The sequence below is a fragment of the Cyrtonyx montezumae genome, unplaced genomic scaffold (genome assembly GCF_038088225.1).
Source record: "Cyrtonyx montezumae isolate F1298 unplaced genomic scaffold, pur_monq_1.0 scaffold_8, whole genome shotgun sequence".
NCBI lineage: Eukaryota > Metazoa > Chordata > Aves > Galliformes > Odontophoridae > Cyrtonyx > Cyrtonyx montezumae.
The window spans coordinates 100,105,985-100,394,342 of NW_027072089.1; the positions used below are offsets into that span (position 1 = coordinate 100,105,985).

General features: G+C 41.1%; 10 protein-coding genes and 3 non-coding genes across 15 annotated transcripts; 8 read left to right on the plus strand and 5 right to left on the minus strand.

Moving 5' to 3' along the window:
• The first annotated feature begins 8,610 nt into the window (after positions 1-8,610).
• SUSD5 (sushi domain containing 5) lies at positions 8,611-52,064 on the plus strand. Its single transcript, XM_065753378.1, is given in 6 exon segments — positions 8,611-8,704; positions 17,030-17,207; positions 30,651-30,769; positions 39,229-39,242; positions 39,244-39,418; positions 50,782-52,064. Coding segments are annotated over 6 exon segments (1,863 nt in total).
• Positions 52,065-61,418: 9,354 nt separating this feature from the next.
• Positions 61,419-79,657, minus strand: CRTAP (cartilage associated protein). Its single transcript, XM_065753387.1, has 7 exons — positions 79,180-79,657; positions 75,665-75,814; positions 74,900-75,071; positions 73,513-73,641; positions 71,725-71,870; positions 69,777-69,860; positions 61,419-61,707 (listed from the first exon to the last, which is right to left on the minus strand). The coding sequence occupies exons 1-7, from the start codon at positions 79,618-79,620 to the stop codon at positions 61,648-61,650; spliced, it is 1,182 nt and encodes a 393-aa protein (XP_065609459.1). The 5' UTR covers positions 79,621-79,657; the 3' UTR covers positions 61,419-61,647.
• Positions 79,658-81,727: 2,070 nt separating this feature from the next.
• On the plus strand, positions 81,728-81,846 carry LOC136059519 (5S ribosomal RNA). Its single transcript, XR_010623223.1, has one exon. It is a non-coding gene; the product is annotated as a 5S ribosomal RNA (ribosomal RNA).
• A 268-nt stretch (positions 81,847-82,114) lies between these two features.
• On the plus strand, positions 82,115-125,881 carry GLB1 (galactosidase beta 1). 2 transcript variants are annotated; one of them, XM_065753376.1, is made up of 16 exons: positions 82,115-82,196; positions 92,887-93,056; positions 101,207-101,357; positions 101,640-101,700; positions 103,149-103,243; positions 103,995-104,175; positions 104,765-104,823; positions 105,677-105,798; positions 105,901-105,941; positions 106,404-106,516; positions 109,820-109,894; positions 114,596-114,685; positions 116,322-116,435; positions 117,044-117,175; positions 120,523-120,762; positions 124,453-125,881. In XM_065753376.1, exons 1-16 carry the CDS (start codon positions 82,143-82,145, stop codon positions 124,711-124,713), a joined length of 1,959 nt encoding a protein of 652 aa, XP_065609448.1. In that variant the 5' UTR covers positions 82,115-82,142; the 3' UTR covers positions 124,714-125,881. The 2 variants fall into 2 exon arrangements, with proteins under 2 accessions (XP_065609448.1, XP_065609449.1); XM_065753377.1 differs by lacking the exons at positions 82,115-82,196; positions 92,887-93,056 and having other exon boundaries at positions 101,319-101,392.
• On the plus strand, positions 84,769-86,610 carry TMPPE (transmembrane protein with metallophosphoesterase domain). The gene has a single exon (XM_065753385.1). The coding sequence runs from the start codon at positions 84,828-84,830 to the stop codon at positions 86,145-86,147; it is 1,320 nt and encodes a 439-aa protein (XP_065609457.1). The 5' UTR covers positions 84,769-84,827; the 3' UTR covers positions 86,148-86,610.
• Positions 125,882-138,086: 12,205 nt separating the features above from the next.
• Positions 138,087-140,162, minus strand: CCR4 (C-C motif chemokine receptor 4). Its single transcript, XM_065752636.1, has one exon. It carries the CDS (start codon positions 140,045-140,047, stop codon positions 138,971-138,973), a length of 1,077 nt encoding a protein of 358 aa, XP_065608708.1. The 5' UTR covers positions 140,048-140,162; the 3' UTR covers positions 138,087-138,970.
• Positions 140,163-152,530: 12,368 nt separating this feature from the next.
• Positions 152,531-163,347, minus strand: CX3CR1 (C-X3-C motif chemokine receptor 1). 2 transcript variants are annotated; one of them, XM_065751733.1, is made up of 2 exons: positions 163,255-163,347; positions 152,531-154,065 (listed from the first exon to the last, which is right to left on the minus strand). In XM_065751733.1, exon 2 carries the CDS (start codon positions 154,049-154,051, stop codon positions 152,987-152,989), a length of 1,065 nt encoding a protein of 354 aa, XP_065607805.1. In that variant the 5' UTR covers positions 154,052-154,065; positions 163,255-163,347; the 3' UTR covers positions 152,531-152,986. The 2 variants fall into 2 exon arrangements, with proteins under 2 accessions (XP_065607805.1, XP_065607804.1); XM_065751732.1 differs by lacking the exon at positions 163,255-163,347 and adding an exon at positions 161,819-161,945.
• Positions 163,348-171,961: 8,614 nt separating this feature from the next.
• On the minus strand, positions 171,962-174,382 carry LOC136059301 (C-C chemokine receptor type 8-like). Its single transcript, XM_065753400.1, has 2 exons — positions 174,161-174,382; positions 171,962-173,434 (listed from the first exon to the last, which is right to left on the minus strand). Exons 1-2 carry the CDS (start codon positions 174,212-174,214, stop codon positions 172,355-172,357), a joined length of 1,134 nt encoding a protein of 377 aa, XP_065609472.1. The 5' UTR covers positions 174,215-174,382; the 3' UTR covers positions 171,962-172,354.
• Positions 174,383-174,875: 493 nt separating this feature from the next.
• On the plus strand, positions 174,876-180,046 carry SLC25A38 (solute carrier family 25 member 38). Its single transcript, XM_065753388.1, has 6 exons — positions 174,876-175,145; positions 175,256-175,340; positions 176,231-176,410; positions 176,838-177,006; positions 177,604-177,770; positions 178,633-180,046. The coding sequence occupies exons 1-6, from the start codon at positions 174,877-174,879 to the stop codon at positions 178,753-178,755; spliced, it is 993 nt and encodes a 330-aa protein (XP_065609460.1). The 5' UTR covers position 174,876; the 3' UTR covers positions 178,756-180,046.
• Positions 180,047-184,386: 4,340 nt separating this feature from the next.
• RPSA (ribosomal protein SA) lies at positions 184,387-188,528 on the plus strand. Its single transcript, XM_065753717.1, has 7 exons — positions 184,387-184,451; positions 184,664-184,831; positions 185,315-185,433; positions 186,495-186,740; positions 187,537-187,665; positions 187,821-187,989; positions 188,404-188,528. Exons 2-7 carry the CDS (start codon positions 184,699-184,701, stop codon positions 188,496-188,498), a joined length of 891 nt encoding a protein of 296 aa, XP_065609789.1. The 5' UTR covers positions 184,387-184,451; positions 184,664-184,698; the 3' UTR covers positions 188,499-188,528.
• On the plus strand, positions 185,742-185,900 carry LOC136059542 (small nucleolar RNA SNORA62/SNORA6 family). The gene has a single exon (XR_010623239.1). It is a non-coding gene; the product is annotated as a small nucleolar RNA SNORA62/SNORA6 family (small nucleolar RNA).
• LOC136059541 (small nucleolar RNA SNORA62/SNORA6 family) lies at positions 186,906-187,061 on the plus strand. Its single transcript, XR_010623238.1, has one exon. It is a non-coding gene; the product is annotated as a small nucleolar RNA SNORA62/SNORA6 family (small nucleolar RNA).
• A 12,183-nt stretch (positions 188,529-200,711) lies between the features above and the next one.
• Positions 200,712-230,860, minus strand: TMC2 (transmembrane channel like 2). The gene is made up of 20 exons (XM_065752783.1): positions 230,815-230,860; positions 230,484-230,531; positions 228,263-228,584; positions 227,529-227,681; positions 225,775-225,865; positions 224,804-224,885; positions 224,401-224,507; positions 222,287-222,385; positions 219,682-219,824; positions 218,607-218,754; positions 217,907-218,095; positions 216,060-216,239; positions 215,106-215,255; positions 214,240-214,368; positions 211,225-211,292; positions 210,155-210,394; positions 208,344-208,469; positions 204,252-204,330; positions 202,628-202,748; positions 200,712-200,968 (listed from the first exon to the last, which is right to left on the minus strand). Exons 1-20 carry the CDS (start codon positions 230,858-230,860, stop codon positions 200,712-200,714), a joined length of 2,778 nt encoding a protein of 925 aa, XP_065608855.1.
• Between the last annotated feature and the right edge of the window lie 57,498 nt (positions 230,861-288,358).

The following is a 288,358-nucleotide window of genomic DNA, read 5'->3' on the forward strand; positions in this document are numbered from 1 at the left end:
ATGGTTTGAATACTATGTGTCTGATCTCCCTGACACAAACTAAAGGGTTGCACTGAAAAGGAGAACATGCGAGATGATGATCCCGAAGTGTAGCATAGCCATTGTAAAACTCACAGAAGATAGGTTTGCTTTTGTAAGTTACTTAGGTATTCAGCCTTTGAAACAACATTCTCAGTATCATAATGCTGTCCAGCCCAACTGCCTGCTGATACTGCTGAATCCCTGATAACCACCATCTCACATGGGACAAGGTTTTTGAGTCAAACACACTTTTTCTTGGCACTGTGTCTGTCCAGAAAATGTGGTTTTGCTTCTTTAGCTTTCTCCTCCAGGAAAACTAAATGTCAGTGTGAGACTCAAAATCTGAAAAGCTGGAGAAAAGATGCAGAAGAGAATCTGATAAACATACTCTGAATAGATGGAAAGCCACACTGTGGGCAAAAATGTAGGTGGCAGATTGAGAGAACAGAAATTAGCTTTCTTCATTGTCACCTAGAGCCAAATAGCTTGATCTTTTTTATTTTTAACCTCTTTCTTTCCATGCTTCAGTTCTCCAGATTCCCCTAGTAGCTTGGTACCATCTGTATCTGCATGAGCTTTCCCAGTCTCTTCTCTGTTGTGCTTCTTCCTCCAGCAATCTGTTGAAGCAGGTCTGGGGGAGGGCCACAAAGATGGTCAGGGGGCTGGAGCACATCCCCTGCAAAGACAGGCTGAGAGAGATGGGGCTTTTCAGCCTAGAGAAGAGAAGGCTCCTGGGGGATCCTGTAGCTGCCTTTCAGTACCTGAAGGGGGTCTACAGGAAAGCTGGGGAGTGACTTTTTATAAGGACATGTCGTGACTGGACAAGGGGAAATGATTTTAAACTGGAATAGGGTAGATTTAGACTAGATATTAGAGATTCTTTACTGTGAGGATGGTTAGACACTGGAACAGGTCGCCAAAAAAGCTGTGAATGACCCCTCCCTGGAGGTGTTGAAGACTAGACTGGACAGGACGTTGAGCAAGCTGGTCTAGTGGGAGATGTCCCTGCCTAGAGCAGTAACTAGAACTAGATTATTTTAAAGGTCCCTTCCAATCCCAACCTTTCTATGGGTCCCTTCCAATCCCAATCTTTCTATGATAATATCTAGCATATAAAATGCAGTAGCTTAACACTCCAAAATGCTCATTTTCACTCTCCTACCTGAATGACTTGGAGAGACCACAAACATCTGAAAGAGGTCAGACTGAAAGATAAGTGTGCTAGATGGAAGGGAGGGAAGGGAGGGAAGGAAGGGAAGGCCAGGAGTGTAAAAGAGTATTTTCTTCCCTCCCTGTTTTCCATTTGCCACATATTCCCAAACGCCTAACCAAACAGCGTTACTGACCTTAATAACGGTATGGCTTAGCATTAAGATGTCATATGTCCTCATCTCACTTCATCCACGGACAGATTTATCATAAATGCTTTGGTGTGTTTGAGCAGTGCCATTTTCCTGAAGTGGAAAGAGGAAAACAGCTCTTAAAGGTTTGCACAAATCTACTCAGTAGTCTCTACTGCACTTAGCAAAGCACTAGCAGAAGTTCTTGCACATGCTGTTCAGTCTTCAAAATGTTGAAGCAAAACTCAGTGTCTAGGTACAGTTTATATTTCATTACTATACCTTGTCATTTGAGACATCTGGGTACTGTGATAGCTTGCTAGAAAAGCCTTTTGCATCATAAGGTCTCTGAGATCTTGTTGGCTCAGCCATTTGTCCTAGCTTAACCTTGAATTCCAAGCGCAAAAGTTTCTCAGTTGTACTTTGCTCAGAGGGACATTTGGTCAAATCCTCAGCAGCTGAGAAGCTGTGATGAGAACCAAAGCCATGGGTTGAGCTTCATAAACATGCAATAAATAAACTTTAGTTGAACAATTCAATATTGTAAAGGTCTGGGTATTAGATGGGCTCAATTTCAGAGGCTTGCTGTTTAAATGGCTACAAGTGAACTGGTAAGCCACTCCTGGGAAGCAAAAAATATCAAGTCTGTTAAGTCAACTTGTAGATTTTTGACCTTGAATGTGGTCAATTTTTAAATGCCAGCTTGGTTTTATGGCAAAGCCACTGGTCTGACACAACATCCAGTTCCTGTGTTGCATGAAGCACTAGAGGGCAGAGCTAACAGCTAATGAGAAATTACGGGTGCTTTAAGGTCCAGGGAACATACCTTATAATGCAGTTAAATAAGCTTCTAGGAAATATCTGGAGAACCGGGCTGAGACACAAAAGCCAAAATATGAGGTGACTGGTAAAATAAATGGTAGATTAATTGCAGCTCTGGAAGCACGACAAATACTACAATTGTGGCCTTGCATATCCCCCAGGCTCTGTTTGAGAGCCTTTGCAGCTCTGAGACGCACTGTTCCCAGCTTTCCGCAGACTCACTTCGTGCACATTTACCAGCCTGTGTTTGTGAATGGAAGGGCTAAGCATGTTACTCTGTGAAAGTGAAGCTGAGGTGCTGGAGCACAGCTCTGCTGTAGGAAGTGATGTCCTGGCAGGTGCCACACACTAAGGAAAATGCCTGGAGAGGTCTCACCCTGCAAATTTGTCAGGGACAGCCTCTTTCTGCCCACTGTATTCCAGGGGCTCAGTGCAATGGGGCTCTCAAGAACTCGAGATGGGAGTGGATGGAGGTGTGTAGGGATCTGTGGTAGATGCTGAAGTTCAGCTGCTGCTTGTTGGCCTGAGGGTGCAGAGAACCACAAATCCATGCACCTTTTGCACCGTTATCACAGAGACTAAAGTACAGTTTACATGGGTTAGGAGGCCATTGTGCTGAGGTGGGTTTCTCTGAGGTAAGAGCTGATGAGATCGAACAATTTCTCACAGACTCAGGATATTGTTAACAGAAATGGGAGTACAAACAGGAGGGCCTCAAAGAGATTTCTTCCAGTTAGACTAGTGGAGGAAGGGTGGATATATGAACACTTTAGTGTAGTCATGGGGCTTGAAGGCTTACAGATGTGCTCTGAGGAAAGAGGAATATGTCTGGTCGTCAGCAGAGGATTTCAATAGCTTGACCAAGCACTGACACAGGTTGTCCAGACTGGCTGAGGAGTCTTGGAGATCTTCAAAAGCTGTCTGGACATGGTGAATGTTGGAGGATGTGGAAAGAGGAAGGTGAAACTATGAAATGGGAGTGGTTCACCTGCAAACAGGCAAGGGATATCCATGCGAAATAGTAGATTCTGTCTTTACTCAGACTTTTACAGATGCCCAAAGAGACCCAAGAGAAACCACTTGGCTAAACTTCAATACCTTTTGCACTGCTACATACCTTTCACCCATTAAACTGCTGCAAGGTTTAGAAAAAATGGAGAGAAGAAAGTAAAAAATTCAGCCTCCTGTTCTCACTCCCTGCCAAATAACGCCAACCAACTACGCTCAGACATTTGCTTTAACACTGTTCGTCGGGAAGAAAATGAAGCTCATTTTGTGTATCAGTAATATTGTGGCTGCTGTTTTATGGCCAGATATCTTTGTTTTTTTCTTGAGACTGCTCAGTCTTCAAGAAATGAAGTGTGATTTTTATAGTTTGCATGGCAGTGATTTATACGGGGGTCACGGCCTGTCACATGACAACACCTGACCCTGCATAACATGATGTAAGTGTAAGAATTGCAGTCTTTCTCAAGGTCAGCAGAACCATGACACAGGTCCCAGTGTTCAACAACCACCCACAAAGTGGGACATACTTCTTTTTCCTCTTTTTTATTTTTATTTTTTTGTCAGCTCCCTGAATTACTTTCAGGTAGTTCTGCACGTTTCTACTTTTTCATTTAATTAGGTGCAAACACTCTGTATAAATAAAATAAAAAGTTCCCTGCAGCTAGTAGACTGTTGCAGACTGCCAGACACTGAAAAATGTTTGTCTCCGTTAGTGTTGCTTAATAATTCAGGTTTTATAAACAAAGAAATCTTTCTCTCTCTTTTTTTTTTTTTTGCCTTTTCCCGTCAATTTTTGGGGGCTAAAAGCATGGATACAGCTGTAGAATAAGTTTGGATCCCCATATACACTAGGTGTACTATCAATGAATATAATAGATGTACAGTACTACCAATGACTCCTTACTGCCTTTCAGTTGCACAGACTCCATGTACTTTAGGACATGTCTATCATTGCAATACTTGTATATAGATGCTATATTGTCTATGAGGTATTTCAGATCCCTTTTCAAGCTGAGACAAAATTCTGTGTGTCCCATTTCTAGTGCAGCTGAAGTCATAAATTTTAAAAAGTGCACATCTCCTATGATAATGACATAATACTACAAAGATATCTATAAAGGAATTTGTGATGGTTTACTAAGAGTGTGTCAGAATGGTTTGTATGGCTGATGAGATCCATTTATATGTGAAGAGAGAAAACCTGAAGATGTTGTGTAACTTACGTTGACATCTTAGTAAACTGCAGTACCCAGATCCTCTTGATTTCCACACTTCTTGCCACTGTAGAGAGTGCAGTCTCCAACAGACTGTCCTGTAGGAAACTTAACTCCTTCATTGCATCGACATACATCAACCAGTATCTGAAAGTATGGCTATGGTAGTTCTTACCATGGCATGGATGCCACAGATTGTTGTGGAGTTATTTATCAGTGCCATTATTTCACGCAAACCATACAGCCAAGTGTAGGACACAAAGCAAAATACAATCTCAGTAATTTCTCCATGTGTGTCCTTGCAACTTCATCTGGGGACAATACTTCAGATGTTCTAAATGGTATGATAAATTTCAACAATCACATTTGTTAGGAGCAATTTAATTACCACCTCACTCACTTCTGTATTAATTAGTTCTCTTCCTTAAAAAAAAAAAATGGATGGTAAGTAAATCTTAAGTCTACAATCCATTTAAATTTAGCACTTCAGACTAAATTATGCAGAGTGTAAACATATTGCTTAATTCAGGGAAAGAAGTTAAACTGATTTAAAGGAGAAGAGAGCTATCTTTTTCAGTGCAGAAATTTTATTTCTATTGTGCTTGACTTTGATATGAAAAATGACCTTTCCTTTGACATTTCAGCATTCTTCAAAGGCCGGATTCACTGCCAGCTGCAGTACTTGAACAATTCTACCCAGCTTGGCAGGAAACAGCAGATGTTTCTGAGGGTGCCTATTTGCTCAAGGCCTTAGGATGTTGCACTCTTATCTTGTAAAGACTTAATAAGATCGTGAGTAAGAATTTGCAGAATTGTGACTGTCACACCTATAATGTCTATATAATATAAGTCTTTCATGGTTGAAAGTAGATATTCCTAGTAGAAGATGTGAAAAGGCCAAATACAATAATAATACATAGTTTTCAAATGTTTTCAAGCAGGTCTTTGACCGCCTTAATTTCTTTAGGGGTTTTGTTTGGTACTATGAATTGACTCTTAATTTGGATGACATATTCCACATGGAAATGAGTGTAGATGCTCTCCAGGTACTAGATGCCCGAAGTGTTATGTGTGCTTTATAGCACATGAGTGCTTTGTGTGCATTGCATTCACATGTGTACATACACAAACTTTATGGCACTGTGCCTTCACATGTCTTACTCCCTATGTGAAAGCTTATACACAGTGAAACAGTGTTTTATAAAATATCACTGTTGGCACATTCAGTACTCCCAAGGCAGGCATGATCTATGAACTGTGTAAAGCTACACATACAATTAATCTTTTGTAATGTGACACAAAACATTGTACATTATACACTGAGTTGTTCAACCAATGTGTTACTGTACTGCTGTGAATGCTAGACGTTCTGAGCAAATATTTATATCTGTATTTATCCATCTTAAGACCCAGACCTCATTTTGAGTTTTTGGTGCAAAGAGGCCCAGTGTATAAATGCGGGATTTTAACCTGATTAATATTCAATGCAAAACAATGTGTACATCATTTCAGTACAAAACCTGATCTGTTCTGTTTTATGTAAATTTTCCAAAATATACTATGATTTTTGCCTATTGAAATATGAGATTTGAAGGACAGCTGGTTTGCAGTGATGAACTTACTTTCAGGAGTTAATAACTGGTAAGCATCCCTAGTTTTCCAAGATTACAATCTTAATTTACAGTTGAGATGGGATGAGTGGAAGAAACTGGTTCACTCTACCAACTGTTCATGCCTTCAGAAAGGAACATATCCCATGGTCTGTTGTAATTCTTTGAAATCAGTGAGATGTTCTTCTTGAGAGTACAAGCTGAGATTTTCCAAGACAGGAGCCAGAGTGGCAACATGCCCTTATATATATCAACACAAGAAAGCGATCCAATTATAGAAAAATAAATCAAGCAGAACTTTGGAATTTTAGATGGAAATCTAGAAGATACTGCCCTTTCCCCCAGATGTTTTGACCAATCCCTTGGGGACAGCAAAGGACAAACAAAGTTGTAATCCCTGTAACAAATGTCAGGGAAACATGGAGCTACTGCTTTGGTCAAGTCAAGTCTCAGCTCATGTCTGTATGTCTTGCTGTAACTACTTACTCAGTTTCTTGAAATGTCTTTGCTATCTCACTGAAAGAATATAGATCCAACACCTTTCTTCTTTTTGTGTCCACTGATTTTTAAAACAGATGTAGAACTGTTGGAGTATCAGAGAATTAAACATGCATTTTATGCCATTAGCTAAGTCACCAGTAAAAGAAACAGAAAAGTTCAAAGAATGCTACGATTTTCTACTTCCTTTTCTGTCATTTTAATTTCTGCAGTACGTAGCATACAATTTCCATTGGCACAAAACGCAGTTACATAGTTACAGTGCACTTAAGCTGTTAAAGATATGGTAAGCAGAATGCTGCCTTTCTTTCTAATTCTGGGGGTGTTCTTTAAAAGACCTTGGTTGACAAGACAATGTAAAGAAACCTGCTGCCATCTGTGTTCTTTTGGATAAACAGAAAATTCAAAGCTACCTGTCCAAAACCTTTCAGAGTGTATATTTGCATTGCATGTAAATATAAAGAGTCACGGAATTGTAGGGGCTGGAAAGGACATGTAGAGATTATTGAGTCCAACCCCTGCTAGAGCAGGTTCCCTACAGGAGGTCACACAGATAGGCATCCAAATGTGTTCTGAATACTTCCAGAAAAGGAGACTGCCTCTCTGGGCAACCTGTTCCAGTGTGCTGTCACCCTCACAGTAAAGAAGTTCTTCTGTATATTTGTGCAGAACTTCCTATGGAAAGAGGCTAAGATTCCTTAAAAGTCACTTGAGTCAGAACATTATCTACCCAGATTCATCAAACATAGATACTTTTAAAGTTTCTAGTACCATAGTGTTATTGCTTTCATGAGTATCACGCAGGGAGGTTCCTAAGCTTGAGTCATTCAATTCAGACTGAAAATAGCATTTGGCAGGCTCACCATGATCAGAAGATGTCTACATCTGTCTACCGGCACCATGCCCTTTCTGCCACCAGGACCATGGTGGTAGGGGAGTTGAGGTCCTGCCCCTGTTCTTGGTGGCTTGGAGTTTCCAGCAAACTGAACATTTTTGCCCAGCTTTGAATTTCTAAGGGAAAAAAATTTTAAGAAGCTGAAATAAAAGCAAAATAGGATGGGAATATGAAAACAACATTTCTCAGCTCTGCTCAGTTCCAACAGCAACACAAAACTATTCCATTTATATATTTAGCGAAATAAATCCTGGCATCACCACTCGTATATTTCCTCTTATTGTGGGTTATTTTTTTTTTTCTAGTTTTGTTTGGACAAATTTAGGATGAGTGGGAATGAGGGACAGATGTCACTGCTGTAAGTGTTGACGGGAGCTGGAAACTCCCCTCACCAACTGCCTCCAGCCTTGAGGAGCACCAGCTCATTCCTCTGGGTCAGGGGCACTGATGAAAAGCAGCATTTTGAAGCAGACTCCCTCTTTGACCTGTGGTCCCTTGTGCCTTGCCAGAACCCGGGATCTGGAGCAGCAGGGCTAGCAGTCTCCATCCTCAGTGAAGCTCCACTGTCACAGCACGGTGCCATTTGCTACCTTTCCTCAGCCCTCACCTGCAGACCGTCACTCTCACTGTGGCAGACGCTGACCTGCAACCCTAAGCAACATGCTGACTGCTTTCACCCCGCAGAGAGAAAGCACTTCTCAGTTACCATCCCATCCCGGTGGGAAGCACAGATCCATCCACAAATTCACCCCTTTCCAGAGCCAGCTATCCAGCTGCCTTTCTCCCGTTAGCCAGGGATTTCTCCCGCTTGTTCCTAGCCTCATTCCCCCCTTTCCCTCCCTCCTGGTTTCTGCATTTCTTGCACCGCTGAATGCTTACTGACAAGGCAATGTGACTTTTCACACCGGCTCTCAGTGCTCGCTGCCCTGCCGACTGGGCTGGGCAGAGGCTCTCCCCAGCCCCAGCTGGCCGGACATCTCCCCCCACCTCCCCTCCCCTTCACACCCGCCAAGCGACAGATTCCTCTCTCCCTCCCTCTCCTTTTCTTTTTCCACCCCTCCTGCCTTCAGCACATACCCAAGACGCAGGATCCCGCCGAGGGAAAGCGGATCCTTGAAACCATCACCGCAGCCCGTGCTGCTAAGGAGGGAGAGGAAAACCTCTGCACCACCTCCTGCAGCGGGGGGCTTCGCAGCAGGGCGATGGCTTTGGGCTCCCGGAGATCATCTCTCACCTTTGCCCGGGGTGTGGGACCCGTCTTCTTCATCCTTCAGATCATCTCTGTTCGGGCTGATGGTGAGTCCCCACTCCGCTCGGGATGGGTTGCTGGGGCTGGAAGGAGAACTTTGTGTTGAAATGTGTTGTTTCTGAAAACTACAACAACAACAACAAAAAAGCAAACCAACCTTTCTTTTTTTTTTAAATTAGAAACTTAAACACACGCCCCAATTTGGGTTAGGAAACGTCTGATTCAGAGCTTTTTGAGACTCTACAAATATCCCGGGGTTAAGCAAGGAAAGGAAATAAGATCCCAGAAGGCTCAGATTGTTTTATTACAACAAAACGATGGGATGGTGACCTTTTCCAGGGGAAGTAAGGATAATAGAATAAAGCTAGAACACAAATAAGAAGCAGTAGCTCTCTCTATTTATTTTTGTGTGTGTGCTTTTATTTATAATTGAAAATACCATTCCTCTGAATGACTTCCACATCTGCCCAGCTCAGAAGTCACCAAACATCGGCTTACATGGGCAGGTACCGAGGAAGGGGAGACAAGAAGCTGAAGGCTTCTGCTCACAGCATTTTTGATTTGGTTCTGCACTCTCAGGACAACAGCTGACCCTCCTGCACACGAGCTTCACCTGCTCTGCACCGCTGAGCGGTTCAATTGGAGCACAAATTGGGCTGAATCACCATCAACTGAATACTCTGCAACATAACTTGCTGACAGCAATCCCGAATGGAAGCATCCCTTGCAAGCAGCCCGTTCCCCTTTGAATAATTTAGCCCCCCTGATGGTGACCAACTTGCCTTAGTGATAACATTATTAATTTTTAAAACAACTGGTTATTTTCCTGGGAGAGCAGTGCTGAATGGCCATGGGTTTTTTGTGTTGTTTTTTTTCTTTCCATTTTGCAGCTGCAATAGGTTTATGCCTGATCTCAGGATATATATATGTATTTATTTCAGTACAGTAATTCTTTACCATTGATGTTTGCTGTATAATGCCAGAGAACAGTTTCTTAATATTATAGGGCAATAAAAACCTCTTCTTCTTGTTCTCAGAGCATTTTTCCTCCTTGGCTGAAATTTATGTCATCTAGTCACAAAATACGGCAAAAGAAAGGGGCAAATTAATCGTGCTGGTTGTTGCTACCACTTGGTGTGAAATAGCATTTACACACCAGAACCTTGTCTTGTAAATTCGGAGAAAATGACTTTTTCTTTAAGAATAAAGTGAAAGAAATGTGACAGACAAACCCACTGTGTTGCAGAAGGCAAAACTGCAGTTCTGACTTCAGGAAGTTCTCCTTCCATAGCAAAATCCCTCTGAAATGAGGAAAAAATGCATCACTATGGATGAAGGCTCTCCACATAACTTCCGAAAGGTGTCAGGATGGGAATAATTAATTTGTCTTGGCTAAGAATGCTTTGTCTGAAAAATTACCTTATCTTCTCAGATATCTCTCTCTGTTTTTTGTTTCAGTAGGATCAAAGGCATCTTTTTGCTTTCTGAACAGATAAAGGGGAAAAGGTTTGAGACCATTTCGAGGCAAAGTTCATGACAGATTTTAGTTGACATTTAGGAGTTTGTCAAATTTGCCTTACATTTTAAGAATGAAAGGGTAAGATATATGAAGTACATTGCAATTGTCAGCCATTATTATAACACTGCTGTTTTGATTTTTATTTAACTTATAAACGTCACTGCTGAAAATGTGTGAGTCTTCTATTAGCATGCTCCTCAGCATGTTCTCCTGGTGTTAGCATTAAAGCGGATAATTGTAACGCTGGCTTAAATATGCAGAAGAAAACATTTGATTTGATCTTAAAAATTTAACACTACACGTAAGTTTACATATTTATGAAGATCTGAGAGTCCCAATCAGTAGTAATACTCTTATATAGATCATTTGAGCCTGATCCAAACAGGAAACCAGTTTTTCAGTTGTGGAAATTTTAGGTAAAAATGCCACTGTGCCACTCTCTGTTATATGCAGATGTCACTTAAGTGACAAAGGATGGTTCGGGGTGAGGATGGTTCTGGGTGACATGTGTATGTATTTGGTACTTTTAACTGAAAGTAACTGAATGTTTTGAAAAGTGCTGAAGGGATTTTGACTTCACCTTGTAAAAAACCCAGTGAAATCCAGACTGGCCCCTGTTACAGGCAGCTCCCCAAAACTACTTAGAATATATTTCCCGAAGGAAGACTTCCACTTTATTATCTCATATACAAATAATGACAAAGAGTAGGCAGTAAAAGTGGAGACCATTGGGGTATGGTGAAGTGTAAAGCCTTGAAGCTTAATTGATCTCTTTTGACTAATATTTACTGCAATGGGTATTGCTGTAGAGCGGATAGACTCCAGAAGACAAAGATAAATGCCTAAATAAAGGACAGCTTTGTTTCCCTTTGCAGTTTGCTTTTTCTGCAATGGAAATATGCTTGTTTATAGCTCTGGAGATCAGGGTCTGGCAGATTAGGGGCTCCGTAGGGCCTGTTCCTGCTCAGACTTACTCTGGCATAAATGTACAGCAGGGTAGTGCTACTATTGGCAGTGCAGTTACTGCAGAATGAGATAGGTTATGGAAGGGAGTCAGTAAACACAGCTCAACATTCAGGAGTTGTTCAGCCGCAGCAACCACTGGTAGATTCCAGATTTGTGAATGGGAACCACACAGCCAAATAGCACTGCTGAGTAATTTTTTCTCAGTTGGAACCAACTTTAAGCTTCACCTTTAGGAAGACAAAGGTTTTAGTTATGTTCTTGTGATTGTAGCTGTTCTTAAATACACCAGTGCAAATGAAACTTTTTGGAATATCTTTGCCCTGGGATAGGAGAACCAGGGTCTGGCTTCACGAGTGCTATACAAGAGTCACCTCTGCTTTTCTTGACTCCTTTTGTCACTACTGGCATAGAATTATGGCAATTAATCTACCTTACCGATACACACCTGATTTGAGAAATACTCTATTTGTAACACTTAAGAAATTATTTTAAAGTAGTGGTGTTCTGTTGGCTCAAGTTTGTGTTATGTACAAAACCTACTGGCCAAGGCAGTCACAGAATCACAGAATCACAGGGGTTGGAAGGGACCTCTGGAGATTATTGAGTCATTTGGTAGTGAGCACATACAGTGACCGCAGAGGTGCAGGTGAAGGATTATGAATCCAGAAGGCTAGGGACAATTAAGTGAGGATCTAGCTGTACTTCTGACCTAGAAGCAGATGTGTCTGATGCTGAAAGTAGAATTTTACTGATATGCTTATATTTCTCAGTGTATTGGAGCTGATTGATATCACTTTGGCGCTCAAAAAGCTGCCCTTCTTCTACACCTCATATACAGGCTAGATACAGCACTCCAGTCCTACAGGGAAGAAGACACACTGTCTATAATTAAGAACTTCTTTTCTATAGAATTGCTGTTAAGCAGAAGTCAGTGGGCAGAACTAGCTATTAAGTATGTTTCAAAAAATAAGAAAAAAAATGAAACAAATTAAGTACCTGTTCTGAAAAATAATAACAAATAAAGGAATTGATATTCTGAAAAACAGTGAAAAGGAGCAGTTTTAGATCTGCAGTAAAACTCCTGGAGAAGTTTAAGAGGGAAAAACCTACTATAGTCTTTATGAAAAGGCTGTAAAGAAAGCCAAAGGAAAAGACAAAAAAAAAAAAAAGTGCTTCTTCTGCTATATCTATACATTTGTGTTTGAGTAGCAGGCGCGTAAACAATTTTGGTCCTACTTGCAAACCAGCTAATATATTTGTATGTTGCAAAAATAAATGCATAAACAATTAGAAATACTTGATCCTAAAGCCTTTCCTAAAATTAAAATCTAAGTTCAAACTGAGCTTTTCTGAGGAGGATCTCAAACAAAGGTGACCTCTAAATTTTTCTACTTTTCTGATGATGCAATATTTTCATAGGTTCATAGGTACATAAGGTTGGAAAGGACCTACAAGATCATCTAGTCCAACCATTTTAAGCAGCTTGAATTAAATAAGGCATCATTCATTTTATTTTCTCGTGGAAATAAACTCCACATTCATGAACATTCTGGTAATTACCCAGATCTCTCTCTGTAATTGTACAGTTCTTCTGAATCCTCAACCCTTGATACTACAATCAAGGCCATTGTTGCACACAGCCATAGAAATGGAAATTAAATTGTTTTTGAAGTATAGAGTTGAACTTCTCTTTCTTCACACTCCTTTACCTCTCTTTGAAGACTTTAACATTTAAGTAAAAATAAATCAGCGTCCAAATAAGCACATCTTTCACCACATTTATTTTGTTGAAACTAATGAGGCTCTATCATCTAGTAACACATCATCAAATCAGCACAATAGGCATGACTTTTTAAGTGCTATAGTATTTGTGAGACACGCTTCTGTTTTAAAGTATATTTGATTTCTTCAAGCATAGTGCAAGACCTCCAGAAGACATGAAAGAATTTGAACTTCAGTAGGCTTTGAACAGTGCCTACGTACCTCATAAAAACTTGTTCTGTTTGTTAATGTATTAGAATAAATTATCCAACTCTGTTTTCTGTTCTTTCCACTGTGATTCCTAAAGTAAGAAGAAATTAAGTTTGGACACTCCTGAAGTGTCCCTTTCTGTGATTTTCTGTATCTGATTATAGACAGCTCTTCAGACTCTAAAGTATAATAAGCTTCAGTTGTTAGAAGCTGAGTTTAGCAAAATTTGAAACTGGAAATAAGGTGGAGTGAGAGTAATGAACCATTGGAACAGTTTACTATAAAGTGTGCTGTAAATTCTCCATTACTTGTAGTCATTGAATCATGACTGGATGCCTTTTGAAAAGACATGCTCTAGTTCAACCACAAATTTTTGGACTCAGTGTTGGAACTACAGGGGGAAATCTACAGCCTAGTTATGTAGAAATTCAAACAAGGTGATAAAAATGAATCCTAGAGACCTTGAGATCTATGGGTATGTTTTCAATCATACTCTTTAATAAAAACTGTATTCAACTGTTGCTTGTTGACAAAATTTTAGTGCCAAACAATAATATTAATAAAAATATTTATCTATTTATCAAAATAGAATTACAATTCTGTAATAATGAGCAGATGACAGTGGAGGCTACCCATATAATACTGTAGTTATTACAGAAGTGGGATTTTTTATTTAGAATTGTGAGTTTGTCTGTTAATTAACAGTAGGAAGAATAATGCCTTATCATTTACATCTTAGCGCTGAAGTTAGAACTTTTTCACGAGTTTCAGTGGGAAACATGAAAAAACTTTATGATGAGGACATTTTTCATTCTGAAACTGGAAAACTCGTGCATTAAGTCTTTTGAAAAAGGCTACTTCCTATGGATTTCTAGTTTGAACTTGAAATGAGAGACTGGCTTTGTCTGAAATCTTTATTCAAATATGTAGAGTTTTGGTAATACTTTTCCACACCACCTGTCTCATCATTCTACTATGGGAAGTAGAAACGTTACAGGCAGAAATGAAGGAAGAGCATTGGGAAGGAGCTTAAATGTGGTGGCTGTTGCACAACAAAAGGTATTTGAACAAAGCTACAAAAACTCATGATCCTTGCATGCTGTGCCTTACGGAAATATAGCAGCCTCATATTTAAAACAGAGTGATAGTACATCTCTTGATATTATGTCAGAGGGAAAACTGGTTTCAGTTACTCTACACTGTAGAGGGGTGATGCCCTTTGAATATTTCACAACCCTTGTAGTAAAATTGACTGTATCATCAAGTATTTGAGACAGGTTGGGTTTTTTTTTCCCTTTTCTTTATTTTTCATTACAGATAGCAACAATAAAAAGTTTACAGATATTTTACCCTTGGGTGCACAGCTTCGAAGTCAGACCACTTTTGTGATTAAAAGTGAATATAATCAGTACAAGAATGCAGTTAGTCATAGCACTGTAAGGTGCAGTGCTGTCATCTTATTTGTTTAAGGGAAATTTTTATTTTGATGTACTTTTCCCTGTTGCTGTTCCAATAGTTCTCCTACATACTTTTCCCTCTACATGCCCCCCCAGTAAAATGATGCTGGGCAGAATACTGGGGATCCAAATGTTTCGTTGGTGTCAAACAAGTGAAACTCGCTTGCTACTACTTTAACAACAACAACAAAAAAACCAACATCAAGAATAACAAAGCAAAATATAAAGCATATGTTAAAATCTGGGCAGATAGCCATAGCATTACTGGAGTTCAGGAGAAGATTCACAGGTTATTCTGGTAAGATGGACATCCATTATTATCCCCTTCTGGCTGACCAGAATTTCCTACGAAGCAGTTCACTGTAATTTTCCTGACCAGTAAGACTTTGCCTAGCTTACCCTAAAACCTATTTGTCTACATATTTTGGATAACTCAGATGTCCAGCATTTTCATATTTTCCAGCAAAAAGTTAATTTACCTTAACACTTGTAAAACACCTGTAAAAAATGTAATCGTCATTTACTGGTAAAAAGACTAAATGATGAACTTCATATAATTATTTCTTTGTGGAACTCAGTCCTTAAAGATTTTTCTTTCTAGTTTAACCTCCAAAATAAAATGTTAATATCAGGAAAGCAGGGCATACTGCTATGTCAGACCAATATTTATGAGTTCTCAGATGATTCGCTGCTGTGATGATAAACTTGCTGTGTGAGTTAAGTCAGGTGATACACACTTACCCTATATGTCTTTGATGATGCGTATCAACCCCTAATTAAGAAATTTTGAATGGAGGCAAGTTTTTAATTTAATCAAAGCCTCAGTAAATCATTATATTCAAATGCTGCTTATCTTTATAAATGAAAGTTGTTCCACAACTAAGAAGTGACAATTTAAAGTCATTCTGCTTGTATTGTTTCTCCTGAGTCCATGCATCCTTCACTGTGGCTGTTCATGGCTTTGGAAACAACAAACTCGGTTATGGTTGTTCCAGTCCATGCATCCTTCACTGTGGCTGTTCATGGCTTTGGAAACAACAAACTCGGTTATGATTGTTCCATTATTTGAGACATTTGCAAAGATTCCTGAGGTTTTTGTACTCAGGCATGAAGAGACTTGCTTTTTTCACTAGTCTGTGTGAACTCCCTACTTCTAGTTATAATTCATGATACTGTTTATGGCTGAGAATCCATAGACAATTTAGTTTAGTGGTTAGGATGATCAGTGCTGATCATCCTAACCAGCTGATCAGTGCTTCTGCATTGCATTCCTGGATCAACTACTGTTGCTACCTGAACCTGAGAAAATCTCTCTGGGTACTGTGAAATCCTGTTCCTTATCATCTCAGCTTGTCCTGCTTATTTAAATTGCTTTCTATCTATCAGGACAACTTCTTACCATGCGTATCTAGAATGTTCATCAAAACCCATCTATGCTTGTTAGTTAGCATAAACACGAACGACATATTTACATGGAAGAAATTTTGCATATTTTGATGTAAAGACTGATTCTTTCATTGCTTTAACACTGCACTGTCAGATGCAGACTTACTCTGTATCAGTGACCTATATGTAGGATTAGATTCAGATTCATCAGTTTGTTGAAGTAATACATAGGGGGAAGGGTCTCTCCTTGTACAGAATCAGCATGAATCAATCTGAAGAATTACAGATATTGGTCAATATATCATATGAGTGTGACCCAAACTGCCCATTTTCCAGTTGATAAAATCTCTAACATTCACCCTTACATCTTTCACACTGTTAAATAAATTAAAATAGAATAAACCAAACTGAAAAGAAAAACAACTCAAGAAATTGTTATGCTGAATCTGTCCTCGTGCTCATTTAAAAAAGTCTTCTATTAAGAAAGAAATTTCATCTGTCTTTCCAGAAAGATATAACCACAAAGTGGCTTTGCAGCAGCATTTAGGCACGAACTGCCACACAATTACATCATTTTTATTTTAGAGAATGAATATGAATCTCTTTCCGATGTGGGAGAGTGAGTTACAATACTGGGATCTAGATGTGTTCTTACTTTATGCAGTTAGTTTTATAACTGTAATTATAATATGCTTAGTAATGAATTCCAGTGCTATATCCAACAGGAGACGTTCTGACTTTGTTTATTTATTGCATATAGGACAGCATTGGTGCTTTCTCTTTCTGTATCTTAAGCAGAGACCTACAGAAAGAAGGCAAGGTTTTCATGTGGACTAGGAATGAACAGGGACTTAGCTATGCTTGCTTTTCTGTTGATTAACATAAGTAAAAGAAAAACTACAATAAAAGTCTTTAGAGTGTTGCTAACATTAATTCCAAGAAATAGGTAGCTCACTGGTTTGAACTTACTAAAAACAAGAAGACTTTATGTGGTGATAGTATGCAATATTTTTGTGGAACATATGTTGAATACCATGCCACGATGAGTGACTTTAGCTTTCTTGGTGCTGCAGGGAAAGTGTTTGCACTCGAGTCCAAGAACAACTCTCAGGGTCTGGATTTAGCTGAAGCTGAGAAAGCTTGTGTTGACCTGAGTGCTCGCTTAGCAACTGCAGAAGAACTGAAAAGGGCTGTCCTGGACTGTTCCTTCATTGGCTGCACCACGGGATGGCTGGCTGATGGCACTGCTGGGTAAGAACAACAGCATAAACCTTCCTGAGAAATATAAATGACTGCTGTAAATAATTTTTTCCTCTATGACTATGTTTACTACTGAAAAACACTGGCCACAGTTCAAGCACCATGGTATACATATCATACTGTCCACAGTTTCCTCGTCCTTTTTTCCACCAAGCTGTTGCAGTTCCTTTTAGCCAGGCCCATATTGGTGTGCTGAGCTCCAAAGAAGCTTGCAGCCTGTGGACATAGTACTGACTTATCAGCATCAGTGCTCTCACTGACTACACATACATGCTCCGTTTGTTGATATTCTCATAGAAACTGTGTTTCTGTCTCAGTTATTTTTGGTTGTCAGAGTCGATGATAGATATTTTCAAGTAGGTGTACTTATATATGATAATGGAAACCTGGTAGAGAGTTGAGTGAGAAAGCTCACCAGAGCTGATGCTGCTACTGGACATGCTGAACTGTATTATTGGAGGTAGCACAGGTGACTCCAAATGGCACTAGGCTGAGATCTGTTTCACAAATAAACAGCATTACAAGAAGTAAGGAGGAAAAGAAGCAAGGTGAATTCAGCACAGTGATGTTTCTCTTTTGCCATGAATACTGCAGAAGTCCAAATGACTTTCAGTGACATTATGATTTTGAGGATGTGTCCTCTGGTGTGTCAGCTGTGTACCAGCAGCAGCACAGCCATACCTCTGTGGTGCTCCATCTTGGCTGATGCTCCTTCTGCATGGTGTTAAGGGCTTCCAGAACCCAAAATGACTCATTCCTGTTACCCTACAGTGCTGTGCTGTGCCAAAAACATAAGATTCAACTTCTCCACCTCTTCTAAAATGAAAGTCTTTACAGCATGCCACAGGTGAATAGACTTCATATTTGATAGACAAAGGGACCAAAAGAGAATTCAATATAACAGAAACAGAGGAGCTAAAGGTTGATATAAATGTCATATGTCACTGAAGCTGAAAACAAACAGGAATTGCCAGTGAGAGCATGAGAATGGTGAAGTCCCCTGTTTTCTCCCTTGAATCTTTCCTTCAGTAGGTTTATCAGCCACAACCTTAGTGTAATATGTGCATTAATTCCCTTGATGTACTTTACAAACTTAGTATGATTTAGAGAGTAATGTCTAATATCCTATCAATGTTCAGAGGTGATAATGTTTTGTTTTATCAAGACACTGTTTCTAGGTTCCCAAATGTTAGCACATTATATGATTTTGTGGGAGTTATTAGTTACCGAAGCGTATGTTGGTGTTCGTGTATTTTCAGTGGTAAAATAGAGATACAAAGGTCAGAAAATAGATACTATTGAAAAATGATATTTAAATGACTTCAAGCAAAAGCAACTTGTTCATGTGATTGTTTATTTTTAAGTCTCTTCTTATGAAGATTTATTTTTATGTACCTCTAGACATTTAAAAAAATCAAGAAAACTCTCAGTACAAAAGTCAGTAATCTAAACTCTAAAATTTTTATTTCCTATCCCAGCTGCTTATGTGTAATGTAGGCTGAAGAGTCAGAAAACCTGTGTCAATCTAAAAAGTGCAAGGCAAAGTTGTTGTACAAGTCCTTTCATATTGCCCCTATATTATGGAAATAAGGAGTGCTGAAGGGTGGGAGAAGATACCACACCTTTTTCATCTGGGCAGTACCACTAATTAGACCTGAGAGTTCCTCATTTCTTTAATATAACCACTGGATCTATAACTACAAGTAGACCAGTTGTGGACCTATCTCTGAATATCTTCAATATAAAAATTTAATACAGTGATAGTATTGTGCACATCACATTATGGTAATGTGAGAATGCACACATTGTAGAATCATAGAATCATTAAGGTTGGAAAAGACCACTAAGATCATCAAGTCCTACTATCAACCCACCACCACCATGCCCAAAAAGCATATCCCCCAGTGCTGCGTGGTTCTTGAAATGGTGACTCCCTCTCCTCCCTGGGCAGCCTGTTGATTCATCAACAAGCATCAGTTGGGCTGTTTCCCACTGTACTTTTCCTGCTAAAATGAGCTTGCCATACAACTCCCCAAAGCCACTTCTTTGTCCTCTTCCAAATCCTTCAGAGCCATGCTTACAAAAGAACTTGCCAGTAATGAGCTTGTACCACCCAGTGTACTTATTAAATCCTTGATACTTTCTTCCTCTATTTCAGTCCATCTTCTTGTTTCTTTCTTATCTTTGGAAAAGATGGAAAGTTACAGTCAAGGATTACCCTAGCTAGGTTATGTTCTGATGGTGAGTGGTTACTTAGCTATCATAATAAGGAGAGGAAGGAGAGGAAGTAGACTTTGTCTTTTCCATTTTCCTATAATCCATTCTTCCAGTAAGTTCTGTAAACCATTTGTCAGAAAGGACATTACAGGGGCACAGGAGCATTGTTGTTGCTGTGCAGTCATGGAAAAGTTTCTAGAGCGTTTGTGGTATGGGCTGGGTATAATGAAAAATATATGTATATATTTATATACACACATATATGTCAGTGTAACAGGAGGCTTTGGAGTAACTCCCTTGGAGTTACTATTACTACATCTTAAAAGAAGTCCTAAAACAGGCTCAAAAAAGGCTTAAGAATGATTGAAGGCATGGAAAAGCTATTGAGAGGTGACTCAACCTATTTTTACTCAGTTGGTTTTTCACTTTTAAAAATATTTCTGTAGGTACCTAGTCAGTACTTTGGGCATTTATTTAATAAATGAAAAATACCAGCAAGGATAAAGGATAAACTGAGTACGAACACTTCAATCCACACTCTCCTCACATGATTTAACAAGGAGAGGGCAAAACAGGATTCACTGCAGACCCAGATGATTACAGAAATAGACAATTATTTCCAAAACAAAGGATTCTTCAATGAGTACATCTTGTGTTATTTATCTTGATGGAGCTTCACATCTTCAACTGTGATGGCATGGACCAGACAAGGAAGTCATCATCCACATTTACTAGTCCAAAACCATTCAGGTCTTTACAAATTGGAGCTAATACCTTGGATCGCACCCAGAAACTGGCTGGAATCCATTGCAGATCCCAAAGCTTTAGTCCAATATTATCTCATATCCTCTTGGACCATGGAAAGGAGATGAATAAAAGGGAACATGACAAAAGAAGTTCCTCATTTCAGGAAGAATGCAGTTTTTTATTATTATTATTATTATTTTTTTGATGCCCAGAAAATATCCTAATCTTTCCTCTGAGGAGAAATTGATTAGATGCTGGCAACAGAAGCAAGCACAAACAAATAATATGAGTGAAGGCATTGTGGAGCTGCAGATTTTCTGACATGCTTCAGTTCTCTGTCCACAACATAGACTTAAAACTGCAGATGAGCATGTAAGGACATTTTTACCTTTTGATGAGTTTTCCAGGCTTTGCATAAATTAGTGGCAGCCAGTTCATACCTGGTGGCTGTTCTTTGATCTTTGTGAATAATTACAGTCTTACTGCTAATAAATATTCCCATCACTCTTTTCTGCTGTCTCCTTATTATCATTCTTACAGTCAAATCAGGGACTGTAAGCCTGTGGAAGTTTCTCTTTTAATGTCTGAAGTGCATTTCTGAGTCAATGTCAGTATGTTTATACTACCTGCTCTCAGGGATTTACTTCGGATATGGACAAAGAGGAGAATTTGTTGCAAAAAACTGTTCCTCATGTAGTCATTGTCTATTTTCTGTTGATCTATATGTAAATATGTAGTTATTTGTTTATTAAAATATCTCCCCTCTTGTGAGACCCCACCTGCAGCACTGTGTTCGGCTCTGGGCCCATAGCCCAAAAAAGAGCTGTTGCAGTGGGTCCAGGGGAGTGCCAGGAAGATGATCAGAGTACTGGAGTGCTTCCACTATGGTTGGGACTGGGTTTATTCAATCTGGAGAAAAGAAGGCTTCAGGTAGACCTCATTACAGCCTTCCAGTTTTATAAAGGGAGATTAGAAACAAGAGGGAAATCAACTTTTTACAAGGGTAGATAGTGATAGAACAGCAGGGCATGGTTTTAAACTAAAGGAAGGGAGATTTAAAATAGATGTTAGGAAGAAATTATTTACACAGAGGAATGTGAGGCACTGACACAGGCTGCACAGAGAAGCTGTGAATGCCCCATCCCTGATGGTGTTTGAAGCCAAGTTGAATGGGGCTTTAGGCAACCTGGTCTCATTGGAGTTGTCCCTGCCCATGGGAGGGGGTTGAAACTAAACGATCTTCAAGGTTTCTTACAACTGATGCCATTTTATGCTTCTGTGATAATATGGATAAATTAATAAGTGTGCAAAGATTTCAAAGATATAAAGCAAAGTCTTGTTTTTGTTCCAGTGAAGTTGTGGAATCCCAGCTCACTCCAATCTAGATCTTACTGACCCACTCCAGAGATTTTTTTCTCTTCAACCGTTCTTGTAGAGGTGCTTGTTCCTAGCAGGGCAAGGGAGATGATAGCCCCCGCTTTACCCTGTTCTCATGAGACCCTACAAGCAGTACAGTATTCAGCTCTGGGTTCCTCAGCACAAGAAGGACATGAAGCTGTTGGAGTGGGTCCACAGGAGAGACATGAGGATGCTCAGAGGGCTGGAGCAACTCTCCTGTGAAGACAATAGTTGGGGATATTCTCACTTACAGTGGGGAGACTTTATAGTAGCCTTCCAGTACCTGAAGGGGACTAAAGGAAAGACGGAGAAGGACTGTGTTATTGTTTGTTTGTTTTTACAAGAAGTAAACAATTACTAGTTAGGGTGTTAAAAGACACAGTTTTGCAAAGAGTGATGCCAGAGGAAGTAGATGTCGGTCTGCTAGTGCAGCTGCTCATTGGAGTTCTCTAACCTGCTTTCTTCCCTACAGTCTGAGTTAGCCTAAGCAGCAGGTTTTGACAAATATGATTTGCCTTAACTGACTAGTGATGGAAATTGCTTAAACAAATTGTTCTCTGCCAGTAAATCCAAAGACATAATAAACTCATTGATGTTGTGATTTGAGGAGCTTGGGACAGGACATCTTCCACAGGCATAACGTTATGTTTTTGTCTTCCTCTTTCAGTGGTTCAGAACAACCCAATTCAGAGCTTGGGCTGTTCACACAAGCAAGTTGCTGACAGGTCCAGGGACATGGAAACTTTTAGATAAGATCCACTAATGAATAGGTAGGGTCCAGAGGGCAAGTGGTAAGTTCTTCCAGCAGCCCAGAAGAAAGTCATTTACAAGTCAGCCTTGAAATGTGTAACTTGTGAAGTATTTAGAGTTTTATTGTTAGAGTGCAGGAAATGAAATGTTGTATAGGCAGGTCTCATTTGGCAGATTAGAATGAGCCCTAATAGCTATTTATACTAAAATGACACTCTTATGACTTATTTGCATGTCAGACAAGTGAGTCAGTAAAACCAGCAAGTAATCTGCCAGAATATAAACAACAAAAAAAAGGTTGTAGAGTTCTTTGAAAACTTTTTCCTTCTATCTTCTGAATTATAACATCATACTGGAAAACTCTGTGTCAAGTCCTGCAGCACTGGGCAGTGCAGTGTGTTCTCTCAGATGTTCATTTCTGCTGATTTTTTTAAATTTGGAAAATAAATGTGATACAGGTTTTATATGATCAGCCCTACTAATTGTGCACAGAATACTAGAAAGCAGCTATTGACTTTTGCAATTGTAAACATTGTCAGCAATTTGTATTAAGACATCCATATCACATGTACTCATTTCCAGCACTTTCACAGGCCTGAGAAGCTGAAGCTGTCCTAATTCCCTGTCGCTCCTAGTTTTTCTATGGAAGAATGAAACCATGTAAAACCACAAAACCATGACAATCCCAACTGTAAGCTACACCTTGAAAGCTCTGCATAGCCTCTGTTCCATAATAGCTGTCCTGCAGGGCTCTCAACATGCTTCTTTGAATGCAATTGCCCTAGGTCGGTTCCTACCCAGACCCCAGAGGATTTATCTCAGAGGTGATAGATAACTGCAGTGAGCACACACAGTCTGCTAGAATACGCCTTGCAGTGGGAGTCAGAAGACTGAGATTCTTTTCTTGGCTGACCACAGACCAGATGTTTACTGCTAGGAAAATTACTTCATCTCTATTTTTTCTTCCTTTGTTAGTTCTTTGGGTTTTGCACCGACTCCTCTTGAATGGTTCTACAGTGTCTAACACAACAGAGCACTTGGTGCAGATAATACCAGTGGGAGATATAATAACAAGACTCAAAATGAGCTTTTCACAAGGCCATCTACTCCCTTTTCTTATTTTGCCCAGCACCTGACAGTAGGGTAATAACAGTATATTTCCTGGGAAATTAAAAAGCAATATTCAAAGAATGAAATAAGAGTAAATCTCTAAAGTAAAGATCTCTAAGTAAAGCTCTTGCCAGTCCTCTCATCCGTGTGTCTAGACCCTTGGACTTGTTGGCCTTATGAAATCTGTCCAGGCATATTCAATGTAACAGGTCTGCTTGCTTATTTGCAGAAGAGCAGTTCTAATGATATGTCAGTTTGCCAAGCTCCCTGTTTTATTTCAAGTCTGTGCTCTACTGCCTGATGAGAATGCATATGAATTTTCTCCTACATGTCTGTATGACATGGGCCAATTAACTCCAAGAGATAATCCAGACAGGATATAGTCCAATTAAAAATGTTAAATCTGGTTCTGAGACTAAGGCGTCTTGCACTCTGAAATGCTTTTGTGTAACAGACTCTAATCCCACGATCCTCATCTGATGTCATCCTCTGCTAGAATACACCTTTGTCTTAGTTAATGACATAAGGTTAGAGCTCATTGTTAAGACCAGTGAATGTCATAATATTGAACAGGAAGGGTTACAGAGATGGAGAAATAGAGATCAGATGAAATGCAACACTATTGCATGAAGCCTAAAAGGAATTTTTGCCTGAAGGTATCAGCTCAGTTGGAAAAGGCAGAGCAGGAGAAAGTGCTGGCTGACTTCACAGAGCAGAGGATAGCAGTGAGAATGTCACACAGTACATCCATGATGAAGAGAAAGGCATTCCTACTGAAAGACATTCAGCAACTCTTCCAGGAGATGCAGGACAAAATTGAAAGGCTTGAACAAGGCATGATTGAGACAGCACCTGCAATATTGCAATGTGATTCTTGACATCCAAGCTCAGAAGGGATGAGTTCATACTCAGAGATACATTTACTCTTAGCAAATATAAAAAAGTGACTAATACCAAGATTTTGACTTTCTAGCTAGGTTGTCATTCAATTTTCAGAAGAACTTAGCCTTCGCATATATTTTTTTCCCCACAATCTCTATTGTTCTGTCCCATCTGAAAGCTTTTAGTCTGAGAATTTAGCTTCTTTGTAAATTAGCAACCTTTTGGTAACTAATTAATAGCACTTCTTGTGAACACCGTGGAATAAATTGGACTTCATACAATAGTACTGGGTAAAACCAACTACCTAGTGACACTTGCTATGTCTTTGAGCACACAAATAAATAGTCCAGGACAGGAAGCAATCCAAATCTCCTCCATGTACACTGAAAATGCTCAAATTATATGTACACAGTGATATTATAGTAAAATAGCTATATAAAATCTTTCATACTAGGCTACAGTATGAAAACCTGCATGAATGGGCCATATTTATTTAATGAACAGAAGCCTTACTATTTCAGTAGTCATACATACAATTTTAAGCACAAAAGAGTGCATTTTGGGATATATTTTTAAGAATTTAAGGGATATTGGTTCTGCCTCAGTAAGACCTCCTTTTGACATTTCCAGTGGCAGTATTGCTGTTGGAATGTCTTCATGTCACACTTAGCAGCTGCTTTCTTTGGGTCACATCCAGCCAAAATTAGCTTCTATAGTTCCCAGTCAATGGACTTTCCAAAGCCCACCTGTGCTCCCCTTCATGGCTTTTCATGGAAATTTTCTTCCCTTCAGTAATCATGAACATGTCATTTGTATTTTATTCCTCATCAGAGCCAGCTTTCAGTTCCCCAAACTACAGAAGGGAAAGACTAAGAATAAAGAATAGAGAAACTAAGAATAAAAATCGTCTAGTTTGGCTTCCAGACTACTGATTTTTTTCTCTCACCTAGTTAATGAAACACAAGTGGTAAAACTGCCCCATGAAAAAAAGTTAGCACAGGATGTTAACAATTTATCTTGACTAAGGATAGTGATGAAGTTATAAACTTTCTAATTAGGGAAAGTCTCGTTATGTTATGAACCAGACTTTCTCAGTGCCTCTGCTTCCACATCGCTGATGATGGCTACTGAGTAGAATATATTCATATTCAAACTACTTCGATGAAGAAATGTCATAAGTTCCTCTTGATTCAACTCAACTAATTAATTGAGAAGACAGCTTACAATCAATTGGCAGATAGCACTGTGACTATAAAACACTCTGGTTCTTTTGCATTGATGCTGGAATTAATCAAGCTATGTCATATAAGCTCAGCCATTAACTCCATCTACATAAACTTAGGTTTACTGAAAATTTTTCAAGTATTATGAAATTGCTATGTAATAATATTAGAAAGAAGAAGTACCAGTGGATACTAGTATAGCCATAGTTTATTATTTATATAAAATACAATATTTTTCTTAGATGTTTGTTAGATAATAGCATTTTATGACATACAGTGGAATAAATACTATTCAAGGCAGACTCTTCTGCTATTTCCTTCCTTGAACAGAGGAACTAGGAATAATGCAAAATATACCAATTACTCACTGTTAAGTAGATGGATTAAAAAATAATGTAACCAGCACAAGTGTAAGTGGAATACTTCTAGAAAGTCTGGTTCCCACTTTGTGTCAAGTATTAAATTTTCTTCTCTCATACACATATTCTAAATGCAATATCTGAATTACTCTTACCAACCTCTGGTCTTACTTTCAGGGTAGGCACAGGGCAAGCACTGTTAATTGCTCTTATGTGGCTGAATTGCCTAGATGCAAATAAGATGGGTCCAACACAGTGCAGAGTTCCCATGACTTCTCTTGCTCTCTTGCTTGAAAGAGAAAGAGGTGTCATGAAGCAGATTGTCTTTCTGGGCTAAGTGGCAGTGAACTGAGGAGACCCTCACTAGATTTTGGCTTGAATTGTCAAGACATCAAAATGAAACACCATCAAGTGCCCTTCTGCTTTCCATCACAGAGCAGAGGCTGTTGTCAACTCTGCTAAAACCATTTTTCCAATAATGTCCTTCAAGTAAGCTCTCATTTGATGGATGTTGCTGAAGTAAAAGTTCAGTGCTTCTATATGAAGATAGTGACTGCAATTGCTTGTAACTGTAAAACATGGGGCTGTTTTAGTCTTCAAAGCAGTCCCGATTTTCAGTCCTCATTTAAACTTGCAAGATAAGGTAAAAAATAAGCTTAGAAATGATTTCTCACAAAATTATTGTGTAAGGAAAAACAATTTATTTCAGTTTTTTAAGATTAAAAAATCAAGCCAGGAAACCTATTGAGAACACCACAGCCACGAGAAAAGTAAGATGCTAGTACTGTGTCTGGATTTTAATTTTCCTGACAATATATAATACTTACATCAAATGTGTGACTGATTTTTATGCTGTCATTGTTAGAGTTTTTCAGAGTTCATGGCAGTGCAGTAATAATTTTCAGAGATGCACGAGTATTTCAAGCTAATATACATCATCTAATATAGAGGATTATTATGGATGATTTGCATTCTGAAAACAGCACATTTCTTCCAAGCATGTCTGAAATGCTACTTTCATAAGAGATTTCCATAGAAGGAAAAATAAAATCACATCTAATTTTTTTCTTTTAATACAAGGTACAAAATAATGCGTTACACTGCTATAAGCAGCAGATTACAACATATCCAAGAAAGGTGAGGAATGAGCAATTCTGCAGAAGTTTACATTCAATGAGTCCATGAAAGTAGCAATAAATAGAATTAAAATTCCCTATTTGACTACATTCTTCTAAATGGCTGGGTGCTTGGATGTCTCCCTACGAAAAGAATATAAACTTAGTGACATTCTCTCAACCATAATGCATGATATTCCTCTGCAACAATTCAAAATAATGAAGAATCAACTAGACTCTGCCTTTCCACAGCCTCTCACCAGGGTGCTGGAACTCTGAGAGATGGCTGTAAATAGGAATAATATGTATATACTGGTTTCTTATTGCAGTATTGCAACACTGCTGCTAAACAAATGTCAACACATGTTGAATTCTGAACTGGGAATGTGCTTGCCATTTTCCAGTCATCAAGTGAAAGCAATTGACAAAGTTAAAAGCATCAAAACCTGCCTGTGAGAACTGAGAAAAAAAGTGTACCTACATCTTTCATCTGTAATTACAGATGAAAGCATTTTACAGATTTATGTAGAAGTATCTTCTTTTTTTCTGAGAAAAGAGGCTATTATTGCATATTTTTAGTCGTGCCTGCAGTCCTACTGACTGCAAAGACACGATTTCGGTGCCAAAGGCATTGCAGGTCTAATCATTAGAGCTTCTGCTGAGAAATGCTGAGCGCTACTGAAGCTCCTTTTAGCAGTGGTAATAACAGCTTATGGAAGATGTTCAAAGCCTGCAGGATTGAGCTTTGGTAGGAAACTACTGACAGAGAAGAAGGAATAGGAGACATTAAATAGATTTTGTTTTCTTATTTTTTTCCTACGTCTACAGGGCATGTTTTCTTTCCTCTCAGAATAATTACATTAGAATGTTTTCTATTTCAATTAGATCAATTTTAATATGACAAAATCCAAATTAAATTTCAAAGTGGAGGGTTAGCCAAGGTCTGCTCTGCTCTGTTGTAGGAAAAAAAAAATAGACAGGAAGAGCAATTTTAAAGCTTTGAGTAGAAAATAACCCACAGTGAGAACTACATTAGAAGATCTAAATGTCATTTAAAGTCTTTTTTTAATATTTAATATTGAAACTATATTTAAGAAACACCTCTATGCATTGTTTGATCTAACTGGGTATCTAAGAAATTAATTAAAATTAATTAACTACTCATTATATTCTATTTTTATCATCTACAAACTTGTAATTTGTTGTGCAATACTTGAGAAAAATGAAGAAAATCATGCTCTTTGAATACACGGTCTTAAATGTGAATAAAATATCCTGGCTTGGTGATGATATGAATGTATTAAGGATGTGTCACTCATAGAAAACTTTTTAGCTTATTGAAGAAATTATACGGAAATTGGGGTACTTTGGGCAGAAGCAAAATATAACAACTAGAGATTGAAATTCAAAATCAGAATTTTCAAGTTAAGATTTTAAGAACTAGCTTCTAAATATCAGAAATTTTATTTGTTGGTTGAACACACAAAGAAATGAGGCCTGATTTTTACAGAAAGGGTTGCTCAGGTAACATAAAAACAACTGTTTCTTGTTGCTGTTTTCTATAAAGGCTGAAGTCTTAAGTACACTGTTGCAAGCAAAAGATCCAGATTTTTAAAGCTATTTCAGTATCTGTCTACTCAGGGTTGGAAGACATAAACAAAGTTGAAAGACAGGAGAGTAAGTGACCATTGGAAAGATTAAAGTTGCTAAGTCACAGTTTCATTCACGTAGGCCGTGAAAGACCTACTGGAACGAGATTTGAACACATGCAAAAAAATTTGCTAATTAACAGGCTGATTCTCCTAGTCATTTAAACCCACTTTGACAAATGACTCGATCTAGGTGCCTGACTGCAATCCTGAAGGAATCAGATCTTAAAGGATGGCATTACATTCTAAAATAATTTGATTTTAAACTCCTATGGACATTATAGTCTTCAAGTGACCCACAAGAGGTCAGGAGGTGATTTTCTTACAGAAGAAACATGTTTGCTTTGAAATTACAGAGCAGCTTTTAGTAGGGGATTACATCATGTCATTTTTCAGAGCAGAAGCGTGGTAGGAACCATTTTGGTACATATGCGTGACCAGTACCATATGGCTTTTTATATGTTGCTTTTGTTTGTTTACATTAAAGCACATTAAAGTTGCGTGTTTAACTGCTCAAGAGCCAACATATGTCAGAATTAAGATGGTCTGCATAATCGTAGTTCAGTCAACTTGTGTAAATAAATTGTTATGCAGTATTTAAGTATAGGATCAAATACTGGCTTTCTACTAAAGCTTTTCCACATTCAGTAAATGGGCAGTTAGTCAACATTTATTTTATTATCCAAAATGAGTGTGGGACTGCTGGCAAAACTTGTTCAACCATTGCACAATATGAAATGATGGATTTCCTCCACTGGAAAGATTACCCTGCGGAAAACATTTTTGTCTTGCTTTCTCTAGAGGAGCTGACCATGCAATGCTTCTACAGACCTGCTGTCTGTAAAATATAATACCCACACCGTTAATATTCAGCTATAAAAAGTGGGGCTGAATTCACTTTCCCAGCCTTTCTAACCTTCAATGTAACAATAAAAGCAGTGTCTTCTCTAACAAACTGTCTTTTATTAGTAAGTTTTAAGCAGCCAACACAGCTGAAAGAAGAGATAATTAATAATCTCTTCCTTTATCTTCAGCATCTACAGACTTGTAGAACTAAATACAATTTTTCAACGTTTATTCAAGTGTATAAAAAGGCAACAGGATGGATTAGGTACTGCTGAGTACCAAACCAGAAGAAATGGAGTTTAAACAAAGATGTGGAAAAACTGTTGAACCAACTAACCAACCAACCAGTGAAACAACCAACCAGATTATTCACAAGAACTCCTGATGAGTTCTCTGAGACCACAATTTAATAACAATTTAAGGTAATTTAACCTGTAAGAGAAGCATGATTTGAAATTGGAGAGAAGCTATGAATGCAACATTCTTGTCTTGTCAGTTCCTGACGGTTACTCTTTGTGCTAGCAAGTGTGTCTTGGCTACATACACCATCCCTAGTCTACCAGAACTGGGTGCTACAGCTCAGTATGGGAGTAAATATTGCTATTTCTGTTTTCAAAATGGAGAAAGTGAAACAGGTAAAAATGCTTTCAGTCACAGCTGTTTACTAGATTAAAATAGCAAATAAGATAAAATAACCTGGAACTTATGCAGCAAGTATAAGTTTATTATACTTATTAATATTATTTATAATCTTTCTGACCAAGTCTTCAGATTTCTATTCATTTTTTATCCAGATATCACTGGTGAGAATTTGTATCACTGAAACTTGTGCTCAGAATATAGACTTAAATACACTGGGACTTGGTCTGATATTTAGAAGCATTACAGAATATATGATAAACACCCTTTATTGCTTTCTATGCCTTGGACTGATGTACAGCAAGCATTTTTTTTTATTACTTCTAATTCTCCCTTGGCTTTTTTCATAGTTCTTCCCATACTAATGCCTTATGTGCTGACTCTTATACAATTAAACTAAGCCTAAAACTAAAGCCTGACTACTGACTCCAAACTTCACCTGCATGTACAACTCCAGGAGATTTCTGATTATTTTTTTTCTTCTTCTTCTTTATTTTAGGACAATAATATGCAGAAAGACGGGCAGCAAACAACAGAGCGTGAAAGCCATTGATGTTAAAATTGAAACCGATCCCTTTGTGAATGACCATTATGATGCTTTTTGTGTAAAGGATGAAGGTCAGCACTGATATACTATTGAAATAATGCACAGTAATCGCTGTCTTGAAACATTAGAAGTTTTGCCTTCAATTTTTCTACTGCTGAGAGGCAGAATGGGGATATTAAGGAATAAATCTTTATAGTAATCTCCTGCTGAGAGAGCAAACTGCTACAAAGACATCGGTTGCAGGGAATAAATTGCATTACCATTTGTCTTTGCTGCAGTTTAGTGAGTTCAAAGAGCTCTGCTGATCTGAAAGAGACCATTTTGGTGTTCAAAGAACACACTTTATGGAAAAGGATATATCTGGCACCAACATATCTGATATACCCGAAGCATCTCCCACACTCAGCACTCTAACTAAATGTAATTTGGAAATCTGGCTTCCAGCCATGAAACACTGTGTTGTTGCATATCTGTCCGTATACATGTTTGTTTGTTATTTTGTTGACAATTGCAGTCTTGTCCACTAGAGAATATTGTGGATGATTCTGATAACCTAATTATTTCCGGTTTAAGTTGGTGCTAAAATTTTGGGATTCAAATGCCAGAATGTACAAGGAAAAATGGAATCCAAAGGCAAAACATAATTTTTTTTAACGATAGACATGATTGTGTAAAGAAGTTTGGAAACCCCTGTAACACATTATTGGTGTCTGCAGTGAAGTTTTGTATTTCGTTTCAAGGAAAGCAGGGAAGGGGGGCAGGGGGGCAAGTAGATGGCATTTACTGAGAAATGCTAAGCTCATGACACAGTGGGGGCATTTAGACTAAGAGTGTCGGCAGAGAGAATGAAAATGTAGTTGAAGTGAAATGTGGCAGTGGTGATTTACACCTTGGCATTCAAACACTGCAGAGTTTGACTGGCCATCCTCTCAGATAAGCACCATGCTATGAGCTTCAGGCTCTGTGTTGCTACGAGCAGTGCCAGCTTCGTCACCCAGTTGTTAATGCTGTCACACAAGCACCTTTGTGCTTTCTGCCATGCGGCTTCTCACATATAAGAGCAGCTCCCTGTAAACATCTGCAAAACTACCTCATTGTCTTCCTTCAAATCTCTCTTTTGTCAGTATCCACCCAAAGAGAAAATACTTGCAAAGGGTCAGGCAGCTGTGGCAGGCTGAAGTCATTGCTGTGACCACCACTGTCCCATTGTACCCTATGCTCCCCTATCCTTCTCCACCTGCTGCTTCTGCCCTTACACATGGGGAAGGAACTGTGCTTGCATTTTGTATTTGTTTGCTGCTGGCAGTAAAGGGGAGGTGGTGAAAATAAGAATATAGTCTGACAGTGTTTGTTGGAAAGGAGTGCTACTTAATACCCAGAAACTGCACAGCTAAAACTCAGGGAACAATCAGATCATTTGCTAAAAAGAGGCAACTTGTTCATAAGCATGTTCAAGGTAGGGAGTTTCCTGATGACAGAATGGAATGATCATGCCAATATACTCATCAAATATTACTTAAATACAAAAACATTTCCAGATGACGGTAAAGCTCCCTCTTCTTTGAATCTATAATATATATAGAGATACATATTTGTATGCAGAGATGATGTTTGAGAGAAAGTCATAAGGTGAAGTTTTGTGTCAGGTGCTGGAGCAGGTCCAAAGAAGGGCAACAAGGCTTGTGAAGGGCTTGGAGAATATGCCCTAGAGGAGAGACTGAAGGAACTGGGGCTGTTTAGTCTGGGAAAAAGCAGGCTGAGGGGAGATCTTATAGCTCTCTTCCAGTGTCTGAAAGGTACTTACAGCGAGAGTGGAGTTGATCTCTTCTCACTGGTGACAGGACTTGAGGAAATGGCCAAGGGTTGCGCCAGGGTAAGTTCAGGTTGGATGTAGAGAAACACTTCTTTACAGAAAGGGCTGTTGAGCACTGGAATAGGGTCTCCCAGGGAGGTGGTTGAGTCACCATCTCTGAATGTGTTTAAAAATTGTTTGGATGTGATGCTCAGAGCCATGATTTAGTGGAGGGCTGTTAGACTTAAGATACTATGGTTAGGTTGTGGTTGGACTTGATGATCTTTGAGGTCTTTTCCAACCTGAGTGATTCTATGGTTCTACGATCATAATGCTTAACAGCTCTATTTTTTGTCCCTAGGGCTGTGCAAAGGGCATCTCAATCCACCTATCCAAACTTCTAGCACAAATCACTGCAAAATTGCCCTCTTAGGCCTTGATTTACAATGACTCTTTAGTCAACTATCATTTAGCCCGTGACTGAGTTCAGCTGAAGCATACACCTCAGTATGCTTCAACAGTTGGGTCAATGGTCATATGCTTACAGGATCAGGCCTTTGCATGTAAAATTCCTGAAGAGACAGATACAACTTTTTAATGCTTCTGGAATGAATTTGGTTATGTACAAAATAAAGAATCACAGCAGCCTTTGATACCAGGAGTTATGTTTTGCAGAGAAGAATGTAGCTGTTATGTTTTATGAATGCTGTTAAGTATTGCTGTCATTTTCAGAATACAGAGAAATGGTATGTCTCCTCAGTTTCTCAGAAACAAGTATTTCATGCAGTTGTTAGTTAGGAAGACAGTTCTATGCTTGTTTGTAATCTCTGAGATCACCAAGTTTCTCTCTCAACTCTAAGTGCCAAAAATTACTTAAAAATATAGTAGGCTCTGCCTATTGTGAAAGTGAAGTCTGAACATGCAAATCATATCTGGCCCACAGTACGTGTATTTATTCTCTATCAAAACTCACAGGTAAACACATATAAGTATAAAAGAAAGAAAACAAGAACAACAGAAATACATGAGGATGAATTTTTTTACTATCAGATCTTTATTTATTTTACTTTATTTTTTAAGGAAAACATAGCATTCCATTTTATTTCTATATAATCATTTTGATTATCTTTCTTGTATTTTTTTTTAGCACAACAAAGGAATAATCTCTTTGTTCATCCTTTCCAAGTTTTACTGGTTCTTTCTTTTGGTGACAACTGGTATTTATAGGGAACAAGTAAGACCTCTGTTCTGTATGGCTTTGATTTGCTGCCATCATAGAAAAAGTAAACAGGCAGCAAATTGTGGTAGCTAACAGCATGAATGCAAATCAAACTTTGTTCAACATGACTGCTGGCTCCAGATACCCACCAAAAGTTGATGGTTTATATACATATTTCAGTTTGCCTTTTTCAGCAGTAAAAATTAAAAAAAGAGCAAGCCATCAAACTACAATTTGCTTTATATTTAAGGCATTTCTTCTAATGTATCATGACTTCCCATGGATATGTTTTTTTTTTGTTTTTGTTTTTTACTTTATTGCTACAGATTTCTTTACCAGAGCTTTGCACATAGCTGATAGTGAATTTCCAGCTACCTGGTGATGTCATTTAAACCAGTCAATGAAGTTAGTTTTACTAGCCCTATCTGAGGAAAGAGGTATTGGCATCCGAACATCAGTAGCTTACAAGCAGTACTCACATTGGCTATGTTTGATTTTTGTACTTTATTTGCACTCAGTATTTTTACCCAAACTGAAAAATTCCATATGCTTCAGTGTCTCTGCAATCAAGAAGAAAAACAAACATCCACACACATCTTTTACAGGGCTGAGCTCTAAAAGTTGTGTTTTCCAATTTCTTAATGACAAGATGACATCCTATGAATTCCAGTGGTCTTTTCGGAAAAACTCTGCTGAATTGGACAGTTGTAAAAGGGAATGTTTTATGTCAAAGAGGATGTTTCGTGTCAGCTTTCAGAGCATGGTACACTGGTAAAGTAGCTATTGTAGGTAATCAAATTTCAGTAGATTTGCAGCTTTGCTGGGTGGTGTGGAAGCTGAAGTCTGCATCTATTTTGAGTTTATTTTTTTTCCTTTGCTATTTGTGTGTCCTTTCCCTAGACAGTATTATATGAAGATGTCACTAAAAATCTTTACAAACTGTTGAGTTACTTGTAGTTTAAATTGAGAAAACTGTTTCTGGACTGGGGAGGAAGGATGTTGTTTCCTTAAAGTGTCTCATGTCTACTTTGCCAGAAGTCTTATGTCATAAGCTCCTTTCCACACATGGTTTGACATTAAATTTCCTCTTCAGAGGGGTCATAATTCCTTAAGGCCAATCAAGACAGAATATGCTAAATCAGTTAACAAGAAGTGTTTTAAATTTCTTGTAAAATAATAGCTAAGTCTCTTGACAGGTTCATCACCAGAATCATCACTAGCCCTGGCAAACATGTCTATGCTAAACACTTACATCCTTGCTGTGCCATTTATTCCTGTTTGCCTCTATCCTGAATTCCAGTCATGTGTATTGACTCTGGTGGGGATTGCCACTCCAGAAGATAGTCAATGCCCAAATTACTGCTGATGTGAGGTTATTCCATGTAATTGCATATTTCTGTGTATCTGCGTTATGTTTTTTTGCTGCATAACCTAATCCATCCTTGCTTACTAGGGCTCAGTTGTTCATGTATAGAGTTCTGTTAGGTGTTGGGCTTCACTGTCAATGCATGGGGCAGATTTGCACCACGTCTTTTTTCATAAAATGGCATCCAGATGGTCACCCACCAAGTCTGTTCACAGCTGGCACTAGAGCTCAGAGCTCTCTGAGGTAAACTGAGTGAGTGTCATGATATCTGGAAATGGAATCTGGGTTTACAGGTTTGAGCGTGTAGTCTTGCACAAGTGGGCAGAGCATGAGGTCTTCTATACGTGGCCAGAGTTTTGAGGGGATATAATTGAGCACGCTGGGCTTTTGTAATTGGAAGCATGCTCTGGGCTCATCTTATAGCAGGCAACAACATAGTCACTGGTTTATGAGAGGACAGAGAAGACAAAAAGCAATGCTCCAGTTGGAGAGTGCTCTCACAACACAGGCGAAGCCCCATCCTCATCTACTACAGTCACCACTCCAGGCAACCTCTGTAGTTACCCTAAAACAGACCTCTGCTGTTCCTTGAAACGACAAGCTGCTGCCAGCACACCCTCTGTCACACTTTGTGGCCTTGATCTCCCTCCTCTCTCCCAGCCTGAATGCCAACATGGAGTGCAGGCTGCTCTTCCAAACAGACCCATGATCTGCCTCTACAAAAGCTGCAAACAAAGACCTGAAGCATGTCCCCAGAAGTATCTCAGTCTGATGCCAATATCACTTCTGTGCTTGTTCCAAAACAAGCAGATTTGATGAAGCGCTGAGAAGAAATTGTCATAGCAACTGAGACTGCAGCAGGGTTAAGGTCTGTAAGATGCAGCTCTGAAAATTTCCTTACTTCTCACATGAGAGGACAACAGCAACGTGAATGTAGGAGCTGGTGTTTATCTGCAAGGTATCAGTTGCCCCTTAATCCTGTCCACTCTGCAGCAAAGGTACTACCTTTCAACATCTCTTATGAGAGATTCAAAAGTTCCACGCACACTGTTCATCCAGGAATACCTTTAACATCTCTTTTTCTTTCCATTTGCACACCAGCCTGATCTCTCTTTCAGGATTTCATTATTCTCTGTGATCACATCTATTGCCAGATTTTACAATAAGGCTCCCTTCAGCTTGCTTTCTTTTCCTGGAAGACTATAACGTGCTTTTAAAAATGCATTTGACATAATGTAAATGTATTTAGTCAGTGTGTTATTTTTCTGCTTCCTTTGGCCAAATAACTGACAAGCAAGGCTTTGTAGATAAGAATACTCTCTGACATGTATTTGTCCCATACAACCTTGGGACCAATACTTCCCTCAGAGCAGATACACAGTTCCCATTTGTACAGATGAAAGTGACTGCATAAATAAAGTACATGAAATGCAGGGGTCTATAGCCTTCCTATGAGGCAATAAAATATTTTTTACTCCTTTCATCCACATCAATCTCTATTCATCCTACTGGCTCACAGGAAGCGCATTAGCTGCTAACTACTCCTCACTTCCTCAGATGCCAAACCTCCAGAAGACTGTGCATAAACTGAGCTTTGTGTAGCCTCAAGAGCTTGTTTTTTCTGTCCATGTGTGTGTGCATAACTCCCACTAACTTCTGAAGGTGTTAGACAGTATATGTATGTGTACGGTACAGAGAATAGACTTCAAAGCTCTGACTTCAGTAGGCGTGTCCCTTAAATTAGTGGCAGATGTTTTTCAGAATACCCAGTTGAGATGTGGTTAGCCATCAATTTCTAAGGCCCTGATTGAAAAGAACTTTCACAGAGCATGGATTTTTATCACACGATGTTCACTGCATTATGAGGAAAATAACAGTCAACATAAACACATGATATTTCTACATAAGCATTTATTTACATGAAGCATGTAGGTGGTGGGGACTCCGGAACTCAAGGGGATCCTGCAGGATGCCCACAGGCTTGCTCTGTGGCAAGACAGTCTGAGCTTCTGCAAAAATTGGATTGGAAAAAAAGTCTATTTTCTTTCAGTAAGAACTATCACTTGTTCAAAACTGCAAATATGAAGTGGTATCAATGGAAATGTTGTTCATTTGTTGTTGTTAGGACAGCAGTGTAGATGCTGTCCCAAAAGCAGGCTCCAGTAAAGTAGCAGAGGTGTTCTCTGAAAACATTTCTCTTTTTAAAGAGCACAGTCTTGGAGGTCACCTTCCAAACAAAAGTCTTTTCATGGAACATAATTTTTTCATAGCCAACTATATAGTTAGCTTTTTGTATCCAAGCAAACAGGTACAGGAGAGATCAATACTAGGACACTGACCTAACCCTTGGCTTCCCATATCCTGAATAATTATCAGAACTGCTGAGCTGTTGTCTACTAGCCTTTTTATTTTTGTTGCTCTGTATCAAGACAAAAGCAGATTTTTGAATCTTTGATTATTTTGGCAAATTGAGTATTAGGTTCTATGTTTTTGTTTTTGTTTTTCTTCTACTGTCAATAAGAGTTTTTAGAGTCACTGGAAAAAGTCCCAGATCTGAAAAATATTATAAAAATTTCATTTTACCAACACTACACACTTTGACTTTTGGGTCTCTTTGTCAGACCAAGTTTTTGCACTGGAGGGTTGTCACTGTTGGTTGCTCTTTAATTTTCTTTCTTTCTTTCTTTCTTTCTTTCTTTCTTTCTTTCTTTCTTTCTTTCTTTCTTTCTTTCTTTCTTTCTTTCTTTCTCTTTCTTTCTTTCTTTCTTTCTTTCTTTCTTTCTTTCTTTCTTTCTTTCTTTCTTCTTCTTTCTTTCTTTCTTTCTTTCTTTCTTTCTTTCTTTCTTTCTTCTTTCTTTCTTTCTTTCTTCTTTCTTTCTTTTTCTTTCTTTCTTTTTCTTTCTTTCTTTCTTTCTTTCTTTCTTTCTTTCTTTCTTTCTTTCTTTCTTTCTTTCTTTCTTTCTTTCTTTCTTTCTTTCTTTCTTTCTTTCTTTTTCTTTCTTTCTTTTTCTTTTTCTTTCTTTCTTTCTTTCTTTCTTCTTTCTTTCTTTCTTTCTTTCTTTCTTCTTTCTTCTTTCTTTCTTTCTTTCTTTCTTTCTTTCTTTCTTTCTTTCTTTCTTTCTTTCTTTCTTTCTTTCTTTCTTTTCTTTCTTTCTTTCTTTCTTTCTTTCTTTCTTTCTTTCTTTCTTCTGTAAGCAGGAGGTATGTATTACAGAAGGGGTGGTAAAAAGTCTGGAAAAAAGGGGTCATGGCAAATTCTTTTGAGAGAAGAGAAATTGCAGTGCCTATCAGTTCTCTGGAAGACCTCACTCACACTATTAACAATAGCTGGGATTGTTTAAACCTAAAAAGAGAATTAAAATTTGGTTTATGCTGGTGTTGACAGTGGTCTGTTTGTTTCCTACCTGTGCTTCCGACGTTTAGAACAAAAAACTGGATACCATTTTTATATTCTTGGCTGTAATTTTCACTTCCTGGTTCTTGGTGCTGTCAGCAGAAATATTATTAAATAATACCCTATCAGATTTTATATATGATAAATTTAGCTCACTGAGAGTAAAGCTATTACTAGGTTTTGTTAATTGAAGAGCACAAGTAACCACTTATTACAAGTTAGGAGTCTCTTATGGGAAAATTGAGTATCTGAGAACAAACGTCTGATTTGAAGAATGTCTAGAAGATTTGTCCTTCTGGGCATTTCCTTTCTATGACATGGACTCAGTCATTTCTCCATCTAATGGATATTAAAGTGCCAGTCTTGAACAATTGCAGAATCTAGCTTGCAGTTAAGAAAAATTAGCATGTCCAGGCTTTTGCTTTCCAGTCCTACTCAAGCTTTGCAAAAGCAGATAGTGGAGACTGAGCATGTGAGCTGACTGGTAGGAAGCAAACTCCCTTTAGATGTGTTGGTGTTGCACATCAGTAAAATCTGTTCCAGTTACCGCATCACAGTCATAGCCCAGGACATACCGTCCCAATTGCAGTTTCAATTTACAATTGAAAACAGTTACAATGGAGTGTAAGAATGTGAATCAGACGAGATGTACTGGTTTTTGTAAGTTTGTCCTCAGGTCGCTATTTAGGCCACATTCTTCACACTGCAGATAAAGGCCATTGAGAGACCTCTTCAACCTTGTTTCTTTCCTCCTTTCAGACAAGCCGTGCGGAGGACCCTCCATCCTTCCCTCACACCATCCTGCATGGCCACACTGGCTTTGAAATGGGGGATGAGCTGCTGTACGTTTGTGCCCAAGGGTATGTCATGGGCAACAAGGAGACGGCATTCACGCTGCTCTGCGACAGCTGTGGGGAGTGGTATGGGCAGGTGCAAGCCTGTGTCAAAGGTAAGCCTGGCACAGGGAGCCATTTTTATCCTCTCTCTATTTGCTGAACCCATTTCAGGGATTCACTAACTATTATGTTCGGGCTTTCAGTCAGCTCTTGCCTTCCACACCACTGTCTTCCTTATATTTCCCACGATAGCCTTTTTCTTTACTATTGAATGTTGTTTTTAGTTACTGGCAATAAGCCTTTGGGAAGATTCTTCATCCATGTATTTAATAGCAGAATCAGACCCTGTCTGGATTTCTGTGTGATTTTGATCTTTATGATCTTGTGTGCATTCATTCTGATACTGGATGAAGTTTGTAACTTTTCAGTGTGCTTGCTTTGTTTACTCTAGGAAGGGGGTTACTGCTAATGTTACAACAAATATCAGAGGTATTTCTTTTAGTGTACTTTGAGAGGCGTCATGCCCAGTCAGTGTCAGTGAGCCAAAGACATTGTTTACCAGATGGAGTGCACAATGCAGGTTTTGTATATCTTTTGCTGTGTTTATTTTCACATGAAGCCACAGAGTTGCTACAGAACAGGCTATTGAAATGAAAACTCGGTGTTTGTTCTTGTTTTTGGGAGCCCAAAGCAAGCACAGATAAAAGCTGCTATCTTTTTGCAGGAAGACACTAAGCATGGCCTGCACACAAATAACTTCTTTCCTAACCATAGGCAAGCTGAGGCAGTCTGTGGCTTTATCAGCTGATCACCAGCCTTGTATCTAATTACGATGATACATACTGAGGTCCCAAAGATAAGATTTTCCTTCCAGAAATGAGAAAATACCTAACAGAGATGGGGGTCAATACTATTCAAGGACATAGCAGACCCATACCTCAGTATTTCCCCATTCTGTATTTGCAGATTGTGCCATAAGATGGCTACCACCATCCAAGCCCCCAGCTCAGGCTGTTTGGGCTTCTAGACCATGGTGAGGGTGACAGTGTCTGCAGCTTCAGCTGTGGTAGGGTGTGCTGAGAGGGAAACTCACTCCATCTGCAAAAACATCTATTAGCATTTTTTAAATTGCTGGTAGTACGTGGGTTGGGTTTTATGAAGTTTTAGTTTAGTGCCTTTTCTCATTGCTAGGTTGAATAAACCTGTCTGCCCTTCAAGTGTTCTTGGGTTTCATTTGGGATGCAAATAGGTAGTACGGTGGTTGTCTGTATTTTAAGCCCCATGCTTTGTCCACTGGCTAATGGGAAGCCAGTCTGGCTGAACTTCCATAGTAGCTGTTCTAGCACTCTTGAAATTCCAGACTTACATATATGATAAATACCATTTTATTTTGGTAAGTTAGGAAAATTAAAGACGTATTAAGTTAAGAGAAATGGCTCTACCACAGGAGAAGTCTGTGACAGATTGGCAGTAATCCACACAAATACGGTTTACCATTTAGGCAGTGAGATTGAAAGGCTGAAAAAAGAAAAGCGTTATTTTTTAATTTGCATTATTAAAAAATACACAATTTTTATGATGCACTATGCTTTCAGGATATTTCTCTGAAAGCAAATCAGTGGCTACCCAGATATTTACTCCCTTAGAAGCAATGAAAATGGATTATATTATCAAATAGCTTGACTCAAGGAATAGGTCTTTGATAAAAACAAATCAGAAAAGGAAACCACAATAGAAAAAAGCCTCTAGGAAATTATAATACTGGCCTTCCATGGATATTCAAAAACATCTATCTTTATACATAGGTCGCTCTGAAAGTAATATCTATTTATTTCTGTGGTAACTACAACAAATACAAACATAAAGCAAATTTTCAGTTACAAAACACTAATTTTAAATGTAGTCACCACCATTATCTATACATTTTCATCAGCAATAAACAAGAGCCTGCATGCCACACTCATAAAAACCTGCACCACTGGAAATGACCCACTGTTTCACAGCTGCTACAATGGCAATGATGATGTTAGTAGGAAAACGTTGCCCTTTGTATGGGAACTGTTGAATCATGACCTGAACCACTGATTGATCACCTGAGGTGAGCACTGAGTCAGCTGCAGGAGCACAGGTGAAGACAGTTCACCTGTGTGACTGGAGGGGGTGGAGTCTGGCTCCACCTCTCCCAGACCCCATTTAAGGGCTGACCACCACTGGGGAAGGGTCTCTTGTTAGAGATCCCTCTTGTGTGGAGTTCCAGGTGAGCCCTGACCTTCATTGATATATGAGCCCTTCCTAATTTTTTTAGTGTCTTTATGTGATCTGTGTAAGCCATACAGAAACATACTGTCTACCTTAATTATTTTGTGTGGGTACTATTCTTTTGGAGTATTCACCCTACACCCATGTAGTCCATCTTTCATTGGCCTAAATAGATGGCCATCAGAAGGCACAAAATCAAGACTATGCAGTGGGTGTAGTAGAACAGTCTAGCCAGGATTGGCAGTATGCTCCACCATTTTCAAACTGGCAAAGGGCATGGCGTTATTGCGTTTAAGAGGAGGGTAGTCTTATTTGGCCCAATTTGAATAGTCAGCCTAGTCAGCATCATGTTATAGTGATCTGAGCAAAAGGTTTCTTTGGTTTCCAGGAAATCCAGAAGGATCATACCACCTCTATTCCAAAAGACAGTGCACATCACTTCATGCACTAGGGGCTGTGTCTTGAAATATTCCTTTAATGGGGAATTCACTTGGAATTCCCTGGACTATTACTTTGAATCTGGACTGTAGTAGCGACACCATATCTCGTCACCACTAATGATGTGATCCAGGGAACTGCCACTTTCAGTCTCATTTTTGTTCAGTAGTTGTTAGTGAACTTGCACGCAGTGTTCTTTCTGCTCCAGTGTGAGCATTTGTAAGCTGGTCAAACTTTTGAAATTCCAACATTATAACTGTAATTTCTGACAGATTGAACTGATATTCAGCTCTGTAAACATTTTCCTGGTCATAATCCACTGGTTTATGTGGATCAAGGCACTCTTTCCTTTGTGGTGTGGCAGCTGTGCACAGAATACAGCTCATCTTTCCTTCCACTCCTGAAACACATCACCCACTGCCTTATTGTGCTCACATCCACTGTTTGGTCTTCATAAACATTCAGCAAGTGTTAATGAATGCCACTGGGCACCATTTTTTCCACATGGAGGGATTCAGTGTCACACCTTTTCTTTAGATGCACTTCCATGCCAGATGCCATTTTGTCAGATTTCCCTTCTGCTGCCATGTGTGGAATGGCAACAAAATGTAATAGGATATTGGTGGGAAGGTTCTACCTCTACTGCTGTCCCATCAACTTCTGCCTCAGATGTCATGGCTCAACATAATAAAATGTGAGGCATTAATTTCAGTGCAGCCCTTGTACATCAGTTAGGTTCTGCAACAAACTTTGATGTTTCCCTTTGTTTAAAGATAAAATAAATACTGCTGGGAATTCTTACTTGTGTGCAATCAGGATTCTACTTTCTCATTCTCTTTCTTACATTATTTCATTCCTTGCATAAAGTTTAGAATTGCTTCAATATTTAAGAATGGTAATCTGATAACCTTAGAATTTTTTAAAATGTTTATTTTTATAGAGGATATCATCACATCTTTAAGATTATTTTTGTGATCGTAGAGATCCCTTTTTAATGAAGGAATGGGCAGCTGTTTTACAGCTGAGCGAGTGGAGTGGACAAGTTGAAAACTGAAGCCAAGTGATCTCATAGGCTGAAGTCCACACATCTGCTGACATGTTCCTTAATGACTGTGTTCTTGCAAGGAATTGTTCTTACTTGTGGGTATACACCACCAGGTAGAAATAATCAGAAGGAAATTTATCTCTGAGTGGCAATGAATTGTCTGTGCACTAAGGAACCAGGTATTCAGAACTATCCGACTACCAAAAATGTTTCTGACATCTTTCTGGACATCTTCAGCTTCCAGAACTGTTATTTCTAATAGTAATTAAGATGAAGTAAAATACTGCAGGAAATATGGGGAATGTGGAGTTAGAGAAGGGAAGAAGGAAATCTATATCTTATAACCCAGTGGAGCCAAATCTACCTCAATCTGCACCAAATCAACACTTTTTCCTTCACTATGAAAATGCCAGTTTCCTCACATGTAGAAATAAAACTGTTTTACATCAGAGTAAGAATGGGAAAGAATCAGGCCATTTAAGTTGTGTGTGTTTCACTGTTTTCCCTGGATAAATAATCCATTTCCCCTATTTTGCCTCAGCCTTTCACACAGCCACAGGGGAGAGAAAAATATTTTTAAAAGAAATAGGAAAGTGTGGCTGTAAAATCACAAACATCAACAAGGGAACTTGGGAGCAGATGTAACATTGAGGATTATGATTTTTAAAATGATTTAAATGTAGATTTCATGCTGAGGGACTGCCTTTGGTTAGTGTTTTTAAAACACTTTAAGCACCTGAGGTAGAAAATATGTTCGCTGAATCATTATTAATTATATATTCAACCCTCCTGATCAGTCTTCTTGAGAAGCTTCCTTTCTTAAAGAATTGTGAAGTGTGTTTTATTGATGCTAGAGTTCATTATTAAAAAGTGAAATTCAGTCAAAAAGAACAAAAAAATTGAATTTAATTAAAAGAAGCCTGATTTACAGTTGACAGATATTTTGGGGTCATAGTAGAGAGGAGAATAATTATTATGTAAGTACTCCAGGAGACAGCAGACACAGTGATTTCTAAGTGCTTGGAGGCAAGAGAGTAACTTCTCTATCATGAAGGCTAATAACGGGACTTAAGGGAGAATTTATGTCCCTGTTGGCAGACGGCAATGTTTCTGTTCTCACCAGCTGACAGCAGAGGAAAGATGATCGCAAAGGAACTTCAGTGAACATCTAAGTGCTATGCTTAGAGATTGGTAAGATGATAAGGTTCCCTGATGTTGAGTGTTCTCTGAGTGAGCAGCTGGAGGATTGAGGTAGCCCCAGCGCTTTGAGCAGATGCAGCCACAGGGGGAAAATGGCCATCAGAGTATTAAAAAAAGTCAGCCCTACTCCTAAATTCTGTGATGATGAGACAATGGGCAAGTCACTGTGCTATTCTGTGCTGCTTCATCCAGTACATTTATGAAACACTGATAATAATCACCTGGCTTCATCAAACATCTTGAGATTTGCAGGTGTTATTGGTGTGTCATACAGCCCTTGCTGGTGACTCCCACATCATTATGCATAGCTTTCCAAGATGAATACCTGTCTAAACAGCAGGGACTGTATGTTTCCTGCATTAGTGTAAAAGCGTTGATCCTGCTGTCTGTAAGTTGCACATCCAGAGCAGAGTCAGAGTTGAGAACCTTACCAGCAGCTAAACATAATGTGTAAAGCTGCTCATGGAAGCAGCTTTATGTTCAGCTCTCCTCTTTGTTTTCAAACAGTCAGAATAGAAATGGTCCATTCTGGCACCCACTACATAAATGTACAACTATTCAGTTAGCAGATCCATCAATCTAAAGATAAAAAAAATGTACTATGCATTAATGCATACTTATTCCAAAATATTTTGTCACAGTTTGACTATGGGTGACATTTAGGAGTTACATTAAGTGGATTCTGCATACAGTAAGGTATGATCAAAATGGAGGGTAGAATGTATTGCAAACGGCTTTAATGCACATTCATGCATGAGGGTACAGTTTTCAATCAAGATATTTCTTAAGTTAAAAGTGGTTCTGCATAGTTGGTGTTTCCTGCAATTTCTCATCATAAAAAGACACTGTGTTCTAGCTAAAACACTGGGGTATTCAACCCAACAAAGCAACCTTAAGCAGAGAACAGAGAAATACATAAATACATGTTTTTGCCGTTTATTATTTTTTCTATTTCTGTGGAGAAAACAAATTTGTTTTGCAAAATATAACCTGAAGATTGGCATTGTAGTAAGGTCTGAAAGCAGACAGTATATGCCATGACGTGGCTGCCCTGCATGCACCGAGACCAAACTGGCAGTTCACAGAATAATAGAATGTCTTGGTTTGAAAGAGACCTCAAAGATTGTGCAGTTCTAACCCCTGTGCCTTGGGCAGGGCTGCCACCCTACCAGACCAGGCACCCCAGGGCCCCATCAAGCCTGACCTTCAGTGCCTCCAGGGATCGGGCACCCACAGCTTCTCTGGGCTGCTCCATGTCCTTCCTGTGCTGGATGCCCAGACCTGGATACAGTGCTCCAGGTGGGGCCTCACAAGGGCAGAGCCGTGGGGGACCATGCCCTCCTTCTCTCTGCAGGTCACCTCTCTTCTGATACAGCCCAAGATACCGTTGGCCTTCTGGGCTGCAAGAGCACACTGATGGCAGTTGCTAAATTACATCCTTTTCTTTTCCCCTGTTTTTCCCAGGTATGAGCTATTTGTTCAATGTCAACAGTGTTAATACTGGTGTTCCATGGGGGAGTCAGGGCTGCACAACATGAGGTTGGATAAGCATCCAACAGAGTTTGCTTCCTAAAAACAAAGGCAAATTGGAAGACTGGAAGATCATGCTGATCTCTTGAGGTTCCTTCTGACCCATGCAATTCTGTAATCTCTACCTTAAAATTGGATGGGAAGAAAATACTTTATTTATCTTTTTCACTTGACTGCTTTTTTTTTTTTTGATGGGGACTTCACTTATAAGCTTGAGATGGTAGAAGTCTTATCTTCTGCATATCTGAGGAGTCTCTCCAGTATCAGTCCTTGGGTGCCTTCCTTGCACACTTGGTGCTGGTCTGGTTTTTCCACACAGAGGACATGCTCCTGATTTCAGCATAGCAATGGATCAGATTACTTTGAACACTGCTGGAAACTTCATCTACAGCCCCCAGTCTTTTTTTTTTTTTTTTGCCTGCTCTCATTACTTCAAGTGATGTTTTCTGAATTTTCAAGAGAAATTTTGATTCACATTCATGTGGTGTATGAGCATGACTAGCCACCATCATTTAATTCCCTTTTTTAATTTTTTAATTTTTCAGTGGGAAGGGTAAAACAACGTCTGTGGCTTTTCATCTCATTTCTCAGTGCTTTATTTATTAATTTTAAGTGGAAAGGGACAGCTGTGACAGACAAGTAAAATAAGCAAAAAAGTACACCCAAGGCCTGTCAAAATGATTGTTATGACAAACCGTGGTTCTCTTTTCAGGTCTGTCACTTTGCACTTGTATTAGATTAATGTGAAATATCGATTTGACAAGATACAATTCTGCCAAACTAAATTAGTTTAAAAAAATATGATGAGTTATGTATTTATGCTAGCAGGTTTTCTGCCAGACTGCAAATCATCCTCCCTCTTATAGCTGCAGCAAGTGAAAAAGGCAACATCAATTCCATATCCAGTGAGCTCTGGCTAATCTGACAGAAGAGTGTTCATTCACCTGAGCCTGATCCAAGTCAAATGGATAATTCTTCAAGATGCTGTAGCTCACAAACCTGAAAGATCTTAGGCAAATCCATGTAAAAGCTCTTTCCCTTCCCACTTCTAAAGACAGATGCCAGCGTGTTAATATTTGCTGTAACTACTCTGAGATTCCTAGAATAAAGATGTATTTATAAGTAGAAATGTTTATGGTGATGGTCTACATAGAATCAAGTTTCAATTTCCTGTGCTCCAAAAATACTTCCTTGAAATATGCAGTGTGCTTCATGGTTGTCCAAAATAGCAACACTCAAAATAGAGTTCAGATGCCAATATGCTATCTAGAAGAAAAATTAAACTGATCCTAGAGTGTGGAAAATGAGACTCTTTGTTTTTGCCTGTCTCTATGTTTGGTCACTGTTTTCACATTAGAAGCAAAGCTGAAGGAGATGAAAGCTTTTTGAGACTGGATGCTTCCCAGAAAGGGTGAGTCTAAATTAAAAGGATTTTACCTTTTAATTGAGCTTCACATCTTTGGTAGTATGCCATTTCAGCATCTGTTACTGGAAAATGTTCATTTCAGCCTCAGTAATCCCTCAGACAGTGAAGAAAAACTCACTGATCCTTCAGTCTGCTAGAGGATGATGGTATGGGCAGGATCTAACAATGACCATATATAGACAGATTTCTGTCTCCAGCTAATTAATTTCAGTGTTGGCTCCTCTTAAAACCAGATCTTCCTGGCCAGGAAGGTGCAAACACTTTTAAATCAGTTGCTAGCAGTCTTTAAAATGCATGTAAATAAAGGTTACAACTATTTGGGTAAGAGGTGGAGCTGAATCTACTGTAGTTAGTGCTCTTCAGTTCTCAGGCTGAAATTCAGAGAACTAGAAAGCTCTAGAAAGACTGAGGAGCTGAGCAAAGAAAAGTGTAAAAGTCGTGCAATCTGTTCCTGGAAAATCATGCTCACAGCTGATTTAAAAAAATGTCATGGTAACACAAGCTCACTAAATGCTAAGTTCAAGCCCCACTTGAAGGTCTGAGGCCCAGGAGAAAGAATAGACTATTATTACTGTGTAAGTCGATTCAGGATCACATAAATCAAAGTTTCAGAGCAAGGGGTCTGTATTTCCTTTGATGGTTAGAGAGCTCAATAGTTGCTTTCATTCTGACATCCCATAAGCTAACATTAGTTATGTTGATAGTCTTTGCTGTAAACTATACAAATAGAGGAGGTTGCATATGAAAATACATTATAGCAGCTTTGCAGCTTGGGCCATAATCTGATTGTCAAAAAGAACAAGACTCCCTTATGCAGTGACAAGCAGTGCATAATGAAGTCCAATCTCAGTCTCTCTTTACGCTATAATGGGCTTTTTCTTTCCTCAGCTGAGCACTAAGAAAGCACCAATTCATTTCTATACATACAGGATGAGGCAAAAAGACAGCAGATTTGTGAATGTGATTGATGGCTCAACAAACTCATAATATGTTCTGCTAGATGCAGGACTTGTGTTTCCTTAGGAGCACATGCTCTTTCCTGATGTGTCTCCACAGGACTTTCTTCTAGAGGACTGAAAGTATGCACTGAAGGGCCAGAGCTTTGTATACAAGTGTATTATTGCAGTCATTAATCATTGACCACTGGTCCACACTGGTCACTAAGATGAATGCTTATCCGCCCATGCATTTTGCTGACCAAAGAATAGTTCTCTAAGAAATGATACAAGCTAGTGAATGTAATCTTTGTTCCTCAGATGTATGTGCATGCACTAGAATACCATAACATAAAAATTAGTGTTTTGTCCTCTGCTGAATTACTCAAGTCTGAAAAATCAATGAGTGGTAAAAATGTTTAGAGGTAAAGAAAACATAAAGGTGAAGACAGATTGGTGTGACGAGCACTGGACTTGTTAAATGGTGAGTTCTCACATCATGGTGTTACAGTTCAGGTACATCCAATAGGCAGCTATAGGCTGTCCTGAGGAACACTGGATTTTAGTGAAACAGGTGTGGCAGGCACCAGGTTCTAGCAAGGATCTGTATGCTAAGAAGATAAAATGGTATGAGGCACTGTTTCCATGCAAAGAGAGCACTAGGTAGAAAAATTGCTTGGGTGTGAGACAAGGGAACAAAGTGAGGCTAGGATTTGATGGCTTATTATAAATGTTACATAGCAATGGCCCACACAGAGCTTCATAAAAATGTTGCTAAAATGCTTTGGTATTCAGAGGTACCCTCCAGTCATTAATTAAGGTCTGAGATACTATTGGAAGGGGGGTTTGGGTAAATTCAAAAAGTGAGATTCCTACCAGGAAACTTTCCACTCTGAGTGCAGGAATTGCAGCCTGTTAAGTTGTCTTTCCCACACATGGGAAGTTTTTTCCGGCTTTGGAGAGAATCTAGAATATTTTTCAAGCAGATGAGGAGACCAGGACCAAGAGGGAGAGATGCCCATTGTTGGCTCGATTGTGTTTTGTTGTAGGCTGAATCAGGCATCCTTGTGTGAGATCCACTTCTCCTTCATGGTAACTTTCACATAGGTATTAACTCTCTACAGACTATGTCACACGTTTTATTTTCCTCAGCATAACCACTTCACTTTATGGTAGTCCCAGATGCTGTTCCAAGAAAAATACCTTTTGCTAATACTCATTCTGTTCTGGCACCTGGCTTAAGCTGTTCTGGCAAAAAGTAAGCTGGTGTGAGCTGTATCACTGCTAAGTGGTTTTGGTCAGACTGGTTTGACAATATCTCTAATCTTTCTTAAGAGTAGACCAAATACGGCCCTGCCAGAAGTCTGGGAAGGAGTCTCCAAGGAGAATGTGACTCATTCGGAAATTGAGGTGGGCCCCAGACGAAAATGTGATTCAAAGTTGGTTGAGTGTAAAAAGGCAAAAATGATAAGGCTTTATGAATGCACTGATTTGTAATACAGCTTCTATTAATTTCTTGTTTGCCATGTCATGCCAGGTTTATTGCTTCACTGTCTTCACAAAAGACTAAACACTCTCTTAAAAAGAAAAATTCTCACCCTGAATCAGTTTGTTTTATTTTCCATATCCCAAGGCACTATTTTCTAGGACTTTTAATGCCAGCATAAATCTCCACAATTACATCAGCTTTCTATGGAGTAAAATTTGTGTGAGCTGAAAATCAACCATCCTGTCTAGCTTGGAAAATTTTTCATTGGGCTAGGGGTTTAGAAGAGTATAAATTACAGTACATTATTTCATTCAAATTCAAAGATGGTTTCATGCTCTGAGTTAAGGCTATTTTGCTGTGAGTGGTAGGTCTGGCGAGGCTGGGGGAATATTTCTAAATCAAACTCCAACTTTGTGAAGAATCCACCCCTCTACTGTGCCCTGCTGTTATTTGTTTGTTTGTTTGTTTTTGTTTTCCCTCTTCATATTTTATTTTATTTTGTAATATTCACATTCTTAAAATAGGAAGCAGAGTAGAAGCAGATGATAATATCTTGATATTGAGGCGTTAGGTTTGAAGTGTTGGAGCCAGACTCCTCTACCCTTGCAGTTGGGGGTGCAAGCTTGCTTTCTTCATTTGAAGATAGTCAGAATGTAGTGTCACCTTTGGTGAAGAGTTCTTCCTCAGGCAGCCCTGAGCAGCTGCTATAGGATGAAAACTACCACTGAGTTCCCTTGGCTCCAGGTATCCTCTCACCCCGGCACCAAGGTAATTTCAGAAAAATACTGTAATGATAAAAAATTTGAACACACAGAACTGAGTAGAATCCTTCTGGTTCAAAAGGGATGAAGTTGCTGTGAAACTTACAAGTTTTATCTTTAAGAAATTCCTGAAAATTCTAAGTTATTTTGATTTTATACTTTTTTTTTTTTTAATCTGGAAAGATAAGATATTAGCAGTTAGCATTGACACCTATTCTGTTTTCTTTCAAAAATTACCTTGACTATCAAGTTTACTGTGGAGCATCCCCTTTTCAAATAAACAACACTGAATGAAAAATACTGTCTGAAAGTCATGCCTCAGTGCATCTTTCTTCCAGCATTTTTCTGGAGAAATTAAACGTTGGCTTCTTATTTTATTTTTAATTTTTCTAGATGAAACTGAGGCACATATTGACTATGAAGATAATTTTCCTGATGACAGATCAATACATATTGCTGAGAATGAACGTGCCAATGGCAAAGAGGAAATAGAGCAGGAACAAGAACATCTTTCCTTCAGTAAAAAGGCAGAGGAAGGAAGAACTGGAAGTACCAAAGGGGTTACTCAGGACATAGATACTACTGAAAAAGGAAGTAGGGCACCAACTGAATCCCCTGTTTCACTCCTAAGCCAAAAGAACTTATTTTGGTTTCCATCAGAGGCTTTCAGCAAGTCTGAATCAGAGACAGAGACAGACGATTCCATTAAAGCACAGTTTTCTGAGGGTGATAACCACATCGGAGTGAAGACAGCCTATGATGAACCTGGTGCCAAAATGTTTTATGACAGTGAGGATTTTCCCATTGGACCCATTCTCACAGCTAATGATACAAAGGAAGAGATAGATACAGTTCCTATTACTGATGAGTCATGGTTAGATGGCTATCCAGTAACACAAGAAGTGGTAGAGGATGATGAAGAGGAAGGGGATAAAGTTGATGGATCGATGGGAACAGAGGAAGATATTGTCCTCACAACTGACCAACCAAATCATGTTGAAGTCAGAAAATTGGACAATGGAAGCTCTGCTCCAGAGGAAGGTTTAACACAGATTGTGGTAGCAACAACGAGTGTAGATGACGAGGTGGTCAAAGAGACACCAGTACTGCTTACATCAGTGAGTGGTCTGGAGGACTTAAGTGTGAGCAGAGGTTATGATGACGCTGCGTGGGACCACCCAACTACAGTTCTGGAAACTGTGACTCAGGAGCCCAGTACAACATTGCTGTTGGACATAACCAGCTTAAGAACTTCGATGTCTGAAACCTCTGTGATGGCCAGCCCCTTTGATCATACTACTGAGGAAGAAACAAAAGGAACAACAGCCTACCCAGCACAAGTAGCAACCACTGCACCGGCTCCAGATATCCTTGCTGACACATCACCCCCAGAATTAGATGAGCAAGAAAATCTCACCCAGGGCCTTGGAGAAAAGCCAGTCCCCACTTCTGAACCTTGTGAGGGAGAGGATTGTCCCAAGTCCAGTAAAGGTGCTGTCATAGCAGTAATTGTGATTCTTCTGTGCTTGTTACTGGTTGCAGCTGTACTGGCTGTGTGGTTTTTCAAAAAACGGCAGCAGAAAAATTCTGTCTATAAACTAAATGGAAGGTGTCAGCCCAGGCATCACTGTTACCACCACTACCACCACCAACATATTGAAATGCAGAAAGTCTAACCAAGGGTCTTCTGGGAGAAAAGCTAGATGTCAAAAGAACATAATGATGCTAGAAGGATCACATGACTCATGGATACTATAATCCAGCAGTGCAGAAAGCAGAAGAAAAAAAATGCTAAAAGTACACAGAAGACAGAATAGGTTAGATCATCTGTTTGAATTTGCAGTTTAGCATATCTGACCTTTCAGAATTAAGGAAACTGTATGTTTTTATCAAAAGGTCTTTTGGAGACACTAGCAGGACACAGTGTGCTTGCTAGGACATCTACAGTTTGTTCTGCTTTTACATTTTGCTCCTATTAATAATAAATTAATTGATTAATTTCTGTGCTACCTGATTATAATCTAATGGCAGGGCTGGTCGGGCCTTCTTGGACAACTCTCAGTGGAACAGGGAAGGAAGGAGGGGAGGAGGGGAGAAGGATGTTTTCAGAGTAACCACACATTTGGTGTTTGTTCCTTTTTTGAGAACCTGACCAACTTGGTCAGGATAAACCACCATAGCAAATTATTGCCTGACGTGTCTTAAAAAGAAAAACTATTTGCTACCATACTTTAATGGATAGTATTGCAATGATTACTAAGGTACTTTTCTTCAATGTTATGAACTTAACAAGCCAAAAACCGTTAAGGTATTTTTATGGAAGGTGCTCTTTTAGCCTTAGTGAAGAAGTGCCATTCTTATACTAATCTTTTTATAGAAATGATGATGCCTCCCTGGAATTCAGAGAATACTGTGTGGGCCATTCTTCCTTTAATATCAGCAGAAGAGGACTCAGAGCATTGCTGATTTCAGGTGTTATGATGAATAGCCTCATATTACAGAGTACATGGAGATGAAGCACTTTGCAGAGGAACCCAACCTGAAGTCAGTCACTTTTCTGAACATGACAGCGACAGACCAAGATACTGAATTTTAATTCAAAGCCAGTAGCACCACTGGCAGCCAAAGCCATGTTTCATATTTCTGCCATATGAACTCTGTGCAATGAGTGATTTTCACCATTTCGCTTTTTCATCAGCTGAAGAGGGGTCTGGAGGGGACAAAGGCTGGCAATGGGAAATGCATATGCATACGGAATGCTGCTTTTTGTGGTCTCAAATGTAGAGTGAACTTAGGGAAGGGATAAATTACATCCGGTTGATAAAATGCAAAAACTTGACTCTTAAACTGGATGTTAGTATACAAACACAGAGGTCTCTTCAGCAGCATGTTCCATTTCAAACAGTCTTGAAAATAACCATGGAAGGAGAGGATTATGTTTTCTAGAAGCCTTTAATATAATTCTAATGTCTTTACTATGAAGTACTTCCTTACCTTTCTGAATGAACAGGAAAAAGCCTGGAAACTGTAATAATCTCCAGGTTCTATGTGAATGCATCCACCACTCTACTGCCCTAGCCAAAACGCTGAAGAAGTTCAACACAGCAAAATATTGGAGTAAGGAAAGGTGACTTGGTGAAGTTCATCCACATTCATGATCACAGTGGTAATCATCTCTAACTCCATGGAAGGCAGACTTTGTAAAATGGAGTGCAGCATTTGGCCCGTCACAAATACAGCCATCAATCCCAATGCTAGTAAGGAACCAAGGGTTTTTAAAAGAACAGATAGAAGTTATCTTGGAGAATTTGACCTCAGAGTGGTAAGAATCTAATTGCCTGGCAAAAACCACAGTAAACGTAGACCAGCAGACACTGTACAGATATGTAAATACTGTGTTCTCTGACATATGCATGACTTCGAGCTTTTAATGCATTCTAGAATATGAAATAACCTAGAATTTCTGTTGTAAACTATTTTTTTTATGCAGCAGTGTTTTTAAAAAACAATGGATTTCGCACTAAGGAACTTTATGGAGACTTAATTCAACTAAAATGTACCATGTGTAATCTTGAGGACATATGCTGAAAAAATAAACACAGGAACATCCATTAAAATATTGTTTAACTGAACGGTACAAGTATGTGTTGCAGTTCTGTGTAGCATCATTCAAAATGAAACGTCAATAATGTTTGGTTCAGGAACTGAACTGTAAAAATGAGACTCAAAATATAATTACAAACATAAACTGTACAGGGATATTATTTGAGACATAGAAAACACTTGTTACTCATGAACCAGAAGAAAGTGTATATTAACACAGTACTTTGGAGGTATTTAAATAAAAATCGAGTTATAGAAAAGGGATAGAAAATGGCTGTGTGTGTTCTTGTGCAAATCATCCAGTTCACCCACACATTTCTGAAGAAAAGAAGTCTGTCACTTGGATAATTCTTGTAGAAGACATTCTGGTGCTGAAAAATTAGCTGAAAAGCATTCAGCTTTCACTGCCAGCCCAGTTCTGCTCTGAACATCTACTCCCATCCAACGGCATCTGCTTGTAGTCACAGTTTTTATTTGACCAGAATGATGCACAGAATTTGGGAAAACGGGCAAAAAGAGGGATGAAACAGTCCATGCATGATAAACTGGATTTTTCTGTATGAAACCAGGCAGCACAGTAAATACAAAATCAGAAGATGGTAATGCCAAAATACAGGGGTGAATTGCACTGTACAGGTAGTTAGAGCTAGAAGTGTTGGGTGTGGGTTGATGTTAGGAAGGGAAAAATTGCAGAGGAAAATATCAGATGTGATTTTTCTGAAGCTATCTGCTCATTAAGAGATCAATGTGTTGTCCTATGATGAAAAGCATGTATTATCATCTTTTACAGAATCCATATGTTACAACAGGCTGTCTGGAATAAACTTACAGGCATTAAGACTATTATTTTCTACGTTTCTCCTCTTTTCCTTTGTTGACCATCCTATTAAATGGGCTAGGAGCTCACCTCCTGCTGTATCTGGCACTGTCCTGTGTGACTTTGCTACCAGGTGGAATGATAAGTGACAATGAGTGGTGTTGTGTCACAGCTACTGAGAGTCTTCTCAACAGCCAGTCCTTCTCTTGGCGGTGTTTTGGGGTTCAAGCCCTTGAAGCCAACAGACGTTTGCTTCCCTTTATACAGAAACATTGGAATCACAGATTATTGACGTTCAGTATCTCAATTGGAAGTCCCCTCCTTTATATCCATGGTTGGCATTTGCCATCCAGGTGATAATATATGGCATACTGTACTTCAAAATGTATTATGTTAAGGATTTGCTGCCACAGTCATAAAGACAGCACAAACTGATTTTTTTCCTTCAGTGAAAATAATTCATAGTTTTTTATATACTCAGTAATTTGTAAAGATTTAACACAATACTAACTGTGAAATATCATCATATATAGCCATGTATGGCCATTTTAAAAAGAGCATGAAATATTTTGGTAGTTGTAAGACACATCAAACTACAGGGTTGCCACCAGTTCAGGATGATACACAAATGTTTAATGCCTTTTCAGATAAGTGATAATAAGAATGGCATAAAGGCAGAAAGCCCCTTTTTTTCTCCATAAATCTAGTAGCCACATAATGCTACAGGTCTGTCTCCTGTGTTTCCATTTGAAAGTAACAAGGCTCCATTACTTAGCAGAAGTGATCAGTAAAATAGCATATTTGTAACTTCATGCTGCTTAAAAGGTCTGCCCAAAAGCAACATCAAAGGGAAGAAAAAGTTAAAAATAATCAAAGAGAACTTAGGTTTTTTATTTTTTTATTTTTTTTAACCAACAAAAAGTTAACATTTATAAACTTAAAAAAAAAGAAGGCAGAATTCTCTACAGAATTCAGTTTCCATACATCATCAGTACTCTAAGGAGAGAGACGAGAGGCAGGAGGAGAGATGGGTGTCTAAACCACAGAATATTTCCTTGCCAAAAATAAATAAATAAAAAGCTATCTATTTATTTTAATATTTTTATTTAAGCACTGAAGAGGACTTAAGATACAAAACGTTGGTTTTCTGGGGTCTGCAACCCAACTTACTTTGGCTATTTCTTACTCAACTTCTTTTTTTTTGTATAGCTTAAACTCTCCACACTAGGTCATTCAAGTCTTGAGTCACCAGAAAAAAGAAGTTGCTGTTTAAAGTATGGCAGACAACCAAAAGTTCAGACAGCTGCAATGAAGGATTAGTTGTGGGTTTTTCTCACTGCCTTGCTACAAACTGCATCACAGCTCTATGTTCAAACATTATTAAATGGGAATGTTTTCTCTGGCACCAACTACTTCTCCCCACAGTTTAAGTATTGATTTTTTTTAACTGAAGTAGCTTTGGTTTACAGCTCACATTAGAACTTAAAAACATATTTCCATAGTAGCTGGCATATGCAGGCAACTGTTTATTCTCAGTACCAGCCATAATAAACACTTGTACTTTTATAATCCAACAAATCTTTGTCTGATCACAACTTCGTTTTCAGAGCTGTAAAATTTGCATGCTATTTAAACCATTTTTAAGGAAGACTCTAGAAAATGAAAGATTTTCTCAGTCTGCCTTCAGTACCCATGTAGGCCGATAGGATAGGTACGAATTGGAACAATATATTGAGAGAAACCTGTGTAAAGTGGGACATGCTAATTGATTTTCAGAGACAAGCCTTTAATGTGATCTAGAACTTACTCCAGTAAGTGTGAAAAAAGGTAAATCCTTGATTGGATGAGATGGGTTTTTCACTTGAACTGAGGACAGCATCCAACTAATTTTTAAGTTTATACTTTAGTATTCCAAAGTGGTAAAGCTCTGGAAAACAGGGCAATTTGAATTTTCTTTTGGCTCATGCATTGTCAACAGAATTGAAGTTATGCTTGCAGAATCATTATTGTGAATGAAAAAGCTGAACATGATGTTTGAATTCCTGTGGAATTTGTCAAAATTGAACATTCTGAAGGTATTTTGTTATTCAAAGCTGACTATTGGATCTGGGAGTCACCAAGACACAGCAAGTATGGAGTCTGTAATGCTGTTTTCTGGGAACATATATGAGCTAGACTTGAGTAAAATCACTAGTAATATTTTTCATTTTAATACTGTTATATCTATATAGATGAGAAACTAGTAAAAATCCAGTAAGATATGCAGAATTAGTATCAGTAAAAGCAGGTATTAATTTGAAAAATATTATATACTAGCACAGTCTGTCAGATACACCAAATCATTTGGCCAAGCTTTTGTTTTTCTACACACAAATTTTCCTGAGACAAGCTAGTTCATCGCATGACCTACTTGAGTGTACCAACATATGTGACTTGGATGAATTTCAGACTTTGAAGAATTTCCCCAACATGAAGCAGAAGATGAAGCACAGGACTGTGTACAGGCCCTCGTGCCAGCCATCTGCTAGAAGATGCACTTCATCCTCCAGTCACCTATAATTGCTGACTGGATTACATGCTCAATACACAGCAAAACTATTATGAACTTTACTGTGGGGAGCAAAGGAGGATCAGAGGCCAACAGCAGCTATAGAAACAGCTAACTTTGTTATCACAGAAGTGAGAAATCATCAAAAAGAGTAATACTACTGCTCCACAACAAACAATACTACCAGTGAAGCTGATAGAAGTTTCATTTCCAGGGTCAGCAGACGCATGGTACCAATGCTGCATCCAGTCACAAAAACATGATGCCTTCAACAGAATGATGGCACCAGTGTCATATTGTAGACCTTGTCAAAATAAGAAAAGGAGATGAAATGTAAATATCCTGCAGAAGCTACTAACATTGTAGTCAGGCAACTTCCAATGGCAAGACTTTGGGATGGCAGAAGGGAAGAAAGATCCATGTTCCCACAGCCTCCCAAGAAGAGCTGGCAGGATCAGAGAAGTGGAGGAAAAGACACTAATTTATTGCAGTCACATGTAAATGTTGGCATTTAACAATAGCAGTAGCAAAAGAAAAAAATCAGTTAAAAGAACCTGAGAATGCTGAAAAAAGCCACAATAAATACTGAATAACTGGAAGAGGAGCTATTTCTCATTAGAAAAGAGCAAGGGTTTGAGAACTACTTGTGCTTATTAAGATTGAACTGGCTTGGGACCGTATGGAATGGAAATTAAGAAAGCCAGAAAAAATCCACAGACACTTAAACAATGTGAAAAAAGTACCATATTAGAATGCCACAGGAATATTAGTTGTCTCCTCAAGTTAAATGGAATGGTAAAAAGCATATCAGATTTAATGTAGGCTTAAGAAAAATAAATCATCACCTAACAGACATTTTAGCAAATCATGATATTCCCACCTGAGAATGCTCAATGGCAAGGGATTTCAGCTGTAAGCTTGAGAGCTGAGGAAATGACTGAACATGAAAAGAGATCATCTAAGGAAGTCCTAAACACAGAATCACAAGCTTACAAGAAAACTGATAACACCTGAGGGACTTGCAATGGTTAAATAATGGTTTGGTGAAAAGGAACAGCTAGGGCTCATAGGTGCTAAATATATCCCCAGTGTAAACCACTGCAGGCAAATGAATCATTGAACAGGTTAGCTCTAGTGCTCAGTGTTTTGCTGTTAGAACAAAAATATTACAGTGATTTACCATGCATGATGCATGTGTTATTATTTTTTTAATATTAAACTCTGGTGCTGTCGGTCAGTGTTGGAGAGGGAAAGTTCTAGCCTGCCCAGTGTCCTTCTTGAGAAAGCAGGAGCCAAAAGGTGAAAAGAAGCTGTGATGCAGCAGAGAGAGGACACCTTCCCTCTCTTTGTCCATTTGACAGCTTAATAGTCACTACTACCTCCTGCATCTATATAAGGCGTGAAAGCAAAACACCAGAAGCACCCAGAAGAAAGGAACACATTGGGATCACTTCGCACTGTTAATATAGGCACAGCAAGCTGTCATCAGAAACACCACAACCCAATCGCCTCACTTTTCCTTAGCTCTTGCTTGGCACATTGTTTGCAATTCAGTTACTGCACATCTGGATGCTAGGGAAAGGTTCTGCACCAGAGGGAAGTGGGCATGGAACAGGCTGCCCAGGGCACTGTGTGTGGCCTCAAGTGCCAGAGTTCAGGGAGCATCTGGGTAGCACCCTCAGACATAGGGTTTGGATTCTGGGTGGTCTTGTGTGGAAGCAGGGGCTGGACTTGGTGATCATTGTGGGTTGGGGTATTCTGTGATTCAATTGGAGAAACTACCCCAGCATGGTATTATAACACATATTTCAAGTGATGGTTTTCAATTAACTGCTTTTAAGTTTTAAAGGTAAAGCCAACTAATTACATAAAAAAATAAGAAATGATATAACAAATGATATAACAAATGTGTGTAACAAGAAGTGTAAGAAAATCAGATACTTCCTCTGTAAATGATAAACCAAAACATGCTCTTATGGCTTATAAGTAAAGCTAGGTGAATTTCCTGAAATTAAAAGGGAGTTAATAGATTTTCACTTTGAGAATAAAATGATCTGCCCATTGACTTCAACAAACTAATTGCTGAAGGTCAACACGAGGGGGAAGATGCCAACCAGCACGACCTTAACACATGTTAGAGGTGGGCCTGTACTAACGTCATCAAATTCAACAAGGCCAAGTGCAGGACCCTGCAGTTGGGTTGGTGTAATCCCACATACAAATACAGTCTGAGGATGGACTGAGAGTAGCCCTGAGGAGAAGGACTTGGAGGTGTTGGCTGATGGACTCAACATGAGCTGGCAACGTGCACATGCAGCCCAGAAAGCCAACTGTATACTAGGCTGGATCAAAAGTAGTGTGTCTGGCAGGGTGAGGGAGATGATTGTCTCCCTCTGCTCTGCTCTGCTCTTGTGAGTCCCCACATGCAGCACTGCCTTCAACTCTGGGTCCTCAGCACAAGAAGGACATGGAGCTGTTGAAGCAGGTTCAGAGAAAGCCAAAAGGACAATCAGAGGGCTGGCACACATCTGCAATGGAGACAGTGCTGAGAGTTGGATTATTCAGCCTGGAGAGGAGAAGGCTTCATCCAGACCTTACCACAGTCCAATAAATAAATGGGGCCTACAAGAATTCTGGTGAGGGTCTTTTTGCAAGAGTATGCAGTGATAGAACAAGGAGTGATGTCTTTAAACTAAAAGAGAGTAGATTTAGATTAGTGCCAAAGGCAGATCTCAAAAGGTATGAGGGGTATGAAAGTAGATTTAGACTAGACATTAGGGCAAAATTTTTTACTAAGTGGGTGGTGAGACTCTGGCACAGGATGCCCAAAGTTGTTTATGCCCCTTCTCTGGAGGTGTTCAAGTCCACAGTGGATGGGGTTCTGGGCAGCCTGATATAGTGGGATGTTTCCCCAGCCATACCAAGGAGATTGTAACTAGATGGTCTTTATAATTCCTTCCAATGCAAAGCATTCTATACCATTGTTGTCACGAGATAGAGGACACCTTAACCCGATACTGTGGATTTTCTGTCTTGCACTCTGTAGATACTGTAGCAGACACTATGCTTATGCACCACACATAAGCTACAGAAGCAACAACTCAGCAAGAGAGTTCATGCTAACCTTTTCTAAAACAGATGCTCTTTTTGCAGTTCATGTCCATTCAACTGAATTTGGGTTCAGTCATAAAAGCAATGAACGTCCAGCTCCCCTTGACGTAAAACAGGTTGAAACAACTTGTAGGACTTGTTAATTAAAAATATAAGAGGAAGGTAAAAGATAAAATCCTGGACCCTTCAAGGTCAGTGGGATTTCAGTTCTTCAGTAATCTTGTCCACTAACTCACTACTCATCTTTAACCTATCTCTGGGGTCTAAAAGTACTTCTGCAGAATACTCTGTTGTGTAGTTAATAAAAATGTCAGGATTCCACCTCAAATTGACTCAGTCTCCACTTGTGCTTATTTTTAAATGAAAACGAGTCCCACCAGAATAAAGAAAAAGATCCATGTAAACTTTCTTCTTCAAAAGAGAATACTAAATAAGTAACTTACAATTACCTTACACAGGATTGGTCCCACCTCGCACAGGAACCACAATTTGTTTCAACAGAAAGAGCAGAAATTGGTAGGAAGTAGGAATTATTTATTATTCAATTTTAAGTGACCTTACTTTCACATGGAATTTCATTCAGTTTTAAGAAAGATCAAAAATGTTTACAGAATTATTAAAGCAACTTTTAGAAGCTTACCAGTTATGCTTCATTAATCCTTTCCAGCTATTTAAAGTTCTTGTTTGTTACCTTAACATCTTCCAGATGCACTGGGGTTCAGTATCACTTTATTAATCATCACAGTCATGTATAAATAATACAAATACATAGCTTAGAAAGTCTAGAACTGTTCTATCATCCCTGGTTCACAATCTGACAAAAGTTCTTCCAAATTTATCTGAACTGTGACAACTTATGGCACAGCACTGAAATAAGAAATCTTAGTGTCAGTATAGAAAATAAGAATTGTCAGTTTTGTTGTGTCTGTGTAAAGTGAAGAAAGCTCAGGAGGAAAACCATAAGCACCAATTCTGTAAAGGCACAGTGAAAACCCATGCTCATGAAACAGTCAGTGCAGCATGGAGGTGATCTTTCAGGGGTGGATCTTGTGATGTGTTTTGGAGCTTAAAGGAAAAGGTTTGAGGTATATCTATCTGGAACTACGAGTGACCAAAAACAATAACAAGGCACAATGGTGAGTGATCACTTTTGAACAATACTTCATGGTGATCTCACTCATCAGGATTCATTCTTTTCCTCTATTTCTAACAGTTCATCTAGGAATTCCACAACTTCACCCTAGAAAAGATTAAAATTAAGAAACAGGTTAACTGTATGCTCCAAAATGAGTAGTGCTTACCATTAAAACAAACTGTAATAATAATTGGTGTCACATTAACTATTCATATACGCTTTCACATACAGCCTAGCACAACAAGCCTATAAAATGCAACTAAATGGCCCATACAGGTATACCACACATAGTTACATACTTGCAAGGACATACACACCTTCAAAGAAGAAAATGCTACACTCCATGTTAAATCTTCTTGTACTTTTTCAGGTATTTAAATAGACAATGAAATCCTCAAATTTAGAAAGTAGAAGCATTAATGTTTAAAGCAGCTGTTAAATTAGGTGAAATACCTTAAAAATTAAAGCTTCAAAATTCAAAGCAAAAGTGCTTTGTAAACCATGACTATGACTTTGCATTTGTCTCCTCTAGGGGTCAGTACCTTTGGTACACCCTTCAAAATACACTTTCTCCATTTTCACCCATGAATATTCACATTATACTTCAGTGCAGCAAAAATGTAATGAACCATAGATACTAGAATGTTTTCCATATAAGAAACAAATACTTGTACACTTACAACTTCTGACCTTCTAGTACGCTGTATCAAAACAATGTTAGCAATCAAACTTTATTTAAACTGCTCTTGGCATAGTCAGATACCACAGATTTGTCTTCCTGCAGTCAAACTGAAGTACTTTGGGATGATACTGCCCCCTCAGCTGGAATTCACTGCCTCGTCAGCCAAGCTACAGTAACTGAGCTACAAGTTGTATCTCAAGGTCACACCTTGAGCACTTATAGAAAGAGCTAAATGTAAATGTACAGCAGCATCTAAGACTACACAAAATTGACTGTAGGAGCTCACTTGTCTGCACCCTCAGAAATATCAGTGTTTTCCTATTTCCCCTCCATACACATCAATGCTCAGACACATCAATGCCTTTCTTGACATAAACCTATGTGTTTTAAAAAGGCTACAATGTGTAATTCAGCCTTTTTCCAAAACAAATAACAACTTTCTGATAGAAAAAAAATAGTTAAGAAGTCTGATCAGCTCTTACACTCAGATTAAAAATAAATAAATCAGAATTTAAAACAGTTGTGTTGAAAGAAAATCACTCTTTGTGGATGCTCACTTTCACACCCCCTTCACCTCTCAAGTCAAAGTTTTTGTCATCTGTATCAGGTTACTGAGTCTGGTCAATGAAGGATGCAAGCAGTACTTTGTAACTTTAATTAAATTTTAAGCATGTTCTTATCTAGGAAGGTATTCATTAGGAACACAGCACCTTCCAGATACATGCAGTTGCAGACTCAAAAGTTCATTGTTATGTTCTGTGATAAGGGAAGAGCATTCTGTCTGAAAATAAAAGTAATAAAATTGTGAAAATAAAAGGAAGAAATTCTCTATTTTGACTACAGAACAACTGTACTATGGAGGTGGCCATTAAAAATATTAACATCACATTTTTCAGACGTGTGATTAGCAAGGAGAGAAATAATAAGAACCAAGCAAACAAACAAACAACAACAACAACAAAAAGAAAAAAGTGAAGAGGAAAGCCTGCTTAAGCAACTGCTGCTTTTGTTTCCCATTTCACAGTTCCATCTTAAAAGACTGTTGAGTTTTCACTACTGCGGTTTTAGAAAGTCCTGAAGGATGGCAATTTATTTTGCTTTGAATTTATTCAAAACATCTAAATTTCCAGTTCAACAAAAACACAAGAAAAAATGCCAGAACTTTCATATTCTCTGCTTGTCTTCCTGATTGCAGGAAGTCTGGCAACTGCAAAACAGGAATTCAACATTTCTGCACGTTTTCTTTTGTTACAAGTATTTTGATTGCCTAAGGAGCCCAATCATGTGAGGAACTTAATACCACTTCAAAAATGCATGTGAAAAAAATAGCCACATGGTCCAGTAGTCACTATGTAAGCCTTTTAAAGATACAAGAACAAAGGCTCAGAGGACTTAAGGACAGATTTTCTAGCACAGCTTCTAGAATAGTGGCCATAAACATTTAGATACCTCTTGAAGGACTACAGAGATGCAGGCTCCATTAACTAGAAAATGAGTTACAAGATTAGGAATGCAGGTTATCTCCTACATGGGTCTCAAATCTAACTCAGACTGATTTTCTTACACCTCAGAATCATCGTTTAATGAAAGAATAACAGATAGTAAAAATGAGTTCTCTTTTTAGTCTACCTGCAAAGACAAATCTCAAAAAGCCTGAGAGACAGGGTGAAGGGCATAAACATCTCACTGTATGATCTAGAATAAAGTATAAGGAAGACACTGAGATTTCAATAGTGTGGCCTTGATAACTCAGGTCTAATGCAGATTATATAACATGTTGCTCAGACAGTGCTGATGTAAATCAAAGTTCTGCAATATATATGTCCCACAGCGGGACATAGCTGTCTGCCTGATGACCAGTAGATCAATATGTGAATTCTGATTAAGCTTGGGGAAGGGCATATTTTGCTACAGACCAGTACTTGGCTGCTAGTTAGGCAGCTGACCACTGGAGAGAACACATGCACACAAGCAACACTGCTTGGTCCACTCCTGAGAAGCATACCCTTATTGCAAGTTGGCCCTTGGTCCACTCCCTGCCTCTTGGTTTGTTCTGGTGGCCAAAAGCATCTGTTGCTGGGGTGCAACTCTCTGTCAGCACTCCATGAGCTACCAACCTGTAGGACAAACCTCTTCCTTCTCTCCATTCAGGGTCTATCAGCAAAGTGGGAATGACAAGAGTAATACACAGAAAAAGATATGACAGGCATAGCCTGAAATACAGGAGGATATTGAGTGGCAGCAGGCCAATGCTCCCAGGCAGGTGTGAGTAGTAGGAAGATTCAGAGAGTCAACTGAAGCCTCCAGTCAGCTGTTAGTTATGCAGACTAAGTGTATTAGATTGAGTGTTTAGATTAACAAGTGCACAGAGGCTCAAACAGAAAGAACAAATTTTGCTCTACAGTAATTCAAGATCTTACAGCGGGTAAATGAGTAGGTGGATGGTAATAAATAATAATTTTAAAACAGAATTCTTGATCAATACTATATAAACTAACCCAGGCTACAAAGATTGGTACACTAACTATTCTAAGAAAAGCTAGAGCATTTGAAGAAGTCCTAAAAAGGAGGAAAAATGCAAAACTCCTCACTTACTACCACAAGCTGAGTGTCCAAGACCAAGGCATGCATTCAGGCTAGGGATTGCTACTGACCCTCTCTTAGGCAATATTAAATGCTGCACTCACACATGAAAAACACAACCTTTAGAAGAAACATCTGTATTTTGGAGATTACTTGCCAGCTATTAAAAGAAACAGCAAAGAGGAAAAGCTCCCAATACATGGCTCAGTTATAGTCCAATTGAGACTGATGGTCAAGCACCAACTTTTCTTATGCCAGCAGACTTTAAAAATAGAAGCAATCAGTTGTTGTACCAGTGGCTGCACTGCTCACTGACAGACCCAGATGCTTTGGCTTTGGCTGTTAAGGCTAAGCAAGCGCTGCCTTCTGCATAGCAAATATTAATCATTCATAGGTCCTTGCCTCTAACTACAGTCTGTTCTGTCCTTTCTCAGTGTGGACTGGAAAAGTTCTGGGAAAAACAGCCTTCATGTAACAACCCACTCTTTCCACACAGATTAGCTGATGGCACTTTGTATAGGGATTCCATATGCAGTGCAGTGAAATAGCCTGTTCCTCAGGGAAGTAACAGAATATTAAAATAATACTTTCCTAGAATGAATTAAGATCTACAAAAATAAATACTCATGTCTGACTGACAGCAGTGAACAAGTAAGAAAATGCCTTTAAACTCACTAATCCAAGAAACTGAGACTTAAGAGACAATACACAGAGAAATAATTGCTTGGATCTTTGTTTCCTTATAATCTATGACAAATGAGGAAAACATTAATCCCACAGAATGTCCCCTGGGTGTCTTTCCCAGCAAAGAATATCAGATTGGAAAATTGTAATTAATGTAAACTTGTTCAATAGTAAGACTAACAGATCTGATTCCCTTATGTATCAGGTGTATGTGGTATGGTTGTGATACCGTTGACGGTGGAGGATGTGCTCTGCAGGCTTGAGAGAGACTGCAAATTTGTAGCATTCAGCCAACCAAACAGTGATATTTTGAAGGAGTATTATTCCAGGGTAACAGTAATGCACATGTCAATCAGTGGCTCAGCCATGGTGCCTGAAAGTTTTATCCAGTCTTTGAGAAAACGTTCTTTGACTTCAGTTAAAACATGAGAGTTCAACTGTAACCACCTTCAGGTTCTCAAAGAGCAGTAAAGGCCAGACTTGACATTCCTTGCATTCTAGCAGGAAAAAGAATCCCTCAATTATTTGCACAGAAAAATAATTTGGCCCTTCGTTTATTTTTCAGATGCTCAGTCAACAGTGTGACCCACTGTCATACACTTTACATGACTTTTTTTTTAATTTTAAAAGAGCTTAGTTATTCCCTATCAATGTTAATTGCTTTTCTCAAACATTTTTCCATTTCATTTTTTATTGCATATTCTGAACACGTAATTGTTCTCTCCCCATATACTATGGAAGTCTGTAGTACACTGCAGTGATTACAATATTTTACAGTAATCTAATAAGTGTGCTTTCCTCTTAACAGTTTTGTAATGCCTATAAAACACGAGTCGATTCAATTTCAAAACAAATAAGAAACGCTGCACTGAAAGCAGAAGTCTTCTAGTGGCTTTGTTTCTAAACTCTGCTTATGCTCTCTTTGCCACTTCCTGATGTACACAGGGCCTTAAGCAAATTGGTGTAGGTAAAAGTTCTTAATTTCTTTTCTAATCCTGCCATTTAAGCCCTACTATACTTCTCATTGTAGGTGGTTTAAATGGAAGGAGAAACAACTTAGAGTACAATGCAAGTTCAATGGTAAAATAGCAAGAGGGAATAGAGGCTTTTGAAGAGAGCCTGCTACAAAGGCAGGATCTCCAGTAGCAAACAGTGATGAAAAATAACCTTTCTTTTTTTAAAAAAAGCAGATATAGAACAGGGACCTTAACAATGTCAATTAACTACAACCACTCTCTTAAACAATTGCCACCAGCTTTTTTCAGCGTAGCCACCACGCTGTTGTAGCTGTGCAGGTCTGAGGTCAGAGCAGGGTTTACACATCTGCATTTACAACTTGCTGTTATGAGAACACTTGTATAAATCATTTGAAAATATGTAAAATGTGAGTTAACATAGCCAAAAATACGTTAGTGATTTCTGAACAGATAAATATGCTGAATTCAGATTATAATTTGCTACCAGTAGTCTACTGGGCACTCCTGCCTTGATGGTATTCCATATCCTTTCTTTCCACCACTCCTTAGTTCAACACTCACTCTCCTTTGTGTCATATCTAGGCATGGAGAATCTAAGCCTCAGCTATTATATAAGTGGAAGGGCACACAATCGACAAAGAAGAACAGATGCCAAAAAGAAAGAAAAAACAACAGATGGACCAAGGCTGCCAATGGTTTTTCACCTATTGATTAAGTACTGAAAGAAAAACGACACTACTGGATCATCCCAGCCAAATATTTGTGGTTCCTATGTAATTTTGAATAGCTAAGTAGCTATCCCTAAAAAAAAGTCCTCAAGAACACTGAATTTATGTGCCAGAAACTTGTCTCCTGTAATTAGTGTAGTGCTGAAGTTACATCTGCACTAGCTGAATATCTGGCTCTTAATGACATTTCATTTTCTTACTTAAATTTGTGCAGTACTGGGAGTTAAAACTATTAAGAGCTTTCATGTGTTAGACATATGAACAGAAATCAAGAAGCTTGATTATCCATGGGCAACTAAGATGACAACGTTGTGCAATGCTCTGTTAGCTTAACTGTGGAAAACTCTTCAAGGATATTTAATAATTACTTCTAAGAAAAAGTTATTTGCAACAAGTTGGTGCTAATATTCTCTGTCACCTCTACTGTGTTAAATGTTAGTACTGAAGTTTTTCATTTCCGTGAGGAAAAACATTAATAAAGTAACATGAAGAGGACAGTATTTCTTGTAGTGTCATGTGCAAAAATCATTACTACATATTCCAGCCTCTGCCATTACTGCAATGTATTAATGGAAGAAGCGACAAGTATTTGCTTGCTTTGCTAATGGGATTTAATAAGACCCATGGATATCTGGAATACAGGAGCACTGTAAAGCTTGAACAAAGACTCCCCATTTGAGAATAAGGACATACATCAAGAGAAACTTTAGCTTCACTCAAGGAAAGGTTTTTTTTTCCTTAGATTATTTTAAACATTTGCTGGCCCACAAGCAACACGAAGCCCACAGACAGCAAAGATGGAGCACAGAAACTCACAAAAGGCATTGTCCATGGATCCAGTGGTTTAAATGAACTATGTCCACCAGAAAGAGAGGTTGCCTCCCTCCTTAACAATTTTTAATAAAGCTTTTACTGTAACACTTTATCTGAATTTTTCATCAGTTTTCCGCATTCCCATAGAATAAACTTTTCTATCTGTGCCAGGAGAAATATTAAAAAATATTCCACTTATACTACCACGTCCTGCCCATACAGCAGAAACTACAAGGTAGTGATTTTTATCTCTGTGCTATTCCTGCTCTGTCTGGACTCCCTGGAAGGCTCCTGCAGCCAAGAAGAAGCTCTGGTAGCCAGGGATTTATGAGTTCACTACCAAAATCCAGAGCCAAGACAGAGACATGGACAGCCTCCATCTCTCCTAGGTTCTTCAGTCCTATTAAGGGAGAGCACAGAAGCCCTTTAACTTTTCTCCAGGAAATGAGAGTGGTAATTTTTCTAATATGAAGAATGTGAGGTAGGGATGTAGGTGGCATGGACAGGCCCAATGATTTTGGCTGTTTAACCCAAATGTAGCCCAGGGTAATGACACTTCCTTGACACTTTCCCAGAAGTTTAATTGACATTTCCATTGTACTGCTCTCTTGTAGACTGCAAGCCCATTCATCACTGCACTCGTGAAATGGGCTACAGGAACTAATGCCAACAAATGAATGTGTTGTTTTTTTTTTCCCCTGTATTAAATGCTTGAGATTGAAGACTGTGTTTATAATTCTGTCTTCTAACAACATAAAGGGAAAGTCTTCAAAATAGACTGCCTTTCTCCTTCCTTAATTACTCATCCCTTTGTTTTGGAGCAGCAGATGTGAAAGAAGGAAAAAATTACAAATGAAGTTTATGTCTAACATAAGAAAACATTATGGACAAAGCAGAGTGTTTGCCCAAATCAACAAGGGAATATAAAAAAACACTAAGAATTTACACACCCTGAATGGAAACCCATATAGGCTAGTTCTCATCTACGCTTAACATTATAATGAGAATATTAAACTGTTCTTCAGAGACATTTATTACAATGGAAAGATTTAGCAGTCTTCCTATCGTCTAGTAACATTGCGATGGAATTCTACATAGAGTTGTTTTCAGGTCATGAGCATACTGAAGGCAGTACAGACATGTTATTACTTCTCCCATGAAAAATATTATCTCTACCTATGTGCTGGATAAAATAAAAATTGAAAATGTGGTGTAATCTTATAACATAAACCATTTCTTTTCTTTTTGACTGTAACTAAATAGGGATAACAGGACTTCCCTTTGATAAAATTATAAGTTAGGCAGGGACTTCTGGACAAAATTATGAGCATTTTAAAATGTATTTTCAACAATGTTCCAGAAAGAAAAAGAAAAAAAATGTTTGGTTTAAATATATCAACAACTTCTCTGCCCCCTGGTGTTATATCTTGCAAAATTTTCTTTTGGGGGCTGTGTGCATTGTAATTACCCTTGTTTTAATATTGACTTTTATTCTTTTACATGCCATGTGAGTGGTCTAATGCCCTTTGGGTTTGTTTCCTGTATTCATTTACAAAAGAAAAATTTATGACAAATCGGTCACAGTTATAAGAACATTTCTCCACAGTACAGAAATCCTGGATTTTTAATTACTTAACATTTTAATATTATTACTGTTTTTGGGTTTTGGTTTTTTCGGGACCACAATTTTCTATCTAGAAAACTCACCTCATCATCATCCATTAGATGCTCCTTTGCAAATTCATACATTTCCAATTGGAGTGTGGTTATGTTGTGATATCGAACTGCATCCTACAGGGAAAATAAAAAAATTGCTGTGTTACTTGAGGGTAGTGTCATCACATGTCATCTGAAACTAATCAAGTGAAGCTAGACCCAGATTTAGCAGAAGGTAGGTCTCAGAGGGTTTAAAATGTTTGAGAAAGGAAACAGCAGAACAGCATTCAGCATATCCAATGTCTTCTGTGGACATTGCTAAGCATAAGCTCCATCGGTGTGAGAAGAACAAAGCACTCTCCTATTTCTCATGTTTCAAAGCATTGGCGAGTCTGAGGATAAGGAATGAGACTGCCAGAGCCAAGCAGCAAGCAGCCTGTGCCTACATTCCAGTGGGCTTTGGATATGAGAAAGCTTCCATCTCCCTATGTGCTGGCATAAGGCGGCAGGCAGTTCTGGGAAAAAGAGACACTGAGGTATTTTGCCTTGTAATGACTCACCATCCCAGCCCATCTGGAAGTGGGAAAGTCTGTATGGTCACCTACCTACCTCAGTTCTGAGGGTGTTTGCCTGGACAGCACAGTGTAGCTGTCACTCTCAGAATTGTGAACACCACCAGAAACATACTTTGACTATTCCATTTAATTCTTTTCAGGGAGGAAAACAGGAGACTTCCCCTTTCACAAGGACATCTAAAGCTTAGTTTCATGCTGCTGACACTCTGGTACTACTTTGTGAAAATAAACCAGAGACATTATGGTTTTCATGGCAAGTGATTAGGACAGCAAGCAACTTCTGTTCATAGCAAGACAGATCAAAGTACAAGAAAATACAGCTGTATACATTTGATATTTAATATTTAAAAATTAAATTATCTGTAGCCCCAACTCCTGAGAAGTTATCAATGAAACATTCAGAGTCAATGTGTAGGGCCCTTGTTCTGTCCTTTCTGCACATGGACACCAAATCTGTTTGTGGTCTGCAGTTTTAAACTGCTGCTACCCCTCACTCCCACCAACGTCAAATATTGTCTCCAGTATGGTTACAAAGCACAGTTTTGTTCCCAACAACAGCAACAGAAGAATGGTCTCTTTCCTGTGCGAACTCAGACTCACAGCTGCTGCCTGAAAGAACCAAATGCATTTTCTCTGTATTCTGTATCTGCTGGCCCTGCAGGACAGCCTTGGTTTCCAGCATGTGAATAAGGTGTGTTGCACAGAACTTGACAGCTGCCCGCAAACAAAAAATGCTGAACAGATGGAGTGGCATTTTTTGCTTGAGCTGGCTGGCCTGAATGGAAGGAAAGTATTATCAAATTATTTCATTCATTATTAAACTATTATAACTTCTAAGGTACACATATGAACTGCTCTGTAGTGTTGCTCCAGATAAAGCAAGTCACCAAAGTACTGCACAGATACACTGAGCTTAATGCCACAATAAGAACTGAGGGATGTGCCTTTGGGCCAGCACTGGTCTCAGTGACTGAGGTGTCTGAAGAGGCAACATGGGAAGGGCAACTTGAACATCAGCCTGGGGGGTGCTTGCTGTTGTTTCAGCTAGGATAACTGAAATGACTTTCACATAGGGAAGTCATGCCCTAAGAAAAAGAAAAGGCACTAAATTTAATTTGTGGAACATGCATTGCTAATGACTAAATACTTGTACAGTGTATGCCACTGATGCCTAAGGAATCAGATAAGAGTCATAAAGCAGCTAATTCAGCTGCATGACACAAATCCCAGTACCAAGAAATGAAAGAAAATCTGACTTGATTTTCACAGTCCAGGCTGCAGGACTACAAGACGTCTTTAAATTTTAACAGAAAATCTTGGACATAGAAATTTAAAAACAGCACAGAAATCCATTTCAGAGAATTTTTTCAAAGCCAGAGCATAATCATTGGATGTTTGTATAGCGTTTTAAGTAATTCACCTACCGATCTGGGCTGAAAATCCTCTTCTTGAAGTCCCCATTTGTCTTTGTGGTACTGGTAATAGACCATGTTCTGTTTCATTACTTCATCTTTCTGGTCAAATAGAAGGTAACTAGCAGCACAAGAGGCTGCATTCTTCATGTCATTCACTAATTAATAAACACATGAACAAATACACACAAAGTAAATAAACAAAATGTAGAGATAATCCCTTTTGTTATCTGCACTCTGAAAAACTCTGATGGAAACAGGATCCATTTGCCACCTTTCCACCATCTGCATTTAAAAAGTTTCTGATGAAGAATATGCTATTTGTGTGTTTGAAACAGGTGAGGCCATGATTCAGAATGAGGACTTACCTAACACAAGCTTATGGCCATAACAGCCAAGTCATGGACAAGAACAATATGACTTATTTGGCTTCCCTAAAAACTACTTTCTTCTACTTCATAGAGCAAGTGGGGATAACTTACCATCGACACAAAAGGTAGTTTTCCTATGATGCTATTTTCTCACAGTGGTTTTCTAAGATAATCCTAACCAAATGTCTCTCCCAGCTACAGAATCAGTGAGGCATCGACCCACAGCTTGGGGGTGCCCACTGTGGCATTTCTTACAAAACAAAGAAACAAATAAAAAAATCCATTTCATTTTGCTTGGATTGATGAAGATGGAAGAGTCAATATGTGTAGGCAAGAAACATATGCAAAAGTCATTAATGTCTTAGCTGCATATGGCTGGCTATGCCTTTCCTTTGGTGTTGAAGCCTGCAATGGCAGCTCTAAGGGCTAAATGTGTTTTAATGGTGCAAGAAGCTCCTCAAGAAACCCCAATGCTCACTGAATGATTTACCTATCAAATGTATAAGCACTGAGCACCAGAACACTATCATTTCTGTTTGTTATGTGGTCCTCTCTTTCTTTAAAATGCACGTAGCCTCATGTGCTCTATTCTAATGGTATTATGAAAATCCATTAGGAAAAAAAGAATGGTACGAACTACTCTACAGGTTTGTCTCTGGAAGAAATACTGAATAATAAATTGAGAATTTAGTATTCATGCTATAGGTACTTGTCTTGAGGTCACAGTCTTTCTTCTCTCTTAATAAATAAGTAAGAAATTTAAGAATATAGTTCTTTTTAGAAGTATACATTCAGCTGCTTGACTCTATGGATCCAAATGCTTGGTCACCTCTATTTTTTTGTATTTAGGTGTGTAGAATGTGTCAGTGTCACTGCACATGTTCTAGGCATAGGAAGTGGCTGACACTATTTACTCTAGGATGTGTCACTTCATAACGGCATAAGAGCTGGTGTATTACATATTTTAACATAATATACATATGATGAACATTTAAGGTTTATATGAAATTCTGAAAAGTGCAAGTAAATTGTGCTGGCAGCAGGTATTGTATATAATGAGAGGTGGTGATGCGTCAGGTCACACTCTGTCACAATTTTCCAGCACTCAAGTGGAGATCAGTCAAAAGCAATAGTATCTTAAAAAAAGGGGGCCTGCCCAGGCAGACTTCAACCTCTATGTTCAGAAATTCACTTTTTCATGAAGAACTCTTTGAGCCAGGAGTTATTATTTTGCTCATCTCCCACGTCTACAGTTACATAGTGGGAAAAAGATCTGGGGCATCTCAGACTTTCAGCCCCACCACAGGCAAAAACGCAGATTCTGGAGGTCACTATTTACATTCTAAAGCATTGTAACTAGAAGACTAGGAATGGAAACTCTCCCACATCATCCCAATGTTATTAAGTATGTTAAATTACTACTACTTACATTTATAATATGCGAATTGTAAGTAATGGTACATGGTGGCCACAAACTTCTCAACAACAAAACCTCCTATAACGGGTGTCAGATTACTCTCACACTGCACTTTGCATGCAAGGACTTCAATATAGTGGTCTAGAAGGAAGAAAACAACAACACAGGATATGAGTAGAACACAGTGAACTGTTATAACCCTTCCCAGTCGCTACCCATCAAAATTTGGCTTTATAATCCCTAAGTCCTGTGAATTTGGAGCTTGCTGCTTGGAATTATTGAGCATCTCCAACTGAAGTACGTCTCAGGTGCTGGCACTCGGTCCTCCAGGTAAAGTAAGTAGGATCAAGATTTCAAGGATATCAAAATTACAATTCCAGAGAACTAAGCAGTTAGGTTTCACTGACACCTACAGGCAGTCTGTGGTGGTAGGTTTTATTGAAAGCATTATGGAGTACATTATATCCTAATGGTTAAATTAACAATGGTATTTTTGAAAGCCTTTGTAATTTCATTGAATTACTGCATAATTAAGATCCACATGCTACCTAGTACAACTATGACAGAAAGACAGCAGGTGATTGTAAAGTAAACCTCTAGAGATGGCTGCATTTTATGCCAGACATTTGGATAGGTTCATAGGTTCAAACGGTTGGAAAGGACCTACAAGATCATCTAGTCCAACCATCCTCCTATCACTATCCCTACCCAACTACTAAATCAAATCCCTTAGCACCTCATCTAGACGCTTCTTGAACAGCGGATGTTCTAAAAGACATGACAGACATGGATATGCTGCACACTACTAATCCAAAAAGGTTTAAGTTCACATGCTTTCCGAGACTGAAAAACTAGGTACAATGGGGTGGGACTAGAAGTGATTTTATCTTCAAGAAAGTATGTTCCAAGAAAACCTTCCATCAACTAATTGCAAGCCTTTTCAGGACATACAGTATTTGAAATGTACTGTCCACACCTGTGATGACATTATGTGGTACTCCTACCTTTCTGTCTCTCCACTGCTGCTGGAGTTGTCTTTTCCTTCAGCAGAGGAAGAGGATAGACAGTAAGTGCTAGTCATAAATGAGCATGGACAGAGTCAGTGAGTTACAGACGTTCTTTACAGTGGTTTGGGGGTGATCCAAACCATGGGGGCTCTGTCTCACTGGGGAAAAAAGCCTGTGTTTAGAGTTTTACTGTCTATTAATTTTCTTCCACTCCTTATCTACTCCTTATCTACTCCTTATCTATAGGCACCTGCCAGCTTTGCTGAAGTAAGGCTTGAGGAACAGCCTGCAATAACTATTCCACTAAGGAAGGAGGACTTAGGTAGCTGATCCTATGGATAGAACTAAATATACTTCGGGACTTCTTTCTTGACTGTTTCTTAAGCACTCACCTGCAATGGAGAGATAGAAGTCTTTAAAATCTTTAATCTCTCGAGAGCCTTCACAAGCTGCTATACAGTCATCATAGGCTTTGAAGAAATCAGGAAGAGCCAGTTCCATATCTGAGATGGATGTTCTCCAGTTGTCACCATTGTACGCTCTCACAGCCCTGACAAAGAGATTCTGAAAAATCGACAGGAATGAACTAGCAGTAAATGACCTGTGGAAAGCTGTATGTAAATTCAAATCCAGTAAGTGATGTCTCAGCATTTCTGAATTACTAGATAAGCTGCTATCCAGTTAATATGAAACAGATGATGAACAGATTTTATCAGATATTTCTTACATAGTTGAGTATGAAGCTTCATTTCAGATAAACAGGAAAACCTGTTGGAAAAAGACCATGTGATTCCAAAGAGTATATTTTGAGATAGAGATTTTTGATGGATTCTTAACACCAAAAAAATTTTAAGCTGTACCTCTACAGCACTCACAGCATTTGAATAATTCCATGTACTTGCTTACTTCCATTAGCTACCTGCATGTAGTAACTTTCAAATATGGTACTCCACATCACTTGCTGTGACTTATGGAACAGTGGAAAGCAAAAGATGTGAGAATTATTGCAGGTGTTAAGAAACTAGAACAGAGATGTCTGAGGTAAGATACTAAGATGGAAAGGACAGGCAGGAGCTGAGAACATGTAAGTAAAGAGATCCTCGAATCTCACACAGTAACAGAATGATTCCACAAGACTGTACTGTGAATAAACACACCTCGTAAGGCTTTGTCTCCAAATCTTTAATGTGCTCCTCAGCATCGGGTATGCTCTTATAGTAGGCCATATTTCTTTGCATCATTTCATCATCTGGATGCTTCAGAAGAAATGTGTGAGCTGCTGCAATAGCTTTTGGAAGGTTATTAGCCTAAACATGGAAATAAGGGAGAGAAGGAAGAGGAAAAAAAGATTAACTGGGGAAAAAAAAATCAGATTCCTGCAGGATCTGTATTTCCAAGCTTACTACTGCTAAAACCACACTCAGCGGACACAAAAATACAGTGAAACTGATACTTCCAAGTTTTACTACTAGCTGCACCATTCTTATTTTCAAGTCTATTATTGTCACAAATAGCATAGATGACTTTAAGTAAAAAAAACCAAACCTGCATAAAATTATTCTGTTGCTCATATGTAGGATTAATCGCACAGCAATTCCTGATGCCCAGCAACAGATACTGAGCAGGAGTCATCACTTACCCCCTCTCCATGGTGTTTATGTGTCCTCTTTGCCTAGCAGAGTGGAAGGCAATGTTACAATAATATACCATCCCAGTGGTGGTACAGAGTGAGAGTAAACAGCATGTACTTGTTCAACAAATGTTCTAATGTGCTACATGACTTCTGTTCCTAATTTTAAACTAAATTTAACCCCTGTATTAGAAGTATATATTACTCATATACATATTTACATCTCCATCTGTATGTGTATATGTATTATTCTATATGTATGCATATTTTATAAAATATATACTGTATATATATATTTATATAGAGTGCAACAGTGAAAGTAAAAGCTTTAAGTACTTGTGAAATGGTAGGCCCTTCTCTCTTGTAAGCTGAGATTCAGATCAGTCCATCCAGCTCACTGATGTGTAGGTGTTACTGAGTTCCACTGAACATCTGAAATAACTTATGGCAGTGTACACATAAAACCATGAGCAAGAATCACAACCATCTATGCACACACGCTCTTCCATTCGCATCCATAAAAGGCAGCCCTTCATTTCAGAGGAAATCTGAGAGACTATCACACCAAAAGAAACACTTTGACCCTAAGACGAGCTCTCTGTGCTGCTGTAAGTGCCAACGCACTGGGATCACGTCAGCTGCATTTCCTGCAGTCCCCAAACTATGCACTTCCAGCCAGCCCACACGCTGCTGAATGCAGAGGGAAAGCACTTTCATCAAATGCCTGAGTTCTCCCATGCTTAATGCTTTAACCCTATCTGCTGGGAAGCAGGCAAATCTCTCATTTTTCCTTGGTCCATGATTTCTTCTCGACTGTAACCCTGGTGTTAGAAAAAGTGAGAGAGAAAAAAAGAAAGCTGTGTAGAAAACACATTCCTACGTAAGCTCAGTGGCTCCCAGGCAGCTCCCTCCAGAGGAGCAGAACAGGAACATCTGCTCCAGGGACCGTCTAAGACGTGGCAAAACTTCACTCCAGAACACACCTGAATAAATACATAGTCACTCTAAAAAATTCCACAGAGTGTTTCCCTATGCCTTCTTTCTGTGTTATACGTGATGTTATGGAAAAAGAAAAAAAAAGTGACACTCCTGTCCTCAGAAAAACCACCAGCCAGGAAAAAGTTCTTCACATGCAGAAGTTTGTATTTTTAGAAGAGCCATTCAGGGCTCCCCAAGTGAGTAATAAGAGCTCAGAGCTGGACTACAGTATAATAACAAAGACAATTGCACTGATCAGAAAAACACCAAACTACAGTTCACAAACCCACTGCAAATGGGGCTGGAAAACAGCTTTAAGGCAGAGAGGAGATTTCTCCAATTTCCTCCATTCACATTCAAATCATTCATATATCAGAAACTATACATAGGAATGATTTTTGCTCCAGAACCATTCCTAATGTGATACAATCACAGCCAACTTTGTATGTACCACAGGGGGAACGAATAAAGTAAGACAAAAAATGGAAACATTTGTGGTGATGTCATTTTAGGATCTGTAAATGGCTTTGAGAGTTAGCACAGTGCCTGCCATTCAGAAGAAATGTCTTATTTGGTACTTTCTATTCTCTGTGTTGAGAAACTGTAACATACAAAAGTACGTTTTTCTGTACAGCCTTTGGGGTGGCTTCAAATGTTCTGAACTAGGCAGGTGTGACACAACGTGTGAAGGTATTGCTTGCTGGCGTTCTATGAGAATACATTTCCCTGCTTTGGTTTACATAACTTGTGAAAATAATTTTAAATTTCCATATGGAAAAGACATTCCTACAAATACGACATAACAGCAGTTACTAAGATGTGTATTTTTAAGCAGCAGTTGCAGAAGGAATGCACAAGCATACAGTCTCATATAACGAATAGGGACCAAATCCCTAAAAAAATGGCAATCCATCCAAACAAAAGAGGTCAGCATGTTTTCTTTCCTCAAGAATAATGCATTTATTTGGAATGCAAGTGACTGCAATATCTGAGGGACTGGAACGAGGACCCTGATTTAGGGAACAATATGATGAAGATGTGGAGTGGGAAACTGTGAAATAGATTCTGGTCAGGAGGATGACAAGAAGGTAGAGAAACAAGAGAGAATGTGGTGAAAGTGGTGTTCCCAGTCCTGAGTGGCCCAAGAGCAAAAGGTAAACATCATTCCAGGGCTAGCATTAATGCCATGCTCCAGAAGACAGTTCTAAAAAATCTATGAATCATTAAGGTTGGAAAAGACCTTTAAATCACCTAGTCCAACCATCAATACATCACCACCATGACCACATCCCTCAGTGCCACCCCTACACATTTCTTAACACCTCCAGGCATGGTGGCTCCACTACCTCCCTGGGCAGCCTGTGCTAGTGCCTCATTGATCTTTCGGAGAAAAAAATGTTTCCTAATATCCAACATGAACCTCCCCTGGCTCAACCTGAGGCCATTCCCTCTTTTCTCATTGCTGTTACCTGAGAGGCCAACCACCAACTCGCTACAACCTCCTTTCAGGTGGTTGTTGAGAGCAATAAGGTATTCTCTACGCTTCCTCATCTTCAGACTGAACAATTCCCGTTCCCTCAGCCGCTTCTCATGAGACTTGTGCTCCAGATCTCTCAACAGTTTTGCTTTATGTCTTCCTGTGGATGTAACAACACCAAAGCTGCACAGGCATCATGCAAGCTGTACACTGGGGGCTGCTACATCAGAAAGAATGGGACCAGCAGGGAGTATGATAGGAATATGGACATGCTGGGAGAGATGAAGCAGAGATGAGTGCTTGCAATAGCACAGCAGTGACTGAAAGGGTATGTGGTATGTTTTAAACTAAGTCAGAAGAAAGTAAGACAGGTGGAAGACGGGATGGCTGGGGGTAGGGACAGCATGGCAGCGGGATAAGGAGGCAGGGTCCAGTGGCTGTATTTTGAGAACTGGAGGTTAATGCATGGCTGCGCAGGATGAGTTATGAGGAAGTAGCTACGTGAGCAAGAAGGCGTGTGACAGCGGTGACACGAGGCAGGTGTGAAGGCGGAGAGGACGCCGGGGAAGGTCAGGGCCGGTCCTCACCTTGAAGTAGGCGAACTGCAGGTACTTGTATGGCTCGCGGCGCTGGAACTCCTCGAGCAGCTCGCGGCCGGGCTGGGCCTGGCGGAAGGCGGGCAGCCCCTGTTTGCATCGCCGCAGGCACTGCGCCCGCCGCAGCACCCCGGCCAGCAGGCGCAGCTCGGCCAGCTCCACATCGGCGGGCGGCGGGGCGGCGGGCGGCCCGGCGGAGCTGCAGTTGCGGTGGCAGAAGGCCTCGCTGTCGCGCAGCAGGCGGTACAGCCGCATGCTCACCTCCAGGTAGCTGACGCTCTCGGGCCAGTTCTCCGTGCTGTACTGGTCCAGGCCGTAGCGGTAGGCGGATTCCAGCGGCATCAGCTCGTCCCGGGGGAAGCTGCGGAAGCTGTACCGCTCGTACTGCGCGCCCGCCGCCGCCAGCAGCGCCGCCAGCACCGCCCGCCACATCGCTGCGCCTCGGGCCCGGCCGGCACCACGTCGCCGAGCCGAGCGCAGGCGGAGGGGAGCGGCGGGGCGGACCGGGGGCGGGGGGCTGCGTGGCCGGGCGGGACCGCGGGTGGGAGGGATTTGGGAAGTGTCCGATTGTCCGATATGGGAAGTTCAGCCGGACTGGAGGCGGTCGGAACGTGTAGGGGAAGCTGCTGGGAGTCGGCAGGTTAGGGAGACGGTTTGCGTGAGTTTTCTGTTTTTCACGGAATCGTTTAGATTGGAAATGACTGCTGAGATCATCGGGTCCAACCATCAACCCACCACCACGACTACTGTGTCCTTCGGTGCCGCAGACACATGTTTCTTGAACACCTTCAGGGACAGCAACTCCATCAACTCCCTGGACAGCCTGTTTCAGTGCCTCACCACTCTGAGAATAATTTTTTTCCTAATATCCAACGTGAACAACTCCTGGTGCAACTTAATACCATTCCCTCTTGTCCTTCTCCTACTCTCCTCCATATGAAGCTTCACACATAATGTGGACATTGGCTGCATGGTGCTAATAGATGTAGGGCCATCTTGCACCTCTGGTCCCACCACCATCACAGTGTACTGGTGCCAGTGCTTCTGTGCAGGAGTGCAGGCTGGGAGAGGTGAGGATAGGTGCAGGCAAGTGTAGGCAGTGTGGCCTTTCTGCCCAGCTAGGGCAACAGACTCGTCCCCTCAGTCACTGGGGCATGACCCCAGGCCTGATAGGGCTTGTGGGTGCTTGTGGGTGTTCCAGGAGGTGTGGGCATGGGTAAAGTGACCGCAGCGTGAAGATGGGGCAGGAGAAAGGTTGTGGCACGCTGCGCAGAAGGAAAAGGTCTGGGGGTGTTGATGGCCAGCTAAACATGAGCCAGCAGTGTACCCGAGTCCAGAAAGGCCAGTGGCATCCTGGCCTGTATCAAAAGAAGTGTGACCGAGGGGACCAGGAAGGTGATGGTCTTCTCAACGGTGTGTGGCAATAAGATGAGGGGAATAGCCACAAACTGATGCATAGGAAGTTCCACGTAAAAGTGCATGGGAACTTCTTTGCAATGCAGGTGACAGAGCACTGGAACAGGCTGCACAGAGAGGTTGAGGAGAGTTGTGTCTGGAGACGTTCAAGACACTCCTGGACGTCTACCTGTGCAGCCTGGGCAAGGGAGCTGCTTTGGCAGAGGGGTTGGACTCGATGATCTCGAGAGGTCCCTTCCAACCCCTACAGTTCTGTGATTCTGTGTGATTCTGTGATCGTTCCCCTGTATTCAACCCTGGTGAGGTCACACCTTGAGTATTGTTCAGGTTGGGGCCCCTCACTACAAGAAGGACTTTGAGGCCCTGGAGCATGTACACAGAAGGGCAACAATGCTATGAAGGGTTTGAAGCACAAGTTTTACATGAAGCAGATGAAGGAACTGGGATTATTCAGTCTGGAGAAGAGGAGGCTCAGGGGAGACCTTATTGCACTCAATAACCACCTGAAAGGAAGTTCCTCCAGGTGGCGATCAGCCTCTTTTCCCAGGTAACAGCAGTAGGATGAGAAAGAATGGCTTCAAGTTGAGCCAGGGGAGGTTCACGTTGGATATTAGGAAACATATCTTCAAAGAAGTGCTGAGACAAGGCTGCCCAGGGAGGTGGTGTAGCCACCGTCCCTAGAGGTGTTAAGAAATGTGTAGAGGTGGCACTGAGGGACATGGTTAGTGATCATGGTGGTGATGGGCTAATGGCTGGACTAGATCTTTTCCACCCTTAATGGTTCTAGAATTCTATGGTCAGCTGGACAGTATGTTGTGCTCGTTCATGGTCATGAAACCTGCAGAGGGTTTGGAGTGGCTGAAGCACGGGAATAGGCTTAGAGAAGGGAGTATCTTTTTTAGGATTTGGCAGCTGTGTGGAAGGGAGGTGAAATCAGGCACACTTATTGTATTTCTGCTTGTGTTCAAGGCAGGTGAAATTTTTAAGGTGTGGGTAGACCAAGATGCAGACAAGTGTAGCGGTGGGAAGGTGGTTGCTGTTAGAAATAGATGAAAATGAAGCAGGAATGTTACTGTAACGTAGCAGAGTGTGCCTGAAAGCCAGCTGGAGAATACACTCGAGTGCCTACGGCCATACCACCCTGGAAACGCCCGATCTCGTCTGATCTCGGAAGCTAAGCAGGGTCGGGCTCGGTTAGTACTTGGATGGGAGACTGCCTGGGAATACCGAGTGTCGTAGGCTTCCTTTTTTTTTTTTTCGCTTCTTTTTTTGCTTCGACACCGCTAATTCCGAAGGCGCGCGGCGTCTTTACATTTTCTTTTCCCCTTCGCACCTCTTTCAGCTGGGAATGTCCCCCAACTCCGTCCCGGCCGTACCCCTCAGCCGCACTTTCCCCACTCGAACGCAGTGGGCCGCCCTTCCCTTCCCGGGCCGGCCCCTTCGGGCGGGGGGGCGGGGTAAACGGGGTCGGGCTTTAGTCAGCTGACAGCACGGGCTGGCGAGCGTTGGTGCGGCCGTGCTGCCCTGCCGTTGCGGTCATGCTGTGGCTGCTGCTCCCGTTGGCCGGCCTGGTGGAACTCCTCCATGCGGAGGTGAGTCTCCTCGCACAGCGGGCGGCTCGCTTGTCCGTCGGGAATGCCAGGGCTCGGACGGGAGGGGAATGGCTCCCAAGAAGGAGGATGCTCTACAGCCTTCGTTGCTTTTTATTTAATAACAACGACCTTTGAGCCGTTATTAATGGGTGCTTTAAGCCTCGGGGTGCGGGCCAGGCCGGTTCCTTCCTTCAAGCCTTTTTTTTGGGGGGGGTTGGGAGGACAGAGGTGGAGGGGGAGCGGAAATGGAGCTGCTGCCTGACGCTGCGTTAGCTGATCACACGGAAAAACTGGCTGTTCCTGCGCGTGCTGCGTGAGCGAGCCGTGTGCTGCCCGTCCTGCCCTGCCGGGGCTCTGGCTCCCTCCTTTGTAAGGTTGCACCGCTGCCTTACGAAGGCCTGGGCTAATTCTTAGTCCTGCCAGACGCTGTGGGAGCTGTGCTTTGTGACTCCTGGAGCTTGAAGCCAAGTGTTGCTGTTTATCTTAATTTTTGTTAATTGAGCGACATGGTTAAAGCTGTATGTAAAGCAGCGCGGGAGGTATTTATCCGAGAGAATTCAGTGATGATATTTATGGTCTCTGAGAGGGGTGGGCTTGTGACTGTGCATTACGAAGTTGTGAAGGTAATGGTGGAGGGGAAGGGTGGGCTGACACCTAATTCTATAGTATGAGAAAAGGAACGCTTGATGACTTTAGTATATTAGTTTAAAGTAGATAAAAATACTAGAAAATATATACAGTGGATTGTATATAGTGAATCTGTTGTTACAGGAGGTTGTAGAAACAAGCAGGTTCCAACAAGACAAATTAAAATACATTCAGTTCATAAATAACATATGAAAATGACAAGGCTGAGGTGTGCCTTGGAACATCCTTCATGAAACAGCTCTGTCTGCTGGAGAAATAGGAGAGAAGCAGCACACGGACTGTGGCCAGGATCATCTGATTCCTTCAGACCTTTCTTATTGCTTTTGTCCAGACTGAATATGGCCTCAAGTCTGGAGGACTGTGGATCTGAACCAGATTAGTATTTTCTATAGTCTTATCTCCCTAGTTTTACGTTCCGTTGAGGCATGCGTGTAAAACAGCATTATTTTTAAAGAAAAATATTGTAACAGCTGAAAGGCCTGGAAGAGTTGAGAGCTGCAGCACATTTTCTTTCTCAACCTGTATTTTGGTGACCAAGCAATGAGAGAAGGAGTCTTTGTAAAGCTTGGTCTAGTCCTCAAAATACAGCAGGGTCCCATCGTCACAGAGATGCTTACATCCCTTTCAGTTAGGGAACATGTATGCTACAGATAAACATTGTGACAAACTTGTAGGCATCTGGTATCAAGCTCTCTGCATAATCCTACAAAGGCTACTCTCACACCCCAGTTCTGAGGTCTTTTTGGTGATAGCGACTGCTTACTTTCTTTCTAGTTAAATGGAGACCAAAATACAGGAAATGTTTTGAAATTTAGTGTATGTTCCTGTGTGGCTTTAAGTTGAGTTTTTCTGTTATCTCAGACTTGGCCACTATTGTGTATTACAAAAGACCATCCAAATATTTTTCATCTGTGGTTAAAATAAAGCAGTGTATTTATTTTAAATAGAAATATGTGAACTGTACTTTAGTAGGAACACTACATACTCTATATATTCTGGACAAAATACAGATCAAAGCAAGGAATACCAGTAGAATTCATGCAGAATGGTTGCCTAGGTGTTTCAGTCTGGTAGCAGAACTGTATTTGTCTTAGTACCCCCTTCTAAAGGAGTGCAATACATGGTATTTAAATCCCATTTCAATTTAATTACATCCTGTTAGGCCAGGGTATGCTGAAATAGATGTCATGTCTTAGGAACTCTGCATGTTAAGAGTGAGCAAGAAGTGAGTAGCAAAACAGAATGTGAGTTTCTCTGGCCCTGCTGAGTTTGAGGGATGTGGGGGGGCTCTTATTCACAAGTGGAGGAAAGGATATCTCCACATCCATTGTGTTCAGTTTCTAAGACCACAGCTGCATCTGGTAGCCATTTTGGTGGGCATCTCACTGCTGCTGTTGTACATGTTCGTAGAGTTTTGTGTTCAGTAAGAAGGATGTGTGATAATACCTGTTTTTAGGATGGAGCCAACTGCTTGAGAAAAAGAATAGGAAACACATACACTAGTAGCAGAAGCAGCTTAGTCATGGTTCTAGAATACTGTAATGATTGTTTACAAATAATTTAATGATTGTTTCCAGAAGTCATTGCATCACTGTTGTGATCTGTTGCCAAATGCTGTACGGAAGTCATAGTGAAGAGAGAGCATGTTCAAGGAGAGAAAAGGGGAAGAATGATTGAAGGAAGCAGGCAGTGAATTTGGAAGCAGACTGTAAGGATTGAGCTTTTTCAGTTCATTATTTATCCAGCATGAGGAAATTTCCTCTGTGATATTATGGTAGTGATTCTGTATGACCCAGTATCCTGGGTAGTATGTGCAGAATTAGAGTCTCTTATTGCAGTCTGGGAAAAAGGGAATGTGTGTAATATTTTAAAACGGTTGATACTGGTTCCTGGTTGCAGGCCTCACTGACCAAAGGCATCCCTTCATAACCACATTATTGCCTGCTGGATACTCCTACAGAGCAGAACGGACAGGAAGCAAAGATGATCTCCTTCAAGCAACTGCCCCTTGAAGCAAAGGCTGCAGTGGCTGCAGGAGTGGTTTTCTTCTCCATGATGTTATCACGGAGTTATCTGGCACAACGACTGGAGCTCAGGACGCGGCACTGGCTTCTGAGGCTGCAGATGGCACTGTTTGCTAACATGCTCATGCTGATAGGATCTCTTCATGTTTGGAAAAGCACAGTCACCATGTTTTCCAGGTCTTCAGCTGCCAACTCCTTCTTTTTCATGCCGTGGAAAATAGCTGTGTTCATGTTTCTAGCTTTGGCGCACTCAAGTTTCTTTACGTTGCTATTTCTTGTTGCAGAAGAGCCCTATTTCTTTTCTTTAGCTGCCTACACTTGCCTGGGGGCCTATATTATTCTAATCTTCTTCCTCTTTACTCTAGGCTCGGTAGAGCAGGCTTACAAGTTCTTTGCTGGGAGAGGCATTAAGGCAAACAGCAGTGGTAAGAGCAGCAGAACAGCAATGAAGCCAGTTTTGGCAGTCTTGCTGACTGCTGTACTGACTGTCATCGGGCTGTTAAATGCTTCCCAGCCTCCTACTGTGAACAGAGTGGAGATTCCAGTTCACAAGCTGCCCTTGACGATGAACAACTTGAAAGTGGTGTTGCTTTCAGATATCCATCTGGGGCCTACGGTTGGGAAGACCAAGCTTGCCATGATTGTACGAATGGTTAAGGCTCTGAAACCAGATATCACAGTGATTGTTGGGGACCTGACTGACTCCGAGGCAGAGATCATACGGCCTGCAGTTGAGCCTCTTGGAGAGCTTAATTCCCCTCTGGGAACGTACTTTGTCACAGGAAACCATGAATACTACACATCAGATGTTAGCAACTGGTTTGAGCTGTTAAAATCTTTTAACATCCGTCCACTCCATAATGAGAATGTGAAGATTGTTTCACCAGAGAGCACTGATGACTGGTTCTGCCTGGCTGGTGTTGATGATATTGAGGCAGATGTATTGCGCTACTCAGGGCATGGCATGGATTTAAAAAAAGCTCTCAGAGGTTGTAGCAGTGAGCATGCGATAGTGCTGCTAGCTCATCAGCCAATGGCTGCTAAGTGGGCACTTCAGGAGAGACCAGACATAAATCTAATTCTTTCTGGTCATACTCATGGGGGGCAGATGTTCCCACTGAATGCTGGGGCTTATTTTCTGAATCCCTTCTTTGTTGGCTTGTATAAAGTCGGGCAGAATACCTTTGTCTATGTCAGCCCAGGGACAATGTACTTTGGAATACCCATGAGATTGGGCAGCAGAGCTGAAATAACAGAGATAATTCTACGTTCCCCTTGAGGAGTTTCCCGTTTTACAGATTTTTGCCATCCTCTTTAGCCAGTACATTGGCTTTTCTGCTCTGAAAGAAAATACTTTTTCAGGAAAGTGATGGAAATGTATTAGGATGGACTTAATCAGATTCTGTTAAGTCTGAGGAGAAAACACTTATCTTAGGCCTATGAAACAAATCAGAGGGAGTGTAAAAATACTGAAGAAAATTCCTTCTTTGAGTTCATTGTTACTGATATTCTGCATTTAAAGATAATATGGTCAGAGATGATGTACGTTCTGTGCATGCTTATTGTGTGTCCTGCAGCTACTTCATGACTCTGTTGATTTTGTATTAGGTGGTTGCTTTCTCAAAACTCAGACTGGTGAAATTCTGATCTCTTCCAGTGAAGTTGCACTTGCATGTTTTGCAGAAGAACCACAGAATGTCTCCTGAATATCTGAATTCCAGAAGTCTTTTGCTTAAAAAAAAAAAATAATAATAATAAAATATATATATATATATATATATATATATATATATATATATATATATATATATATATATATATATATATGGGAAAGGAACTATTTTATTTTGATTTGATTGCCTTTATCCAGCTTTGTCTGTAGTATGCAGTGGGTCTACCAATCTGCACTGCTTACCAGTGCAGGGAGGTGCCAACACCATTTCCTGAAATTCAGGTTTTCTTCCACTTGAGAAGTTGAGGGAAATTGATTTTTAAGATGAAAGTAGCTGTCTTTCTGCGGGCATTTTTCTTAGGATAATTGGGCATTTAGTAATTACTTTCTTAAAGCAGATGCAATAAAAGCGAGTGAGAAATAATCTCTTAATTGGCATTCTTTCTGTTGCTGTCTGAGCATTCACTAGTTCCTGTTGTAAAGCACAAAGTCAAAAGCTCAGGTATTCAGTCCTCCTCGTTCAGTATTTTTTTGTTTATACTTTATCTTCTGTGATTTTTCTTCTACAAGAGTAAGGGTATGTGATTTGAAAACTATGCAGATAAGATTCAATGAGTTGAAGCTTGAACTTTGTGTAAGGTTTTAATATTTCAAGTTAAGTGGTGTCTTCGTTAAGAAGACTAAATGCTGCTGCAGGTGATTTCTTTTAAAAGCATTTGCACATCAGTGGCCTGATTGTCTGATAGGCACATAGCAGAATAATGAGCTGCTACAGGATAATGAAAAATTTTCTCTCCATCTTTCCTAGATGAGCTTAACACAAACTTATATCACTCCGGGGAATATGAGAGATTGGAAAATCTTAATGCAAATGTTCTTGTTTTCATAGCTTGTTCAAGAAAGGTAGGATGCAAGTGAATGTGTGTATATTGAGGCTGATGAACCAGTTTTCTCTTGTACAGCTTGCTCTCCTCCTCTTCCCCGCAGCTCTGTTAAACACCACAAGCAGCAGTGACTCTGAAGTCTCCAGATATACTCACTGGGTCACACTCTTTCTGCTCTCTGGGCAGACCTGTGTGCCATGGATCAAAAGTGTTCATTGCTGAGGATGGCAGGACCCAAACTGTGGTTTTCAGTGTTTTCCTGTCTTCCTGTGTGACATACTTCTGTTTTACTCTTCAGCGGTTGTCTTCATTTTGTGGGAGGTGTGTCTGAGGTATATTTGAGGATTGTCATAGGATTTGTAAATGTGGGAAGTTCTGTAGGTGAAATTTTGAAGTCTTGCTTTATCCCCTTGTGCCCTCCAAGATGGAGTTTCTAACTACGAAGTTGTTTTTGTATCCCCTTCTTCCCTGTGAAGGTCTTGCATTTTTATTCACAGGAACGTTGAGAAACACTGTTATGGACACACTAACAAATGTATTGTGCACTGAAGAGTGGGAAAGCTGGAGAAGTCAGTCCTCTCTCTGTATGAAAGCTTAATACCCGACCTGCCAGGCTTTTCTACTTGTTGGGCTAGATCACTCTGTTTCCCAGCATCTGTAACTTTGTGATTTTTTTTAATGCAACAGTATCTGCTTAAGTTTTCAGAAGCTTTAATCTGTTTTTAATATTTTCTCCTGCCCGTGCATTGCTCTTTCGGGATTCTTTCCCATCAGTGACTGTGAAATGGTCTTAAGTAGAGAGAATCTGTAACCCTATCTAAATGCCTTCACTTGAAAGCTGTGCTCTGGATTTAGTTAACATGGGAAACTCCCTCTTGTCCAGCAGTTGTGGTGTATAGTTTTTCATTTAACAGTTACTGTGTTAAAAAGACTAATTTCTGGTTTTCGTAACAGGAGACTTTTGAAAGACTGGCTTTAGGTAGTGTTATTTTCTCACTGAGTTGCTAATCTGATTTTTGTTTTCCCCACTTTTTATTTCTATCCTCCTTTCCAAATACGTGCAATAAACATGACAGTGCTAGTCCTGCTGTCACCGGGGTCCACAGGTAACTTTTGCATTACATTGTGTGTGTGTATATGTGCTCCTGTATGTATCCTCTCTGGAGCAGATGTGGTCGTGGTATCACTTCATAAATGTATTGAGTTATGTCAGTGTAATTTAGTCTGTTTGATTTTCTTTAATTGCTTCTGAAAGTTCGGTTGTTTGATGATTAGTAGCATTTAAAATGTTTATTTATGTGCCAAAACAACTTCAAAGCCTTCTATTCTTTTTCTCTTTTATTTTTAATTACATAAGGGAAGTATCCTAGATCAGTCTTCTTGATAGCATGAGGAGTTGACCCTTTCTAATATATCTCAAAGACAGAGATCTCTAATTGCTCTTCAAGGATTTTTCTGTGCATGTTCCAATTTGATTTGGGTGTGTGTGATTAAGACCTGTGTTCAGTATTTCAGATGGGGGGTGGGGGGGAATGACAAAACCTTTGCTGCTTATTTTGTGTTTTTTAAATTCTTTTGTAATTTTTGTGTGTGTATGGAATGTATTTGATTTGTAGAACTTAATTAAATGAGTATATATTTCATCATAGAGAAAAGGCCAGTTCATTTGGGGGATTGGATAGGGGCAGAGTTAACAACTGACAGAATAATACTTATTACAGTATATAATCAGTGGAGAGTGGATTTGGAAATACGTAAATTGTTGTATGACAAATGCTTTAAATGTTGAAATTTAATAAAACTTTATTTACTTAGCAAGAAGAATGCCTTTAATGACCATTTATTTTGTACTGGTATTTATTATAGCAGTTCACACTGAGGAGTTAAAACACACTAATTCTGTTTGTTTGTTGTTTTTTTTTTGCCAGCCAAAAGCTACTGACTGTAGATTTGACTATAGTTTTGGAAAATCTGCCACACTCACTGCTAAATGAGGCATGGACAAAAGTGGTGAAGCCACTGTTAAGTTTGCCCAGTGCCTGCTATTATGGAGATGCGTGGGCCAAAGATGTGAGGACAAGGGGCAGAGAAAAGAGCTACTATAATGGTAGAAAAATAATAGAAAGAGTTGTTGGGTTTGGCTTTTTCTTTTTTTTTTTTTTTGGGGGGGGGTTTGGGGTGGGGAGGGAGCGGTGTGGTGGGTTGTCAGGGTGAGGGAGCAGCAGGAGTGGTTTGTCATTCTCAGTTTTGATGCTTGCACTTTGGGGTAGAGAAAAAACCTGAAAGAGCTATTCTGATTTTCAGTAGTCATCATAAGAGATGCTAGAAATAGTCACGTGTGGTGAGGTTTGCTGAAGATTTGTATTTCACGTTCCTGCCTTTTCCAAATAAGGAGGGAAGTACCCACTGTTTTCTCAATTTAAAGAATGAGAAATACTACAGGCTGTTAAATGGCTGATAGATTGATGTGCCAGAGCTGTGTTGTTTTGTTTTCCTAAGTTGATAGAAGTAGACATTAGGAAACATGGGAAGATCATTAAGGTTGCAGAAGGAAGTGTGTACTTGATTTAAGCAAGGACAAATGCTCTAGTTCCTCTCTTTTCCATGTGAGTATGTCTTGGGTGCATAAGGTGCAGTCTTATACCATTGTATCTGAAGGCTTGAATTTTTATCTGGCTGTTACAGTTTGGTATAAATAAGTTGGCATCCAAAGTAATAGGCAGTTAGTTTTCTTGTTGTGTTTGATTACCAAAGTGGTATCTCCACTACCCCCATCTACTACGAATGAGCAGGGAACTCATTTCTTCTGTATATCCACAACTGTGATTATTGACCAAGTCAGACAAATTCATGATAATTTATATATTTATATATAAATATATAATTATTTCATTATGTGTCCTACACTATGCTGTAAAAAAAAAAAAAAGAGCTAGAGTCATGTACTGACAATAAAGCAGTGCTGCTCCCTTCTGAAGGGAAGTGTTTACAATGGGCAAAAAATGAGTCAATAAACACTCTGAAAGCTTACCTCTCTGTATCCACCATGCCATGAGATATACGTGTAAGGAATCACAGAACTGTAGGTGTTGGAAGGGACTTCCAGAGATCATGGAGTCCAACCCCCTGCCAGAGCAGCTCCCTAGCCCAGGTTGCACAGGTAGGCATCCAGGTGGGTCTGGAATGTCTCCAGAGAAGGAGACTCCACCACCTCTCTGTGCAGCTGTGCCACTGCTCCATCACTGCACTGGGAAGAAGTTCCCACACACATTTGTGTGGAACTGCATATGCTTCAGTTTGTGACCATTTCCCGTCATCCTATCGCCACACACTGCTGAGAAGAGTCTGGCCTCATCCCTTTGCCTCCTGCTCCTTAGATATTTATAGATGTGGATCAGATCCCCTCTGAGTCTTCTTTTTTCAAGGCTGAACAGACCCAGGTCTCTCAGCCTTTCCTCCTAAGAGAGGTGCTCCATGCCCTTTATGAATGGTAACTAGATCAGTGACCTCTTCTATAATGAATACTTTTTTTTTCCACTGTTTTAAGAAATCCTTCTTTCTGTGCCAGAGATGTCTGTGCCTTGAAAGTGGAGCTGTGCAAGCAATGGGTTTAGTGTGCAGTGTCTCAGGGCAAAGTGTCATTGCCATAGGCCCCTGTCATGATTAGCTTGAGTAAGGGTTAGAATCCTCTTTCATAGAGGAACTGTAGCAGCTAGGGTCATCCTTCTTTACTTCCAGGACTTAGCTAGTTGGATTTGCAAAGTAAAGCTGAAAGTGCGATCATCATGTGCAGTGCTTTACAGTCCCTTCAGTCTTCCGGTTCTTATTGCCTTGCCAGCCCAGGACTATATGTTTTCTCTTGTTGTATGTTCATGACACAAACAATTCCATTTTTTCACTGTTTGCAGAATGTTTTAGATTGCTGTGTGCGTGTCAGATTCTTTCTACAACTTTATTTCAGTTTTACTGTGAGGTCTGTGACTTTATTACAGTTGCAACATGCTGTAGTTATCTCCTCCTTGGAGTCTGTAGACTTGAAATGTTTGTAGTGTTATCACACTGAGTTGATCCTTTTAATGTTGGTCTAGGGATTGGCAGGTTTACTCAGTAATTTCTTCCTCCAGTTTTTAGCACTGTGGGTGGTTTCTTTTTTTTTTCTTTTTAACTTTGTACTCTATCCTTTATTTGTACTCTTGTCCTTTTGGTCTGTGACACATTAAACTGGTTTGTTTCTTTTATCCTGTTGTGAGAAGGATATGCTCTTGGTTGGCAGTGGTGTCCAACTGTTGGTCAGAACTCTTGGTATTTGCATCCTTGTGCTTACACCTGCCTACTGTAGGTTTCCATTCCTTTTATTTCACTTTTCCTGTAGTTGTACACACTTAGAACAGAACTGTTCACCAGGTAACAGGAAAAAGTGGTTTTATGGGAAAATTCTTCAAAACTTTTGGTGGTCTGTTGGTTCCTACTTAACTCTGGGCAGATTTCCTGTGATGGTGGGTGGCTCTTGTGGAGTTGCGGTTCACCTGGAGTTGCGTAGTTGTCTGCATCTCTGTTGCCTTTCATTTTTCATCACTTTAGCTTCGTGCAATCAGTTTGCAAACTGTTAAGCCCCATTCACAGTATGAGGTAGGCCAAGGTTCACCTATTCCAGATTAAAACAAGCCTGTGCACTTCAAAAGGTTTTAATTTACACTATTAAAAGGTGTGTTTTATTTATAGTAGTGTATTGTCCAAGGGAATATGGGCTATGTTGGATTGACTTCTAACGTATTTCTGATAGGCACAGGGAAATAACTGATAAACAGTTGTTGACTTTGCATTTCACTTCATAAATCCCTGCTGATCTTTTACTAAAAGAACAGAAATGATATTAGAGGCAGAGTTGCCAAAAATATGCAACAGAGGTGTAAGATGCAAGATGTTAAGGTTTATAAAAATAAAAAAGATTCTGAAAGGCATAGGACCATGCACTTAAATAATAAAAATCTGTCTTCTTGTCTTTGTTTTTATCAAGATACTTGAAACAGAAGTAGCACTGCTGTTAGTCCCGGTAGTTTGCATATTAATAAGTTCAGGCTCTTGAGAGGTGATCTCAATAATATTGAAGTTAAGGAATGTTTCTTCTGGGTCAGAGGTTCTTCTGCTGAATTTTCCTGCTTTCCCAGCTAACTTTTGTTTCTAGGGTGACAGTGAACTGGAGATCAGTTGTATTTTCACTCACGGTAGTGAGTGAAAAGTGTTGGCACTCCATGAATTGGTAAATCTCCCCTACTGAATTAGTCATCACTTGCACTGCAAAATGTGTTACTGTAGAAAGATGGTACTATACGCTCTTGCTGAAAGAGGAGAGTACATGTGGTAAATTTTTGTGTACCACTGTACACTGTTCTTCATGTGTCTTGTGACAGAAAGAGCTTATATTGTGTAATTTTCTTAACTTTTTTTTTTTTTGTATGCAGAATATTTCCCAGAGAACTTTTGGGATTGACTATGACTGCAACTGCTTTGTCAAGGATGGGCACCCTTTCCGTTACATCTCTGGCAGCATTCACTATTCCCGGGTGCCCCGCTATTACTGGAAAGACCGCCTCTTGAAGATGAAGATGGCAGGGCTGGATGCAATTCAAACGTAAGTAGCTGCTGATTTTCAAAATTATTCCTAGTCCTGGGAGACCAAGGAGAAGGGGGAGTGCTACCATTGTTACTTTTCAAGTTACTGTTTTTTTTTTTTGTTTGTTTGTTTTTTAAGTAGTAGGTGAGAAGGCTCTTAAAGTGAAAAGTGGAACATGATGACCTCCTTCAGCATAGGCCAGGACCATAGCAGATCACAGTCTGCTTCTTTGCTAATAGGCAGTGCTTATTGCTTCACAATCCAGGATGCAATTGTGACCTGAAACATATAGCTGGACTGTGAACTTAGGCAACTAAGAAACAGATAATCCCATCCTCTGCCAAAGGGCATCATAATCTCTTGTTGGGAGGCAGGCTAGGTGAGAGGTGACAGTAAAGTCTTAATTACAGCTTGGACTTTGTTGCCCCGAAGCCTTGAAAATTTAGACATAGACTGTAGAAATACATCTAGCTATTCTACCATGAGTTTTGTTTAAATTTAGGGAGATAGCTTTGAAGTAGGAGTGGTGCTTTAAAAACAACCAAATGAACCCTAAAAAAAAACAGAACAAAAACAAGCATTTAAAACCTCTGCAGTTAGTTGTGTCTTCCAAGATTTTGCTGCAGCTTTCATGGCAGGGAAAGAGGAGTGGCAGAAAAGTTAATTTCTTTCTTTCATAAACCTTTACAGGGCTTGAAGCATGTCTTTAAAACTTTCTCCTTTTGTGCTGTGGGCCACTAAACAGTGCTGGCTTTGGCAGTGCAGAGCCTGTAGTCTGGGACAGTTTGTTTGGTGCGAGCCCTCTGCTTTCCCTCTCTGAAAATCTCTGTTTTCTTTAATCTGCTAGTTGTGGGGCTACCTTGTATGCCTTAAACAAACCTTAGTGGTTTGTTTAGTGAGGGCTGTTGTATGGAGAAGAGCTGGAGAGATGGCAGGGAAGGAAAAGAAGGTAGGGTGGGTTTTTTGTTGCTGTTTTTCTTTTTTTTCATGTTTAGGTTTCTCTCTTTTTTTTCTCCTCATAAAACTCTTCACTGTGTTGTGATAATGTGGTGACTTCTTTGTTTTGATTAAACCCAAGAAGCACTTTGTCTTCCCACGTAAATTGACAACTGGATTAAATAACACTTGCTCAGGAATGTCAGGACAGACTTGCTGGAAATGCTCATGTAAATATTTTTTACTGCAACAAGCATACTCTCAAACAGACCTGAAAATTTTATCATTTGATGTCTGGTTTGAGGATTAGCCTGGGTCCTAACAGTGGCTCTGTAACTCCCATGACCCATAGTGTCTTACACTTTCCTTAGATCTTGTATTTATTTTCACCTTACTGCCAACCCCCATATACCTTCAGTGTCCTCACTTCTGTTCCAGGTTTGTCAAGCAGTCTCTTCCTCATTTCTTTGAGGTTGTCCGTTCATTTCTGTACTGCATTACTGTCCTTCTGATATAGGAATCTTATTTTTATTTTTTGTTCCCACCTCTTCCGTTTCATGATAAAGTTGCTGCAGGTTTTTTTCCTGTTGCTTTTTTTTCTGTCACTTCCCTCTTCCTCCTCTCGTAACCTCTTACAGAAGTGTTTGGGGTGGGTTTTTTTCCTTCTTTCATTTTTCCCATTTTCTTTGCTTGCTGAGGTGTGGGTTTTTTGTTTGTTTTTTTTTTTGTTGGTTTTTTTTTCCCCTCTGCTTTATTCAAAGTATACTTCTGGTGTACAAGAAGGACCAGAGTTTGTTTCATCTTGCTGGTGTTGACTTGCCTCTGTTGATCTTCAAGTCTTCAGGACTGTTTATGTTCAGGTTCAAAGTGTATGGTACAGCTGTGTTTCCTTGAATATGTGACTTGCTGCAGCCTTAGCTGTTTTTAGTGGATCATTAATTACAAAAAAAAAAAGTTTTATCACAGCTTCCTTTTCTCTTTGTACAGCAGTTTGGAATTTATTATATTTTCCCCCCAGCATTGCTTACCTTTGGATTTTTTTTCTGCTGTGGTGAAAGATAGGTCCCAAGTGTATATCTTACAATTAAAAATAACCTTAGAGCCCTGCATATTTTATGATAATCAAATACAAATTTCCTTTTGACATTAATCTCTCTCTATCCCTCTCCTTAAAAAAAATAAAAAAATAAAAATTGCAGATAATCAAGCTGTACTACTCTTGATTATTTGATGTGAAAGCAGTAAATTTCCACTCCAAATAGCTCTGCTGTGATTTTATATAACTTTAATAAGATTGGCTCTGGTTTAGATTATTATTTAGTTGTGAATCTATCTTTTTCCTGTGTATAGTCTTGTGGGTAAGTAAAAGTATTAGCAAGAGACTGAGATACTAGTTGTGTGAAATCATTCTGGATAGGCAGCAGCCATATCAGATGTTCTGGCAGAATGTGGCTATATGCCACCCAACGTTTTGGCCATGTTTGAAGTCTTTCACTGGTTGGTGTTATTTCATCCATTCTGACTTTGAACCCTTCCAGGGATGGGGACATCCACAGCTCTGGGGAACCTATTCCACTGCCTCATTATCCTCTTTGTGAAAAATTTGTTTCTAACATCTAATCTGAATCTACCCTCTTATAGGTCTTGTCTGTATGTCTAGCAAAGTAGTTCTTAAGTCTGTAGGACAGCTCTTGTCCTCTACCTACCTCCACCAGAGGCCTCTCTCCTGTAGGCCCCTTTAGATACTGAAAGGCGATAATGAGCTCTCCCTGAAGACTTCTTTTCTACAGTCTGAACAAACCAAGCTCTCTCAGCCTGTCTTCATAGGAGAGGTGCTCCGGCCCTCTGATCATCTTTGTTGCCTTCCTCTAGACCTTAATATCTTAAGCAGGAATAAAATATGAGGGGATATGATATAATATGAAAACATAGTAGGAAGTCTGGTCTTATGTTAAAGCTGAAAGTATGGACATCTAACTATTCCAAATAGGAGAGTGAAATTTGATGTGATTGTTGTGACATCCTAGAATATGAGGGAACTCCTTTCTGGCTTCCCTCTGCATGCTATCTGCGTAGACATCTGGACACCCAACCATAACTGTCCTTGTTTCCAGTTACTGAACTATGATATGCAAACTAGAAATGGGTACAGTCATAAACATCTGGGTAGAAATAAAAGTGGGTTTTTCCATGGAGAAGATAAAACAGTTCTCCACTAGATGGAGCTAAACATCTACAGGACTGTAGAAATTGAGACAGTTCCTGGAAGAATTAGCAGTCATTTATAAGTTAAAAAAATAAAATAAATGTATTTATTAGAGAAAGAAAAACAGCTATAGAAACTCAATGTGAGAATTAAATACTGTTGAGAATATCTGTGCATTACAAAACAAGGGCAAAGGAGAATCTTCGTCAGACAGACGATTAGGTCAATGAAATGCAGGTCCTGCTTGACCAACCTTATCTCATTCTATGACCAGGTGATCCAACTAGTGGATGAGGGAAGGCTGTGGATGTACTAGATTTTAGTAAGGCCTTTGACTCTGTCTCCCACGCTATTCTCCTGGAAAAAGTTGCAGCCCATGGCTTGGACAGGTGTACTCATTGGTGTATAAAAAAACTGGCTGGGTGGTTGGGCCCAGAGAGTGGTGGTGAATTGAAAAACCATCTGGTGACCAGGGTTCAGTATTGGCACCAGTCCTGTTTAATATCTTTATCGATGATCTAGATGAGGGTGTTGAATGCCCCCTCTGAAAGTTGGCGGATAACATGAAGTTGGGAGGAATTGTTGAGTTGCTTGAGGGTAGGAAGACTCTACAGAAGGATCTGGATTGATGGACTGAGGCCAATTTTACGAGGCTCAGCAGGATGAAGTGTCAGGCAGGTCCTGCACTTCAGTCACAACAACCCCAGGCAACACTATAGGCTTTGGATAGACTGACCTGAAAGCTGTGTGTCAGAAAAGGATCTGGGGGTGCTAGTTAACAGCCAGATGAACAAGAGCCAGCAGTGTTGCCAGAGGCCAATGGCATCCTGCCTTGTATCAGAACTATTGTGGCCAGCAGGAGTAGGGAAGTCTCTTTGTACTCAGTTCTAGTGAGGCTACACCTTGAGTACTGTATTCAGTTTTGGGCCTCTCACTACAAGAAGGACATTGAGGCCTTGGAGCATGTCCAGAGAAGGGCAATGAAGCTGTGAAAGGTCTGTAGTAAATGTCTAATGAGGAGTGGCTGAGGGAAACTGAAATTGTTCAGTCCGGAGAAGAGGAAGCTCTTGGGAGACTTTATTACTCTCTACCACTGGCTAAAAGGAGGTTGAAGCAGGTGGGAGTCAGTTTCTTCTCCCAGATGAATTTGATATTACTAGAGGGAATGGCCTCAAGTTAAGCCAGGGGAGGTTCACAATGGATATTAGGAAGCATTTCTGCTCCAAAAGGGTGGTGAGAAGAAGATGGAATCACTGTCCCTGGAGGTGTTCAATAAGTGTGTAGAAGTGGCACAGAGGGCCGTGATTGGTGTGCATGGAGATGATGGGTGGACTGTTGGATTTAGCAATCTTAAAATTTTTTTCAATACTTGGGATTCTATGAAAAAAGCATGATTTGCTTTTTCTAAAACTCATGTAATTTAACTAGCATGTTACAGAGAAAATTATACTGCGCATTTCAGTGACAGAAGTGCTATTGTTCTGCCTATTGGTATATTTCTGAAATAGGCAAAACAAGAATAATTGTGGCTTCCAAAGAAAGAGAAGGTTATGGGTTAAAGCTTAGAAGTTTTATGTAAATGGAGAGTAAATGCTATTACTCAAATGCAGCAAAAATACTGAGTTTCAAGTTTGAAAAGGGAGTGTGGCATTTCTTTATACATTCGTTTTTCTGTGGCTAATGCAGTACAGTAGTAAGAACTGACTATAAATTTGTACAATGGCTTGTAGAAGTTATACTTTGCTAATAAGAACTTTAAAATTACATTATTTGAAATCATTGCTAGCTATAGAAAGTATCAGATTTAAATGTATTAATAGAATTTTTAAAGCAGCATTTAAGATGCATTTATATTATTGTTCATTCTGTAAGAATGCATTTTAAATATGTTTTTCTCTTAACTTTCTTTACTATTTTTTTCCTGTCCTTCTGAGGCAGCATGGGGTGTACATTAAAATTGTTTCTGGAATAATTTTTCTGTCTTTTTCCATTCTAAGTATAAGGGATCTTGTGAAACTCTTGTCCCCATCTCAGTCACTACATTTAAATGTTTAAATTCATTACTAGAGCAAGTTCCTAAAACACTTCAAGGAGTATATTTTCATGAATAACAGGTTGCAAGGTGTAGCTAAATTACAGTTATAGTACTTTTCTTACATGAGCCTGTAATTTCCTTATTGGTAGGAATAACTTTTTTTGGCAGCCTGAGGAGAAAGGAGTACAAACAATTGTCTTTCTATAGTAATCTTTCAGACAATGAGAAATTTACCATGAAGTTAATATAAAGTCATCTTTATTTAGCTCAAACAGGTATTTTTTTTCAGGGAATGAGTTGCTACATAAACATGCCTGTTACTTTAACCCAGATAGAGTTGTCTCTTTTGCAGTGCTGATGATTTATAGTCAGATGGTACTTTACAGTAGAACCTGCTCAGCTTTTTTCTTTTATTAATGCCATTGTCATTTGTCTTCCTTTCAATTTTATATTCTTATCCTTGCCTTTTCCTTTGGAAGAGAGAAGTAGAAAGCAATAACTGTTAGTTTCATGTTGATATCAGGCCATGTTGCTGATTAATTAAGAACACCTAGAAACTTAAACATGTTTGCTGATAGGCTTCCAACTACCCCACCTTTGTCAACCAGATGGCAACAAAAGCTTTGAATATTGCTAGACCTACTGAAGAAACTTAACATACTCCTCAAAATATCCAGTTGCTTTCCCAGAAAATTATTGGTTCTTATGCTTTGGTTAATTTTTATTCTGAGTTTATGTCATGCTAACCTGCCTGGTTTTTATTTATTTATTTATTTATTTCTCTATTTATTTACTTGTTTGCTTCTAGTAAGGTCATCCAGCAGACTATCAAAAGCCTTGCTAAGTCAAGAGATATTGCCTTTTTTTCCTTGAACTCTTTAGGCCAGTTTTCCATTGAGTGAGTAGAACTAGATAAATCCTTTCTTGGCAAATCTAGTTTTTAATTTTTTTTTAATTATTATTATTTTTAAATCACATTGTGACTTTAATTATACTGCAGCTTTTCTGGTATCTTTCCTAGGCATGGAGTTAAGTCGGCATGTAATTTTCAGTAATATTCTTTCCTGCATTTCCTTTTCTTTTTTTGTAAGGAAGATGTCATCTTGATACACACACATGTAATGCAGAAGAATTTTGTATTTTTAAGCAACAGTTCTGAAAATAATATAACTGTTAGTGCTATTATTTTTATTATTTAGTTTATTAGTGCTATTATTTAATTATTTCTGCAGTGGTAACCTGGATAATGGCATATTAAAAAGGGGAAGCAAGTGCAATACAATACTCTATTGTATTAGCCTTTTTGATGTAGGTTTGTTGTTCTTTTTAATAGTTATCTACTTTGATTTTAAACATCACTAATCAGCTTGCTTCCCTGCTTGAAAAATAGGCACAGTGCACAAAACCAAATTAACAATGAATGTATTCCTGCATGGTTCATGTATTTACCAAATGAGTGCTTGCTTTTTTGTAAAAAGTGACTTAATTGAGTACTTCGGAAGCAATTAGATCAGTCTGACAAAAAATAAAATATGTGGTAGAGTGAGGAAAATCTGCGTTTTGGTGTTTCAGTATGTTGCTTAGACTCTATCTTGGCATACAAACTTTAATCTTTGTCTTTTCAAGCAGAAATGTGCAGTTAGGCATTTGTGAGGAAATAATGTTAACTAATGTTTCTGAAGTGCTATCATATTTCTTTTTTTTCATTTGTTCATATGCATGTATTTCTGATTCCTGTGTAATTAGCGGTCATTTAAATAAGCACGTTCATGTATGGGTTCCTGTTTTTCTTCATTATTGAAAGCAGTGTTTTCTACGTTTTCTTTTCCTGTTGGGTAGTTAACACTGGAACCTGAAAACAAACCCAAACAACAAGAAAGGTGTTGCTGGAGAGGCTCTTTGCTTGACTAACCACGGTTTTGGTTTTACAGATTTTCTCAGGTCTGTACACTGGAACAATGGCTATACTTCTATTAGAAGAGTCACAAACTTATAAGCAAGAAGTAAATGCATGGAGAATGAGTTTTCCTTTTCTCTTGAATCCTTAGCTAGGCTGTATTTATCCCTAATTGTAATGTCTGTCTCTGCTACAACTGTCACATAGCACTCGTCTAAGGGAAAAACTCATGATTGTTCTACATGGGCCACAAATTGCAACACTATTTGCAATAGTTGGTAGATAACAAGTTTCTTTACTGCTCTGCAACCAAGAATTATTATATTTTTTTCTAGTCCTCTGAGAGGGATTCTGTGATGAGGTGGCAGTTTCCTACATCCTGGAAGTAGGAGTGAAGTGTTGTCTCAAATGTTGATCTGCTTGTTTGGCAGTTTTACTACTGTGTTGAAATAAGGCTCTATGTAGTCCAAGTTCCTGAGCACCTTAGCATCCTCAGTTTTGTCTGTTCTTCCTGTGCTGGTTATTTAGAATCTGTATCACTTGTCCTTGAAGACTCTCAGGATCTAGATGCAGTATCATGAGTGGCTTACATGTTTAAGTTTTCTATAGTGACAGCAGGATGGACCTATCAGCTTATGTGGTTCTTCTGAGTGGTCCATGCATTAAAGGCTGGTTGTGTGTCCTTTCTGGCAAATTCCTTCCTGTCTGCCTCTTTTGTGGGTGATTCACGATATTCATCTCTGCACAAAACTCCTTCTGCTCTACTACTGGCAGCTGACTCTAAACTACTTACATTTTGGAACAGTCATTACAGTTTCAAAATGGCAATACCAGAATGTGTTCTTAGATGGATATGGACTCCTGCAGGCTTGCTACAATGAACTAAGCTTTGTTTAATATTAATTTTAACACTTTCTGACAGAGGAGATCCCCCACAGAAGAGAAGCCATAGAATTATTCTGGTGTTTGACTGATCTTAAGACCAGTTGAGAACAGCTTAGCATATCCATGGGGCATATAGTACAAATAATTCTTATTCAAAGTTCTGATTTAGTCTTATTTTCCTAATGTGAGATTATCTTTTCACTTTATAGGTATGTGCCATGGAACTACCATGAACCCCAGATGGGCACGTATGATTTTTCTGGTGATAGAGATCTCGAGTATTTCCTGCAGCTTGCTAGTGAAACTGGCTTGCTGGTCATTCTAAGAGCTGGACCTTACATCTGTGCAGAATGGGACATGGTACAGTCCTTCGTAACAGTTACCTTGTTTATAGGGTAAATGTAATGCAAGGATTTCTGTCTTGAAGTAGACAAGAGTACTTGATGTATCCTTGAAAAGACTATTGGTTTACCATATTTAATCTTGTGTATTCTGACTGACTTCTTACAGTGCAAACCTAATTAGTAGCTGTTTTGATGATATAAAATAAATATAAAAGTTCAATATATGTTTTGATAAATAGACTAACTTACTCTAATTTCCTGAAAGTGCTCACTAAAATGGTTCTAATTCTTTTCCCAGGGTGGTCTTCCTGCATGGTTGTTGGAGAAGGAATCTATTGTTCTGAGGTCTTCTGATTCAGGTAGGGGCATCAGAAATGACTAGCAAAAATATTCTTCAGCAACAAGCTGGCTTACTGTTTGAGGTTATTTTCAGGTAATTCATATTTGAAAATTTCTGTTAAAATCTATGGCCTCAATAAATACATTGAACAAACAAAGCAGGGTCCAAAACAATGCATCTTCTGTCATTTCAGGGGTTACAGACTGAGTCCTTCAGGTAGGTGCATATCCTGGAATTTGTGGCTTTTTGCTTTGTTTATTTCTGATTATTTTTTTTATTTTAGCAGTTGATTTTCTAAGGAAATGACTGAAATAATTAAAAAAAAAAAAAAAAAAAAAGGGGGGGGGGTTGACTCCATCCTGGCCTTCTATCTGTCTCTTTGTTCCAGAGACCTTTTGTTAAGTTTTTTAAGTAGTTCTATCAGTTACAATTAAGCTTAAAAACTGTTGTTGAGTTTCAGAACTATTGACAAGTTTCATCAAACTGGTACCAAGAGAAAATTGTCATTAAGAAGGGACAAGAAGCTCTCAGCTTTGATTTTTTGATTTTGCAGCAGTCAACTGGCCACTTGCTGTGGGGATTCTTGCTAGCTGATCAGTGTACATGTAATTCCAGAGCTAGTTACAACACTCTTAATGTCATGGACATTAAGATGGATGTGTAGAGATGAGATGAGATAGGATAATGGAGAGGGAACCTGAGGATGAAAACGTAGGTCCATATTGTACCTGACTTCAGTTCTGCTGGTTGTGAGAGTAACTGCATATTAAAAAAAAAAATGGTATGGATGGAAACGTTTATTGAAATGCACTAGAACAACTTGTGAGAGATTCATTGAAGTCTCTCTGGTGATTTTTCTGAATTCATCAATATTTAATGTGTTATTTAGTGAACTGTAGTGGAAGCTGACATTTTTGAATGAATGTAAGAACACTTTAGTTCATTAAATGCTGTTCTGTTATTTTGTTTTGCTTCTAGAAATTTATATTTATTTATATTTATCTATTTTACCTCATGTATGGGAACTGTTGAATCATGGCCTGAACCACTGATTGATCACCTGAGGTGAGCACTGAGTCAGCTGCAGGAGCACAGGTGAAGGCAATGCACCTGTGTGACCAGAAGGGATGGAGTCTGGCTCCACCTCTCCCAGACCCCATTTGAGAGCTGACCACCACTAGGGAAGGATCTCTTGTTGGAGATCCCTCCTGTGTGGAGTTCTATGCGAGCCTTGACCTTTGGTGACAGGTGAGCCCTTCCTTATTTACTGGTTGTCTGTATACCATCTGGATCCAAAAATGTACTCTCCCATCTTCATTATACTGTTCGGGTACTATTCATTCAGGGTGTTTACCCTATATCACCCTACACTTGGTAAAAACTACGCATACAGTAAAACAAACAACAACAACAAATACATAAAAAAGCAGGGAAGTTGTGAACCATTTATATTTTTTTGTATCACAGATTACCTGACAGCAGTGGAGAAATGGATGGGGGTCCTTTTGCCAAAGATGAAGCCTCACCTCTATCAAAATGGAGGTCCAATCATCATGGTGCAGGTAACTTTCTGAAAAGCAAATGAGCACAAGCAGAGTGGGTACATATGTTGTTCTTGTGGGTACTCTGTGAGTGTTCACACGTACGAGAAGTTTCTTAACAGCTTAAGGTAGCTGGAAGATTCAGTGGAGTCCCTTATCCTAAAGAGCTGAAGATACTGTCTGCAGAATTCAGAGTGCTCCATCAAAGTTCTTCCCCACAACTATGGAAAACAGTAGAGCAAAGTTGAGGAGTTTTTTTAGATCTGAGGCTTATGCCAATTTTCACGTAAAGCCAAAATACATTATGGTTACCTGAACTCTCCTGGTAGGAGAGTTTGTTCATATTGGAGCAAGAGCAGTATGAAGTAAGCCTGAAACCTTTATTCAGAAGAGCTTCAAAATTTAGACTTTTTACTTCTTAGCACTGACTTGAGCTGTAGGTGTTTCAGGATACAGTGTTGTACATTCTTGGTATGTATTTTCTCTTAAACTACTAGATATGTAGGAGTGCTTGTTCAGTTTTCTTAGTATTTGACTGTAGTGAAAGCTCTGTGTTGCTTATTTTAATCTCACAGTGATTGCTGCAGCATGTGATACAGGTGAGAAGGAGGCCTTGAAGCGTTCCCTTCTGTTATTCTTCACGTGTGGAATTTAAATGGCATTTTCAGTATTATTGTCAAAGGAAAAAGAGTTGGATTTAAACTTTCAATTCTTGGTGTTAGATGCAAACTGGAGTTGGCCACTGCTTTACTGACTTGCTTTTACTGTACAGGTGGAGAATGAGTATGGGAGCTACTTTGCTTGTGACTATGACTATCTGCGTTCCCTTCTGAAGATCTTTCGCCAGCATCTTGGGGATGAGGCGGTGCTGTTCACAACTGATGGTGCAAGCCAGTTTCATTTGAGATGTGGAGCTCTTCAGGGTCTTTATGCGACAGTAGACTTTGCCCCAGGTTGGAGACAGCTGTTTGTTACAAAAAATACAAGTGCACACTGCTACAATTTGCTGTGATATAGGGCTGAAGAATGATCAAACAACCATAGTGTGCTCAGAGAGCCTTCATTTGAGGGACGAGGAAAGTTGATGCTGTGGGCATCCATATAATGCACAGATTTGGCAAAATTGGCTTAGGGCATGAGCAACAAATTCAAAGATAGAACTTTCCAATTTTTTTTTTTTGGCTTCTTATATATGTTATTGTCTTTACAGTCAAGTGTTTAGCCTCAGTAGGAATTCAGTTTTTATAAATAGATTGAATTTAAGGTTTTTGGTGCCAGGATGTCATTCCTGAGAAGAGCTGGGTTTTCAGTGAATGTACCTCAGAAACAGATGTGCATGCATCCATACGTGTTTGCATTCATGTATGTGTTTTAAATGAGTTCTGCACTAGACTGAAGCTTATCGATTCCTATGCTTTTCCAAAGTAAGTTTCTTGTCTATAATTTTACTGGGTGTTGGAAGGGAGGTAAGACGCTTACTTCAGTAACATGAAAACAGAGAAAGTCATGGATGTTGCAATTCAATTTTAATTCTATTTATAGGTGGCAACGTCACAGCAGCATTTTTAGCTCAAAGGAGCAGTGAACCTGCAGGCCCTTTGGTATGTCTTTTCGTTTGTGTTCTTATTCCTAGTCTTAGTGGTTAACAACAGAGGAGTTGACAACAGTGGGCAGTTTCTTAGGAATGTTTACAAAGATGTCATTTCACATCAGTCAGAAGCGCTGAACAGAGGAGCTTCAGTGTGTGTTTGTCAAATCCACACTAAGTGTTCTGCAAATATTCTTTTGGTCTCAGGAGATACTGATTTTTCAGTATTTTTCCTTGTTAAGATAAATGTTTACATAGCAGCGGAAACAGTTGTATGGTTAGATGTGTTAGTCATGTATGTGTGTGGGTGGAAGTTAAAAACAAATTTAAAAGGGCAGGTTGAATGTTGCTTCCTGTTTTTGGCTACTCTAGAGTTTCTACACAACCTATAATGGGATGTGAGATTGCTGGAAGCCATTTTGGCAAAGAGAAAAGGCCCTTTAAGGGCACTGTTTCTGTGCTGTAAAATCATTTGGGATGCTGTTTGAGTGTTTGAAAGATTTATTTTTTCCACTGTGTCTACTATAATCTACAAACATTACTCTGCAGAGAATATATTGTTTCATCATTTATTTTTATGGCAACTATCTGAAACATTCAGTTTGACAGATTCTCAGGAAATCTGTGTTCTTTGGTGCTTTAAGCAATGATTTTCAAAGTGCACGTACAAAATTATTGGAATGATAGTTTAGTTTCTTTGAGTCACCTACTAAAAAGGACCAACTTAAATGTATACTCTGTATTTACAAAAATTTAAAAACAGTTAAAATTACTCAAGGTTCCTTTTTTCCTTCTCTCTTACAGATTTAGTAATCTAAATCGTGTCGGACTCTTGTCTGTTCCTATTTTACCCTTTTTCCTTTCAGGTTAATTCTGAGTTTTATACTGGATGGCTGGATCACTGGGGGCACCGTCATGCTGTTGTACCCTCACAAACTATAGCTAAAACACTTAATGAAATCCTGGCACGTGGTGCTAACGTTAACCTGTAAGTGTGTGTTCAGTAAAGGGTAATCTGGGGTGGTATTTTTTCCCCGTTTCATCAAGTCCTGATTAAAGTGGATGGCTTTCTTGTTTTGATTTGTTTTAGGTACATGTTTATAGGTGGAACCAACTTTGCCTATTGGAATGGTAAGAAATTACTTAAGATTAATCTTATGAAAAAGTGGAACTGCTTATGTGTTTAAATAGTAACATGTTCTGTAACAGTGTAAGCTATGCCTGCCTTCACAGGGCTAAAGATGACTGCGTTAGAAGTTCTCTGGCTATTGCCAGCAAATTCTGCTAAACTCACTTGGTATTTACTTATGCAAAGGGTACTTTTACTTTACTCAGTACTGTGAAACAGTTGAAATGTTTGCTTCAATATTTCTGAAGGCATTCACAAAGCAGTGTGAGCTCAAAAGGGTGCTGTTCTCCATAGTGAATATGTTCTCAATATTAAATCCCAAACACCAAAGTATACATTGATTCTAAAAGTACACAGTCTGGATGTGTTTGGAGAGAAATTCTGGAAGGTAATCCCTTTAGGGGAGAGTAAAACACAACTCTTTCACCATTTTTATTGATATTATTTCTTTTCCTGACTTCTAGGTGCTAATATGCCTTATATGTCACAGCCCACTAGTTATGACTATGACGCTCCACTAAGCGAAGCAGGGGATCTCACTGAAAAATATTTTGCCTTGCGGGAGGTCATTGGAATGGTGAGTGTCCCTAGTACTCTTTAGAATGGTTCTTCGAAACATCCCGGGTCTGCAAACTCTCTTGCTCTTGTGTTGGTTAGTGTTTTCTGCAGAGAAAAGAAGTGAATTACAACAAGGTCACTAGGCCAAACCAATCCCTTGTTAAAAAGGAGTTGCACCTCTCTGTTTTTTCCTTCTGTTCCGAAGACTCCCTCCTTACTTTCACAGCAGGTACAGTTGCTGATGTGACACTGAGATAATTCAGCTCTGCTTTTTTGCTGGGTTTGTTTTCTTTCAATGTGTAATTTCTGTAAGCTGAATTGGCTCAGTGGATTGGCAGAGGACTTTTCCCTTGCAGCAGTGATCAGGCACTCAGTTGGCTCAAGCTGGTTACTTGCTGTCAGCCTGATAGCACTGCAACTTTATGCTTTGGCTGTCTGTCTCTAGTGCTTTATGTTGTACTTCGGGGTCTTGTGAGAGGGAGCGTGACTATCCAAGAGAACTCATCTTGCTTTAGTGATGCCACAAGCTGTAGATCATGGGTGGGACCAACTTCGCCTTTGCTGTAAAATGCTGTGAAGTGAATAGTATCTCTACAAACTGAAGTGTGAATATGGAACCTGTGTTTGAATTTTGAGTAGACTTGCATTGAAGGCCATTCAGACAAGGCTCAATGTCGAAGTCCCTAGGAATCTTGAAGTTCATATTCTCTTCTCTCCTTATTGCATGTCAAAACATTCCTATTCATTAGGAGACGCTCTTTGGTTAGAGTAGGTCTCCTGAAATTATATCATCTCTAGAGTAAAGCATGCCTCTATCTCCCCTCTTGTAGAAGGCCTGGTATAGAGTATTTTCTTCCATTTCTCCACTGTTCCTAAGCTTTGCATTAATAGGATCATTTTGATAGTCTTACAAGGGGATCCTTCAGGCTTGATACAGCTTTTTCTCAAGAGAAAAATTCCCAAACTTCCTGTTTTTGAGTTATTTTTCTTCAAGGCAAGATCTCTATCAGAAACATAAGTAGTGTGATAAGATCTGCAGTGTTCAATGTAAGATAAGGTGTGTTGGGTCACTGTACCACTTTTCTGGTGTGGTTTGTTTCTTTCTCACCTTCCATATCCATAGGATCTTGGTGAAGTCTTCTATGGCTTCCCACTGTTTAATAAGGTATCTGCTCAGTGCATGTTGAGCTGATGTTGATGAAAGAAAGAAAATAAAGTTGCCCATGACTAACGACTGCATTCAAAACATGATCTGTGCTACAAGGCATCTCATTTTAATCTTTACTCTTAAGCAGTTGGTTCAGTTAATAAATGTAATAAAGAGGACAGTTTTGGTCAAAAAGTTCTTTTGATTCCTGATTGTTTTCTCACTTTGAGCTGAAACTTGCTACTTCCAATTTCTTTTATTGTGTGAATGTAGTTTTTTGTTTCGTTTTGGTGTGGTGTCGGTGTTGTTGTTGACTTTTAAGACTGTTTTGATTATTTTGAAATACAAAGACATAAACCATTTACCAGTAATATCAGTTAGGTTTTAATTAATTTTTAGTTGAGTTTGACATGGAGACATTAGGAATTATACTGCTACTTGTTTTAAAAACAGACTAACTAAACAAGCAAAAAGTCGTCTTGGTACAGAGGACAGCTTTTGAGCGTTAGTTTTATGCTGCATATTTATAGCATTTTAAGGCCAACAAATCATGTTTTATGCAAAGACTTCCAAGTTAAAATCAAAATCCCAAAGGAGAACGTCCTTTAAATGAATGAAAGAATAGGCTGGAAAAGTGGACACAAAGCAAGGAACAGCTAATGGGAAGAAAGAGAGAGAGATGGTATGGGAAGAAGGTAAGAAGGTTGTAGGCTCAGAAAGGAGGGGGTACTATAGTGTGTGGCAGAGAGCTGTTGTCTAGATTTACCTCTTTTCAAAGGCGTCCAAGAAAATGATGGACCTCTCTCTAGGATGGTTGTTAGTAATTGGTTATTGCTGGAATTGTAGGGCAATAAATAAGCAGAAATCACCTGGTAAGGGTGTCATGTTTCCCTGCAACAGATAGGCAGCTGTGTATAGTGAGAGTTGCTCATGAGTTTGCGGAGCTGTTTAGAGAGGCTTTGGTTTCTGTGGCTGTGGGTTTGCAAGCTTCAGGTCTCCTTGAATTTTTTATTTTATTTTTTAATAACCACTTCCACATTTATTTCTGCATTAGTTTCCCACTGGGTTAGCATGCTGAAAACAGCTCAGTAAGTGCCTGACAGTGCCTGACTGGGGAGGGAAGATAGGAATACTGACTAAAGGAAGGTGGACTATGGCTGCTGCCTAGGCTGCTGTGAAGCTTTGCATCTTGGAAGGCTGATGGAGACACCAGAACCAGAGACTAGAGGAGGAGAGCAGGGCCCTGGTGCATGTAAGGTGGATGTGTTCAGGTGGGGTGAGAAGTAGTAAACTCGGTGAGCTGATGCTCATCTGTGTGTGAATCAGTGCCAGGACTCCAGCAGCACAGAGGGCATGTGCTGCTTGGGGTGGAGGCTATTGCAATTTGCTGTGACCTCTGAGGGCCCATATCAAGTAGAACAGTGGAACTGTGATAAAGTGTCTGTGCCTTATGTGGCTCGTCAGGAGTAAGCTGTTAAGCTATTAAGACTCTCCTTATCTAAATTTTTTCACAGCCTCTTTTTTCTGTTTGCTGTAAGTTCCTAGGGATTAGGGGGTGCCCAACAGCCTGGTAGCAGATAGCAAAGTTATTTTCCACTGGCTCTAAGGCTTTCACAAGTTATTTCTGAAAGAAACCAGCCAAGGAAGTAATGAATTAGCAGGCACGCATACACATGCATGATATGGAGTATTAATAACAATGAAAAGAAAAACATATGAGGATAATAATTCCCAAACGGCAGTACTGGTGAAGAAGAGTGGGAGGTTCAGATGGAAATACTTCCCTACAGACTTGGAGAAACGTTAACTCAGGCTCCACCGACTGAAGGATAACTCCAGGTGACAGAGACGGCAATGCACACTATAGCCACAGGAGGGCACCAAGAGCGCTGTGATTCTTTGACAGCTCCTTAGTTTGCTGTCTTTTATTTTTATTCTTCATATTGTTACCTCGAGTTGAGTATTTGCAAAAAAACTATGCTTACTGCAAGAGATCCAATTGGATGCTCGTTTTAAAAGCCTCTCTCTGAGACTGGCTTTGGGTGTAGCACAGTGGGATTATCTACTTTCATCAAAATTCTACTTCCATAAGCTGTGATGTGAAAAGCAAGAATTCAGTTAAGACGTGTTTGTATTTAAGTTTCATGTGTTCTTCTTTCCTCCTTCTCTTTCTAGTATAACCAGTTACCAGAAGGTCTTATCCCTCCAACAACATCCAAATTCGCATATGGGAAGGTTCGCTTGCAGAAGGTAAACTAACATCTGTGATACACTGAGTGCATCTTTTTGTAATGCTGCTTGTTGGCTTTATTTTTTTTCTCAAAAAAAAAAAGTGTTTGAAAGTGTCATGACAGCCACTACATATTATACAAAATAGGGAGGAAAACCTCAAAAGCAAACTTTCAGGAAGGGTAGGACGAAGCTTGGAAATTAGAAACTGTGCTCTGGCTGGAAAATGATAAATACAAGTTATCTGGATATAAAAAATGATTTTCTTACAATATGCCATTTGTGCATGAAATTTTACTAAACTAAAATACATTCTTAGCACAAGAGTCTTAGTTGTCTGGGAACTGCTGTATAAGTATTGCAGTAGGAGAAATGCTAGCGTAAGAAATATGTTTCTATATCTGGTGATGCCACTGGTAGTAAAGGAACAGGTGGTGTATCTGTATCTTTTAGTTAAGTAATTCAGGTTCTTGTAGATTTAAGTGGAACACTTAGTGAACTTGAAAGTCTTGTCATTATAGTTTCTTACAAGATCTGTAAAAATCTGTAATTAATGAAATAATTTAGCTTCTTGCTGAAGGAAAAGTTTGCAGAACTCAACCTCATCATGTTGTCTTTGACAGCAGATGTGACTGATCAGCACAGGAATAACTGGGATTTGTCCATAGAGCCATCATTGATGATCAGTGACAGTTTTGTGAAATATGGTTGATAACTTGTTTCCTGCCTTGAGTGTAGAGTATGGTGGGGATGAAAGAGACAAACAGGTATGAGCTTGTCTCTATTCAGTGTGCTGCTCACAGTCAATTTGTTTGTAGGAAGAAGATTACTGCTGTAAATACCGTAATTCATAACAGTTCAGTTTGTTTTGTATGCTTAATTTGGCAGCCACTATTCTAGTCTGCAATTTCTCTGATCTGTTATGTGCTGCAGCTGAAGTCTTGGAAAATTTGGTAGTGATAAGGCTTTGTAGAGATTTTCAAGTCATCCCACTCAAGTGGTAGGCAGGGATCAGTTCTTTGTAAAAGTGACACAATGAATTTGTCACAGATTTATATCGTTTTCAGCAATCTCTGGGTATCTTCAGACCTTTAAGTTCAGGGTTGCCATATGAGGTTTCACTGAACTGGTTACATTTGGTAGTGACTAATTTTATACTGTTATCTGTACACCCACCACTTCTGCTGCTGTAGTGAATTGCAGGCACTCAGAAACCTTGCAGTCAGATTTTGTCTCTGCTCTTTACCACAGTTTTACACCTTTCAGGTAGGGCAGTAAAGTTTCATGGGAATTATGAGTTTTCTCTTTCCTGCCTTGAAAGCTGCAGAGCATCTGGGTCAGAAACCTGTCTTACAGATGTGAGGTCTGGGCAAATGACTAAACTGGCTTAAGTACCACAGCTTTGACCTGACCATCACACTGCACACCCTGTTCCTTCACCTTCTACCTCCAACACTTCCTGTTTGTTTGAGGAGGTGAGTTTTATTCTGTATCCAGCAGTTCTAGAAAGCAAGATGGCATTTCTAAACTGACAGGTGTGAGGTTCCAGTTGTCTATACATATATTGCCATCTTTACTGAAAGCCTCTAGAATTGTTTCCTGGTAAGAAAGTTGTTTTTGCTCCGCAAACCTGCGGTGTAACTTCAGCTGCTTGCTGTTTACTCCTCTGCTTGGTTAAACTGCAACACAGGCAAAGTCACAAATCACAGAGGGCTTGTATTGTTCCTGCCAAAGCTGTCCATTCCTGTTGCAATAAGGTTCAGTGCCCCTTGTCTGGAGAAACCTGAGCGTGTTTGGGTGACTTGTCAGAGAGGACGTGTTGGAAGTAATGTTACATAGCACTGATAATCAAGGAGTTGGACTCGATGATTCTTGGGGGTCCCTTCCTACTCAGAATATTTTATGATTCTTATAGTAGTAGTTTTCCCAGCTGAATCAATTTGACAATACTGTAAGAAGTATTGTGTGAAAACTGCACTGTGCAGTTGGAGTTCAGCAGTTAGTGGTTTATGCTGAACATCAAATCCACTCCTGTGAACCAATGCCTGTGACCCTTTTTCCAGAAAGGAGCAGGGAACAGAGGCTCCAGAGTATTTTCAGTAGATGCATGATGTACTCTATAGAGGCTCATGTAATTTAGAGAGCAGGTTACCCTCCCACAAGATATTCTGGGGCAGTTCAGTACTATCAGCAGCTCTTTACCTCTACTTGAAGTGGAGAGGTCTTTGTACTACTACTACTTTTTATATGTTTAGCCTTTTTATATAACTTAGCCTAACCGGAAGGAAACAATAAGACATCCACCCATCCATCTGCTGTTCCCTTATCAGGCAAGTGTTCGTTTGAGCTACTGAAGATTTTAAAGAATCTTTCTAGAGGGCAAAGAATGGAGAGGATCTATTAAAAAATAGACTTAGGGATGCTGACATTGCTATGGAAGAGGACAGGAGAGCAGACAATGAGGAAGTAGCTCATTGCAGTGACAGAGAAGTGTTGATAGTAGGGGATGTAGACAGGCAGAGGTAGAATAGCAATAGGTGGGCTCAATAACTGTGAGCAAGAAGGCAGAGTTTAAGACCCAGAACATGGGAAATGTTTTCTGCAGGTGCAAATAAATGTCTTCCTGTCCACAATATATCTGGTGGTCTTGAAAGCTTGAGAACAGGTGGTAGTTTCTGGTTGCCACTTGGGGGCCTTAAAGAGTGCTTGGTCACAAGGAAGTGCCTGCCCCAGTACTGAGGCCTGTAGACTTGTAGACCTTCTAGTTGTGCTTGCTTCTTGGGCTGTGAAGAGCTTAAGTAATAGCTACAAATATGGTAGCAAGCAAGCTGAGAGGTTTGAGTTAGGGATGGAATTTGGGGTGCAAATAGTTTAAGCAGGCAGGATGCTGCCAGGTAGTTGATACTGCTCCTGTTGCAGCTGTTTGCACCTGAAACAGCTGCAACAGGAGCAGTATCAACAATGTTTGTTCTTTCACCTGGGTTTTGAAAGCTTGCTCTGGAGTGTTGCTATTATTTTTTAGTCATTTGTTGGTTGGGTTTTTCTTGTTGTGTTTTTTTTTCCTTTTCAGATTATTTTTAGAAGTCTTGACCAAGTTCCAAGTTTGTAATTTTTAAATTTACTATTTCTGTTGTATAGTGATTTTCTGCTAAGTAGTAATCAGTTGGAACCTGCAGCAAAAGCAGATGTGGATATTTTTTTTGTGCATACCACTTAAGAGCGATAAGCTTAATAAAAGGTTGTGAATAAATGAGTTTCTACAAACCTAGTGCATTAGGTCAAACTCACGTTTCACTTATATGTAGAACAGAAGCCCCCTTGATAGCATAAGCTTAGAAGAACATCAGACACTTTTACAGGCTAATTCTCAGTACAGAAAGTTCCAAAGGAGCACTTATTGCCTATTAGTAGGCCATTCAATTGACCACGTGGTACCTAATACCACTTATTTTTGTTTTTAACTTTGTTGTCCACCTGTAGCCTAGGCTATTAATGCTCATACATTTGTTCTTTATTTCTATATATCTATTATTGTCTATGCAGAGTTGTTCATTGCTTACTTCAAAGCTGTTTTACAAGATTCAGTGGTTTAATTTACTGTGGCCTACTGGATCCTGCAGTATAGTTTGGGGAATTTTACTCTTTGAAAGCTTTTGTCATCTTAAGTAAAGTTCTTAAGATGAAAACATGGGAGAAAGCCACTTTCATGAGAAATTTGGAAGCCATCATTTGACAGGCAGCCTTTTGCCATTATGAAGGTGTTTAGCTGTGGACTGCTGAGGAGCACCCAACCTCCAGGTAGTGAAAGTGTTACCTTTTGTGTGCTTACGGTCTCCTCTTGCTCTCTTGTTTTTCAAAAGTTCTTTTCAAAAGTTCAACATAGTTCTATGTCTACATACTGATGAAATGCTTGCAGATACATAGGGGATTCATGATTATTTCTGTCACATATAGAAGGATTTTTAACAAAATAGTGTATATTTATAAATTTCATTATTTCAGCAGTTTCTTTTCACATATGCTGTGCAAAAAATTAATATATCCATTATTTAAGTAGCCTAAGAAATTTGTATTGCTGTGAGTCTGCATAGGGATTTTTTTTTACTGTAAATGTCTGAATTAAAAAAAAAAGCTGTTATTTTTGGTATTTTGAAAGCAAATCTGCATTTGGGAAGTACTGTGAATGCCTGGTGAGTAATTACTGTAACAGAGACAGTACTTCTGGTGAAACAGACTGAGATTTTTACATTAACAGTATAAATGCTATTGACTTTTTGAGCCTGTAAAATATTATGTGTGTTGGTAATCTTGAGTAACGTCAGATTTGTAATTGATTTTCAGATTGCATTATAGATGAGCAGAAAACTTTTATAAGCACAGATTTAAGTTGTAGGTGACAACAAAAGGCAATTTCATTGTGCTATGTACCTTCCTTATTCATCAAGGTAGTAAAGCATATGACTAGCCTGTACTTTGCTGCTAGTCTCCTTAAAATCAGTCTGCCTATTTATATGTGACGGTAAGTTACAAACTTAACCTTTCTAAAACCAAGAATAAATATCATAAATTCAGCTTGGATAACAATTGATGGAACCAAATTACATTCAAATTACATGATATCTCTTTGCTTTTCCTTTGAGCAGATTCAGCCAGCTGGCAGTGTGTCTGGATATGCAAGCTGTTGCATTTACACTGAATTTTACTGCTTTTTCTATGCTGCAGGTGGGCACTGTGGTGGAGGTTCTTGACAAGCTGTCACCTTCTGGACCAGTGAAAAGCACTTACCCATTAACCTTTGTTCACCTAAAGCAGGTAAGGATTCCTCCATTAAGCATTTTGCAATCATTTTGATAAGTTGATTTGAACAACTGTCCGTTGTATGACTGCTCTTATGTCCAGTGTATTGCACCTTATTTCAGCACAGGAAGCAATAGTGCTGGAAAGGTGTTCAGGATTTTTTTTATAGGAGACCTTTCCATATTGGACAGTTCTATTATTTTGTACCCAAGGATTTTTCTTTTCATGAGTGTAGGTGTATATGCTGTATGTATTTCTTTCCTTTAAACTGGTATGAGTATGTGAGCAATGGCTGAAACACTGCTTTTTCATGAAGGTCAGGGAGCCTGGAGTCAGGAGTGCAATCCATTTGACACTTTTTGTGGGCCTTCTACCCATTTTTAGTCCTTTTCTTTTACTAAATGGTGGTTCAAGAGAAGATGTGGTGCAGGAGAAACATCTTGAGTTGCAACTCACTGCCCAGGGCATTCACCTTACTGTCTGATAAGAAAAATGCATAACTTTGTTTTGCTATAGCTTCTGTTGACTCTCCCTCTCCCTCTGTTGTTTTTTTCTCTCTCTGCATCAGTTTCCCTGTCAGTTGTGGTGGCTTCAATATCTTCCCTCACAGTGGAAGATCTTTCCCTTGCTGCTGAGTGATGATGTATTTCCATTAACAATATATGCTCCTTTCTGTGCTGAATTTAACAGAGACTGGAACGTGGGTGCTAATTGGCTCCAGATGCATTTCAGGAGGGGCCTGGGATATTTTCTAAGGCCTTAATCAAGTAAGGATTTAAAACTCAAACTTTTCCTTTCTGAGACACTAACGGAGAGGTGCGAGAGAAATTACAGTTGGTAGTACGTTGTAGCAGAATGTAACTTCTAGTTGGCCTTTGTTTTATCCTCTGCCCTTTCCACCTTTGAACTCTGTTTAGGAAAACTCCTGAGAGGGTGTTCACTGGAGACTGGAGCTGTGTAGTATCTTCCCGCATCTTCTTTTCAGTTTTCTGGGCACCCTGTTATAAATGTAATGCAAATGCCATAATGATAGAGGACTGGAAATGGTTAACTCTCTTCTTCCTGCTGTCTTCTAATTCAAGTCTCAAAGATAAATGATTTTGTGGCTGCTGACAATGCATCTTTTTGTTTGTTTTTAATTTGTTGCACTTTGTGATGAGAAAAAAAGATCAAGTGACTGTGACTTTGTTTGCTGATGGTAAACTTAGTGAAAAATATTCTGAAATGTTCTTGATACTTTGTATAGTAGATTATATTGACCTGATGAATGTGTTGGTTGACGAAGTACACTTTGTCATATGAAATCAGTTATGGAAGGATTATTCATTTATTTTCATTGGATTATAATGAAAGAATTATACTGTTAGTCATTAATGGTTTTGTTTTATTGAGGGAATACATTTGTAGCTAGGGCTGCTGTCTATAAATTAACTGATGAACAATTAAAATGGAAACTGCAATTTACACACATAATTTAAAGGTCAAAGTGATCTTCTAATCTGAAGCTGGAATCTCTTTCTGGAGTGAATGAAAGTTTTATGCTTCAGTGTGAGTACGTGATCAGGAATGTGGGATATTTCTACTGCATGACCAGAATTGAAGCTAGAGAATAATTTGGTTGATTAATCTGGGGATTTTTTTCTTTTCTTAGTATTTTGGGTTTGTGCTGTACAGAACAAAGCTTCCAAAAAACTGCACGGAGCCGGCGCAACTGAGTTCACCTTTAAACGGAGTCCGTGATCGTGCCTATGTCTCTGTAGATGGGGTAAACGTTGTTTGCTGGTGTCCATTACTGCTATGATTGGCCCTTGTGAAATACATGAACACAATCTGCCTTTTTCCCTTTTCTTCAGCTTACCAAAACAACTTCATTTAATAATATCATCCAGTAAAATGAAGGAAATATACAGATGATTTGTATTTTGATTCCTGATGTGTGAACAGGAATAAATAAAGCTAAATATTGATGTGAGCTTAACAGGGGCACAGATCATCTCTTAATCTCTGATACAACATTTTTTTCAGTTACTAGATTAATTTTTTATGAATCAAGTATAACAAAAGCTGCTAGAATTCAAATATTGATTTGGTTAGTTGATTATCTCTTTCAATTAGTTTAGTTCAGTTGGATGAATGTGACTGATGTGATTTGTACACCTCAATGATGTACTGAAATGTGAATATTGGCATACCAGATTTTGGAGTGCGTGTTTGTGTGTGCTGACATGTAAGTGAAGGAAAGGAAACTTTTTTTTTTCAACTTTCATTTGTTTCTTTCCTTTACCTCTTTATTTTATTCGTGTAAATTGAAGAGAGACGTGGCAGTGTTTAGTTGGTTCAATGATTTTCTTCTTTTTGGTATAATTCATATAGATTCAGCAAGGAGTCCTTGAAAGGGACAAGTCACTAATGATAAATATAACTGGAAGTGCTGGAGCAAATCTGGACATCTTAGTAGAAAATATGGGCAGAGTCAACTTTGGAAAATTCAATAATGACTTCAAGGTAAGGAAAAATCTAAAGATGTGCGAAGCTGTTTGGTTAAACTCAAAAATAAGTTGGAAATCTTTCTAGTCTTGATCACACTTGAGGCTTGTGAATCCTGAGATTGTATTTGTGTGTGCAACGTACACCGTTGTGTATTTTTCTGTCATATTTCCATTTGTCAGTAGTGTACTCTTGCAACATTTTCAGTGCAGCAATGAGAGGCTGTCTTGAAAGCACTTCACTGTGCTACATTGCCAGTTTAGATTTGGACTTATTTTTGTAGAGATAATCATCAGAAAGCTTCCACTCTCAAAGCCATGCTATGCTTTGGAACTGTCAACTCCTGCCATTAGCAGCAATACTACCGAAGAAACACTGGGAAAGGCAGAGGGCGAAAAGGAAAGTTGTCTGTTTTGGAGTTAAGGAGTACCACAGTGCTGTGTGATATTTCTGTAGAGAAAGGCAAGGGAGAGAAGTGTTGTAGAGCCCAGTCTGATGTGTTTCTGCAGTGTTCATGGCATGCTGTTTTATTTTCTTTTTTGATATTAGTAGACTATAAATAGTATCAGAGTAATGACAGAAAGCTTTACGGTTGAGAATTGCAGGCCCCAAACTGCATGAATCTATTGTAAATTGCCCCTAGACTTGGCCTAAATTGGTTTGGCAATGTTCTTTTAGAAAATTGGTAAAGTGTTTGGCCATACAAATCAATAACTGTTTGGTGACTGTGGTTCCCTTTGGTACTGCAGGTTACACCAGGTTAATTGGAGAAAGCCCGTTTCCTCTCAGTCTAAATTCTGTCTGTGAGTGAGACTGAAACATGACCAATGTGTATCTTGGTTAGTTTGGATGCAACAGCAGGAGAAATATAAACGTTACGGGAACAAAGATGTATGCTGAACAGTACCATTTGGTTATCAGCCGAAAGCATGTATGCTGTGAGGAAGCAGGAAGAGTGTATAAATCTTGTTTTGTTGATGAGATTCGAAACTCAGATTGAGTTTGGGCCTGTTACAAAATCCAGTTTAATAATAAAACAGAATGGGAAGAGCCTTGTGAGATCACTAGCAGGCAGAATCAGCTGTTATTACGCCTGTGTTTTACTACCATGAGGAAGATGGACCTGTTTGTATTGGTAAAGAAGAATGTATTGGTTATGGTTAAGCAGCACAGAAGATCTGAAGCTTGAGTTTGATTTAAAGGAAACTAGTTCACCGGTTATCTTAAGTGTGTTGTGGTGGGGATTTCTAAGTCTATCTCCAGTTATTCCAAGACTCTAGTCAGATCAAAGCAATCTATATTTTAAGATGTATAAAAATCTCTGAATTAAAAATATCAACATCTGAGCATTTTCTGTGCTTGTGACATACAGTTTCAGAGAGTAGCATCGGTTCTAATACTGTCATTTCAAGGCTCCTTAATCTTCTTCTGATTGGCAAGAGGGTATCTAGTTCCCCAGTGTTCTGCTTTCATCTAGAGGCAGCAGAAATGTTGTGCTAATTTATTTAGTAACAGACCAGGTGATAAGAAAATTTATGTACTTGTTGCTAACCTACAGTAATAGAATAAAGGGTTAGAGACTGGAGTAGGGAGGTGCTCAGTGCTGCTGTGGTTAAGCTGAAATTCACACTTATACCAGGGTTTCAACTTTTCAAAGATAAAGTGAGAGCGAACATACTAGATGTCCACTGTGAGAATAAACCTCTAAAAGCACAGTCCTTTCAAACAGAAGAAGTAGATATTATCAGTGTAGCTTTGGAAAATGTGAGTTGCTGATTCCCAGTCTTATTCGCAAAGAATACCTTAAGGGAGGTATTTTTTGTGTTGATTTTTTGAAAATGGGGAATAATTTTGCCTTGTTCTTAGATGTTCTGTGGCTTCAGAAATAACATTAGAGGAGGACATTTCCATCTTGTTAAGCCTTGGACTTTCAAGACAATGGGATAGCTGAACAAAATTCAGAAAAGCTACTTTTTTCTGACTTTTTTGAGTTTGAGGTGAAACTTGGCATCTAGATTTTGGGAAAGAATCTGAAGAGGTTATTTTTTAAAACATCTGGCTGGTCTAAGCCTTGTAAATGAAGGAAGGAAGAGTGTTTCTGTTATTTGTATTTTTTTGCATGCTTACTACCACTTACATGTTTGTTTTACTGGAAAATTCATGTCTGTCTGGCCTATTGCATGTGCATTCTTATGCTGAGCAAAGTGCTTTTAGGCACCTCAACTCATTTGAGAACCATACAATTCTTAACGTCTGAAGACAGGTTTAGGGCAGCGGGTTAGAAAGTTTTGGCCAAAGGTTTGTTGCATTGCTTCAACTGATTGCCAAACAAAGTTTAGGTTGTAGAGACAAGTTTTGCCATTTTACTCTGTGCAGATTCTTTATTTCCATATATGAAAATAAAAGTTCCTGTTGTGCTTATACTGATGACTAGACTTGTGACATCAGCACAATGTTTATTAGATGTCAGAACAGATACACTATATACTGTTAGCCCTCCATGACAATAGAAAATGTGTTTTTATTTGTGCCTTTACTCGTAGAACTTCTTGTCCCTGTTCATGTTGTGGTGGTTGCAGCAGAACTTAAGTTGTACTGAAAAACAGTTTCTGTACAGGGTCTGTTCAGGGGATTATATGGATGTAGGAGCATTGGCTTAAAATTAATTCCTTATGTTGCAGTGATCCTCAGCTTTAGGAATCATTACTGTAATGCAATTAAGAAATGAGTTCAGGAGAAACTTAATGTTCCTTTCACTCCTCTTAAATCATTACTTTGCCTTGCCTTTGCATTCATTGTGTGAGTGCTTCAAGAGTGCACAGAGTTCCATAGAAATGAAACAGGACTATGTGGGCTTGAAGCTGACTGTAAGCTTAAAGTGTTTCTCTGAATTGGGGTCATGAAATGTGCGCCTTGATTTTGTGATACTGTATGCTAGCTGTAAAAGGCTTGTGGGAAGTAAATACTGCTTTCTCTGCTATTGTGCAGGTTAATATCTTGAGTTAGTGACTCAGTGTTACCAAATCTCTCGATGCTATCACAAAACTTAAGTTACGTGACTGTTTTTCTGCTTTTTATTAAGTCTCTTGTTTTTTAGTCATATTCAAATTAAAGCAAAATAGAACTCTTTTTTTTTTTTTTAATGGGAGAAAAGGTTGAAAGAGACTTGGGCATCAGTGAAAAATTTGAAAAGGAACAGTGCTTTCACAGAGAATAAAGTAAATGCTTGATTTGTAAGCAAAGCTTGGTGAAGACCAGATGTTTGTCTTTCCATCTTTGACTCAGAAAATTTTCTGACTTATATTTGCTGCTGAATAACTTCAATACCATTAAGCAAATTGTTGTCTTTTTTTTTCTCCTCCTAGGGCCTAGTTTCAAATTTAACTCTTGATCAAGATACACTTGTTGAATGGGAAATCTATCCCCTGAATATAGATGGAGCAGTGAACCATTTCATCCATGGCTACCCTGACCAACCAAAGAGATCTGTTGGCAAACCACAGAGTTATGAAGCACCTGCTTTTTATACTGGTACTCTTTCAATTCCTGGTGGGATTCCAGACTTGCCTCAAGACACCTATGTCAAATTTCCTGACTGGACAAAGGTACAACATTTTGCTGTTAAAACTTGAAGTCTACTCAAATTGCTACTGAGACTTCTATGGAAAGTCAAAATCTGCCTTTCCGTGGCTTGGTAGAAGTATGTTGTGGTGGTGAGACATGTCAAACGTATTTGATGACTAGGAAATGGATTCCTAGGTTCAAGTAAATCTGGAGATAAACAATTAAGAGGAGGGAAACATACTCAAAAGGTACATAGTACTGGTCTAAAAAAGGGAGAATTAAGAAAAAAGTAAGAAAGGTGAACTGTCAGAATACTTAGAAATGCTGCATTTAGTAGTTATGGGTTGATTTTTTTTCTGGAGAAAGTGAGATATTAGAGGACACTTCTCTGGTTATGTTGTTTAATTAAGGGCAACTGCAAACATATTTGTGGAGCTGTGTGAGAAACTGTGTCCTGTTACAGAGCATAGCGTGAGTTGGGCACTACTAGTAGGTGTGCCTGTAGGTGTGGATCTAGACAATGTTACTGCCTGTCTTCTGCTGCTTACTTGTGGCTGAACTAAATTAGAGAGCAATGCCACAAGAAGCTTGTGAGCAAGTGTCTGTTAATAGGAACTTCTTATAGAGTTGGAGTACAGCTAGAACAGAAAAAAGCATGTTTTCAGGGTGCCATGTTTGAGACTGTGCAAAACGAGTAAGGGCCTATTCACATTGCTGGTGGGAGAGACAGTGGGAAAGAATGTGTGTACTGAAGCATCACTCCTCTTGAAGGCCTAAGCAATTAAGTTCAGACATCAGAGTGATGTAGTTAGGTAGCAAAGTTACTCCTTTCTGAAGCAGCTTACTTATTTCTGTTAAAGCAGAAGAGAAGTTGCTGGTGATCTTTGCCCAGTATTCTAGTGGTTAACAGACTTTCCAATATGCAGAAGGCTGATTCATTGTAGGCTTTTAGTGCTGCTTGCACTGAGCTTGGATGAGGAAGTCTCATAGTCCCTGTTTCTATACATGTACATATCTTGCACAATCATAGAAAAAAATAAAAATAGTTGTTTGCATGGGAGCTAGAATCTGGGACTTTCGCAGTAAGTTATTTGAAGTAATGAAACCATCTTATCTTTGAAAAGGCAAGCGTGTCCAGGAATTCTTAGGTGTCAGTGGGAATCTTTCCATCTGACCTATTGAACATAAACTTCTGCTTTATTTAGTTGGTATACCCTCTGAAGAGGTTAAAGAGATACCAGAGAAACTGTAAATATGGTTATTGGATGGATCCTTCAAGCTTCGTATGGGCTAGACTAAATAAGGTACCCAAGAGTAATAAGATTGAGGTAAAACTGAGTTTGGGGAGAAGAAAGATAAAATCTTGAACTTGCAGATAACTTGACCAATGAGCAAATGCCAGTTAAGGCAGAGGTCAAAAAGACATCAAATTCTGCTCAAGTCCTACTGGATATAGGCCTTAATTCCTTGAGTGATGCTGTGTAAATTGTTCGTGGTAAGGTATGGAGAGGAGCTCTTAATAAGAGCAAAATTCCAGGTGTTTGAGTAATTCAAAAGCCATGCAAACAATGCTTGTTAAGAAAACATGCAGTTCCAAGAAGTATCCTGCCTTTGTGTATTATGTCAAGGAATATGACTTGCTGGATAGCCCAGAAGGATGCAGCATTAAGAGCCAGGACCTGTGTTGTTCGGGTTCAAGGTCAAAGAAAGGCTCATTTGCCTTTGTTATGTTTTAAAACCTTTCCTGTTAACAAAACTTCCCCTATTCTCACTTCAGGAAGCATGGTGTTTCTAACAGTGTATGTTACTGGATATATGGTTAGATTTATCAGGTTATTATTATTTTTTAATCTGAACAGAAAAGAGGATTTGCAGTCATGACTGTTCTTCGTTTGTGGTATCATGGGTTGTAGTTGCTGACCCTGATAGAGGAAATCTTGTTTCTGAATACAGACACCCACTCCTTTACTGTGCTGTTAATGATTTAAATGTCAGTTTGGAAATGAGAAATTAAGTTCATAGTTTCACTGGAAAAATGAGATTAAGGACAGAAACCAAGACCTGTATGAGTATACCTGCTGCACTGGAACTCTAATGCAGCTGATTCCTATGCTAAACTACTGCTTCCCAGAGGGTTACAGTAGCCCTGTCTAGTAGTTAGTCTACTGTGTAGTGAGTGCATTTGCAAATTCATTTTGTGTGTTCGGTGGTTAGCTTGCATATTAATGTCATATTTCTTGCTAAAACTAGTATAGAAATAATAAACTTGATTTAAAAAGCTTTTCTTGTCCTAAAGGACAATGTGTATTATTTTTGATGTATTAAAACGCATCAAAAACAAGCCAAGAACCAAGATGAACTTGATTTAAATCTTAAATAAACAAATGAAGAAGTAGTTTGAGATCTAAGTTTATTAATCCCTTGGCATGGTAAGATACAGGATCTTAATCTCTGTATCTATTACTACAGTTTAAGTGATTCATCTGCACTGACAAATGTACCAGCTCCTGAAAAGTTTTTTCTTGCAAGTTCCATAGAAACTGTTTTGATAAATACTAGCTTTGTGCTTCTGTAATTCTTCTAAGTATTATCTGAATTTCAGCAATCCCAGATTCAGACTCTGTTGTAGTCTCTATCAATGTACATCAATGCCACGACTGTTTCCTCTGCCTTCTGATTAATAACAGCTAAAGCAAGAAAGAAAACACAGATGAAATAATCTATTCCCATCCTCTTCCTTGCCTGCTGAATCCTTTGTAAATTGTCTGACACATGATGAAAAGGACACTTGAGAAGAATAAAAGAAAATGGTTTGTTTAGATCAGCTTATATCTTGTTTAATGAACAGTGTGGTTCACCTCAGGAATTCATTTGCAGTTTTACTAAGCATTTGGCAACTCTTCAATTTCAAAACATCTGGAAAAACCTGTATTTGTTTCACTACAGTGTGCGCATTTTCTGGTGTATGAAATGGCTGTTTTCATTTTGATATTTTCTTTTACTTGTTTTCTATTTTTAATTTGGGATATTTAATAATGTTAGACAATATTTGAAACTGTTAGGGCCACTTTCATTACAAAAATTAATTTAAGCAGTTTGTATGCTGCAGTAACCACAGTTTCATTGAATTTACATTAATGTAACGATTTTTGAGGTTTTGCTAGCAACTAAAATAAAATACAGTACCTTTGCAATGTAATTTCGTGTTTACTAAACTATTAGAAGTATAAAAAACACCTGAATTTCATGCATCTGGGCAAGCTTGTACATCTTATTTTGTAAAATCATACCAAGGAAAGGAGTTAAAAGATAACATAGTACTACATTTTACAGACAACAACAGGAGAATTAGAATCTGATTTCTTACTTCATGTGTTCTTTCTGCTTTCAGCAGTCAGTCATTGTCAAGCAAATACAATTTTCAGGGCTTATTTTGGTCTGCATCTTGTCACAGAATTCTGTGTCAGGAACCTGCCATTCTGTTTTCCTAAGGACTGTCATATCTGGAAAGACTGCAGTATTCAGCCACTTCATTTTAAAATAGCAAAGCATCAGGGGATTTAGATTCTTTTCATTATTTCTAGCACTTTCTTCAACAGATTTTCTGTCCTCCTAGCAAACTGGAAGATAAGAAAATAGAGTTACAATGTGAAGCATGTTATGCTTTAAAAGTTTAGTTATTTGGTCATTGTCAAAATACTAAAACTGTTGTTTTCTTTGTCTTTTAACAGGGGCAGATTTGGATCAATGGCTTTAATCTCGGTCGCTACTGGCCAGCCCGCGGTCCTCAGTTGACCCTTTTTGTTCCAAGGAATATACTTGTTTCATCAGTGCCAAACAACATAACAGTGTTGGAGCTGGAGCATTCTCCATGCAGCACCCAGCTGTGTGAGATAGAATTCGTAGATAAACCTATTATTAATGCAACCACACGGTACGAAAATGATGCACCCCCCCTGTTTGTTAGAGATGTGTGGCTGAGCCATCTATAATGACTTGAGTAGTTCCTTACGTTCCCCCTACTTTGCTTCCTGTTTCCTTTAGACACAGTTCCCCTTTTTCAAAGAGCCAGCGTTAATCAGTACGTTGTCTAGCAGAGACAGCTTCTTAGATTCTTCAAAGACTTTTTTTTTAAAGCTGGCTAGAGTTAAATACTCAAATTCTCTTAAAAAAGAGAAGTTGTAACTTCAGAGTTTGCCTTGAACTGTGAAACTGAGCTCATCTTGTAGATAACTGTAGCATCAAAGTCTACTAAAACGTACTCCTGTAGGCTGTTTGCATTACAGAAACCCTTTTATGATTTGCTTTTTACTGTCTTTTGCAACTGGAGAGAAGCCTACAAAAGGACTGAACAGTCCCACAAGCCTGCTTATTGCTCCTGTGGCCTGGTAGTTCAGTGCTGCCGATGGACTAGGCACTTGCAGCTGGATTTTTTTAATCTGTTTAGTATCAGTATCATTTTAGTCTATGCTGATAACCAGCGTTGAGTGGACCTCCTGTTTTTTTTCATCTCTGTGCAAACTGGTTTGTTAGGGGAGCAGTGAGAACAACTGTGGAATAGAGCACTCATGCAAGCTGATCCAAATAGCAGCAATATGGATGCTGGAGAGAGACCTTGTGTTCTGTTTTTGTCCCTTCTGTAAAGCTGATTGATTGCTTCACTTCTACCGTCTCCAAAGACTTTAAATTGACAAGTATTAGTACTACATGCATGAAAATTAGGTTGTTTTGGTTGGACCATAGTCTCTAGTTAACTTATCTGCAGAATGTAGTTGTAAAGTGAGCTATTCTTTTTTTTTATTCTAATTGACATGGAACAGTTCTTTTTCATAGGCTAGAACCTTGGAAATAGAGGGCTTTATGTTAAAGAATTTGAACTCTTTTATTCATTAATTAATGTCTTGCTTTGTTCCAGTAAATTGATCTTTGTAAGTGCCTGTTATTTGCAAAGATATGCAGTTGCTGTCAGAAAAGCTGACTTTCTACAGCAAATTGAATCATCTAATTGATTCTTAGGGTTTTGTTATCAATCATGAAAACTTTTTGGTGATATTTAAATAACAAAAGATTAACATAATATCAAATTTTCATAATCTGTGGTTGTTCCCTTTTTGTTTTCAGTCTGACATTAAAATCTTTTTAAAGATGAAATCCTTCTTGTGAGTGAAAAAGGGGGAGGTGGAAGATTGATTAACATGTTGTGGAAGAAATGAAGTTTTAGAGTATGAACAAAAAGTTCTCCTTGATGTCTGGTTTGTTTCGTTATGAAGATATGTGCAAAGTAAAGCAAATGAAAGTGGTTATAATGGGCTGTGAGGTCTCCCAAGGTGCCACTCTTCTGAGACTGCCAATGCAAAAACCTGACTATTTCTTCTCAGCTAATGCAGACTGCTACTCCCACCTGAAAAGGAACACCACTCGTTACCAACACCTCTGGTATGTGTTTGATGGGCAGACTGCTGTAGGAGTTTCCAAATTGGTTCATTTGAGCCAGAGAATTTCGAGCCTTAAATTCTTACCACAAATGCAAGATTTTATGGCTGAGAGCTTTGTGTGCAGTGCCCAAACACTTCACTCCCTGTGCTGATTCCAGTATTGTTTATTTTTTGCATCATCCATATGCAGACCTTGGAACATGCTCTACGAGTCACTTATTATGAAGCTGAGCCTTGAAAGTAAGGAATGGAACAGAATTAGTTTCATACCGGTTGTGGGTTTTGTGGCTTGAAGTGTGCAGATTAATGTTACGATGTAGATATAATTCCTACAACAGTTTGGTGCTTTAAAAGGAGGAAGTATTTATATTTTGTTGTCAATTAGTGCTGCAAAGAGAGTGGAGAAGTTGGTCAGCTTATATCTCTTGTTATCACTTCATTTTTTTTCCCACTGTATTCATGGAAATGTAATATAGTGCAATCCATAATATTTTTCTTTTTGGCAAAAATCAATGTAATATTACAAACATGATTTATTTTTTTTTCATTAAAGACTGCAAGCATTCATCTGGATAAATATGAGACCATCAAGAACAAAATGATAGAACAAGCTCAGTGTTTTTCAACTAGGGCTCTAGATAGCTTCAACAATTCACCTGCCTGTTGATTGCTTTCTGGGAAGTAATTTCTTGTCTGCATAAAGGAACTGAAAGCTGGGGCCTTGATTCCTGATCCTGGTCTGCCTACAAGAAAAAACAGAGGTTGCTAAGTGATGTGGTGTTTGTATGAGCACACAAATGGAGATCTCTCTGACTAAAGGCATTTAGAGCAAGTATCTACTGTGTAGGACCTGCTGCCATTTGCTGTTTTTTCATTTGTAGCTGTGTCTGTGGATGCTGCAAGTTTGTGTTCTTCCCAAACCATATCATAAACTGGGTCCCTATGCTGCCACTTTTACTTGTACTGTGGAGCTGGGGCCTATCCTAAACTTCCTAGCCTTAAGTTTGCAGCCTTGAAGTGCTTTTAGAGGAGGGCTACAAAAATGATCCAAGGGATAGAATAGCTCCCCTATGAGGACAGGCTGTGAGAGGTAGGGCTGTTCACCTTGGAGAATGCTTTGGGGGAGACCTTACAGTGGCCCTTCAGTATATGAAAGGGCTGCAGAGAGGCTGTAAGAAAGAAGTAAAGACTCTTAAGCAGGGTTTGTTGTGATAGGACAAGGAGAAATGATTTCAAATTAGACTGGATATAACGCAAAAGTTTTTTGGGATAAAAATAGTGAAGCACTGAAACAGGTTGCCTAGAGATGTGGTGGATGTCCCATCCTTGGAAACATTCAAGGTCAGGCTAGATGGGGCACTAAGCAGCCTGATCTAGCTGCAAATGTCCTTATTCATTGCAGAGGAGTTGAACTAGTTGAACTCAAATGTTTCTATGACTCCTGAGACTGATTATGTGCCAGTATCCCTATGCTGTCAGAAATCTGCCTGCATAGTTCAGCTGTAAGGACTCAGAATGGGTATTTTTCCAGATGTGGACTGTGATTTGTAAGCTTAAGCTGTAGTGCTGCCTGTGCACGATGAATAACTTTTAAATGTGATTTGGAATGAGTGAATGAGCAGGAAAATGTAAACTAGTCAGCAGGGTGCACAATGTGGTTGTATTCTCTGTGAATACAGAGAATGCTGTGGACTAGACTGCCCTTCCCCTTATGTTCATAACGTTATTATATACTTAGAAGTTTACCAGAACTTCAGAGTCACAGGGTTGAGTCTTCATTTTGTCCACATCCCTTCAGCCCCTATGTGCCCTTAGTAGTTCTCCTTTGCAGGCAGATCTCCTATTTGTTCCACAGCATCTCAGCTTTCCTTTGTAGTTTTTAGATTTTTGGACAATATGAATGTTAACTTGAGTATGAGTCTAGAAAATCCTCCTTACTGGACAGCAAACGCTATCCACCTGACAAATATACATCAGCTGTCCAGAAATTTCTATTACAGAAAAAGAACCCTGTCTATAACAGTGTGATCTGAAGGAGGTGGTGTAGCATTATCCAAGGTGCCCTGTTAACAAAACTGACTGCTCCCTGTAAGGAGGAAGAATCTACTCTCTTTGGTTGAGATTGGTCAATTTTCTGGTAACGGATGACTACAAAGACTATTGCAATATCTTTGTATTCTAATTTTGGACATATTGCAATCACTGAGAACAACAGCATCTGAATATCTGACTGGTATTCTGACACTTTTCATGGAAATCCATCCATATTTAATCAAATATCTTGCAGTGCTGACAAATCCTAACCTAACATCAGTTTGGTTTGGTGGCTGTTCTGTGCCATCTCTTTTGTGTTACTGCTAGGATGGACTGAATAAACAAACGTATAAAGAAGGGCAGTGAGACAACAGAGAAGACTGAATAAGGATGTGAAGAGGCAGTAGATTCTTCTTGGTGACCCAGACTGGGTGCTCAGCATTTTTTCTAAAATAAATGAGAGTTGCAAGAATGTTGCTTTGGAAGCTAAGACTTAAAAGGCCTGGTAGCCCAGGCAACTCTAAGGTCCTGGCAGAAAGATTGTGTGACTAAAGGAATTGGAAGGTACAGAAGACTGGGGTCTGCCTTAATGGTTCTCTCTATGATGAGGTGAAACTGGGCAGAAGGAGATGATCCTGGGGCTTAATACAAAGGGCTGAATGAATAAATGTGAAAAGATATCTCAGGGATCTTTGTCTTAATTTTGCTGAATGACATACAAATATCTAAAAATCCCTTTTCGGGAAGGATTTTATGTTGCTTATTATGTTATTGAAAATGGGATTAGTGAAGAGGTTTCCTAGCTTTGAGGGGATTCTGGAAGGTGTGTTTTACCTCCAAAGGCTTCATGGGACTGGTGCTAGTTTTACTTGGTAGTGCAAGCCCCTTTGGGTAGGATGTATGATCTGTGTGACTAAGGAGTCAGGGATGTATTTTAAAATCCCTATCCGAAAGTCAACTTCTGAGGGGTGGGTAGGTGTATGCAGCACTCAAAAATCAGAGTCTTAGGTAGAGCTCACTTGTTGTAAATGGGTAGCATCATCTTGCTCATAAGGCATGCTTTCATATCAAGGCACTTGCAGAGAGAGCCTGAGATCATTATATTGCGCCATGGTAATGTGTTTAAGTTACAGACATGCAGACTGTAGACTTTTTAAACTGGGAGGGGGGAGGCAAGTTAACTGTGAAGTGGGGTTGTGAGTTAAGTTTGAAACTCTCCAACAGAAGAGGTCATAAAATAGAGTGGATATGTTGAATACTGGTGCAAATAATGAAGGAAAAATACAGTCGTTTTCTGTTATTTGAGATTATTTTTATCAGGTTTCTTTGTAGTCACTTAAGTGTATGCAGTATACATATTTTCTAAACTTAGTGCTTCTTTAGGGCTCGCACTTTTTCATTTCTCTTGCCTGAGCATTTTCAGTGTTGTCTGCTGCTGCAGACCAGAGCTCAGTTCTGAGACTCATGTGGAGAAATGCCTAGTAATTGTGGGTCATCTCTACAGTGCTTCATAAGAAATGAATGCTGTATGTTTCCTGTTTTGTTCTTCCTCACATTTTATTGCTTCTTCCCTTTGTACTGGGGAAGTCTTTTGTGTAGAGGGAACCCCAAGAATTTCTTTCAATGTGTCATCAGATGTCTGAAGTGATCTCCACCCCACCACCTATCCACCATTAATTTACAAGTTGGACAAAGATGCCTTTACTTCTGGTTTGGTTATGGCTTTCTTCCAAATCCCATTCAAGGGTTCCATTTTCCACGTTCTATAAACCTTGTCTAGATGCACATAAGTGCTGTCTGGATCTCTAGTCTAGATTTAGCCCAAAATTGGGAGTTCTGCAGTAGTGCTCCCCAAAGGACTTTCCCTGGAGATGGTGAGTGACTGTGTTGTGTGTGGTAACTGTAGAGGGGTCTTCACATAAATCAGCACTACAGATCAAGTGCTGGGAGAATTGTTGAGGAGAAAAGGAAAAAGAAACAAACAGTTTCTTCCCTACGTTTCCTGGAACACTTTAGGCTTGGACGGATAGCTCTTGTACATACTCTAGATACCTTCTTTCAAGCTGCTTTTTATTTTTTCCTACTCAGTTTTAGGATGTGGTTTGCATTAATCATGAACAGGTAGATCCGGTACTCTGAAAAACCTGTGAACCTAGCATTGAACTCATAAGAGGCTTGATGCATGATTTCCTGCAAAATTTTGTCTTAGTGACTTCTGCCACATTGCATTCCTATATTGCTTTTTGATCCTTTGATCCAGAGCAGTATCTACCTCAAAAGCTTGACTCCATTTTCTAGTGAACAAGTACCTGCAGAAATATAATCGTGTTGTACTTGTCCTGCAAGGTGGGTGATAGAATACTCAGAGGCTCCCACCATTTCTCCTCTCTGTGTTATGAGTTTGAGGGCTTGCCCCATCAATGTAGCACATGAGAATGTTTTTGTCTTGGGGGCCGCGGACTTTCATCGTAAATTAAGTACACGTTGCTCAGTTCACATTGCTTGTCATTTTCTTTTTCTGATTTAATAGCAGTGTGTTTTTTCATAAGGGAATAATGGTACTTAGAGTGACAAGTGTCTGCCTAGCTCTAAACTCTTGAAGGTGTGCTTAGCAAGTGATTTCTCTCTAAGCTTATACACCTGAAACTTCCAGGTGAAATCTTTTTTTTTTCTTAGGAAGTTGAGTTGTCATTTGAGTGCTTTTATAGTCTTTTCAGTGGAAGAGCCACAGCTTTGGCTGCTGATTCAACTATGAGCTGCTCAGTTCCCATGACTGTTTGCAAAAAGTCCCCCAAACCCTAAAGCTTACACTGTGCAACACATACTGGCATTCAATATTTGAGGTTCTTTAAGAGCATTAGCTCTTCTAAACACCTTGGTCTGTCCTCTGTCAGATATATTTTGATTTTTGGGCTTGCTCATTGTTAGCCTTGGATGTCTTTTGATGTGAAAATTTGATGGTGCTTGTACATAGAATGTTCCTATTCTGCCCCACCTGTTTTAGTGCATTGCAAATTGCAGAAAGCCCCTTAGGATTGCAAATGTCAGAATGTGAAGTAAACTGGGAAAGCAAGTCAAAAAGAGGTAGGGTTTTTGTATGCAAATTTCAGTGATTCAAGGCAGCAGCCACCTATTGATGGAGAAATTTAAGGAAGATATTGCTTAAAATCCAGAGGTTTTGTGGGTTTTTTTTTTGTTTGTTTGATTGATTTTGAGAACCATCCTTTATGAAGGTATTTTTAGCTTGTGGAAGGAGATGAAATTTTGTGTGGTTCTTGATGTCTTGGTACAAGGCAAGATAAATAGCAGTGAACACAAATTTTTATCTCTACAGTAAGAATTTCACAACAGTACTCCTCATCTGGAGAATGATGTTGTTATACAAAGGGGGACAGTCTTTATTTCTTTATAGCAATTGCAAGAAGTGAATTGTCTGAGATCCTTGGCAATCTTAAAAACTTTTTTCTTTTTTTTTTTCCCCAGGGAGAAGGGAAGAATAAGTGTGCTGTAGTCTGTTTTGGGCATATTGACTGACTGGTAGCAACAAACCTGGCTAAGCTACTGTCACCTGGTTTTAGTCTGCAGCTCAATACACTAAGGTAGTGGAAGCTGTCCAGTAAGCAGCAGGTAATAAAAAGTGTGTTTGCCCTGAGCAATAAGCATTGTCTGTATGAAAGCATCCAGGGCCAGATCTGCCCACTCACCACAGCCTGTGCATGTGTGACTCTGCTTGATGTCACAGCAGAGGACTGCCAAGCCCTTCATCCAGGCAGCACTGCCAGCTACTCTACCTATTGGCGCATTGGCAGCTGCTCTTTTTGGAGCAGGTACATCTAGCTTGTCGTGTGCATTCACTAGGGAGATGGGATTCTTGCTGTGAGGGATCTCCAAACAAAACTGTGCCAAAGTGATAACTGGGGTCATGCAGTTTCAGGTCTACAAAACATGACAGATTTTGCCAGGAGGCATCACTAAAATAGACAATGACACAAGCTACCTATTTATTCCATTATTAGGAGCTATCAGCCTGAAAATCCAGGCTACGTTTAGTTATATATAATGATTTAATATTATTATTGTGAGGGCACCTTCAGACATTCAAAATATGAATCAGCTTTTTATTATGAATTACCTTACAGGGAAGTTGTTGATGCAATTAATAGTTGTCCTGAACCTATACAAAACCATTTGGTGCTTCAAAAGAGGAAAAAAATGGAAAAGACTCCCCTCCCCCCCCCAATAAATAAATAAATAAATCTTCAGAAGCTTAGATATCTCATGCTAAGCTTGCTTTCTCAGGTGCTGACACAAATTATTAAATAATTAATATTCATCAATAAAAAAATAGATCAAAACTCAAATTGACAACTTAATTTTATTTGCACACCTTTTTGATAGAGCATGCAAGGCTCTGTAGTTCTTCACATTAGTTTCCTATGAAACTTTGAAATTGTTTCCCTCTATCAGAAGGAAATCTTGATAAGAATTTGGAGCAAATATGTTGAAAAATTGGCTGCACTTCTTCTAAAATAGCTTGCTGAAACAAAATTGAAACAATAGCATAGTAGCATTAAAAGGTGCTGATTAAAATATGCATTCACCAGTGCATATCAATGTACTACAGATCTATTCTCCCAAGTGCTCAGTTTTTCATGAAAGTGACATTTGTAATGCAAAATGTACGGGTAGTGTAGTCACAACACAGACATCCTGCCTGTGTGAGCACTGCACAAGGAGAACTTAGCTGGTGAGGAGGTGAATGGATTTACTCTGACCTCCGTGTGACTGTGGTGAGAAGGACTTTGACACTTGCATTCACGCGAAAAGAAAGAGCATGAGCAAGTGGGAACCAACTTCCCCACGGGGATTTTGGTGGTTCCCTAGTATTTCTAATGCAAAGAAGCTGGTACTGACCTGAAATACCTATGGGTAAATCAGTGAAGCAGAGCTGAAGAAGAAACATCCCACATCTAAACTTATTTTTTCTTTCCTTTTGTGAGCTCTTCAGCCCCATCTCTGTAGTGTGGCAAGTTTGTCTAACGCTTTGCACTGAGTTTCAGATCTCTAGAAGTACAAACAAGACTTCTGAAGGTAAGGGTAGATCTGTGCTGTGCAACTTTTCAGTGCTGTTTGTCCACAGAATCTACAATTGCTCCTTGTAGCCTTGTTTTTTCCCACTTCTGGTCCTTGTAAATGTGCATTGGAGAACTGATTTGTATAAGCAGCAACAAAATCCATCATTCTCCCTTCATTTTCTTTGCACCTTTCACACATACACTGTTAGTGGAAAAGACAAGTCACTCTGTCTGCGGTCATGGTCTTATTTGTGGTCAAATTTCAGTTTACCAGTTATGAGTAAACACAAAGATCTATTGTGGTCTCTCTTTGCTTTGATTAAGATGCTTTCATGCTACAGCTAGCTGGTACTACACTTTCTATTTGTGTATGATGGAAACTGGTTAAAAGTGAGTGATGAGCTTTCTCCTCTCCTACCTGTCCCAAACCAGGATACTTCTCTGGGGAATGCTGGAAGAGTTTGAAGTCCCAGTGCAAAAGAGACAGACATGCTTTTCATACAGCAATGTGCTGCTACTGTTCCAATCAGCTGTCCCAGGTACATAAATCTCATCCTGAACTTGGCTGCTCAGAACTTCTTGTAAAATGCTGATCAAAAGCTGCTGACCTCTTTGAGCGAAGGAGTGAATCTGGTAGTGTCTTTGTTATCTTACAAGAAGCTAGTAGCACTGAGAGTTTCTTATCTGCAGAAACATATCAGATTCTTGATTGCTTACTTTCCTTGCAAAAGCAAGGAAAAAAATGTTTTTGTTTTGCAATGCTTGACATTGAGAAGCTTGCAGCATACAGTTGCTGAGTTCTGTCTACTGAATGCATACTGTTACTCAAAAATGATTGCAAACCCAGGGAAACTTCAGCCCTTCCAAGATGACCTGACACAAAATCACCAGCAGAAATAGTAAAGCAGTACAATACACTGATCAGTCGATGTACTTGGGATGTGTTTACACAGAAGGTGTGTTTTTTTTCTTTCATTTCGATCCTTTGCAAACAGGAATCCTTGTCCTCTTCTATTTTAAGATGGATATGGAGGCTGTTATCAGTTAAGAACATAAAATCATAGAATTAAGGTTGGAAAAGACCTCTAGGACTAGACCTAAGGACTGCCAGTCCATCTCCACCATGCTCACTACCCATGTCCTTTAATGCCACATCTACACATTTCTTGAACACCTCCAGGGACAATGACTCCATTGCCTCCTGAGGCATCCTGTTCCTTCTGGGAAGGAAATTCTTCCTAACGTCCAACCTGAACCCCATGGCTTTAGCTCATCATCTTCCTCCATTTACAGCCAGACACCCTTTGTGTTAACCTGTGCAGACTGAATGTAGACTTGGAGTTTCCTGGCTGGGGCTTCTCAGGTTGGGCTACCAGAAGGGGTGCAGTCTGGGCAACTCTAATTTGAAGGCTGCTTCACTTTCCTAAAGTCAAAACCAAACAACAACAACAAAAAATGGTCAAGAGGCTAGTGATGCATAAGAGAAGATACTGTTTTCAGTAGAGGTGTTACACACGTGCTGCTATTTCTGAGAGTTCAAAAGGGAATCAGAAATGAATGAGACGCCTTTCATCTGGGATACTGAGCAATGGCCTGCAAGTAGTTCTCTTTTGAGTTGATCATATGAGGGATATGTGGAGGGATATGTACCTCTAGGGGAAAGTGTACAGCAGCATTTGGCAGTTGTGCCTGTCTCCATCAAGATGTTCATTGAATCCATTGACTTGTATTTTGCTAGTCTGGAACAGATGGAAGACCTTGCAATTTGTGAGCTTCATTTCTGCTGGAGGTGCCTCTGACATTAAGATCAGATTTTTGTTTGCCACTTTTTTTTTTTTCTGATGGTTGTTGCTGCTTGAATGACCATGGAAAAAATCTTCCTGGAAGCAACTAACTTGGTGTCTTCTTGCTTTGTATTGTCTGCTCCATCTGGAGTGACTTCTCTGTGACTGCCAGTAGTACTAAGCATATGTCATTGCTACGTTACAGAAAGTTTACTTGATTGGTACTGCATCACTTTTGAATGCTCCTGTCAGATATTTGAATGCTAGAATTCTCATTACAACTGTATTTTCTGTTAATTTCCTGTCTTCTACTTAAAAACGACTTAAAACTTTAATGGCCGGAGTAGTGAAGTGTTGTTGAACTCTCTGTAGGCAGTGCCTTAAAGAATATTTTAATGTTCATTTTGACTAACATTACTGAACAACTTGTGACTTCTAATTGCAAATAAAGTCAAATGAAAATATTTGCATTGAGACTGGTCTCTAGAAACATTGAGAAGTGCTAGATGGAACAGGAAATCATTATGAGCTCCTGGAGTAAAATGCATGAGTGTTGATTCCTGGAAGCATCTTGGTAGCAGAGGAGCACCATAGGACCTGCTGAATTGCACTGTCCTTCAGACCAGATGTCCAGACTTGTTGCTGGAATAGTGGCAAGCAGCAACAACTGAGAATGGCAAATCCTCAGTTTCTTTCCAAGGTTGATTCTAATATCAAGAGGAGTAGTTTGGGAGAAGGTGACCTACCATAATCCCTCCTCTGCACAAAGGGGATAAAGCCATGCTCTGGAGTACAAGATTGTAGAACTGTTTGACTTGGAAGGAACCTTTAACGGTTAACTAGTCTGACTCTCCAAGATCGCCTAAGACTGAATTACACACCTTAGAGAATGACTGTACTGACCCATCTGTTGTATGAAAACAAACCTACCAACTTCTTTAACCTTTTCATCATTGTTTAATGTCATACTGATTTTCTTTTTTTTACCCTGGTCTGCACTTCTGTGGCAGCTTTACGTCTTCTCGGGTGCTCTGAATGGCCTTCCAAGGAACCCTGATGTAAAAATGTGGGTTTAGGTATGAGTCAGCTTTGCTTCACTCTAATACCTATATATTTTCTTTCATGGTTCAATAGGTCTGTCCGTACCTTATTCATTGCTTGGAAACTCTTGTTCAGCTAAAATGGCACCTTTGATCATTTGACGTTCTGAAAATCCCTGCTTTACTTTTGTCTTTGTTGATAGTATAGTCTCATCCTTTCTCATCAGCGGATTTCAGAGCCCTCTTTCAAAAGAGGAGTGGCATTATCCAGAGCAGCTCAGAGCCTGGGGAAGCATGCTTTATTCCAGATGACAGAGAAGAGGAAACCATCCAGCTTTGGTGAGCCCCAGTCCCGTGCGGCCATGGGTTCCTGTGCCCACCACTAATGTGCCCACCACCTGATTCAGGAAGCCAACTCAGAGCACAGCTTCCATCCTGCTGGCTCATCCTACATACCTTTCAGGTAGCTTGTGAGTATTACTGGGAAGGCTGGGAGAGGCTCAGTGGGAAGAGAACTGAGGTCAGTGTTCACTGGGAGGGAGCTTGGCCTGCACCATGCGCTGTCCTGAGCATGCACATATACAGGATGTGGGGCAGAAAGCCTCACGGAGACTAGAAGCACCTCTGAGTTTTGTGCAGAAAAAGGCATTCTTACTGTCTCCGTTTAGAGAGGTGTTGGGCAGCTGCTGGGTGCGGCCTTTAACTCCACACATGAATGGGCTCACATCCTCCCCCCACTGCAGGCTGTGTGCCCAGGGCAGTGCAAGGCATGCGGGCTGCTGCCATCTTGGTGCCGTTCCTCAGCGCCCTCTGAGCTCCAGAACTTTCTTATTTTGCTGTTGCCAAGAACCTCTTATGGGAGTTGCTTTTTGCTTGCTGACCACTTTTGCCAGTGCGGAGCAGGCAGCCATTGCCCTAGTCTGGAAAGCAAGATCTCAGGTTTATTTAACAGACCTGCTTCATCGTATTGACCGGAATGGTCACAGAGTGGGAGCAAGGAAAATAAACTACTGCATTGCACTGTATTGCTTCCAAATTAGTCTAGGTGCTTGACTAATGAATAGCTCAACAGATCATGTCGTGTGCTGCTAGTGTCACATCTACAAGGTTGAAATGTCGTGCCAGCTTGCAAGTGATGTCATCAAGTTTGGTGACATCTGTGAGACTTGCCTGCTCCTGATATTTGCAATTTGTCCTGTTCTTCCTTTAAAATATGGGTACTAGATGGTCTAACCCATCCCTTGAGGCTTTTTTTTATCTGATATATTCAGTGACTTGTATAGAATAGTAAGAATTTATGCTCTTTTTATAGTAAGGAAGTTATTTTCTTAGTGCAGTAATGCCTTCCACAGCTATTCTCATTGTCTGCATTATTGCGGATCCTTGCCTGAAGTAGTCAGCATCAGCAAAGTGCTGATGTCAGTGCATTCTCCAAAATGTTATGAAGGGTATACGTGTGCATTAGCATTTAAAAGTGCTATTTTTCATTTTCAGTCTGTTCATTCTATCATGAGGAACGTTACGTGGAGGGGAACTTCCACTTATATTTCTAATTTAGGGTGATCATGACAACAGCATTACTACATTTTTATACTACGTATCATGCTTTGTCCTTAGATATTACATTTTGTCTGTTGTTTGTAGCCACATTTGGGTGCTGGTCATTTTATTACTGATGGCCTAAGAGAGATGTGAGTCTACTGAGTAGCTGCCATTTAGCAACAAAGACCCACCAGGAATATTTTCCAAGATGGGTTTTTCAACTCATACTTTGGATCCTGCTACATCACTGATGTTTGCTTTTTAAATAATTATTTTTGTGCCAAAATCTAAACGTTGCTTCCTGTTTTAAACTCAGTTAATAATGCATATATCTGCAAGCAGCTACTGTGGCATCACTCTTTGCCTTCTGCTCTGTAATCAAATGCTGCTATTCTTTGTGTGGTTTCTAGATTATGACAGATCTTCTCTACATAATCTATCTTTCCTTCCTTTTGTCTTGCCAGATGTTTATACCGTGAACGAAGTTCAGTCTTGCAGTTAGGTATTTTTGGAACAAAGAACATTCTTTTTAAAAGATACTTTTAAAAGATGCTTCAAATTTATTTGTGCATACTGGTTAAAAAAAAAGAAAAGATGTATTTAAAAACAAAACAACAAAAACAACCACATTTTCAAAATTAAGAAGAATTGTCATCCTGAATTATGGTGATTAAGTCATTCAGAATGCCTGTATGTATCTACATGTAGGCAATTTGGATACCTGAAAGAAAACAAAGCTCAATTTATAGCACAGTGTAATACATTGGCTTTGCATCTCTGTACACACGGAGTATGTTTTGTGTCCTTTTTTCTTAATGGCTGAAGGCGTGTCCTGTCCTGAGATGAAACTTTAACAGTAGCTGCTATTGTTGATAGATTGCTAAATGTCTGAGCAAACAAAACCTATGCAGTTCAGCTGTAGAATAAAAAAATATGATAATAACCACCTTCTTGAACAAGCAAAGATACTTTCCAAATGCACTTTGAAATGGCAAGTTGTTTCTCCTCTGCTCTCTGTTCAGATCAATTGTTTCTTGATGCTGGTGAAAAGCAAGTGACAGAGCATAGTACTTGCAGTGAGTCAAGGATGCTGTTACAGATGTGAGATGTGTACAGAGCAGTGATTTCTAATTGCAGCAGATAAAACATGCATGTCTGTCTCCTAGATCTCACATCTAGGACAGCTTCTGTCGTAGTATTCAGAAAATCGAAGAGGCAGAAATCAAAGATGAAGTAAGTTAGTACCAAATACTAGCTGACTTAAATGCTTGTGCGTTTTCTGAGCTTTCTGAAGTTCCTGCGTTTGTCAGTTTATTTTTGTCAGTTGGTGTGGAACACTTTACAGAGCTTCTTGGTCCAAAGTAGACTGTGTGTGGAATGAACCAGTGGACTCAGTGTGGTAAGTGACGTGAAGACCACACCACTTGCAAATATCTCCAGGTAACTGCCAGTTCTTAAAGAGCATCTTCAGGTACTTCTTAAATTTTTCCCCCATGAAGAAATAGATGACTGGATTGAGGCAACAATGAAAAAGGCCGAGGGTTTCAGTTATTTGGAATGCGTAGTCCAGGTTTCTACTCACTTGACAGTTTCTAACGACTCCAATGAATTCCAGCAGTTGCAATAAAATCACGATGTTGTAAGGGGTCCAGAAGAAGAAAAACACAATCATGACAGCAAAGATCATCCTCACGGCCTTATTCTTTTTCTCATTTCTGCAGTGAAGTAAAGTTTTAATAATCATGGAGTAACAAAATGCCATAACTATAAAAGGGAGCAGGAGTCCAAGAATGTTGACTTCCAAAGTGTAAAGGAGTTTCCATGCTATGAAGTTGCCTGGGTATCTCAGCTTGCAGGTAGTATAATTTTGCTCAACAAAAGATTCTCTAAATACAAGTTCTGGAATGGAGGCTAAAAGAGCTATCAGCCATACAGTAAGACTGGCAATCAGGCCGTGGAAGGCAGTTCTTGCTTTCATGGAAAGCACTGCATGAACAATTGCCAGGTATCTGTCTATGCTCATAAGCATAATAAAAAATATCCCACTGTAGAACCCAACCAGATAGATCCACGAAATAATTTTACACCAGGGAGTTCCAAAAACCCATTGGTCTATCGTGAAGTAAGACCAGAATGGCAGGGATAAAACAAAGAGCAAATCTGAGATGGCGAGGTTTAGCAGGTACACATCAGTCATGCTCTTCAGTCTCTTGTATTTAAAGAGAACCACAATGACCAGAGTGTTTCCTATTAGCCCAACCAGGAATACCAAGGTATACAGAACAGGGAGGAAAGAGGCTGCAAACCTCTTGACAGTTTCCTTACTGCAAGGTTGTGGAGCATCACTATAATTATCGTAATAGTCATAAGAGGTTGAGGTGTCAGCTTCAAGGGACTCTGTACTTGAAGAACTCATGTTTTTTTTTTCCCCAAGTTCCTGAGAATGAAAGAATATAAAAAGGTCAGTCACTATCTGCGTGATGATCGTGTAGTTACTCTGCAAGCCTGAATCACATCGGGAAGTCTGCAACGCTGAATGACTAACTTGCAGTTCTGATGTACTTCTCATTACAGATTCGCAAACAATATCTAAGTATCATGGGATTCTTATGCAGTGTTTGCAAAAGTACTGTCCTTAGCATGCATGTCCTTCCAAAACTGCAAGTCAGATGTGTCAAGAACACCGAATGCCATTGAGGCTGCAAAGAGGAAAGCAAAGAAGAAAGCAAACAGGGATGAAAGATACAGACTGTAGATATCAAATCAGAGAGGGATAAATCCCATGTGGAGTAAAGTAAAAAGCAAAACCACTGTTCATAGCAGTGTGAGTTTTTACCCATCTTTCCAGTCAGGCAAACATCACTGAAAGTAGACAGAAATTAAATGCGTCTGACTCTCCTAATGATGCTTACTGAAAGGTGACATCAGTTGTCAGTAGGTGCTGTCTGTAGTAGCAAAGTGAATAACAGGAATTTGTTCTCTCTAGTTTTATGCGAAATTACTTAGAGATTGACTAGATCACGTAATGGGTGAAGTGCGAATACATTGTCGGCGTGTTTCTCTCTGTCATCACATCTCAGCAAGCTTCATTTCTTAGCCTAACATACCAGGACTTTTACAAGACGGAGTTACGGAGTCATGCCCTTCCCTTTTATCTTTATTTTATGGATGGGAATCAGAGGAGAGAGGAGTATTATCTCTTCATTTGTCTTCACAATGTATACTGCTGCTGATTAACAGTAAACAGGGACTATCATTAACCTGCCCCCTTCCATGTGCAGTTGATGTTGTGACACCATTCCAGTCTACATCTCTGTTCTGTTATACACAGGGAATATAATCTGAATTACAAATCACAGCTACAAAACTTTTTGGCACCAATGGCCTAGAGATGCAACAAGAACAGCTAAACATACCTGAATCTAATATACCTTCAGAATGACTATTCTACCAAAATATTTTAAGCTGAAAACATATGCTTGCATAATGCACATATACATAATTCTGATTATGCAGGATTTCTGAAAATTACCTTAAAAATTACTAAGCAGCAACGAAAGGTAAAAGTATTACAGTCACATACATTATAAGCAGGTATGACAGACAACTGCTTCTCCCACTATGTTTTTTAAATATTACCTTTTCTCCTCTCTTTTTCAATTTTCAAATGATGGGAAGAAGCTCCTCAGTTCTGGTGGAGCAGAATTGCTTGTTTCTGGCCAGGTGTCTCTGCCAGTGAAGTGCTGCCTACGCTGTGATACCCATCAGCTGCAAAAAGCAGATGTCACTAGGTAGCTGTGTCTGTCAGCGGAAACTCTGTATTTCCTTGCAGATCTTATCACAAGTGTTTCTCTCCTCAATGCTCACGAGAGATGGTCCTTTAAGTGCAGAACAGAAATAAAGTGCATTTACAGCGTGTAAGGCAATGCAGAGTTTTCAGTGAGAGTCCAGTTACTGAATTAAAGCTACATCATCTTACTCAAACATCATCTTACTCAATAATCATTAAAGGCAGGTGTCACTAAGGAGCTCTCATCCCACGGAACTTCCGTTCCTTTTTTATGGGTTGCAAAACATACCTCAAACTCAGAAAAAGTAATGAAAGGATCATCTGTAGTGAGCGGAGAGGAGGAGGGCACTCTGGTTGTGTGGGAGGTGTTTCTAGTCCCGCTTTGTAGGATAACCAGTGTTTTAGGTTACACCATGTAGCTGTAGAAGAAAAGAGCTGTCTAGACCTCGAGTAGGGAAATCTCTTCTTATCCATTGTTCTTTGTTCTTCCTAATGTCTTGCTAAGGAATGAAATGAAGGCATGCCAATACACACCTTTTTGCTTGATGTCTCCCACAGCAGATCTTATATATAGCAAAGCCACCACTGATCTTACACAAATACTGATAATGGTCAAAATATCAAACAAGAAGTAGGGTGTGTGTGTGGTGTAAGGGCAGGTGGGGCTGAGGTTTCCTATGGTTCTTATCGCAGCAGGAAGCCCAGCTATTTCTACTAATTTCTCTATAAATTCCCCAATGCTCTTTTGGGGGATCCTGCGAAGGAGAAGAACACACAGGACCTGTGCTGGCTAAATAGGATGGTTCTGAGTCCATCTGGCAGAGCAGCTATGCCAGCAGCCTGCAAATGCTGCTGCTCTTCTGTGTCCCGCGGAAGGCCAGCCAAGCAAAAATGAAAGCAATTCCTCAACAGGGAAGGCTGCTTGCTGGATAGCAGGAGAATCTGGAGAGTCAGTGAGAAGCAGAAACAAGAAAGCTGCAGAACTTGGCTGAGAAGGGAGAAAGACTTGTGGATCCCAGGAGAGCCGATGTGAAGACATCAAGCTTTGCTGTTCTCCAGAATTAAATACTCATACAGAAAGTAGCTGCTCAGCCATCTTTCATAAGCTGCATCTGTGGAGTTTTAAATTCATCACTGGGAGATCACCGGTGCAGGTTATTGCTCTGCAGATTGTATGTATTTTCTCTTCAGCGTGCTGACAGTCCTTTAAAGATGTGGCTATCAGATGAGCAGGCAATACTGTGGTTCCAGTTTCATCAGCTCTATTCTCAGAAAGCAGAGGCTGCTCCTCATGATCCCTGAAAAGGCCTCTTCTTTCATTTCTTTTACCTTCCCATGGTAACAGTGACATAAAACCTCAATTTTTCAATGACGTAAGCATCTGTTTTTAAGGCAAAAAAGCACCTCCTTACTCTGTAGGCATTACCCTTCATTAGTTTTAGCTGCAGTGCTTTAGCCTCAGTAAACCACCAAGCACTTGAAAGTCAACTTTGGCCTGTGATTGTTTTCCACTCCAACAAACTCACTGCCTTTGAATTTCTTCAGTAGTGCTTTTTCTAGATTTCCTGATGAAGCAATGAACGGAACCGAGTTTAATCTCCCGCCTACCCTGTTAGTGCCCACCTTGGCTACGGGCTGATTTCTTATCACCATAGCCTTTTGAGAACTGTCCAAGACTCGGTAGCACCCATGCCACACTTCAGATACACTTCTGATCTTTTGATTGTGTCAGCAGGGATCAAGACTGCAGTCTTATGGATGCAAGTTTAGAATGGCACTGGCCTGAAGAAAGGCCTTATCAGGCAGATTACCTTTTGCCCAGTCCTCCCTTAGAAAAAAAGATATAAAGAAGCAAATGCTTCCTAGCTGTCTTAATGTGTCTTTTCATACCTCTACTTGCTGTCTCAGGTAAAGGCGGCGGAGGAGGAGGAGTTGCCTGTCTGTGGCCAATTCAGGAGGAGGGCAGCGCAGGTTTCTTGTCAGAGTACACTTCTGTGGCTGTGGATAGACCACAGTGTCTTGTGAAGCAGCAGCTGCATTGCAGAAGCCTACTACGTTGGTATTTTTCATGCTATATTAGCAATTGGGAAGGGCTGTTGGTGAGGAGACTTTGAGAAAGAGCATGTCTCCAAGAAGAGGAATGCATGGCCACAAGAACAGAGATCGTGGCTGCTTAGCGTGTATGAACTGCAAAAAAAGAAGCTAAAAAAGAATCTGCCAGTTCATGACAATCGAAAGGATAAAAATGAACTCTGTGACACCTGATAGTCTATTGATAGAAAGAATCCCTATGGGAACCTGCAAAGGAAACTGCAGAAAAGATGGAGAAATGAATGAAATCTCTGATCAAGTGAAATGATGCAGAAAATGAATGAAAGGGATTGCCACTGAAGGGTCTGCCTTGGTGAGCAAGAGACAGTGCATAGCAGGGGGACTCTGAGGTCCTGGCTGATGTGCCTTTTTTCTGCTCCTCCTCAGAGAACCTGGCAGGGAGTATCAGGAGATCATGAGGTTAAGAGGAAAGGAAGAAAGTCTCTCAGTGACACATAGAGGATACTGCTTTAGAATCAATAGGTTGGCAGGGGGTAAAGAAAGAAGAGGTCTTACCTCTTTGCTAGATGGTATGTATGATGTCTATGTTTCCAGCCAAATAAATCACAACAGCCCAGAGAGGGGGACCAAACCTGATCAGTGTGACTGGGAGGAACTAGCCCTATATATGAGTGTGCATTAAAGCCGACAGAACGGAACTTAATAAAAACTAAAAGCAGAACAGCATGAACCAAGAAAACCTTGCTTCTTGCCATGAGATTTCAGCCCCACCTTCCTCTTATGGAAAGCCTCATCTTTAACTTGCTGTCTTGCAGGTTGCATGCAGGTCTCACCAGAGGAAGGACTGGAGATAGATGTTTATCTGATCCGAGAGCTAGATACTGCCACTGTGAGGTGCTTACCTACAACACTGATTCAGCATTGGCCACAGACAGGCAATTCAGAAGTCTGCACTAGAGAAATCCTTGTACAGAAGAGCCTTAGGAGAGAGGCAGGTGATAGTGACTAAAGATAAACTGAAGTTAAACCACTGTTTTGATCCAAACTACCAGAGCAACAGCCACGCAAGCAGTGAGAGGCCTATTTTTGTCAGCCAGACATCTCCCTCACAAAGCCTACTTGCCTGATCAGGTCCTGGGCCGCTTTCTTGCAGTTCAAGTGAATTGGAGTCACAGTTTGCTTATCTATAGTGCCAAACTTTTCACATTAGCAAAGTGCCTGTGTCACCTGTGCAGATATCTGCCTGCTAATTTTCAATGTAGTTCAACCTTAATGCGCCTGACTAAAGCTGAAGCAATCTGATAAGAGATCTAAAAGCGGAAAGTGAATTCATAGTTTTAGAGATAGCCACCATCTATAGTTTTTTCCCAGGTAGTTCGTTCATCATTTACCTTAAACACTGAATGTAAGAATTCCTTTTATCTAAAGGAGCTGCTTGTGCTGGCAAGTGAAAGATTTAGGTCTTAAGGGGTCCAGACTGTTTTCTGTGCTTACTAATCATAGAATGGTTTGGGTTGGAAAGGACCTTTAAGATCATCTATTTTCAACACCCCTGCTATAGGCAGGGACACCTCCCTCTAGACCAGGTTGCTCAACAAGGTTAAGTTCTAATTCCCTACATCTTTTTTTTCCTCTTTGTGGTCTGGTCCTTTCCATTCTACTGATTGTATCCACTGTTTTTTCTCAGTTAGATGTGTTCTCTTTTCCTGTCCTGTGATAGCATAGCTGCTATATTCAGAACTCCTCACGAAAAAAAGAAAAAAAACCAACAAAAGAAAAAAGAACTGAAACTTTAAACCTTAAGCATGACAGAAACAGTCATTGCGTATACTGAATTTTTCTTAAAATAAAAATCACTGATGCAAAAAAACACGAGTTGTTTTCTTTTTAAATTGAAATGTCACTATAAGGAGCTTTCTTTGTCTTCTTTTGTGATCCAACAAATGTTCCCAAGCTCTTCATACAGGAAGATGACAAGTGTTTCCAAGTCTGAAGAGCAATTATTTCATAAGTTTCCCAGCCATCACCTAATCATCACCACAGTGTCCTGGTTAAAAGGTGGTCTCTCCAAGGGAAAGAAGGCCAAGGCGGCAGTGAACAGTGGAGGTCTCCTCAGGCCTGTTTAGTGTCTAATGTAATGAGTTCATATACAAAAAAAAATTGATGGTGTTCTGGAATAAAGGCTTTCTTTTCTGTTTGCTTTGTAGTAGTGCTTCCAAGTCTCAAATACTGTAGTTATTGGTAGTCGTCAAAAGCTTGCCAAAAGGCCGCCCTAAACATCTACACCATTCGTACCGTGACACAGAATGGCAGTTGTAACACAAATTAAGTTAGAAAAAACAAAGTATTGATCAAGAACAAGACGAAGAACCAAAACTTGCTTTTATCAGTTTCTACAATAGTAATACATTTTTATGTTTGTAAGATCCAGGCAGTGTGGCATCACAAGGGGAAAGGCGTTTCACCACCAGTCCTCTTTGAGGTAAGCAGTATCAACAGGTTATGCAATACTCATTTCACTTTTCAGAGTGGAAACCACTCAGGCTGCAGAAATAAAACTTTTGAGCAAAAGATGGTCTGGATGGCTGTTATTGGTTTTCACTTGAGTTTATCTTAAGTCTTCTTGATTTACAAGATATTCTGGTGTGCTTTGTGGTTAATTTAGCATCCACAAACTTTCATTCGCTTGGTAACAATGTGAAAATTAAAGAACTGGGAGAAATTGATGTTTCTTCCTGCAGCAAGGTGTCGTAACTATTATTTTCTTCTCACAAATATATTTTTCTTGCTCTGTACTTGTTCATCAGTGACTCTAGTTGCTAGACCGTGGTGTCCTGCAAGATCATGAATGATTTTGAAGTACATGGAGTTTAATAATGCCACCCTGTGGTGGAAATTTAAAGAATGCTTCGTCTCTTGAGAACTGGCAGAAGAAATGATGGAGCAAGCTTTGGGCTCTGTTCAGGTCCTACAAGGCAAGCTAGGGTGATAACAGGAATAACAAGAGGTTATAGTGACCCTGAAGAAAGCCTTTAGTCTTGTGTAAAAAACATGCATGCCACTGCTTCCAGTTGCCTTGTTTGAATCTGTCTTGATCTGTAAACTGTGGCTTGAGTGTTGAGTGTTGTCTTTAATGTATTTTGTCCTTCCCTTGTGTTGTGCCATCCTAAAACCCAAGCTTCCAGGAGGCTCTGGAGAGCAGGGGTCATCAATAAGACCAAGAAGGAAACAAAAAAGACACCAAGAGGTGTTGATCCTTAATGGTTCAAATGAGGGCTCCCTTCAAAAAATTATCTGACTGCAATCTGAGGAAACCTGTTCACTAACAAAGGACCTCAAGGGGAAGAGGAGCTTGAATAATACAAAGACTCATTGGAGAGGAGCTCTGCAGCTGGTGGAGGGGCATGTCCCTGTCAAATTTTAGTTAGCTCTAATACTGCCCTGCTACAAAGCAGACAAATACAGCTCTGAGCTTCCTCAGACACCTTCCCTCTGCAGCAAAGAAAATGTCTTGGTAGAAGTCCTTAGTCCGTATCAGGAGTCCTACTAAGATATCCCTAAGAAATGCCTAAAAGGTAACTCCTGCATGCACTTGCCTAATCTCCATCCTAGAATGTTTTTAGACCATTAGAAATATTGCTTGAGGGCCTTCCAATGGAAGAGCTCTCAATTTCCATCTTCTCTCACAATTGCATGGTTCAACTAAGTGTACGAATCTTACCCAGTAGACGTCCCTATGGAGGTGAAGAGAGGCTCAGCCCATCTGCTGGTCACAGTAGTCACTGTTGTCCTGCCAACATGTCTGTGATGATATTTTCCCTAAAATTCTTTTTCTTAGGTCTTTTTTACTTTCAGGTGGAGATCGAGTGGCTCTCGTCATACATATCTTTATTGTCATTGGTATGATAGAAAATTGAAAAGCTGTCAAGTCAGTGTTTATCAGCAGTTTATCAGTTCCACAGTGCCACCAAAATCCCATCCCTGCAGAGTTATCTCAGAGCCTGTCTGCAATGTTTTACACTTCACTCCACTCTGTGCCGTATCTCTTAGAGTCAGCATACCAAGCACCCCTGGTGTAACTGATACCTCAGCGTGCAGGTTGTGCTGCCTAGGGAACTGCCTTGGAACACACACTCCTTGCATATTCATTGCATTCCACCCCTGGAGACTTGTTCAGTGCTTTTCTTCTTTCGAGAGGGGAACATCCCCAAAAGCTATTTCCAATAATTGCTCCACAGTTGCTGATCAATTTTAAAGGGAATGGTAAAGGGGCCATGGGTGAAAGTGTTGCAGCAACCTGCTCCAGGTGCCATTTCCAACCAGTTTGTTCCTACCTGCTTGGAGTCCTCAAATAGTTGAAGCTGCAGATCTGCTGTGCAGGGAATATGGAAGTCAGCCTTCTTTATTCCCAACTGGGAACAAGCAGGTAGCAGCCTTCTATTGAAACACATGGTGTCTACCTGGTCTAACCACCAGGCTAGCAGGGAAATCCTGACTGGGGAGCCACAACCTTCTCAGGCAGATGCACATATCTGAACAGACCTCCAGAAGAGCAAAAATGCCTCTGAGACCTTCAAATGTGGGGAACTCCAGAAACTGGAAATTGGGCTTATTCAGCCTGGAGTAGACTCCAGGGAAAACTCATTGCAGTCTTCCAGTGCTTGAAAGGAGCTTATAAACCTTATAAAAGGAAGGAGAGTGACTATTTACAGAGTCTAATAGTGATAGGACAAGAGGGGATGGCTTTAAACAAAAAGAAGAGGTTTAGGTTGTATGTTAAGAATAAATTCTTTACTCAGAGGGCAGTGAGACCCTGGCACAGCTGCCCAGAGAAGCTCTGGGGATCCCATCCCTGGAGGCACTCAAGATCAGGTTGGATGGGGCCCTGGGCAACTTGATCCAGTGGGTTGGAACTGAGTGGGCTTTAAGGTCCCTTCTAAACCAAAGCGTTCTGTGATTCTATGAGTCTGTGATCAGGGCTTCAAACTATTATTTGTAATGAGCTGTACTCATAAAGTCACGGGCATATGAAATTGCACAAAGAAACAACAGCTCATCTCTGTCTCTTAAGAGCACAGACTCATCAGCGGAGGTGTGGAGCCATCTACTGTTCTGTTTCATAGGCTTCATCATTGTCCTCCAGCCCTACTAATTCGTGGGCACATTTTCTTTGTGCTGCTAATTCTAATTTTAATGTAGCATTTGTGAGCTAAATGCAATTACTTTTTTTTTTTACTTTACTTTTGTTTTATTAGAGGGGAATTCAGCTCCTCTCAGTTGCTCAGGTACCTCAGCAAGTAGATCTGTGGTCCAAATGGTTGGTAGCTCAACTGCTGAGCCGAGCTGAATATGAAGCAGTGACTAATGCATATAACATATCAGAGGCTTCCAGTCTGGGTGCGATGTGAAGAAGACTGCTCCAGTTACAAGTGAGGATGGCAATATCTCCTGTGTAGTGGAAGATCCTTTGTGTGTCCAGAGTCTTTGTGTGCCTTCTCCATCCCATTCACCGAGTGCTGCCTTCAGTGGCATAAAGTTAGCATGCTGCTTCCTGCTGGCCAAACGGTTGCCAGTGGAAATATAGTGAATACAAACCACAAGCCATTCTTCACTAGTAAGAAAAGTTTTCTGTGGGAAGCTATTTTACTTTAGGGAGATGAGTGGTGAATAGACTGTATTAGCTTCTGATATTTGTGTACTGAATATTAATGCAACAAATAAAATTATACAGGAGCTCTTGGTAGGTTTGTTTTGTAGTGTCAAAAACAATGTGTTAACCCTAAGTCTGCAACACCCAGATCTTGAGGCTTGGGTGTGAATATGTGTGTGCCAAACTCTTAGAATAATAGCCAATTAAATTAGGAGCTAATTATTACTGCAGCAGCAGGATGATTAGCAGCTTCAGCAGAAGTTGTATGTATGTGACAGGAAGCATCTTTTCATTAGTTCTAAATTTTAGCTTCAGTTGCTAGATTTGAATTACAAGCTAGATAGCCTGAGAATCACAAGTTTTCTCCAGAGTTCCAGGTGTCCTGCAAACTTAATAAACTGAGGTGCAAAACAGTAAATCTTTGAGCAGATTGGGTAGGTATTTAGTACAGAAAGTACTTCATGCATTATCAAAATGTGGCTACTTTGGAAGTGGGATGTAAATGGCCTTTGCCAGAGCATGGCACAATGCTGGGGCTGCGGCTATGGAACAGAAAAGTTAGCAGCTAAGAGTGAAAGCAAAGGTGAGCAGAGACAGTGTGGTTCCTACAATTCAGTTTTGACAGAATGCAGCTGATCACTGAGTTTTTCTTTGGAAAACTCTCCCACGTTTTTTAGGGATGACAGAACTTGGGGCTTGCATAAATGGGACTTGTCCTGACCTCAGCAACAGTGTCCTCCTGCTAGGACAACAGTTTTATGTAACCTCAAGGAACTCAGTGAGGAACTCAGTATCAGCTCAGTGCAAAGGTGATAAAGACAAAATGGAAATGATAGAACTTAATCTATAACCAATGCATATATTAATAGTTTCTCTATGGAATGTAGCCCTTAAAGCTTCTGGGTACCCCTGAACCAGGGCTTCAGACCCACTCCCAGCAAAATCTAAATCCAAGTGAATATGGGAACAGTGTCTTCTTCTGATGTTGGTGCTGAAGACTCCAGCTTTCACCCCTTAGCAGTTTCCCAGCTCGTTGTGATGCTTTTCCTGGTTGCATTCCCAAGCTTTTTGAACAAATTTTAAACCCCAAGAGGTTGATAAAAAGAATTAAAAGCTGTCATACTTTGCTTGAAAGTAAAGAAACTTTAGAGATGTGATTATAGGACTGTGATGTGATATTTGAAAGAGCAGCATTAGATTTGTTGATAATGAAAATTCCCCCAAACACAGCTCTTCCTGCTAATGCAAACCAAGCAAAAAATGATGATGTTGGTTTTCATCACATTTTCGAAGATCTACCACTTCTGCTCTGAGGAGGCAACTTGACAGTTCTGTGTTGCAGAGCCCAGTGTCTGGAAACCCCAACCAAGCTTTTCATGTCATGCAAATGCTAAAAATTGAGCAAAAAGACATTGTGCATAAATAGCAATTTCTATATAATGACTTGTAAATATATGGCATAAAAATTGAGCTCTGCAGAGAAGGACCTGGGTGTCCTGGTGGATTACAGGTTGGTCATGAGCCAGCAGTGTGCCCTGGTGGCCAAGAAGGCCAATGGGATCCTGGGGTGCATTAAAAAGAGCGTGGCCAGCAGGTCGAGGGAGGTGATCCTCCCCCTCTCCTCTGCCCTGGTGAGGCCTCATCTGGAGTACTGTGTCCAGATCTGGGCTCCTCAGTTCAAAAAAGACAGGGATCTCCTACAAGGAGTCCAGTGGAGGGCCGCAAAGATGCTGAAGAGCATGGAGCATCTCCCCTATGAGGAAAGGCTGAGTAACCTGGGTCTGCTCAGTCTGGGGAAAAGAAGACTGAGGGAGGATCTGATTCATGTTTATAAATATCTAAAAGGAGGTGGGAGGTCGATTGATGAAGCCAGGCTCTTCTCAGTGCTGTGTAGCAACAGGACAAGGAGCAATGGAACACAGGAAGTTTTATACAAACATGTGGAAGAACTTTATGTTACAGCTGATGGAGCAGTGGCACAGGCTGCCCAGAGAGGTTGTGGAGCCCTCTTCTATGGAGACATTCAAGACCTGCCTGGATGCCCACCTGTGTGACCTATTGTAGGGAACTTGCTTTAGCGGAAGGGTTGGACTCTTGAGGCCCCTTCCAACCCCTGCAATTCTGTGATATTATCCTGACAGTACTTGCATTGCATGGTGTGGAAAAGGAGAAAGAAAAAGTACAGGTAAGTGTGTGCATTTTGCACATGAAGTTTGCATGAGGTATTGTTCAGAGAACCCAGGCTTGCCAAAAGTCTGACTCACAGCAGTAAGTCTGCCCTAGGGGGTTGATGCACTGAGCCCTGCAATAAACCCTCTCCAGACTGATTTCATGCAGACAACTTCTTGTTTGGCCCCAGATCACCTTCCTCTTAATTTCTGCACATCTTAGCATTTCTTAAAATACCACTGATGGGCAGGGAATCACTTGCTGGAGAGCGGGGAGGGGGGGGGGGAGGAGGCAGGGGGAGTTTTCTTGCTGAATTCTGAAAAATAATTTCATTCTAAGTGATGTTTGCACTACTCTTATTCTTAGCCAAGAGATCTGAAAGTACACTTATAGCTGAAATTTTGAAAATGGAGCGTGTTTTATCTTTACACCTAGTACAGGGTGTTTTATGAAAAGGCACTGTTATAGCATGCTGAACATTCAGCACAAGAAAATGTATTGTTTACTCTTTGCTGAATGAATGCTTCTGGAAAATTGGTCAGTTACTGAATGGAGAAGGCTCCAAACCTTCTTAGAAAAATTATTTCACTGAGGTCCAGAAAGAGCATACTCCTCCCACGGATGCTCTTCTGTGTTAGTCAGGAAATGAGAGACCTTCATCACATTTTGTATATTTGTTGGTTTCAGTGATGTGTAAAAACATGTCCTGTTGGCATGGATTTGTTTTGCAAGATTGATCTTTGATTTTTCTTTGACTGGTGATCTCGGCAGATGGCAACAGGCCATTTCCCATTCCTGTATCTCCAGTCCACAGAACCTATAAAATTCCAGTTGTGGCAGATAGCAGCAGCAGCTTTCAAGGGAGGACCTGGGACAAACAGAGCACAGGTGTGAAGCCCATACTGTACTGCAAACAGAGGCCAAGCACAACAACCCCCAGCCCACACCCCCAGTGCCAGTTGTCCCAGTGTTTTACCAACTTGGCAGGCACTCACTCTGCAGAACTCTTAAGGATGTGCTTCATGAAGTGCTCTGCTAAATGATGCCCAGAGAAATCGGGAGAGGTGCTGCTGGCATGGATCAGCTCCTGGTTGGGTCTCAAGCTCTTCAGGACAGCCCTTGTTCTGGTTATTGCACATTACTAATGCATATTCAGAAAGAACTTTGCTTTTTTAGGGTTTTATTAGTTAGTTATGAAAGCACAGGTAAAATATTTGTTGCAATTTATAACCCCCCCAAAATTCTACCCTATATAATTTGACGTATAGCAACAAACATAGTCCCATTTGCTAACAGTCAGCTACTATTCATTAAAGATCTCTTCTTAAAAAAGGAGTTAAGGTCTATCTACATTTATACCACATATGAACACAGGAGTGTAGATGACAAAACTGTGTAACCATGTCCCTATCCTTAAATTATTCTCCTCCATTGCTGCTCCGGGCAGAGGATGTTACTTTTGCTTCCACTTCACCTCTCTCTTGATTCACTTAAATGTTCAGCCTTGACATATTGTACTGCTTTTGTTTTTAGAATATTCACTACTGTAGAATATTTAATGCTACACAAGAAGCACGTCAGAATTCAGTGCTGTCATAGGTCTTTCCCAATGGGTAGCATCAGTCTTTTGGCAGTTCTAGCCCTGCAGAAGGCACATCTACAGAAGTTTCTTTTTCCAAGGAGGCATCCTTGATTCAGAGGAAGACAGTTCCATCCTGGTCACTGGTGTTGAGGGTAATGTTGCTGATCACCATGCTTTCTGCATAGCTAGCTGAAGGGTGGACTTGGTAACGATTGCAGGGCCCACAGAAGCACAGGCATGGACAGTACTTGAAGCAGACACGATGTAGATACTTCCTGAATTTTTCCCCAGCAAAGGCATAGATAAGAGGATTGAGACAGCAGTGGCTGAATGCAATGGTTTCAGCCAGGAGCATTGCATAGTCCAGCGATTTAATTTGATTGCAACTTATGAACAACTCATAGTGACTTAAAGTCTCAAGAAAAATCAGTACATTGTAGGGGGTCCAAAACAGAAAAAACACAATCACCACAACCAAGGTGAGTTTTATGGCTCGTGCTTTTTTCTGGTTTTTGCAGTACAGCAGGGTTTTGATGATCCCGCAGTAGCAATAGCATATGATGCAGACTGGGATGAAAAAGCCTATGGCGTTCAGTTCCACATTGCAGAACACTGGCCAGATGTTCATCAGCTGCTGGGGTAACACAGGAATGCAGTCATTTTCTAACATCTGGGAGAACATGAAATGTGGCACCGAAACCAGAACTGCTGTTGCCCATACCCCACCGGTTATCAGAAAGCTGTGCTTCATTGTTCTGGATTTCAGAGAATACGTTGCCCGGACAATGGCCAAGTATCTGTCGATACTGATCACAGTGATAAAAAACATGCCTCCAAAGAATCCGACGTAATACAGTGAAGACACGACTGTGCAGGGGATAGTCCCGAGGGTCCATCCCCTCACCGTATTGGAAGCCCAGAAGGGGAGGGAGATCACGAAAAGAAGGTCCGAGACAGCCAAGTTCAGGAGATAAATGTCAGTGATGCTCTTTTTACTGCCTTCTTTCACGATGGCCAAAACCACCATTACATTCCCCGTAAGGCCAAGAGCAAACACAGCAATATAAAACATTGGCAGAAATATTTTTCCAAATGCTTGGATGTCAGTTTTATCACAGGTGAAAGCACTTTCATCATAACTATATTCGGTTATCACTTCAGGGGGTGCTTCTGTCATGCTGAATTTTCTGGCTAGAGGCAACATGAAAAGGGAAAAGAGAATAACGTTAGAGAGAGATCCAGGACCTGGTGTGAGAGGCCTCACCAACACTCTGAGATTATGTCACTATTTGGGTTAGTGAGTTTTATCGCTGTAGCGGTGGTGGTAGATACTAAGATAAGTCCAGGCTCTTCTCTTACATGTACTTGGTTAAAAATTAGCTCCCTAGTACAAGAAAAAGTAAGTGAGAATGTCAAAGGGTGCAAGAGTCCCTTCTGCTTGTACGAGCAGCTGAGTAGCATCAAAGCAAGCAGTGCAGGGGGTGCACTGCTATGTGAGAAATGCAGGCACTCTCCCACTTTGCTGGGCAGCATGCAGCAGGAAGCAACATTCTAAATGTTACTGTGATCAGCATGTAGCGTGTGATCAGCAGGAGCAGAGCCTAACCCCAAATGCTAACCCCAGGGTGGAAGTGTGGTAAGACAGCCAGTTTGGCCACGTCTGGGCAGATGCATGCTGATGTGGCAGGAGCGAAGACTGGGAGCAAAGCGAGTGGAATCCCAGAGCCTCCATGCTCCCCTGATACAGTAACTTCTGCAGCCTGTTTGAAATCGGCCTCGCATGGTTAAACTTGAAATAAAAAATGCCTTGAGGTGTGAGACAGCCCTTGCCCAAAAGGTTTCGTATGATGCAGTGGTAACTACAACAAACTGTCCTGTGGAGGGTAGATCTGACTACATCAACATTTTCTCCAAATGCCTCACTGCTAGAGTGCCATTTGTGGTGTGCCCCATCAAGCTCTGGTCTCTCATTTTGTCGTCATTTCTCAAAGGGTGCCAGCTGTCAACATGCACTCTCAGTTTCAAAGCAACTTATTCTTAAATTTCGAAGCTTCGCTGTCCCCCAGGCACCTAAATGAGAAGTGCCCACAGTCATTAGCAAACAGCCTCTGTGGTTTGGCACAGGAAAAACAGGCAGGCAGAAGGGCTGTCTCAGCACGAACGCTGTGGGGCACCAGCAGAGAGCCGGGCTGCATGCAGCCTGCAGAAGCACCCATGGCTGCACGGCATCTGGAACCGAGCCCTCTGCCTGCTGCCCAGGTTGGTTCTCCAGCTCCTGGCAATGTGCAGAGTTTGTGGCAAACAATGAGGAAACAAGGATTTAATTTTCTGCTGGCGAGATAACTAATTGGAATTGCCTACAAAGTTCGGTGAGAGGTTGCCTGTCTCTTCCTGGGTCTGTTCTGTTACTGCTCTATCTACTGTGCAAAGGGATACAGGAACAAGCAGCAAATACAGTATATAATCATAGAATCATAGAGTCATAGAATCACCAAGGTTGGAAAAGACCTACACAATCATCCAGTCCAACTGTTCACTTAGCACCAATAGTTCTCACTAAACCATGTCCCTCAACACAATATCTAAGCATTCCTTGACCACCTCTAGGGTCAGTGACTCCACCACCTCCCTGGGTGTTGCCTTTCTATGCTGACCTTTCCTTTCATCTCTTCAGAGTCTGCAGCAGGTCCCTTTAAAATGGAAAGACATGTCAGAGGTGCATCGAAGACTCTTGTGCTGCATACGAGTCACTAAGAGTTTGATCAGCCTTGGCGAGAGACAGATTGAGGACTCGAGGTCCCAGCCTGTCCTGACACACAGAAGTAAGAGTCAGTTGATATCTCTCATATCCTCTTAGCATCTCTGCTATCCATGCACCCAAGGAGAACTGTTTGGTGGTGCCAGTGTGTGAATTTCAAGTGGAAAGAGGGAGCTCACGCTGTGTCACTGTCTCCTCTCTGAGGTCCTCTACTTGTGCTCATGGTTCCCATGCTTGCTCCCTCAATTCATGCCTAGAAAGGCAGTTTGTTTCCTCTGAATGGTTCCTGTATGAGCCAGTGCATGTTAATACATCATGCTGGGTGCAAGAAAGGTCAAGAAATGCAGTTTCTGCCACAGGATGGCCCTAAGCCCTGGTGGCCTTCTCTCACTGCTAGTCATCCTGAATAGGTAATGCAGTCAGCTCTTTCTGAATATTTGGCTTGTCTGACACCATTTTGCTCAATTTTAGCTGGCATTACCCAACAGATTGGCCACAGCGAATCAAAGGCCTCACAAGAAACAACTCATATGTCAGACAGGCATCATGCAATAAAATTTCCTTGAATTCTGGACTGAGAAATGGACTATGGCTACCCTCATCTTTCCCAGCCAGGTGTTCACTGCCAGTGAGCAGAACCCACCCCATGCAGTGATAGTCTTCTCACTGTCTGACTCAACCCAAATTTCTCACTTGTGCTTACGACAAATGTTAAAATAAGGGAAAAAGTTAACTGAAGTCTGCAGAGAATACTGAGTAAGAACAATGTGGCTATAATGTGTCTCTGCCAGGCATTTTCCCTTGCTGAGTACAGGAAATAGTAGATTCACTTCTGCTTCTCATGGAGCTGTTCAACCGCTTTTCTCTCTCCAGATTTACACAAAGCTTTGAGCCCTACTCCCCACAAACACTTCTGCTTTTTAATATGTTTATAGCTGCCTAAACGACAATAGTTGGCAGGATGAAGACTCCATTTCTCAACCCAGCTACTCCCAGCCCATTTCTGTCATGTGCACTGTATATAATGCATAGGGAAGTGAAATTCTGAAAGATTCACAAACTCCCCTAAGCATCAGACGTTGCATTTCAACCTTCAAACTGCCTTGACATCAGACTGAGGGATCCAAAAGACAAATCTTGTCTGTGCATCTGATCCGTCTCATTATCAGCCAAACGCCATGCTATGAGCTCTACTGTTAAGAAGCCAAAGCTGTCAGATCTTTGGCTCTCACAGTGTCTCTGCTGTGACTGAATGAAATTAACCAATAATAACCCAAACCAGGTCTCTGCCAGAGAGCCACGCTTCAAATTTTCAGAATATGCTGATGAACTATTCAAGATTTTCACACCTTAGTCAGCACTTCAGGGTGAGATTGACTTTGCTTGCTTTTCCCATGCAAACAGGGCATGCTCTTGGCCCAACACACCCAAGCTACATGGCAGTGATTCGGCCAGCCCAGGGAAGCTGATAGGCTTTGTGGGAACTCCTGTGAAACCCAATGGGTGCATTTGCCTTTCTCACACTTTGATCTGAGTTGCTACCACCCTACCCAAATATAAATATCATGGCTTTTGTGCTGTTGCAGCTACACCCATCAGCTTCCCACCTGCTGGCAAGTCTTGGCAAGATCAATGGGCATGTCCTCCAAATGAAGAGTCATAACTACTGGTGGCACTTCTAGCACACACCAAAAATGTCTAAGGGAATTAACAGGGACTGAATGGAATTGAGCAGGAGGGAAGTAGGTAGGGGAACTGTTGAATCATGGCCTGAACCGCTGATTGATCACCTGAGGTGAGCACTGAGTCAGCTGCAGGAGCACAGGTGAAGGCGATGCACCTGTGTGACCAGAAGGGGTGGAGTCTGGCTCCACCTCTCCCAGACCCCATTTAAGGGCTGACCACCACCAGGGAAGGAGCTCTTGTTGAAAATCCCTCCCCTGTGAGTTCTAGGTGAGCCTTTCCTAATTTACCAATTGTCTTTATACCATATGCATAAGCCATACAGAAATATACTGTACACCTTCATTATTTTATGTGGGTAATATTCTTTTGGGGTATTCACTCTACACCTTCCTAGCACTCTAGGTGAAACTATGGCACCAAACACTGAGCATGTAGTCACCAGGATGCTGTAGACACTGCTGAAGGTAGTTTGGGTGGTACCTAAAACAAAACTGAGATGTGAGAGCAGTGTACTAAACGGAGCTGGTGCCCAGTTTCTAGTCTTACGCCCAACTGGTTGGTGTAATTGCTGCAGTTTAGCTTTCAAAGGGTGGATCTGTCCTTAGAGGTTGATGTCTAGAGCTAGTTGGTAACATGTCAGCTAGCCAAGGTCTGAAGCAGACCCAGTCCAGCAAGTGCAGTTACTTTAAACTTCAGAGACTTTCATTCAGTCCCCAAATGGGGACTCTTTCTACAAGTGCTGGAAGGAACTGATAATGCTAATACTCAAAATCAGAAGGCAAGGTAAGACAGTTCATAATGCTAAAATGAAATTGTAACATCAAAGAGGGGGAGTGCAGCTAATGCCATGCTATGTGGTTTTACAGCAAAAAAAAAAAAACAAAAAAAAACCAACAAACACAAAAACAACACTGATTTACTCATCTGATGAGATGACAAGGTTGAGTTGAATTCACACCCAAAAACATTTCAGTATTATCATCAGTGTAGTGAAGGAAGACTGGGAATCAGAGCTGGTAGGGTAATGTGATCAAGAAACTAGTTGATTGGATAGCACTTCACCCAGATCTGAGTAGTTTGGGGTTTCTGGGATGACTCACCCTCAGCCAACCTTATGTGCTGGAGAGGTGGGCACCACTGACTGTGCCAGGAGCATAGGGTCCATCCACCAGCAACCATGAAGCCAATGTGGGCAGACACTGAAATGGAGCACCAGGCCGGATGTTTCAGTACAATAAGCTGATGCAGTCTTTGGGTGTTTACAGCTGTACTATGTGAGAAGGAACACAGGAGGGAAAATGTTACTGCTGTAGGGCTCACTACTGGGGCTGCAGGCATGCTTCATGTGTGCAAACTTGTAAGAGGTAGAGAAAGTAGAACAGAGCAAGCAAACTACTGGGACACTGACAGGTGCATCCTTGCTCTCTGATCCCACAGTCCTTCTCTGATGACTTTAAGGTGAGGAAAACTTTTTCTTTGGATTTATTCTTTCTTCTGTGATTTATTGCCAGATCATTTGGACTATTTCTGTGTCCAGGAAGAGTTCTGGAAGCTTACTTATTGCTTATCAGTTTGGGTGCATTGATTTATGGAGGTTCCCCACAAGGCTCTGAAAATAAGATTTCCAAAAGTAAGTAGTGCTGTAGGCCACTTCATTTTAAGATTTGACAACTCGACATGGAGTTCAAATTGAAGATGAGGAACACTAAATGCTTTCCAATAAATCAGGGCATTTAAGGTACAAAATAAAAGACTTAAAAATGGAAGGTGATCAAACCATTTCAGATTAAGATAAACATAAGCCTGAGAATTGCATCACAAATTAAGCTAGAAGCAGTAGATTATATAACTTAAATTCAAACCAATAGCTGGAGAGGAGCAGCATGTAAACCTAGAAATCTAAATCAGTACTTCTGGGTAATTATATATATATGTAAAATTTGGGCTTGGGTTATGGAGGACAGGAGGGGATGACAGCATAGAGTCCAGGATCTCTGCCACTGTAATGTAAGGCTTTATAAAGCATTGGCAAGTGCTAACCTGGAGATAACTGCGGGGCAGAAAGGAACCAGGGCACAACTTTCAGCATAACCATTGCACTGGAATTAGCTATACCTTGATTTTAAAAAAGCCAACAATAGAACAGAAACATGGGCTAAGAGAAATGTACAGAGCAAACACAACGGTCTTATTTTGACCAAGAGCTGGAGATGCTCATACTTGTCACACCCAGCTGCTGTTTTTGCTGACTTCCTGGCAAGGGGGGCACAAGGGACTGAGAAAGGACCCTGTGCCTCCAGCCACATCCCGCTGCTTGCACCAGGCTCTGTGTGGTTTCTGGGGCCGTAGCAGCTCGCCCCTGTGGTTGTTGCTGTATATATGTTGAAAGCTTTTAATGCTTTAAGCTCCCTCTCTCAGAGTCCCCCAGAGACTGTGGTCATGCAGGAAATACAGTGCCCGTGTAACAAGGGTCCCACCTGCTCCAAACACCTTGCTCTTCAGATTTTCTCAAGACCTTTCTGAGGGTCTTCTGGTCACACTGTATCCTCAGGTGATTTAGTGGAGCATATTCTTTGTTTTTGTTACCCTTTAGGTAACAACAAAAATGAGCGTGGTCTTAATGGAGCGGGATATGGGCTCAACTTTCAGGACATGACCCATAAGGGCTCTTGAGCAGCTGAAGCTGCAGATAACCACATCAAAGCATTTAACTGAGATGCTGTCACTACATGAATAATTCTTCTGAATGGGAGATAAGCACTAAAGGTACTTCCAAGAACTTCACAAGGCACCAGTCTGAGCCTTCAGCAGTCTGACTGCTTTAGAAATGTGACCCCAAGAAGCTCAGAGCACTACAGATCCACTTTGGAAATGACTTAGGAGAGCATGGCCTGACAGTATCATCCTGGCTCCTATGTATTCCATGGATCTTACAATGGACGCTCAAAAACCACTGAAAAATGGATGATTTTTTTTTTACCCTTAGGTCAGGGCTCTGTGGTCCTGTTGCTATTGAACAGACTCGCTGACACAGATGCTGGGGTCCTCTGCAGAAGCTGTGCAAGCTGAGCAGGCTTCCAGGCTGTGGACAGTCCCAGGGACCTGCCACGAGATAGATATGTGAACCATGGCTTTGTCCTCACAAAGGTCATGTTGCACGCTTTACCTCTGATTTTTACATGCATAGCTGTGTGTTTTGCCTTTGTTTTCTCTTAACTGCTCTTCCTTAGTATTTCTTTTTCCCAGGCCTTCTCTACTTGCGTGACGTTCAGATTTTCTTCATGTTTTCTGTGGGAAGGACTGTGGAAAGACACAGTTGTTTGCAGCAGCGTGCACTGTTTGTGCTTGTTTATAGTTACTGCTGGCACCATCCTCCCGTCGCCTTTATTCTTGCACCTCTGTATTTCCTGCCCCCTTTTTGTTATTAATAAGATCTTATAACCATGGTATCTTTGAGAAACCCGAGAAATGGGAGATCTGTTAAATTACCCTCTCCACCGTGCTGTCAGAGGGCAGCACACATTACCCTATGACTGTGTCCAAATGAATTTTTTCCTGTCATGACCATGCTATCTATCCTCTAGCAGACCTCCTAGCTCACTCTGTGTTTTTGCATCTTCTTTTCCCAAATTTAGATATATTTATTTCCCTTTTGGACTTTTTCTGCACTGGACAAACTTTCAGAATTCGTTGCAGTCACTTTCCTTCTTTCGTCCTGCTGCCTAATGCACTGCCCCTGCTCTGCACTCAGGCTTTGCCCCAATGGAGTAGGTGTTGGGAGTAGCTGTTTCTGGGTATGTATTTATACCACATGAGTACTTAATGGGCTGCTGCAACGCTTTCACATGAGTGTGTCACCAAAAGTGATTCTGTAACACCCTTCCCATGGGGTGCTGAGTCACAGAGAAATTAAATAACATGGTCATACAGAAAGATGATTTCTCAGATGTTAGGATTTCTGACAGTACCTTGCCACTCTGCCTGCTTTCTGTCATCTCTAGCAAAATCCTGTGTAGGGTTGTTTTTCACAGTCATTGATGTTTCTGCTGTTGGTTCACTGGCCAAAGCCAAAAGCGAGCAATGCTGGTGAGTGTAGTGTTTGGAAATCCCTGCAGACATCCAACAAAATGCATCTAATGAAGTAGAAGGGCTGCATCCTCCTGGCCCATCCTTCTGTGCTGACACTACACACTGTTGATCTCTCAGTGTTTTGCTCTAACCTTGAGGGCTTCTAGCAGGGTCAATATTTCCCTTGCCAAAAGATGCCACAAAAGATCAGCCACCAAGTAAAATGCTCCTGCCCTGGTTTGCTTTGACTGGCAAAAGTATTCTCCTTCCTACCTTCCCAGTTTGTAAACAATGCCTGCATCACCTTAGTCCAAACTTAATCTCTTTTAGATTCCCAGAGCTAAGCAGTCAGGAGCTTCCCTAGGTCAATCAGACACCACTTCTTGTCACTCTGCTCTATCAAAATAGAGGTGAAATATAGTTGTCTCTTACCTTAATTCGTAGTTGCCTTGAAAATCAATGTTTTCTTCAGACTGAACCTGATTGTTTTCAAACGTATATTTCCTCTTCTCTAGCATTTATGCTTGCCCTATGAAACCTGAACTTTGGCAGAGCAGCTTCCTGGGCTGAGCTTCAGGGCTGAGCTGGGTATTGATGTGCTCAGCTGTGGTCCCGCTGTCACATTGTGAAATAGTGGGGCTGTGAAATGCATGCAGAAGCACGGCAGAGGAGACAAGAAATCCTTTGGGATCTTCACATCTTCCCCCTAGTGCACAGTGCTGAGGGTGATTCTTCCAAATGCTGACCCTCTCTGTGAGAGCACTTGGGACCACCCAAGGGGATAGAATGGACAGAACCTCTCAATTGGGCAAGGTCTGGGGGAGTGTGGGAAGCACAGAGGCAACTTTTCTCCAGCGATGCTCACAGCTTGCCTTGCCACCTCCATGCCACCACCAGGGTGAAGCCACCAGCTTTGGGACCCAGAGAAGCAGGGGAAGGAAAAGAGCTAGAAGGTGTGTGCAAAATAATTTTAACTGCATTGGCATTCTTCTACCACAGGCTTAATGTTTAGAGCCTTTAGATTACCATTATACTCACAATATCTTGTGCTGCTTCCTTGCCCATAAATGAGATTTTGAGCACATCTCCCTGCAGCCCACTGGGCTGGAGGATTGAGTGTCTAAGTGTGTTCATTCCTCCAGGAGCCTTACTGGCTCTGGACTTGAGCATGTGATACTCAGGGCTGCATTACAGGTGTAATAGTTTAGCGTGTTTGGGATGCCAGCAGCCCCACTCTTTTCCTTCACAAACAGAGGTATGGAACTATTCATTTTTTTTTTTTCAGGAAAGTATTGGAAGGCTCAAAGTAGCAGCACTGACTGCCAAAACCACAGCCTTCACAAAAAGTGATTTCTAATAAACAGCATTAAGGGAACCTCACTGTGAGAACTGAATTAAACTGCCTTGATGCCAACAATGCTTTCAAGTTATCCCTGCATCACTGAAAACGTGTCATAAGGGATACCCACGGAAGTTGTAACTGCGGGGCTTCAGATGAGGAGAAACCAGGTCAGTGCTGACTCAACACGCTTTCTCATCAGATCTCCCTGGGGAGCAGAAAAGACTTTTTGTTGTACTCTGTTACTGATAAGCTTAGGTAAGAGTGTTACTCATTATCATATAGCATGCATTTTCAGCGTAACTTGAATACACGTGAAATGAATGCTGCCCAAAAGACAACTGAGCATCACAAAATATCTGCTTTCTGTTTTCTGCCTCATTTCACCCACTGGTGCTTGGGACACAGCTCAGGGAGAAGAATATCTGAGAAAGCTGCTGGAAAGGCTTTTGTCCTTATCCACACATAAGGGGGAAAAGCACCTTTTGCTTCTGCAATCTAAGAAGAAAGAGACTGCATCCCTCCTAACCTGAGAGATGTTCCTGGTTAGTTGTCTTCTATGAGGCACAGGTAGGTAGGTGCCTGGGTGCTGGATGTCCAGAGGAAAGCTCTTTCTTGGCTTCTGGAAGCTTCCCTGAGTTGCCCTGGGCAGATGTATTTGCCTGGGAGTGCTGGGGGAATGCTGCTCTCCCTGATCCCTGTGCTGCAGCACCACAATGTGGCTTTGAACTTACAGCAAAAGTAGCCCTTGAGGTTTTAATTCTCTGTACACTAGAAGAAAAAGGGTTAGTGCGGAGAACTTTCACGAACCTCCGCCTGGAGGGTGATCACCCTGCGTCTGTGAGCAGGTGCTCCTCCACTTGTTTCAGAAGGGAGAAACCTCTGAGGCAAAGCCCAGCAGGGGGAGCCTCATCTTCTCATGTCGCTTTCCAGATCGCCGGTAGGAGATGCAGTTGTTCTTCATTTCAAATGTGGGGAGGCGAGTATTGAGAGAGAGAAAAGCTACATCTCAGGGTGCAAATGTCTGAGCTTGAGGGCTGGAGAAGGGAAGAGACACAGAAAGCTGGCACACTGTGCGAGCAAAAAGCCCCCCCTCCTGAAACCTGCTCCGGCAGCCATGCCCCAATCTGCTGGTCTGCAAAGACCTGCACAGCCCTTGACCTGAGTGGGTACTGTGTTGAGAGATCAGCACTAAATGGATATCTTGCCACAGATGGTGATTCATTTCGTTTTTCTGAACCAGCCTCCAAAGCAAGCAGCTGGTGAGCCCAGCATCAGCATTCATGTTCGAGAATGAGTCAGAGCGCGGCTATTTTTCCATGGCACCAGGCTTCAGAGAGGGCTGGTGCACCTCTGAAATGGAGAGCAGCCTGGGCTTGCTGTGCTGGTGTCAGTGCTGGATTACTGGGAGTGCTGTAGGGAAATGAGAGGTGAGTGAAGACCCACGGCACTGCTCTGTTTCTCCATGTGCCTCCTCCTCCTTTTGGCAGATGCTCAGAGCATCTGGTCAGATACTTAAAAAGTAGGAAGTAATTAATGAACTCATGTCAAATACTTACCTTGCTGCATGATGGCTGAAAACAGCCATGGGGAAAAAAATATGATTTCCAAGGTATCTTTAATTAACTCAAACATGAGACTGTTCCCACCTGTTCTTAATATCTACTACTTACCTTTCAGCCTAGACAGCAAATGGGGGAATGTTCTGTGGCATAAAGTCAGAGCTATGAAATTCAAACTGGTTTATATGGAAGAATTGTTATTTATTGGTAGAGAACACAGGGGGAATATTTCTTAGTTACTGAAGTTACTAAAACCAGGCAGAATTCTTAACTCCACAGTCACCACAGTATACAGGAAGCATATTGTGCCTTAAAATTTTCATGAAGCATCTAGATGGTAGAAAAGTGCCTTCTGGTGTTCAGTGCAACTACCTCACATTTTTCTCTTACTGTCTATCAGGGAGAAACCTTTCCAGGCCTATTAATCTACTTGTGCACAGGTTTCTTTAATTGTATGTAACCGTATGCTCCCTAGTTTTCATTTTTGGGTTTTTTCCTTTCATATTTTCACTGAGTTCACTCTCAGTCTTTTTAATAATTTCTGAACATTTTGTCAGAAGAAACGTGAGGGAAATGTTTGGCTTCCTCTTCATCAGTAGATGTTAGTGAATCCTTTATCTATGCTGCAGCAGCATCCCTAATTGCTTCTTGATACCTGTCCTGGAGGATGAGAATGGGAGCCTGAGGATGCAACCAGCTTCTCTGGCTCAGAAACAGAAGACATTTCTGATCCAGGTGGCTCAATTTATTTTTTCTTGTCTCAGTTTAACAGAAGTTCTCATGCAGAGGCATTTCTGTGACGAGTCAGTCTTCATCCTGCCTGTCAGTAAGTGAAATCCAATGGAACTGTCAGGATTCTGTTGGAAGATGCTCAAATGTCACCATGATGCTCACGTGTCATCACAGTGACACCGCTGTGTAGCACCCTGGGCCTGACTGGCTGGAGCAGCCAGAGCAGATGTCACTGACCAGCACATGTTGGTCCTGCATAGGGACACGAGTGTTCACACTTGAGTCCAGAAGCAAAGAAAACTGTATTTAAAGGGGATCACTCTTCACCTGAATCTTGCTTTCCCTCTCTGGTTCCTATGCTTTTACTGGATATTTTAGAAATTTAGAAAGCAAGCACATGAACCAAAGAGAGTTTGCACATCTCCTGTGTATGCCATCAGCATAACGCCCTTAGTGTCTTTTTATAGTCGGACCTACAAGCAGCCTTGGGGAGCCTGCTGACATTGCAAAACAAAGATTTAATCTGAAATTTCACAGTTAAATGGATGGATGGCTGGATGACTAAAAGGACATGACAACTGACTAGGTTTATTATTAAAATATTTGATTTCTAATACCATTAAATAAATAACTAGATAAATAAATAAAAGATCCTGAGAGTGGAGAATGTTTATTACTCAAATATCTTTCCAGAATGATCTATCATGACCTCTCGACTTATGAATCTCTAAGAGGTGTGGCTTGAAGATCCTTGTGGGTCCCTTCCAGCTCAGGATACTCTATGACTCGTATGTTATCCAGCAGTTCATTTCACATGTGCAGCTCACACCTTGGCACTCCACTCAACTTTTGCTAGAAAGATTGTGTTTACCTCCAAGCCTGGTTCAGCAAAGGGGCAGGACAATTTTGGAGGCACTGAGTGCTCTTGGAGAATGCCAGGTGAAGAAGTGCTGCCTGAATAAATGTCTTTGTGATGCCCACGTGCATGCACGTGGTACATACATTAATGTCAGTGAGAAGGCTGCCTGCATACCAGGGTGAGATGAGGAAAAATAGCTCTGACCACAGCAGGCCTTGCTTTTGGCTTGGTAGCACTGCTCTTTTGGAGGTGTCTTGTCCTACATGGTGTCATGCAAGCCCCAGCCTGCTCTGAGATGAGAGCGGTGTTGGGTGGAGACGATAGCCCAGCAGATGCACGACTCAGTGCTCTGTGGAAACCCAAATCATGCTTCCACTACTCTGAGTGGGGATTTCTGTGGTGTGCCTCCACACACTCTGGCATTTTAGCTGAGTGAAGGGAAATGCAGTTCTATGTAAAAATGCGCAATCAAGCAGAAGCACACCATACAAGCTGTGCATCAGAACTGCTGTGGTTCAGCAGCAGCTTTGCTTTGGTCAGCATTAGTTGCCCAGACTGTGGGGCATACATCCAGGAAGAGCCCCGTTACAAATGTGAACCAAAACTGTGAACCAGCCTGGATTTCACAGTTAAAATCTTCACACCAAGGATATCATTCATTTTCTGTTTCCCAAATTTTGTTTTATGTCTGGACAGAATACCTCAAGTTATGTTCTTATTTCTTCTGTTGTGATCCTTTCTGTATCTCCATCTGCTGCAGCTAGTAAATTCATTGTGTTTCACCACTTATAGATTCAATCAAGAAGCTGAAAATAAGCATGACATGACAAAGTTACTGGCAGGTCTGAGATTTGTGCACATTCACAGTATCACAGAATTGTAGGGGTTGGAAGGGACCTCTAGAGATCCTCTAGTCCACTCACCCAGGTGCATCCCTGAGTAGGAGCATCTCTCAGCCAAGAGAGGTGCGGGACACAAATAAACACCTTTCACTAAAATTTCACTTTTTTAAACTCATATTTTATTTTATCTTTTTTTTACCAGTTCCTATCTCTGGGCATAGCCAGATGTTACCACAGCAGATAAGAGACAGAGAAGCGCTTCTAACTGTGAGGAGTCCTTCTGGAAGGATCATTTCTGAACCATAGTGACTGGAAGCCATCCTACAGAGTGCACGTCTCAAGGAGAGGTGTGAGTGATGTGATACCTCAGCTTGAAATTTTCTTTCAGAGTGGATGCTTCCTAAGGAAAACAATCAAACAACCCCTGCACAGCATGGATCTGCACACCTTCACCAGAAACCCAGCAGCAGCTGCACTGCTTCCTCCCTCCTGGGGGTGTGAGGCAGGTGGTGAGGGACAGCAGCACTTCTCAGATGTGTGGGGCAAATTGCAGAACTCTTCCACTGACATTCTTACATCCCTTTGCTGACTAAAACTACATTTCAAGGTGAGGCTGAGGTTGCTTTTTCTGTATGAGTCTCAGTTAAAGAAACCAAGCTCATAGACTTGTGGTCACCATGGATCTTCAGTGAGTCACTCCGTGGATTCTGCCATGCTAGCTGAACACAGCAGCACACTCAGAAGCCTAGGTCTGCACCTGGGTTAACAGTTTTTAAGAAAGCCAGAGCCACAACTGACATCTATCTGCTGAACCTTGTCTTTTCCCTCCCTTCTTGGGAGGGAAAAGTACACTCTTTTGTTAGAGTGCAGAGGGTCATCGTTGGCGGTGCAGAGTCCGGTTGGAGACCTGTAACCAGTGGTGTCCCCCAGGGGTCCGTGCTGGGTCCAGTCTTGTTCAACACCTTCATCAATGTCCTAGATGAGGGGATAGTGGCCACCTTCAGCAAGTTTGTTGATGATATGTATTTGGGAGGATTGGCTGACATGCCTGAAGGCTGTGCTGCCATTCAGCAAGATTTGCACAGGCTGGAGAGCTGGGCTGTCAGAAAACGGATGAAATTTAACATAAGCAAGTGTAGAGTATTGCACATAGGGAGGAATAATTGCATGCACCAGTACAGGCTGGGGGATGAGCTGCTGGAGAGGAGCACTGTAGAGAGGGACCTGGGTGTCCTGGTGGATGAAAGGTTGACTGTGAGCCAGCAGTGTGCCCTTGTGGCCAAGAGGGCCAATGGCATTCTGGGATGCATTAGAAAGAGTGTGGCCAGAAGGTCAAGGGAGGTGATCCTCCCCCTCTCCTCTGCCCTGGTGAGGCCTCATCTGGAGTACTGTGTCCAGTTCTGGGCTCCCCAGTGTAAAAAAGACAGGGATCTCTTGGGAAGAGTCCAGTGCAGGGCCACAAAGATGGTGAAGGGCCTGGAGGATCTCCCCTATGAAGAAAGGCTGAGTGAACTGGGTCTCTTTAGCCTTGAGAAAAGAAGACTGAGAGGGGACCTGATCCAGGTTTATAAATATCTGAGGTGTGGGGGGACAAAGTGGTGAGGCTAGACTCTTTTCAGCAGTGTGTGGAGACAGGACAAGGGGGAACGGACAGAAACTGCAGCACAGGAGGTTCCGCACGAATGTGCGCAAGAACTTCTTTACGGTGAGGGTGACGGAGCACTGGCACAGCTGCACAGGGGGGGGTGGGATCTCCTTCTCTGGAGATATTCAAGACCTGCCTGGACGCCTACCTGTGTGACCTGGTGTAGGGAGCTGCTTTGGCAGGGGGGTTGGACTCGATGATCTCTTGAGGTCCCTTCCAACCCCTGTGATTCTATGATTCTGTGATGATTCCTCCTGTTTGGCTGCCTGCCCCAAGCGAGCAGCCATCTCCTGGAGTGACAGTGGTGTGGCTGGGCTCCTGGTGGTGAAGTGGCCCACCCTCAGCCCACAGCCACGTTATGGATGAGAGCTAATTTGGTCTGCATGCTGTCAGTGTGACATCCCTGCTGTCCTGCGCTCCCAGTGCCCTTGCACACAGCTCAGGGCAGCAGGCAGCACCCAGGCCTGTTCCTTCAGGAAGGAGAGGAGCACTGAGAACTGCATGTTCTGCTGCCCACATGGCACCAGGATGTGGGTCTCACCTCCGCCCCTGCGGCAGCAGCAGCTCGCAGCACCAGGCTGCAGCAGGGAGCTGAGCTTGGTCTGACTCCAGGTGCTGCTGCTGCAGGGAGGGAGGCAGCTGCCTTAGCAGGAAATCCTCCATGCTGCAGAGAGCTGTGTGCAATGAGTAAAGCATTTTCAAAACACAAAAACTTTTGGTGAAGGCCCATGGTACTTGACATCTACCAGTTCCTTCACGCAGTGTAACATCGTCCTGACCTGGCTGCTGGTGAGCTGCAGCGTAACATCTCAATCAGCACCAGAAATTAAAATTTTAATGGCAGCAAAATGAGCCCATTTATTCTGGAATGTGGAGTTCCAGCTGGGAGGAAGCAAAGGAGGAGCACAGCAAACCCACCAGCTCACCCGTGCAGTTGAGGACAGGCTGCAGGAGCACCAGGGAGGAACTGTGGATGTTTGAGTGCCTTCTTTGCTCAAGACTCACTTGAGGTTACTAACACCTTTTACCGCCACTGCATTAATAGAAATCAGCCATTTCCTGAGCCCCCGTGGTACATCTTGTTACAGGATGACCCACTGGGTGCTAGAAACCCAAACAAATATTGCACAGATAAAAAAGTTCACAGTCGCCTCAGAGTATATCACAGAAGTACAGCACATCCCAGAACCAAGAAAACCCCAGTGAGTGCTGCACCCTGTTGTCCTCTCCTCACACCTTTCTGCTCTGCGGCAGAGCCTCACTGCAACCCGTGCACCCCTCGTTTTGGTCACCATGCCTAAGCTACACCTTTTTCTGAGCTGCACGGAGTATCAGCTTCTCACTAGATTGTTTTAGCTATTACTGGAAATTGCCCACTGGGATTGAAGCCTGAGACCACAGATATTGCTGGGCTTCAGCAGAGCAAGCCTGGTATGGTCTAGGGGAGAGAGGGCTGACTTTCTGTCAAGCTTAGAGACACATCCTTCAGAAAGAAAAATATTCTCCATTATTCTGTTATGTGAAAGTACTGCTATTTTTCTGCAGTGATCTTGTGATGGAAACTGAATGACTGTGCCAGCTGCTAGGGTGAGAGCTAGCAACCTGTACCATGCAAAGGAGGTTTTTGTCTGCAAGTCAGTGTTGCAGAATCCTCTATTGGAGGATTATGAAATCCTGAAGTAGTGCACATACACGAATGTCTGTGCTGCTGTGGGAAGACAGAGGTTGTTCCCACCCCTATGCTACGAGCAAGGTGTGAGGGCTTCTGCTGCAAATCTCCATGGGACAAAGATAGCTGGTGCTGGCTTCCCATCCACCACACTTCGGCTTCAACCTTAACTTCTGTGAAACCCATTCTTGGGCATCTAAAAGCTTGCAACTACAAAAAAAAGATCCAGGTTGACCAAGGGTGGCAAGTTGCCCAAATGGCAGGAGCTGCAGGGCAGAGCTGGCATCAAGGAAGTGGTTAAACCTCATCCTTTGTTCACAGTCTTTGCTTTATCATTTGGGGAACCTGTCACTGCCCACATGAAGGCACACTACTTGCTGTACACACTGTTATCAGCCTGTTCTTGCAAAAGACTATAGATCACCAATATGAATGCACATTAAAATAGCTGCTATCTGAAGATCAGCAGCTAAAGAGAATCTTGTCTTCTGGGTTTTGTTCTGATCTTCTCTAGGAAATAACCTCAAGGGTAACTCAAAAAGTGTGGGGATACTACGTGGGTAGGCTGAACTGCTAGAAGATAACCTGCTCTCAGTCTCTTTTTCCTGGGGAGAAGGAGAAGAGGGAGGAATGGAGAAGAGATGGCTGGAGGAATGGTCGGTTGTGAATCCACCAGAACAGAAAAGAAAGCATAATCTGAGATAATCAGTGATAGGACAAGATCCTCACGTGCCAGGATCATGCATTTACACTGCAAGAAGTATCTTTATTGCAAAACTTCAAATAGGACGATATCCTGTAGAGAAAAATAGACCAGGAACAAAAACTTCAAAGCACCATTGCATTTAACTGTCTATATTTGTGCAGATCCCCAGGAAGATTTTAACCCATGACTCTTACCACATAACAGTAATTTATTTGCTGCTTGCCTAATCACTCATTCACTAAGCTTTATTTGGGCTGGAAACTTTGCTTAGATATCAGGTAGGAGCTAGGTCCTGGAGTGATTCCTTAAACTGAGGGACTGTCTCCCTTCAAAAAGCATGCTCTCTCAACCCTGCCATGAGCACAGTCTCTGCCTACAGAATAAATCCACACTGCTGCGTGGAAAGTGAAAGAGCTGCCTGCTGTCCCAGGCTTGAAAATGTGAGCAGTACCTCCCGCACCTGAGCTGAGAGAAGAAACATTCCTAAGGCAACAGCATCAGCTCTCATTCATTCTCCAACACAAGACATTTGTACATGCAAACTAGGAGGCAGTGGCTTTCAGTCCCAGTGCCATCACCATCATCTGTTCAGTATTAGTATGCAAACCATTGACCTTTCCTTAGGGGAGACTTGGTTGTTTTAATGGACACATTTGTCACTTTCCTTTAAGACAGATGTTTGCAGACAGCTCTGCAAGTACTCCATGGTGAACTGCCTCTCTCAGAGGGCAGCTCACTCAGGAGGCATGAAGAATTAAAATAAGCATTAAAAAAAATATATTTTTATATATATCATACATGTGTTTTGTCAACATCTAGGCAGAGGAATACCTAGGTGTGATCTTGACACCCTACCTGTGTTGAGGGGCTGCCTCTTCCCACCCTTCAAGGATTTCATAATTTCATTAGGAATATTGGAGGACCGTGTGTCCTGTGCTGGAGGGATGGGGCACACCTCTTTGTCCTCTGTGAGGAGTCCATTGGTAATTTTTCAGCCTCACTTTCACAAAGCTGGTAGGGCATGGAGGGCTGCAGGAAAGTGAGGTAGATGATAAAAAAGATACTAAAAAATAAGAGTCCCAAAGGGATCACAGAATCACAGAATCATAGGGGTTGGAAGGTACCTCTAGAGATCATCAAGTCCAACCTCCTTGCCAAAACAGGTTCCCTACACCAGGTCGCACAGATAAAACATGATACAAGCAAGCTTAAGCATTCTGGAACGTCCTGTCCTAAAAAGTTGTCTGAACAGTGCATCCCCATACTTCCCTGCAAAGGAGGCAAAAATCTTCTTCGGTAAACTGTTCAGCTGGTGGGCAGGGGGCGGCTGAAGAAGTCCTCAGTGTCAGTTTCATTGTTTGAAGTTCTCATTCACATTTGCTAGCCACAGGACAGAATGGTGTCCGTGCAGGTTCACGTTCAGTATGGTATCACAGCACATGAAAGAGCAAGGTGCAGCTTGCTCTGGTATTGTGTGATTTCCTAATCTTGCTTTGCTAACAGACCAGTGCACAGAAACCTCTACATACACGGAAACAGAAAGACCATTTTTATTGAATTACTGAGAAGATTTCTCAGTTTCAAGTGAAGTATGGGAGCTTCTGCCTTGCAGCTCTAAAAGACACTACCAACAAAAGAGGACTGTGAGGACACTGAGTACAGAGAGGTATGTCTGTCCGTGTTGCGCTTGTTGAAGGCACTGTGTTCTTTGCAGAACAAGGGAAAATGGGCACACTTGCTGAAAGCCTCACAGAGATACTTCTTGAACTTCTCCCCAACAAAGGCATAGATGATGGGGTTGAGGCAGCAGTGCATGAGGGAGAGTGTCTCGGTAAACTCCAGGGCCAGCTCAAGGCTTTGGCTAGTCTGGCAGTCATCAATGATATGCATGTTCCTCAGAGTGTCCAGGAAGATCACGATGTTGATGGGGGTCCAGAACAGGAAGAACACTATCACGACAACAAAAACCAATTTAATTGCTTTGTACTTGTTCTGAGTATGGCACCTCTGCAGGTTTCTCAAGATGTTGTGGTAGCAGAAGATGAGGATGCTCGCAGGTAACAGCCACCCCAAGATGTTGACTTCACAATTACTGAAGATCTTCCAGCCATTACCGCTGCCAGGGTAGTGAGGGATGCATATTGTCCTGTTACCATCATCTACTTCCTGGAAGAACACAAGGTGTGGTGCTGATGCTAAGATTGTGACTGCCCAAAGGGCCAGGCTTACAATGATCCCACAGGTGGTCGTCCGGACCTGCAGGGCATACACAGAGCGCACAATGGCCAAGTACCTGTCAATGCTCATGATGGTTATGAAGAAGACACTGCTGTAGAAACCAATGAAGTAAGCAGAGCTGACAATTTTACACATGGCGTTGCCTAAAGTCCACTGGTTCACCAGGGAGTACTGAACCAGAAAAGGGAGGGAGAAGACAAAGATGAGGTCAGAGATGGCGAGGTTCAAAAGATACACGTCAGTCACGGCCCTGATTTTCTTGAAGACTATTAGGACCCAAACAACCAAAGCGTTTCCTATGAGCCCAATCACAAACAGTATGGAGTACAACACTGGAAAAAATGCGGATGCAAATGCCGGAATACTTTCAAATTCACAATCAATATCCAGATCAGGATAGTAGATGTTATCATAGGGTGCAGAGGAGTTAACTGCTGGTGACAATTGGTAATCCACCTGTTCAAGGACAATGAAGCACATGAGCTCCTAACCTCAAATTACATTCCTAATAAAAATATAGTTCATTTCACACCAACTCCACAAGTTAAAATCAGGTGTGTCTTGGCCAGGTCAGATGACACAAATGGGGAATGAACATGTGTGATGGCCCTGCCCTAACGAAATAAGGGTCTTGAGCCAGAGGGGCAGGGAAGATAAATGAAAATGCAGCTGCTGTGGTGAATCAGCCTCCTTCCACAGCTCCTTGGTATGCCCGGTCCCGTGTCTGCATCCATCCTGATCTGCTGGGCCAAGAGCTGGGGGGCATCACCAAACCAGCAGCCAAATGGGCCAGGGTGCTGACAGACCTCAGCAGAGGTTCTGGGGCTCAGCTCTGTGTTCTGCCAAGATCTTTGACCAGCTCAGGAAGGCAGCTGGGTGCCCATGGCTCCACAGCCCCCACAGCTGTGCTGCTACCCTGACAGCTCCCACCACAGCCTCCCCAGCCCACCGAGAGTGGCAAGGGCACATCTCCTGCACAGAGACTTCCCATGTTGCTCCAGGGGTAAGTGTGTGGGCCCTGAAACAAGCAGCCTCCTCTGCAGAAAGTGCCTTCACATACACTGCTTTCAGAGAACCATGACCACAGAGATTTCTTCGTGTGGAAGAAATCTCACTGTCCCTGCCAGAACCACCTCTCCCAGTGACAGCCCCTCAGGAGCAAGCCCACGTGCATCTACTCACCAGAAAGTCCTCCTGCTTTCCGCCGATGAGCAGGCACCTCAGGTTCCCATCCATAATCCAGCACTGCGTGAAAGTGCCAGAAAAATGTTTTAATGTATAAAGCAGACCTGAGAGATGAATACATCTTCATACGCATATACTGGCAGTGCTTACCTTAGTTTCTGTTTCAACGTCAAGTCACCAGCAAGGTCTTCTCCCTATCAGCAGAGAATCTCTAAGTAACTCTTCCTCTGTGTGACTGACGTTATATTTGAGGTGTATAAACCCACAAAGCTGTCTGTTCATTCTCTTTAGCTTATGCTTGCAGAAACGGAGGCGTGTGTCAGACTTATCTCCTTTATTGATTTAGTAGTTGGGTAGGGATGGTGATAGGAGGATGGTTGGACTAGATGATCTTGTAGGTCCTTTCCAACCTAATGTATCTATGAATCTGAACCTACTGTGCTTTCCAAGCAGCAGCCAAACAACGTGCCGACTGATTCTGTGATTCCTCAGAACACGGCGTCTCAAACCACACGAAAGCAGCTTTCTAAACACTGTGCTCACCTCCGGGCCGCTCCCCCTCCCACACCAGCAGTAAGAAACCCAACCACGCTCTCCGCGGCACGCCGAGGATTAAACGCAGGCGCATGCGCGGCGCGCTCCCACCGCCGGGGGCAGTGCTGCGCGCCGCCCCGCGCCTCCTGGCGCGCTCACTGGTGCGGCGCGGCGCTGGGATGCCGGGCCGAGAGGCAGAGGTAATGACGTCCGTCCGCTGCGCCGCGCCGGCTCCGCTCGCCGAGCTCGGCGGGGTCCTGCGCGGCTCCCCTCGGCCTTCCCCTTTCCCCGCGGATGAAGCAGCCATGTCCCCCGTTCCTCTTCAGATGCATCCCGTGCTGAAGGCCTTCGTCTGCGGCTCCATCAGCGGCACCTGCTCCACGCTGCTCTTCCAGCCCCTCGACCTGCTCAAGACCCGCCTGCAGACCCTGCAGCCGGCCGTGGGAGGGTGAGGGCTGGGGGAAGCGCTGGGTGGGGCCCTCGAGGGGTCGTGAGGTGGGTGACTGGGTACTGTGAGGCCAAGGTGTCAGCTGGAGTTCTGTGTGGTCTTCCCTCCAGGTCCAATCGTGCTGGGATGGTGACGGTGCTCTTCAGGGTGGTTCGTACTGAAAGTCTTCTGGGGCTCTGGAAAGGGGTCTCTCCCGTAAGTGGCTTTTCTGACTGCAGCTTCAGAATTACATACATAAGTAACGTACCTTTTATTGATAACTAAGGACTAGATTGAAGTGGCTGGCTCCTGTACAGTTGTGAACAAAATCACATGATTTAGATGGCCAAACCCCATTGTAAGAAGTTAATGGTTAATGTTGTGAGTGCTGCTGATGCAGTTGCTGTGCATTTACAATCTAGAGCAGCTGAATGCTTGAATAAGCTTTGTAAAGGTGGATTGGCAACTGCACCAACCTCATTCTGTTTTGGGATACTTTGCTCCTAAGAAAACTGCAGATAAAACTGCTGAAGCACATCCACTATAGCAGGTTGCACAGGAAAGTGTCCAGGTGGGTCTTGAATGTCTCCAGAGAAGGACACTCCACAACCTCTCTGGGCAGCCTGTGCCAGTGCTCTGTCATGCTCACAGTAAAGAAGTTAATTGTTCTGTTTGTATGGAGCTTCCTGTGTTCCAGCTTGTGCCCTTTGCCTTTTTTTCTGTCACTGGGCACAACTGAAGAGTCTGCCCCCATCAACTTGACTCCTACCCATTAGATTTATTAACCGTGATGAGATCCCCCTCAGCCTCATCTGGGCTGAACAGTCCTTGCTCTCTCAGTCTTTCTTTATGAGCAAGGTACTCCAGGTCCCTTATTATCTTTGTCATCCTTGTTGGGACTCTCTAGAAGTACCCTGTCTTTCTTGATCTGAGGAGCCCAGAATTGAACAAAGTACTCCAGATGTGGCATCACAGGGGCAGAGTAGACCAGAACTGCCTCCCTTGACCTGCTGGCCACGCTTCTCTTGGTGTATTTTAGAACGCCGCTGGCCTTTAGTAATATGTTTTGTCTTTTTCTGTCTTTCTTTGCTTCTGTTTCTTTGAAGTCCTTTGCAAGATGTATTCCTGGGGTTGGGATTTACTTCAGCACTCTGTACACCATGAAGCAGAAGTTTCTAGGGGATCGTTCACCCACAGCCCTGGAGTCTGTCTTTCTGGGTGCCACTGCACGTGCAATATCTGGGATTTGCATGTTGCCAGTAACAGTGGTGAAGACACGGTATGAGGTATGGCTTTTTAATTATTTCACTCTTAATGATGACACATCTCTTCCTTTTGATGACAGACGTTTTTGTCAGGTGAAGGATGCTGCCCCTTGATACAGCCATGGATGTAGTTGTGGTGTTATCCTCCTTCATGCTCTGGTCCACACGTGCCAAGCTGTACCACTGATAATAAGGCAGAATGTGTGGTGTGAAACAGCTCACCCTGAGATTTTGAAGTTCTGTTTGTATGCAGTGATTCTGTAATTATAGGATACTTTTTGTTTTACCTTCTTGAAGGATTCTTTACAGGCTGAGGTAGGTGGAACAGTTTTTGCATTGGGCTGTCCTGTCTACTGCCATCTCCAGTATCAGTTGAGAGCATAGTGGCCTCAGGGTGTAAATGGAGCTCCTCGGCATGTGGATGACAGGCTGTTATCTATCTCTGCAGAGTGGAAGATTTGGCTATGGGAGTGTGTACGGGGCTCTGAAGAGTATCTATCAGACAGAAGGAGCTCGTGGCATGTTCAGTGGGCTCACCGCCACTCTGCTACGGGACGCGCCTTTCTCTGGGATCTACCTGATGTTCTACACACAGACCAAAAAACTCACACCTCAGGGTAAGGCTGAACTTTGGAGGCTGTGACATAAAACATGGCTTTTCTTGCATCTCACCCTGAAGTTCACTGCTCTGTTTATTGCGCTCATCATCAGTAGTTCAGTTACTCTCCTGTAGGGCTTTAGGTGAGATGTTTGTCTTTTGCTTGTGGAGAACAGTAGATGTCATACCAGTATAGAAATGGAAATTGGCCTCAAATTGATTGTCTTTATGAAGACTCATGCTTAAGGTAGGTGAGTGATGCATAAGTTAGGTTAGTGAAAAACTGAAAGCGAGGATGTGTTCTCAGCAGTGGCTTGTGCGGCTGGTTTTCTTGTATACGAATTAGTTTCCACTAAGCTGGAGTTTCTTTGGTCATAGAACTGGTTAAGGCCAGACTCAACTTTTCCTTATTTAAGTTCCTGTTACATTTGAACCGTTCTAACTTTAACTTGTATCCGCTTCTCCCCTTCCAAGCTCTACTCCACCATGCATGGATTTTAACTTCTTGCAGACTTTGCCACTGATTCTATCATATGGTAGCTTTTCACTTCATTGTGCAACGTGGGTACTAATGGCCTTCTTTGTGTCTGAGTGGATTCCATCTTCTCTGTCACAGACCAGCTGGATCCAGTTCTCATGCCCGTGGTGAATTTTGGCTGTGGGATATTTGCAGGAATCTTGGCTTCACTGGCAACTCAACCTGCTGATGTCATCAAAACACACATGCAGCTGTCCCCTGAAAAGTACCACAGAACAAGCCAAGCCATTGCCTTCATCTACAAGGTGAGATGAATCCCTTCTCATCGGTGCAATTGCAGCCTCACTTCTGGTCTTTTTGCACGAAGCACAGTTATGCTAAGTTGTTGCCTTTATGCTCTTGCAGTCTGGTGGCTCAGTGTGTGCATTTTCAGAAGATGTGAGGGATCATTCTGTGGGAGACTGAGGCTGAATCTCTTGTCACTGTTTTTTGTTTGGTAGAAGTTTCAGTCCATTCCTTGGGTTTCCTTGTTATTGGAGAGGCTATTATCTCTACTTTGCTTGAATGGATTACAAAGTAGTGAACTTGCTCCTTAATTACTGAAGGTAGACAGTTAAAGAGTAGGCTTAGAGCACAGAGGTGGGCATATTCTACCAAGCATCTCCACACAAGCCTGCCTCATGTGTCAAGCTGCTTAATGATTACACTTCAGTTGTCTGCTATGTCTTTGTCCTCACATTGTTAGTGACTTTAGCTCTGAATGTAAGCTTGGAGGAGCTGTGCTTGCAGCTGCTGCCACTTCTGGTTTATCTATGTAGGCACATCTGTAATTACCATGCTAAGGCAAAGGCATTCCTTAGAATGTAGCATGGAATGCTAATTTCTGATACAAGCCAGCTATGAAAGAATTCTTTTCCCTTTGGACATTAAAGATCTGAAGGGTAGATCTTCACAGCTTTGCTTTACTTTCTCTCCTAAACAAGAATCTGCATTTGTATATGGATTTTTTTCTTTCTTTTTGTGCATGAACTGTGCTTGGATCTTTCAGAAACTGTTCTGAAACTGAGCTGAAGTACTTTCTGGGCTGTTCCATGTAATAAATGATGAGGAATTGAAATGTTGGAAGCAGATGGAAATGGATTGCTGTTTGTTTTTTTTCTGCTATAGGACTTTGGGTTGGTCGGCTTTTTCCGAGGCGGTGTGCCTCGTGCCCTCAGGCGTACTCTGATGGCAGCAATGGCATGGACTGTATATGAACAGATGATGGAAAAAATGGGCTTGAAATCTTGACTGACTTGCTCTATAACTGACCAGCCTCACTCCCTCTCCTGCTTGCTGTGACCAGCTGGCACTGGAATGTTCCCAGTTCCATGGAGGAATAAGCCTTGCTCAGCTGGGAGGAAGAAAGCCCTTCCGAGACAGAGGATTAGGCCTTTAGGGAAGTAGAAGAAAGAAGGATCAAATCTTTGCATCTTTTGATCAACGCATTCCAAAAGGACTGTACTTGGGACTGCCTTGAGCAGGGTTTCCACAGGGTTGTATATGTGCTGAGAGAAGCCTGTTTTAAAAATAGCTCCATGCTTACCACCTTAATGCAATGGGAAATTGCTGAACAAAAGTGTTTGAGGAGAAAACAGTGAAGGCAGTGCTGGTTGCAGAACCTGCCTGCCTGTTTCTTGCTGTCTCACCAGTGAGGCCATCGTGGTGCACCACCTGATGCAGGTCCTTCTTCCTCATATGCTTTTTCCCACTGGCAGCACTGCAGACCACCAGTAGGAGACTGGATGTGTCTCTTGATGTTTATAATGCAAGAGTGGATGGAAGAGAAATGAAGCACCGAAGGAAAGCTAGGATTACATTTTCTGTCATCCTCTTGGCTGTGTTGTGTCATTAGGTAATTGAGCATCTTAACACTTCAAATACATTTCTGCGGCTACAACAGTGTTTACACTGGAATTAGAAAGAGTAAGGCACTTTAAAGCAGAAGTAGAGAGCGCAGTAGTTGCTACCAAGATTCTACTAGTTCCCTGAGAGACGTTTTTCCTGCTGGTCAGACTGTGTAAGGAGCACTTAAATGTTTTTTATCTAGTCATATGAGACTTATTTGCTTCCTATTACTCATTTGCTGATCCCTCTGTAAAAGCTGATGGTAGCTTTTAAGATCATAGCTCCCAGTGCATAAATGTATAAATGGAAGCAGATACAGATACTGACACTTAAAATTTCCCTGAGAATCCACTACTGACTGCATGTGGAATACCTTTCCTTTGGGAGAGGAGAGGCTGTTCTTTTCTCTAAACTTTTTCCAAAGTGTTTGGTAGGGACAAAGAAACTCTGGACCAATTGTCAGATGTTCATTTTCTCTTAGCAGGTAGCATGCTTTTATTTCAGGATTCCTGAGTTTAAACTTGGAGACTAAATAGCTCTTTTTAATTTTTATTTTATTTTTTAAATCAGCTGTGCCTTTTTCCTCATTCCTATTCCAGACCCCATAGCATGAACTTTCCAGTCTTAGCACAGCCTGATCTCCACTTCACTTGTGCCTGGTGCTGGCTGGCTGGCTATGCTGGGACTCCTGCAGCTCTGCTGGTCTTGCCACAAAGGTGGGCATGGAAGTGTGTGTCCTATTTTGTAGCATGCCTTGAAGAAAACAAAGTATTGGCTCTGATTTTTCTTAAATATTTAGGGATGTCATAATTCACTTTAAAATCAGGGCAGATGTGTCTAAATATGAATGTAGCTGTATTGTTAAAAATTGAAGTGTTACTTGCATAACCAGTGTTCACACTAGCAACCAAGAGATGCCCTGTGTTGCTTCTGGCTGTCACGTGTGTGGGCAGATCGTTTGCCAAATCCAAAATCTAAAGGGCAGTTTCCTCCCTTTTGCATTCTCTCTTGCCCTTAGTGACCTGACCTTGTGAGTGTACATGAACCAGTGGTGGCTGTGCATCCTGCTGCTCGTTACCATGAGCTGACACAGAGCTGCAGAACTGAGCAAAGGGCTGCTGTGCTGGAGTCTTTTATTCTGCTATGCTCACCTGGCAGTGGAGGTGTGGGTATTTCTGGGGGTTTCTTATTCTGGGATGTGAGATAGATCTGTTGTGCATCTTGTGGCAGTCAGGGGCTACGCAAGGTTACCTGCAAGATGCTTCCTTAATATTTTAGTTGCTGATACAGCACTGGGAAAGCACCGTGCAGTTTGTTCAGATAGAAGCTCAATGAGGCATGTGAGCAAAGAAAGCTAGGTGACAAATCTTGTACTAAGTGATGCCCTCATCAGAAATCTGAAATGCAGGAACACTTCAGCGGCTTTTAGGCCCTCTCTTCCTCCCTGGTCAAGTAACAAAGGAAGACCTAAAGAATGTAGTCTAGGGACCTGCTGATTTCTTAAAAGCCAACTGATTTTTATCTGCATTCTAGCCTAATGCAGTGTGAGCATTTTCTTTGTGAAAGCCCTTCCATCCTCCACACTTTTTGGAGAATGAGGAGGCTCTTCATCGTTGCAGCAGTGTGAAAAAGTATTTGCTTTTGACACGTGAACTAGCCTGGGCTCTTGGAGTTTAACAAACATAAATTTCACTGTGTTTTGTGAACCCTTGGTGCTGCAAATCCAAAAACGTCTCTACATGTGAGCTAATGAGTTTTGTAGTGTGAGGTTATTTGTTTTTATTATTGTTGCTTCCCTTTCATATGGAATAAGAGCCTGAATTTCTGCTTTGCAATCTGAAATCTGTATCAGATAGGCAGGTACAAGACTCAGCTTCCTCAGCTCTGATCCTTCTACCCCTCACCCTTTTACTCTCTTCAGAAACATTCAGTTTCTAAAAGTGATCTGTTGAAGTTACTTTTTGATAGTTAGGCCAAGTCAAAAACAAGTGTCTGGATATATTGCTTGTGATGTTTTATGCTTCTAATGAACAACAGATTGTCGTTGTGCAATGTAAACACAAATAAAAACCAAAGAAAATTCCAGAGGCAGGTACTGAATCTCCTGTCTGCATAACCCCTACAATTCAGTGCTGACAGTCCCGCCAGATAATAATCATGTACAGAGTCATTTTAGCTTGGATTTTGGAGAAGCTGGTGTGATGGTGTGAGCTTTTTTAGATATGCCAGATCACTGTCAGGCCCCTCTCCCAGTGACCTCAGTTGTTGGTAATTCTAACTTAGCAAATGTACGTTGACTCTGTTACCCCTGCAGCTGTGCTATAAGAACACAACTGGTGAACAAGTTGAGGCAGTCAACATTTACCTGAATTATAAAGATAAATAGTCTGATTGTCTGCTGGATTTGTGTTATTTCCATGCTGCCTGTAATGTTTTGTTTTTTTTTTCTCTTGCACTGTTTTAAATAGAACTGGAGCTTTGGGACAGAGTACAGGTTTGAGTATTTTGAGTGTTTGTTTACACGAAATATTTATGTGATAAGGTATGTATTTATATTAAAAGCTATGGTTGCCAAAATTAAGAATGTCTTCTCAATATTTCCTTCAAAAACGAAAGCCTGAAGGGATGGGATGGAGAAGAGGCTTGGGAAAGCAAAAGAAGCTTCCCAAGAGAACAGGACTGTTGGATAAGCTCAGGTTTATACAAGGCAATGCATATTCTTTTTCAAGGGCATGATAAAACAGACTGTGCTAGTACAAACTAAATTAGCTTTTCCTAGATGGAAAAAATAATACATAGCAATGGGGACTCTTTCTCACACTGTCCTTTGCCTGCCTGTTGTGTGTCAAAACTGACAGAAGTTTAATCTCAGTATCCACTATTGAAATACCAGCCTTCAAGACACTGGCTTTTTGAATGCTCTCAGTAGAAACTAACTTCATCTTCAGCCAACCTGAACTTTGCTGCTCAAGCAATCTGATCTCCACAAAGGGCCAGAAATTGTGCCTGAGATTTCATTTCCCACTGTGGCAGATGCGTGGCATTTCCCACCTTGCATAGTACAAGGTGGCAGATGATTGCTGACCTCTTTGCCACAGTGTGCTCCTGGGATTCAGTAGCAGACATGTTACTCGTACTTAAATGCAGAGCTCCCAGAGCTCCTGCTGCCTTTCAGACCCACATCCAGCTCAGAGGGCGTTTCTATTCTCACTGCTGTCAACTGTCCAGCTGGGAAGAGTGATAAGGGACAGGCTTGCCAACCCTGGGGAGGGTGAGAAAAACAGAAAAGGAACAGCTGAAGTCCTTGTAATAAAACATTGACCTGTGACTGCAAAAAGCAGGCAAAATGAGGTTAAAGATGAGACTTCTGGTATTTTCACAGAACTAGAAATAAGAGTTTACTTCCCCAAAGTGTAGAAGAAGGACCTTTGAAGTACAAGCTAAGATGGAATTTGCAAAGATGATACTAGTATGGCTTTAACAGACATCAGTTGTAACTTCAGTGACAATAATTCAGTTCTGGCACTGTGTTTCTTTTGTGGAACTGCAAGCTTAAGGGAAAACTTCACCTTCAGAAAAAGGTCCCTACCTCCATTAGTGCACTGAGCACTAACCTCAATTCCCTGGAGGTTTCAGCAGGTTTCTGAAGAAAACTGTAGCTGATCCCAGAGGCAGTTTCCATGCAAGTAGCATGATATGCAATGTCTAACAGCCTCACAAAGTTTAATCACCATGTCTGAATAAAGGCAAGTGTGGGACACCCTCTGGACAAAAAAACATGCAGCCACAAGAGAACAGTTCTTTTGTTTCCCAGAGTACCATGTATTCAATTAAAGCCATATCTGGAAGGACCTGAAGTTCACCTGTTGGGCTGTGCACTGGGCAGGCTGGTGAGCTGGTATGTATTAATGTCTGCAAACACTGTTTCTGTACAGCTTCACTGGATACAGGCCTATCTTCACATGTATAAAAGTGAAACCAAGGGGTAGAAACAGATCTCATGTAATGGAGATAATATCAGAGAAGCCAGGGATTTCAGCGGAGTTCTCACCTCTTCAGTGGGGAATCCCAGGCAACGTGAACAATGCAAACCTTTGTGGGAGATGGCTGTGCATTTATGTTCTCATTTTGGTCTTAGCATGGATCCTCTTCCACCAACTCCACGTTATCTCCTGCATGACACACCCCAGATAGGTTTCATGGCAAAGAGAGCACCCAAAGTTCTGCCTTCCTGACCTTTTCTCATGTCGCCCCCAAATAAATCAGCTTTCACTTTCTACACAACAGGAGATTTAGCTTAGTTGTTAGGAGGAAAATTTTCTCTATGAAGGTGGTGAGGCACTGGCACAGCTGCCCAGAGTAGCTGTGGTGCACCATCCCTGGAGGTGTTCTGGGCCAGGTTGGATGGGGCCCCGGGCAGCCTGATCTGGTGGGTGGCAGCTCTGCCCACGGCAGGGGGTTAGAACTAGATGATCTTCATGGTCCTTTCCAACCTAAGAAATTCGTTGATTCTTGCACATTTCAGTATGACCTTTTGTTTTGTTTACCTGTGTCACCACCACGTGGCAAATGCGTGAATTACTCTCTTAAAGAATAGTCCCAAATGAAAATGGTTGTTTTGGTAGATATTATCATCTAAGTAGCTGAAGAATGAAGGGCAGTTTTCTACAGAGTTAGCTTTGCAGCACGGCAGTGAGTGCATTACAATGTGCTTCACTCATACGAGTCAGGCAGTTTGTTTCACGTATCTGATTCTAGCTCCAGTGCCACTAAAGCCATTGCTGGCCTCATGGTTTATGGCCACATTGAGCAATAAACACACGTCACATGAATGAATTAGATGCAGCAGGAACAAATTCTACAGCCTTACGCTGTGGGCTTTGAGCCCTATGGGGGCGGGCCGCCCGCGCCATGCGGGCGCCTCAAGGAGAAAGGAGGATCGCTGGGCGCCCACTTCCTTAGCAACCCGCGTATCCCCGCCCCTTCCGGTAAACGCGGCGCCCCCATTGGCTGGTAGGGAGTCCATATATTGACGTCACACGGCGGGGCACTTCCTTTTCGTTCGGCGCCCGCCGAGGCCTCCACACGGCGTTGTTAGTGTGAGTCCCGGCTCCGGCGGGGCGGTTGAGGGTTGAGCTCGCACCGTGAGGCGTTAATGGCTCTTTGCGGGCGTACTCCGCGCGCGTCCCACAGCGAGACGAGCTTCCTCGGGGAGGCTGAGGGGGGTGGAAGGGTAGGCCGACGGCGCGGGCAAGATGGCGGCTGTGGCGCCCGCCACGTGAAGCGCTGAGCTGGGTGGTTGTGCCCGCAGGTTCCCTGTCGTCGCTTCCTAAGGGAAACCCCACGATGTCCGGAGGTCTCGATGTCCTGCAGATGAAGGAGGAGGATGTCCTCAAGTTCCTTGCTGCCGGCACCCACCTGGGAGGCACCAACCTTGACTTCCAGATGGAGCAGTATATCTACAAGAGGAAGAGTGATGGTAGAGCGCTTACCCTGGAGTAGCTGGGAGTTGATGGGTAAAACTGGGAACAAGAGCCAAGTGCTAGTGCTTGAGCTTCTCAGTGCTTAGTGGCCCTAAAAAGTACAGAAGTCCTAACAAGTTACACTCCTCTGAAAAGTAAAGCAAAGCACTGATTTTGGAACACAACAAATGAATTAGATTTGGACACTTCTGCTAGTTTCTGACTGTAGTAATAAATAATAATAATTTGTGCTTCTTGTACTGTGCTTAAGTCTGATCTGCACCACGTTGAAAGGTTCCAGCTCATGCTGGCCCCAGCTTCGTATTAATGGATGCTGGAGTTGTGCTATCTTAAAATCGTGTTGTTGGATTTTTCTTGGAATAGCTTTCTGCTAGCTGGAGTTTTGTAATACCTGTGGCCCTGTAACAAGTTGAATAGCAGATGTATTGATTTAGGAATTTCTTTACCTGTTACTATAAATCTTTTTTTGCCATCTGTAGGTATTTACATCATCAATTTGAAGAGGACCTGGGAGAAGCTCCTCCTGGCAGCCCGTGCTATTGTGGCCATTGAGAATCCAGCTGATGTGAGCGTCATTTCTTCCAGGAACACTGGACAGGTATGGGGAGCTCTTTGTTTGCCTGAGCCCTTCAGTCTTTGGAGCAGGACTATTGCCATGTATCAGTGCATGCCAGTTTGTGCAATAGGATCGGTTTCAGAGTCATATTTATTGTGCTATGCTTGAAATGTAGAGCAACTCCATGGAGGGTTCAGTCCATGCACCCTTGAAATAAAATCTGATTGTCACTGAAGTTGACTGCTGAACTTTCTTTGGTGTAATCTGAGTGGTACTACAAACATAGGAGAGAATGCTGGGTTACACTGAGTGGATTTACAAAAGAAAGATGTGAGCACCTACTTATGCAACTTGCACACTGTTAAAGCTTGATGCTGAGGTCAGTTCCTGACCAGTGAGCTCTCAAGTGTCGGAAGTGTGCTACAACAAAACAGATGGCGGGGTGCTTGCTAATGCCAGGAGAGGAGCTCCCTCTATGATTGGAGTTTGATGGCAGCCCTGGCACATTTTCTGCTGGCTTATGCCTGAAAAATTGGAAGCTATTGCAAGTGAGTAGGAGCTAGCAGTTGCAGATTTGCATGCAAACTCCTGTCTCTGCTATGTACTAGTGAGTCGTTTCTGTAGTTAATGAAAGTCATGCTACTGCAGAGTAAATGGATGCAGAAATAATGGAGGAGAATGGCTTTTTTTCTTTTTGTATGGCTTAAGAACAGTCTAGTGAGAGCAGAAACATGATCTAGAAATTGGCTTTTGTAGGTCAGGTTGATGGGTTGAACTTGGTGATGATTCTGTAGAGCTGTTTCATCAACCCTTTTCATGATTTGATGGAGACTTAACTTTGGAGTATATAACTCAGTTTAGTGGGGGGAGAGAAAAATTGTTCTTCATACTGACTTCCTGTCTTGCTGGTGGATATGATCTTTTAACTCTCTTCCGTGGTGGTGTAGTTATTTTTAAAAGCAGGATTGTTTTCACTTGTTCAGAACTGGTACATGAGCCCTGATGTCATAGGAACCGAAACAAGTGTATGTGGTCACTGACAGTGTATCAGGGTGAGCTGGTTGAAACTGAATTTCCTACTCCACCTCCAATTTGTTTTGCAGCGTGCTGTTCTGAAGTTTGCTGCTGCCACTGGGGCTACTCCTATTGCTGGACGCTTCACCCCTGGAACCTTCACCAATCAGATCCAGGCAGCTTTCCGTGAGCCACGGCTCCTGGTTGTCACGGATCCTCGAGCTGATCATCAGCCACTGACTGAGGCTTCTTACGTCAACATCCCCACCATTGCGCTGTGCAACACTGACTCCCCGCTACGCTATGTGGATATTGCTATCCCCTGCAACAACAAGGTTACTGCTTTGTAGAATTTAAAGCTGCTTTCCCTAGGGCGTGCTGTAGGTCGCAAGATTGTTTGTTTTTTTTGTAGGAGAGGTTAGCTTGTATCTGGTGTGACTCCCAGGATGATTAGCTAATACATTTCTGGCAAGCCAGCAGGTAGGTGAGGAGGGTGTGAGCTTGCACACAGTTGGAGCTTGGAGCTGAGGCCAACTTCTGGCCAAGGAACTCTGAAGCGTAGGATGTGTGCTACAGTAACATGGCAGGACTTACTGACAGCCTGAGGGTCTTTGTTGCCCAATGAAAGGAGTTTGGTAGTCAATCTTGCCACAGTTGATGAATGTGAAGAAAAAGTAATGCAACTTTGAAGAAACTGCTATGAAATACGATTTTAGTAGAAGCTGAAAGGTGAAGTCTAGGAAGGTGGGAAACTGGCTTTGCTCTGTCTAGACACTAACAAAACCAAGCTTGAATTAATCTGTAAGATTTCTTTGTATTAATATATGATATGAATGCGTAATACTTGTATTTTTGGATAAGATTTACATGGGACACTGAATAGGAGAACTGATTCACACAAATTCAGATGCAAGTGACTGCAGTGCTGCAGAGACCTGAAAAAGTTTCTGTGAATTTGAAAAGCAGCCATATCCTGAGTCTGTGTACATCATAGATCTGTCAGGGATTCTCTTGCCTGGAAAGAATTTTGCATGGAAATAAGTTTTTTCCTCATTAAAGATGAGGTTGGGGAAAAGGTGTTCAAGGGCTTATATTTGAAGCAGATCTTAATGGAGTTTTATTCTGTTCCAGGGAGCCCATTCTGTGGGCCTGATGTGGTGGATGCTGGCTCGGGAGGTCCTGCGGATGCGTGGCACCATCTCCCGTGAGCATCCATGGGAAGTTATGCCTGACTTGTACTTCTACAGAGATCCTGAGGAGGTAGAGAACTGTGGGAGAAAGTGTGTCTGTGAGATGTGCTGCTTGTGTGCCTGCCCCTGAGGACGGGTTTTTGCCAGTATCATAGATCTGACTGTGTGTGATGGTTAATTAGTTGTCTGTCAGCTGGTGATGTCAGCTATGTTCTTTCTTTGCAGATTGAGAAGGAGGAACAGGCTGCTGCTGAGAAAGCAGTAACAAAGGAAGAGTTCCAGACTGAATGGACAGCCCCAGCTCCTGAATTCACTGCTCCTCCTCAGCCTGAGGTTGCTGATTGGTCTGAGGGAGTGCAGGTCCCGTCTGTGCCAATCCAGCAGTTCCCCACAGGTCAGTTTTGTGGAGGGGTGCCATAAGGAAGTGGGATCTGGAGAGCAGAAATGCATCTTCACAGTGTGATTAGGTGCAGGGATGTACACAGTGCTGGTGTACCGATGCCCCTGTGTTTAAGCAAGTCACAGATGTTTGTATATTGTAGGGAAAGTAGTACCTTCACTTGCTTCATGCAAATTTCTGCTAGCAATGCCTTTAAGCATTAAAATGATACATTTTTAAGGCAGAGTGGATGTAAGTGCCTTCCTTAGTGACTTGGAAGGAAGTCCCAGGTAAGTTGATCTAGGCCTTGAGAGGCTTATTGGTTTGTGTACTTGCATATACCCGTACAGGAGGGGCAGTGTCTGCACCATGTTTTAGTGGATAGAAAGGGTAGAGACACAATGAATTTTGTTGTGTTTTCAATTGCAGAGGACTGGAGTGCCCAGCCTGCCACTGAGGACTGGTCAGCAGCTCCCACTGCCCAAGCTACAGAGTGGGTTGGGACTACCACCGAGTGGTCTTAACTTCAGTGCCGCTGTGCTATCAAAAATAAAGATTGATTTAATACCCATCCTACTTTGTGTGTGTTCTGCTTGGTGTGTTTTTTCCTTCTGATGAACCTGCTTGGAGGACTGGGATGCCATCCAAGGGGCTCATAGAACAGTGTGAAGTTCAACAAGGTGGAGTGCAGGACCCTGCACTTGGGTGGATCAGGGGAATCCCAGATGTGTGCAGACAGGGAGAGCATTGAGAGCAGCCCTGGAGAGATGAACTCGAGGGTCTTGGTGGGCAAAAAACACGAGCTTGCAGTGTGCTCTTGCAGCCTGGAAGGCCCAATAGTATCCTGGGCTGCATTGAACGCGATGGCCAGCAGAGGGTGCGAGGTGATTTTTAACTTGGCCCTTGTGAGGTCTCATTTGGAGTAGAATGTTGTGTTCTGGGGCCCACGGTATGAGAAGAATGTGCATCTGTTGGAGTGAGTCCAGGGAAGAGCCATGGAGATAGTCACAGATATGGAGCACCTCTTTATGGGCTTCAGCCTGGGGAAGACATATTGTGGCCTTCCCCTTAGAGGGAGCATAGCGAGTTAGGACAAAGGGGTTTAATGGTTCTAAACAGAAAACATGCTCTACACTGCAGCTGAGAATGGTTTTACTTGGAGCCTCTGGTAGAAGGACCAGTGGGGACTTGCAGTTGACCCCTAAGGTTTTGGAGTCAGAGATACAGGGGATCCAAAGCCCACTACACCAACTGAAAAAGAGGTGATGGCAGTGTATGGATAGGTTTGGGCTGCTTTGGAAGTGGTTGATAGTGAAGCTCATTTGGCACCTGACTGCCTGTGCTGGGCTGGATGTGCAAAGGGAGGGTCTCTACACACCGTGCAACTGATGCTGCAAAGAGGCACAGTAGGCAGTTGCTCCACTGAGTCTGCCTTACCCATGGATTTATAAAATCTGATGGTTTTTTGCTGGTATGAGCTCAGTTCTTACCATTGTGCTTTGTACGTGACCAATTAAGGGATGTGGCTCCTTGCTCCTGGTTGAGCAGAGCCCTCAAAGTGAGCCACTTCCCCTAGGCCAGTAGTAAAGCCAGCAAACCATGAGCCAGTGGTGTCAGCAGCCCAGCCTGGCTGCCTCAGAGATCAATCCTGTGATTAACCCTAAGCAGGGGAAAAAATACATCCTTGATTCTCCAGGGAGCAGCCAACTATTTTTATTTTTATTTATTTGCTTTTAATTTCATTCTATGCTTAGCACACCCAGGGAATGGATAGCAGGAACCACCAGCTCCTGCTCTGCCAGATCTTTAAGCTGTGGCTGCTGGAGGTTGTGCTAATGACTCAGATGAGCTTTTGCCATCACTACATGCATAGATACTGCTCATTCCTGTGCCATGGCTGAAAACTCCCAGATGAGGCTGCACAGCTAGGAAATCTGATTGAGGATCATATCCTCACTTGTGATGCTGAACTCAGCATTGTTGCCCATATAGTTGGTTCTGCCAGAGTCTGTTTGCCCCTGGAAAGCCAAGGGGATGCTGAAGATGAAGGGTTGCTTGCTTTTTTGGTCTGAACTATGGAGTGTAGATCAGCCAGCCTTTCAGACGTGGGGATGCTAATGCAAGGGGCTTCTGACGGCAGGCAAGACCCCGTGCATGATTTCCATCTTCCTGGTTGCAGGGGGTAATCATGGTGAGCAGCTCAGCTGCAAAACTTGAGTTAGAGGGTAAAACTTGAGGTAGATGGGGCTACTAGTCCTGGTTAGTCCTGCCAGCTGCCCCCAACGCCGGGCGAGGCAGGGCCGGTCCACCCAGCACTCTCCTGGCTTTTCCACTCCCTGCAGCAGGATGGTGCTCTCTCATACTACACTTTTCACCTTTGCATGTAACTCTTGTTTTTGTATATATATCTAAGTATTAAACTTGCTGCCTCCGTGCTCAGCTGCAAACTGTGACTGCGCTGAGGGAGCAGCTGTGGGATGCTGCTGGCTTCCAGTGCAGAGAAATGCAGTGCTCCTAATTTAAGATGCCTCAGAAACTTTCTGGCTCGTCCATCTTTTTTGGCACGTCATATCCAGCATTTCTGAAGGGACTTGTCTTCTCCTCACAGGTAGCAAAGTCAGGTTGTACAACTCTTTGTATCTATTGGCTTTGCTTAGGTGAGGAAAGATGAGCAGCACATGTAGAGAGGGAAGCAGAGTACCATTTCCCTTCAGTTGTTATTTTGCTATTGATAAGTTAGATAAATTATGTTTATTTGTCAATAAACATAAACATAACCCTACCACTTTCCCCTCAGAGCACGTTTTCTGGAAGCTTTAAGCCTTGTTTCTTTGCCCAGCTGGGTAAGGCTCTGTAAGCCCCAGGTGTCAGAGCATTTCCTTTTGTTTCCCACCAGGATTGCTGTGATAGGAATGAGTGAGAGCACTTCTGACTCGCTTCTTTCTTTTGTTCAATTAGTTTTGTTTGAGTGGTGCAAACAGCCACTGCTTCTCCATCAGGAGGCTGAGAAATGCAGTGAAACTAGTTTTCCTGACTTCAAAAGGTCAGCCCCTTGAAAAGTTGTGAGCTTGGCTTTAAATCTCACTTTTGTTACTCTGAGCACGACTTGGATCCCTACTGCTGGAATTTGACTTCAAGGCTCTTCCCACATCTTATTTTAAAGTTAGAATTGAGATTTCTTGAACCACGCCTCAAATATAAAAGCAGGAACTTGATGAAAATGTCAAATGTGAGACTTGTGATGTAAAATGCTTCAAGTTCCCAGCACTTTCTGGTGCCCAGGTGGGATGAGTGCTCTGGAATGTCATCCTCTTGTGGCTGCAGGTTGGTCTGTGCTGGATGCAAAGTAGAAATGCAGAAATCTCTGCTCCATTGGGAACCAGGAAGTGGAGGTTTGGGTAAGTAACAAATCTTTGTGTTTGTTTGATTTTATTTTAAATCCTGACTGGCCGTTCTTCTAGCATTACGGGAATAGCAGATCTTGCATCTGATGTTCATTTTGTAGGTACCTGTGATAGAACTGAGTGTCTCGTGGCTGGGTGCAGTGTGGGAAAGGCTTGGTGTGTATGGGCAATGCAGCATATATTTTGGTATGAAAAGGCTGCTGTCTCACTCTGCCGTGTTCTGAGACAGTGCTTTTTGTGATTAATGACTCCTAAGGCTCTTCTGCTAACAATAAATTGAAACACAAAGTACAAAGGAGGGCAACAAATGTCTCCCATGGGGTAATGCAAGCAGGAGGTGATAAATATGGGGTTTTGGACCTTACTGGATTAGATGAGGTATGATGGAGATCACCTTGGATGTGCCTCATAATGTGGAGCCTCCCATGCCCATCTGTCATGGGTTGGGATCAGAATAAGTTGTCACTGCAAGGTGTGAATAGTTCACTACTGAACTAACACTGGTTCCCTGGAGTCACTTTGGGGCCCCCTGGCAACAGGATCTCCAAGCTTTTGCCTGGTGCTTTGATAGAAACAGAACCCTCCGGGGCTATATTCTCACCCACCACCAGGTGAAGCAATAGCCTCGTGAATAGCAGGAGATGGAATGTGGAAAGGCAGCCCTTCCCATTCCTGGATGGATGAGGAGGATTAGGATGTGGCTGTGAGGTCTTGCTCCACTTCTGGTTTGAGTCACAATGAGGAGATGTGAGCTTTGTCTCAGTCAAAAAACTATCCTATATGCATTCCCCATTGTATCTTTGGGTGGATATTTGATATTCTTCCTGAGCTTCTGCCATTTTGCTAATGTTTGTGAAGATGGAAGTGGCCTGAAAGAAATGTACCTGATATTTGGTTTCCCATAGATGTTTTACAGCAGAATGTCATTGCTTTTGTGTAAGGTAACCAGCTTTGTCCATGGCTCAGTGCCATGGGCACTGCAAAGGCAAAAGTTTCACCCTCTGCTGCAGCCCTATCCCCATGTGGGGATGATGCACTTCCAACATGGCTCAATCAACCATGTGGAGCACATTGTTTTGGGGTGCCTTTGCAGGGTTAACTCAGCAGATGGAGGTAATGCCTGTTGACAGCTCTGCAATGCATGGCAGGGTTGTATCAGTGAGGGAATAGATATCCAATACTGTTATTTTGAGAGGAAGAATATTTGGCAGCTCTGGGAAAGATTGAAGTTGCTGTCTTGTGGTGCTCAGTGCCTTGGAACCACATGTGCTGTTGTGGCAGTGAGCTGAAATATAGGGATAACTTTGCCTTGGGGGAGGGACCGTTGGGCAGGAGTAGCATCTCTTGCAAAGCTGATGGTGCTTGGTGTGATGCTGGTATCTGTCAAAGCAGGGCTTTAGTGACCAACCCATACATGTGGTCCCCTCTTCCCCACCTCTACAGTGATGTTTGTGCTGTAGAGCATGAGTCATTCAGAGGGAGAAAAGTTAATGACAGTGGGCCAGGATTGCATGAAAGGACAGTTTCTCACACACGCACTTGCCATCAGCGCAATATATTTGGTGTGTGTATGTTCCTGACTATTGATCTTATTCCCTGAATATTTATTGTATATCCTTAAACTCTTCTATATACAATGCTTTTGCTCAGATTCCTTTATTTCCTCTTAAATGAACTTTAGTTATCTTGCCTTTGCCTTTAATGAATGGGACTGTTCATATTCTATTTATCCCCAATGACCAAAGGCAGGGCTCATTCAGGCTCCCAAGCAATTGAATATTTTGTTCCCCATGACAAAAATTTGCACAACCAAGCCCAACAGGATGATCTAGAAGCCTGCACATACCCCCTCTGCATGGTTCCTCCCTGTCTCCTCCTACTCTGCTTCAAAAGTCAGGGGTAGTATATGGAAAAAGCACAAGCTGAGCAGGAGCTTGCAGGGAGATATCGTCCAGCAGAGGGCAGTGGTACCCTGCCGAGCTGTGGCTGCTTGCAGTTTATTTTTTACATGTGCAGCGTAGAAATGCTTTGGCATCTTTTCCACCAGCAAATTGCTGGGCTTCCCAAAGTGCAGCAGCTCTTTTTGCTGGGGCACAGACTTGGTATCAGGGCTCTGCAAAGCCTCCTGAGCTGCCCACTGCAGCCACTGCCCATGGAGCAGTGAGGCAGCTGCTATGCACAAGCTGCTGTGCCACAGTGCTCTATTTATTGAAGAAAGAATGTGTTGAGTGTTTTTTTTCTTTTTTTTTTGTCCCTCTTTACCTAATTCTTGGTGTGCCCCTTGACACCTGATTTAAATAAACCTGGTAGTAACCTTTGTATTTTGAAGATCCTAAACATCTTAGTGCTAATACTGCATTATTCATTGTCTCTGCTATCCAGAAAAACTTAAATAAGAATAATAAATGTGTCCTACATATGTGAAACATTTCATGTGAGCAAGGTTTTGCAAACCTTGCAAAGGATCTGCAGCTTTTTTGTGGAAGCATTGGTTCCTCTAAACAGCTTTGCTCTGTTGGATGGAAGGGAAGGAAAGAGGCTGCACCTACCTGGGATGCTTCTGCAGCTGCTGTTCCCCAGTGAGATGCAATGGGTTACTTACTTGGCTTTATTAATATTTCATCTGATGATCACCTTATCCATTCACTCAATCACTGTGATCGTTTGCTCATGCCCTGACAGTATAGGTAATGGTGCTCACTATGGTGGATTTATTTTATACAAAAGTTGTTACACAAGAACAGGAATGGAGCCAAGAGTGGGGGAATCACTCAGATGGACTTCTCCATGAAAGAAATGTTACATGGATAAGTGTTTTCTTTTTTCTTTTTTTTTACTACAAATATGGTTTCCAATATTCAAGTAATTGTTGCTGATTTCTTAGGGAAGTCTTAGGTTCTTTATGAAAGTGCTGTCATCCATGGAAGGACCCGATTAACAAGGCAATTGCAGTTGTGCCAAAGGCTCTGGGGGTCAAAGCTGATTTCCAGATCTCACAGCTAAGCCATTGGTCTATGTCTGAGTGAGTGGAGGAGATGAGTGTCTCTTAGTAAAGCCATGTGATAGCAGTGTAAGATTTAGAGCTGATATTCACCATCTTTTCAGCATGACTATAAACAGTTGAATTGAAGGGGAGGAGGGGAATTAGATTCTGTGATTGGAAATGAGTAATTGCAGCGAAGACAGAGCTTCCAGCATTAGCTTGCTGCAGCATCACATCAGTGTGGTTCATTTAAACATGCCGCTGAATTCAGATTCAGCAATTATGACTTTACTGTGTGAGGCATGGGCTGGGACCTAGAAATCCTCAGTTAGCGGAGCTGACTTTTCCCTAGGAAAAAACAATGTTTGAGCATTTTTGAGCGATAAAGTCTTGGCCACGGATGAAACCAGGCTGCCACCTGCACAGGCTGCTACCTTGGGGGCTTAGACAAATGGTGAGGAAAATGCAATGGAGAGGAAAAGAGTCTCTACAGCTGTCAGGCTGGAGAGCTGATAACGATGCATGCAGCATGAATCAAAGCCCAGTAATTGCTCTTAAAATCCTGGCCTCAGCATTTTGGTGAGCTTCCTTCCCTTTCTTTCCCTGCATGGGACACAGACATTCTGAAGAGACATTGTTTGGTGATTTGGCAGGATCCAGCTTCACAAGTTGCTGTCTGCCCTGCCTTGGAGGCAGCGAAAGAGCTTGATTAATGGCTGCTTCTATGGCAGAAACTGCGTCAGCATTGCTAGTATCTTGTCTGTGGTGGTGTATGCTTTTGTCCTCCTCTGTCAGGCATATTTATTTACTTATTCCACATCTCTTGATGATCCCTTTTCACTGCAGGAAATGATCTGGCATTTCATAAGATCAGATTTTGACCAGAGTGGAAATGTCTTTCCTCCTCACAGAGGAAACGTGGCCCACTGCCATTCTCCTGGAAAGGCCTCTAACTGACGGGGTGTGAAGAGGACGTCCTGCTGCACCCGCATTAGTTTGAACTCTGGTATATCTTCATCAGTTTGAAAGGCACTGTGGTGCTGGTGGCACCAGTAGAAGCCCCAGCAGAGCACCAGGACAGCTGGGCACGCTGAGTGGTGTGATCTGTAGGGTTGCAGCAGGTCACAACACCATCATCCCCACCACCAGAATGTTTATGTGAGAGCAGCTGTGGATTGTCACCTTCAGCTGGGCTGGTCAGCAAAGTGTTCTCAGAGCAGGTCTCTGTGGATGCCCAGGTTGTTGTGGCTGGTGAATCCCATCGCTAGTGTGACTCTTGTAGAGCGTGCAGCCTTTTTGATGTTGAAATTTCTTTAACTCATATGTGAGATTCATAGGTTCGTAGGTTCATAAGATTGGAAAGGACTTACAAGATCATCTAGTCCAACCATCCTCCTATCACTATCCCTATCCAACTACTAAATCAAATCCCTTAGCACCTCATCTAAATGCTTCTTGAACAGCGCTAGGGATGGTGCCTCAACCACCTCCCTAGGCAGGCCATTCCAGTGCCTGACCACTCTTTCAGAGAAAAAATGTTTCCTCAGGTCTAATCTAAATCTTCCCCGGCGCAACTTGTGGCCATTCCCTCTCGTCCTGTCATTATTTATCAGGGAGAAGAGGCCCACCCCCTCCTCACCACAACCCCCCTTCAGGAAGTGGTAGAGTGCCATAAGGTCTCCTCTGAGCCTCCTCTTCTCCAGACTAAACAATCCCAGCTCCCTCAGCCGCTCCTCATAAGACTTGTGCTCCAAGATTGACTTCTCTCCTCAGCACCTTAAAAGAAACGGAGAGCTCTTCCTTAAAACATTGGTTTGCTTGCTTGCATGAAGAAGCCATTCTACTCCTGCTGTGACCATTTAGTTGTTCTGCTAAAGACTGAAGATGCCAAGAAAGAAAAGAGCCTGATAAAACATGAGGCCTCTGTAGCTCAGAGCTTCAGTCAATGTGGCAATCCTGTACTTGCACAGGTTCAAATCCATACATGGATTCATTTTAGTGTAGGGTTGGCTATAGGAGCTTGTTTGGAGTAAATGAGGGTACTGGAAAACATGCCATCAAAGTTTGTGGTGTACAATGCTTGTTCCCATTTCCCTTCTTGGAAATCTTTGTATGACCAACCTGAAAATGCAAACTTAGGTATCTACAAGATCTTTCATTTCTGATTGCTGAAGGAGACAAATCTGCAAACATAACTGAAACTTTTTCTCCAAAGCAATTTCAAACACACACACACACACACACACACACACACACACACACACACACACAAAACAAACAAACAAAATAACTAGAAGGAGATGATTCTCCTGTAGGGAAAGCTGATTTTTCTGCTTTAGAAAAGTCAAGCCCTAAAAGTTATGGTATTGAATACAAAACCAGTATATTCTTTGTATGTGCATGAGATATTTGTACCACTTTGCTGGCTCTGAGCAAACTCCTTTAGTAGTGTTTACTTTCTTTTTGGTTTGCTGTAAATATAGAAACCATTTTGTTTCACACCACGGTTGAGCACAGTCTGAGAAACAGCTCAACAATGTTTTTGACCCTAAGTATGAATGCTGATATCTCTTCCAAGGTTCAAGCTTAGCCATGTGTTTTGCAAAATTGCTATGTAAAAAATATGTATTTTAATTGTTTATATATTTTTAATTTAGTTAGTTAATTTATTTTTAATGGATTACCATTTCTATCAAAACCATTTGGATACAGCATTAGAGCTGGCAGCAGCAAGACATAAAATTTGAAATGCAGAACACAGTTCTAGTGGTATATGAAAGCAAGCTCTGTACTATGCAAGATGTAGTGGGAACTTTCTAGTAACACACCACTGAGCTGCTTTTCTGTACTTTCCCTTGAAGTGAGCCTGGAAAACATGGGAAGTTTGGGATGGATATAGCCTTGTAACAAATGCCAGGGGTGGAGGGAGCAAAAATCAATGCTGAATTCTCAGAAAAATGCTAATTGCTTCCTACCAGTAGAAAAATAGGGATGAAACCAAACACAACCGAGTGTTCCAATGAGTTTGTGAAGATTAATCTTGTTACATGTGAGTAATTAGTAAATAGGCTCAAAACATGAAGCCAAATAATCACGTCAGTTAATAGGATGTTCACGGGCTGGCATTTTCACACCCTTCTGAACTACTGTAATTTAAAAGAGATCCCTATTTTGAACTAGAGTCAGGGAGAAAGTTGTCACCAGCCTGCAGATATTATTGTCTATCTGATACCACTGCACTTGTCTCCTGAGGGCTCTGAGCTTGCACACAACATTAATCAATGGATGAACCTAATGTATCATAATTAGAGACAAACAAACCTTCAGCTAATGAGCACTCGTGGTCCAGAGATAATGAAGTGCTTTGTAGTATTACAGGCCTGATTCGGATAGCATCCAGATCCTAGAATAGTTACTCAAGGAAGGAAAAAGTATAAGCAGTGGAAGTGGGGATGAGTGGCTTGGGAAGAATATAGGGATGCTGTCCAGACGTGAAGGGATGGCATCAGGAAAGCCAAAGCACAGGTGGAGTTGAACTTGGTGAGGGATGCGAAAACAATAAGGGATTCTTTAGCTATAATGGGATAAGAGACAGGTAAAAAATGAAAAGAAAGAGCTTGTCTCCTCAGACATGAAGAAGGCTGAGGTATGTAACAATTCTTTTGCCTATGTTTTTACTGCCAGTAAGGCTTCACATTCCTCTTGTGTCCCAGAACTTCTAAGGGGTGTTGGGGGAGCAGAGCCCTCCCAGTTAAAGAGCAGAGCAAGTTTTGAGACCACCTCATGAGGGTGAATGTGTACATGTCTATGGGGCAGGATGATATGCATCCAGGGTTCTGAAGGAGCTGGCTGATGTGGTCAGCAAGTTGCTCTCCATCATATTTGAAGAATTATGGCTGTCAGGCAAAGTCCTCTGTGACTGGAAAAAGAGAAACTTCGCTTTCATTTTCAAGAAAGGGAAAAAGTCAAAGTAAAACCTAAGAAACCACAGGCTGATGAGCCTCACATACATGCCTTGGAAGATCATGAAGTGGATCCTCCTGGGGGAGATGTCAAGGCACATGTTAAGATGTGGAGGTAATCTGAGATAGCCAACACAGCTTCACTAAGGGCAGATGATGCTTGATTAATCTAGTGGCTTTCTGTGACAATATCGGTGGACAAAGGAAGGGCAGAATGATGTCATCTACATGGACCTGTGCAAGGCCTTAGATATGGTCCTATGTCATATCCTTATCTCTAAATTGGAAAGATTTGGATTTGAAGACTGGACTATTCGGTGGACAAAGAATTGGTTGGATGGTCATAGCCAGAGAGTTATAGTCAATTATATCTGTGTCAAGGTGGAGGCTGTCATAAGTGGTATCTCTCACGGGTCTGTCTTGGGTCTGGTGCTCTTCAGCACCTTTATTAATGACACAGGCAGAGAGTTGAGTGTACCCTCAGCAAGGCTGCTGATGTCACCAAACTGAGGGTGGAACAGACAAAATAGAAGGGAGGGATGCCATCCAGGGGGACCTGGACAGGCTCCAAAAGTGGGCACATGAGAACCTAATGAGGTTTATCAAGGCCAAATGAAGGTGTTGCACTTGGGTCAAGGCAATCCCAGTTGTGAATACATACTGGGAGAAGAACTCATTGAGAGTAGGCCTGTGGAAAAGGGGTCCTGATGGCAGAAGCAGCTGGAGAGGTGAGTGCATCTGTGCTGCACTAGAAATCCTCACAGCAAAAAGGCAAGAGAGGACCTTGTTTGTGAGAACCAGCTTAGAGAAAAGTCCCTCCAAGGCCAGGAGTAAATCTGTTCAATGACATTTCATGTCAAAGTTCTCTGGGGGGCCAAGTAATGCTGACCATTGCAATCTTTGGTGACAGCCAAACTGACACTGAACCACACTGTGGTGGCAGCTAATTATATGAATAACCAATTTGCCTTTTTCTATTTGGAAGCAAAATGCAATGATTTGATTTTTGAAGAAATTCTTAATTCTCCATCTATTAGATTCTTGTTTAAATCTCCTGGAAGTACTTCTCCAGGGCTCTGTTCTCCTTCATAAAGCCCAGGCATCAAGAAATGAGCTAGATCTCTGTTTACAAATGCACACTGCACAGTATTGAAGTTCTTAATTTCTATGAGGAGACAGATACCTAAATACCTTTGTTGGTTTGGACCTGAAGAAAGGAATCCTTTTCCCAGTCTTCTTCCTGTCAAACTGAATTGAATCTCTTTACCCAGTTCCTTCAATGTGGATGTTCCTGCACTGAATATCAAGTGCTCTCTCCTCTGTTGGGGCATAGAGGAGAAATAAGTTGCTGAGTTTCCTGTAAGCAACTCATTATGAGGCAAGATTTATTGCATTTAGTGGGCACCTTTAACTCCCAATATTTCAGCTTGCTGTACTGTAAATCTTCCTAGCAGTAACTATGAATTTCTTTTTACTGAAGAAAACAAGTTTATTTTTATAAATTTTGTAAAGAATGCCAAATACGTGAACATATTCCTTCAGAAACATGCTGGGTGGGATGGGATTGTGGCAGCTGGTACAAACTGAAGATGTAAAACAGGACAACCTGGCAAAGTCCTGCTGTTGCTCTGGGAAATCACAGGTTTTTTTGTTACAGTCAGAAACCAGTCCAGAGCACTTTTAGTTTCTTGACTGTGCTGGCTGATCTTATTAAATCAGAACTTGCATCAAGGGATTGAAATAATGGTTCAAGATAAGCTGACTGAAAAGAGGAGCAGAGCAAGAAGCCGGAGAAAGTGGATGAGAGATGCACGGCAGGGCTAAAACAGAAAGATGAAATTCTAGAGGATATAGACAGGACGAAAGCTGTCAAGAAGGATGAAATATTACTGACAGTGTCCTTCTGTGCTGGTCTACTAAGTGTCCTCTATTCCCAATACTTACTGCCATGTAGCTGGAAAGGGATTTTTGCATTTGTAAGAATACTTAATTCCTCAGGTGGGGACAGCAAAAGATCTCTGTAGGAATGATGAATAAAATCATTGTTTTTACTAACTGAAAGGGTCTTTGAGGGGATTAATAGATGCTCAGTCCACCAAATGTACTCACTATATGGCTGTTGGTGGCCACAGGATCATTGTCTCTGTAGTAGGTTAGCCACGCCATGACTGAGTGTCAGCCCAATACCTCCCATCTCCTTTATGATCAAAATCAGGGCAGCCACAAGGGGTTGCAGTAATTCTAAACATCTAAATAAAGCTTTTTTGATAGAATCAGTGTTGGGTAGATACAGGTAATCACGAGTGGTTGACCAACATACAACAGTCATTTACTACAAAAACTATCATGGTTCATGTAGCATTTCTAGAAGAAACATTGCTGAGCTTATCAGACAGGATGTAGGTATCGTGGCCGTCCTCTCCCTCTTCCAGGGAATGGCCCCATTGGGCGTCCTCCTGGCCAGGGCTGTCTTGGCTGATGGTATGGTGCCCAAGTGCCTGGTGTCAATGGCTGTGTCACCAGTACATGTGGTGGTGGGATGAATGCTCCTCTTCTTCCAGCAGTTATGGGGCTGCTGTTCAGGGCTCCTACTTTTTCTTGCTTCCCAGCAGAGATGGCTTGATTGGCAGAAACTGTTTTCTTATCTAGAGTAAAGATTATTAGTATTATTTTCCTGAAGGCAAAAACTGCTTTTCTCCCTCTCCCCCACTGGATGCTGTTACTTCAACATGCAGAATTATCTGGGAATTTGTTTGAACATCTGAGTGAAGAAACCATAAATAAGAGTTAGGCCCTGGCCAACAGCTAATATGTGTCTCTGCTATCCAAGTCCTTCTTGCATGTTCTTACAGTACATTACAAAAATATAATAGTCCTAGAAGTCACACTAATTCACATTAGCCTTGTCATGATCATGGATAATTGCTGATTTTAGTCTTTGTTTTCAATGCACTCCCAGTGCTGCAAACTCTATTTACATTTAAGTGAATGCTCTGCATCTGCTCCCTGATTGAATTTGTAACAGGTTGGCCAAAGTTTCCAGCTTGTTTTGGCCTCTCCAAGAAACAGGCACTCATCTAAATGTAAGAGGGTTATGGTGGAACTAATCTGATATTTTTAATCAGCATTGAGATAAAATCTTAAGCATTTGTTAAGCTTTCACAAGTGAGAGAAGGAGTTTTTGCCGTTTAAGAAAGGTATGCTCAAACAGAGTCTGGAGGATGACTGGTGCCAGTGCCACCCCCTGCACATTTCTGCCTAGACAGGGATCCAATAGCAGAACCTAGTGCATGCATTTAAGTAGGCTGCTCTCAAAGTAATGCATCTTACTTTTCATCATAGAAATTGCCTTAGATACAAAGGACACAATAACATTATTTTACAGTGTAAATTCACACTACAAAACACTATTTTTCAACATAGGCTCTGCCATTAGCTATGCATTTTCAACAGAAATGATCAGGAGCCTACATGGCACATTTGTCATAATCTGCACCAGCAGAGTTGATCCATTGTTGGTATTGCCACTGCTGAAATGCATGACCTACTGCCTCTCTGTACTCACATCCACTGTTGGGCCTCTGTAAACATTCTCTCAATGAATGTCAATAAGTGCCACCTTTTCCCATGGAGGAATTCAATGATACAACTTTCAGATGTACTTTCATGGTAGATGCCATTTTGTTGGATTGCCCCTCTTGTTCCATCTGTCATGCAGCAACAAAATGTAATGAAACATTGGTGGGAAGATTCAAACTCCACTTCCATACCACCAACACCCACCTCTGATGTTACAGGCCAACGTAATAAAATAGAAGGCATTACTTTTGGAGCAGCTTTTTAATATACCTTGAGACCAAGGCAGTCTTGTAAAATGCCTCTGTCTCATTCATAAGAAATTTTCCAATGAACATCTCAATTGGCAGAGAAAAAAAAAAGAAAAAGAAATATTCATTTCTGGCTCAATTCATCAGTCTGGAAACAATGCTGTAGCTTCAGCATTATTTCTGAATTAATTGTTGGTTTCTCGACTGGCATAACCAATAGGTAGGAATTGAGTCATAATTTTGGATTCCAATTCCCATGCCTTGATAAGCCTGTGTTTGACACCATCTAGTCTAAAAGTATGCCCTTCCTGAGTGTCCACTGGCCAATGGACTTCCATAAGTGGATAAAATCTTCCAGTCATACTCATCTGATCCCCCACAAATTTGTATTGCCCTGGTTTCTCAGTTTTTCCCGTCATCACTGAAAGACAAAAGGGATTTTTTTCAAGAGGGTTAGGGTTGTTGTTCAGTTTCTACCTTCTGCTTGTCTGGAAGAGCTTTCACTCTTTGTACTCGGTGCAAGTATATCCTCCAGATCTTGCATCATGGAATTAGTGCTGGCTTTGTTGTTCCTCTTGTTTTTCTCTTCTTCACGTTGCTGCATTGATGAAAATCACTGAATTTAGTTTGAAACTGAAGACGTAATCTGTGAAATGGTGGCTTGGTGACATGCTAAATGGCTTTGTTGTGATGAATGCAATCATTTTGCCAAGTTCAAAGTGCTGCTGAGACTTGCTCTAGTGATCAAGATTTCAAACAAATTTATGGAGAGAATGCACACCTTGGGCAGGATGGGGAGCCTTGGAAGAGATGTTCTGTTAGAACAAAGCACGTGCTGTTAACATAATTTAGATCCACCTGACTATGTGTTCCCGCAGCTGCCTAGCTGCCCTCACAGGGGTTTGTTTTAAACTTGTATCTTGTCAGACATATTGGAGGACTGGTGGTGAACACCAGAAGAAGATGAGGAAGGCACAGTGGCATGGCTGAGGAACACTGTCAGTCTGTCTTTAGTTTTATTTGTGCGTGTTTAGGTCTTGAGAAATTTCCGTTTGAATGGCAGAGGAAAAGAGACACCAGGGAGCTGTTTCTGCTCAGAACAACCATGCTGTGGGAGGATGGGAGAGGCTTCCTTTCTTACACAAAGAGAAAGCCCAGACAAATACCACTTTAGCTTCTTCCCTCCTCCCCAAAGGGCAGTTCCTCTACAGAGGGGCCTGCATGCTAGAGCTATGGTATGCAAAGTGGTCTTGTGGTCTTGCTACAGATGAGAGGTCCCAACCTGCAGAGGCCTCTGTTCTGCTGGGCAAACCTCGCAGGCTTTTGGGCAACCACAGTAGATCACAGAGATCTCAGTGGGTTGTCACACGGGGCCTCTTCCAGGCTCCCACAGCTCAGAGGGAAGCCAATACCGTCAGGTCAGTGCAGTCACAGCAGCGGGACTGCTTTGTTGTCTCTCATGGCACGTTATCTGAGCAGAGCTGCACTTCTGCAGGTGTTCTGCTTCCATGCTTAATTCTCATTACTTTAGGAGTCTCTGCGTTGTGCAACCTCCCCCACTTCTGGATGCCACAAGGTCCAAATTCAACCCTGCAAATTCAAGTCATTTCATCTGTCTGTATCTTGCTCATCTCATCTGTACAGCAGAGACTGAGACATCAGCCTCCTTTGTAAAGTGCTCTGAGAATTACTGATATAAATTGTTACTGCTGTGTTGTTATTTATGGCTCTCCATTCTTCAGCTTCTACAAAATCAAGCTGTTGTGTTGCTAGGCTTATTGGTTATTAATGGTTCCTGGGAAATCTCAGACTCCAAAACATTACTTGAACCTTTTTTTTTTTTTTTTTTTAACATGGAAAGTGCAGTGTATGGGAAAACTTATTGTAGTTTTGATGTCTGAAATAGCAGCCTATTATGGGGTGTGACCACTCTGGAGTTAGCCATTAAATGCCATCAGAGAGGAATGAACCACCATTAAATGCAACTTCCTCTTGTGTCACTAACATGGTCTGAAGTGAACAGCAATTTAAAAGCATATGTTACACATTAAAATAGAAGTGCATGGTATTTCCAGGAAGGCCTTGCTTGACACATACTTACCAGTTGCATTTTCTTCTTCAACTCTGCATTGGCGCGCTGGTATGCTTCGGACACAGCATTTAGGTAATAGATAGCGAGGCTACAAAAATAAATGTATTGCTGCTGTAATAGCATCAAGGAGAGAGAAAGTTTCATAGGGAGGGAACATAAAATTCCCAAAGCTGCTGGCTTCCTGAGAGCAAAAAGGGAAACCTAAAAATCCAAACTGGTTTCCAGTAGGACCTACTGCAACCCATACGGTTGGCCTATACACAAACATCCTATGTAGGATTACATACAGGGCTTAATTAAACTTGATTGATGAGCCTGGACTACACAGTTACTTACAGAACCATAGAATGGTTTGTCTTGGAAGAGACATTGAAGATAATCTTCACCCCTAGTCCACTTTCTGGGCTGCAAGTGCACACTGCTGGCTCACATGAAGCTTTCCATCTACCAACACCCCCAAGTCCTCCTCCTCAGGGCTGCTCTCAATCCACTCTCCTCCCAGCCTGTATCTGTGCTTAGGATTGCCCTGATGCAGGTGCAGAACCTTGCACTTAGTCTTGTTGAACTTCATGAGGTTTACACAGGCCCACCTATCAAGCGCATGAAGGCTCCTCTGGAAGGCATCTCCTCCATCCTGAAGGTTGACTGTACTACACAGTTTGTTATCATCCACAAACTTTCTAAGAGGATATTCAGTCCTGTTGTCCATATCACCAACAAAGATGTGCTAGTCCCCATACCAACCCTTGGGAGGCTTAATTTGTCAGTTTTCCACCTGCACATTGAGCTGTTGACCATAATCCTTTGAGTGTGACCAGCCAATTCCTTATCCATAGAGTTGTTCAGTTGCTCCAATCTGGAGACAAAGATGTTGTGTGGTACAGTGTCAAATGCACTGTGTGGGAAGAGGGGCTGGAGAAGGGCTTGAGTCTACTGTTTAACTACCTCCCTTTATGCAGTTTCCTACCAGCTGTCTCCAGACTGCCTTCAGAAGCTCAGGGCTTAGTTAAAACTCAAGCTGCCTTAGGGCACAGACAAATAAGGTGTGCTGAGCCAGTCCAACAACTCAGCTCTACTTAAATAAAATAAAAACAATCCTCCTGCTTCTGCCTGAATGGTGAGACCATTCAGCACCTTCTCTGGGTGAAAACCAATGCAGCAGATAAAACACATGGCTTTTTGCTATGGATTATAGGAAACCAAACAGGAGACAAAACAAATTACTTAGGGAGCCTAGAAAAAAAATAGGAAACTAGGAAAAACATGGCAGAGGAAGGCCTTAAACCCTCTCCTGTAAAGCATATTGTTCAAGGCACAAGTCTGCATGTTGCATGTGAGCAGAGGTGGGAAGCAAAGGCAAACAGGAGCCAGGCTGGCACAGAGACATGGGGCTTTTTTTACACTCATTCTCCTGCAAAAAAAAAAGTCATGCCAAAGGAGGGAGAGGAACCAGCCATGCTGGAGGAAACTGAAAAGTGAGGGGGATCAGAGAGGGCATGCTGGCAGCCAGTCGTTGGTGCATGGTGAGGTGAATGCTTCAAAATGTGCCCAAGAGTCTGGGGCTGCCTCACCCAATAGTATTTTGGTTGTCAAAACTGTCTCCTCCAGCTTTTGTAGAGAGCTTTTATTCTTTATTACAAACATCATCTGCTCATTGACTCCAAGCTGTTCCTGGGAAAAGCACCACGCATTCAGTTCACTGCTCGTGTGTGTGTGTGTGTGTGTGTGTGTGTTTAATAAGAAGAAAATTTTAATGTTTAAGGAAAAAAAAAAAAAAAAGTAGACTTAAAAAAAAAAGGGTTTCCTGTCAGTTCATAACCTGAATGCATGTCTCCGGTCCATATTTTCCCAGTAGAAAGATTGGAAGGGAATACTTTGGATGCCCTTTCTGGAATCTTTCTGCTTGGAACTGTCTGGAGGAAACACATTTACTTCCTTTTACCTAGTGTTAAATCTAAGGTCAGTCTTGGTGATATAGGCTCTCTGTCTCTCAAAAACATTTTGAATTCTTACTTTCGTTCTTCTGAAGGATTTTCTTACATATTATCGGACTGATAGCTTAGGAAATATAAAATCTATTTGTAATCCAGGGCTTTGAGGCTCTCTGCACCACAGCAGAAATAAGAGCAGAAGGAAGGAAAGCCAGGGATTACTTATATGATTTATAGTTACCTACTTTCTGGATGAAATGGTGCAAGACACAGAAACCTAAGTTTCTGGCCAGTGGTAGCAATCAGTTACAGGACTGTAAGCAAAAACGAACGTTATCTTGCACTTCTGGCAAAATTGTAATTGAGATAATTTTATCTCTCTGTATATTTAGGTCATTTCCAGTTAGATTGTGAGAGGCTGCTGAGGATTGTTAAGTAGGGCTGTGCTTCTAGATAGAGGCGTGTGACTTTTGTAGGTGCATAAAGATTGTGCATTAAATGGGATTTCTTCAAATGAAAAGTTTCCAAGATGAGAAAGATGAGAAAAAGCCTTAGAAGAAGCCCTTGTATGGTAAGCTACCCTCTTCCAGGATAACTGGAAGTCCAGTGTCTGATATACTTCAAAGCTGCACAGGCCATGTAACTTGTTTGGAAGCACGGATGTTTTAGGTGCGTAGGTGGTATCTCTCTGTTGGAGATGGAATCAGGACAGAGACCAAATAGTGTTTCTAGGAGATGGGCCCAAAGGAAAGCTTCAGTATGTCAATGAGGAGTAGCCCAGATGGGGAAGGACTGATGAAAGGAGTTTCTTTAGCAGGTAAATAAGATTTCTGCTATTTCCTGACCCAACTGGCAGTGGAGTAAAGGGCAGGAGATTGTTGCTGACCAAAATGTTATTTTCAGATATCTGACATTTATTTCTTTATTTCTTTAGTTATTTATTATTTTTGGAGGGATTGCATCAAAGGCTCAAAAACCTGACTTGTGGCTCTTTTGCAAAGGTTATCCATTTGGCATGTGTTAGATCTCCTGTCTTCATACAAGCTGTACCATCTACTAGTGCTACTGTGAAGCTTGGAGAACTAGAGTTTATAGCTCAGTAATGTCCTTGGGAATACCAGAGTTGTGATACTAGACTTTTTGTCTTCTGTGTGATTCATATCCAGTTCTTCTGAGTATAGGTTAGTTATAGTGTTACAGTATCTGATCATCTTTATTTAGGTTAAAATGAGTAAGGAATTTGAGACAGGTTGAGGGACAATCAGTGATTTTCAGTTTGATTGGGATTTTTCTCAGGCTGTTCCTGTAAGAAACTGTGTAACATGTGAACTTACATTTGATTTAATTTAATGACATTGTCTTTAGTGTAACCTAGTCACAATGAATGACCATAGTGCCCAAGAGAGATCAGACCAGATGCCAACATGATCACATGTCAAGGGAGGTGTAAGAGAGGCAAGCCTGTAAAATATGCTTTCCAAACCCTTCACCATTTCCAGCTGTTTTGCCTGGCACATTCAAAGCTGCCTATAACTTTTGGACACAGCTCTCCCACTCATTTTTATAGCTCTGGAAATCTTGAGAGTAATACCAAAAAATCTCTTAATGTATATGTATATATAAATAAAATGAGAACTGCCCTGGTCCTAATGCTGCTGGAGGCAACAAGGATCAAGTATGGCTTCTGATGTAGCTTCAAAGCTGAAATGATCTAACAGCACTGAAACAAATTTCAGGTATATTACTCGCAAGAATAGAAAAAAATATACTCTTTATATTTTTGTAACACGTTACTTTTGAATGCTCTGGCTTGGCAGTGCTGTAAATACCACCAGCTGTGACAGAAATTGCTTCTCCACAAGGCACCAGACTGAGACTGTCCATTTAGTTCCTACTGGCTACTGACATTTTTTCAAATGGCAGCTGGGACAACCATGAGGCCTTTGTCAGCAATACGTTTCATCTACAAGGTTGTGTTTAATTGGGTTGGGAAATTAAATTTTGGGAAACTGGGTCAGGCAAGGGTTTGGGAAGCAGGAAGTGTGTCTGCCTTCAACTAGGCTGTTATCTCAGCAGATGTATGTATACCTTATTAAAATCCCAGTCATTTTTAGAACCTTCTCCTCACCTCCCACCATATTGGGCATGTAATATTGCAAGGAAAACTTACATCATGAGCAGAATTGCAGGAATGATCAGTCCTGGATTTGCCACATAGCTGAAGATCTTGGCAACAAAAAGTGGGAAATCAAGCTCGATGGTCTCTTGAATGACATCATACATCCTTTTTTTCCCACTAGAAAGACAAATGGTCAGTTAAGAAGTGTAGAGAGAATATAGAGGGACACAGTAACTCCCAGTTTCCTGATGCCAAGTAGCATGTTTCCTCTCTGTCAGTAAGCATCTTCTTGCTGTTGGTCATCAAGGATTTGGAAGTAAAAATTCTACTGAAATGACTTCATTTCAAATTATTATTTTGTCCATTCCCCCTTGACCTTCCCCTCCATATGAATAATCTCTAGTAGGCCAGCTTGCTCCAGAAGATTGTCCATTTATTTCAACAGGCAGGTCCTTCATGAATTATGCCCATTTACCATTCTGGAATGTATAAAAACCTGCAGATTACAATAATCGTACATTTCTGATCAATATCTTGCTAAATGTGGCCTTCTCACATTAGAGATGACTTTCCTTATGCAAATTCTGCCTTTCTGAAATGATGAAACAACTTGAAGAGCTGTTAAGCAATGACAGAAATAGCAAGCTGTGATTATCACTTAATAGGAAACTCAGCAAAAGAGTCATTTCAAAATGGATTGATAAAGCAGATGAGAGTATTCTATGTGGAAGCAGAACAAAACTGTAAAAGCTGAGAGTTGGGCTGGATTGTGTAATTGACCTTCTTCTCCAACACCTGTGAATTCAACCCATGAGTGCTATTACTCATTTTTAGTCTTCCTCCTTGCAGACCCGTTGGATTCTGCTCAGAAAGGCACTGGATTCCATCCTTATGAGAGTGAATAAAGACAAGATTAGCTAGATGGGATTCCAGCTTCCTCAGCTGCCTTAAGCCTAGGAGAGTTAAGCTTTCAGGCAAGTTATGGGTGGAAAGTTGTGCTGAGGGGGTGAAATAGGCTGAGTGGATTTTGAAGAAGTGACAGAGAATTAAAATAGCTCCCATTTCAGGTTAGTCATCTCCAAATGATAGCATTCAGGCAGTTAGCTTCCTGTCAGATCTTCTGACATTGCTGCTAGTCACCTGTCCTTGTTACAGAACAGAGGAAATTTTGGTTTCTTGCCTTTCTCCCTCAGTCTTTTATTATCATTCTCCATTAGCGGATGGATAACCCACAGGAACAATTTGTTCCATTCTGGCTCCATGCTGAGTCAGACTCAGTAGGCCCAGGAAATGGTGTTACTCGATCAAATTAGACTTCATTGGCATGTTAATCCAGTCCACTGAATGCTCTGAGCAGTGCTAATTTAGGATAGAAAAAAAAGTAGGCTTTTCTTTTTAAAAGCAGCAACTCTTCAGACTCAGACCTATTCATTTCCTGCTATTTTCCATCAAAATTAAACACAGCTCATGGGTGTGGGATTTCTTGGTTATGTGGAAAGTCTTGGAGGCTTTAGACTCCCAGTCTAATACCCTGACGTTGCTGGGAGTCTTAAGGCCATGTCCTGCTGTTTCCCACACTTTTAATTTGTGTGTGTTGGGGAAGCACTAGGAAGTGAGTAGCAGAGGAGGGGACAGAACACACCTGGGCTTGCAGAGCCCACTGGAGAAAAGCAGACAGGCTCAGTGAAAGCTGAGTGTTCCCAGCAGATTGTGTGTCTCCACGAGCGGGCAAAGCTTGTGGCTTCATGATGGAAATTAGAGGTATTTAACCATCTCTGCTGGAGACCAGGTTTTCAAACTTTGTAGAAATCATCCTTTACACCAGAGCAAAAAAGCAGGTATTTCTGATATTCTGCTACTACCTGAATGGTCCGCAGTCAAAGGAAGGAGGCAGGGACATGATGGTGTAGGCCACAGGCAGGAGACTGAGGAACAGGATCAGCAGCAGCAGTCCCATGTAAAAGTTGTTAGACTTGGATGCTTTGAATACTCGTGCATGAGGAACATTGCTACTCATGACAGCCCAGCACTGAAAATACATGGAGGTTAATAAGCGCAGCACGTTTATACCCACGAGCCCTGGTGCATAAAAGGATCCCATCCTGAAAAGGAAACAAGAGGAAAAGGTACCAATTTTTGACAGACTGGAAAGGTTTTTATTTTCAAAGGAAGAAAAAATGTTGTTAATGTGGTGGAAGTTTGCTCGCAACTAAAGCCTGAGTGGGCTGGTTTGTGATAACCTTGTACTTTCCCAGGAGAAGCTGCCTGCGCCCATTTTATAGTAACCATACCAAGAGCACCAGCCAGGCCTCAAACCTCAGTGGCTGCAAAGAAGGATTTGCAGTTTGTGACAAAAATTGCTTGGGGATAGCTTGGAAAATGTCAAGTGGATGTACTCAGGAGGGAGACATCCTTGAGTGCAGAGATGTTGAAGCAGAGGTACATTAAGCCTTGACAAAAGATACCTCGTTCCCCGAGGAAGTAAAGGTCTTTGTGTGGTTGCCTTGCACTGTCACAAGAGCAGCTTCAGTTTGTCCTCCTTTGGGGCAGTTTTGGGACATACCTCTTTTGCCTGACGTGCTCAGCTGGATACATGGCCACCCTTGTGCTGACAAGGTGAGCTTGCAGCCCTCCCCAAACCCTTTCTGATCTCTTCCTCCAGCAATGAAGTAATTCTTAAAGGATGAGGAAAGTATACTTTTACCAATAAATGGCCGTAGAAAGTCAGACTAAGGCAAAGCTTCCGAGGCTGTTCTCTGTTTCAGTAGGCAACTGTTCTTTAGCAACTAAACTCAGTTTGAAATTTCTGCTTTTATAGTCAGGCACAGAAAGTAAAACGATCAGAGAAACTGAAACCCAAATGTTCTAACTCCACAGGATGGCTTTTTTTTTTTTTCCAATAACTCAAAAACAAAACATGAAAATATCTTACCAAATCATTCCTTGGTTGAAGACCAAACCCAAAACGTTGCCGCTGATGTCAAACTCTGCATAGGAAGGCTGTGTGGGAAGAGGAAAGAATGCAAAAAGAAAAGAATGTATTGTTGCTAAAGGTACCTGCTTATTGCTTGCTATTGCTCTGGGTGTAAGGACACTTATTCTGACCTGGTATGAAGGGATCTCTGGGAGGGCTCCCGCTGTGTGCATGCTGCTTGAAAACTAGAGCTATGAAAGCAGAATTGGTGCGTTGTGGGCGGCTTCTCTTCTCTTGGCTTGCTTAAAATTGAATAGATGTATGGAGGTACTTAGAGTTGCTCTATGTTTATATCTCCTCCCTACTAATAATGGCAATTCTAAACAAAGGAGTCATGGCACAGGACCAGATTTTATACCAGCTGGTGTATCTGGCTGCAGACTTGCAGTTTCACCTCAGTAAAATATTGAATATTTAACCACCCATAATGATGAGCTGGCAAGCAAATGATACACCAGATATGTATATCCATGTCGCTAGACCCTGGGGGATCAGGCTGCTGTAGAGCAGAAGCACAAAGCATGGGAAGGGAAAACTGAAGGAATACTTAACCTGGTCAGTATCAGGTGGCATGTTGCACTATGTTACTCCGTAGTTAAAAGACTGCCTTCTGTGGAGCAGCCTGTCTGATGCGAGTGCTAAATTCAGAACAGGCAGCTCTAATCTATTGATAGTACTTGTCATTTTATAAGTTATTATTCTGCCAGGTTTGCCTATGATATAGCTACTCTCTTATATATATATCTGCTTTAATACATACAAAATTCAGGTCAATTCTGGCAGTTTAAACTATATGTAAAGTTATTGTTTTCTTGAGAGGTATTTATTTTTCTATTACAGTACAGAACATAGTTCTAAAATAAGACAATGGGTAATGACTTCATGTGTTCGGAATGTCCAGGGAAGTGTGTCTGCTTTTGACCTACTTTGCATGTACTTCACACTGTTACGTTTTGTAAAGTTGACTTCTAACAAGTCTGGCTTTTATGTTGAAAACTCAGAAGAAGCTTAGTCAGAGCCATGCTGAGTTGAATGTTCTCAGCTGTGGGAAGAAATGGGGTACAAATATTACATTTTTTTTCTCTCTTTCTTTTGATTCTGCCCCACTTCTACTTTAAACCTTCAGTTAGATATTGATACTGGCTTGTTTTTTGACATGAAAATAACAAAAGCTTTCAATGTCTCTACTGCTTTGAGGGAAGCAAAGTTTCTCTAGGAAGGCTAGGTTAAGGAAAAGCCCTTCAAGCATTAGAAGACACATATATAACTGTGTAGTAGCCATAGGTTGGTTTAGATAGCTGCTGCCAAAACATCCTGTGCCTCTATTTTGTTCCTGAGCAGGGGCTTAAAAAGATAACCCTACTCAAGCTCTGATGGAGTAATATGCATAGCACCATGAGTAATCTCTCAAAGGTATAGGAGAAAAGGAATAGTGAGATCACAATACTTTCATATTTCTGTAACTACTGTGGGAGCCATATGGTGTGAGAGTTTGTCTTTTGCCAGACTGCACTGCAAATCCTCTAGCAATAGCTCTATGTTAAAGGCTGCAACATCATTCTGCTGCTTACTCCTAGTAACTAAGTGCCTTGCCCTGCTCCTTCTGAGCTCTGAGTGGATTAGATGGCTCATTTGCAAAAGGCAATCTGCTGGAGTGTGTTAGTTGGCTCATCCCCTGGTAGATGCTGGATGGGTCTCGTATCTGAGTGCAACATCACCTCGCAGCTTGCTTGGGCCGAAAGCCAGGAAGACTGAGAGAGGGAAGTTCTGAAACAGATCTTTTCCATTTCACTGAGAGATAGAAAATGGATATCTAGGTTTGTTATTGTTATTATTATTTTATTATAAATATATAAATCAAGGAGTTCCTGCAGTACATAAGAGACTTCCAGCTATTTGTAAAATGGAGATATTCCTAAGAATGAAGAAAACTTTTTGTGATATTTCTAAAGGTTGTTTTGGGAAGAGCATCCAAAAAAAGAAAGGTGTTTAACAAAGTGAGGCAAAGGGATGGCCTGGAGGAGAAAAACAGAAGCTTAAATGAGAACAAGATCTGTGAGCACATGTAGTGAGAGCTGTGAGGGGGCACTGAATTCCACCACCTACCAGAGGAAACGTTCTCTGCATCCTCCAGAATAAATTCAAAAAGCCCCATGGGCAGCAAAATGCCCACTCCCAGCTCTCCTTGTCTGATCAAGGTAGAGTAGGCACTTGCAAAGCCCACCTCATTGCTCTTCTCTAGACTTCTTTTGGAAACCCTTCCAGAAGGATAGGTAGCCAGTGGGTCCTCTGATATAATTGTATTATTTCCAGGTATTTGCTTTTCTGTCTTAACCCATCTGTTTTTCATTATTATTATTATTATTATTATTATTATTATTATTATTATTATTATTATTATTATTATTACTACTACTGTGGATTTTTTTTTCATCGTTTGTATTTGCAGAGCTTCAGTGCTGGCACTTTTGGTAATGTAGCCTTTATGAATATCATAGAGTTCAGCACTCTTGTGTTTTATGCCTGGGAGAAGGGAAGGAAGAGTTCCTTATTCCACTGCAGCAGAAACAGTGTCAAACTCCAGCACAGATCAGAAAACTTTGAGTAACATCCCACTTCCTGCAGAGTACAGGAAAGTATAGGGCTTTGAGAACTGAAACTTAATATAGAAGGACCCAAAGTTTTGGGGTTATAATGGCTATATGAATATTAGGTTAATTTTTTTTCAATTCATCTTCATGTTTTCAAGTCCTGCTATGAGCAAGAGAACTGTATTTTTGTAGGGTATTTTCTGGAATGAAACTGCCTGATCCAGAGAAGTGATGCAGATTCTGCCTACACCAATTAAATTATCAAGTAAAACTAGATGAAGGCTGGAATCATTCAAAATCAATCCATTTGTTATATTAGAACATATGGCCCTAAATTACTTCTGGCTTCTCAGCTATAAGACTCAACAAGACATTGACTTACAAATCCAGCCTCTAGGTCCCAGCACCAACAGTAATTCATGAATCTCACGAAGCAAGCTCGGATGAAATCTCCCACCAGGATGGTTACAAAGGTCACCAGGATATCAGACACAGTGAGCCTTACAATCTCCTGCAAAAAAAAACCATTTAGCTCCTATAATTTCAGCAGTGCGTTCAGGATCGTTTTATAAAGACATTTCAGTTTACATGACTGTAACCTTTACAAAGGCATGCACTATGCAAAGGCCCTACCTGTTTTCAGGCACTCAGCAGTAGCAAAACTTCACCTCTGTGCTTGGGAATGATGAGCTGTGTTATGGCTGTTAGCCCTAATGGTTGATGGTAGTGTTATGGACTGCACTTTGTGTTTTGGCAGCATGTAAAATGGAAGCACAAAGCCAATGTCGCAATAATGCTGGCATAAAACATAAATACATGGAGGATAATTTTAATTGTGCTGTCACAGAAATCTCTATATTACTGTGGTTTTATGCCTGTGACCTATTCTAGCCTGGTCTAGTGGTTGGTGACTGCCTATGGCAGGGGGGGTTGAAACTCAATCATCTTTGAGGTCCCCTTCAGCCCAGGCTATTCTATGAGTTTCTATTCTGAAGAACTCCTTGGTGCCCAAAGCAGGAGAGTTGAAGGGTAATTTCTTTGTAAAAAGTGCTACAGATCTGTGTATGTTGGAGGTTTCACGGCCATAGCTTGAGAACCATAGCCAAGGATTTATGTTACCTTGGTGCTGCTGTGTTGGGAAGGCAATGACATTTGCATGGAAAATTTACTCCTGGAAACATCAAAACATCAACAAAAAAAATGTATCCTAAAAAATCCCAGAGATTTGCTACCTAACAGATTCCTTACAATGCCAACGGTCGTCTCCCAGCAGGGTCCCCTGGGCACATCTGCAGGGTCAAGGGGAGGTGGGGTAGCAGTGCTGTTCTCCATGGATGAGTTATAGTGGCCAAGCAGTGTCCAGCGCGTGATGTTCTTCACAACATCCTCTTCAGCCAGCTGCAATGGAGGCACACAGCCAAAAACATGGGGTCTCCAAAGGATGCTAATGTATTCCCCTTTCTTCTCTACTACTTACCACCCCTAATACAAGAAACTGCTTACAATAGAGTTGCACTAGAAAGAAAACTAACAGCCCTTCCAGACCAGAAGCTGCGAGTTTTGGTGAGCCAGCGACTTTGTCCCTGCACATGCAAGAGCCATGAGCCATGATGTGGGGGCCACAGCAAGCAAGGGAGCAGGACTAGGTATGTGGAGGCACCTCTGTGCAGTCCTCCTTCCTCGCTTTGTTCATCGCTCTTCAGGGCTGAGCAAATCTCCTCAATTCCTCTTATTCTTAGCTTAAAATTGTGTCTTTTTTTTTTTTTTCCTGTGGATCTGTTAGACGTTTATCCTTTCCAGCAGTTATCTGCCTGCAACACTCTACCAGGATCATGCTAAGGAGGGGATGGCAGGGGAAGAGGATTATAAATTATATCCCTGGGGTCTGCATTAACAGAAATTGCAAATGGTGTCAGAGAAAAGTCAGATCACCTATTAGTCTGTGATTATAGGAGACTATAACACCTCTTTTTTTGTCTATAAAAAGAAGTTAGAGGCTGGTTGGAGACAGGCCTATGAGTATGTTCTTGAGTCCCTGGCAGCTATTCTTGAAACCCAACTCAACCACTCTCTGGGATAGCTTGATGCTTGAGAGAAATGGGGAAGGGAGAAGGAGATGCTGCGAAGGGTGAAGAGATGTGCTGCGATCACCCCTAGCTCTAGAAATTGCTAGGAAACTTGGCTTCTCAGCTCAGCCCTTACTTTTTCGTTGACATCATCCATCAAGGCCAGAAGGAATGTGTAGAGGTTTCCCAGGAAGAGGGCAAAGATGCGCCCCAGCTGCCACTTCAGGCCGATGCGTGGATGGTAGTTTTCAAGTGTGGCAATAGTTTCAAACAGAGGAGGGCAAAACATGCCCAGCAAGGACATCACAATTTCAACCTGTCAGATGAGAAGGTTACTGCTAACAGCAACAAGATCGACTATGTTAGTGTGAGCTGTTATCAAAATTAAGTGTGCTAGCTGTTCCTATAGCACGACCACTGCTTTCACCAGGGGGAAAGCTGACAAACGTCTTTACCATCAGCAAATGACTTTCTATTAGAGCAGAGTAGCACAAGTGGGATCAGCATGTAATGGGAAGAAAGTTGTGTTATGTGATAGCGTGCCACCAAATTAGTCTCTGCTCTCCCTATTAACAGCAACCAATTACAGTAATAAGGTTTAGACCAAGGAACACATGATGCTGCCAGCAAATTGTCAGCAACTGGCTGGGGCTTCTTGAAGGTTTTATGAAGGAGAGGGGGCCAGAATGAGCTCAACTCCCAGCTTGGCTTAGTGTGTTGGCTGCACAGCTCCTGCGGGAGCATATTTGCCCTTATCTCAAAGGGATGAGCTCTGAGAAGTTTGTTCCTGGTCAGCCCAAGCTCATGCATATTTAGTTTTCTCACATCCCTCAAGCTATTGCCTGCATCAGCTCCTAGTTGCTTATTTTAGTTTCAGAGGAATTGTGAGGCTTGGCTGATACTTGTGCATAGAAATAATTAGTTGATGCTAATACTTATTTACCATATTCAGCACCTGCGCTTTTTGATAGGCAGTTATGAATGTGAATGCAAGCTCATCAAGGATTCAGTGTTGCAATCCAAGAAAATACGTCCTAGTCTGACTTTTGTTTTCCTGTGTGGTGCAAAGCATTGGGTCATTGTGGTCAGTGAGGCCATTGACATGTCAGCATTAGTTAAGGCATGACTTGAAGGCTCTGTCTTTTTTCTTTAAAGCCATCCAGTGCCTGTTGACCCAAAGGGGACTGTGTCTGTACAGCCAACAGCAGGTTCAGTCTCAGCCAAGTGGGTTTTCTTTTATTTTTCTTTCCTGAGCGGGAAACAGTACCCAGAATTGTGTACACGCAGATCTTAAGTTGTCAACAGGAAAGTTTCAGTTGCTAGTAATTTTTTCTCTTTAGGAAATGTTGACTCAAATAAATCAAAATAAGTATTTTGTGAGCTGTCTTAGAGTTTTCTGAGGGAACTATGAAAAAACATTGTTTTGAATTTCATTTGGCTTTGATATATAGATACATAACGATAAAGTATACATTGAATAGGTAGAAACAACTTCTTGTATTTCATTCCAAAATCAGACACGGGAAGATTTTTTGACAACTGATTTTTTTTTTTCTGTAGGTTGTCAAAACTTATTTGTGTTATTCATTAGAAATGAAAAAGATTGGGTTTAACTTTTTCTGATTATGGACATTTTCAACACCTAGAGAGCTTTCTAGTACAACAGAGTTTGTGAGCATTAATATGCAACTGGAGGTTGAGGCATTTATGTTATTAATAATGCAATTGCTGAAGTTGCACTGACTTCTATTGCTTTTTATTGTGAGAGCAGTTTCTCCTGCCTTCAGGAGTTACAGATTTGTCCTGGAATCTCTCAGCGAGACCAATTTTTTTTCCTAACACAAGCATAAGGTTTCAGAGGGACTTCAAGGCTGTGGCAGGGAACCTCTTTGCTTTGGATGCCATCTTCAGGCTGGGGCAACACTTATGCTAATGTTCAAGGAACATTATTGCAGCAGTAAGCTGGAATTAAATTTTCCATACCTCATTTCTTTCATACCACCCAGCATTCTGCATTTTTGAAAATGTCTGTGAGCGTTTCACCACAAAGTAAATGAGATAGCCACTCCCACACAAGCAGCATATGATGAGAACATTGGCCAGGACCCGCAGGAACCTCCTCAGATGGATATTCTCATCCTTGTTGCTTTCTTGCTCATCCACAATAGATTCCTGAAAAAACAGAGATGCTCACAGAAATGGAGTGTGTATGTCATAGCAATGAGTCAAAGGCAACATCAGGCGTTTTCCTACCCTACAAAGTGTAAATTAGAACTGTGATGCCTATATTGAAGATGGTACTTTAAGAGCAAATTCTGTGGCTAATTCCTACTCAACATTGTAAGCCTTAGCTGTGTTACACTTCAAAAATTGTTTCATGCATGTTAGCAAAAATCTTTCTGGTTTTATCTGTGTACAAGGGTGCCATCAAGTCCTTGTTCTCTGGGGTTTTACACGGAGCATTAGCTCTGAATGAGGTTAAACTGGATGAAGTTACTTTCCAGATCAAGTAGCTACATGCTGACTGACGGCTCTTTTATTTATTGCTTTCTCCTTACATGAGCTGGTATGAATGTGTAAAGGAAAGCGAGGAGCAGGCAGTTGTTGGAAATGCTATTCATGCTTTCAAGAGATGCTGGGAGCATTTCCAGAAGTGAACTGAGAAATGCTGGTTAGGGATTACCTTGAAGCTGGTGGTAATGGATGCAAACTTGTTGTCTGCTGTTTCCGGGTTGCCAATGAGGTAGTCCCAGCTCGTGAACATTTTCCAGCTGAAAACAAAATTGTCATCGTCCCCGTCTGCTGTGCTTTCATTGGCATTGCGTGCCATCCTGTGAAGGTTGAGGACAAAATGAACTGTTATTTGGGGTTGTTGGAGCTACACAGGCCTTGTATTAAAATCTATAATGTGTAGAAAAGCTAATATGGATGACGAAAGAAGGCTAGGGAATGCTTCCACCACCTACTGCATGAAGAAAGCCTATTTACAGCACCTCTGGGCCCTAGGGTAGGGTTAATGATAGTGACTACCTTTAGCTAGTTAAATTTAGTCAAAAACCACTGCTACTGTCCAGTATGCTCACTGCAACACAGCATTTTAGTGATATTTTGATAGCTGCACACTGTTGGAGTCAAAATTGTTTGCAGCAAATCATGCAAGGAGAGGAAAAGGATTACTGTTGTTAATCAGCATAGGAACAGATATGGCTTCTGTCATTTCCTCTCTGTTGTCTGATCCCTGAAATCCTTATGTAAGTCCTGCTAGGGCTCCTAGCACCAGCCCCTCAAGAAAGATGAGTCAACAGATGCCATTTGATGCCAAATATAAAGCAAATCCCCGTGCCCCACTCCAGGCAAAGGCTCATGTGGCTCTTTCTGCTCTACAGCAATAGGACCTGTTTTGACAGCAATAGAAATCTGGTGTTTTCTCCTTTCTTACAAGGGAAGGATAACGTTTCCATAGTGTGGCCTCTGTACAGACAGAGGGTTTTATTTTTGGTAGAGACAGGCTCAGCAGCAGTCTCAGCTGCATCCCTGCTGCCCTGGTGCCTTCATGTACAACTTCTACTGGCAAGGCAGCCCTGTAGTAATGTTGGAGGAAGGGATGAAGCAGACTAGAGAGGAGCCCAGCAGGCATGAAGCGCTTTCTGTGCTCTACCTGTAGAAGCTGGACCTGGCTGAGTGCTGTGCTGTTGGAGGAACCCAGATAGGAAATATCCCCCGTAGGCTGTGCAGGGAAGTAGCACTGCCATACTTACGATCTTATAACAACCATCAGGCTGTAGCCAAACACGCTGATCCCAACCATGAAATATGCCATTGGCAGCCGGTATTTTAACCAGCCAATTGTCCTCTGGTTGTTGTAGTATCCATAAAAGAGTGCTGAGTATTTGATGTACCCCTAGAGGAAAAGCAAACAAAATTTTGTGAAAGCCATGTGGCTGTTCCTCTGTAGGAAAGAGGTTTTTGGTGAAAATTGAAAACTTAAAATTAGGAAAATCAGCTTGGCAGGTTTCTTTTCTTTTCTTTTCTTTTCTTTCTTTTTCTTTTTCTTTTTCTTTTCTTTTTCTTTTTTTTTTTTTTTTTTTTGGCATATCATTCAGAGTTGTTTGCTGTCCCATCATCTCTGAGAGCCATTGATGTGCCCTGCTTACCTTCCTCCAAGAGAGAAGAAGAAGAGGAATTGTATCAGAAGATACAGGATCAAAACTAACATCTATTTTTTGTCTATTCCTATTTCATCTTTACCAGTAAAACCTCCTTATTACTCTTTGTAGCTTAGCCCACCTGCTTCTCTAAGTCGGTATCAAACACTCAAATCTTGTAGAAATGCTGTAGTAAAGGGGCTTCCCACCACGAGACAGAACTTTTCCTGTCAGCTTGGAGGCAGCAGATGCTTGGTACCCTGCAGATTTAATTCCTTTTACTGGCCACCACCTGCTGAGCAAATTCAACTAAAGACTAAAATCAAAGTATTTCTTTTCTGTGCAAAGCAGAGCTCAGACACAATAACAACCACCTTGTCTCAACTAGACCTATTTTTACTGTATGAACTATGGGACATTCAAAGAGCGTGCAGATCTAACCTGATCTCTCCCTGTTTTTGTCATTATCTTGTCCAAATTGGTATGTATCATTGCATATTGTGCCTTTCAGTTTGTAAATTAAGCATAGATGATTAATCTGCCCATGATCATTGAGCAAGCTCTCTTCTGGTCATGGTTTTGGAATAGGCCAAATTGAGACATCACTTGAAAAGTGTATTGGAGGCTGTGCACTGGATCTAGTTTAGAGGTGTCTTCAGTATCCCTGGGTGCAACCTGAGCTGCACATACATCCCACACAAAGTGCAGAGCCACAGGTACAGGATAATTTTGCACGCTTTTCTTCTGATGCTGCTGACTACAGCTTGGGGAAGTACAGCATGCCTATGACAGCCAGCACATCTCCTTAGGATTTGGAGCATGTTATGTATAATGTGTGTTGGAGAGCTGTAATGAAAAAAAACTTCATGAAAGATAAAGATGATGTTCCTGGAAGACACTAGTGAAAGTTTTTCTCAGCTTGGAACCTCTAATCTTTTATCTTTTTGATTTATCAAATTGTGAGGACTGAAAAATGAATCTCTCTCTACACATCATACAGCATGTTCTTTAAGCTCCATTTGTGAGGCACGGTGTCAGGTGAGAGTTATTCCCTTCCTCTCCTCTGGAAACCCATGATATGATCTCTTTCTGCCAAAGCATGCTTTTCCCTGGCTCCTCTCAAAATGTATTTTTTCAGGTTTGCAGTATTGGCTTATCATTTTACATCTGCCTTGAAATATGTTACCCCACTGCACCTCTCTTATGGAGCATGCTGGACTAAATGTCCATCCATTTTCAAAGCCTCTGTTCAATGTCTTAATTTGACATTTTCAGGCTGCAGAGAGTTCAGCTGTGCAAAGATAACCCATAGTTGAAGGTTGCTTCTCAAGCTTGCCAGGTGTGCAGCTGGTGTGTCTGTACAGCAGGAGCTGGCAGGACCAAGCCCTTGGTATCAGAATGGTCATGCAGGTGGGTATACTCAGCCACAGGCATGAGGTGGGAAGGTCTTTGTAGCTGCTCTTTGATGTGATGGTACTGCCTCATCTAAGATAATTTTTTTTACTGACTGTGTATTTCATGCTCTCTCAGATAAGATAAGAACATCCCTTCACCCTGGCACACAGGAATGGCAGTAAGGGGGATAATCCCCTTCCAAAGGCTGTGAACAAGCTCTGTGGTGTAGGAAGATGTTTTCTGCCTACACTATGAATCTGAGTTGATGATACAGATGTAATATTTGTTCTACATGGGTTTAAAATACAGCAGAAATGTATTTATTGTGTGCTTCTCCTCTTGAAATTATGAATGTGATGTGAGCCCACAACTGGGCAATTTACATTGCCCCTGGCTTCTAATGATGCTCATATAAAAACCTAACATCAGCCCTAGTGCTTCATTCATAAAAATACTGTGTAGATAAAAGGGTATAGCTTGGACTTCCCTCAGTGTGGAGCTGTACAAATCCACTGGCCTCAGTGCACTTTACTTTGACACCCTGAATTTCACTGAGCCCAGAAGACACACCATGAAACCCATTGGTAGAGAGAATTCAAATCCATACATATGTGCCTGCATGTGCACATGCTGTTTTGGCAGAAATTTCTGGGGATCTGCACTATCTGCCACTCATGGCAGCTGGCATCTCTTCATCTTCTAAAAGAAATGGTTGTATTGATAATTTAGCCTGAGACAAATTCATCCCTGTAGCTCCTCTAACTTCTGAAGGATTTTACTACATATTCTATTGGTCTCTTATGATTAACGCTCTTAGACTTACCTCAAAATCCCAAAGAACAGAAAAATCCATAGCTGTTGCTTGTTCAGCACGAGGTACGGTTTTTCTTGGCATGCTCCCATACGGCATTCCCATCAGAACCTAGTAAGCATTAATAACAGTGATGCATGTTTAGCAAGAGACTGTACAGACCTTTTATTTATTTACTTACTTTATTTTTTGGTTGGGTTTTTTTTCCTTTAAAAATCCCCTTTGATTTTATTTTGATTGATTTAGTCTATATTTTATTCCTTATTACCTGAAGAACAGTTCAAAATATTCATAATTAATTTCACCTGAATTACTAGAGGTATTCCCTTTCATTGGTCACGTCCTTTGCACAGGAGATATTTTGCTAATGAATTACATCCTTCCATGAACACTTCCAGTTTAAATGTCCTTAGTTTAGCATGAGGCTTCTTTGCTTGAATTTCGTGAGTCTAATGCAAAAAAGGGATTATTTTTATCTATTTATGCAGGACTCTTCCTTTGAGAGAAGTCAAGAGCACTGGGTCAAGCTTGTGGTAGATTCTCTAATACACAGTCTGGAATTGAAAAAATGGTCTTGAGGTGAGGTGAAGGGCAGTTAGGTTTGGGGAAGGAGCGTATGAGAGAATGACACAAAGAACAGTTTTCATGACTCAGCTCTCCTGATGGCACCATGCACAGCAGGTCTTGCAGCAAGTTCAGCAGCTAAGTTCATGAAGAGAATACCAAGGGCTGTGGAGAGTTAGTAACATATTTACTATCAGATTCTGACTGGTGCCCATGCCAAAATATCTCAGTATTCTCAGCCCAGAAAGATCTTAGCATATTGTCTATCACTTTTTTGGGCTATATAATTTATTTAAATCATTTATGATTAAATTTCCCAGCTTCTCTCCATATTGTAACAGCTCTGTAGGCAATGAGTAACAGTCTGCATTCTTTAAAAACAAATTATATAAAGCTATTTAGTTTTCTACCATATGTATAGTTCTCCACCAAGTACATTTGTATTTTTCAGTGCTAATGGCTTTGTCACTGCTCTGTGAGGAAACAGAGCTTGAAAAACCACATCAAGGAGAACAAAAGCATGGTACTCAGGAGGGTCTCTGTGCTGCATTTTTGCTCCATAAAATTCTGCATTGAACAGAACAGCTACCACTTTTTGTGGATTGCACAGCCTTTAAAGGCTGTACCAAATAATTTAGCCAGAACTATAATGTCTGTATTAAAAAATTCTTCAATAAATGATCATATACAGTTGGCTATGAAATCCTTTTCCTTTTCCAAGTACAGAGAGGAGTGCATGAATCTGAAAATAAAACTCATCCTTGTGAATCGTCAGAATTAGGAATACAGAAAATAGACAGTTCCCCAAACAAAGTACTTCACAAAGTACTTGAGACATCAGTTGTTTCTCCCCTTGGTGGCTCCTTTTTCAGGGCTCTGTTGTGGCCATCATCTTCAGGTTGTGCCCCTCGGAGGGCCCAAAGGGGCTCCTGCAGGGACTTTTCCATTGGCTCATTTCATCAGAAATCTGGCCAGTTTTCCACAAGGTCTTATGCTGAAGCCTATGAACACTTGAGCCAAGGCACATTTGGCAAAATTGGATTCAACACATCTAGTGAGGACTGCACTGCATGTGTTAGCTCTGATCCTTCATAATTACACAGGAGTAACTAGTCCTACATCATTATCTCTACAATGATTTGTACAATGCAGAAATGTGAAGGAAATATTTGGAAGATTCCATGCTGTCATTGGGATTTTCTTAATCTGTTTAAGACCACAGTTGATTTCTTAGGGTACTTGCATACCTGAGCTTGTACCTAGGAGGATTCCTAGGCAACGTTTCTCAGTTTAGTCAAAATGTAAAAAATAGTCTCATGCTAGGTCTATGTGTTCCTGTGTTAACTGCTGGACGGGCAGTATCTTCAGTAGCATTTTAGAGCTACTGATTTCAATGCAACTTTTGTTCCTATCTCAGTAACCTCCTTACAAGTTGTTCTTTGTAAATAATCATCCTCACACATTTTGTTGTTCTAAAGCTTTGTCTGTTACAAATCCTTATTCAAGCCATCAGTCTCATGTTTATATTAAGCAAGATATTACAGATAGAATTAAGTACTTACCTCTGGAATTATGACCAGTCCAAATATTAATCCAAAAAGGACAAGATTTACACCATACATCCATCGCAGAAATATGAAATAGGAAGCAACAGAGGAACCGAAGTGACCTTAAAACAAAAGACACTTTGTGGTTAGGAGTTTAGGAGAGTTTAAACTGTCTACAGCAAGACCTAGAGCCATCTACCAACAGTTCTTTCTCCAAGTATTGCTAAAGACACTCCAGATGGTGAAGAGCAGAAATGAAGGAGGAGACTGGTGCTGGCCAGGGTATTGTGTTCATTCTGTAGCACTGGTGCCCATGGTGAGTGGGGACCTATGGACCAGAATGTGGTCTGAATGAAAGAAAAGCTGCCTTACAAAATGTCTCATTGCCCTCTCACAGCATGAAGTGACTTCTACTTACTCTCCACTTCTTTTATCTTCATCTCCCAGGGTATGCACTGGGTTTTAAAGTTGTCAAAGTCTCTCTTAAATTTCACCCATTTCTGAAAAAAGACAAGACAGCTGTGAGCAGAGAGGTATGAAGAGGGAGGCTGCTTGGCCTGGAGGGGTTTGTAATGCCAGGACTTGCAAGCACTACTAGAAGTGTGTGTAAAGTCCTGAAGTCAAAAGCAAAATCTCTGTTCTGGATCTGATCTTTTGAACTACTTCAGAAACTGCCTTCAATCCCAAAGCCCCCTAAAATGTTCATATTCTTTTATCTGAATTTTTCACCTTCCAAGCCTTTTAGAAAATTGTAGTTGCCCTGTAATTTCATCATATTGTATGGGAGTGGAAAATTCAGATCTACCTCTGAACTGAAAGAATTAATGGAGAGCTCTGTTTGAAACAAATTTTAGTTTGATAAAATCCTGAGCTTGGATCCTTCCTCATCAAACAAGCAACTAAATTCCCATCAGCTCAGGCCTGGCTTCATTTGCCCTTCACAACATAATCTCCATGGCAACATGCAACTTGGTTACCAACACCAGTCTTAAAATACTATTGCTGTTAACTCTGTTGTCTCCGCATCAGCCAGGGGGATGACATTTTACAGGAGTCCATGTGGTAGTGCAGGAGTTTTGCATGGCCCCTCTTGTCATTGGGAGTCTCTCAGTTTAGCATTTTTGGAGAATGCAAACTGTGCTTTTTGCTTCTTCTCCAGTCCTTCCCTTACTTTAGGGAAGGTGGCAATGAGATTAAGGTAGGGGAGATTTCCTCCTGTTCTTTCTATCATCACCATAGATTTGAAGCTGACTAGTATTTTTCTGAATGTGGACAGGAAGATTTATCCCTAAATCTTTATGTTTCTTTTGCCAATTGTGAATTGATAAACTGATGAAAATACGTTGAATACATAACCAGTTCACACTCTGCCATCATTTCAGTGCTTACCTTTGCCATCATCATCTTATACGCGTACAACTTTTTGCCTTTCCCTTTTCCCAGGGCTCCCTCAAACTTCTCAACAAAAGCTTGTGCCTCCCTAGTTGGAAAATAAAGAAGTGCACGTTATTGAAAGAACAAAGGAGGTATTTAGCTTTTCACCTCTGCCTCTCTTATCTCAGCATATCTACAATAGCTTCTCTAGGCTAATGCATTGGTCAAGAAGAAAATAATATTTTCCAGTGAAACCTCAAAGAGAATGCAGAATATTCCTCCACATACACCTCCATGGGAATATGAGAGTAGCACAACAGTGCCTGAGAAATGAGTGTATGCTGGTCTGGAGTAAAATCAGACTGGAAATTTAAATTAGTTTCAGAATAGGTTTCCAAGGGAAACAGGGAGAAACAAACAGGGTAGATGGGGTATGCTGAGTTTGTGAATAAAATTATGCTGTTTATTGGTGTGATTGAAAAAAAGCCACGAGAAGAGATTAAATTTAAAAACTTGGGAGATCCTTTGCAATCCTAAGCTTGTGAGAAGGACAGACTTCTACCTGGTAGAATCAATCAACTAATTCAGTTCATAACCTTCAAAAAACCACTTGAGACTTTAATTGCAAACCGAACATTAGATTTGGAAGTGTTGATCACATTTTTTCACTCTCTGTCCTTTGCATTCCTCATCTGTGCAATAAGGCTAATCCTTTCTTGTCTCATGGCTGAATTTGTGCAACCAAAATCACTATGGATATGCAGCCCTCAGAGAGCCTTTCTAGAGCTGCCTGTGCAGGCAATGCAACAATTTCAGTTAGTTTTGTTGGAGGGAAGAAATAATTACCATAGTCCAGGGATAAGGTGAAAGGGTGGAGGTGCATTGCGAAACATGATCCTTGGCAGAATTTTAGACAGGGTCTTACCCCAAACATAGAATATGTCAGAAATAATACTCCTCGTTGTTGTTGTTGTTTTTCTCTCTTGCAAAACTTTAGACTCTGAGGTGTACAGAGCTTTACACAGATTTTTAGGAATAATTGTTGGTGTTCACAGCTCCCAGTGCTAAGGGAAGATGAAGATCTTGGCCTTGGGCATGTTAAAGACAAACAGAGGCACATAGGGACTGCCTTTCTTCACAGCCCATCACTGCAGCCCTGGGCAGCCTCTTGGCAAGCCCCATGTCCCTGTGGGGCTGCATGTACCTTACAGAGCTGTTTTGAAAGCTGAAATTGTCTCCTGGTGGAAATGGAATTTCAGATTATTTTTAATCAGAAGATCTGGAACTTGACTTGACATAGGAACTGTTTTTGATGAGCCTTTCCCTGTGGGCAGCAGTTATCTTTGCTCCACAAACATCTGCAAATAATACATTATTTCTTTTTACCAAGCACAGCACCATCTTGGGAACTCTGAAGTAACGCCACCCTGCTGCTTTGATTTCTGTCTAACAATGGGCATGAATAAGCAAAGCAGGCACAGTTTGCTTTAACAAGTAGACTGACAGCAGTTGAGTCGCTTGGTTTTAAATACAAGGGTAGAATGACCTGGCGGCGGATATCAGTTGAACAGATTTGCACCTTGTCCATTCTCAGATTACAGAGACTGAAAATCAAATTCCACATTTTAACTCTGATCCTTTAATCCCAGATAGGATGACCAGGTTCAGCTGGTCACTTTTCCAAGTCTGAAGTGTTATGGTAACAGCAGCAAAAAAGCCATTTCTGGGAGAGGCAAAGTGCAGCTGACAGCACCGGAGGGTTCCAGTACCTGAGCACAGAGAGCTTTTTCATCATTCGCCAGGGCTTGTTTCTCATGGTGGAGATGAGTTTTTTCTTTTGCTCCACCTCCTCCATCAACATCGCAAGCTCTTCCTCTGACAGTGATTCCTCATTAGATGAGTTGGAAGAGTTGGAAGAGGCACTGGAAGAGACATAAAATTAAGGAACAAAATGGAAAAACTGACAGGAGTTAGAATCTTGCAGGTCCCAGTACAATGTGCAGAGCCAATGGCTGGTGTGCAAGGATGGGATTCTGCCCTCCATGGGGACTGCTGTCCCCACCCAGCCAATGTAATTCACTTGACACTGTGCTTTGGACCTCACTGCAGTTGCAGAAGCATTGTCTAGAGCTAGAGCTGGCTCTGGAGAGAAGTTTTTCATGTTTGGGATAAGCCAGATGTGGCTTGGGGTAGCACTGAAAATGTGAGAGGTGTCTTTTAACCTTACTGTTTCAATAGGCTAACAAAAAATGTACCCTGATCTGAGACATTTAAGCTGTCTTGGTTAAGAGTGCTTGCCTTGTAGTGTGAGTCTGACCCTGTCTGCCAAAGAATAACAAGAGAAGAATTTAGAAAAGGTTTGGCTGCATGGCATTTTACACTCATGTTTTTCAACCTTTTGGAAAGCAGTAACATGTTTGCATTTTTTGGTTTTTCTGTTATGACCCATATGCTTTGTGCTCATGGTTTGTCACCTGACACTACTCAGGGATCGCCAAATTACCTGTTTTTCCTGCCTTTCTTCTGTTTGTTCTCCTCCTCCTTTCCTTTCGTGTTTGATTTCTTTTCTTTATTTTCTGTCTCCTTTTCATCTTTGGAAGAAGCCTTTTTGTCTCTCTCTCTTCCTTCTCCTTCCTTTTTTCCATCTCTTTTTTTTGTTCGGCGATTTTTCCTCCTAGAAGCTCTGCTTTGTTGCGGACAATCGTCTTCCCCTTTGTTCTCATTTTCTTCTTTGTTTTTCTGTGACTTTTTCCTTTCAAGTCTGTTTGCTCTGACAATTTCCCTGCGGGTCTGTTTCTGAGATCTCTCATCCTTTACATCGTCTTCTGCAAGGGATAAAAACAAACAAAACAAAACAAAAAAACCCAACCAACAGTGGAACAGCAAGCACTTTGAGAAATACTTAGCTTTCCGTGTTGACACCATAAAGATTCACCAGAGAAGTGCCAGCAGGATGCCTTGTGCAATCTCCAGGGAAGGCAGTGCACAGATACTCATTTACCTTGGTGGCCTAAGGGCCACATACAGCTCCCATTTAAGATAGTGGGCTCTTTTTAGCATGTGTCACCATAGAAAATTGGAAATTCATTGCAAAAGCAAAAGCCGATTCATTAGAAAGCATGAACATTATCATGACATCTAAGCACACCAGGCAGTGGAAACAGAAATTGCAGTCAGTAAAACAGTATACAGTGTGCTGCTTGGTGTAAGGTTCTTTGAAGTTGTTTACTTTAAAGTAGAGAAAAGGTGCAGCTTGGGCAGGATTACGTTTCTCTGATTACGGTTCTCTGAGTTTTCCATTTTATAGGAAGTCTCTATCAAGAGAAGTGTCACTTTTTATTCTCTCTGGCATTGCAAACAAAGAAACTAATTTGTACAGATTCAGAGGCACTTCCATTTTGAAGGGTTGAAGTGGAACGTGATTTAATTGTGGAATGCAATGGAAAGGGGGAAAATAAGTAACTTTCAAAAAATTCCATCCCTTCATTCATTCACAATATTAAAAATACTCCATTCAAGCACATTAAAACCAGTAGTAAGATTTTCAGATGCTTTTAGCTTCTAGTTTCCCCAAATTTAACTAAAAAAGATAGAGTGTTCACATGAAAAATGAAATTTGTAATTTTGGCATGGATTTTTCTGTTCACCATTGGAGAAATTGTAATGGAAGAAGGAAACTGGACTGGGGTGGGATTCAGAGTAAAAGGTGAGTAGCCTACAAGGAATGGAAAATGCAAGCAGAGGATTTACATTTTTCTTTTGGTTAATTTACATTTACATTTAATTTACCAAAAAAATTATATATGTCTTTTGATTAACAGAAATTAATAACAAGCAAATCATTTTTGCTTGCTAAATGAGATTGGTAGTCATACTTGTCATTGGGAAGAAGAAGAATTTTTTAACTCATTTCTTAAAGGCCAGTAGTTAGATTTCACTTATGTGATAGTAAATCTCAGCTGATTTAGATCAAAAGACCACCTACTCTCTTCGAAAAACCATTTGTTTTCTGCAGTCAGCTATCACTGTTTTCATTGGCAGCCTAGCAAATACTTGGGTAAATGTGGAACATTCATTTGTTAGTTTTATCTTATTTTCTGATTTGCCTGTATGGGAAAGGTGAATATAGTTTAAAAAGAAAAACAACAAACAGTCATTTTTCTATTTTCTAATTAATTCCTCACACTTAATGGATAGTATAGACTTTACAGACGTGTTGTGAACCATTTTTGCATTTGCCTATCTATTCATATCATCTATCTGGTGCCGTTACGATTTTACCTCTAAGCTATCTTTCTTTATTTAGCATTATAACCTTACCCCTTAGCTATTTCTTTTTGTTAACTTCTCTCCAAGACATTCTCGTTTTTATCTTCTTGTGGTCAAGCCTAATCAAGACACCTATGTATTACAGTGGTGTGCACTGAAAGCGGGGCTGGCAGAATCTCAATGTGGTGCAATGCAGTTGCAGGGCGACTCGACAACTGTTCAGCTGGGGTGATGACCAAGAGACGTGGGCTATGAAAGCATGGATGAGGGGGCAAACTTCTTAAGAGTATTGCTTTATATGTCATTATGGCAAGTAAAACCTCAAGGGAGAAATCTGGGTGCTTACAAGCAGCTCTCAAAATGGTTACTGCTGTGTGCCACAACACAGAGAGAAAAAGGAAAGATATCACCTCTTGTATTTCAAGCAAGACCATGTTTTTAAATCTCTAGGTTACCTTCGCTCTCTGAGTCACTCTCGACTTCTCCATCGATCTCTATTCCAACTGCAAGACAAAGAACAAAGAAGTAATTTCACTTGTTGCTGGGATTTGCACATGCAATGCTTTACACAGGGGTTTTCTAAGTGAGAGAGAAGCTTGGCAGAGCATTCCTTATTGATTACACACTATTTTTTTTTACTAAAGCAATGTCCTTAATATCTCCTTAAATTTGGAAAATTGACAAAATTTCCCTTTGTGAGCCAACTGAAATTGCACTGTCCTTGAGAGGTGCAGAATGGTATACTTGGAAAGTCCTGAACTGAAATCATCTCTCTGTGATACCAACCATCTTCCATGAGGTCCCGCAGTTTGGATTTCTTCCTCTTCCCCATGACAGCCTCTGTCTTCTGCACGGATGCAGCAGCTGCTGTGCACCCCGATCATAGGCGGGTCACTCCCTGTTCCAGCTCCATGTGCTCTCTTCCTGGGCATGGCAGGCAGATGGGCATGTCTCGCCAAGGCTGAGCTGCAGCATGAGAGCCATGTGGGCACACAGAGCAGAGCACAGCTCTGCCTCAGCCCACCCAAATGTTTTCCCTCCTCCTCTCCTGTCTCTCTGAAAGGCAGCTGTCAGCATTACATTGCATTTCATGATTTAAACATGAAGGAAAGCCCTGGGGCGGATGCTTGGCGGTATCGTATGAAGCACAGACACAAGTCACGTCTAGTTCTGGCATAAGCCTGGGGCTGCGGGCTTTGAAGGTATCAGCTGTCTTCATGCCATATTCTTTACCAACCTGCCTCAATCTGTGTAGCCCTGTTGTTTTTAGTTCTGCACCTCGTTAAATGCTTCAGTGTGGTGCCTCTATGGTCCCGCTGTCCTCCACCTGTGGCCTCTGTAGAGGTCTCGGAAGTGAACAGGCAGAGAAGAGCCAGCAGCCAGTACATGGTCTCTCTCTTTCCTTCCCTCCTTCTACTCCGTGTGACCTTTGCAGACTCATTGTTCTTGCTGGTAAAATGGGATAGCTTTTCCTTCTAGGTGCTCTGATGCTTAATTAATTAATGCGAGACCCTCATTCAGAAGGTCTTTTTGTGCCACAAAGTATTGTGTTGCACCCTGCAGCTTGAGTCTTTCGATGGGCTCCATCGGCGATAGGTTTGTCTGAGTTACCTTTGCATTAAAACTCAGAGTCTGCCCCAGCAACAGCCTCAGGAGAGGGATTCAGCATCAGTTTTAGCTTTCACTAGAGTCAATGTGTCCCCAGAACATAGTTTCTGGGAGGAGACATGTTGTTGCTGAATTTTGGTCCACGAACACCATACAAGTATTTTAAGTCTGACGATCTCATGGATAGTTTGATCTACCTTTGACTTCAGCTCAGCTCGCCTGAGCTAAATACATAATGTATGGTATGTGCCCATATATTATTAACTGGTCTGACCCTACAGGTTCATTACACAGGGCATTTCCAGCATGCATCCCCACACCTGTGTGTGTCTGACTGGGTTGGAAGCCTTTGAAGGTCTTTCCTGCGGACAAGTTTCACCTATGGTTTTACCTGTTAATGCAGTGGGCTAGAAAATTATTGAAGATGTGATCATGGGGCCACTGAGTTAATACTGCTCTGGGCAAGACAGAGCAACCTGCTGATAGCTGGAGACTACTGAAGCAAGTTTTCTGCAGGCCATTTCAGGTGCCTCAGACCTCAGCCTTAAGGGTCCTTTTGCCCAAAGGGAACTTCATTTCCCTTGTTAGCTGAAAAACAGGTTTCTGGAGAACCAGCAATGCACTCATCATTGGCACTGCTTCTGCCATGTGGTACTCTCCTTCTCCAGCATGGAACATCTAGCACTGTTTGCAAGCTCAGGGCACACTCAGGTAAGCATCTCATTGCTGGAAGTATTCAGAAGGCTTCAGGAAGGAGCAAGCTGCATTACCTAGTTTCTACCCACCATGTGAGCAGTCATTCATCCATAATCTAAAACAGGGAAGCTATGGACTCTAGGACATCTTGTGTGACTTCACATCCCCACAGATCCTGGTTATGTGATTTTGGACAGAAGATTCGTTTTGTTGTGGATTTCTGTGTCTTTGAGGTCTCTGTACCGTTCCCCAGTGCAACTGCTCAGGGGATGTCAATGCAACCAAATGCGTAGCCCGTGATCCTGTGCTGAGTTGAAATGCCTGCCCTCCAGTGTTATAGTCTACTCTTGCTGCATAGGGGTGAGATCTGACCATGGCATGGCTGTTCAGTTGCTCTGCATATTTGCAGCAAGCTCTGTACAGATGTTGCTTTACCTCCACTGCACTGACACTGTCAAATGTAGCAAAGTTGACCATGACCAAAGAGCACCCTTTTAGGCTGGGGAGCAGCATTTTCCCTTTTCATAGGTGGGGATCATTCTTTCACACTGCTGGCTTCATTGGTATCGTGTATATGGAGAGAGGGAGGTGCCTAGTTGCTGGCAATTATTGGAAAGGATTCTTAAAATAACTGACCAATTGCTTAACCATAAGGTGAAATCCCAACATTGTTTATCAGATTTCATCTATTATACATCTGTCCCTTTTCACGTGAACTATTTCTCCCTTTGCCTGAGAAAGTCAAGTAACTTTAAACAAAAATCACACCCTAGGTGATGCTGTCTTCATCCTCCACAAGCAGCAGTCCACCTATGGCTGGTTTGCAGCGATGTAAGAAAGACAAAAATAACTCATGGTCTTTGTCCTTGCTGGCACACATCCTTGCAGAGTGAGGCTGAAGGGGACTAGGCAGTGCCAGGTAATGGGATGCAAAAGCCAGGCTGAGCCAGTGAGCCCGGGGAGCCTCCAAGGAGCAGGGTTTAATGCAGTGAAGTTGTAACATGCGAGATGACACCCAAGAAAAGTCTAGTATGGTTAGGCTAACAAACAGATATACCTGCCTTGTTTTCCTCATTTTCATGATGTTTGTGTATGCTTAAAGATCTATAATTTTGCTCCAGAATTAGGCTGATGGAGTTATCCCTTTACCTCTGTGTTGTTTTTGCCCATGTGGTATGGTATCTGTAGGGCATTTCAGGTAGGCTGGATGCCAGTGAGTGTTAGTCAAAAAGAGGAATAGTAAAGAAAAGAAAATTTTACTGTTTACATGCAAAGCTGAATTATTCATGAAGAAAAAAACCCCCTAAGCTGTGATATTCTACAAAATGCTGTATTTGAAACAGAAAAGATGTGCTTAATTTCATGTCATTTTGACACTCATTTTTTCTGTGATGATAGAAGGTGCTTCATTAAAGGAAATGTACACAAAAACATTGCAACAAACACCAGCATGGAAGGCCTGATGGATCACCGAGACATCTCGTGTGCTCTGAGAGAGGTTGCACAGGAGGAACTTGCATGCTGGTATGCATGCGTCAAACTGGTGGCAGATCCTGAAACAGCTCTGTGTAGGGCTGACATAAGCTTACATATCCCTACAGTGGGGAAACACTGCTGGTCTCAAGCACCAAATATGCTATAGTCCTCAGCTTATGAGTCTGATTTTCCTGAGAGGATAAAGTGTCTTGCGGAGTTTATGATTTTTTAGGATTACAGACTGGGAGGGATTAATGGATTAGTCTGTTACCTCGGAGTTATTTCATACAAGGTATGAATAAGTAATGCACAATCATGGATCCAGCTATTATCTATGTAAATGTCAGGGTTTTATGCAGAATGTCAGCAATTTATGGAATTCTGGAGCTAACTTTTTGGTCCTACACCATTTAGTTTCTCCTCATGGTGATGACTAATGCTACACAATTTGATGGTCTCCAGCTATAACACAGAAGGACATTAGTCTTCTCACACACCTCCAAGTGTTAAATAAAAAGCAGTTGTGTTATGGAGAGAGGGTAACTGAATCCTGGAGGCACATACAACATGCTCCTAAATGCTTAATGAGATAGTGTTTCTTTCTTGCTTGCTTTCTGATTAACATAGGGCTTTAGCTAATTAATCCATGGATTACATTTGTTCAATATTCATCTCATCTATAAGTAATCTTTACTTGAGAAGGTCTTTCAGTAATAACAATAATACCTGAGCTGCATGTGGATATTTTGATGAGAGCCAAAAAATTTCAAATTATAGATGCTAACTCTAATGTCATATCTGAGATGGACATTTAAAAGTCAGAGATCACTTCCCAGCATGACTCAGTTCTGCTGGACTGTCTGTTAAAGAAAGATACGTATTTTTGGTAAGGACATAATCACGTTTTCAAGGGTCTCTCAGACATGCTTGATAAAAGTGGATCCAGCGCAGCTGTGATCCAATCTGTCTGTTGACCAAAATCTGCATTTTATTTTACAAAACAAATTCTAACCAAGCAATGGAACTGCAGCCTGGGATACACATTAAGCCCGAGCATATATACATACAGAGGTCATCCTCACCCCCATGCAATCCCTGCAATGCTGCAGTGTTGCTCTGTACATCTGTGCGTGGAGTGACCTCAGTTAAAGCAGCAGGAAGATGCTCAGGGAGCAAGGACTCAACAGCAGTGCACACTGTAAATACATGAGTAAGCAATCTTATTAATTTAACATCATCTGGCAAGGAAATTTCTCATCTTTTTTTCAGTCTATGAAGATAATCTTCTGGCTCACATGCAGAATGGTGGGCTTGGACTATGTCAAACATAGATCCTATGCTGTTTGTGCACTATGGGCATTTGTTACTTTCAGGGACTATTCAGACCCACTGAAAGAATGTGTGTGAGGCTAATCCTAAAGCATTTGAGATGCTCAGCTGAATGCCTTGCCATCTTGTGCTTTACCAATGGAAATAACCCATATCTGAATAATTGCAAGTCAGGGTAGTGAGCACAAGGTTCTCAGAGTCAAGCCATCAATTTTTTTTTCCTTTCTTTCTTGCTATTATTTCACAGTGTTCTCCTTTTGGCTTTCACTTACCTGACGCCTGAAGGCATAGCTGGAAATTTCCTGGGAAGGAGTGCAACAAGCTCTGGACATGCTGTTAGTCTCTGTTTCTGCTGAAGAACAGTTACTGCTGGAGGGCTTCTAATTCAGGTGGCCTGTCAGGAAGAATTAAAGAAAGAAGGGAGAGGAAGTGCACTGGCAGGTCCTGGAACTGCGCCAGGCTGGAGAGATATCTTTGAGCATCAGATCAATCACACAACACAGCCCTCAGTCTTCCACTTCTTACTGTGTAGAAGCTGATAAAAATATGGGTTTGTTTTTTGATTTAATGATACTTATATTGCCCAGTTGGATGAAAAGAGACACTCCTTTAGCAGCAGCCTCATGAGGGAAGCTGCAGTTATTAAGACCCCAGACTAGGACACATGCTGGTGTCAGGAATCTTAAATGATTCTCAAATGCATTTATATTATTCCATAGTCTTGGTTACTCCTTGACTGATGCACAGGTACCACTTGTAAGAACTGTACCCCTACAGCTCCTAAGAAAGTGGATTTACTTGCGTGCATTGTGCTTCTAGTATAGTCTTAGCTAGGTCAGATCTGGACCAAGTCTGTGATGGTATACAATCAGTGTCCTCTAGCCATTGTCTAGTGGCTGATCCCCAGGAGTGATTCACTCATCTCAGTCTTTTTTGTGGTGGAAGGACAAAGAGCATTGGATGGTCTTCTTCAGAGTCAAAACTGGCAGAGATGAGCTTTTCTGTTGGCCCTTCCTGTCGATCTTAAGACACAAAGGTGGCTCAAGCTTTCCCTGGCCCTTGAACAGCTCCTCCGGAGCCAGGGAAGAGATATGATGAGGTGACATAGGACAGGACAACACCTTATGGGGAAGGTGTGCTCCAGTCCAAGGCTCCAATTGGATATGAAGAGTTTCTTCATGGAGAAGGGTGACCAGGCATTGGAACAGTCTACCCGGGGAGGTGGTGAAGTCTCCATCCCTAGAGGTGTTTAGGAAATGTGTTGACGTGATTCTTGGGTGTATGGTTTAGTGGTGGGCCTTAGGTCAGGCTGATGGTTGGACCTTTGATCTTAAACACCTTTCTCAACCCCAATGATCCTCTCATCCTACACTCCACGCTGCTGAGGTGGGCGAGCCCAGTTCAATGCAATGGTACCTCCCTCTTGTGGCAGCCACTTTGTATTGCAAATTGCGCCATTTTAGTGGATTTGCCCTCTTTTCTGGCAGAGGTGGCACGTTTGTATATTTATTTTTTCCCTTCACGCTGTGTCTCCTTTCTGTCTCATTACTGAGTCATCAGAGGTTTCATTAGCATCTGATTCAGGAAGAAATCTGGTGTGGTAGACCAGGCATGGTACTGAGTTGAAATATCACCATTTTAAGAAGTCCTTTTTTATGCTTGCCATAATCTGCATGGGTGTTTCTAGAGAAAAGTCTCCGTGTTTGTAAAGCACCATTGCCTTTTGCACCCCCATGCCTCCAGTAGTGTTGCATGTGTTTTATTAAGACAATATGCTCCTTGTGAGCACCTGTGGGCTGATGAGTCTTGTGGGGCTGGAGCTACAACCAGGGCTGTGTGATGTATGTATATGACTTTTTAAGGTGGCTGCCAAGCTGAGAAACGGAGTGGAAAAAGTCTGATTTGCTTAAACACAAGCTGCATTTCAAAACTAAGGATTTTCTGAGTTTACTGAAACATAAAAATAAAGCAATTAAAAAAATAAATAACAACACACTCCAGAACTTTAGGCCAAGGTTTTACTTATTTTTTGTAAGAAATATCATTCAGTTAAAATGATGTTTTCCATTGGGTACTTGCAATAGGCACAGAGGAGTTGAAGGACCAAGGCTGCAGAAGTGTAGGTGGATGAGAGGCATGTCTCTGCTCTCTTCTCCAGACAGTTCCCTGGGCTAGCTGCTTGTTTCCTTTGTGAGAGCCTAATACAAATATCATTTTGCATTCTGCCTGCATGTTTTTGAGACTTTAATTCTCATATTCTGCACCACACATCTCTGTGCAGGGGTGCCTGTGTCAGTAATTTCTCTTCAAATACTTTGACCTTCTGTCTGAAGTGAAAGTGCCAAACAGCATACTGAGTAGCTGTTGGGAAACGTGGGGAAAAATTTGGGCAAGGACTGCAGTGAACGTGTATTTTAAAAGTAGTGTATTTATTAAAAACTTCAGAGTCTTCACCTCCTTATCTATCATGTAGAATTGTAATTTCCAGGTAAGCCTCAGCCCTAAAAAAACAGAAAGCATAAAAGAAAAAGAAAGCATAAGAGGGTTTTATGGGCTTAAACATTCATCATATCCTAAATTATATGAGTACGTACAGGTGAGATCTTTTGTAACCATCTCACATTGCGTTAGGTCCTTAATAGAATACTTTTATCTTTTCATCTCATTCATTGTTTTTAAAGGAATAATTGCTAAACTTCCTACTACTCAAGGATATGTGTGAGGGTTTTTTTTTCTTCCAATTAATCTGTGCCCCTTGTGCTTAACAGAATACAGGTGGGGTCGGGGTTCCTGCTCAGTAACAAAACCAAGCTGGAAAATATCCTAAGAGAAGGGGTAACTTACATTCATGTAGTATAAATATCCTGAGGCAAAACCCCAAATAACTGGGGGAGGGGCTAGAAGGAAATATGGTTGTTGTGTTCTAGCAGGTGGAATTGGTGATGAGGCATGAGCCACAGCTCAACAGGACAAACCAGAAAACCAGGCAATCTGTGGACGGAGACAGAGCTCATGGCCCGAGGTAAGACAGCACAATAATAGATACATATGTAGATGTGAAATTAGGGTTAAGCAAGTGTTTGTTTTCAAATAGTGGAACAATCCAGCTAATTTCAGCTATATCATCTGAGGTGTAATTTCACAGACTGTGAGACTGAGGCTCTTATGGGGCCCTAGGCAAGAAGTGATGCTCTGGTGTTTTTTGGTGTATGTCTACTGATGCTGGAAAAACCTGTTTTAGTGGTATCTGCAGACCTTGCAGGTGTAAGGGAAAAACTTCTGGGCTGTCTGCCTCAGTTTTTCTGAGATTTGTTTTCGTTATATTCCTCTATTTAACTGTACTGCTATTGTACTACGCTAACAAAAATCAAGGCTAGTTATGTGTCCTGAACAAATCCTGATGCTCATTCATAGCAAAACGTTTTCTAAATTTGATGGAAGGTTTTGCTGCTTTGTCTCATGTGCAAATCAAATACCTACTCAGCTGCAAAGGAAGAAAATCCCTGACAGGTTATATGCTTTTGAACTTCTAGATATTTTCATCCATATTATTATAAACGTTTGTGTCTTATTAAATACTGCCTTTGAAAACTAGACAAGGGCCTGGCCTTTACCAGCCCAGGTTGTGTTGCTGTTATAACTGGCTTATGAATGGTTGTTGCTCTTGTTTGCACTGTATTTAAAGCTATGGTATATCTTCTTTCCCTTTGGATAACTTGTGACAAAGATTCATCTCCTTGGAGATGCAAGAAGAGTTAAATCTGTTATTATTATAGATGTGTGTATACATACATAGACATACATGTAGTCATATACAGGTATATGCATATCTCCTCTTGCTCAGAGCACTGCAGTGGTGGTGTCTATAGGCTTTGCTGTGCTCCAGGAATGATGGTTAACCTTAAGCTATAGCTCTTGTAACATGGAAAGCTATTACACTCCAGTTACCAAAAAGCATCTGGAGAGTCTGATTTCCATTGATTTAAAACACATTCAGTATTTAAAGTTCTATGTTTTAATGTGGTAGCACAGGAGAGCAGTTAAATCTGTAGGAAATGGTGCCAAATACATTGTGGGCCTGGGAAATAACCTACTTGGAGCTCATGTACCATTTCACAGGAAAAGACACTCTCCCTGAATAGCGTGTAGAACAGTCAGTCCTTTTCACACTTTCACCATCATGTACAGATTTTCATCTTTCTGTTTGTGTGCATAGTAAAATACTGGGAATGCTGTATCTGTGAACTAGGTAAAAATCGTAGGAATCTCAGGGCATTTATCACTGGAGATTTCAGCAGTGCCAATTTGGTTGTGTTACACAGTCATTAGGACCAGGTGCTCTGAAAATTTATGTCTATTATTAAGTCTATAATGTAAATATATCTGCACGCCTATCCTGTTATCATTCTTTCATATGGCTGGGACAATAGCATGTCCATATTTTTCCTGTTTCACAAATGTTCACACTGACTTCCTCTACCAGAGGATCCATGTGTTGGGAAATCCAGCAGTGAATGATGTGGCATGGATGAGCTTTTAGTACTGCAGTGAAAGTTGTTTCCAACTTCCACAAAAATTGAATGAAGGTGTGCCCAAGAAATCTCCAACATCTTGGGTTTAATTTTTACCTGGGTCAAACTGTGATATGCCAGCAGCTGAAGAAGGCAGGGGATGGGCTGGCAGAACAAACACCTGGTTCTGACAAACACCTAAGAAGTTGGTATATATGACAATAATCATGGGGCAGATTAACACTAAAAGTTATTGCTTTGCCCCAACTGTTGGATTTCAATTTGTAGTGGTGTAATAAAAGTCAATTTTAGCCTAATGCTTTGAACGTTGTCAGGTAGATAGACATTGGCCCAGTTCTTAGGGTAGTTCTTTGATCAGAGCTTTACCTCACAGGTGTTTCACTTGCTAAGTCACTGTAGAGTGAATTTGAGACCATCTGAAGCAATTGTTGTAAGGACTCAAACTCAAAAGATAGGAAGGTTACTTAAGGAAGACAAACTTCTGTTGCTAAAACTTCAACCTCTTATGTGGGAGGCAAAATGGATTTTGTTCTTTATTTCTGCTTTTTCCTCTAACTCCATTGGCTCTTTCCTGAGGCAAGGTATCAGGAAACACAGCGACACTATGCGGTCATAGTTTTAGCCTAATAACATGCTTGTTAAAATTAGTGCTTTGGCTATCGAAGAGAGCAAGCAATCTGTTTGTATTTATTAAGACCAAAACCGACAAAATCCTAAGCTCTCTGGTCTGAAGTCAGCTGGGACTCCATTTTGAGCAGGGTATTGGACTAGAGACCTTCTAGGGTGCCTTCATCCTGAGATATCTTATAATTGGAAAATGCCATGGACTTGTGAGCTAACGGGATCTCTTCTGCAGGGAAGGAAGAAGAGGCAGTTCAGACTTCTTAGTCTAGTATGTATAGCTTAAATCTTTAGTTCAGGATCTGAAATCACTTCTTTCTTTACTAAAAGGATGTTGGTGTTCTTTCTGACAGAGAGGAATTTAGTCTGCACCTGATTTTCTTCCATGGTGAGTGCTTTCCCCACATCCCCAAGCACTGGACTGTTTGTTTTCCTTGGCTTTATGGAATACTTAAAGAGATTTTTGTTGAAACTTGCACATATGAAAGGAATTTGAAAGGCCTTCTTTCTGACCTGCTAACCTCTGTGTCCCTCTGGGGTTTGCCTAAGATTCAAGCTTTTATCTTGTTAAGCTATGCTAAAAGAGCATGGTGTGGCATTTTAAGTTACAAAAATACTGCTGTCCTTCTATTTTGTATTTCTGAAGGGAAGTAAAAATGGATTGCTCCCTAGGAGAAACTTACCCTTATTCCTGTTTTGCTACAGGGAAATTGGATCTGAAGTATGCTGAACAAGGAGGTCCATGATGTTTTCTATTCATTATTCCTGGTTAGTTTTTTAAATTATTAATTTTTAATTTATGTGTAAAGAGAGAGCCATTTAGAAGAAAAAAAAAAGCATCACCATTACAAAGATTTTTGCCTGCTGAATGGTGTGGGCTGAGAATGCAAACTGGTTAGAGCCAAACTTCTTTTGGGATCAACAGTTATTAGCAGTCTGACCAAGAGCAACAGAATATGTAGAAAAGCAAATGGAAGCACTGTCTTGTGCCAGAGCTAGGAGCAGCACAAGCTGTCCCCACCAGTCCTCCCTACCATTTGTAAATTAGTTGCTAGGACACTTGTTAGGGGTTTGTCCCTGGATTTGGGAAATCCAGAGGGACCTAGTCTGCCTGAACCATGTAGATCTGCTGCTCCTCACTACTCTGAAGGCTTTGGTCTTTGTCTTGCGTTGTGGATTCTCTGATTGTGTGAAGTGAATGTAAGCATTTCATAAAGCAAACATTTTGAAATCTTGTCATGGGAAACCTGTTAGGTAATAATTGCAGGCTAAGTGAAAAGCTTCAGATTTGGTTTGATTTCAGTCTGTTTTTCTCATAACAAATATTTCAGTGTCAACTCTATTAATAAGATGTTACAAGCTTTCACCCTCTGTGCTAAAAAGGTAATGTGTGCCATAGAATCACAGAATTGTAGGGGTTGGAAGGGACCTCTAGAACCACAAAAGGCTGTGTGTCATAATACTGTAGTGGAGTACAAGCAAGTGCTGTAGGTTACCTTTACCGTGAGCAGGAAGAGCTTGGGAAGACAGAGCATAAAGTGTGAACATTATTAGATATGTACAGTGTAAGGATGCAGGGATGTCATGTGTGCTGGTCAAAAAGATCTTGGCAATGTTTTGTTTTTTTTTGTAATGGCGGGATATATTATTCTGTTACATGCATTCATTTCTTTCTAAGCAGCTTATCATGAATTCTGGCATGTGTACAAGCCAGCCCAGCATGATGTAGAAATGCTTTAGGAATTTTTTTTTTCATAGCTTGCATAAATGCATGAGAGAGAAGTTATTCTTGAAAATTACTTGCTGTAAATGCTTATATCGTGTTTATAAAAGCAGCTTTATGATTTGTATAGAAGCATGAGAACCTATATGAGGCCAGAAGGTCCAAGGAGTGTGAGTAAACTTGCTGGACTGGGCAGCTGAAGACCATTATTGTTTCTGTCCAGTGTTGGAAACCTAGCTGTAATTGCACTCATAGAGATTCATGCCTCCTTGCTTTGTTATCTATGTGTTCCCCTCAGAAAATGTGTTTTAGAAATGTCCAGAGCTAGATAACAGCTAATGCTTGTTTGAATCTAGAGTAAACTCAATGATTTCAAGAAGTATTATTATTAATAAAAAATATTCAAATCCATGGTTTGTCTAGGCCCATTTTTCAGTACTAGGGAAAACGGCAACCAAGTTTTCCAGCCTCTATTTAATGCAGGGATAACGCATGGAGAAACAGTTTGGTATGTGGAACATTAGGGTTATTAGCTCTCTCTCTAGGCCCTGTAATACTTGCACATTTAACAGCCATCAGTAATTTCCCCTCCGAGCACCATGTGAAGTTATTCTCCAAAACAAAGACAAGTTGAAGACTGCTCTGCTGTCTTGTGGTGTGTAGGTAAAAGGCACGCAGCAGGCTTGGCAGTGAGGACATAGGTCTCTGTGGGCTGACCATGCAGCACAAGCCCCAGTCATCACTGCCACCTTGGGCATGGCCTTTGCCTGGCCTCTGCCATCTTCAAGGCTGCTAGCAGAAATTTGGAGCCTTTCTCTCTGGCAGTTCTTCCTCTGACTAAAGTGCTGAATTTTAAACGAGAAGTCTGGCTTTTCCTGCTTACTGTGGGGGGAGTATTTGTGATGTTGCTGCTTTGACTCTGATGTTTTGTTCTTAAAATGAAACAAAAATAATGCCAATGCATCCCATGTTTAAAAATGTGTCCTATGATGAGCTTTCTCATCTTCAGTAGCGAAAGACTGAGCATCTGGTTGTAGTTCAGAGCATTTAATGCAGATGCATCTCTTGGGAGAAGTTTCCATTTGGCTTTTGCAGGTGGGAGAGAAGGAAAAAAGGAAATTATTGGAAAGACTCCTGCAACAGCCTACCTTTCTTTCTCTCCTCCTCAGCTGTTTGAAAATAATTTGTGGGGTGGACAAATTGTTTTTTGTTTTGTACATGTGCTGCTTTGTTGACCATAGAAGGATAATGCTCTCCTGGTGTGAATCCAGATTGATATCTCTGCATGCTGCTTAAAATTAGGGGGGGGTGGAGGAGCAGAAATGTCATGGCAGTACACAGACTTTAATGCACAGACTCTTTATGCTTTAAAATAATACTAGTATCATTGGTGCTTTCTTTCTGCTATTGTGCTAAGAAGCTGAGCTGGTTGGAAGTGCGCTATGCCAAGAACAGAAAAAAGTGTCTGTCTCAAAGAGATTTTGGTCTAAAGGCAAGTGGGGCAAACCAGCCATGCTGCAGGAATATGTGGTTCTAATTAAAAAGGGTGGTCCTAGAACTTGACCCTGATCAGCTGCCATCCATAGGCTGATGGGATCAGTCTGGTAGCTGAGTTTGACAATTAGTACCATCTCCACTTCCATGGTGATGCAGTCTATGGGATGAAGAGTGGTCAGGGACTGACTGCTTGGAAATGCAGGAAGGGGCAGCTGTACTCACAGTACTGGCACCTGTGGGGAGTTTTCCACAGTAGCAAATACATGTAGAAAAATAGTGCTGTGGTCATGTATGCTGACCTAAGCTAAAGCCGGTAGTCATAATGGAAGGATGCATATCTGCAGGAGTGTACAAGGAAGGCTGTAGGCTACTGTATGGGAACTGCTGAATCACAGCCTGAACCACTGATTGATACCTGAGGTGAGCACTGAGTCAGCTGCAGAAGCACAGGTGAAGGCAATGCACCTGTGTGACCAGAAGGAGTGGAGTCTGGCTCCACCTTCCCAGACCCCATTTAAGGGCTGACCACCACTGGAGACGGATCTCTTGTTGATGATCCCTTCCCTGTGGGGTCCTTGGCAAGCCTCTACCATCAGCAACAGGTGAGCTTTTCCTCATTTGCTGGCTGTCTTTAAAGCATCTGGATAAGCCATACAAAAATATACCATCCACCTTCAGTATTCTGTGAGGGTACTATTCTTTTGGGTTATTCGCCTTACAACTACATTTCCGTGAGATGCAGCCTCTCCCAGAGCACTAACTACTCTGTGAACTTTGGATGCTGAGCTCAGGATTTCATCACAGTCTGTAGTTCAGGGTCACACACAGCAAAGCCAGCAGTGTGAATCTTGAAACTCAGCATTGAGATTGTTTAAAAAAAAAAAAAAAAAGCAGCAAATGACTAATTTACTCTTAATTTTGGAGAGTGATGGGCTTGGGCTGCACACAGATGCTGCTGATCTGAGAAGGGGAGCTCTTTCCCTGTGGAAGGCTGGAAACACATTTGAGAAGTAGCATATGCTGGCCACGTCAGCACTGTGTGTAGTATTTGTGATAGTCAGCTTTCATGCTTTCTTTCACAGTCTCATGAAAGGTATAGGCTTCTTGTTAGCTAACAAAACATGCTGTGTAGCTTAATTAATTTCCTAGGGCAGGGAAAATCCCTGTGGATTTAAATTATGTGACAACTCATGCATTTAAACAAACACTACAAGTGCAAAGCGGGCTCTGGAAGATCTCTTGAATCTTGAGCTACGCAGGATTGCTTCCATCTCCTCAGCACTCCAGCACACATTGCCTGTACTGCCTCCTGGTGCTTTACGCTGAGAAGGAGATAATGCTTTGTATCCCAGAAGCTGCCGTTCCTCCTCCACAAACATCTCTTCATGACAATTCTGCTGCCTCCCTAAGCATCTGGCAGCTGACTAGCATTCACTGCATTATTAGAAGTTAAATCCAAAGCTGCCTGCCCCAGGAGACTCAGAAAAAGCATAAAGAGCATCTGTTCATTTTCCTCAGGCTGTATGGCTGCACATTTACCTCTAGCTATGTTTCATATGTGGTTAGAGGTCATCAACACCACGCAGCTGACCCTACGTGAGGGACAGTGCATGTGGAGCTTAGAGAGGCCTTCCTGCCTTGCTGTACTCTTCTGCTGATGGTTCATGTCCAAAGACTCATTCATTCTGGGGTTTTGAATACTGCTTCTTGTAATCTGTCTTCTGCTTCCTGACTAAGTGAAGGAAGTGGTCTCTGTGATCAGTGGTTAAAAGTTGAGTTCTTGGGGCATTCATTCATTGAGACAGCTAGCTCCAGCTTGGTTATTAACTGGAGAAGGCACACCTGTGGCTCACTAGAATATTTTTGCAGAAATCTGCATAAATGTAGCATATGATAAATTTTAAAATTAATCTCTGGGAATAGCATTGATTCTGGATCTGTGCAGCTCCCAGCTTGTTAAGAAGCAAGAGGTTTCCAGAACTGGTATGCTGCAAATCAAAACATATGAGCAGGGAGGTGCTAAACAAGTAGAAATCCCATTGGATTTCTTCATGGAGGCTGAAGACTTCCAGTACCTGAAGAACCTCTGTTGGCAGAGGTCCTAATCCCAACTTGCAGCAACATAGGGACCAGTAAGGTTAAAAGTCAGGAGAATCAGTGTGATCCTTGAGTCTGACTTTCCCTATCACATAGGTAACAGAATTTCATTTTTGTTATTAGGTGATGCCTGAAATCTTTGACCCAACTCAGGTGTCTCCATTTTGAAAAGCCTTGGACTTTGAATAACTAAGAATTAGGGCCTTGAGAGCTACCTTGTTCTGTTGATCAATGTAAGAAGCTTGTTCCTTCCATTTAATTTGTTTGGTCAGATTTATCTTGCTGCCAGTAATTTTATTTATTTATTTATTTTTTACTATTTCTCCAACCTCCATTATGTGGTAGATTGGTTGTTTCCCTTCAGAACAAAAGAACATTCTAAACAGTTCTGGTCTAGATGTAATTCTGGATAAGTTTTGTAGCTACAACTTCCTCTTCCATGTCTTCCATTGGTGGTGGATTTGCACTTTATTTCTACATGGAATGTTCCTTCTCACCCACCCCAGACCTGCACTTGCTGCCTTCATTAGTGCATGATTTTCCATCTCACTTGCAGCTTTGTGCAGTTGTGTGCCTGTGATGGGAAACTGTGGCTGAGTGGCTGTGCATGTAGTCCCATGTTAATTTCCACATAGCCCTGAGATAATCGCCATGTTTTTGCTAATGATGACCAGGACTGGGTGGGTGGAACTAAGTGACCAAACTACCTGCTGCATAGTTCTCTCAGAACAGAAATGCTTTGGGTCAAATCCTGCTTTTACAAGATGGGTTAAACTTAAACCAGCTCTGGAGATTATCAAAATTTTAAAACTTGCACCTTTTGCTATCCTTACATCCTCTGTCATTTTTTTTTTTCTTTATTATTTGGCTTAATATAACTGGGTCCTATTTGAGCCTGTGCTATGGAAGAGGCAATTGAGTTTTCTCTCACCATGACGCATGAACAGGAATGGACAGATGCTGCTTTTGCACTCCTCTGCTATTACATCCCCAGAAGTGCCACCTCACTAAGACGAATTCAGCGCTTTCATTTGGGACTAAGTGGTAAATTGATGCAGAGGGCCATGAAACAGGTTCATAAATTAGTCTACTTAAAAGGCTGTACTTTACGTATTTAAGGATAATCAGACCATTGTGACTAACACATTGAATGACAAAATGTCAGTGGGAAAGCAGCCAGCTATATTCACCTCCTATCCTTAGATTAAATAGCAGGAAATTCTAATTATTTCTCCCCTCTTTTATATCCTACTGGATGTGATCATGGAACCTGGATGGTGTTGTTTTTTTTTTTTTTAAAATGCATTTTCTTAACTACACTGTGGTGGCATTGAGGCAACAGATGTAAACAAGAGACTTACTATTGTTTATGTGGCCTTGTACATGAGATGCCAAGGGCATCATTTCTATTGCATCCTGACCTTGCTCAGCAGTGAACTAGGAAAAAAAAATCATGCAGCAACTTCTTAGTGAGAACTGTTGGTGATAGTTGGACTTGAATACCTTGTAGGTCTTCTCCAACCTTGCTGTTTCTATAATTCTTCTGTAAGCAATGCAGCAATCCTATTTTCAGGGAGAAGGCTTTTACTGTTGATTTGTTGGCTGCATCAAACTGATGATAATCTTGAAAACAGACACCTATGTTGCACAGTTGTGTTTCCATGACAGTAGCCAACAGTTCTGTGATGGGGGGAGGAAGGCAGCCTTCCCTTGTGCAGCACCTGGTTGCCTACAGTTATCCTCAAAGAATATTTGGTTCCTAATTATTTGTCATTCTATGCAGACCTGGAGATGGACACTGAAAAATTTTATTATTCTTATCAGAGCATGCTGAGGTAAGAAAGAACTACAAAATAATGTTATCTTCCTGTTTTCATGCCTCCCTATAGACTGATCCTGAAACGTGATATACAGCCTTCAATAAGATGAAAATTGGCAGAAAATTATGAAATGAAAAGGAAGCAAAATACCAGGAACCTGAAGTTTCTATGCCTTGAGGGCAAATGAGCAGTCTTGCTTGTAGTCATCAGCATTAGATAAGTAGTTTATGATATAAAATATCAATGACTTTCTTTACCATCTTATTTTTAATCACTGTGTGGTATCCTAGAGGGACTGTGTGTTCAGCTACATAAGCAGACATAAACGAAATTTAACAATGGGAAGCCACTTCTGTCTCCCTTTGATGCAGTGGTAGATGACCAATACTGTACAAGTCCTACTCTCTATCACCCTTTGGGGAGCTTCATTTTTCCTTGTGCTCTTATACCTGTTGTCTCAGTGAAACAGATGTTCTCTTCCATGAGTGGGAATTCACAGATTTGGATGGTAGCATGGGAAAACAAAATAACCTACAGGAGTTTTCTGGCTTGACTTATTTATTTTGCGATTCAAGCTTTCTTTTATTTATTTTCTTATTGTATGATTGCTCTTGACTACTTCTAAAAATAATAAACTGAAGAAAGGATATTTCAGGAACCAGATTCATCCAAGCAGACTGTGGAGACAGGAGGATATACCCAAGTATTATTTTCCAGCCTGCAAGCTAAGAATGAGCAGAATAAAATGAGCTGAAAAAAAATATATCTTGAGAGCATCTAGGTTCAGTTATGATTGTACTCAGAAAAAAATAACTGACTTAAAAACTTCCCCCCCCAACTTTTTCTGGATCCACTAAGCACATCAAGCAAGCAGGAGTATGCTTTCATTTGTTTCTCTTCCCATTTTTCTGTATATATGTTCTCTCTCACCTCTCTGTATGTACAAATAAGCTTGACGTCTGTCAAAGCTGTGTAATAACCTCTAAACGAGCTGTTTGCTGCAGGATGTTGTAGTGCCTATAGCTATACCTCTAAGGCCAATAATCAGCTGCCTCCCTACTAGCAGCCTCTCCTCTCTCTGCAGCATCTGATAGCATGAGCTTGGGCATTAGACAGCTCTTACTATGAATACCACCACCTAGCGGTCTTATCAATCAATAGCTTCTTACCTCTGTGAGCTCTGTATTATGTTGCTGACCATTATACCACCCCTGGGTTCCTTCCCTTGACTCCGATCTCTAAACCAGATTTGAATCCTCACACCTTACTTTTTATTAAATGGCATGTCATAGGGACTTGCGCTGTTTTTTTTTTTTTTTTTTAGCCCATTATTACCTTCCCAGTCTTTGTTGTGTGTCTCCAAGCTCCATGCTATAGTGTCTCTATCCTGATGTCTTCTCACATCAAGCTATTCCAACTGATCTATTTCCTCCTCCTGTTGCTGTTAATACTTATTCTTCTCAGCCTGCCATTGCTTCTTCTGCTCTAACACCTTCATTTCTCCCAAGCTGAGGCTTGCCCGTTCTCCCTTGCCTTGACTCTCTCCATCACTTCTTCATCTCCCAGACAATGCTCACCTGTTCATACATATATGTATTTTCCTCCTCAGCATAGCCAGAAGCAAAGTCAAGCTGCAGCCTTCCTCCAGTATCTGTTTTCTCTTTTGGTGGTCAGTCTCTAGAATAAAAGTCTTGCATTTTTTCTGCTAATTGATCTTGCTTTTACCTTACAAACTGAATTGGTGTTGCTGACCTTTCTCATGCTTCCCACCAGGTTCCAGTGCCTTCTCCTCTCCCCTCCTGGTGTGGGAGAGGAGCTGCAACATGAGCCAGCTGCCACCTTTTGTCATGGGTAGTGCATCTCCAGCCTTGCCAGCACAGCCTTGCTAGTCACCCTTCCATCTCCCATTTTTGAGTGACATGTCTTCCTGAGATACGAAACCTGCTCATCAGCTTGTGCAGCTTGATTGCTATTAAAGCAACAGGGAGCCGTGCTGAGTTGCATTTCCTGCAGAGCTAGCCCCTGCTGCTAGTATATTATTTAAGTGATGCAAATGTTCAAAGGGGTTGACTTTATACTTTTCTTCTCAGATCTGTCATATTTTTTCTGTAGTGATATGATATCACTTAAACATTATATAATTTAAATATATTGTGTTATTTACTCTTCCATAATTAATGTTGCAGAATTGTAGGGGTTGGAAGGGACCTCTAGAGATCATCTAGTCCCACCCCCACAGAGTCTGTTAGACAGACTTATGTAGACATCTTGTGAATGATGGTGAATTTGCTTATCACTGGTGTCAATATTTGCATGGCATAAATAAGAAAAAGTAGGGGACACCTCTGCCATTGATTAGCATTGATGCTGAGAGAGTGGGGCTTCTCTGCAAACTGAACCACCTGCAAAATGTGAGCTCCTAATGTGCTCTCATGTGTTTTGTATGGGAGTGCTTCGGAGTATCCATATTCTCCCAGTGTGGCAGAAGATCTCATGGGGCACAGGACACAGCAACAGCCCCAACAACCCTGTGATGGCTGCTCACTGGGCTGTGACAGCAGATCCTTGCAGGAGATGGGGAAGCCTTTCCTGTATTTTCAAGCAGTCAGGCACTAGGCAGGTTGTTGCTTTTGTGAAGTGAAAGGAAATTGCTCTCTGAGGGGCAGCCTTGGGAGCATATATATTTCTTTAAATGAAGAGCTCATGTTATGAGAACAAGTGATGCCATAGGTAGAGAGTGATGGGCTCGTTGCCATGGGAACCACTCTTTCTACTTGAATAGCAAAACCAATAATTGCTGAAAAACCTACACTGTGTGTTTGGAGTTTGGACCTTTTTGCCATGTAGGTTTTGTGAGAAAAGATATGATGGATTCTGCAAGAAAACAAAATCCCTGTGGCTGCTCTGTGTTGTTCCTGGCTTGCCTCAAATGCTGTGAATTGATATATTAATGTTATGCCTTAAATTAAATAGAGGCTTTGTCCTGCCATGCTGAAGGCATGACCCCTGCCTTTATTTTAGGGGCACAACACCCATTCTTTAAGTAATGGTAATCTAAACAAGAACTATTGGCACTGGTCACAGTTGGCATTGGTAGATTATGTTATGTGACTTAGATTTGAGAAGTATGGTGCTACCCAGTGACAATGTGTTTGAATTATGTTCTCAGAATAACTATGTACAGCTTTGAATCCCTCCCTGTGGGGCAATTTTGGAGTTAACTGGTTAACTAGGCTCTTCCTTGCTGTAGTTCTCCTCTTGGGACAGCATGAGAACGGACACTAATCAGTCATCATAGTGACAAAATAAGATGTTTTTTTTTTTTGTATTTATACTAGAAACATGCATAGGTGCATTAATTTATATGTAAATATTTTAGTATTTAGCAGTGTAATGTATTCAGCAAAATGACTTAATTGACAGAATATAGTTAAGAACACTCACTCCCTCAACTACTTTCAGTAGTGCTGATCTTTCACACCTTGGAGCTCCAGGGATCTTATTAAACCCTTTGGTTTACAAAATGTATCAACAACCTGAAAATAAATGCAAAAAATGTTTGGAAGCCAACTTGTTTTTTCCCTACTTCCCATCATTAGTCATAAGGTTTTTGTTTCCTTCCAGATTGCAGTGTTTCATAAAGGGGTCATTTCATTCTTGAAATACCTTTGTTTTTTTCTTCCCTTGTCCCCTCTCTTAAAGACAAAGCAGTTTTTCTTGCTATTTTATCCATGGGAAGTCTTAAAAACACAGATGTCAAGGCCTGGGGTTCCATTAGTGCCACTAGACATGCTCCGATTGTGCACAGCTAAGTGTTGCAATGAACAGACCACTAAAAGATTGCATCAGCACAGTTCTTCCAGTTGCTAGCTTTCCTGAGGCATGTTCTGGGCATGCAAACACTTGATGTGAGTCATCACTCAGTGTCTTAGTACATAGTGGTCCTGGTTTTGCCTTACAGATTTAGTGTAGTTTGGTCTGGCCGTTGATTTGACATCTACAATTGTAGGACGGTGCTGGTGAATCTATGAAGAACTTGTTTCCAGTCTCTTAAATATATCAACTAGTTTTGTGTGTTTGAGGCTTATCTTCAAAGCACTGAGACAAGAAAAATGGCCTTATGCTGAACAGGTGACAGTGTTACTGAATATGGCACAAAAATAATCTCTGCATCTTACTGCGTTGTAGATAAGCCATTTGTTTCATGAACTGACAAAGTTTGTAAATTGGAATTTGTCTTCCAGGAGGCAAATCAGTCACAGTTTTAAGTTGTTTAGGGGATTGTTGTACCCATGTTTCAGGGAAAGTTGAGTCCTGATTTTTTTTTTTGTACAACTTATTGGTGGCTGATCAAACTTCAGATGAGAGAAGTCCTTAACTGAAGGAAACCAGCAACAATTTTGAGCTGAGGTAAATCTGTGTCAGGACAGTCTTTGTGACCCTTATAAAGTCAAGAATGACTCATGATGCTCTTATTCTGGGTAGGCAAAATGAGTCCAGAAATCTGTTTTCTCCAGTGAATAGAAGCAGGGTTTTTTTTTTTTTTTCTTAGCTTACTTGTTCATAGGATTGCTCCAGAACAGTCTGGAGCATTTTGATTAATTTGTCCTTGCACACTCCCTCAATAAAAGTGCTATTTCCCATCCCCAATTTCTTAGTTGTTAAAGTGGACTTCTTTTGTCCACTTCAACAGCTATCTTTGTATTTAGGAGTACACATTTGTTACTTCCTTTAGTCTAGTAGTGCTGCCAGTTAAAACATCCCCAGTTGCTTTCAGTTATTTAAACTGTTTTTTCAAGGACTTGTTACCTTTCCAGGAAGTAAACGTTTAGTAACCTCATAGATTTGAGATTAGAGGCTAATCTCAAAACATTTTGGGGGAGGGAGCATGGAATGGTATAATGTTATCTAATATATAATTCTGCATAATGCACACACAAAATAAACAGGAACTTGCAGTTATGATACATCAGTCATGAAAATTATGAGTCATAACAAAAAAAAAAAAGAAACTTACTGCTGGTCTGGAGGAAGATGAAGCTCTTTATTTGAAGACCTTTACACTGCTCCATTTCCCTGCCCTGATGTGGACAGGACCAGGAGACCTCTGCTCTGTCTGCTCTTTTCTGGGAGAAAGGATAGGACAAAAAGCAACATTGAGCAAAATACTGCTGAAGTCTGAGCCTGGTTTGATCCAGACTCACAGCTGACTAGGTTTGCTGTGCAGCAAGCTCTTTCCTTGGCACTCATTCCCCTAGGTATTAGGTGGGCTCTACTTGACACTGGTCAGAGACACATCTCTGTCTTTTTCTCTGAAGAGGAAGGTAGGTAGAGGCAGGATGGAGAAGTTTAGCGTTTCCTCCTTGCCCTTATTTTGAAAGACAAAAGGACTGATCTGTGTTTTGTGACTTTTTCTCTACTTTCCCATTAAGAGTGCTTTTTGGTTATTTACAGAAGCGTGCTTCTTTTCAACTTTCTGGGGATTTCTGATAAGCTGACCTAAATTGGTGCCAAAGTAGGTCCTTGATGGCAGGACCCTCTCTAGCCCCTTTACAGAACATTACTTTTTTTGCGAACAAACTGTTATAAAAGGTGTCAGATTTGTCAGGAAAACAAAAAAGCTCTCTGATACAAAACTGTAAAGCTGACTTGAAGCAAGGAATGGTCTATTCACAGAATCACAGAACTGTAGGGGTTGGAAGGGACCTCCAGAGATCATGGAGTCCAACCCCCTGCCAAAGCAGCTCCCTAGCCCAGGTTGCACAGGTAGGCGTCCAGGTGGGTCTTGAACATCTCCACAGAAGTTCTTTAAACTGTGCCCACCGCCTGGCTGTTAACTGGATGTAATTGGGGTTTTGATAGATGAAGTCTATTACTCGCTCATTTCAGAGCCTTTTTTTTTTTGCCTACTTGAAATTCATAGAAATTCTTGTTCTTGAGCCTGTTTACTGTGCAGATGATGAATATGTACCTGCCTTGCTATAAAATGCTTTTACAGTTTCATTTCTACTTTATTTATTGAATATATTCCATCTCCTTTGTCTTGTTAGCAGAGTTGGTGGCTGGAGCAGGCTTCATTTCTGGGAGTGATTAACTTTGATTTTCCTCTTACACACTGTGTAATCAGTGCCTGCACATTGGAAAGCCATCTTTTAGCCTCTAAATCAAGATGATTTCTATCCTTGTTGCTGAGTTGTTTTCAAGCTTTCAATACATTGTTGTAAGTTAGAGAGATTCTCATACAAGTTCGTGTAGAGGCTGAAGCTAGAATCATCAGGACTGGGTTTTTTCTTTCACACCTGCATGGGATCCTAATGCATCAACTGGCTTCTTATTTAGGACTATCTAAACCCTAATGTACCTTTCTCTATATTGCAAAAATCAGGGTTTAGACAAAGCTGATGGTAACCTATCCAGAAGGCCAACCTATATTCACTTATTAGTATCTTTGCTTATGGGAATAACACAGATAAAATTGAGTGACTATTTATCAAGAAGTAGCACAGTTTTACAGGGATTTCCCTGATTTCTGCTACCAGCATCTGTGATCTTTGGGGGCAGGATAAATTAATTACATGGGAAGTTGCAGTGTTAACTCGAAGCCCAGTACACAGTGTTGCACCTTTGTAATACATGGCCTATGTTCAATGGCCTTTTTCAATTTACTTGATAGATGAGGCAGTGAGTCCAGTGAGGATGCAGTATACCTTTTATAAAGTGATGATTTTTCCTTTCCTGTCACCTTTAGAGAATGCTTCAGGCTCTGCTCCTCAAAGTGTGCAAGGAGATTTTTCTAAGACTTGTGTTGGTAATGGCTGTTGGTGAATTACACCATTTGGGGATAGTGGTTATTTGGTCCTGCACAGTATAACCATCCCTATGTCTTATTTTCCCTCTCCTGACCTACAACTGCATACAGTCAGCATGCAAAACATGCTGACTACAACCACAGGCCTGTACCTCTGCTTTTGGAAGCAACTACACTGAGTAATCCATGCCATCAATGACTATGTATTTAAATGCACAATCTAGTGCTCTTTAAGATTATATTTCCATTAGTCCTGTCTTTGATGCTGCCTAATTTTTTTAGATAGTGTTGTTTTTGTCCTCTTTGATAGCATAAGTTTCTGCTTTGACATCTTGGTAGGAAATGTGCTGATGATGCAATGTAATTAACTACAACACTGATGAATGTGAATAGAAAAAATGAAAAGATTGATCTATAATGAATTCTGCTTCTAATTTTCCTCTGGCCTGATGAAACCTTTCTTCAGCCCAGCTGGTTGCAGTCACTTTAACCACTTGAAATTTCCTGTATTAATTCTTAATCCATTTAGTAAATCTCTGTGGTAGCTTCACAAGGAAGTAGAAGGAAGATGTAATTTATCAGATCTCCTTTCTCTGGAAAATAAATTTCTCTTCGAAGAATGACAAAAGGCTATTCTGATCTAACTGGAATTGGAAAACTACATGCTAAATATTGTATTCTTTTATTTCTTAAATTAACTCTTTTTCTTTTTCACCCATTCTAACATTTTCTGATCCCTTGTGTGCTAGTGAGACCAAATTATCATACCTTGAGGCTGTTCTCTAAGCCCTCCTTCTCCCTTTTTTAATGAACAGTGTTTTCTATGTCTCCATGATGGGGCCAGCTGTGCTGCCTTTGCCTCTCTAATGTTGTCCTGGACAGAAATTGCTAAAAACCATTTCATCTTAAATGTTAGATGGAACCTCTGTTTTCCTTCATCCCTGTGGCCTCTTGCTTTCAGCAAGTTAAAAGCTCTGTTCTCCTTCCTTCTAGGAATACTTTCCCACAGCTTTCTATCATGGCATAGGCTGAAAACTCTAGGTGGGGCTTCTTTTTACCTTGGATGTATGGAAACATCAAACCACTTGCAATTCAAAGGCTGAGCTTTTCTATCCAGCTTGTATTTCCAGAAGTTCCCTTTATTTCTCCATGAGTTGTTCCCACAAACTAACACTAATTTATTGCTGTAATCCTTTCAGCAGAATTAACCTAGCATTGCTCCATCCCAGACTATTTCCCAGAAGGAGCTCTTTTATACTACCTTCATTAGATGACAAAATAAAGAAGTTTAAAATTAGTCAAATCTCTTGTTAGCTGTAGTGGCAATGTGTTTTTCTGTCTGTCAGCTCACATTTAGACCCCCATCTGCAACATGGCAAGCATATGAAGCAAACTCTTCACCTCTGTCTTAGCTCAACAGCCAGGCTTGAACTTTGCAGGTGGTCAGGTTCACAAGAGGACAATGACGCAGCAATTATGTCAGTAGAAGTTGTTATAAAGCAGTGTGTGAGGCTGATCATTTTCCATGCTGAGTATTGGAGGGTATTGTCCATCTCAGGTTAAGGACAGGAAATAAGGCTGATTCAGTGATGACATCCATCATGTCAGTAGTGATGAGTAGACAAAATGTCACAGCTCCTTGGCAAGGCTCCTGGAACTAAGTAACGCCAGTGGTTAAACTAGCTTGAGGCTGCCAGAGTTGTGAAATATCATTATGGTAATTTGGTAGTGGCAATAACATTAAGTAAAGTCTAGGATGACTTGTAGAATTTGTCAGATTAGGGCAATTTGTGGATCTAATTATATTTTGATTCATTATAAGTTTGGCTTGGAGCACTTAATTTTATGTGTTTATTTAATTCTGCTTTGCAATTGAATGTCTCATGTTGCATATACCTTGCTTTGGTTCATAGGCATTTGAGAGGAAGAAGATGTAGTTTTTAGACTTGCCTTGGAAATTTTGGTACACTGGCTGGATTTTCTGAAGTTCTGTGATCAAGCTCAAAAAACACTACTCTCTTCTGGGGTGCTTGGTGTTGGCTGAGAGCTCCTGAAAAGTCCTCTGCACTACCCAGTGATGTATAAGTACTTATTGTATTCAAAGTACCTTGTGAAGAAAAAGTAGTACCAAGGAAAAACATCCTATTCTCCAGGCAGCTCTGGCTGCTTTTCAGGAAGCAGATGCCTTCTGATTTTGAAGGCAGGGGAAGCCTGGTGCATGTACTGCAGCTTCCTGGATGATGGAGTCATGGCATGCCATGCAGAGCACTGTGCAGTCAGTAGAAAGCTGATCCTTTGTGGAGAAGTTCTGTGTCAAGGGGGAAATGAAGTTGTTTTTTTGCTTTTATCTCCTTTCATCCTGGAGCCTCTTGAAATAAGGGATTTCAGGATGCTGTAAAGCTAACGCATCCTGTTGCTTTGAAATAAAAATATGCACAAAAGCAGCTTGCATTGTATCCCTACGTGGATGCTTTTTAATACTCTTATTCAGAAAACTTTTGTAAATGCTTTCAGTCTGCTTTGTTCCCATTCCAGATCAAAGCTGCATGAGATCTTCATTAAAAAAATAAAAAAGAAAAAGAAAAAAAAAAAAGAAAAACTGAAAATTACTTTGGCTAATGTTCCCAAAGCTGTGAGTCTGGCTCCTTGAAGTAAGAAAATCCTCTATTCTATGGGGGCAGAGCTTCTCATCAGTACAGTCACGGAAAACTCACCTACGTATTTGCTGGAGCCTGCATGTAGCCAGGATTTCAGCCCTCAATCTATTCCTTTTGTCTGCAGTAAAACACTGCTATAAACGAGCATCTGAGAATGAACCGAAAATTTACCTTTGCTCTGGGGCTTGCTTCGACTGAAGCTGCAGTTACAGGGAGTTGCTCACAGATCCTCTAACCATTCTTCAGAGAGATGGATCAAGAATGGGAGTTGTATTTCAAAGTACTTGGATTGGTATTTAGATTCTTAATTTCAAAATCTGCCAAGGAACCTGGTCCCCAGAAAAGATATACCCCAAACCAGTTTTCAAAATCATTCCACTACCTCAAACGGTATTTCCAGATTTGGTACCTGGAAGGCAGAGGCATCTGAAGTCAGTAATTACTTCAGAAATTCTGTTCTGTGTACTTTTTTTTTTTTAATGTTTTAATAGGGTGAAATTTTCTGAACAGAAATCATTTAGCGGGGGGGGGGGGGGGGGGGGGCGGGGGGAAAGAAGGCAGAATTCTATAATGTTCTCTTAGGGGTATTGTCCAAACAGATGTGAAAATCACACAACATTTAAGTTCCACATTGATGTCCCTCAGTAATAATTTCCCTGAGGAATGTTTTTGTGGTCATACAAAAAGGTTTCTATGTGAAAAGAAGATCAAATAACTCTAAACCCTAGTTTCGGAGTATTTCAAGCCTGGATCTGAAATTTGCTGGATGCGCCCCTTTGTTGGGCTTTGTTTTGGAAAATCCCACATAGGGACAGCACGGTGCTGCATGTGCCCTCCCTGTCACCACCATCTCCTGAAGCAGGTTTGCTTCAATGACTGCATTGCTTTGGCATCTCCTGGTCCCCTTTCCTGGGAACAGGAGAAGACCCATGGGCATGTTTGATTTGGGACCATACGCTACTCTCTTGACAGAGAGAGTTGCTGTAACATTTGCATCTGCATTATATAGCTGCCTTTCTGTGACCACTAGAGGGGTAAAACCCATTCTGAAGAACACTGTTGGCCAGTAACTTCCCTTTTATGGCTGTGCCTGTGAACAACACGCCCAACAACACTTCTTCACAAGGAGGACTTGTATAGAGACTCTCTCTCGTCTTCCCCAGACTTTTACATCCTTTGAAAGCATGGCCAATGAGCATTTCTCTGAGGTTGCATTTTATTACCTTTTATTTTAGATGTTGTTGCTAAGAGTTGGCTACTTATTCCTTAACTGGATATTTGCATCATCTGCCTTACAAGGTCACCTCGAGACAGTGTTTCAGTCTCATTTTAATACATTAGAAGTTTCCTCCATGGTCTATATCTGCACTCAGTTGTTTTTAGCTGTAAAATCCTATCAACGTTAACACGGCACTTTGTGTTTCTCTTTATAGATTAGGATCATAGAACAGTTTGGGTTGGAAGGGGCCTTAAAGGTATCAAGCCCCAAACCCCTGCTGTGGGCAGCTTTGACACCCTTTGGATCAGGCTGCCTAGGGCCCCATCCAACCTACACTTGAACATCTCCTGGGATGGAGCACCACAGCTTCTCTGGGCAGCTGTGCCAGGGCTTCACAACTCTCTGAGGGAAGAATTTATTCCTAACATCTAAATCTCCCCTCTTTTACTCTAAAGCCCCTCCCCTTTACTACTATTAGATTGCCAATTTCCTTCTCACATCTTCCTGAAGATTCTTCCCATATTACCAGATGTAATTTTACTGTTTGTTTCTCCTGATATTATGCCCCATGAGAACAAATAAGCATTTCATCAGGGTTTGTTCACCACCAGTTTTGCTGCATCTCCAAGCTGATCTGGTCATCTTTGCTGTTTTTGATCATACTATTAATCATGGAGTTGTTACCTTCAAATTTTCTTCCTCCCTGCATTCCAGGTTCTCTTACTTTTTAGCAGAGTTCTCTTGTAGTTTTTTTTTTTTTTGCCTGCAGACACAATGCTTCATTGAATCTGTGAGCTATAACTTCTCAGTTTTTCCCTACTTGTCAAATTTATTATCTGAAGTTTCAGCTGACACCACTTTACTTGGCAGAACCTGATGATGCTTTCTGAAGGTTTCTCTATCTGTGGATTTTGTATAGTTATGTAACCTTTACCAAGAAGTAGCTTCTAAAAAGTAACTATATGATGACAGAACTTTCTAGTAAATGATGGATATATAGTTCTTGTATAACAATGAAGTCTGAAATATTTACTGGTCAAAAAGAATCTCTATTAAGAGTTAGTGAATCAAACTCTCCAATGGTTAAACAATCAGAAGTACGTGATAGTTCAGCTAAGAAATGATGTGTATTGTAAGGCAACTGTAGAACAGTATGGATAGAGTTCATCCCCTCTGAGATGCTGATACCTAAAGTGGTGTTTAAACCTGAACTAGTCACTTTTGGCTTTATTTCTAGTTAACAAAGAGGAACTGGTACTTCAAAAGTAGAATTCAAGCTTGTCACCATGCAAACATCTCATATGTGCCAGGGGTTCTGACACTGAAGTGTCTTGCTTACTCCGCAGACCATGAGTTGCATCCTCAGGCACTTGCTCAAATGTAGGCATCCATGGAATGGAAGATGTAAACAACTGAGACAAATCCTATTTGAAATAGGTCTTTAAAACAGTAGAGCAAGTCTCCTCTAGATTTGCTCTGAACTCCTCATGCCCACAATCCTGCCCTTGGCTGGTTGGTGGGTCAATGCAGGGTATTGTGGTCATTGATTTGGCAGGAAGGAACGCAGCCACACACCTTTAAGCACAAATAATGAAACCAATATGTTTTTTTCATATGCAATAGGAGTAGGTTTTTTATCAGCAATAAAGTTAATAATATAAAAGCCTCACTCCTAGGTGAAATTTTCCAAGTTCTACATTTGTGTACATACAGGTTCTCTTCTGTAGATAAACTCAGATGGTCACAGAGAGCTTAGTGAGCCTCTGGAGTTTACTGCACTTAATTTCTTTCAGTGCTGATATAACTTATGCACTCATAATACAATACATATTACATTTATTGATTATTTATACATAGTTGTATTTTGAAAAGGTTGTGTTAATTCTTTTGTCCTTCTATGAAAGGTTGCAAAGAAGGCTTATTCCTCCAGTGCAGAGGTGTATTTCTTGAGGTATCTTCATCTGTGTGAAGGACAGTAGAAGGAACTTATTTTCCTTCATTGTTTGTGGTGAGCAGGGGACCTGGGGATATTAGCCTTCTTAATCTTTGTAAATATCCCCAAGCAGATGCTAACTTGTTGGCTAATGGTTTAGCTAGGAGGCATACAGCTAGGCAGCGGGCTGCCTGGATATGTGTGCTGTCTGTGGTGAGGGGGGGTTGTGGTCCTAAGGGAGGCTCTAGCCTTCCTGAGATCAGCAATCACCATCAGGGGAAAGTTGCTGAGGTCAGCAGACCCTCAAAGGAGGTGGGAGAGACATATCTCAGAAGAGATATGTTCTATTACCAACCTAGGTGTAGGCTTCTTTGTTAGGAAGCTGTTCAAACTGTGGCTTGGTGGAACTGCTACGTGGTGCCCAAAATTCCCTGTTTTTTCCTGTATTCAGATCTGGAATAACATGTCCTGATAGGTGGCCTTTGTGAGTGGAGAGCTTGCAGGAGTCAGCTGTGATGCAGAAAAGCTGATACTAGTATCCACAGGTAGTAGCTGTTGAACTGAGAGACTGATAGCACTCTGCTATTTGTGTGTGGTGTGGAGTGGTTTCTCCTGTGGCTGGGTTTCTGCTGGTGAATTTTAGTTGTGTGACATCTCACCTCTATCGCTTGCTGTTCTCACATATCTGCCAAGGCAGAGCATAGAGGAGAAAAATTTATTTTTTTTGTTCAGTGGAAGTACCACAAAAACAGGCACTCTGTCCTGATTTATCCAGTACTCAAGAAGTCTTGACTTTATTCATGATTTCAAAACACATGGCCAGAAAGCATGTTTCAGCAGCATACGTTCTTTTAATTTGATGGAACAACAAGGTTTTTCAGGAGCATAGCAATTACTTGATCTTGGTTAATCAGTGTGAGCCTTCCATCTGTCCTGTTAAAAATGTAGAAGGAAAGCAAACAAATAAAAGTATGAGGACTGTTCCAAAAGAAATATCTCTTATTTTATTTTGTTGGCCCATGATGCAAGAGACAGATGTTGGTGGTACAGCGGTAGACACTGCACCTTCCCACAAATATCCCATTACATTTTGTTGTTGTATGACAGATGGCAGTAGAGGGACAGCTCGACAAAATGTCGATTGACATGGAAAACACATCTAAAGCAATGGTGTGTCACTGAATTCCTCCATGAGGAAGAAATGGTACCATTGGTGTTTATTGATGCTTGCTGAATGTTTATAGTGACGCAACAGAGAATGCCAGCACAGTGAGGTGTTGGGTGGTGTGTTTCATCAGTGGTGACCGTGACAATGGGTCACCTCTGCTGGTGAAGATATTGATGAGTGTATGGCATGCAGGCTTTCGTTCATTGCAGGCAAAAAGTCATAAGTAACTGTATGAGACTGTGTTGGAAAATAGCACTTTGTAGCTGGGGATTTGCTCTATCAAATGGTGTTATCCTGCTCTTTGTATCTGGAGCAGTTTCCATGGAAATAAATAGTAGGCATTACTTTTGGAGTGACCTATGGAGTTTGTATGCGTGAAATCTTCTTTCATGTCTCAGTACTCAGAGGATCACATCTAATTTTACTAATAACAATTTGTTCTGGTGTTACACGTAATCAAAAAAGCTGACGTTTATTGCCTGTTCTCAAGTGTATCCGCCAGGTCTGTGTTGTTCACTGCTTAGCTCCACAGATGTGATACATACGCTCCAAATCTTCAATAACAATAATGTTTACTGCAAACAAGTCAAAAATTCACCAGCAACATGTAAATAAGAGCAGTAGAAGCAGATGTCCATACAAAACCAATATCGTGCTATCCAAGTTTCATTTTTGGCGACCATCTTAGTAGACAAGCTATTCACATGGAAAGATGATTGCATCTACAAAGGACACGTTAAAACAATGAAGTAAACCTTTTCAGCTCAGGTTATTGTTTCTGCTCTAACTTTGTACTAATCCTTCTGAAGTTTTTCTTTCTTAGAAGTAGCTTTCTGGTACATTAGGTCAAATAGCAGTTTTTCAATATTTAACACAGCCTTTCTCATCTTCCAGTTTGTGACATTACTTAGCTGTTTTCTCATGGACTTTATCAGATTCTCCCTCTACATCTTACTGAAACCGACTCCACCTGGAGGCCACCTGGATAGGTGTACAAAGTACAGTGAGCAAAGTGTTTTGAAAAAACTCATGTAAAGAGAGAGTAAAAGCATGCAAGTTATTCTGACCAATGCACAGTGCCTGTCTGGGCTGTCTTGTCAAAATCTAATCTAAGCATCTGAACTTGTACTAGATATGGTTAAGTAACAGCACAGAGAAAAGTAGTCATTCATATTTTCTAAACTTCAAATCTGTATGAAAGTTCATCGTTAAGTTATCATTTATAACAACCACTTCTAGGTAGGTGGGGTGACCACTCTTTGTTAAACCTACTTACAAGCAAGGAGGAAGCAAAGACCCCTAGATGAAGTGCAGAAGGAAAGAGTATATCCTAAAGCAAAACATCTGAGGTAGCTGCAACGAAAGAAAAGGCTTCACTGAGATGTATAGCAGAGCACTGGTGCAGAATGACTGAAGTTTCCCTCCTGGGAGATCTTCAGAAGCTGCTTGGGCACAGTCCTGGGTACCATGCTCTGTGTGGTCTGGCTCTGCTGAAACAGAGATTGGAGCAGGTAGACCCAAACTCCCTGCCAACTTCAGCTGTGCTGTAAATCTTTCTCTATATTTTAGAGTGAGCTATTAGTAACATCGAGATTAACTCTCTATTATACTTACATAGCAAAAAATAGGCTTGGCTGCATGATGTTCAGTATTGTTTCATCAATTTATACGGAGAGTAAGACAATACAGTACAGAAAGCTCTAAATTAAGTGCTGTATAGTAACTCATTTTATTTGTAATGCACAGCTCACATGATTATTATTTTTTTTTTTAGGGTTTCACCACTACAGTCATTTGTTCACTCCCCTCCTTCCCAGTGTGATGGGGGATAGAACCAGAACAAAAAAACAGAGTAGAACCCGCAGGCTGAGATAAACTATTTACTAAAACAGAGAAAGAGAGGAACAAAATGATAATAGTTGCAATGAATCTAAGTATATATGGAAGAAATGGTGCACAAGTAATTGCTCACCACTTGCTGACTGATGTTCAGTCAGTCCCCAAGCGGCAGAATGAAGCCCAAAGAACTCACCCCACCTCCACCCCATTTTTTCCAGCTTTCCTTATCCCTGATGTCATAATGTATGTAATATTCCTTTGGCCAGTTTATGTCAGCTGTCCTGGTTCTTCTCCCTCCCAGTCCCTTGCTGGCCGGACAGCATGAGAAGCTGAGAAACTGAAATGTCCTTGGCTCTTGTACAGTGCTGCTCAGCAACAACTGGAAACATCAGTCAGTTATCAACATTATTTTCCCCCTAAAACCAAAACATAGTATTAAACTGGACACTATGATAAAAAATAACTCTGTTCCAGCTGAAACTAAGATGCTATTTCACCAAATTCTGCCCACAGCTCCTCTTAAAGAGATGAGCTTATCTTGATATCCCTTCTGCTATTATTGCCTTCATGATATTTCTCTGAAGCCCTTAGCAAAGATTTCAGTTTGCTGTAGGATTTTTAAAAAACAAAACAAATTACCACCAAAACCAACACGAATACTGAGTGTGTGGGATAGTAAGGAATGGGGCCTGATTCCAGCTGTGTTTGTTTAACATAGATTCAACTCTCCTGACAGTAGCTGTGCTGCTCTTGATTCTAATAGATGTCACATCAGGGTACAAAGATGACGTAACTTTAAAATCGTGTTCAAAGTTTTAGTTGTTCTTTGTGTATCCTTAAAGCTGTTTTCACAGTATGGTTCTTATGCACACTCAGATTTATCATTTACAGGTTGAACTTTTGGAGCTTCAATTTTTTCCTTAGGAAAATATAAAATATACTTGTGTTTTAAAAGGTAAAATGAAGTTTCTAGTCTAGCTCTGTTTCACTAGAGACACTGTGTGTGAGGGTTGGTGAAAACAGACGAATTATTGCTTTGTCTCATTGGCAGAGAAACTGTCTTAAAAGAGATGCTGAGAAGGAATATAGTCTGCTGAATGCTTTGAAGTGACCATGACTCACACCCATTCAATATATGCTTGATTCCAGAAGCATCACTGCTCTGGGTGTTGACTTGTGCTAAAGGAAGGATCTGCATTTTCCACCACAGCACCAACTCTCCCAATTGCAGCCCATGGAGAAAAATACTGTCCTCCTCCATGCATTTAATCTTAACCTCTCTCCAGCATCAGAAAAAGGTCTTGCTCTGAATTCCTGTTTGCTGTGGTGAAATCAGAGTTGATGGGGACTCACTGTTTCAGCTCAGAGCTCTACTCCTGTCTCTCCCCCACTGGTTTATGTTGAAAACATAAGAAAAATTATGATGGATGCATGCTGTGCAGAATACAGAACATAGCAATGAGCCCACTCTTGCAGAGGACCTTGAGAAGGTTTTTCCTGCAATTGTTTTGTATACGTGTACTGCATGTATTCGTGTACCTCCTTCCTCTCTATCACTGTTTTCTTTTTTTTTTTCCTTTTTTCTTTTCCCCCCTTCGTTTAAATGATTGCAGCCGCTGGTTCCATTGTCTCTGATTTTATTGTTTAAAGCTCGAACAGATGGTGATATGTCTATTAAATACTAAACTGTGCCATATAGGAATCATTATCACAGCTGAATTGGCTCTTGTAAGAGTGGTTTTATCCTTTGAAATAGATTAAAGGACTCAGAAGAAATTCACTGCACTGCTGGGTGCCTGTGTTGGGCTGAATGGATGGTACTCCTCTCTTGGACAAAAACAGTGCAGGGGCACCGCTAGTGTTTGCTACAGATTTACCTCAGGTTTCTGCACTCTCCAAGGTGCGGTGTCAGCACATAGGGGCAGCTGAGCAGGGCTCCTTAATGAAAAATGATCCCTCTAAGTAAAAGCCCTGCCAGCTGCTGAGCTGCCTCCTTGCTGCCTTTACATGGACCACGATCAGAGTTGAATGAGGATGCTGCTCTGAGAATAGTGTTTTCCTCTGTTTAACGTGATTTTTCCATCAGGCTCTTTGCACTGGTTTGAAGAGCAGAAAGGGTCTTGTTTAAACAGAGAGATTCCAAATCCTCCCTTCCTCTTCTTTCCTCAGTAAAACATTGTGCTGATGAGATGGCTAAAAATTCCTTTCCACCCATTTCAAGTGGCACCATGCAGCACAATGAAAGCAGCTGGTTAGCTTCATGTTGATGCCATGGCATGGAAACATGTTTTGCTGGCATTTCACTCTCTGATGGAGGTGAGATGTGAGACAATGGTTCTTCTTGTACTGCAATTTAAGCTTTCATGCCAGTACCTCCCAGTTCAAATAGTTCAAACACACTTTTTCAAATGCAGCTTTCACTGAGTGCTCATTTTAATTCTGTTATGCTCATGATAGTCTCTGCTGAATCATCACCCAAGCCATGCTATGCACTCTGTGTGGAACTGGAAGCACTTCCAGCTGGCCCAGAGAAGCAGTACTTTTCTGCACAGCTGTTTCAGGGGCTCAGCAGTGTAATGGAGCTTATGACTTTTTCCCTTCCCTCCTCCTGCTGGCCATTTTTATCAGCAAACACTTTGTAAAACTGTACTGAATTTTTCTAAGTAAATTGGAAAGTCTTTATAATGGGCTAACACTGTATTTTTCCTAAATACAACAAATGAAATTGCATTTTATCAGGTCACTAACTTGGCTGTCTCTCAAAGCAATCCTCTGATTGGTCCTGTTGAGTGGTTTTGCTATCCATAAAAACATGGCTTTGATCTGCTAGAAAATGGCAGGCTTACATACTACAACGAAAAGGGACTGAAAAGCTCCTGAGACCCAGCTTTGATTTGTAGATGTTTTACAGAAATCTATAATTTATAGAAAAGAAAGCAGCACTAGTTAGATTACACAGGTGTGATAGCAGCATGTATTTTTCCTCTACTCATTATTTCAATTGTTCCAAGTAGGTTACGTATCAAAAAGACCGGATCTCCCTCCGAGTGCTGTTTCAGTATGAGTTATGAATTTGGGTAGCAGAGTGAGCCTTGACTTGGCATGCCAAATAGAAGTATGTTTACTGGAAAATCCAAGTATATCCAAGTGGATATATCACTGGCAAACACTTTGGGATTTTTATGTCTCAACTTTGGTGTGTGGCTTTACCATCTCTGCATCTCTGTCCTATTTTCTGTCTGGGTGAATGCAATAAAGGATATATTCAGTTTGAAAAAATAGTTATTTGAGGTGCTCTGAACTGACTCTTAGTCAAATTCAGCCCTGCTATTTAGATCTTAGATTTCTGAAGCTGAAATGCAAATGTGGATTGATTGGTTGACTGCTTGGCTTTTTATGGCTTTGATGAAATTCAGCTAGCAATGCCAAATGCTTTTTTTATTTTTTATTCTTCCCTCTACCATTTATAGGACAGTAAATTATATTGCTCTCTGAGATGAGAGCTCAAATCATTTTCTTCTTTATGCTTCTCTTTGCTGCCCTCCTCATGGACATAAGGTCAGACTGGCTCCCACATGTTAGCTGTTGGTGATGGCTCCAGAGAGGACATGTGCACAAAAAGCCACAAGCAGCCACAGTCTTATTCCTCATCAACTTGTTATCACTGTTGCCTGTATGCTATGTGCAAATTACTAACTCCATTTCCTATTGTTCACGGATATAGGTTCATCACCATTTGAGTATATACAGTGGTAAGAAATATTTTTTCAGAGTGTGTAATTCTCTGACTTCTCTACTCTTCTAGAGCCAAAGTCACTTATTTTCACTATATTGTTTTGGGTTTTTTTATGTTTTTAAAGAGGTTTCTCAGATTGGAAATAGGAACTTAATTCTTCTTGCTCTACACCTTTCCACTAAGAAGTCAAACTTAAACAAAATTAATCTAGCAGTACTGATCTTGTTATCAAAGCACCTGAGGGTCACTAGCAAAAGTCAGAGGAATAAATTGCATCCTCTATTGATAACTGGCATTTCTATGGACAATTTAAGCTAAGCAGACTATTTTCTTTGCAACCCCAGGTCTTTATCTGAAGTGAAACAAGCATTTCTTTTCCATTCTAAGCTTTTCTTAGTTCAGTGTTGAAGGATGAAAATTCATGCACTTGCCATTTGCACTGGCAGAAAACTTCCTGAGATAATCACCATTCTTTGAGTCATATTGGTGTTTCTGTCCTTGCCAAAGAGATTAGCTGTTAGTGAAGGCTTCCTAAAGCTGGAAAAATAAATAACTGCAGCTGCAGCAGGAACATTGGCTTGCATCCAAGCAAGATGTTCACGTGGTACTCCAGATCTCTATGCAGTGCCTTAACCAGCAGATGACACCATCTTCATTGTTGTGCTGAAATTCACTCAACATCTCTAATTCTAGGAAGAGAAACCCAACCTTTCAACCTTTCCTGTTTATCCACTCGTGGGAGTGAGGATCTGGGATGGGGAGCTCTTACCTAGGCAGGCAGTATTCAGATACCTCAGCTCAGGAGCTTACATTTGTTCTTCATCCTTTTTGTTTTCTCTGGTAACGGGCGGGATGCCTGGAGTGATGCTTAAAAAGAAATATTTTAATTGACAGTGGCATTGGTCATATTTAAAACCTATCTGTAAGGGATAAGGCTTTTTTCCCATAATTACACCCAATCACGACTTTTTTCATGCTTTGAAAGTAACTCATCACTGTGATAGTCTCCTCTATTTTGCTGCTGTAAATGAAGGAAAGATGAGCCCAAGGCACCATTTCTCAGTCACACTCATACTTAAGATGTTTCATTGGCATAATGTACTGTAAAACATACAGAGAGTATAACGATGACAAGAATCCTGAAGCAGAGCAAAGCAAAAATCTTCATTGGCTGAGATATGAATCAGATTTAGTTCCACTACACTATTGGCAAAGTGGCCTGTAGCATTTACATTTTTCTTTCTCTTACAATAGAAAATTTTAACCATAATAAACAAAAGGCTTTCCCATGATCTATATTAAGCATCTTTTTCCCAGACTTCTTGATCCAGGCTACCAATTTTCTTTCTTCTATTTGAATGAGAGAAAGGCCACATGGTTGAAGGACTATATTTTATTATAGAACAAAGAATGTAGCAGATCATGGAAATCTAGGGTTTTGCTAGTGAGAGTGTGTGTGAGAGTGAGAGTGCAGCTATTCATATTCCTGAAAATCTGTCACCAAGAGCTCTGTATCCATATAAAGCGTAATGAAGAAAAGCAGCCACAAATACACGCTTTCCCTTTTCTGCAACTTTTAATCCATTTGTTTGGGATATGGGAAACAATTCACAAGGACCTGGAAAGAATGTCAGATTTATCACAACAATTCTCAGGTGTTAGATGGCTTGCTCTCTTCACCCTTTGCTCAAATACATTGTATTCTAATGTGTAAATTCATGCGTCTTCTTCACGCATGTGTTGAAATCACAGATAAAGTCTATTTTCACTTTACATGCTGCTTGCGTTGCACTGCTGGTAGTGAAATATAGTGAGATATCTATTAGGCCGCTGAACATTTTTCTTATCTGAAAAAGACAAACCTGGGTGAGGTCAGAGATGGTTTGAATTGGCCTTTAGAATGAAAGAACTTCTCACACATAGTCAGAATTCTCTTCCCATTTTATGCAAGAGAGATGGAAAGATTCACCTGACCTTCTGGCTGTGTCAAGTGGTGATGGGGAAGAGAGTATTTCAGGCTGCAAAGTACTCTATGCAGTCCAGATTCAGAGAGGTTTTGATTTTAACCTGTATTCTTTTCATTTGGAAGAAGCTTTACAAATCTGATCAGAAGTTTGTTGATATCAGGAGAAGCCTGTGAAATATCTACCCAGCATACAGGCAGCAGTTACAACACATTTTCTGTGCTAGTGTACTTGAGACCTCATATTTGATCTTACTTTGTTGGGAAAGAGAGTTTTTGTTTCCCTAGCTCTACCCATCTGCTCAGTGCCTCCCAGCAGTGCTCTCTGCCAGCTCCTTGGGGACACTGCAGGGCACCTCATTGCTCTGAAAAACACCCCACAAGCTCCAACACTGCTGACATGGGTTTAGAGGAGTGCAAACAGCCTTGCAGAGCTACGGTTTGTCTGAGGAGGGATGCAGAGCCATACATTATGCAGGGGGAGGAAGACTGGAGGTAACATCAAGTCTCAGCAGGCTGCATACAAGGAGGTGTCAACACCATGACTAGCTGCCTCTGCGCTTTCATGCCCATGCTCCTTTCTCTATAGAGAGATGCTGTGTACCCTATCAAGGCATGTCTGAGCACCTGTCTGTGGCACCCTTGGAAGAAACAGTTCACAACTTTACCAGGTTTGGTGTTGGAGCCTTTTTCTACCTTTACTCTTTCTTCCTTTTTCTGCAGCTCTTCTACTTTCCAAGGCAGAGTGAATTTCCCCATTTGCTTTTGTTCATTTCTCAATTTGTCTTTTCCAATTCCTCTCACGCTGCTGTCAGATGTAAAATAATTCTGGGCAGGAAGTGCACCTGTCTGATGTGTTGAAGGAGTGGTTCTAATTGCATGTGGCACTGTAACACAGCATGGGATTATCACTAGAGGCAGATCTTCTGTATTGTAGGTATATTCATGATCCTAAATCTGAAAATGCCTGTAATGATAAAGGAGCAAACTTCAATAAGGACTGATAATTTTGGTCAGGAAGGTGATTGATTGGAATGTCAATCATGCCTGCAACCTCTACCTTCTGAGAAGCTGTATTCAGCCTGTGAAGGATTTGGGGGTCTCTCTGACTGCTGTCTGTGCAATTATTTTAAAACGTGCACTTCGCTGTTTCCCCAAAACAGGCAGTGCTGGACTGTCAGTTAAAATAACACCCTAGGTCATGTAGATTTAAGAAGATAAATACAGGTACATGGTTATCTTATCAATTTTAAATCAAAGAAATTGTGAATTGAATTAAACCAGTTGTGTTTCACATAGATCAAGGCTCATGCACTGGACTTGCTCATGTTGTTGGCTGAACTCATCCAATATGAAAGTTTGTATGACTCCTTTATAATCAAAATTGAATAGTTCTGATTCACAGAATCATATAATAGCTTGAGTTAGAAGGGATCTTAAATAACATCTAGTTCCAAGCTCCCTGCCATTGCCACCCACCAGACCAGGCTGCCCAGGGCCCCATTCAATGTGGCCTTGGACACCTTCAGGAATGGAGCATCCACAGCTTCTACGGACAGCCTGTGCCAGTGCCTTACTACCTTCACTTGGAAGAATTTCTTCCTTTTAACTACTTTAAATCTACCCTCTTGCACCTTAAAGCTACACCCCTTGTCATGTCACTGAATTCCCTGATAAAGACCCTCTCTCTGGTTTTCCTGTAGGCCCCTTCAGGTACTGGAAAGCTGTAAAGTTGTCTCCACAGAGCCTTCTCTTCTCTAGACTGAACAAGCGCAGTTCTCTCAGTCTATGTCCAGGGAGAAGTGCTCCAGTACTCTAAGCATCCTTATGGCCTCCTCTGGACCTGCTTTAACAGGTCTACATCCTTATGCTGGGGGTACCAGAGATGAATGTAGTACTGTAGGTGGGGCCTCACAAGGCAGCAAGAGGTGGAGGATCACTTCCCTCACCCTGCTGGTCACACTACTTTTGATACAGCCCATGACACGGTTGACTTTCTGGGCTGCAAATGCACAATTCTGGCTCATCATTCAACCAGTGTCTGTCCACACAGCTCAAAGACACGTCCAGAAAGCCACAGGTGGCCTGATGTTACCTTCCTATCCTGGGAAAGGGCAAGCCTTTCCAGGAAAGTGGAAACCTGTATATGATCTTGAACTGCAGCCCTGGCAACTGTAAAGGCTGGAAGACAAGACAAATGAGTTGTGCTCAGGGCATAGTGAAAGCAGTCTGAGATTACTTTCTTAGGTAACATCCTTCAAACGTCTCTTATTTAATAAGAAGTGTACTATAGTTAAGGCTAGAGCTGGCTGTTGTCAGTATTCAGGTAGCAAGAGCTTCCTATAGGGTAAAACATTTTGTGATTCAAGCATGGAACTGTGTGTGTGTGTATGCAGTTCTTACTGTGTGCATGCAGGCTGTGTGGGTACATACAGCTTAACTGCGCTCAAAATCCCTAAAGTGGCACCAAACACCTTGATACCTCAAGGTACCTTCCAACTTGAGCTGTGGAGTCTGAGGCAGAGTTTAGCCAAATCCACAGCTTGGGCCACTCCATGCAGTACCACCTAGCAGCAGAAGAGCAGCTAAAGGCAGCTTTCTAACAAAGCTTTAGTCACGTGAAAGTTGGTTTGGAAGCCAACTTCATACAAATAAGTCAGGGTGGATAGAAATCAGGTGACTTTGGCCCCCACTACTTGAGGATATTTATGAAGGAACCATCAGCTCAGCAGCCAGTTTGAGAGATGCTGCTGGCCTATGTTTGCCTGCCACAGAATAAGGATGAGCATGGGGTCATTCTGGTTGTCACTGGATCTTTTGCACACAGACCTAAATCAATAGATGTCTCTGTATTTATACTGTTCAACTACTTGTCTTCTGTCCTTGCTGCCTTTTCACACATCATACTATTTCAAGTCGCAACATTAGTTGTTGCGATTGTCCTTGAGTAGTACCAGAAAACTAGTTTATTTTTATTGCTTCATTTTTATTCCCCTTCAGAGAATTGTTAGCTTTGCCTTTGCTGAAGAGTACGTGCTCAGCTTGTAGGACCTATATGTAACGTGTGGTAGCCTCTCAATCCCAGTTTTTAAATACTTTTGGTCTCAAAAAAAAATTCTTCTGCCTTCCTAAGCAGCTAGCTTCCTCTCCAGGTCTCAAGATTGGGTAGGATCCCACCATAGGGGAATGGGAAACACTCAGAAAAGCTAGAAGAAAATTCAACACAAGCAAAATAGTTTCTATAGGTTTCACCCTTTGAGATTACTTGCCTGACATTTAAAAGCTTTAATTCTCAGGTTAAGATCTGAGTTGAGCTCTTGACCACTTGTGCCATGCTCTCAGTAGTTCATTTGCCTTGTGAGAAGAGCAGAAAATAGGAAAGTTTCCTTTCAACGACATTATCCCTACCCAAATATCCATAATGGGATTTAATAATGTTTTGTCTTAAACTCTGGTGCGTCGCTGACATTAAAAAACAGTTCTGTTTCATGTCCAAACCAGTTCTGCATTTCAGTGATGGATGGAGTATTGCATTTTTATGTACTGTATTCCAGCCAAAGACTGTAAATTCTGTGCAACCCTTCTGGTGCGAAAAGCACTAGGTAGTGAGGTGTATGAATCTTTTTATGTAACTTCTGGCTGCAGTTTTTACTGGTTTAGATATTCATATCACATTGGCAGTCAGACATTTAGAAGGGAGGCTTAAATTAAACAAAATTAGTAGATGTCTGCCTGTTTTAGGAGTTTGCATCACTTACTGCTTTTTCTAATAAGGAAGGCAGAGACTTTTAAAATTCTGTATTAAATCCTGTTCCTTACCATGGCTGATATGCTTTGGTTTCATGCTGCTCATTGTAATCTTATTTTTAAATAAAACTGAAAAGTAATTAACTCCCTTCTTTCTACCAGTGAATCCAGAGGATTGAGAAGGATCATTAGATCCTCATTCAGAAGTTATCCAAAGAGTAGCATTTCAGAAACAAGTAACCAAAAACAGATTGTCCAAGGAATACTGTGATGTACTGAAGATGCATTTCCCATGTCAAGCATCAATTCAGTATTAATCTTTCTTGGCAGAGAAAAAAATGTCATATCAGAAACTAATTTTCTTCATCATTCATGTTTTGAGCTCCGTTTCTCAGAGCACATATGTGCGTATTTTAGGTATTTAAATTCAGTGCCAGTAAAATTATATTATCGTTTACCCTGTTGTCAAGCCACTATTGATTTCTGCTTAACCTTGTTAAGTGCAAGAGAAACAATAGCATTACAGGCTGAGGAAGAACATCACAGCAGAGGGAAAGGAGATCATCTGCAGCTCCCTTCACATGGCACTGGGGTCTCTGGCAAGAGCAGTATCAGTGTGGTTCCTGACTTTGTTTGTTGTAGGTTTGTTTGTTTGTATTTTAAACAACAGCAATTAAAAGTGTTTTTAATTCATCAAGCTTCCATGTAACACCAGGATCTGTCATGCAAGGTGTTGTGTATCTTAAAAAATATGATTGTGATGCTACAAGAGATCTTTTCAACTTTGAAAAAATGCAAATCATGATCCAGAGAGATGAGAGTTGCAGAAGGGTGGGAGAAGAAGGGTCTCTGACTATGGAAGGAGAGCTTGTTTTGATGGTATGCTTATCCCTGCCCCGAAGACTCCTCCTTCAGCCTGGCCCAAGGCTGTGCTCAGGACTGATAAAACTGTCCTGCTAGCCATTCTGACTATGAGCCAATCATCTTGCCCTAGAAATGGTGAGCAGACTGTGAGCTTCTTGAGCTCTAATCCTCATAACAAAACTGCATGCATGTGAGAGCTAGATTGTGTTTTTGCAGTGGAAGTTTCCAGTATTTTTCTGTATGCTTTACTGAACTTATAACCCCCCTTCTAAACTACTGCAGAACAAATAAATTTGGGGTCAAATAAATGTAGGATCAGATGTATCATCTCAACTTACAACCCCCGCTGCAAATTATTGCGGAACAAAGAAAGTTGGGATCAGATATCATCTTGAGATCAGATGCATCATCTCAAGATGAGCACAAGATAAGGAGAACATGTAATGAAACTGAGCAGAATTAAGCAAGCACCAGATAAGATAAACATGCAGGACGTAGGGAGGAAGCTTAGCATAAGATAGATAGAAGGTGCTGTCACTCATTGGAAACATTGATTGGCCAGGGAGGTCATCCCTTACCACCCGACATCATGTGGAAGTCTATAAAGCCATGGTGAGCTGGCTAGAGAGGGAAGCCACTACTCAAGGATAAGCTAGGTGGACGTCAGTTGGCAGGTGGCAAGCGGGTGTTAGCTGGGCGTCAATTGATAGATGGTGAGCTTGTTGCATTGTGGAGGTTTATAACTATATATACTTACTCAGTTATCACTGATTTTTTTTTTCTTTCTTTTCCTATCTTAGTAAATCATTTCATCTCAACCCATGGGTTTTATTCTGTTTCCAAATCTCTTACCTTCCCACTGGGTGGGCACGATGAGTGAATGGCTGTGTAGTGCTTAGCCACCAGCTGGGTTAAACAACAGCGGTCGTTTTTGGCACCCAATGCAGATCTCAGAGGGTTGACATAACAATAGATCTGGCCAGAGCATATTTAAACAAGATTAAGGGGCTAGAATTAAGGTTATCAATTTTCTGTACTGTGTAACAGTGCTTGGGAAACTAATCCGGTCCAATTTGTACACAGTATTGGAGTCTTCTTTACACTTTGTGAATCGTATCTTGAAAACTATTAATAATTGCCCTCTTTATTTTGTCTCCTCAGGGAGTCAGGCTATGGGGGAGATAATGGCCAGTGTTAAAACCAGCACGATCCTATTGCTATGTCTCCTGTATGTGTTTCAGTTTTAGTTTAAAGTTAAACAACTATTTGAGAATACCACGCAGAGAACTGCCCCACAGTTGGATAATTATGAGTGGTAGGGAATGGTAGGGGCAGATACCTAGAATGGTACCTAGGACACCTCCAGCATTTTGGAACAATAATAAAATAAATAAGGGGAAGGGAGACAGAAAATCCACCTCAACCTGAAAGGCATGGGTATGCGAGTTTCAAGGAAAAACAATTGAAAAAATGGGGTTCTTCCAGGAAAATGACCACTCCAGCATGGCAAATTACTAAAGACTAACATGAGCCTGAGATGTGAGAGCAGGAACACCCTACTGCTGAAGGACTGATCTGAAACACAGCAGGCTGTTATATGCAAATGTGATGGACGCATTTGATCTTGGTAGTTAGTCAAGGTGAATCGACGCATTTAAAACTCATAGCTTGGGCTGTGCCTCAGCATTCAGTGAACAGTATTCAGTTGATATTTTCGTAACTTCATCTCTCTGGAGGTCCTGAGTTTATTTGATAATAGCACAGAAGAGTACAGAGAATTTTCTGAAATCTACTTAGGCTGTCATTCTTTAACTTATTTGTATAAAACAGGTTTGCGTGTAGTACAAAACTGGGAATAATTTTATCTACTCTAAGTTTCCAATTTCAATTTTGCTGTAAGAAGCATGAAACCATTTTATCACCTATACTCATTCCACTGCAGTGATATTTGAAGATCATAAACCTCACTCACTTCATTCTCATCTAACGCAGTTCAGGAAATGTACCTCTTTGCTCTCTTCTGCCTGGAAAAACTTTGTTTTTATTATTTATTGTAAAGATTAGAATCTAAAACACCTGTCTTATTTCTTTTTAAAGTTAGAAGTAATGAATGTATACAGTCTGCTTCCCTCTACAAGACTGTATGAATCTGGTTAATTGGCCTCCAGCAAATAGCTGGGGATGCTGTGTGGGGTATCCAGACTCAGAATTAATACTGAAGCAGTTACTGGCTGGGCAAGTGCCCAATGCTGTCTTATTAGCATGCAGGAACTCTGCCAAGATATAAAGAGGAAAAAACCTGGTCATCAAGGTACTTTTTTAATTTGTTTGGCCTTATTGAGTTGTTGCACTGCAGCACGCAGCATAGCTGAAAAAGTAGCAATGCTGAATTGAAGATGTTAGCTGATGGCAACCAAAAGAACAGGAATTGTAGCTTCAGGTATAGCAAAATTGTCTTATCAGGCATTAAATTACAGGCATTTTATTATTGCGGAGTTTAGCACAATCCTCTTCCCATTAGGTTTGGGTGGAGGTGCACTGCCTGTGCCAGGAGGTTGGTGAAGCCAGTGGGGAGTGCAGCTTTTGGAGGATGGGGACCTGATAAAAGCAGATTGTCAGGGTGGGCCTGGTTTTATCTGTGATTTTTCTTCCTTGGATGTATTTTGACTGCATTTTAGAAAGTCTGTGGATTTTAAGCTTTGGGAATGATACTGATGTAACAAAGCATGGTTATGAAACCCGTTCACCTAATTCAGCATCACATAAAGAAATATGTATTTGCTCATCTTCTCCCAGTACTGAACCAATCCTCTTCGAAATGGCTCCCTTACCCCAATTTACATGTCCTTGTCATTTGCCTTTAGAATCTGACCACCTCAGATTATAGTTGCCTTTCTTTGGATTTGTGAACAGTGGTGTGTTTGTGGCCACAGGTCAGTAGCTGTTATTATTATACTCGCCGATGATAAATGAAATGTTGTGCTGTCTTCTTATTAGAAAGGGTTGTTTTATCTTAAATGTAGTTTGCGCCGCAGCAGATGGCAAGCGGTAGTTATAGGTTTTATTTTAGGGAGGCATAGGCAGCCTTGGCTTGAATAATGAGTGGAGCTACAGTATGTTTCATCAGTATTCATCATCTGCCTACCCCAAAGGTGACACCCTGAAAGACCCACAGGTAGTTAGCTAACTGCAGCTTTGTCTGAAATGGCTGCAGTAATGGGACGTGCAAAAGAATACGCAGCTTAGAAGGTGGTACGAGGGAATGGGTCATTGCAGGGCAGGTGATTCGAAACTGAGTTACTTGGTAGCTATGAAGTTTTAATAAACTCGAGTTTCTTGAGATCAGTAAAGGCTCAGCCCAGTCTTGCATCTTTGAGCCTTCCTAATATACTTTAAAAGATTCCCATAGGGCACGATTGCCTCTGCCATAGTACAACTCACACTTGGTAGCAGTGTGAATCAGACTTCATAAGGGAAACTCTCTCTTGAAATTAACAGGACTTTGTTATCATTATTGATTAATATATCTCTATAGCTAAGAACCTAGAGCTTGGCTCTTACAGAAAACCATAAAACTGATGTTACAACCATTGCTTCTGCTTCCTTTTGAGAGACAAAATACAGATTCAATATGAGATCTCACCACTGAATAAATGTATGAATAACTAAAAGAACATGACAACTGAAAATGTTTATTATTCAAATATTTTTTTTTCCAGAGCCATTAAAAAAATAAATAGTTAAATAGACAAAAGGACCTGAGAACAGGGAACTATCTGTCTATTCTCCAAACTTATAAACTGGAGTAGTTTAGAGGAGACATTTTTATGGGGTTTCTGCAATGAAAGCAGAGCAACTGCAGCAGCTGAGACCTTGTGAGGGTTTGTTGTGAGAACATTTCTTGCTGGTTTTATTCCATAGCTGAACTTTTGGATTAAAGAGCAGCATGCTTGTTCTGGCTTTGGAAATACTTTCATCTAAATCTGAGCAAATCCAATATTGAAGAACAAGAATTTAGCTTTATTACAGTGAAATATTTACTGCAGTTAAGGGAAAGGGATCATGATGAGAAATGGCAAGGGATGTTCACTCTGCAGGTTTTTCATTTAATACTTATAGTAAATGTCCAATTTTTTTTTGAGCTGACATTTAAAAGTTTTGACTGGTCCCTCTAACTCACCTGCTTAGTGCATTAATGTTTTTGTACAATAACTTATATTGTGATTTCCCAGTGACACGAAGATGCTACACAGTAACAAAGAGAGAACATTTTATCTGTATGCAAAAGATACCCCTGAATTGTTCATTGCAATTCACTCCTGAATTGTTTTAGAGAGGTGTAAGGAAGATCAGACTACTCAGGCTGCCTAGTATTTCTGAATAACTTTCCTCACTGCAAATTTAAAATATTTCTTTTTAAAGACTTGTGGGTTCTGTACTTTAAGAGTTAATTCTTAAATTATTTCTTTTCATTATTAATTATTATTTCATTATTAATTCTTTTCATTAATTCTGCTTCTGCTGTATCTTCTAAGCTGTTGCCTCAGGTTCCACATCTTGTCTTTCTTACCCTGTCTTATACTTTGATTTCATTATTGGTGTTCCCAAGAGAAATTCATTCCATGTCCATGTTCTCTAGAGAATGATTTAATCCTCTTTTCTTACATAGCCTGTATTTAATTTTATTTTCTTCTTTTCTACTCTGTGTAATCTAAATTATTGTACTTCCCATTCTCTCCTCTTATGTGGTCATGCTTGAAATAAACATTAAGGATGGACAAGGTACTACCTACTCAGAGTGAAATTCTGGCATCTGAGAGAAGTTGGACATTTTTACCTAATATTCATCAGCAACCACCAGCTGGGAAAAGAAAGATCTTGATTAGCTGTAAGAAAACACCTTTCCCTAGTGAAAAATTTTTGAGCCAGGGTAATGGGAAGATGGAACAGAGTTGGACTGGAGGCTTGGGGAACTCTTGCTCAGCTACACCTCTTGATTTTATGGGAAAAAACCTCACCTATCCTGTGTGAAGTTTGTGCTGCTCTACCTCAGAAATCACTGCAAAGGGAAGCAGCAACAGTGAGGCATGCCTTGGGAATTCTGTGGTGCCGTGTCTGGATATGAAGGTAGAAGGTTTGAAGGCTGGTATGATGTGTGTAGTATACTGACACTGCAGTTACTTTTCGTAGTGCAGTGGTGGCTTTACCTCTTGAGTGTGGTGTAGTCTTATCACATTGCCATGTTTCATTTCCTGCTTTTTCTTTGTTTTTGAGTCTATCTGTTGTGCCCTTTGATACTCAAAAGTAATCCCCTTGACCAAGACATATTTGTGGCCTCACAGTCAACTGCCAACCCAAAGACAAAAGCCAGCTCTCTACCAGGACCATGTGCACTTGTTTAACCATCCGTGGGTGCCTCCATGGTGAAAAAGAGCCAATCCACCTCATATTGAATCCACCTAAGATTACATAGGTTGGTCCAAAAGTAACGCCTTCCATTTATTTCTACAGGAACTGCAACAAAGAGTGCAACAGCTCTATTTGATAGAGTTCATTCTCAGCTACAAAACATCATTTTTCAACATAGTTACCACCATTGGCTATGCATTTCACTAGTCATGAACAGGATACTGCATGCTATGCTCAAAAAAATCTGCACCAGCAGAGGTGACCCACTATTGCCACTGCAGAAACACACCACTCACCAACTCACTGTGCTCACATCCGCTGTTTTGTCTCCATAAACATTCAGCAAGTGTCAAAAAATGGCAATGTATTCCAATTTTTCCTCACAGAGGAGCTCAATGACATACCTTAGCTTCAGGTGCAATTCCATGTCAGACGTCATTTTGTCAGACTGTCCCTCTGTTGCCATCTGTCACACGGCAAAAAAAAATAGGAGACATTACTTTTGGAGCAGCCCTCATACTTCCTTCCCTTCTACCTTCTTCTCCTCTGTTTTGGAAGCAGACAATTTACTGATTGCTTGCAAACACTTGCAGATTCTTGCTGTTCTTATCTGTAATAACACTTCCTCACTGCATGCTTCTTTCTGCCTTTATAGATACATTCCAATCCTTTCCTGATTCAGGACACAATTTGTTTTCTTGCCTTTATTTACAGGAGCTTCTTTCTTAATGTGAGTACTAACACTACATTTCAAAGACAACATCTGTGGACAAAGGAAGGGCAACTGATGTTGTCTACCTAGACTTGTACAGGGCCTGTTACATAGTTCCATACCAGATCTTGCAGAGAGATGGATTTGAAGGCTGGACCATTCTGCATATAAAATTAGTTGGATGGTCACAGGCAGAAGGTTGTGGTCAATCTTTTAAGTTCTTTTAAGTTCAACCCAAGCCATGCTATGATTCTCTACTTTCAACCAAAAAATCTTCCCCTCACATCCAGCAACAGTAGCTGAGAAATGGATGTGTAGTATTTTCTTGCAGGCAGGTGAGGCTGTTTTGGTGCTATGCTGTTGGCTTTTAGCAAGGCTTATTCTTCACTTATGTTTTTTTCCCAGTGACTGTAGCAGCAGGACAGTGATACTGCAGATGCTCCCAGACCTCAAACTGTCTGCTAGTGGGAAATGAAGGGCAAAGCCAGCCACGGAGTGTGAAGAATAGGAGAACAGAGATCCTGGGAAGCACCCAACAGCCTGTATTTGACCTGCCCCTGCATTTGACCTGTCTTCATCCCAATACCTTCCCTGCTGCCAGTAAAAAGACTGAGGATTATTTAATGCCCATGTGAAAACTGCTTCCTTTCTGGCATTTGAAATTGCTGTATGCCAAGCATATATCCCATAGACTTCTTGCTTCTGTTTCTTCTCTTTATTCTTTGAAAGCGCAAATGTGGTTTAATGACATTGCCAGTTCAAAGAGCAAAGTCTCTGGCAGTCCCAGTCACACCTATATCCTGCAGTTGAAGTCAACACACTTAACATGAATTGTACAGGTGTGTTGCTTTAGCAGCAGTCAAAAATATTCCTTCAGAAGTATTTACAAATGATTTTTTTTTGCCTCTAGGTTTTTCATCAAAATAGAAAGTCAGGTGTGCGTGTTTTTCATTTCTATCATTAAATCCCATACAAAGGGAATAGGAGCAGGTTTGTTCTCTTTCTTCCTTTTTTTCCTCAGGTTTCCCTTTCATGTTTCTTCCTTTAACTTTTTGAAGTTTTCTTACTTTTGAAATTGGCAAAAGGAAATAAGGGACAGTCTACCTCTCTGCTTTGACTGAGGTCCTGGCCTAAGAATAGAAGTTGAAAGTAAGGAGAAATAATGTAAGAAAAAAATGATTATTAAAATAAAAATCCCTCTGGATCTTGTCACTATATTTTCTCATGAAGCTAACAGTGAAATCTTTGCTTTGGTAATGAAATCTGCAGGGAAAATCTCATCTGCATTTCCTCAGCAAAGATGCAGATGTAATCAATACTAAGTGAATATTGACTTTGGAGTCCCTAAAGCCTTCATTGAGCACCAAGCTCTGCACTAATTGTATGAGAGTCTTCCTTGGATGTAGCAAGACAAAGGTCTCTCTTTGTTGGTTTCCTCAGAGTTCCCAGTGTGTGAAGCACTATTTGCACCTGCAGGAGTTATTTTTACTTCTCCATCTCCAAGGTGTCTCATTAGCTTTTGTCTCTCCTGAATTTTTCTGTGGGCTTCGTGTTAGAAATAATAGCTACACACTTGGCACTCAAAGGTGAGCCACCACCAACTGCCTCACAGCCCAGCTGTGAGGGGCTGCAAATGTTGCTGCTAGGAAAAGCAAAGAGAGCTTGAGAGAGGGAAGGTACAAAGGAAGGAAAGGAAGACTGGAGGCAGAGCAAAGGTACTGACAGAAAATGAAAAAAGGCCTGTTGGAAAATAATTTCAAAATTCATTTTTCTTTTTGAAGGGGGGAGGTTTCCATACATTCACATGATAGATAGTTTGAGAATTTTATAGCAATTAATTCAAAAATAAACATAATTAATATGTGTTAGTATGGCCTGTAATTTCCTACAAAGTACCAGTAAATATGAATATATTCATATCCCCACCTCCAGTGAAATAGCCATGGGCATGTCTGATAATTAATAACCTCTGCTTGCAAAACAAAACTGCATTTCATCTGGTGCCAAATGCTCTGTTTTCTGAATGCAAAATAGAGTATTTTTCCACACCAGAATTCGATTTCTGCACAACATCGTGTGAGGTTAAGCCTTATCCAACTGCTTGTTTCAGTATAGATCTCAATACTCATGATAATAAAGTAATGCAATTTTCTCTCAATGTATGTTAGTATTAATCAGAACAGAGAAATGTAATATTGAGTTCATTTAACCTTGATTTGTAGTGGTACATTTGGCCTGGCAAATGTTTTCCTAAGTAATGAGACAAACAAATTGCTATTCAAATAGAGGAAGAAGCTGTAAAAATGAGTTCTCTGAAGTATCAGAAGAACATATTAAATTGACAGGGATATTCCATTGCACAACTTGCCGCATTTTAAGGGAGTCACAGAACAAGGTGTATACTGAAGGTGTCAGTAAAAATCTTATCCAGAGGTTTAAGGAGGAGAAGAAAGCAAACAGTTGTGAAATTAAAGGATGGAACATTTTTATTAACTTTGAAATCTTTTGCGCGAGCAGCCGGATGGTAGTTGAGCTGTGGATTTGAAGGTCTTGCCCGTGTTTGGTTTTTCAGGCCTGGCATGTACGCATTTATTAGTCTGCCTGCGTGGCCTCAGGTGAAAGTCTTCACTAACTTGTTACCTGTTGAGCTCATACCCTGTGAGGCCCCACATTGGGTGCTTGTTGTTTCAGTAGACTTGTGCCTTTCCCATGCATGGAGCTTTGCATTTGCTGAGGTTCATGATGTTCCTGTTCACCCATCTCTTCTCCCTGTCCAGTTCTTGAAATGGATGCCTGGCTGATCTGCACCCCCAGCATTTCTTTCATACCGGTAGCATTTATGGAGTTGCTATGGAGTTGTTCCCACTCCTCTGTTCTGGTATTAACAAAGCTGACACACAGTATTCACCCAAGTAACACTGGGCTGGATTTTATTCTGCTGGTTACAGTCCTTTGAGACTGGCAGTCCATGTTTCCATCCACCATTTATTCTACTTATCCAAGTAATGGCTATGAGGAAACAATAGGAGACAATGTCAGAGGTCTTGCAAAATCCAAGTTATGCAATATCTAGTTGCCAAGTTACAGGCAATGGGAGTCAAACCCTCATGGAAAGAGCATTTGAGCTTGGTTCATCCTGACAGCCACGCGGTCTCTAGTTTGGCACTAGTTTAGCTGGTATTTCTGACTGGCACAGACCTTGAGCAGAGGATAGTCTCGCGCTTTTCTGTAACTCCTGCATATTTCCACATTGCAACTAAATGGCCTATCCATAAACAAAGCAGAGTAGATAGGCAGCATGTCCCTCAACACTGACAGGATGCAAAACTTTGAAATGTCTTCAGGGAAAGCAGCTGAGTCATACTCATCAGCAGAGTTTAAACAAGGATAACCTCTAATGTTACTTAAAGCCCTAAGACTTTCAGATATCTCTAACATCTCAGTGTTGATCTTGACCATTTTTAGTTCAGCTGAACTTTCAAACATCTGGAAAGCTCAAGTGTAGTTCCTCCAGGATGCAGAAAAAGCAAATTATGGATAGCTGTGATAAAATGTTATGTTAACCTCAGACAATAAATTGCTTCAAATACAGATCAGAATACAACCTTACAGTGGAATTTGCTGATTGTATAGCAGTATGTTGCTGTGTTTAAGTTCAAGTTTTTGTTTTAAACAATTTCCACCTGACTGGTGGAGGGATAAAATGAATGACAGTGTCTCAACAAACAAGCATACAATCCCACCAAGAAATCATCCTGCCCATAGAAAAAGGCATGCTAATCAGGAATATTTTACATCTGAAAATTGCATATCCACTGGGAGGTCAGGGGTAAAGAACCAGACCCTAGCTGATCAGTGACTCATCCACTTGTGGACAGATTTCACAGGGATTGAAATGGAATGTATTTATGATATGCTGATTTAGCGAAATAACTTTTTAGTGCTTCCTCCCCTAAAACTGAACTGTCAGTAAGTAATGGTTTCTGGTCTTCAGGGCTCTGAACACAGTGTTTTCTGCAGTAATGTGTTCTGCCATGGGGGCTTTTGGTGGCTTGCAAATGGTTTTAGAAATTGCTTGTGTCTCTAATTTTCTAATCTGGGGAGAGAATAGGCACCAAGATAGGGATTCTTAGTACGCAGGTCAGTGTTTTACATTTTCAGTGTTGAGGAAGTGTTGGCAGTTTTAAGATAACTATTTCTGACAAACATGGGTACTAAAGCCCACTCTAAAAATCAGCACCTTTAAAACAGCTCTAAGTTGGCCTGCCTGGAAACTGTTCAACTGGCAATATTTTATTTTATTTTATTTTATTGGGGGGGGGGGGGGGGGGTAGGGGATGGGGACAGGAACTTTCTCGAATTACTTAAGGGCGAAAAAAAGAGAGATTTTCTCTTAACCACATTCAGGTTTTTAGAAGAATCTGAACTGAATCTCATTTAGAGAAAATCTAGAGATAAGGCCATGCCTTGATCCTATGCCACCTTGTCAAGGACACAAGGAAAAGAGACAAAAGTACTCCTTATCTCATCATCACATCCCAGGGGAAGAGAAGTTGGAGAACAGCAGTTATGGTACCACTAGCATGCCTTTGTCTGCCCTGCCAAGTGGTGGCAGAAGAGCAGAGAGAGAGGGAGTTAGAACATGAGAAGAAACCAATACAATTCACTTGTCCTTGCCTTGATTCCCCAGACAGCTTCAGATTTGTGTACCTTTGTGTACTGGCATCTACGGCAAGAGCATCAAAGCAAACCTGAAGTGTAGGCAGAGAAAGAGAGGTGGAAGCATGCACTAAGGAGCTGAAGAAGCAGGGTCAGGAAAGAAGTTATTGTCTTGTTGAAGAAGAATGATTCTAGTTTTGCATCACACCTCGAGAGAGATTTAAAATGTAGCTCCCCAAGGAATAATGAAAATGAATCTCCAAAGTTTGAAGCAATGAAAATAAATAACGAAAGCTCTAAACTTTTAGCCACCAACACCATGACAGAGCTGGTTTAATAGCAACCTATAAATTCTGAAGAAATGTAGTTTGCAGCTGTTAGCTCTTTTTGCATAGTTAGTCTGCTACTGTTAACAGAAGAAGGTTTTGGCTTCAGATCTTGTTTTTGTGCAGTGCCAGGTATCTGGAGAAGATCATTACAAAAAATACAAAATATGTACATATGCACAGAAAATGAAAGTAACAGTCAACTAATTTGCTTCTCTATCTTTGTTATTGCAGATGGGCACACATAAGTATATGAGCCCACACACGAACGAGTAAGAAAGATCTGAGATAAAACCTTGTTGCTTTGCTGATGTTTTTTTTTATTGACAGTTAACAAAAAATGCAACATCACACATACCATCGAAGGAACCATAGTTGTTCCTTTGGAGAAAGAAAGAGGATGGGAAAGCTTCAGCTGGGCAGTCAGATGCAGAAGCTCTCAGGCATCCCTGCTGCCCTGATCCTGGTGCACAGCTGGAACCCTCCATCCTGGGACAGAGCTTCAGTACTTCCTCACACTTCTGCTCACAAGCCTGGACACAGGCTCACACTCAGAGTAGGATTGCTGTTTTCTCTTCACAGTATTTCTTCCATCAGAGAGGTACGATTTATGCTTGATTGCTCTCACACAGAACCTCTTAGCCTGAGCTTTGATTGCCCACATCACTCCTTGTCCACCACAGGATCCTGTCTGCACTTCTTCCAATTTCCAGCTTGCACAGGCAGAAGGATCCTGGAGGTCCCTGTGTCCAGCACTGAGCAAGGACCTAAAGATTTGGTTTTCAGGGCAAGCCTGGTATAAACTTGCTATTAAATACAAGAAAGCTTATTTATGAATCCTGCACTCCTTGCTTAGGACCTGAGGTTTCTGATAAAGCTGGAAAAGTCATCGCGTGCATTAAAGCAACATGTCAGCTAATGCTTGCTATGATTGTGACAAAAAAAATCCCCCTGTCATTCTGGTCTTTTAATATGGAAGCAAGCCAATTAGTTGTCTATGGTTAGATAGGCAGAGCCATGCTATTGCAGAACCCACTGTATTGCACGCAGGTATAACATCAAAATACACAGATAGAACATCACAATACACAGGTAGACTGTACAAGGTAAAGTGTTTTGTGTAGCAGTTAGGGTTGCTGGTAATGAATACAGTTGATGTATATTTAATCAGAGCAATTGAATGCTGGAGACAGTGTGCCCAATCTGAAAGCTTGGGTTGATTTGTTATTCTGTACTATGTGAGCAAAACAGCTTCAATATTATTGGCACAAATGCATTGTAAACAAGTCTTAGAAATCTGCGTACACTAGAAAAGCAAGTTTCATTGGCAGTTTCATCGTCTTCCCCTTTTCAAACTTAGATCAGGAGTGATGCAAGGCAAAAAGGTGCTTCTAAGTGACATGGCAGATACTCTTCCTGCAGGAGTTTGCCTGAGTCCTGGAAATTTCCCACAGTTCCCAAGAAGAGAAGTGGATCCCCTGGGCTGCACCTCCTGCCACACCTTTAATCTACCTGCTGGACCTTGAGGTGAGAGCAGGATGTGGTGGAGAGTCCTGCAGCAAAGCTGTACCTTCACTGACTTCATCAAGCCAGGGCTATAGCCTGCACCAGCTCAGGTGCCTTTTAGAGGGATTCAGTTCAAAGCTTCGCTGCCGGCAGGTTAAGACCCTATTGCTTAAGCTTAAGCAACCTAAAGGAGTTCTTAATGTGGCCAGGGGTCATTTTGCATGCTTAAAGCCATGCATAATTCAGTTCATATAAGTCAGAGATGTGTGAGCCTAAGGGCTTCTTATAGTGCTTAATGCAATAGCTGACTCAGTGTCTGCAGGGTTTGAAGAAATTTGCTGATAGGATTGCTGCCTTTTCTCGTGGACTCCCATGGGACCTGACCAGTCCTTGAGAGAGTCAGTGTTTATATTTTGTTTAAGAGCTGCAGTTTTCCTTTCTTGTTTTGTTTCTTTGTTGAAAGAGGGTAGGGTACCATGGTATATCTCCCTGCTACCAAACTAGGGTGAACAAGCTCAACTTTTGATTGTACAGTAGTGTGTACTCAATCTGTATTTTTGTCCTGTTTTGCTTCCATTGTTTTCTATCTAAGCACAGGGTGCCCTCTTGCTTCTACACTAACTGCAAGGGCAGGTTGTCTCTTATTCTACAGTGTTGCCTTTGCAGAACGAGTTTAAAATGGAGTCTGGACAAAAATTTTATTTGTTCCTAACACTGTTTGTTCCTAATCTGAGTCATCATCATGCCCTGTTCAGCCAAAAGGGGCAACCATACCCTTAGGTGCATCAAGGGCCACTCTGCCAGCCAGGTGAGGGAAAGGACTGTCCTGCTGTGATCTGCTGTGTGACCTCAACCCCAGCACTGTGTGCTGGTTTGGGCACTGCAATATAAGAAGGACATCGATGTAACAGAAAGCACCCAAAGGAGGGCTATAGAGATGGGAAAGGGTCTAGAGGGCAGGGTGTATGAGGAGCAGCTGTGGTCCCTGGGTTTGCTCAGAGCAGAAGAACTGAGGGGAGGTCACTGTGCACAGTGACCATCTTCCCTACTCTTTCTCTGCAGTAAAGCATCAGTCAGCATGTGCTGGCAGGACATTGCAGGTGAATTCCATGTGAGCCTGTGTGCCATCTTGTAGACATCAACAAGCTACCAAACAATGGCTCTGTTTTTGTAACACACTGGAAGCTAACAGTACATCTATACCTATCACAGTTCAGTGTTTTTTTTCAGGGTATTTGTTGTGGTGTTGCGTATACTTAGAGGAGAGATTAATGCAAACAGCCTCACAAAATTTAAGACAGAAAATAGCGATATTGAGTTTTTAATGGCAGTTTTAATGTGCTGCAGCCCTAATGAGTGGTTTAGTTTGGTAGTGTGATTAATATGCTGGCACAGATCTGCTTTTGTTAATCTTGGAGGACAGAGAACTGGAAAGAGGGAGGAAGTAGAAAACAGGCATTTTAAGCTAGAAATTTAATTGTAAGATAGTGCCTGAAATAAAAATTGATACATAGAACTGCTTTGAGAGATAAGCACTACCAGTGATGATGGTTTCTGGCAGAGAGAATCATCACGCTGTTATGGAAAAGATGCTGCTGTGGACTTTACTCTGTGATCTATATGGACATGAATCTGTTTGACATAATTCTCTTGGCTGCTTCTCATCCTGCAACACAGCAGCAAAGCTCTGAAACCTTGCTATGGGTGCCTGTCTTTGTAGAAATAATGGAAATACTCACACTGTCCTTGAAATGCACCATTGTGAAACTCAGTTTTATGGTGATTTTTGTGCAGGTGCCCTAAACCATGTTTTGAATTCACATTCCTGCCTTGTATGTTTTCCACAGTCAGCACTAAGACCTCCCCAAGGATGGGTAAGCTTGAGTCTTACTAGAACAAGGCAAAACAGTTACAGTTTATCAGAATGTAGCTGAATTCACTCATAATAATTAAAATTATAAATGGCAGCACTCATCTAATTATTGCTCTTCAGTGTTTGAATATCCAAGCACTTGCTAGTCCTTTTTTCTTTCTTTTTTTTTTGGCTGGTATTTTCTTCTTTCTGAGAAGTTCAGTAATTAGGAAGGGATACTCACAGTCAGTTTAATATCACAAAAGAAGACAATGTTTACAAGTACCACTAAAAATTTCTGAAAGGATTCCCACTGTGGTGATGGATGAAATGTTTGTAGCAGCCATTTTATCAACTGAAAGTGACCTTATCTCTATTTGTAGGATGTAAGTGGGGTGTTTTTTGTTGTTTTTTTTTCTTTTTAAATTGTGGATTCTGAATCATGTTAAAAGTGGACAGATTTGAACTCATATCTCTGCAGCTCTTTGCCTGTCTTGCAATAGTACTGTCCCTGCTAAGATGGGTGACTGTCA

Coding starts and splice junctions, on each gene's coding strand:
- GLB1 (XM_065753376.1), top strand. CDS start 82,143: ATGCTGTGGCTGCTGCTCCCGTTGGCCGGCCTGGTGGAACTCCTCCAT. Junction 106,517..109,819: donor TGCGGGAGGTCATTGGAATG/GTGAGTGTCCCT, acceptor TTCTCTTTCTAG/TATAACCAGTTACCAGAAGG. Junction 109,895..114,595: donor GGAAGGTTCGCTTGCAGAAG/GTAAACTAACAT, acceptor TCTATGCTGCAG/GTGGGCACTGTGGTGGAGGT.
- TMPPE (XM_065753385.1), top strand. CDS start 84,828: ATGATCTCCTTCAAGCAACTGCCCCTTGAAGCAAAGGCTGCAGTGGCT.
- CX3CR1 (XM_065751733.1), bottom strand. CDS start 154,051: ATGACAGAAGCACCCCCTGAAGTGATAACCGAATATAGTTATGATGAA.
- LOC136059301 (XM_065753400.1), bottom strand. CDS start 174,214: ATGGATGGGAACCTGAGGTGCCTGCTCATCGGCGGAAAGCAGGAGGAC. Junction 173,435..174,160: donor GAAAGCAGGAGGACTTTCTG/GTGAGTAGATGC, acceptor GTCCTTGAACAG/GTGGATTACCAATTGTCACC.
- RPSA (XM_065753717.1), top strand. CDS start 184,699: ATGTCCGGAGGTCTCGATGTCCTGCAGATGAAGGAGGAGGATGTCCTC. Junction 185,434..186,494: donor CTTCCAGGAACACTGGACAG/GTATGGGGAGCT, acceptor TTTGTTTTGCAG/CGTGCTGTTCTGAAGTTTGC. Junction 187,990..188,403: donor AATCCAGCAGTTCCCCACAG/GTCAGTTTTGTG, acceptor TTTCAATTGCAG/AGGACTGGAGTGCCCAGCCT.
- SLC25A38 (XM_065753388.1), top strand. CDS start 174,877: ATGCCGGGCCGAGAGGCAGAGGTAATGACGTCCGTCCGCTGCGCCGCG. Junction 176,411..176,837: donor TGGTGAAGACACGGTATGAG/GTATGGCTTTTT, acceptor CTATCTCTGCAG/AGTGGAAGATTTGGCTATGG. Junction 177,007..177,603: donor CAAAAAACTCACACCTCAGG/GTAAGGCTGAAC, acceptor TCTCTGTCACAG/ACCAGCTGGATCCAGTTCTC.
- TMC2 (XM_065752783.1), bottom strand. CDS start 230,860: ATGGGGAAGAGGAAGAAATCCAAACTGCGGGACCTCATGGAAGATG. Junction 230,532..230,814: donor GCGGGACCTCATGGAAGATG/GTTGGTATCACA, acceptor TTTGTCTTGCAG/TTGGAATAGAGATCGATGGA. Junction 222,386..224,400: donor GACTGGTCATAATTCCAGAG/GTAAGTACTTAA, acceptor AATGCTTACTAG/GTTCTGATGGGAATGCCGTA.
- CRTAP (XM_065753387.1), bottom strand. CDS start 79,620: ATGTGGCGGGCGGTGCTGGCGGCGCTGCTGGCGGCGGCGGGCGCGCAG. Junction 73,642..74,899: donor CTTCTATCTCTCCATTGCAG/GTGAGTGCTTAA, acceptor TCTTCCTTCTAG/ACCACTATATTGAAGTCCTT. Junction 71,871..73,512: donor ACAATTCGCATATTATAAAT/GTAAGTAGTAGT, acceptor TTTATTAATTAG/TGAATGACATGAAGAATGCA.
- CCR4 (XM_065752636.1), bottom strand. CDS start 140,047: ATGAGTTCTTCAAGTACAGAGTCCCTTGAAGCTGACACCTCAACCTCT.